The 288358-nt window shown below is 38.5% G+C and overlaps 1 protein-coding gene across 1 annotated transcript; it reads left to right on the forward strand.

Moving 5' to 3' along the window:
• The first annotated feature begins 108376 nt into the window (after positions 1 to 108376).
• Positions 108377 to 234384, forward strand: FAM135B (family with sequence similarity 135 member B). Its single transcript, XM_065753625.1, has 19 exons — positions 108377 to 108453; positions 133476 to 133555; positions 165343 to 165482; positions 170799 to 170869; positions 173516 to 173689; positions 183231 to 183357; positions 206217 to 206370; positions 209295 to 209344; positions 213672 to 213827; positions 215765 to 215838; positions 219124 to 219278; positions 220360 to 222424; positions 223066 to 223232; positions 224480 to 224571; positions 227643 to 227740; positions 228027 to 228178; positions 228569 to 228679; positions 230936 to 231049; positions 232304 to 234384. Exons 1-19 carry the CDS (start codon positions 108377 to 108379, stop codon positions 232507 to 232509), a joined length of 4263 nt encoding a protein of 1420 aa, XP_065609697.1. The 3' UTR covers positions 232510 to 234384.
• The last annotated feature ends 53974 nt before the right edge of the window (positions 234385 to 288358 follow it).

Consider the following 288358-nt stretch of genomic DNA (forward strand, 5'->3'; position numbering starts at 1 on the left):
ATGGAAATAAATAGAAGGCATTACTTTTGGAACAACAGACATAGAAAAAGATACAAGGAAGTGGTTTCCTTTTAGTGTTATTCATCTGAAATATTAAAAATACATCAATTATTCTGGAATCTTTTTCTATCCCTATTCATTTTTTTTAATGGATTATATTTAAGACTTTTCTACAGTGAAAAGGATTAAGTATGCTACATCAGAAATAAATTTTGTCTTCAGACCTCTGCCTCTGCAGTCTTGTAGCTTAAGAAAAATAACAAATATTGTGTAATCCCCCCCCCCAAAAAAAAAGAAAAAAGAAAATGGCAAGGGGATAACAGCATTACTGAAAAATATCTTTGAATTTCAATAGAACAATTGTTAAATGAAGCTGAACTATGCATTTCACTGATCCCAACTTTCAGTGATTTGAAAAGTTCTAAAAATAAAAACAACGACCCATGAGACCATGTCTAAAACTGTGAAGATTAAGGATGAAATACATTTTCTGTGTATCAGATGTCCATCAGTTTAAATTCTAGTCTGTCTTCTTTTAGTAGCTTGGCAATCTGTGGGACTGGGAAAGAACAGTAAGCTCAATCATTACCCACCAGTGCGCTGTAGATCTGCATAATCACAGCACTGTGACAGTTGAGCACGGTCAGGATTTACCATGTACTAGAAATATTCTGTAAGCATAAAGCAGGGGAATAGCTCTCAAAGTGAGGACATGCACATAGAGCCACTTGACCCAGAGGTCAACAAGGATGGAAGTTCTCAACAACTTCGTAATAATGATCACCACACCTATTGAGGCTGTACTGTGCAGAAGGCAGCTCAACGTTCATTTAAAAAGCAATAAATTACTGCAGATTTATCGTGGAAGAAAAGCAAGTAAAAAACTAAAACCTTTTACTTACATATGGTTATACGAACAAATTACCATAAGGTAATTGGTCTACGTGAAACTCACCATTGTGGTAAAGGCACCAGTGCAGGCTTTGTTTTTATTTAAAGGGAGGAGGGGTGGGAAGAATTTTTTTTTCATTTGCATTACAGAAAAGATGACTTAATAGTACTTTTAAGCAGCCTGACCTTCATATTACTTTGGTGGGGCTATCTAATCTGTTCCAGACTGTGTTCTATAGTAAATACCTCAGTAATGGAAAACGGTACCCACATTTCCATTAGTGCTCTGAAGATCTAATGCACAATCAATATGATGTACAGTAAAAGAAAAACCAATAATTAACTAATACGTTAATGAAACAAATTAGCTAAAAAGATGGAGATTGCACTTGGTCATTTATTATGTCTGATTAAATTACAGTGAATCACGTAGGGCATCCTTCAGAGTGGCTCTAGAGAAAAATTAATATGGAAAAAAAGCAGAAAAGCTAGGAAGACTTAATAGCTCTTTGCCAGCCGTTCAGGACTCAAATCTAGGCTTATGTGGGAAGAGGTAAGTTGCTTTTTTTTTTTTTGCCCTGGAGAAAATAAAAACAAACACCTTTATTGGCTGATGTCTCAGGAGGAGGAGGTTGTGTTTCATGGTTTAAGTCCAGACCACAGCAGAAGGAAAATATCTGAGAGATGCTTGTGCCACAGTGACCACAATCAGGATACAACTTAGCAGGACACAGTTTGCTGTAGTTGCTCATTGTATTGTATCTGAAAGTAAAAAAACAAACAAACAGCACTTATTTGTCTCTCCCTGCAAGAAAACTAACAATGGTTTTCCATTTGTGGGACCTCTTGGATGTAATTCAGCTGTAGTTATTTGTCTCTAGAGAAATAACAGGGAATTTTACTTTATCCTCACACCAAAAGCTTAAATGCAATATAGTCCATCTTCCCAAAGAAGAATCTTTGCAGGAGAAAATCTTGTAAATACATAATAATAATAATAATATGAGTTGTTCTCTCCTCTCTCTTCTGTTGCAATGTGCTCTCAGGGCTTCCTTCTCTGATCATGAGAAATGTTGTCTTGGCTGTGTTGTATACAGTCCCATTCTATAGTTAATAATAAATGAGAGCCTCAAATTCAGAAATGGATTATGCACCAACCTAGCATATCCCAATATCATGGGACCTTCCAGTCTGTGTGAGGGATAAAGAGCATCTCCAACATGGGGTTGTGTCATTACGTGTTTGTGCTGCAAGAATACTAATCTACATGGCTCATCACAAAGAAATAGCAATTTTTTAATAGCTTTAGTTAAGAAAAAAAAAATGCTGCTAGCAAAGTTGCTGAACAGATTAGTCACCTTGATGTAAAGCCTATTCAATCTTTTCTGCTGTAATTATAAAATCTGTTCATTTCTTGAACCAAGGCAAAAATCCTAGTCACAGGTAAAGAAGCACAGGCTTTAACAATATGAGAAAATTCATTTAATATTGCCATCTGCCTCTGGGATGCAAATAGGAAGGGGGTTGACAGTGTATATGCTCTGCCTTTGTAATTTGGCTAATCCTGCTGTGATACAGTCCCACATCTGAAGCAGTGACTGTCAGCAGTTCCTCTGCAATAATGCACATAAAAAGAGAGTGAACAAAAGAAATGCAAAGCCAAGAGGAAAAAGACAACACAGGAATTGAAGTTGTAAGACTGCACATCAGCTCAATGATCACATTAAATCTCTTCTGTTTTTATATTCACTGTGGTTTTCTACTTTCAGAGGTAGAGGGACGGAACGATGGTCCAGTGCTGCATGGAAAACACAGTGCACTTAGAAAATGGGTGTTTGACTCTTCTCTATGGTGGGCTTCCATTATGCCCTCTGACATGTCCCTCATTGCCTCTGGATGCAATTTCACACAATAAAAATGGAAAGCCTTACCACAGAGGGACAGTGATTCTGTAACACTGAAGGTGGTGGGGTCTCATATACTTGAGCCTTTTAACTTTAGCTGCCGTGAGGAAATACCAACATGGTGCTACTGTTGCTGCTTTCTAGATCTAATCTTCCCTCAATCCATTTCTGGACCTGTGAGGACCCTGAGATTGTCTTGACCATTCTATGTGGATTGTTCCAAAATTAATACCTTCTATTTATTTCCATGGAAATTACAATGGATACTAAGAGCACAAGTACTTTAACAATTTGTTAAAGCATTTGTTTGAGCAAATTCTCAGCTACAAAGCACTTTTTCAATAGAGGCACCATTAGCAATGCACTTTTGCTAGTGATGAACCAAAGCCTTCGTTCTACACTCATAAAAATCTGCACCAGCAAAGGTGGACACACTGTCACCACTGCTGAAATACAACATCCACCACCTCTCTGTGCTCACATCCACTGTTTGGTCTCCATAAATGTTCAGAAAATGTTGGAGAATGTTAATCAGTGCAATTTTTATCTCATCGAGGAATTCAGTTCCACGCCTTTGCTTCATATGCGCTTTCACGTCAGATGCAAATCTGTCAGACTGCCTGTCTGCTGCCATCCATCACACAACAACAAAATTCAATGGGATATTGGTTGGAAGGTACAACTTCTACTGCTAAACCATCATCCTCCTCCTTCGATGTTGTGGGCTAACACAACCAATTAGGAGGCATTGATTTTGGAGCAGCCCTCATAGTGCCATCTAGCAACGTCTTGGCCTGTATCAGTACTGATTCCCTTGCATTTCTCTCTGTGTACTATGTTATTTCTGACCATAGCCTGTCTCATAGACTCCTCTATGCTGCAAATAGCAAACCCAGGCACCTGTGGTTAGCCACGACACTGAGATGCAGCTGCCCAGGCGTGTGAGGGATGTAGTACAGGTCCACATTACCTGCATTCAACCATGTCCTTGTCTGTTACCTACTATATATGTGGCAGTTGTTTCTGCTGTTTGCTGATCACTTGGACTCCAGGCAGATAGCTCAGCACTGTGCTTTCATACTGCTCTTCCAAGTACCTTTCCTGCTTCAGCCTTCTTTTCATGGCCGAGCTGGGTAGGCCAAATCTCTTCATTTTATGTATTGATTTATTTATTGCCTATATGCATTATCCTTGATTCAAATATCTGAAAGCACATTCTGGATACTTAGTGAAATACTAATTAAGCCTGACAGTGCTGATCCAACAGGTAGGAGTAATGTTACATATGAACTCTCGAACATAGAATGTTATTTTTCTCTCACATAGGACTTACCCAAAAGCCCTGAAATCCCATCTGATGTAGAATTCAGATTTAAAAGTGCTAATAAAATGTACTTTTTTTTCCCCTTTAAGAATAAACGTTTACAAAAAGAGTTCATTATTATTTTTTTCTTTTCTTTTTTTTTTTTTGGAAGGTGCTCTTATAATAATCGCATAAGGCCTACTTCAAAATTATATAGGAAAGTAGTGATAGCAGAAATATACATTCCTCTTCCATGAGATCTCATTTCTGATTTCTTAGTTTCAGACTAACAGCAGGAAGAGAGGTATCAGAAGCAGTAAGGATTGTTCTGGCAGTTTTGAGAGATTTTTGGTACTGAGAGTAGAAAAATCAGAAGCGTCATTCTGCTCTATCAAGCAGATGGTGTTTTCATTGTCTTGTGAAAATGAAGCTGAACTCTTGTACCATTGCTTGAAAATACTGTTTTACCTTTATTGTTCCAGAAAACCATCACATAAGCTGAGAGGAAAGGATCATGGACATTTGTTTTATAAAGCCCTCTGTATAAAACAGCAGACACATAATAGTCTCAGCTGGCCCAGATGCAATCTTAAATAGGGTGACCACCATACATCTTACTAACATATTTCACCACATTCAATGACAGTTTAAATAAATGTAGGAACATACTAAAGAAGAAGAATTTTCCCTGCTGCACTGAGTGAAATGGTCTAAAGTAGTCATGGAGTAACTCAGAATAGAAGATTGCGTTGTGTTGTTCCCTCTAGCCTAACCTTAGAAACCATAATAGTATGCTGTGGGAGATCTATGATCTTGGCTAAACTTTGTAATCCTTTCCTAGCTTTAGCCTGAGAGAAGCCACATGGCCATATCTATTACTCTTGCACTTGGTTTCCCTCAAAAAAATGAAGTTTGTGTCATTTGAAATTACATTTTTAGGAAAGCAGATTGCAGAATGCTCTTAATTAATGATGTAAAGGTTAAAAACGCAGCCTTTGCTAATCCAAATACACTAAACTTTAAAATCATGTGAATGCTTGGGTGATATTTGGCACTGCTGAGCGCTGAGAACATGTGCTTGGCAAAAGGCATAAGTAGGAGATGATGGTACCTGCAGTAGGATCCATCTCTAATTCAGAACATAATGAAATCATGGCCTCTGGTTAAGAAGACGAGCTAGGAGTTACCCCAAAGTGCTACTTAGCCTCATGTGTCTGAACCTCAGATCAGAAGAACCTTGTTGTGCATGGAAATGTTATCAATACCTTACGCTTTACTGTGCTGGTAGCAACTGGGGGTTCATGTCTAATGTGGCTCCAACTGCAGCCCCAAAACTGCTGAACACTCTGAACCTGAGAACAAATGCTTCCAAAAGGGACTGGCTCTTAAAAATGATAAAGTGTGTTTCCTGAATAAGATAAAATATGGAATGCAATAAAAATGAAAAAGCTATATATACATATATATTTTAATTGACACGAGTGTCGACTGAGGGTAGAATTCACAGCTGAACACTATGATTTAAACGCATCTCCATTTTGTCGCTCCCTCTGTTCAAGAGACTGTTTCTACCTTAACCAGCAAGAAAATATTGAACACTGTTATTTGCTTCTGTTGCCGGAAGTACCTTTCTTAATTTATTTCTAACCAATTGGTGCCAGTTGTAGTCCCTCTATAAGGGTTGTGTGAGGCAATAAATATCTGCCATGCAGCCAGTCAACTTGGCCAAGGCTTTTGATTTATTTTGAATAACCTCTTTGATATTTTTCTTTCTTCAAGATTTATTCTGTACTAGGAGATGACAGTGTTGTCTTGTGCCATTAATGTTCCTTTCTTCCAGTGATACAGCCTGTTAATTAGAGAAAGGAGCTAAATTAAAAGCCAGGTGGTAATCTATAAATCTCGACTGAAAAAGATGATTTTTCTTTGTATCAGGTTACGGCACGTTTATTCTAGTGTGAAATAAAAAGAAGTACGAGTTTGTGTATCGTTTTTGCTACACACTTCAATATTAACGTTTCAGTACAGTTTCAACTATTTAAATCTCAGTGTATAAAATCTAGTTATTTTGTTTGGTTATGCAGCTTTTAGATTTCAGCACTTACCCCGAGATTCCCAGGCTGTGCCATGTTTTTCTCTCACGTGCCATCATAACAGTTACTATTCTGAAACATCATGATCTGTGTTTTCTCGAACTTTTGAGCTGTAACTATAAATTTGACCCCAACAGAAAACTGATATTATTACGCAAATTATTGGAGGATGTCTGTGCTGCAACCAAGGAATATTATTCTCAGTGATCTTCTGAGTGAATGGAACATGGAATTTTTAAACTATACTTGAGCAGCAGCAGCATGAGAGATGTCGTGCCAGGAAGAAAATAGCAGCAGTGATACAAACTTTGATGCCTTCATTTCTTTTCAGTTTACTTCATAGCTAGGACTTAAGTCAGCCTACTTCTTGGCCAGAACTTAGAAATGAGTGGTTGTAATTGGCAGAAAGCACAGAGGAGAAGGGTGCTTCTGCTGCAAAGACTTATCATGGAATATTAGAATATACGGAGTCGAAGGGGACCCACAGGGATCATAGTCCACCTCTGGGCAGCACAGGACCACATAAAAATCAGACCATATGACTGAGATCATTGTCCAAACACCCCTTGAACTTTGGCAGATTGTGCTGGATAAACCAACTGACTTAATAAACCAGCTGCTCTTCATGCACTTTGACTTGTCTGAACAGTTTTCTGTGTGGACAAAAACTCTCTTGTTCCAGTTTGCTTGATCCAGACATCTTTAGTGTTGAAACACTCCAAGCAGCATGCATGCATCTTAAGAGCACACAGCAATTCTTTGCTGGCTGATGCACACAGTAAATAGCCAGGTTTAATGGTCTAGCACATCAGGCATTAATATGCTCACCACAGTGTCTGCTGGCAAGGCAGTCATCAATCAGACAGAGAAGGGCTCATCTCCATTGCACCCTGGAACAGACTGATCCGTGATGCTGCTGGGCTGCTGTCTTCTGATTTTCTGCTTTTTTTAATTAGGGTCTCATACCCTTTTTGTGTATCAGTATTTTTCCAACCTGAATGCTGAAGCTGTTAGCTAATGCATCTCTGCCACTCCTTTTCTCTTTGTTTTCACTTTTCTGGTCTTGTATGGCTTTAACTCATGAGTGTCCTTGCCAAGAGGATAGATGTGCTCACCACCACCTATCAACAATGTTTTTTAGGGAAAAAGAACCAGGGCCACATAGACCATGCTTGGTCTTGGCTCAGAAGCTGCTGATTCCTTTAGCCAAGGATTTTAGGACCATCAGAAAAACTGGGCTCTTACACGTTATAATGTAATGCATCTACTAGATCCATCTCCATGTTGAATCAGGTTATATAGAGAAGTGTTTTAGAATAGATTTTGGACTGATTTACTATTTCATGTGGGGTAAACAATACCTGGTCAGTGAAGGCTAGTTTGCCTTCTCCTTTTGTGGATGTAGACTGCTTTATGGTCCATTCTTACTGTTATCAATTTGCTGATTCACCAGTAGATTGATTCAGAGGTGGATCTGTAACATGTTGAGTTTCTTCTTTTCTTTTCAGTTCCTCCTAGAATTAAGGAGGCCTTCAAGGGCTGAGGATTAGTTTCCAGTTGAAAAGGTTGCATTCAACTTGCTCCTTTTTTCCTGTGCAGTCTGTTTCGTTAACTGCGATCCAAAATGTTCTTTCTGTTACATTTGGAGTAAATACTGATAGCAGTGTGCGTACATTTTTATTGCTCTGCTGACCTGGATTTATGGTAGGAGTTACTATATTGATTGTCTGAGAAGACATCTGATTTGTTCTCTGAAATTATACTGTACAAACCCCAAACACAATTTGTCTCCAGCTGAGGGCAGATCTCTGAATGTGTCCCTCCCTCCTTTCTCTTCCTCTCAGTGTTCTTGGTTTAACAAACATTAGGTAGGAAGCAGCTCACACTGCATCATGTTAAGCAGCAACTCACACATGCTGCCTGCCTGGTACAACAGCAATCCAATTTCACACTGATTTTTTTTTCCTTTGCATTGTTTCCTTTTCTTCACAACCTTAATTGTAGGATCACTACAGTTGGAAAAGACCACTAAGTTCATCTAGTCCAACCATCACCACAGAACCCACTAAACCATGTTTCTCAGTGCCACATCTACATGTTTCTTGAAAACCTCCACCATCTCCCTGGACAGCCTGTTTCAGTCCCTCACCACTCTTTCTGGGAAGAACTTGTTCTTAATATCCAACTTGAACCTCCCCTGACTCAATTTAAGGCCATACCTCCCCTGTTCTTTATCTGGGATCTCTGAACCCTGAGGTGTACAGCAACTTCCTATCAGATTTTTGATTGTTCCTGCAGTTACTTCAATCTAGAAAAAGACACAAAGAAAGTAAAACAAGGAACTAGTTCACTCCTTTCCAGCAGCAGGCAGATGCCATTTGCAGGACAGCAAGTTTCCCCACGCACAATGGTTTCTTGGGAAGACAAATGCCTCAACTACAAATGTCCCCCCTTTTTTTTCACCCCAGCTTTTATTGCTGAGTATGGCACCATAAGTATAGGACACCCTCTTGGTCAGTTTAGGTAGGTTGTCCTGGTTGTGTTCCCTCTCAGCTCCTTGTGCACCCCTATCTTCTCATTGGCAGGGTGGTGTGAAGAGTTAAAACGATACTGACTAATTGTAAGCACTGATCTGCAACAACTAAAACCCTCAATGTGTTATTAGCACTATCTTCATCAAAATGATGTTACCAAACACTTCTTCATGCAAACCTCCATGATGAAAACTAACTCTATTCCAGACAAAAACATGACAATATCCACCTTTTATTCCCTACCTTTTAAAGATCCCACTCTTTCCTGTATGTTCTTATGCATCATCACCATTTAATTAATACACAGTTTGCGTCAACTCCAAGGCAGCCAGTGGTAAGCAAAGTAACACCATTTGCTCAGAGGAAAGCAGATGCTTCATTATTTACAGTTCTATTTCTGCATTTCAGATTCAGACACCAAGTTTCATGGATTTGCACCAGCCTAGTTAGTTGTCAAGAGGCTTCACACTGGGGTAAAATGCAAATCTCTTTCATTGCTGTCCTGAATCAACAAGGGATTAACAGGACTAAAGATCACTGACCTGTGGAATGGGAAATAGAACTTCTGTGGGAAAGCAGAAAGCTGATGCTTTTTTTTTTTTTCTTAAAAGGGAACCCAGAGGAAGCACTTCCTCAATGAAAATCATATTGACTTTCCTGCTTCTGCTCTTATCTGATGTCACACATACCTGGTGACATCGGGAGCTCTATGAGGGAAGCAGGAGTTTCTGAACTGCTAGAGAATAGTGATTTTGACAAAGACTAGATAATTCAATCTTTGGGTAAGTGAGGGGCTACCCTGCAGGTTCTCTGGGGATGCACAGTGGTGGTTGGGCTGGTACCTTTGGATGTGTCAAGGCAATTTGTCCTCCCAATAATGAGATCCCTAAACTGAGGGCAAAATGAAAGAATAATCTATGCCTTGGTGGTGCTGCCCCAAGACTGATGAACAGAGTCTGTTTGCTCTGTTGGAGCTGGGAAAAATGAGAATCTTTGATTTCTGTTAATGAGAAGCTCATGAACCAAAAAAAAAATGTAGATTAAGCTAGACTTTTGTAACACTATAGAAACATTTGGAAAGGGTCAAAGGAGGTTTTTACTGTGTTGTACACCCTGCAGAAGCATCCACAGATGGGATATTTTGATGAAGCAGCTGCCCCATCCAAATGTAGCTCAAGCAGTTGGTTGTTTCCTGCTGAGACGAGAGATACACTTGGCAGGATCCTAGCAAAATGTTAATGTAATGTGAATGTATCTGCCAGCCAGCCATTTGAACTGTCACCATTCTGTGCTACACACGGCAGCATGGCAAGGGCAGGGCCACGGGCACTGAATTTCAAGGCATTTGTCAGAGCTGTCCTCTTGGTACTCTCTCAAAACAGATTGCATGCCAGCAGCCAAGTTTTGTTCAAAGGGAACGTCCAACTGCATTACTGTCTGCCTCTTTGCAGCGCTAGCTGTGCTTGTCCACAGGTGATTCCTAAGCCATTGTGTGAGGAGCAAGGTTATTTGTTGGAGAGCAGGGAGAGCTGTTAATATTTATTTATTTATTGCTCGGTTTTGAGCAGTCTTTAACTTAGAATAATACATTTGTTGAGCAGTACTGATCTGGGAGAGAGAAGCAGCACGGAATCAAGCAGCCTTCACTGGGTTGTGCTATATAGCTATTAAAAGCCAGGATCAGAGCAGGAGCTTTGGCACGGTGAACAGATGAGTCTAAGAGGGGTAGAGTGGTGGAGGGGGACCCTAAAATAGACACAGCATTTGATGTAGCTGCTCATGACACCCAAATTAGAATGGCTGTGGGTGTGTGCCTGACAGGTTGTCCCTGCTAAGGATGTTACTGCACCACTGTCATCCACAAAGACTGAAAATAGGTAGAAAACCTGCAGAATAACTGCATTTTTAAGGGATGAACAGGATTTCTTAAGGGCTGAGAGGACTGCTCTGATCATACAGTGTCAAGTGCTACAGGTGTGTGGACTTGGAACTTTGAAAAGGTTGCAGTTGCACAGAGGTTCATGCAGATGTGTCTCCAGCTGCAGCCCACTGTATGAACCCATCCATATTGTGTCCTTCAGTGTTCTGTTGGGTATTGCAACCTAATTAATTCTGAAGACATACATGTTCTACTATTCTAAGAAACAAGACAAGCCCTTTGTTCTTCCGAACTGAACCATCTGTCTAAAGCAGTATTGCTATGTCTGACCATTTCTTTTCCTCTAATATATATCAAGAACAATTAAAATAGAGATTCTGACTACTGCTTAAATGGGTAAGGGTAGTATTATTGCTATTATTGTGGATGCTGCTTCAAAGATAGAAATAATGAGGCAATGTAAATATGGACAGAATGAATGATTTGATGAAATAACTTTTTGTCTTTTCTGAAAAGACAAGACTGACTTCTATACGTAACAGAATTCACTGCAGCAGAAAAAAATTTTCCTACATGTTACTTTATTGCCCTTTGTTGGAGATTTCCTTAGGAAACTCAAATGACTGAAATATCTCCATATCTGTAGTAGTTACTAGTGCCAATATAACTAATCTCTATTGTAATTAATGTTTGAATATAATTAAGCAGTAGCTGAATGCAAACTTAATGCTGAAGTCACCGTGGAAGAGCCTGTCACTTTCACAGAGAACAAGAACAGCGTTAGGAAGAGTGAATACTGTGAATCTTCTGAGATCACAGAACCATAGGATCATTTCAGTTGGAAGGGACAATTAAAGGTCACCTAGTCCAACTCCTCTGCAGTGTACAGGGACACCTACAAGTAGGTCAGGTTGTTCAGAACCCTGTTCAGCCTGACCTTGGATGTCTCCAAGGATGGAGCATCCACCATCTCTCTGGACAAACTGTTCACCACCCTTATCATAAAATGTGAGTGTATCAGATGATAAGAGTGTATCAGACCACATGTTTCCTACTATCCCTCCATTTCTGAAAAAAAAAATCCCATCAACTGAGAGTGTTTTACCTTTCAGTTGCTTAACATTTTTAGCGTCATTAAATACTGTGGTGTAATTTATTATGAAAGTAGCTTTATCTTCATCACCCCATTTCTTTGTAAACAATCTTTACAGTGTCATATAAATTTCCAGTCTACTGTGAAATGAAAACAAACGGGCAAATAACATGAAAGTTTGGAATGCTGCTTTTTGAGTTATAAAGGAAAAACATATAAGACTCATTACAAAGGAGCCTAGGAAGTGCTTTTATGTGAATTTGTTCCTAAAGTAGCTAAGACACCTTTTTGAAGGTCAAAATACTTCAGGATGTTTACTTAGAAGCGTAAGCATATATTTATTTTAAAATAAAACATGGGCCTCCTTGGTCACAAAGTCATCAAGTCCGCTGTATGTCTGAATTTGACCTTCAAATTTCAGTTTCAGGCTACAGGATAGCATGTGTGTTTTTGTGAGATGACCTATATTTTTTAATGAAGAAGATAAATAGGCACATGCTGCCAGAAATTCACTGTGAAAAGAAAAGAAGATTTAATGAGAATGATTGGGGAAAGAGCAGTGGAGAAAGGCTGGCTCCGGTCTGTGGGCACAGAATTGCGCAGGTTCAGGAAGGAGAAGGTGGAAGTGTGATGCAGGCAGAAGAAAGACAATAAGAGGTATTAAAAAGCTTAGAGTACAAATATTAAGATCTGTATATGAGAGATGTTTCTTTCCTAAATTGTTATTCCAAATGAGACCTCTGACAGAAGCAAGAGACACAGTGACTGTAGAGATGGAGAAAAGTTGCCAAATGCTTGAGGTGGGCCCTTGCTGGATGTTGCAAGAAGAGAAAATCAAAGAACTTGGATATGCCCAATACTTTGAAATTAAGGAGGGAAAACAGTCCACTATGGCTGGAAAAGAAGGAGCACAATTAAACAATAGTGATTATTGTGGTACCAGTGTTAATTTCATTCTTAACATCCTAAATGAGCATCTGCTGGTGCTGATGTCAACTAATGAAAGAAGGATGCAGAAAAAAATTGAGGTCTGATATCTTGATGGCTTTTTTGCATTATTATTTACGATATTGTATAATATTGTAGAAAAATGCTCCCCAAAATAGTATGGCAGATATCTTATCTTACTTCATATATTTGGAAATGAATCTGCCAGACATGACAGACAGGTGAACTTAGCCTGCATGGAAATGTGAAAGCAGAGCTGGGCAGAGACCAGCCCAACTTTTGGGAGCTGATTGGTTTGGGATGCAGAAAAATGTCAAGTGTTCCTCATTAAAAGAAGCCCCACAAATATTAAATGAGTGAAGACAGGTCTTGGAGAGGTGGAACCAGTGGTGAAGCTTTCACAATGAAGGAAATACATTACAGGATGACTTAGTGAAGGAACAGTGAAATAGCAGAAGGAAAAGAGCCTGTTGCAACAGAAGACTAAAACCATACCCAGAAGCAAATGAGCCCACTATAAACTTACCAGGGTGTTTTTCAATGGGAATGGAGGAAACTAGACTACAAAGGTACTGCTGCATAGATAAATAAAACAGTCCAGGCATTGCTCTCTGGTTCCATCATAAAATAATGAGGTGTTGCTTGTATCCACACAACTAAACTCCTGGTCCTCCCCTTCCTTTAGCCCAAATCGTCTCCAGAAAATTGTTCCTGCTCTTCCTAAACTGGTCTGAAAGGCTGCTAATTGATATTCTTATTATGCCAGAGCATAACAATTAAAAGGTACGAAAAACTGCAGATAACTTCTGAGCTTGTGCTATGGTCCCGTTTTTAAAAACTAACACAGCTCTTACCCAAGGAAGTGGGATGGCAAGACCATTAAAACAACAAACTGTGCCAACCAAGTTTGAATGCGTGGAGAGGGGCTCACGGGTTCAAAATGTGTGGATGAAAAGTATTTTCTATCTGTACTTGTGAGAATGCATAAATATGGCAGGCATTGGATAAGAAGGAGAGAATTAGGCAGACAATGAACCAGTTGGAAATCCTGGAGCGATGGGGTCATGAGGGCAAGCCTAAGAGATAGAGATCAAGAATAGAGGAGACAGCTCTGAATCAGCAGCACTGGAAAGAAACCAAGTGAATTTCTCTCTAATGGTCTGGGGTCTTTTTATTCATTTCTCTGCAGTGCTGGTAGCAGCAGTATTTTCTGTAGCAGATGTGGATTTAATTAATGTGCAGATTATTTCTTTATCCAGGTCACTCTGAAACCTCAAATGGAGGGCAAAAGTGCATGTGGAGAACTACTTGCAAGTTCAGGTGGGGTTAGAAGTGACAGTAGGGTTGCTCCTGGAAGTCACGGCGTGAGGGAAGGAGTGATCACTGTCCCTCACCCTCATCTCTGGGCTGAATTTGAGGTCAAGGGCATGAGTGAGACATGATTGTTATTTCTGAAATTGGAGTTCTGGGCACTGTGACCAGTGCAGTCTTCAGGGAACTTTTACAGCAGCTCATTAAGCTCCAGACTTTGGCATGGCTGTGTAGGTCACTGTGAAATTTGTTTTCTGCTCAGTTGCCCTTTCCTGAGAACCCAATGAAGCACTTTTTTTTTTTTAGGAAGTGTTTCCTTGAAGAGTGGTCTATAATAGCAAAAATATCATAAAGGAGTAGATTGAAGGGATGGTATTGATAGAAAAGTTCCATGTTTTTTTCTGCACCTCTCCCTCTTCCCTCTTGCAGACATTTTGACAAAAAAATGCAACACTTTGGTTCTATAAATACATTAGAAAAGAAAAAAGAAATATTCTGAGGGAAAATATGAGGTCTGGGTTTTCTAGTGCTTTATTTTTGAGAGTGAGGGGTACATTTTCAGAAAAATGTGAAGATACTTATTTTGATATATGGCTACTAAATGAAGACAAAACATCTTTGTGGAAGATTTCACTTCTTAACAAAAAGTTGTAGTGTACAATATGACTGAAAAAACGTTTCTACTTAAAAGCCATTCATATAGTATCAATGTCTGATGTTCATGGCAGGGAAACTGCAGGCAACTCCACATCAAAAAGACTGCAGCAGAGCTAGCTGGGCTTTCTTGGAGGGAGGTGAACCTGGCAAATGTGATTTTGGCTGACGCAAGATTGCTAGAGGGTGATTTCACTTGGCATGTACCTCTGAGTGGAAAAATGCTAGCAGCACTGCAGAAACACTGAAGAGATGGCTGAGATGAAATTGGTTAGATAGTACCAATAGTTGGAAATGTTGGTAGAGTGGACAATTCAGGGTGAAAGCTTAAGTGACAGTAAGCAAAGATTCAGCAAAGATTTCTCTGACTGTTACTGACAGCATTACTAACGTTATTCTGCAGCTCATACCTCGTGTTCAGCCTATTTCTTCTTTCCAACTCTGCCACAGTGATGCCATGCTTCGCTCAGGACCTGCCTGCTAGCCCAAATCTATAAGCTTATAATAAGCCATAGCTGAAAGAAAGCTTTACAAGGTCCATCATTGTGAGGCTCAAAAGAGAGACTGATTACCTTCTGTGGCCAGTAATTTCATAAGGCACTCACTGTTGTAGGTTGTAAACATAATAATCAGTGGGACTGATTTTGGCTGGGCTGATTTATTGTAGGAGAGAACAATAAAGTCTTTTGGCGCCAGCTATGGGGTCATTAGTTTTTTAATCACTAAGGCAATGCAGAGCTGTCTCTGATAACAGATTTCTTATTCCCTCTCTCTTTCCATTTGGAAATATTTCATTTGCTAAGTGTCTGCCCCACTCCTCTTGAAGTTCAGCCAGGTAAAAAGAACAGAAGGAGATTATATTAAAGTGTTTGTGTTGAAATAAAATATGTAGAGCTAAAACGACTGCCAAGGGCTTGGTCAGACTTTGGAGGTTTCATTTCTAATGGTGGATGTGTTTCCCATCCAGAAAGTGAATATACAGCAATACAAATCAAACCCAAACTTGCTAGTGCCACTGTCAGAATATTGACAGTCCTGCTAATCCTTATTTCTGTATACCTAGGAATGAATAGAGTCCATATGTGAGGACCAATTTTTATGAGATTATTTGGTTGTATTATGGTTTCTGCTAAGGAAACTCCTCTCAAGGTCTGAAAAATATTTAATGCAAAGACAAATGTATGAATCAGTATTACTGCTGTAAACTGACATCTTAAACAAGGTCATATAAAGCAAGGTCTGTAAGGAGAAGCAGAGTGCCTTAGTAGACTAAGATAGACAACCTTATTGATTCAGAACTCTTGGCTCATGTTTGTTTTTCATCCACCAGTACCCCCAGGTCCTTCTCAGCAGGTCTACTCTCAAGGAGTTCTTCTCCCAGTCTGTATTTCTATCTGGAATTATCCTGACCCAAGTGCAAAACCTTGCACTTTGCTATGTTGAACCTCATCAGGTTCCTTTTCTTCCGTCTTTCAGCACTTGTTTATCATGCTCCCACTTCAGGCTGGGTACCAGGATACTTCAATGGGAAAACTAAAGAATGTTAAAAAGGACTTTGCATCAATTGGAAAGATGCTGAAGGGATCAGGGGTGCAGGTAGTGCTCTCCTCTGTACTTCAGATGGGTAGCTGGGACCCAGGAAGAAGGAGAACATGTCTGGTAAATGAATGGCTGAAGGGATGGTGGCCTGATCAAGGCCTAGAGTACTTTGATATTGGACAGGCCTTAGAGAAACCAGGTGTGTGGGCTTCTGATGGACGCTGAATGAGCAAGTGGTGCACAAGTGTTCTGGGAAGCAAGCTCTCTGGATTGATTACCAGGGTTTTAAACTAGGTTTGAAGGGGGAAGGGAATTAGATGTGACAGAAAAGGGCTGAGGGATGTTGTCACTGTTGGGGATTGCAGGGAAAAACCTCTGAGTTCTCCCAAAGGATCATGAGAGCACTCTTCAGGGAAGCTTATGTTAACAATGCCCTGTTCAAATTCTTCTTGCATCCCTCTAGGTGTAACTGCACCTGCTGCTTCCCTAAAGTTTCTGTATACTGTTGCATGTAACATGGGAAATAGACAGGATGAGCTGGGGATTTGTGTATGTTCGCAGGGCTGTGATCTCAGTACAGTCTTGGAGATGTGGTGTGACAGCTGACGACTGCAATGCTGTCATGGAGGTATGGGTCCTTTTTCTGAAAGACAAACTGTGGAAGTGAGGCGGAAGAGTTGCTCTTTATGTGAGAGCAACTAGAATGTAATGAGCTCCACCTGCGGGAGGGTGAAGACCATGTGGAGAGCTTATGGGAATAAAGGGGGTGGCTAGTATGGCTGACATAATTGTGGAGGTGTACTACGGGTCACCAGATTACAAGGATGAAACAGATGAAACATTCTATAAGCTGGAAGAAGTCTCAGAATCACAGAACTGTAGGGGTTGGAAGGGACCTCTAAAGATCATCAAGCACAGAGGATGGTCCTGGGTCTGGTCTTGTTCAATACCTTCATTGACGACTTGATGAGGGGATGATGTCCACCCTCAGCAAGTACACCAATGATACAAAGCTGAGAGGAGAGGCTGACACACCAGAAGGCTGTGCTGCCATTCAGCAAGACCTGGACAGCTGGGTAGCAAGAAACCAGGTGAGCTCCAACACAAGTAAGTGTAGAGTCTTGCACCTGGGAAGGAATGACCACTAGGATTGGTACAGGCTGTGACATGACCTGCTGGAGAAGAGCACTATGGAGAAGGACCTAGAGGTCCTGGTGCATGACAGGTTGGCCAAGAGTCAGCAGTGTTCACTGGTGATCGAGAAGCCAATGGTAACCTGGGGTGTATTAAAAGGAGCATGGCCAGCAGGTGAAGGGAGGTGATCTTTCCCCTCTACTCTGCCCTGGTCAGGCATCATCTGGAGTACTGGGCTCCCCAGTACAAAAAAGACAGGGATCTCCTAGAGAGAGTCTAGCAGAGGGCCACAAAGATGATAAAGGGCCTGGAGCATCTCCCATATGAGGAAAGGCTGAACAAACTGGGTTCAGCCCTGAGAAAAGAAGACTGAGAGGTGATCTTAATAATGTTTATAAATATCTTAAGTGTGGGAGTTAAAGGGATGTGTCCAACCTATTTTCAGTGGTCTGTGGGGATAGGACAAGGGGAAATAGCCATCAACTTGAGCATAGGAAGTTCTGCACCAAAAAAAGGAGTTTCTTCATAGTGACAAAGAACTGGAACAGGCTGCCCTGGAAGGTAGTGGATTCTCCTTCTTGTGCAGCCTGCTGCAAGGTGCCTGCTTTGCAGTGGGGTTGGACTAGATGATCTCAAGAGGTTCCTTCTAACCCCTACAATTCTGTGATTCTGTGATTCCACCAGTAAGTGTTAAGAGAAGAATGAGACATGCAGGAAACTGGGCAACTCAGCTGTTATTCCTGTATAAGCAAGTAAAGCACTGTTAGTAACACTGAAGGAACTCACTCTCTCCTAACATCCCTACTGACATCCAGACTGGATTTTTAGGATCAGGAAGTTATAGTGTCCTACATTTTTAATACTAATTGTATTCCATGAAAAAGAAGTCCTTATTCCCATAATTCCATTTTGTTTGAGGATGACAGAGTACTGGAACAGGCTGCCCAGAAAGGCTGTACAGTCACCTCCACTGGAGATATTCAAAACCCACCTGGGTGCTTTCCTACTGCAGGGAAGTTGCTTTAGCAGGCTGTTGGATTGGGTTATTTCCAAAGGGTCCTTCCAACCCCTATGATTCTGTGATTTTCTTTGTATTAGTATCTGACCTGTCTCCTGAAAATCATTTCTCTTTTCTTAAGTTCTGTTCTTCATTTGGGACAGAGTCCTTTCTGCAAGATGTGAATGTGAGATGTTCACTGTTAATGACCATGAAAAAAGACTTAGGCTTTATTTTGAGTTTGTCTTGGTTAGTCTGACACCAGTCATCCTTCTAGAATATTTGTCCAAATAGTTATACTTTTTTTCCTTTCTTCCCATCTTCCCTTCTTCCTGTCTCTCTTTTCCTTCCCGCCTTCTCTCTTTTCCTTCCCTCCTGCCTTCCTTCCTGCCTGCTTGCTTTCCTTTCTGCTTGCTTGCTTTCTCTTTCTTTTTTCCTCATTGTCCCATTGTTATTTCACTGCTGCCTATGCTCTTGTAGGTTTTTTTAGCCTTTCTCCAGCTGACTTTGCTGCTCTGGCTTCCAGGCACATGATAATTAGTGTGTGGGGCTGACAGCCATATAGTTAAACTATGTGCAATTTTATGGTCTTCATGGGCTTTCAATTCCTCTTAGTCTTTTGTTTTCCAAAGTTTTAACATCTTGTTTTTCCATCCAAGCACTTGTTAAGCCTCAAGATTTAATTCCTTCAAGTATAAGGTAGCAGTTTGATGTTAATTTACATTTACATAAGATTTCCTGCATGGCAGAAGGCAGCAGAAATCCAACCTATGTCAAATTATTTTTATGGATTATTCTCACTGGCTTTTCATACACCTCTGCTGAAGATGTACTCTAGGCTTCTCTTCCCTATACACATTTGTGTAAGTATGAAGAACTTTTTTTTCTTTTTTTTCCTAGTTACTTTTCTAGAAAAAGACACTCTGGTAGAAACTACTGCAGTACTATTCTGTGTCAGTGAAGGCAAAATCCTCGCCACCCCTTTGCTAACCATCATATCTCATGTAGATTATGGATTGGCCTAACTCTTTTCAGTAAGGAAGTGATTCACATATGCTACACATCATACTCATCATAATGCTCTGAGCGTGCTCCTTAGAGATGGCCCTTTCTGTGTAAATGGATCCATTTCAGTCAAGTGCCCTTGTTTACAATATTCTCGGCTATGGATCTGTGTTTCAGTAGATGTTGGGACTTCAGAATCTTTGAAAGTAATTTAAAAGCAAAGCAGAAAAAAACCTGACCTTTTCACAGGCTTTCAGTAGATAACCAAGAGTCTTTTCATGTAAGTTGGAAAAAAAACAAGACTTTCCTGCACTGTTTTACACAATGAACTCTTCTTGATGATAATAGTGTTTTTGTTAAAGAATTTATCATCTATTTACAAGGAAGAGATTGATATGAAACCAAATAATTTCACCAAACACACATGCATTGAGATCAGATGGAACTGATATATTCTTGTCTAATCACCAGTTTGAAGGAAGCCAAAGGACTTTTAAGCCATGGCCAATAATTTCTGCTAGTTTAGGGAAAGAGATGTGATGACTGATATAATTTGTGCACTCAGTGATGAATATATACATACAAATTGCTTCAATATTTAACCTTTTCCTGATACAGAAAATATTGTTTATGTTCAGCTTGAATTTCTTTAATTTATACTCTGCTCATGCAAGAAGTTCACCTTTTAACAGAAAGCTTTGTTTAATTGTTTGTGAAATGCAGAGAATTGTTAACAGCAGCTGGTGGAAGATGCTAGGACTTTTGTTTTCCCTTGGCACAGGTTTTATTTTGGAGCTCCTGTAAAGAATGTTTCCTAGGAGGCATCTTTGCCTTGCCTAAGTGTGTGCTCTGGCACTGACCCAACACTATATAACTGCTTCCCTTTGATAACGAGGGGAAATTCCCCCTGATGCAAAGATGGTTTTGCACCTTACTCGTAAAAGTAATCTAGCTCCTAAAGGATCAAATCTTTTCATGCTCATAGCGAATTACTGCCACAGAGGGAAATGGGAAGAGTTCCTTTATACCACAAGGGATTCTTATACCATCAACTTGTTCAAGAAAATGTTTATAGGAGATTATAGTTACACCTTCAGTGTTCAACTCTCTTTCACAAATGACTCATTCAGAACTGTTTTTATTCAGTGGGTGCCAGATGGCATTCGTCAGCACTGTTTTTTCATGCCACGTTTGAAGTACCAGTCAATCATTTGGCTCTCACAGTCATACTATATAAGACCACAGGTCCTGCTGGCTGAGGAATTGAAGTGGATGTTACAGAGGGATTGAAAAACAGAGGTGAGGATCCTCATGATGTTTTTCCCCCTCATGTGTCTCTTGCAGCCTTCTACTTCTTTTTTTTTTTTTTTTTGCCTTCAGTCACTTTTTGAGCCTCCACTAGTTACTGTGCTTTAGGAAACCCTCATTGGGTTTCTCTTCATTAAATTTCTCTGATCTTGCTTTGGCATCATTCAAACTCATGCTCAAAATTATTCTGCTCAGCCTGTCTCTGTGGTGTCTAATGCCTCTGACCAATCCTGGTTCCAAACGAATTATACACAGCAACCAACCAAACAGGAAAAACAAACAAACAAAAACCCTCTAAACAGATAAGTTCTTTGCGAAAGAAAAGCAGTATGTTTCCTAACTGAATTCTTGATATCTTTCATTTGGTTATAACCAATATAAAACAAAACAAAACAAAAAATCCTTGTGTTTCTACCACCCAAGAGAGTTGTTTCATGGAAGTAGAAATAATTCAAGCTATACATGTTATAAATCAGCAACTTAGCACCTTTCAGGTGCTGTATACTTAAGGAACTGATATATTATAAATCAGAAAATGTTTACTGATGATGTTCTGTTCTCCCCTTTCATTCTCCGTTAATTTCTTTGTGCCAAAGGCCAGATGATGGTCAAGCTAATGGGGACAAAGGGGAGCAGCCTGTTTAGCTCATCCCATTACGCTGCTTCTGAAACTAGTAGGAAGCAGGAAGTGAGTCTAAAGCTTGGAGAATGAGTTCATTGGAATTTGTGAGATGAGAACAGCACATAACTAAAGATTTGGTTTTGGAGACATGATTCTTGAAGATTTTTTAAAGACTGATATATTTTCAGTCAGTCCAGCAGTTCAGAATCTGCCTCAGCTCTGTGAAAACACAATGAAAATCCTCTGTATAACAAGTAACCTTTCAAAATATGAATATGGCTTCTTGCCTTCCCTGGGTGAGACAGTAGAAGCAAGTTGCTATTGCTTGCATCTGTATTTACTAACGAGTAGTATGAAGCTGTAATTCCTGAACTGAGAGATTTCTTTATTTTTCTTGTCTTTGGTTTCCTGTAAGATAGAATATAGTCTTTTACTTTGCCAATCCTTTCTAGCATGGCTTAGCTCAGGAACTAATTTCCCTATCAGCTACTCAGCCAGCTCTATATTTGTGTTTTCAATGGCGAGTTGATTACACAGACTCAGCGTGGGGTAGATGCTGTCTGGCTTTCAGTGATATACTTGGAAGGATTCTGTTTATGAAAGTATCTTTAGTGGGTGAAAAAGTGAAAATGCATGATTTAATTCCACCCTTGTTTGATTCAGTGTTTGCATAAAATAGTAGGAAGTGTTGACTATGGAACTTTGTTGGGCAAAGAACATGGGGAGCACATTACATTTCATTTGCACTGTTTTGTTCCCTTGGACATAAGAGCTGTACTACAATAGAGTATTTTTGGTTCTGTTTTTTTTTTTCTTTCTTCTTTTTTTACAAGAGTGTTTATTGACATTCTTCTGTAGTCAGAGCTCTAAATTAGTATAGCAGAGAAAGTGAGGTACTGGGATTCTGTATCCAGATTTACTGCTTCATCAGAAACAACAGATCTGTTTAGCTTTTCCCAGTGAGAAAGAAACCTTAGTCTTCTAAGCCACAAATGTTTAGACTGAATGACCATATTTGAAAATGTTTGGTCGTTACAGAATGGTTTGGGTTGGAAGGGAACTTCTAGAGTGTCAACTGCACTACTTAGCTTATTGTCATCTGCAAACTTGCTGAGGTTGCACTCGATCCCACTGTCCATGTCACCTACAGAGATGTTAAGTAACACTGATCCTAGCACTGATCCCTGAGAAATACCACTTATCACCAGTCTCCACTGGGATATTGAGCCATTGACTGCAACTCTCTGAGTGCAACCATCCAGCCAATTCCTTATCCAGCAAGCAGTCTATCTATCAAATCCATTTTTCTCTAGTTTGGTGACCAGAATATCATGAGAGACAGTGTCAAATACTTTGCACAAGTCCAGGTAGATGACATCAGTTGCTCCTCCTTTCTCCACTTATACTATAACTCCACCGTAAAAGGACACCAAGTTTGCTGGGCATGACTTGCCCCTGATGAAGCCATGTTGGTTACAACCGATTCCCTCATCTTTATTTTCCATGTGTCTTAGTAGGGCCTTCAGGAGGATCTGCTCCATGATCTTGCCAGGCACAGAGGTGAGACTGACTGCCCTGCAGTTTCATGGATCTTCATTTTTCCCTTCCTGAAAATGGGCTTTATGCTTCCCCTCTTCCAATCAGTGGAAACTTCACCAGACTGCCATGACTTTTCCAATATGATGGATAGCAGCTTAGCAAAACTGTCTGTCAGTTCTCTCAGAACCTGTGAATGGATCTCACCAGGTGCCATGGACTTACTAACCTTCGGGTTTTTTAGACAGTCTCAAACACGATCTTCACTTACAGTGTGCAGATGTTTTCCCAGTTCTTATCTTGGCTTTCTGCAACATACTTGGTAGTAAAGATGTGTTATATTACTGCACATCTCTTTTCCTTGACCACTACTCATTGTGTCTGTGAATACAGTTGATCTGTCCAGTTCCTGTCTTTTGTTTTCTTCATGGACGAAAGAAAATCTCTAGAGATACAACCTCCTTTAATTCATATGACTCCTATTTATAAAGAAGTTCAGATGTTTTGAAATTGAAAATAAAGAGGAATTTCTTTGGAGGGAAAGACTTCCCATTTAATTGGCAAAACATGAAATTTGACTACAACCAATGTAAGGTAGATCTGCAAGGGCAAAGACTGTCTAGAAGACAAAGCCAGTTGCTCATGTATTTTCTGTTGCCAAAGACATGGGGAGAAGTGTGGACTCTGAATTATGAACAATAAGAATGAAAAGTCTTCCTATACATTTACCCCAAGTCTTTGCAATGAGCAGAAAGGTGAATCTTGACAGAATTTGTATTAAAAGCACATCTTTCTGTAATATAATAAATTTTATGTGTGGAATCTACACGTCAGTATGTAAAATCCTTTCTCTTACAAGCCGTGCAATGTAGTGAAATGCCATAGCAAAGAAAATATTTGAAGGACAGTAAAGCAGAAGTTCACTGTACATGTCTGGATTTTTGCTTGTAAGCAGGAAGACCAAAGTAGGAGAGGAAAACAAGATTTGACGGCTTTGACTGCTGTGAATATCACTAGCACTGAATAAGGGATGAAGTGAGGAAAGTGAAGTGAATGGTTCATATCCAAGCCACTTTTGGCAGTGGAGGGGAGGTAAAGGGTTACTAAAGCAGAAAATAACCACATGGCATACAAGGAAAATGTCTTTGAAACACCATTCCAAGCAGACAATGAGTAAAGCAAAACTGCATTAATTAAGGAAGGGAAAAAGGTTGTTTCTAGTAAGAGAGAGAGATAAGGGGAGCTATGGGATGAAGTTCAGCTATGTGCAGAGATAACAAAGTTTTTGTCAAACATAACTGCCAAGTGCTGCCTAAATGTAAGGACCTAGATGCTTTCATTTAGGTTTAAGATCTTTCTAGATAAAACCTGTTGCAGACAGAATAACAATTAAATTCAGAGTGATCAAAAAAGAAGTAACTGGAGGTAATGTTCTTAGAGGGAGCTTGGTCAGAATTCAGCAGAAGCTGTAGAGCTGACCATGCTATGTGTATTCATTGTTATTAATATAATTTAATATAGAGTAGTGCATACAAAAACAAACAAACAAAAACTACAATCTGAGGGAAAAAAAATTGCTTCTTAATGCACTTTTATTATTTTCATTTTTCCCAAAAAATATGCTTGAAAGGGAGGTTGAAGACAAGATTTCAATAAATGCTACGAAACAATGTTTCACACTAAAACAAACAAAATTCCCTACACAAATCCCAGTATAATCAACACAGTTATCAGCACAGTTAATATATATTTCCTACCAGATCAAGTCAAAACACTGTTAGAGGTTATGGAGAATAGTAGGTGCAGAGTGAGGACCTTCTAATCAGTCTTGGAAGGTAAGTGTCCTTTATCTTAGGAAAACATAGACCCTTGATATCTCTACTGCTTTCAGAACAACTGAAACCAGATCGCGTATTGCAGAAGAAATACTAAAGTTTAAAGTGATGATGATGGGGATGTAAAGGATTTCAGATAATGTACTCGTCCACAGACAGATCCAAGATGATCTCCCCAAATAAAATTCCTCTGTAAGCTGAGATGCCTACGTCAAAGACCATGCTGATTCTTTGAATGCATCTGCAAACAAAATATTACTGCTGTATTAAAGTCCCTAAAGACTTAGCCAAGTGTTGAGAATGCCATTTAAGAACAGCTTAATAACTGTTTTTTTTATAGCCCATGTACATTGGCTGGCACATACCACATACCATCTCATATGAATCATAATCAAAGATGCCACAGGCTTAGTCATATTAGAACAAAGCTCATTTTGCAGTTTAACTATGGACAGAGACTGGTCTATATTGAGTGGTTTCCCCTGCAGTTGGCAGTGTTATGTGTCATTACTCTGAAAAAGCAAGCTTTTGTCTTAGAGATGATCAGGACAATCATGTTTTAGTAATGAGAGTGTGTTTACAATCTCTGTTCTTCTTATCTCTTGTTAATGCTGCACTGATAGTGGTGTGAGGAAAGCCTCTACTGACTTGTGAAGAATGCAGAAAGATTGTTGTAAGTCAGCTCAGCAAAGATAAGTCCAAGCAAAGATACTACTGGTGGCTCTGAAGATATCACAAATCATGCTTGGATTTGACTGCTCATTTAAATGAGTTAAACATGTATCTTCAAGGTGAAAATCAACTTATCAGTGCTGTTTCAACAGTGTTCAAAATGAAACTTAAATTATGGCAACTCAAGTTGCAGCAAAAAAATTTTATGCATTTTGATACACTGACTGATCACAATCCTGTAAGCTGCAAAAATATGTAGCCATGCTTTCAGTTTTGATAAAGGAATTTGAGAATAGGCCTCATGATTTCTGAAACAAATAATCAATGTTTGGTATGTTTGTGACTTTGTTTTCAGTTGAGATAAATACATTATGTATGGATTTTCCAATGGAATGTATGGATCAGACATTCAATTCAAAGAAGACTTCGATCATGTCTCTTTTCTAGTTGTTTGTAAGATCTATCATACCAGAGAAAAATATCCCTTGCCTCACCATCACACCTTATTCACGTTGATACCTTTTGGCAGTACATACATTTATTAACAACTGTTTTCAAGGATGAAGCACTGGAAGAGTAAAACTTCATCAGAAATCTCTGACTAACAGCTTGAGAATTCTCTAGGAATTGAAGCTACTTCTGTTGAACGAGACATTGATGCATTAGTTTCACAAAAAAAAAAAAACAAGTCAAATATCACACTAGTTTTATGTTTTGTTGCCTTCTTTTTTAATGTATTATTAAAAATTTTGAAATAAAATAAGTTGCACTTGTTCACACTGAGATCTTCATAGGATGGATCTTTATGAAAAAGTTTGGGAAGCAGAAATATTGATGAATATTTTTGAAGTCAGAAGGGGAGGATATTGGTTGTGATGCTGTTTTAAAAAGAGTAAATTGTAATTTTTTTGTTATTGTGAAAACTAGGATTCTTGAGGGGAATGTAAAAATTCAGCTTACTCCACTGAAGTTACAAGTTTAGAAATTTGTAAAATCTCTTTAACTTTTGCTTTTGGCTCATCTCTGTCAGCTTTTTCTGCCACAGATCTCTGACACCACTGCTACAAATTTGTTCTGCCTCAAAAACATGTATGCATTTTCTCTCTGAGAAATTTCTACAACATGTACAGAGAATGAATGCAATTGCTGAATTAAAGGTGCAAATTAATAACAAAAGTAACTTAAGAAGCAAATAACATTAATTCAGCCCAGCCAACAAAAGAGGAATGGGGATATTTATGTTAGCATGAAGAATTATGCTTTTTGCTTTCCATTCTACTGCTTGAGATGTAGGCAAAAAGGAGACAAATTGTGTGTCTAGAAAGCAACTTGAGCTCATTTTCACTAACTTCAAGATATATTGGCTCCTTTTCTTCACCTTCTCATATATGCATTTCCTTACCTTCTTACATATGGAAGTTCAATAATTAGATTGCTTTAATTGTAATGGTTGTGGTTGTTGTGGTTTGATTGTGACAATATTCTGTGGCTTTTGTTAGCTTGCACTTGGCAAACCCTCCTAGTCTTCATATCTGCTGATGAAATATGCTGTCTTTGAAGAGATTTTTCTGTGCCACCCCCCAAAGCTTTATTTCAGTTTTTACTGATGTTTTACATTCCCAACGAGATTTGTGACCCAAAGGCTTACAGTGGTTTATGTTAATTTATTGTCTCTCAGCCCTGTGCATCTGAGTAGTACATACAGAACAGTAACAACTAACTGAGATCTTGACTTTCAATGCGAATTTGTAAATCTTCACTGTTTGATTATGTTGGATTATTGCTGAGGCATGTGGATCAAGTGTAGCATGTAGTGTGTGAGGACAGGAGATGATATGGGAGAACCACCAAGGGCAAATCATGTTTGACAAACGAGTGGCATTTTACGATGGTGTAACTATCAATGAACAAGGGAAGAGCCACTGATGTAATCTATCTTGACTTCAGTAAGGCCTTTGACATGGTACCCCATAGCATCTTTCTCTCCAAATTGGAAAGATATGGGTGGACTGTTTGATGGATGAAGAGTTGGCTGCTGGATTGAGTCTGGAGAGTGATGGTCAGTGGAACATCTGATGGATGGAGATCAGTGATGTCCCAGAGGGGTCAGCACTGGGACTGATACTCTTTAGTATCTTCATCAGTGACACTGACAGTGGGGTTAAGTGTGCTCTTAGCAAGTTTGCTGCTGACATCAAGCTGTGGGGTGCAGGTGACACACCAGAGGGATGGGAAGCCATCCAGGGGGATCTAGACAGGCTTGAACAGCGGGCCTAGGTGAACCTCATGAGGTTCAACAAATCCAAGTGCAAGATCTTGCACCTAGGTTAACACAATATCCACTACCAAAACAACCTAGGGGATGAAAGGAGTGCCCCCCTGCTGAACAAGACCTGTGGGTACAGGGGGATCGGAAGTTAGACATGAGCCAGCAACGTGCCCTTGCAGCCCAGAAAGCCAACTGAATCCTGGGCTGCATCAAAAGAAGCGTGGCCAGCAGGGTGAGGGAGGTGATCCTGCCCCTCTGCTCTGTGCTGGTGTGACCTCACCTGGAGTACTTCATCCTGATGTGGTGTCCTCAACACAGGAGATATGTGGACCTGTTGGAGAGTGTCCAGATGATGGCCACAAAAATGCTGTAAGGGATGGAACATCTTTCCTCTTGAATATAGGATGGGACTGGGGCTGTTCAGCCTGGAGAAGAGAAGGTTGTGAGGTGACCTGATAGTGGCCTTTCAGTATCTAAAGGGAGGCTTTAGGAAAGAAGGGGACAGATTCTTTAGCAAAGTCAGTGGTGATAGCACAAGGAGAAGTGATTTTAAGCTTAAAAAGAATAGATTTAGTTTGGATATAAGGAAAAAGTCTTTTACAGTGAGAGTGGTGAGGCACTGGTACAGATTACCCAGAGATGTGGTGGATGCTCCATCCCTGGAGACTTTCAAGACAAGACTGGATCAGGCCCTGGACACCCTGATGTAGCTGTGTGTGTCCCTGCTCATTGCAGAGCAGTTGGACTAGATGGCATTTTAATGTCTCTTCCAGCTCTAAGGATTCCGTGAATCTATATACTTTTCTTTCTAACAAGGAATTGAGAAAGAGTTTTTTAAGCTGATTATCAGTTATCAATACTGATTATCAATTTTGTTCTTTTATGGTGCCTAAAAGCTTAGAAAAACAGTGGTACTTTGTTGTTTTCCAGGGATAGTCCGGTGCACAGGTTTTAACTGGCAATAGAGATGCATTTGCTATTTGATTGTGCTGATGAAAAAAAAAAAAGAGTTAGGAAAAGGAATTACTTTGTTTTTTCCTTTTTTTTTTAAGTAAAATTTATTCATCTTGCTTCTGTATATGTCTGTCAAGCTGTACAGCAGGAATTCAGTAATCACAGTTTAGCTCTGCTGGCTCAGATCAAGAATCAGCATTACCCCTCCTGTCTGTTAATATTCCCTTCTAGTGGTCTTGCATCCCTATTGGAGGGTTTATCTTTTCTCAGGTGGGTAAATTCTGCTGAGCATGCAGTGAGACATTACTGCAAATGCCCTGCTGCAGAGATTTTTGGCACACCCCAAGGCCTAGTTGTCTAAGACTCCTCCATTAGGATGCAGTATAGTGAACAGCTTAGCAAAAAAAAGAAATTGCAGACTCTTTTTTTGTTGTTAACAACCTTTTTCCTTACCCTGGAGCAGACCATGCTTAGGTGGAGCCTAGCTCCACCTCTCCCAGACCCCATTTAAGGGCTGACCACCAGTGGGGAAGGTTCTCTTGTTGGAGATCCCTCCCCAGTGGAGTCATCAGTGAGCCTCAACCATCTGAAAAGGTGACCCACTCTTTATTTACCAGTTGTCTGTGTACCATACATATAAGTCTAACAAAAATATACCATCCTCTGCTCTATTTGTTCTGAGTACCATTCTTTGGGGTTATTTGCTCTATGAGCACCGCAATGTGAATGCACTGAATAATCAATATATGTTACGTTCTGAGGTTTATGTTTGACTAGTCCCTCATTTTTTTCTTTCTTTTCCACAAATGAATCCCTTCACATCTCCAGAAGGATCTCTAATCCATTTATGCTATTCACACTACCAATATCCATCACTTTATATTTGAACTTTATATTTGAAGAAACCAAAACCAATTTAAAATTATGCCTACCAGAAGTAAGAACAGAAGTCAATATAAACTACATGTTTTGCCACTGGCAGTCAGCCTTTGCTTCCCACCTTCCTCTCTTTCTCTAGGCATTTGTCTAGAGCATTCCTCTCATGGGGCCTATCAAGCTTGTTAAGTGTAGTTAACTCTCCAAATTTGTTGCTTGCTCCCCAGGAGCATTGCCACTAAGCAGCTAGCATAAATGGAACTCTTCATTTTGTTCACTCCTTGAGGGATGCTTATTAATGGCCAGACTTTGGAGGGCTCACAAATCCCATCTTAAGCTGGTGGGAGAAGTGTAGCTGCCCTACTAAGAAAACCAGTTTTCTTTAATTTCTAAAAACTGTTGTCATATTCAACTGTATAGAGCCCTGAAGGCATTGTCTGAAATACAGTCCTAAGCAAAAGAGATTAGAAGAAGGGGGGAAAAAAACAACACTCATTTTCTTCCACTGACTTCTTTTATTCACATTAAGGAGTGCATTGATAACTGACAGATTTATTGTTTCTTTCTTTAGCCAATTTCAGGGGTTCTTTCTTTTCCCAAGTTCAGGCTTTCACATAGAAAAGGGAAGATGTTTCAGAAGACACAGTGTGGTTCTTAAAGCATGAAAAGTGACAGTGTTTAGCAGTATACCTCAGTGTGCTAAATTAAAAAAGAACAACAAAACAGAACTGAATTTTAAACAGGAAGTTGCCTTTTAAATGCACCTCAGATACTTGATCTACTGTTTAAAACCATACTACAGGCTACTGTCTTGAGAGAATATTGCTTTCATCCTTAAAGGAGAAAAACATGAGATGAAATCACAGGTAACTACTGTAGCACAAAGAAAAAGAATTGAGAATACTGAGAAGGAAAATCAAAGCCCTTTTAAATATATACAACTGAATAAACAAACAGGTTTATGTTCTTCCAAGACACCTCAAACAATCATTTGGTCCAAAGTCAGATTCACATCACTATTTGCATGTGACTGGTTTTATATCTTTACCTGCTTTGAAATTATTTCATTGAACCAAACTGAACCAAACCAAAATGAAAAAGCAAACTCAAGCCCCAGCCAGTCTGGTTTTGTTATCTGAAATTATAAAGGGTCTATGGGAACTGCTGAGTCATGGCCTGAACCACTGACTGAGCTCCTGAAGTAAAGATCTGGTCAGCCCTGGGAACACAGGTGAAGGTGGAGCCAGGCTCCACCCCTTTTAGATCTCATTTAAGGGCTGACTGACACTGAGAAAGTATTTCTTGTTGGAGATGCCTTCTTTATGGAGTTCTTTCCCTGCTTACCTAGATTTTTTGGCTATGGGTGAGCACTCATTTTCCTTCTTTTGTAATGCCTCCTTGTTCACACTGGTCTCTTTGCTTTTACAACCTTTATAAAAAGAAAAGCAGAAAACATGTTATGATAAATAAAGACTGTACTGGAGCCCACTGAGGAAAATGGTGTATCTTGAGGTATTATGTACAGAACTGATGCTTAGATCTTAGAAAGGGCTTTTCAGGCATCAAATGAATGCAGTGATGACTTTGATAAAGTGCTGGAAGGTGCCTACTCTTAAGAAATGCTATGAAGTTTAATACTATAAAACAACAGCAAAAACATTTAATTGTCTAGAGGAACTAAATGATGACTTTCTGTGTTTCTCCTACACTTGAACATTCAGACCAGTGTGCAATCAAAGGAACTAGCAAGAAGTTCAAATTCAACCAAGAGAGCTGTTCTTTTCTGCACAATTCATGATTGAGCTGTAAAACTCCCAAGAGTAACAGTGAAAGAGAATTAGAAATGAATTAGATGTTTGTACATGGATAACAAGGGACTCAGTGGTACTGGTGGTAAATGTTTTGGAGTGAATCATAAATCCAGTGCTTTGGCACCTGGAAGGGTGATAGAAATCAAGTGAGAATGATCAAATTTTTCCCCTATAGGTTTTACATGTGTCATCCTTTGGAACATCTAATAGTAGGGAGGCAAAACATTCTGTAATAAATGTACCTCTTCTCTGATCCAGGATGTTAATTTGGGATACCAGGGAAAAGTGTTTTAGGCTTTCAGCTAAGAGTTCAAATACAGTTCTGCAAACAATGTGAGTTAAGTATGCTGCCAAAATTAGGCACATGTCTAAATGTGTTCTATAAGAATGCTTTTGCTGTCAAGAAAATGTTCCTGTTCATAAAACATTATGGGAAGAAACTGTACAAAATGAAGTCAGCATGAATTTGAAGGTAATTTTTTTCCAGTGAGTGTTCTAAAGCTATTTCCCAGTTCATATTCAGCCCTGATAAATTTAGAGAACAATGCAAGCTTCTGTCAAGTTTCTTCTGCTTAGAAAAATGTTGTCACTGCTGTAGTGGTCTTTCCATCACAACTTCATGGTTGTATCCCTAGGTGTCTTTGTTGTTACAATGCCTTGCAAACTCAGGAGCTATGTTCTGAACAGATCTGCATAACATAAACATTTGTCTTCATCAAGAAGAAAAATTTAAATGATCTGCAAATATCTATGTCTCTTTCAGTCAGGAGAAAAATAAAACAACAAAAAAAGCCCCAACAATCAGCCCAACAAACCTCATATCCTGACAACCTAATGAAATTTTTTTTGTGTGTATCTAATTTACTGTCATTAATCTTGCTGACCCACCTCTACTTCTATGTGTGTTGTCATTATGAAAATATCAATGATCACTCTGAGAGCTCAGATTTCCAATTAACCTAGCTGGCCCCTTATGTTTGGTATTGTCTGGATTCTGTGGGACATTAAAAGAACAGCTCTAAGCTCTGTACTTGGTTGATGCATATATCTTCAGAGACATTAGGCTTGGGCTTATTTTTGTTTTGATTTCATTTTTGGTTTCTTTTTTTCCCCTGTTCTCACAACACTTAATACAACAGTTACAGGCTGAGCAATGTCCGAGAGAACATATAACCTTTATTTCTAAGCAAGTGTAAAGAAGAAGCAAAACATGAGATGCATTGCGTTGTATTTCTGGATGGGCAATGTATTTCTTAGTGTATTTTTCAATTTCAACTTCATTAAAATATAATAGAAGAAAATTTCCTCAGTGTTTCTTCTCAACAGCAGGGTGTGTGCTCCCTTTTTAACAGACTCATAAAGAGAATGGTAACAGTGCTATTTCAGCCTTTACCAACGTCTAAATCTTTCTAAATAATTCAATAAAATCATAGCTGTGATGAAACACAGTAGTTGATTAAAGAAAAAAATGATATTTCGTGTAAAAGAATGAGGGCCCCAGTTTTTCATCTTTTCCTGATGCATTCAGTGTTTGCTACAAACAGCTGCAGGTCACTTCACTCGTACTGGGCAAATAACCTTCTTTAGCTAGAATTGCATTAAGACTCCAAGATATTTGGAACAATAGAGATTTTGAAAAGTTTTAAAATGTATAATTGGAGGAGTGTACTACGCGTTTGATGTTCAAACATGTACATTTTTTTTATGTGAGCATTTCAGTAAGATTTCTTTTGTTTATTGTGCCACATCTGCCACCCAGTTTCTTTGACTTTTTTGTATAATTAAAAGATCCTGTGATTCTCTGATAGTCTGTTAAGTTGGATGGAACCCTTAAAGGTCATCTAGTCCAGCTCCTCTGCAATGAACAGAGACACCTACGGCTACATCAGGTAGCCCAGAACCCCATCCAGGCCAGACTGATCTTGAGCCTCTCCAGGGAGAGGGCATCCACCACCTCTCTTGGCAACCTGTTCCATTGTCTCACCACCCTTATTGTAAAAAGCTTCTTCCTTGTATCCAGTCTAACTCCATTCAGTAGTTTAAAACTATTTTTCCTTATCACCTTTCCTCTTCTCCTGTTGAACTTTGGTAGTTTGCTGTGTTCTTGAACACCTTCTGAATAACTGCATGCTTTTGGGGTCAGAGAAGGTGAACATTAGTCAAATGAAAATACTGTAACAAAATAATGTATTTTTATCTTATCATAATCCTTTCAACTTGCTGTGTTGAGGACAATAGTCTGTAAAAAGACCATTTTTTTCCATTGAAAAGGTTAAATAAATAATCAAAGGAATGAGCAATGCTGCTATACAACCTAACATTATGCAATCAGTGTGACTGATGTGATTTATCAGTTTTTTTACAACTCCTTTTGCTGCCAAAGGGACTGTTCCATGAAGAATATTGTGCAGAGTGAAAAAGATGATTTTTTTAGGTGTCTTATTTTTATGATATGCATCAATATAGATTCATTACATTTGTAGAAAAAGCCCACCATCACAACTGTCTGCCTTCTTCTTGTTTCACCCTCATTTTCCACTGGGGTTCCCTCCCTGGGGACCATGCTCCCCTTTTTCCCTCTGAACCACTAGGCTAGAAACTGAGATCTGTATGCCTGCAAGGAAACACCATTGTTTTCCTTGCTGTATGCTCAATATTTAACATGTAACATTCATCGCTGTGTTAAATGTTCAACAGACTATATATTATTCAATAAGGGAAGCTTAGTACATTAAATAAGCAGGAATTTAAGAGCCATTTATATAAATGGACCTGATTACATAACATTTCTTACTTCATTGTGCGTTCATAATTACTTTTAATTCTTTCATTATTTGATTAAGTTGAAAATCAAGCAGTTTCCCGTCCAGGACACTTCTAGCACTGACCTCTTTTCTTTTCTCTTGGATAAGTACAAATGTGCAGTTAGTACCTAGCCTGAGTGTGTAGTGAATGCAAAATTAATAGATGGGCAAAATCTGCTTGAGTGTTACAAAACAAGGACAAATTAATGGGCTGGTTTTTTTTTTCCCTCCATATTATTTCTTGCTGAGATTTAGAGACACTTTTTCAGAGATGACTTTAATAAATGAGGGTGAAGGATTCATATTTGCTAGGACATATTAATTACTTACGTATTCTCAGATCCTATTGCTATTTATCTCACAAGAGCAGAAATCCACACAAGGATGACTTGTTGTACAAGTAAATACTAAGAGTAATGGATCCTCAATGAACCATGGAGTTCACAACTGCCTAAATCTACAGAAATGTACACCAGCACAATTTTCCTGTTATACACTGACTAGAGATTGAAGTATGACAAATAAAAAAAGAACCTAGGGGTAGTTTTTTCAAGATGTCTTGTTGTTCCACTCTCATTTAAATTAATGTGAGTTCAGTGACAAAACTGTGTACTGGTGGCATTTAAATACTTATTTCTAGGGTAGAGTCAAAAATTGCACTCAAGTTTGCTAATGTCTTTCAACATAACAATGGGATGCACAATCATGGGGTTCCTTTGGTGGCTATAAGCAATACTACTAACCATCCACCACTTGTGCAAAACCTGGAGCTGCGATGATATGATTCCTCAAGAATCAAGCTGTTTCAGTCTAACAACCTTCTCTGAGATCAGAGGAAGATGACAATGTCTAGTGGAATGAAGAAATTTTTTTCCTCTCTTCAATCCATGTAAATTCTTAAATCTTGCCTGGGAAAACTACTGTCCTTGTATTGCTGAAAATCTTCTTGTAATTTCCAACCTAAATGTATTTCTGAATGTTGTACATCCAATTGATCGTGCTTTAAGTTAGCTAACTTGACATTCATCCTTTACAAGCTAAGAAATCATATTCTTCTTTGTCCTTTGTACTTCTTTGCCAAGATCAGATTTTTGTGAATTCTTGTCCCTAATGATCTCAGCCTGCCTGAAGGTTTATCATGCTGATGTCGTGTTTCTCCTCAATTGCCAGAGGGTCAAAGAGAAGAGTTTTGGCTTTTCTAGAAGGCCTAGAGTGGAAGGAGAGCACTAAGATTGTTCACTGTTTTTGCAGGCTGAAGAGAGCCAGCTCTGAGCTGGAGGCCATATAACATGGATATGTGTGGCTTTACCCAAGTTGCTAAGTCCAGAGAGCCCTTGAGATTTATTAGTTCAGGCTTTGAGCCACACTAATGCAGCTGTATGTCTGTGCCTATACCGTCAGCCAGCAGAGACTGGCTATTTTTGTTTTCTCTGCCTGCATAAATCCACAAGATGTATTATGGGAGATCCTGAACTGAGGCTTACCAGAAAAAAAAAATCATAGCTTGAGGAATAGCAGATTTATTTTTTTCAGCACTTAGAATAAAACAGTTTCCCTAAACATTGAGGTACGTTCCGTGTAGCACTAAATGTTGTGTATGTGTGAGACACTGCAGTGTCTGTATTTGCATTTATGCTGAGAGAGCAGTGCGGCACAAGGAGGTGTGTACTGAGACATCCTGAATTACAGCAGCCTGCTACACTTCTGGTGGTAAGAGGAGACATGTTAAGGATGTACAAAAGAGCATAATTGCTTTATCCCACGTGTGACTGAGCTTTCTGTGAGGTTGAAGCTGACCTTTTAGAAAGTGTATTTGTCCAGGCTGTCCTGCAATGAGGTTGAATTGTCTCAGTTTCTTATGGGATGTCTGCTTCTGGTAGCACTAGGGACATAAACCTTCCAACGTAAATGTGATTACAGCTTCTGATGCGCACGTGACTTCTGCATCCATATCAGAAACTGCTAACAGGTAGGGGCAGTAGAAATCTCATCTTCTCTCTCAAATATGGGAAACTCGATGTTGGAGGTTGTAGGATGAGGGACACATCTGTGTTTGCAGGGAGTGGAGGACTCTGGCTTCTGGCTGGAGCAAGGAAGCCAAACGTGAAATGGATGCGAAGCAAGTGAGAGTCTCCTTGGTGAGGAGCTGGAGGTTTGACTAGATGATTTTAATGGTCCTTTCCAACCTTAAAAATTCTATGATTCATGTTTAATATGCAAACATCTAGTCCTGGATGATTTGGTGGAGGTAACTCAGATGTTCTTGCCATTATCAGTATGCATACAAAGGTTCACACCTTATAGGATCCTTCTAGGCTGGTCTATAGTAGAGCTCCTGATGTCTATAGAGTTGTTGCCATAAACTATTTCCCATCAGCTACAGGAACCATAAAAACAGTTGTCCTTCAGCCTGGAAGTCTGGATTCCTTTCATTAACTTTTCTGCTTTAGTTCTCAAAGAATACTTGAGAGAACAAAATCATATGTAATTATGACCATTAGTGTAGACAATTAAAATTAGAGTAACTTCAATGAACTACAATGTAAAAAGAGAGAGTACAAATTAATAAAAAGTAGTATGTGCTGGTGACTGAATGAGCAGTAAACTTGGTGGTTTGTTTCTAATCTGCCCTCTAGTGTTCAGGACACTGCATGCTCTGGTGCTTGTACCTGTTCAAGGACTTCTATAAGCTCAGGATAGGGAAAGAAAAAAAAAGGGGGGGTAAACAGAATAAAGGTTGAAATAGAGGAAAAGGAGAAAAAAGCCTATGTGGGAAAATTGATCAACAGCTCCAATCACACCTCAAATTTGAGTCTTTTAAAAGATAAAGCTGACAGAATCTTTTTATGTGTGCAAAATAACAGTGGGGGAAAAAAGGGCATTTTTAGATATCTATTTCCTTGTGATAGAAATAGGAACTTAAAGCACTTATTACACTTAGAACATCAAAAATAGATATTTGAAAATGGTTTAGAAAATCATTCTGTTCTAGGTGCAACAGAGCTCATCATTTACAAACAACATTGTGCTGCTTGTAATTTTTTTTTTAGATCTTCAAATACAATAGGAAGAGGGATATCAAATGCAGAAGTATTAACTAGTGCTAGAAGCATGAAATGGAATTGTTTGTACTACATGTGTACTAAAGCTGTACAGAACTAGTGCAGTTATGTAAGAGGCAAATTTGTTTGTGTGCCCCAACAGAAGAGCACACCTGTGTATCAGTACATGATTATGGACTGAACTGTATTTTCTGTGTGTGTGGAAATGTGTAAAATATACAGATTTTTTTAATATATTATGTGTAGATGATTTCAGATTGTAAGACATAAGGAACTGGAAAACTACAGCTTCTACACTGTTTCTGCAGTCGCTGGAGGAATCTGTCTTACCTGAGGAGGTTGGTTGCCTTCATGCAGAAAGACTAAATGACCCCATCAGGGTTTTCCTGCCCTGGCATTACTAGAGAAGTTTCTGCAGCAGGTCTAATGCACGTAGTCCTAGAACTGTCAGTCTCTCATTTCACTGTTAGCTCAAGGTGTAAATCATTTCCAAGTGCTTTTTTGGGTGACACGTCGTTATTCTGCATCCACCCTGACCCTGCTTGTTCCTCGTGTTACAGCTGTAGCTCAGCAATGAATTTATTGATGTTCACCCTGAAGTGAGTAATGGCACTACTTGGTTATAAAACACAGTACACCAAAAATGATCCCAATTTTGTTTCAAGAAAAAATGTGTGGGAGATCTCGTCACATCGAGTCTCTTTCTGCCTGGAAAGAAAGGGAGGAGCCTTTGCAGCATAATCAGAGTTTGAATAAGTTCTCACAAGTTTTTTTGCCCCTTTATGGCCATTGATGTGCTACATGGAATATGTTGCAATTCCTGTTAGAAACTGGAAAGCTTGTCCTGGATTTGTGTTGTGGTCACTCAAGCATAAGGTCTCTGTTTTGCTGTGCTAAAACTTAGACAGTATGTGCTGGTTTTATCTGTTTATGTAGACAGCAGGAGACAATGCTGACTCCTCACTGAAGCATGGATGGGATATTACTATTCTTTGTCCCATGCAGCAGGGCAAACAGAGGCACATTCTATGAAGGGGACTGGACAAAGCAACAGATCACTTCTCAAGAGGCAAGCTACCAAAAAGTCTTTCCTGCTTTCCACCTTCATTTCTCCCTCCTTTATCTTCTAGCTTGGGTGTTGGCAGTGAAGTAGGTTGTGTAGGCTTTCAAGGTAGAAGAAAATGTTTACTTTTCCCTTTCTATTGAAGTTTCTCTCTTGCCCCATTTAATTTCAGAGCTGGGTAATGAAGCCAATGCTATTACTGTGTTTGTGATTGGAAAAAAAAAAAAAGACCATGATGTAATGCTCTGATAAATTCAGTGATTATCATTCGGTAGTTCTCCTTTATATTGGTTTGACATATACCTGCTGTGCCAATCTGCTAGCCAGAATGACTGTTGTCTTTGAGAAATATGCATGCATGTTATCTCTGTGTCTCTCCCTCTCACAGTGAATGTAATACAGGTCACTAAGAGAAGATTTGGAAAACAGGGAACGATAATTCTGCAGTGAGACAAATAATAAGTATTGTATCATAATGCAGGAGGTCATCTCCTTCCTGAATGTGTTAAGTGGTGGAGTTAGCTAAGATTGCTTAAAGTTTGTCCAGTCCAGGCTATAAAACCTCCAGGGATGGAATCTGCACGATCTCTCTGGACAGCAAGTTCCACTGCCTACCTGTCCTTGTGGAAAAAAGGCTTGGATCTATCTTATTTAAGCTTATAGCTGTTATTTCTTGTTATATGGTTCCATCCTTGCTACGTGGTTCTACATCCCCTTGTAGATAGTGGGGATGTGATAAGCCCCTTGACAGTGCCTCCAAAACAACCTCCTCTCTAGGCTAAACAAATTCTTATCCTTACTCTGTTCAGATCCCACTGTCTTGGTGGCCCTGTGTTGCACTTCCTCCAGTTTGTATGTGCTCTTATTCTACTGTGGGGACCAAAACTAGGGTGGTGAAGCCTGAAGAGTGCCGAGAAGAGACGGATAATCCTTCCCCTAGGTCTGCAGGCTGTGCTCTTCTTGTTTCAATCCAGGAAGGTGACTTTATTTGCTATTCACTCACAAGTCTTTTGTCAGTTTGCTTTTCACCAAAGCCCCCAGGGCCTCTTCTGCAAAGCTGCTCCTCAGTCCATAAGCTGTGGTCTCTGTGGTTTCTAGGCTTTCTTCCTTCCCAGTCTCCTGTAACAAATAAGTAACACCAAGGATACAGCAGTGTTTGCATCGGCTATGTTTTGCAGTTCTCCTCATTGATTGTTTGCTGGATCTATATTGTAAATAAGATGCTTTCTCCTCAAGCTATGATACGGTTTCCTGGACTGAACTACATCTCTGTTGCTGGGGTCAGAGTACTGATGGGTGTCTCATGCTCTCAGCTGTGGTGTGTACACATAAAGTATCCTACCTGAACTTCTGTGATGGGAAACAGCATAATGTATATTCTGAAGATGGACCTGTGCTTTGGTTCTGATTAAGGCTCTGTTATTGATAGTGCATGGTGGGTTTTTTCTCCAACTGGGGTGGGATTTTGCAGGGGGAACAAAAACATGTTTCTCTTTCTCCCCCCCACCACTGATCTGGGAATTGGAGAAGGCAAAGCTCCTCTCGTTCTGTTGCATCTATGTTCAGCCTCTGCAGCCATCCTCTAGGTTTTGACCATGCCAGAGTACTGCAGCTGTTCAAAAAGAATAACCTATTGGTATCAATATCCAGGGTGTATGGTCTCAGTGTTAAAGATATGCAGTGAGAGAGTGCTACCTCACTATCACACTGGATTGGCTCAGTCTCCTCAGCTGCTCAGCCTTTGTCCTCCCCACTGAGGTAAACCTGCTGGAGATGTGTGTTATCTCTGACTCATGTTGTGATATAGTCTGCAGAGGCATACTGACAAGAGTATTGAATGTATTTGAATTTTGTACCCATGGACTTTAAGATAAATCCTGTGCTATATCAAATCCATGAAGCCCTCTAGTTGCTTTCTGATCCTGTACTTAGAGTAGTTCTCATTCTTCCTTCAATAATGAATAAACTATATCAGCAGATGACTACACAGATATTAAGATGTTGTTCTGTGATTTCCTACATGAGGCAGTGTCTTTCATCTTTCTTTGAACTGTCATGGACTAAAGAGGCTCATACAGCTTGTGTAGTCTCTCCTGTAAACCCTTAATGCTCAGATTATTTTTAAAGTGAAGCATGTATCTTTTATGACCACTATAAGGTCTTGCATACAAAGATTGGAAGTTAAATCTATAAGCTATAGGTCATTTGGCTTTATCTTGTTGTAGGGTGAATATCCAAATGAATAATACCCTGTAGGGTAATGACCCAAAATGAATGGCACCCAAACAGTATAATCAAGATGGATAGTATATTTTTGGACAGATTATCCAGATGGTATAAAAGCACCTGATAATATAGGAAGGGTTCACCCAGAATTCCACACAGGAGGAATCTCCAACAAGATATCCTTCATCACTGGTGGCCAGCACTTAAATGGGGCTTGGGAGAGGTGGAGCCAGACTCCACCCCTTCCAGTCATGCAGGTGAATTGCCTTCACCTGTGCTCCTGTGGCTGACTCGGTGCTCGCCTCAGGTGATCAATCAGTGGTTCAGGCTGTGATTCAATAGTTCCCATACACTTGGCCAATTTCCAGCCAGGCAGGATGCAGGTAAGAATTAGCCCACTAGCATCATCTACATTATGTACATAGATGATGTACACTAATGTACATTATCTATGGCATTTCAGATGTTAGTAAGACTGAGACTCTGGGCCAGACATTTGACTGAGTTCATTCGGGGACAAGGAAGAGCAGAAATAAAATTAAATGTAACGCCAGAAATACTCTGTTTTTTCTATTATTCTTACTTTTTGAAGTAAGATCTTATGAAATTTAAGTCATTTATTCAGTGAAAGAAGTCTCTCCACTACTAAGAGTTGTGAAAGGTTTAGTCTGACCAGTTTGATCTGAACTCAGCTTTATGGTACACATCATCTTAATGCTTTTTTTGGTTATGAGTTCATTGTTCCTCTCTATTGTTCCCTAGAGTACTCTGTTGAAGTTAAAAACTTGCTTTGCAGGGTAGAATCTGAGGCTTCATTCCTCCTAACATCTCAAGATGAGAAATGAATACAAGGTAAAGAGAGAGAATCAGTAGTTAACTATTTCTTTCTTCTTGTAGAAGTAGATTCACTTAAGCAATGTACTGCTGCATCTACACTACATTTACACTACCTGTGCCAATTCTTCCAAATCAGTCTGTTAAGTTAGATACAACTCAAAAGTTGCTACACTGATATCCTTCCACCATGTGATGCTATGAATGCTGAATGAAAGCCATCTTGAATATGAGGTAAGGAAGTTTCCACTAGCAGCTTCTGCTATTAACAGAGTTGGCTGGGATACTGAAAAACAGCCTCCTCTATTTTTGTTATAGTGGTTGCTATAAAGATGCGGTTGAAAGTTGAAACTCATCACTTTGGATGACAGTATCTTAAGTTGCTTTTCCCACAACTGTTAAAACTATTTAGAGTTTGGTCTTTATTCTTCCTAATATTGCTGTTATACCTTGATCTAGGAAGACAGTACGAATTTCCATTTTACTGCTGTTTAAATGGAATCTGGAGTGCTGTTAACCTAGAAAGCAATACATTTGTTGTAAGTTAGAGATCAACGCTTAAAGCAACTTAAACTAGCTGCTCAGATTTCAAGCATGGAACTTTACCACTGTTGAAAGTGCTTGTTTGACACTCGCTTGGGTTTTGTACAGCATCTTGCCATCCTGTGACTGAATAACACTCCGTTTCTTGGATTCAGCTCTTTGGTACCTGGTCCTTTTTCTACCTGTAACAGAAGTTTCCTCTAGCACAATTAGTTTATTCCCTTTTGTGGCTTATCTAGAGATGAATGAGGATAATGTTTTTCTTCTACTTGGAGGGATGCAATGTGAAGCTTATTGAATTAATATTGATATCAAGGTACTAAAATGCTGCCTGCCAACTGGTATTTTGCATTTAAAAGATTTATATATATATATATATATATATATATATATAAAACAAGCTGAAAACCACCAGGGAAGAGCCTTAAACAAACAAGCTCATCTGGCTGTTCGGTACATTAATAGGAATTTTAGGCAGGAGTGATACCAATGAGTGTTAGGTTTGTCTAGCTTGTGTCTTAATTGCTTGGGCTGAAACTATGCAGGTCTTAAGGTGAAGCACACATCTTTTAAAACCACTATAATGTCTTGCATACAAAGAGAGGAAGTTAAATCTATAAGTCGTAGGTTATTTATTTATTTTGAAAAACTATAGCTGAAATACCTTAGCTGTTTTCATAAATGAATCTAAGAAAGCTAAGCAGTTTTTCCTGCATTAGAAATGTCTTGCCTGCTTTTCTTTGGAAGACTTGCAGTTATGTCTCAGCTGTAAGTCTCTGATTGTGTGGGTGCCTCTGAGAAAGTCCATGTTCTGTTTTCCTATGCATCACCTAAGTGGTAATGGCAGTCATCTTTCCCATAGAGGTGTTCAGGAACATAATGACTGATTTTTGTGAGGTACTACTTCAACTCATGAGGATGTTTGTAGCTTGATTTTCAACCCTGGATTACTCACATTTCCTCACGGGTGTGAAGCTGAATGGTAATTATCTTCCCTGTTTGGGCCCATTTTTTGCTGAAGTCCTGTCAGTTGTTTGAAATATCTAGTGTGCAGTCCTCAAGAGTTGTGCATAAGTGTATTCCAAACCTTCCAATTGCCTGTCAGGTAAGGGAAGCGCCATTGAGTAAATGGAAATTTTTCTTATTTGAAGCAAAGCTGTTGACTTAGCAAGCTATCTGCAGCAAATAAGATGATGGGCTCTAATTGAATGGCAAAATGAAACCAAGTATTGAATGGGTGGCAGCTGAATGAGGACTCAGTGGATTGACAATGGGATAAGTGTAGGATAAGTGTAAAGACGTGTAATGATAAGAGTATGTCCTTGAAGATTTTCTGGGATGCAGCTATTATATGCAAGCCAAGTGTTCACGATGATTGTATATATTGTATGCTACAGATTTTGTGTAAGCTGTGCGCTGAGTAAAATGATGGAGTATACTTTTCTGAGAAAGGGATTATTCTTTGTCTAGTGCTACAGTCATTGCCTTTAATTCTCCTGTATGATTTGTAAAACTGCTGCGTGATTTTAAAAACACATTTATACATTAATAGTCTTTTAGAATTAGTTATATTTATTAGCTCTGACTTTCACCAGCTACAACAAAATAAATTTCAATATATTTTAGCCAATCTGGGCACATTTTATCAAATAGGAGCATGAAAGATTTCCTCTGATCTCCTATCCTGTTTTTCTCCTCCTCCCTTTGCATAACTGCTCCTTTATTACATAGCATGAAACTGGATTATGTGAGGTTGTGTTGCCTGTTGTGTCAGAGGGTGTTTCAAAAAAATGCTACAGCAAGGCTTCCTAAAAGGGTCTTGGTCATCTGAAACCTCCAAGAGTGTCTAGAGGATCCAGCAGAAATCAAAAGCCTGGGATTTGAAAATACTGTCTATTCTTGGACCAGATACCTTCTTCTTGGGCTTTACCTTTTCTTGAAATGGTAAAAGCTGAGGAGCAGTAAGCTTCATCACCATAGAAACTCTGCATCAAAACCAAGAGGTAAATTGAGCATCTCAATTAATTACATGAACAGCTTTTTCTGTGCATTAACTACTGAGCTGTTGACTATCCTGCTGCTTGCCTGAAGCATGAATTTGGGCCTATCATCTGCTTGCCAGCCATAGTATTGATGTTGCACTTCTACAATGCAGTGTTAAAGGCTTTCTTGTGCTGTTGGCTGTATCTCAAAACTAGAGGAAAGATGTTGCAACCAGTATGAAATTGGTGCCTGCAAATAGTTGGATGTTCCGCATCAAAGCTTAATAAAATTTCTTTTCCCTCCACGTTGGTTGAGTTGCAGTTACCTCCTTGTACTATATATGTGTTTAACCTGCAGACTTGTGCCTTATCGTGTAAGGTTTTATATATTAATATTTAGATGCTTGAAGAAGTTTGTTATCAATCTATTAATTCATTCTAATTCTTTTTATCCTGTTCTTACCAGAATGGATAGAGTAACTGTAATGTTACAGTTCAAGTAGTAAAAGGTAGTGGAACAAAATTGAGTCCACAGTGTAAAGAAACTATTTGATGTACTATTGATGACTATTGATGTAGTCTACCTGGACTTCAGCAAGGCCTTTGACACGGTCTCCCACAGTATTCTCCTAAGGAAACTGGCAGCCCGTGGTGTGGACAGGTTCACTCTTCTCTGGGTGGAGAACTGGCTGGAGGGCCGTGCCCAGAGGGTAGTGGTTAATGGAGTTAAGTCCAGCTGGCGTCCTGTAACGAGTGGTGTCCCCCAAGGGTCAGTTTTGGGGCCCATCTTGTTTAATATCTTTATTGATGACCTAGACGAGGGAATTGAGTGTATGCTCAGTAAGTTTGCAGATGACACAAAGCTGGGAGGATGTGTCAAACTGCCTGAGGGTAGGGAGGCCCTTCAGAGGGATTTGGATAGGCTGAACAGCTGGGCTGAGCAAAATGGGATGAGGTTCAATAAGACCAAGTGCCGGGTCCTGCACTTTGGCCACAATAACCCCATGCAATGCTATAGGCTTGGGGCAGAATGGCTTGAAGAATGTAGAGAGGAAAAGGACCTGGGGGTGTTGGTTGATGCTCGGCTCAACATGAGCCGGCAGTGTGCCCAGGTGGCTAAGAAGGCCAACAGCATCCTGGCCTGTATTAGAAATAGTGTAGCCAGCAGGAGCAGGGAGGTGATCATCCCCCTGTACTCAGCTCTGGTGCGGCCCCACCTCGAGTACTGTGTTCAGTTTTGGGCCCCTCACTACAAGAAGGACATTGAGGCCCTGGAGCGTGTTCAGAGAAGGGCAACAAAACTGGTGAGGGGCCTGGAGCACAAGTCTTATGAGGAGCGGCTGAGGGAGCTGGGATTGTTTAGTCTGGAGAAGAGGAGGCTCAGAGGTGACCTTATAGCACTCTACCACTTCCTGAAGGGGGGTTGTGGTGAGGAGGGGGTAGGCCTCTTCTCCCTGATAAGTAATGACAGGACGAGAGGGAATGGCCACAAGTTGCGCCAGGGAAGATTTAGATTAGACCTCAGGAAGCATTTCTTTTCTGAAAGAGTGGTCAGGCACTGGAATGGCCTGCCTAGGGAGGTGGTTGAGGCACCATCCCTAGCGCTGTTCAAGAAGCGTTTAGATGAGGTGCTTAAGGACTTAATTTAGTAGTTGGGTAGAGATAGTGATAGGAGGATGGTTGGACTAGATGATCTTATAGGTCCTTTCCAACCTTATGAACTTATGAACTTATTTACAACTCACCTTGGGACTTGCAGCATGGACAACTCCATTGGGCATCTGTTAAGTATATTTCTACCTAATGGAAATACCTGCTCCATGTTATTCTTGAATGATCTAGGGTCATCTACACAAGGAATCCAGAATATAATATTTGCTGCTGTGCAGGCCATGTGACTTCAAGTGTTGGTGTCAGCATTTTTGTTTTGTCTTTCATTGGCAGAATCAGACCTCAGATGGTGGGTTTTGGTGAGGAAACTCTTACAAATAAGAGTTAGGGATGGGACTTCCTTTATTTCAGAGTGACTGAGATAAGTACAGCTTAGTTAGTCAGCCTTTGGGATCTGTCATAATATCAGAGGTGAGGAAAAAGTAACATAAGGGAAAATCCAGGTTGGATATTTGGATTTTTTTTTTCTCTGAAAGAGTGGTAATGCATTGGAACAGGCTGCCCAAGGAGATGGTGGAGTCACAGTCCCTGGAGGTGTACAAGAAAAGGGTAGATGTGGCACTGAGGGACATGGTAAGTGGGTATGATGGCGATGGGTTGGCTGTTGGACTAGATGATCTAAGTGGTCTTTTCCAACAATAATGATTTTATGGTTTAACTGATTTGTTATAGAATTTTACACTAGGCTAGAATGACTTGCCTCTTTTTGCTGGAGAGATGAGTGTGATGCCTAATCACGGTGTGTATTACCATTTATGGTGTTCTTAGAGGTCTGTAATTCCTGGCTTGAAACTGTGACACAGTCTCTAGCCTTAAAATTGAAGTTATGACTGAAAATGCGGGTGTTTCTCTAGGCTGTGTCACAGATGTCTGTGGCATGTCCTTCTTTAGAGTATTGTAGCCATTTCTAAAATCAACACTTTACAAATTGTACACGACTTAGCTCTCTATTGAAATGGTGCAAATCACTGCTTCCACCACACCAGACTTTCTGTACATCCATACTGTACTCCCTTGATGCAGCTGAAGGTGCACAGTCTGCAGTTACCAGGTAGCGAGGTAAAAGAGCCATGTGTTTTAGTGAGCTCTGTATGTTCTCAGTGCTGGATTTTTTCCTCCTCATTGCAGACCAGTGCCAACAAGAGATTTAGGGTGAGTAGACAGTCAGTGATGTAACACAGACATGCTGATCTAAAGCAGTTGAAGATAAAGGGACTGACTAGTTTTTCTCATATGTGCTTTTGTAACTCAGATGTGGCGTTCAAGAAATAGCTCTCATAAGCAAAGGTGGAAAATATTTGCTTTCAAGCTGATTACGTGTATCTCAGCAGTTACATTTTGCAATACACTCACTGACTTAGCAGAAATGAAGTCTGTCTGAGCTTTTAGTGTTTGTTTCAAAAGAACCACACATTTTGCTGTCAGCTGGGGGGATGATGATTTGGATTTGTTTACAGTTAGTTACGCTGTGAGGTTATCTCCCCTTGCACCTCAAATCACAGCAGGGAATCCCCTTGGCCATACATACCCCAAATACTGTTTTTGATCTTTTGAGAAATATTTCACAATACTGTCTGCTTTTACCTGGATGTCTCTTTTAAGTTTAAAACTGATAGCATTTCTTCTTCCTTTTTTTTTTTTTTTTTGTTTGTGGTATAAAAGCCCTTTGAGACTACTGCTCCTTATAGTCTATGGGTGGGAATTGGAGTTGTTATCTAAAAGGGTATTAATTGAAACCTTATATGGACAATAGTTTATATAGTAACTTGTTTTATAAGACATATGAAGACCGAGGAATTGGAAGCTATTCCAAGGAAGTTGGATTTAATGTTTGCTGGCTGGTGCATTTTGCTCCTCAGATGGATGATTCCTGTAGCAATTAAGAATATGAAGAAATGCCTCTATTTGAACCATATTATGACTTTTCAAATGAACATGATGTGGGCACACTGTGCTCTAAAATACTTTAGAGAGAGGTGCTGCCTGCATACATCCTGCAACCACTTCTGAGTCCAATAATTTAATAGAAAATACATTCCAGTGCATCCCCTTACTGCCTCAAGCTCAAAGGTTAATAATGTCTGTGGCATCCAGGCTGCAAAGAGAGCTTTGGCAGTAGGTATCAAATCCCTTTAGAAAGTTTCCACCAGTGATTTTTCTTTTTTAGTAGCTTTTACACAGGGCATTACAACGTCCTGCAAAATAGTACCAGCTCTGGGAAGAATTGTCATGGCTTATGAGCAGTATGCAGCTTTGTACTGATGTTTCTGGGCAGGAGTGACATTTATTTGATTGTTGTGACCTTGGTGCATCTTCTGATGTTCCAGTGCAAAAGCAAAGCCTCATGACATGTGTTTTTGATAGATAAATGGCAGCTGAATGCCTCAGTTTCACATGTCTCTCTCAGTAAGGACTCTGCATTTTGATTGTGTGGTAGACTGTCTACCTTGGATTTTTTCATTTCTTATTTCCAGATCCCTAGAGAAAGACAAAGTTCAGCTTGTTTGCTCCATGTAATTAGGCATGAATTATAAATGTCCTGGGCTGTGTGAGAGGGGTCCTTTTGGAGAGACTTTTTTCTATGTTTTATGGTAAGAAGCAGACCTCTCTCACCCAAGGAGTTGGCCCATAAGGGGATTTCCCTATGCAAAAGAGCATAATCACAGAATCATAGGGTTTGGAAGGGGTCTCTGGAAATCATTCAGTCCAACCCCCTGCTAAAGTGGCTCCCTATAACAAGTTGCACATCAAAACATCCAGGTGGATTTAAATATCTGCAGAGAAGGAGACTCCACAACCTCTCTGGGAAGCTTGTTCCAGTGCTCTGCAAAGGAAAGAAGTTTTCCCTCGTGTTCATATGGAACTTCCTGTGTTCCAGCTTGTGCCAGGATAAAATCATGTTTTTTAAATCCTATTTTAAAGAAAGAGGATTGACTTTCATTTAAAATGATAAAAAAGTGCCGACTTGCATCAGAACTGGAACTTTGAAAATTACTCCTCCTTTATCTTTGCTGGTTGTGCCCTTCCCTACAAAAATGCGGAGCACCCCTAAAATAACCTCCTGGCCTCCCACAGGCTGCTGTTCGACCTTCACAGGGAGAGATTTCATTTCCGTGCACTCATTTTGGACACAGCGTGGCATCCCTGAGCCCCGACCCTTCTCCGGGGAGCAAGAGCCCTCCCCTCCCTCCCTGTCCCCCTGCCGGGGCTGTGGGGTAAAATCCCACACCCGTGTCCTTCCATCCCTTTGGGTGCTGAGGAGTTCAGGGTGCTGGGGCAGCTGTTGCGCCGAGTGGTGCTGCCGCCGTGGAGTTGGGTAACCATAGCAACAGCATCATCGCCAGCATCCTCCTCCTCCTCGACCGCTCTCCTCCTCCTCAGCATCATCAGGAGCAGCAGCAGCAGCCCTGGCAGGAGCCAGAGCCCGGCAGCCGAGGCTGCAGCCAGCCGCCTGCCCGCCCTTACCTGCACCGTCACCCCACTACAGCACCGACACCAGCCCCGCTGCTCCCCACAGAAGGAGGGGGGGGGGTGGGGTTGCAGAAATAGGGGAGAGGGAGCGGAGGGATCCCGCACAACCCAGGTAAGAGCCTGCTGGCAAACTCCCCGCGATCGGTGCACCGTGTGCCTGGTGTGTGTTTGCGTGCGAATGTTTGTTGCTAGTTTACCGGCTTCCAGCGGCAGTGTGATGACAATTCAAGGCAAGCATGTTTTCCGGCTCCTGTTTCCCATCTCTGCCATACTGTACCCGCTCCCTCTCCTCCATCGCAATAGATGAGGAATAAGGAATGATATTTTAAAAGGTTGTTTGGAAACGAAGTGATGGGGGGGAACCCAATGTGATTCAGAGTGCTGAACAGCCGCGCTTCCAAAATAAAAGTGGGTAACAGCTGCACAGCAAAGGTTGACGTGGTAATTAATAACCCTTTAAAAAAAATTTCATGCGACAACACACTTCTGTCTCTGCCCACTCCACAAATAAATCTCTCTCATCGTATTCAGCAGAGCTGAAAGCCAGAGATGTGTGTGACAGCCAAGACCAGCAACCTCGCTGTAGTCCAGCACCTTAAGTGCTTTAAAGCCAGACTGAATCATTGCTATAATAATAGTCATATCTGTACATATATATACACACATATGTATCTGTAAAAATGCTGCTCTTATATCTTTATACCTTCCAAGAAGAAAAATATATCTTCTTAAAGGTGTGGGTGTGATGGCCAAGCAGTGAGATGCTCACTTCATCTCTGTATGACAAAGCGTGGACGCACACGAAAAATCAGGAAAATTGTGAAAATAGCTCTAATCCAGAGGTGTGTGGGGCCAGCCCTTGTTGTCTTAAAAACTAAAGGGATCCAAAACTGTGGAGTGTCCTTGTGAAGGAAAATATCTGTGGATGGATGCATGCATGCCTGGGGAGTGTGAAAGAAGAGAGAATAAGAAGTAAGTTTAAGCCCAGCAGTAAGTGTTTGCTATGTAATGACTGCAGAGAGAGACCTCTTTCCATCTCCATGTAAATAGTATTTATACTGTTATTCTCCCTTTCATTTTTTTTTGGACAGCAGTAAGGAGAACTGCTGTTGCTGTCTCTGTCTCCTTCTCTAACACCCCACTCTCCCTGTCTGATGTCCTTACATTCCCCTGTCCTCCCCAGATCATCCCTGTCTGCATGGCTGGAAATGCTCCTGGTTTAAATGGTGATAAACATTTTAACAGAAGGCTTTTGAGCTTGTCCCGCAAGATGATACAGTCACTACTCCCTGTTTATGCTATAGGGACAGACTGGATATGCCCCATGGTGGGTATTATAGTAAAGGGGCATCTGTCTTTTATGTGAAACCTGCTTAGAAAATCACAGGGCTTTTTGTCACAGCTCTGTGTTTTGCTACTTGCTTGCAGATCCCCCTACAATTGCCTGAAGCTGTAAAATAATCTGTGATTTCCAAAAGAGGTATAGGCAGAATTGGACCCACCTTTTCTCTCTGATCAGAAACAACTTCCTCCTGCAAGCTACAGCAAATCGAAGAATTCGGATAGGCAGGACCTTGTGTTCTTATGCAGAAGTGCTGTAAAAATTATCTGGGAACGACATCCCATTGCAAGGAAACTTGGTAGGGGTAGGATGAGGGATAGGAAAAGAAAACAGAAGCAAAGCTTTGGAATAGATGCTTCAATCTGCAAAATAATTTCCTTGAGAAGACAGTTACTATAGGTCTACAAGGGGCTGTTTGACCCTTGTGAAGAACATAGCCCATGGACATGAGGTTTAACAGAAGGGGATGATTTTGGATCCTTGTGCCAGTCAAACAGAGGAACTGTAAGACCACAGTTGACAAGAGATGTGGAATCAGCTGAGCCACATTACAGTGTATTTCTGAATAAGGCTTAGCATTGCCTCGAATCTAGAGAATATTTCAACTTTACAACTTCCACTTGGCAATAGCAGAGAACAAGAATACCTATGAAAATACCCCTGGAAAGATTGTATTTCTGGGTCTCTGATATCAGAGATAGGATTAAAATTGTATTTATACGTGTTGCAGAGGTCTAAAGTACATAATCAAGGGGCACCTCAGTACTGCATGGAGCAGTGATCCTCTCATCAGCACAGTAAATGACTGAAGGTCAAAGGGCTTTGGGGATTACATATTAACACCCTGCAAATATTCGGATGTAGTGTTACTTTGCTGGTTGGTGGCTTTGGGGAGATGATTACGGGGAAGGCAGAACTCATCCATGGACTTTCAATTACTACAGGGAGGCACAACTCCTAGAAATAGCTCTGGGAAAGGCAGGAAGTGTGCACTGTTTTGTCAGAAAGCTCCTCTGTGGAAGAGGCATTGTGAATTGCTATTTGCTTATGGAAAGCTGGGGCATCGTATCTGATATCAGTGTAAACAATAAGGATTCTTTTCCATACCAAATAATCAGTCTTTAATGCTTGGCGTCCTCCATCCCAACACCTTCTCCTTTTGCTTAAACTGGAAAGCTTTTTCTATTATACCTTCTGTCTTGTTCAATTATATTGATTTATATAGTAATAGAAGAGATCACTGTCCTTCTATTGTTTTGTGCACAGCTGTTAACAGCTGGTCTCTTGATGACCACGTAGTGTTGCTCACTAGCACATTTCTAAGGGAAAAAGCTATTTTTGTATCTAATGGTACTATTAAGCACCTTTTAAAATCCAGATCCTTATTCTCATTAGTCACCCGCTGTGTCTCTTAGAGCTTGGAACAAAAGGAGACTTGTACTACAGTTGTTGTTCAGAAGTCAACATTTGCCAACAGGTTGAAACAGGCATTTCTGAAATGCGGCAGCCAGTGCTTTTTATTTATTTTTTTATTTTTAAATAAGGAAGCTGCTGCTTTCCAGATCCTACCATAGAGTAATCCGAGGCAAGAGAAGATCTGTTGTACCTGGTATTTAGTTTAACAATGCTATTCGTTATATTTTGAGGCTATGCGTAAACTGCTTTTTATTACTCCACTCAGTAATAATACACTGTGATTTTCCTCGTTGCAATACTGTAATTGTCTGCCTTTACACTATATGGAGATTGGCTAGATCTGCTGCTTAATGAGGCAGACACGTAACCATGGAAAATAAAAGTTTTCCCTAAGAGTAAGGGGAGGGTGAGATCAAAGATTGGACACTTTATCAGTTTGGTCCCCTTGAAATAATCAGGATCTGTGGGGCTGATAAAGAAATAAACTGTTTTTCATTTTCTCTAGTACCCACCTTCTCAGGTGTTCAGTCTGGAATTGGCAGGTTCTCCTCAAGTCCAAAGTGTGCCTGTGCTCGTGCAATATGGACATTTGTGTCCACTTAGCAGATACGTAACTTCTGGTTCACTTAGGGCACACTCTTTGTACATCCCTTCTAACTGAACTATGCAATTGTGTTTTGTTGTATTCTATACCTTCTTTAGCACTTGGAAAGAAATGAATTAGTCTTGTCTATTGACTCAATAAAATAAGCTCTTGGCTTCTTTGTTCAGCATTTCCTGGGTACAATCTACTCCCTTGCTTACTGGTTAAAACCTTCCCCAGGTTGGTGAGATGGGCTGTGAGTCCATGCTTCCCTCAGCACAGCCACAAAGCTTTGAGAGAAGTGTCTAAGAGCACAAATAGTGCAGAAATCACCATGTGTTTTCTCTCATTTCCATCGTGTTGGTAATGGGTGGACGGTTGGATTGGATGATCTGAGAGATCTTTTCCAACTTTAATGATTCTCTGAGTCCACCTTTGCACAATGGCAGTGCCTGACAAGCTGCAAGGAAATCAGGGGCTGTGATATAGCACGACCTTTGATAACGCTGCTGCAGGAGGTAATGGGATGAAGCTGCCCAAAGCAGGTGTGGCTTCCAGGCTATTCTTCTTCAGCACCATGACATACCTGATCTCAACATGTCAGGTGAGTGAGTCACAGAGTGGCTCCTTCCAAATCTAAATCCAAAGATATATATATGTTTCTTTCTAATCCTATTCCTAGTGTTAAGGATGCAGCTATCCAGCAGTTTTATGTTCTCTCTGTCTGTCTGCAGCAGATGTGGCAGCTCAACAAAGTGTAAAAAAGATAATCTTTTTCTGTCCTAAGATGCTGCTGACATTCGCATGTTAATGCAAATCAGCAGAGAACCCCTTACAGAGCGGAGTGCTATCTCCAGTCCTTCCACAGAGCTCCCAGAAATCTGATGGCATTTCCATGTCTATCCCAAGTTCAGACGTGCCATGGTGTGGTTTTGGTGTGACTGGAGCACCTGTGCCTCGGATATGGCTATACACTGGTACTGAAAAGAGAAGTTGTGTCAGAAAAAGAGTGATTCTAGTTCTGCAGGAGTCCACAGAAAAATCCTAAGCTCATCTTCAGGGGACAAACAGAGTCACACCGTTTCCTTGTGTTACTGCAGTTGAGGCAGGATAAGGTAGATGTGATATCCTGACATGTCCTTGATGTGATGTGTGTTGTGTTTACTCATCGTTAGGATTGGAGACATAAGACTGCCTAAGCAGTCGGTTGACTTTCTGCTGGTATATAAATGTTTATAAAATTGCTGCTTTAGTACTTCTGATTTGTGTTCAGTAGACATATTTATCTACATTTGTTCTAGTTTTAAGCTATTCGGTGTTCTCATGGACAGGCTAGACCTTCCTTACACGTGTTACTGGTCTTTAAAAAGAATTGTCAATGTCAGTCTTTATACTACATAGCTGTATTGACAATACATAGCAGTGGTGCTACAAGAAGTCAGCATCTGTCTCTTTGGCATGGAAATTTCAAATTCTGTCTTCCTGGTAGCAGTGTGGCTCTTAAGGATTCATAGCATGCAGCACAGCGACAAGTGGGGCTTTCTTAATGTGATTTGGCTTTGGAGAGACAACTCATCTGTTGCCATCACTTAGTGGCATGGGGAGCATCAGGCTTTTTCTTTGTCCAGTTTGATAGGCAAATGAATCTCTCGTGTTGTATTTCTATCCTGATCTGACTAAGAAAGAATCTGGCTCTGCCAGAATCATATAACATGCAATTTTGTCTGCTAACATGTTTATGGCATTGTATTTATTTCTGAGGCTAAGAAGCAGTGTACCATGAGTTTCTTGCGGTGAACATGAGCACTACTCCGATCATGTGGCTTGAGGGAAATGTCGTTTGCATCTAAGTCAATTTATCAGTCCCTACTGCCATAAGCACTGTTTCAAAGAACGAACAGTAGGAAAAGGAAGCATTTTTTTCTGAAATTATTTCAAAAATACAGTATGAGGACCAGTATTTCCCTCTGTGAGTCTCCTACAACCATGGTGTTTCAGTATGAAAATATACATTCCTGTTATATTATCCTCCACTCTTTTTCACTCTATCCTCTTGTTGCCTCTCCGTGGCTGTGACTCGGCTTCACTGCAGACAGGTGATTCTTGTGCATTTAACCTTATGGTCTCACTAAAAATGCCCTTGTATTCTGAGCACCAGCTCTGAGGGTGTCTACATGAAATCGCAGTGAAATGATCTTGTCTGCATAAGGAAATTTCCCTTTGATTCTGTTCTAGAGATGATGGAAAAGAATGGGGCAACACATTTTATAAGAGCAATTCTCTTTGAGTAACCTTCTTCTGGATTTGTATTATCTAAGAAAATTTGTGTTATGGCTGACTTTTTGTCTTCTGTAGAGCATTAACCTCTGTGCTACAAGTTTTGAGCCAAAGACAGGTTTGCTAGCTGCTGGATCATACCTGTGGCAGCTGCCCACCTTCTGTGTGACAGAGCACCTGAGTTCAGCAGGTACTGGCATACATCTGCATAGTTCCCAGCTCTCCCATACCTTAAGACATAAGGGACTCTGTGAGATAAAGCAGATGGATTTCATTAAAGCAGAGCAATGTCTGCTGCTGCAGGGGACTTCTTACAGGTGCTTACAGGCTACACCACACTGCATAAATCTATTCTACACCACGCAGCAATGCAGCCTTATTTATTTTCTTTGTCTACGTTTCTTGGTTTAAAATCTCAGCTGAAAACATCTTTTTTCTGTCCATGTATCCTCACTGTTTTCTCTCTTTTCCCTTCTCCCTTTGCAGCTGTGTTTAAGCTGAGCTGTGTGAGGGTACAGTTTTCCAGGGTAGATGTTACAGAATATAAAGTTGCATTGTGTTAGGTTCTAGAGCGCTTTGCTCAACAGTCAGCCAGTCCTTTCACTGCTGCAGTCAAAGGGATGCTTGCCACTGACCTCAGAAACAGCAGGATTCATCCCCGTGCACAAAAAGCTTTTCAGAAGAAAAGATAATGCACAAGGGTGTACAGAGATTGTTGATCGAGAAAGGCGTAGAAACTTTTGTTGACTGTCCTGGATGGATCAAAAGCACACTCCTGTTTCAAATTGGGATGTCATGTCCACCAGAACATTCCTCACTTTTGTGTGGGGAAATGAGCAGCAAAGTCCAGGGCACTAGGAGGCAGAAGGGGGACAAGGTGTAGAGAAGTTATGCCAGGAAGGCTACTCTTTTTTTTTTTTTTTTTTTTTTGCAAGAATAAACATCTGCAAGTTGGCCCAAAAGCAAAAGGAACAACTGTTCCACAGTGTTATATCAAATGTGCTTAGATGGTAGGGAAGGGAGGAAGACATTCTTTTGTCTGTGGAGAGAAAAAACATTGTTGGAGGAAAAAACAGTGAGAAATGATCAGAAGACTCCTCCTAATTTTGAGTAGCACTGTAAATTAAGCCTTGTTTTCTTTAGGTGACTTGCCTTGGTAGCAGGTGACATTAGTGCTTTATTAAACTTGCTATGCCAAACAGCTCCTTGGTTTTGTGTGGCTATAATAATACCCTAATTGTGAAACAGAAGGTGGGATAACTCGGCCTCAGAAATTGAAATGCAAAAAAGAGTTGCTGCCAGATGAACTAAAAATACACAACAGCGTAACTCTTTGCCTACAGCAGTACAGACTGAACACACATCAGGTTCTGGCAGCTGGGACAAATGGCTTTCCTTTGTTTTCAGCAGCTGCTGATCAGCAAGACTGGCTGGTGACCCACATGAATCACCGCCAAGCTCCACCTCAGGTGTATGCTAGGCCTCCTGTAGCAAGTTAATCAGTATCCTCAGCAAGTTAACCATTATCTAGAGCTGTAAACAAGCTATTCAGGGTGACTTCTGAAGCCAGTTTGTCCTAGCGTGGGCATACCCAATCATAGCGGTGACCAACGAGGTGGGAATGACCTGCAGCAGGGACCAGGGCTCCTTTCCTGCCATGGGGATCAACAGATGCTGCAATCCCTGCTGAATTGTGTGCCTTGGAGTATTCTGCACACAAGGGTTGTTTGTGCTCAAAGTGATTTATCCACTTTTCTCTGCAGCCTCTCAGAGCATACCCAGCCTGTCATCTTGGGCATTACAGGGGTGAAATTTGATTTACCACATACTTGTTTTTCTGCTATGAACTTCGAAGTCTATGTGCCAATAAGTGTACGCATGCAGTGGTGATGGGGGACCGTGAAATAGGTTAGTTAGATTTAATTAGGAACATCTAAAGCCAGCATCAGCTGTGCAACACAGAACATTGTCAGATGTTAGATAAAATACAGGGCGTGCGCTGTAGAATAAGAAAGGTGCTCGGTGAAAAGAGATTATTAACTGTATTGGACACAAGCGGTGAGGCATCTTTTCTGGGGAATGGACACAAAAGCAACACAGGGCTGAAAAAGTGAAGGCAAGAAGCAAGAATTTAAAATTCTTGCAATATGAGTAATAAATCCCCAATTTTGGTGGGAATCCTTCACTATTTGGAAGACAGAGACAGCTGTGCCTGGGACAGGAGGGCAGAAGGGAATGACTAGTTTGATCACCACACCTGCATGTGGGAGGAGTGGCTGGTGTCTGTATTAGCACTCGTGCCTTGCTTTCTTCAGGTGTATGCTTACTGTACAAATAAAGGTGCTTTGCTTAGGGCAGGAAATGGCAGTACAGTGGAGAACTGTAGCTAACAGAATTGTTTGAAAGGTTCAACCTACAGGTAAGCCCTTTCCTTGATGCATCCAAGCTTTTCTTCTGCCTGTTTTCCTTCCATGATGTATTACAACCTCTAAATCTAAGGACATGATTCTTCCTTGTGTATCATCTAAGGCTCCTTGTTGTCAGGATGATCTGCTGTAGACAAGCCATGACAAGCACAGAGGTTGTTTATCCTGCTGTACTTGGTCTTAGGCTTCTCTGGGCTGAAGTTATTCTGAATAAAGGGAGCATCAAGAATAAGAAGCTTCTTTCTGGGAATGCTGTTCTATTTATTCTTTGATGAAGTGGATGACAAAAGCCACTTATGCTCATAGGATAAGTTCATAGGAAAATTCAGGTTGGAAGGAACCTCATGAAGTCTTTATTCCAAGCTCCTCCTCAAAAGGCCAACCATGGGTTCAGACCCATTTATGTATGGGTTCATGCATACTGGCTTTTTCCAGTCCAGCTTTTACCCATCTATAATGAAAAGTAGATAGCCTGTAAAAGCTTTGGAATGGTCAGGATAAAGGACTACAGGAGCTTTCATGGAAATATCTTATTCAGAGATGGAAGGGATCTGAGCATTTCCATGAGGATTTTAGACCACGGAGGTGCCCAGAGGAAGCTGGCAGACGCTGAGAGGAGATTGCCATGCAAAGTGTGATAGAGGTGAAGATGAACTTCTCAGATGCATCCTTGGGCTGTCGTGGGTGGGATTATTCCTAGGCATAAGTGACTTCCTCTCGGGAGTTTTGGAATATGCTTTGCCAGGAGGATAGTGCTGACGTTTATAGTGAAATGAGCTTGGCTTGCTCTGCTTCTGTACATGGCAGATGACTCTTTTGGGAGATAATGCCTTGTGTCAGTGATTCAGTTATAGCTGGTTTGGAGACCTTATACCGCACCTGAGATAAGGCATGAAGGATGACTTTTGGAAGAACGATCCATTCAGAGGCAATAATCACCAATTACTTAGAAAAGGTTATTTTAGAAAATAATCACTTATTCATTTCCCTCTTATCTCTTTTTCCCACCAAAAGCTCAGTTTAAAAAAAAATTTTTGCTTTCAGGAGCTATGTCACTGATAATCAGAAACCTCTCACTGTAATAACATTTTAGAAAGAGTTTGAGGACCAATTATATAAATGTTTCCCTTTTGTAAAACAGCTTGGGACTTGTAAACATACTCGGTCCACATCTCTAAATAATTCATTATGATTAATTATTTAGTTGTCTAAGCTGTGTTTCATATAAAGAAATGCTTTTCTTAATGCAGATTTTCAGATAATTTTCAAAGGGGTAGCTGTCATTTTGTTCTTTTCCTTCTGTCTGCAGTGTGATTGATTTTTTGTCATGAGTGCGTTCTTCAGGAGTGGCTGATGCTTGTCAAGGTGACTTCCTCAGCAGTGGCAATGACAAGACCTTTCAGCAGAATGAGGCTTAGCAGAAGTCAAGGAGTCCACTTCCTATTGTAGATGTGAAGGGGGCAGATTTTAGAATCATTGTTCATTTTCCAGAAGAAATCAAGGATGATGACTTCAACTTGTGGGAGAGGAGCTAAAGGAAATGCTGTTATTGCCCAAGTTTTTTGATCAGTGCTCTTTCATTTTTGAGACTTATCTGTGAAATTAACTCCAATTTTGTTCTATTTTTATATTTTGCTAACTCTCTTGCATTTTCTTTTCTCTCCTCTTCCTTTTTCCTCCCTCACACTCAGATGAGTTTGAAGACAGCATGAATGAAACAAAATGTTGGCATGGTCTAGCTGGATTTGCTGACAAGAAAAACATTGTTAAATGTGAGACATATGTCTTAATGTGTGACTGTAATTTTATAGAAACTTTTATATGTTATGGTTGGCAACAGAATCCCTGTAGCCTATTCTGGCTAGAAGGAACAGTGTTTCTTAGTCTTTAGGCAGACATACAGAATAAAATCAGCTGAAATATGAGTGGTGGAATGAATCTTGACTATGAGCAGTTTCCATTGTGTCATGTTTTATAAATGGAGGTGGTTAGACAGTCATGGTGCATTTGTGATAAAGGTGATGATGATCTCACTATCAGTAGTTCTCTTTTCTGTCTTCATTCCACATTTGACATTAAACTACCTGAAGGCACTGCAGCTCTATTTACTCCCACTGTAGAGCTCCGACTTAAATTGGACAATAATCCTTTCTTCAGGATTTCATGGCTGGAAAACCAGAAGGTTATTGACTCCAGGTTGTTTTGTGAGACATCGTTTGTGCAGCCAAGACCACTGGGGTGGAGATGAATGCCCCCTTGCATTTGGGGTCTGGTCATGCAGTCTGGGAACTTGTTGAGCTGCTATCAATTCAACTCTTCCTACTTGCTGAGAAACTTGCACAGAGCACCATTCTCTCCTTACCGTCTTGTGCAAGGGTCTCTATGCAGAAAGTTTGTTGCTGGTTCATGTATGGGAAGATGGTGGCATGTGAGCTTTCACTTTTTAAGTGAGATCCTGGCCATGAGTAGAATTTAATTTGCTTTGCTTCAGTTTTCTGTGCTGGGTTCAACTTCATCTAAAGTAGTTACCAACCTATTCTTGGACTGGGGAGAGTAGCAGAGGAGGAGAACTCCAAGACTCTTCTCCTCTTGGACACGAGAGAGTAGTAGCTATTTCTAAGCTGTTACACAGATAGGCATTTAAAAGCCTACTTTAGGATAGAAAGTTCACATGCAAACTTTGTATCCACTGTCTAAAGGAGAACCTGGACAAATAGTTGAGGAAGAACTACTTCCACTTAGATGTCTGTCTTTCCACCAGGTGTATCCTGTGTTATTTACTCTCAAAAGATGGAACAGACTGTGGACATCCTGAGCCTTATACCTATTCTCCAGGAGCCTTGGCTGCTTGTTTTCAGGTTTCCTGCAATGTGTGGTGTGGTGATCTTCTCGTTGCAGAAGAGGTCTCATGCAGGTCTCCAGCCTTTGTCATTCAGGTTCCCAAACAGTTTTGCTTGTTGTCTTGGCAAGACCCCCCCCCATCTCTTGTAACTAGTTAGTTGCTCTACAACAAGAGCAAAAAGAATGCTGAAACAACTCCAAGTACTGCTTCACATTATTTTAGTGATAAGGTGTAGTTAGGGAGTGAATGGTGTACTTGGAAAAAAATATACCCTATTTGGAGAAATGGATTTGAACTTTGTGATTGAAAATGCCCTTGAGTCAGCTTGGATAGTAGAAATGTAACTGTCAAAGCATGGTGCCCAACTACACCAGAATATCACTGCAATCTACCCCATATGGTAGGGTCCTCCAGCACTGACCTGTCTCAGCCATCCTTCTCTTGCTCCCTGTTCAGAGACTGTTCAGAGGCAGTTTATGCACACCTCGGCAGTGGCTCAGATATGCAGTACCCTTTGTTTGGAGGAGTAATTTAGTTCTTTGTGTGGGTGTGTTTATGGGAACACACAGCTTCTCTTAAAGAGATACTTATGTTTCTGGCAGTTGCAGAGGTAATAGTAGTGCATAAAGGAAAAATATAAAGACATTTTCTGACATTATTCGCCAGTTCTATGCAGGCAGCGCTATTAATTGTGAATGTTATTTATATCTTAATAGCTTTTTCTGCACAGGAGGAGAAGGATGGTTCAGATTTGATTGCCAAAGAGATGAAGTATATGAAAGAACAGTTTGAGTTGGAAGGAACTTTAAAAATCATCTTATTCCATCCCCACTGCCATGGGTGGGGACACTTTACACAAGACCAGATTGCTCGAAGTCCCATCCAATATATCAGCGACAGCCTTGAGAAAAGAATTGCACATTAAGGTCTTGTACTTGCAAATGCTGTTAAGAGTGACAACAAGTAACTCCTTTCCAGATGGTGAGTGGACCACATCTGTGGCACCTGACTGTTGCATGTGGGGCAGGCTGAGCTGATGGCATGAATGGCAATGGGAGGGGCTGTAGCTGCTGGAAGAAGCTGTGACCATTCTCCAGAGACTTCTACTGTCTCCAGTAGACAGTCTCATTGCAGGACTACACTGAATGATGCTAATGGGGGATCTGATGGGACAAAGAGCACTGATCTTCCAGTTTTTGTTGGTGGTTTGTTTCGTAGAGCATACTGCATTTTGGAAGGCTGTTCCAGAAATTTTCACTGCAGTGTAGTGTCCTCTTTGGACAGTTTAAACAATGTTGATTACATGTTGAGAAGAAAACTTGATTGGTTGTTCTTTCTACACTGTTGTGCAACCTAATACGCAATTATTGAATTCTGTGGTTTCTCTCATAGGGTCTGTAGGTTAGACAAATGGGTTATCATGAGGAACCTAAATTACTCGTATTATTTTTTTATTTCTTTTAGTCTGGAACAATGGAACTGCTGAGGGAGAATGTAAAAGGCTTTCTTTTAATTTTAGGAATGTTATTTATCTTATTTTGTTTATGATCCTTGACAAATCCCAACAAATCTACTGTGAGCCCCAAATCAGAGTTGTATTAACTCAATGATCTAGAAAAAAAGGAATGATAAACAAAGCAATGAAGCTGTAGGAAATGTAAAACTATTAAGCTCAGCATGCAAAAAGTTAACAAATAGAAATCCTCTGTTGATGAATACAAGGTAATGTACAATGGAAATAAATAATTTGGATGTTTCAGTACCCCTTGCTGTGTTCTAATTCTCAATATCTGAGGGGAGAACCTTCAGAAAACTTTTCTTCATATAAAATCATTTGTAAACAAGTAGAAAACTTGGTTCATAAGAGCTGGAATGAGAATTATTTCTGAAAATAAGAATTAATAATGATTATTTTCTGTCAATGAAGTGGTTGACAATAAAAAAAAGTTTTTATTTAAACTGACTTAATTCTGTGGAAAGTATTGATCTTCTACAACTTAGTTTCTGAACAAACGAAAACTAAGTGTACTCTAATCCTTTTGGAAAGATCAGGCAGTTTTATTTTGAAATGCCTACATTTTTTTCAGTTTTCATTTCTCTTGGAAAATCATTCATATAGAATTGAAAAAAAAAACAAAACAAAACTTCCCCAAACAAACAAACCAACAAAAAAGAAAAGACAAGACAAATGAAACATGCTGATTCGCTGAAACGCAAGTTTTCAAATCTATCAAGATATTTTTATTTCTATCAAAAATGCAGTTCTGTTGGAAATGCAGGGTTTTCATCATTTGTCTGAACACATATAAACACACACCTACTCTAATAGTCAGACAGTTTCTCGCTATAGGTCCCACAGCATGCTCTCCAAAACATTGTAGTGTCTTATCAGAAGTACGGAATCCCCTATAATGGTGAATTTTAATCTGGTTGTTGTCTCCTGTGGATTTTAAATAGGAAGCTCCAAAGTAGGTGACCAGAACTATTAGTGACAGAAAGACTTCCATGCTTTGCATTTGAGAAGAATTAAAATGTTATTTCAGATGTGAATATGAAAAACTCCGTAACTGAGGAATAACTTACTGAATTTTAAGCTCCTATCATAGAAATTAATGATGATAATTGAATGTAGAAGGGTTTTTACGCCTGTTTTTAAGGTTATTGATGTAGCTGACGTACCAGGCTAGGTGTAGGTGTGAACTTCATCCTTTGCCTGCTCTGTACACTTTTAGTTAGAGTGACAGTGCCCTAATTACAGCCCCTGAACAACTAACTGGTGAGTATGTAAGATAATAATTTGAAAAATTATTTACACTTTCTTTTTTTTCCGTATTTTTAATAGTGTAGGAGGAAGATAAAATTATGTGAAAGTGAAACACAATACAATGAATGTAGATTAAAAATATTTTTAAGCCATGAAGTTTACCAAATAGAAAGAAGGGGAAGAGGAAGCAGAAGGAGAGGAAAAGGAAGTGGGGAAGGGAAAGGGAGGGGGAAAAGGAGAGGAGAGGGGAGGAGAAGGGAAAGGGAAAGGAAAGAATGAAGACTTAGTAAAATTTAAAGAAGGAAGTGAAAAAAGAAACATACTATTCAATTTTACAGACAGTGAAAGCTTCCAGAGTTACAGCATGAATTTAAAATCTCACATGTCTGTGTAGAGGCTGAAAAAGAGGCTATATTCCCATCAGATTCATTTTTTCATCAAGTAGTATCTGGAGGCAATTACGACAAAACTTGCTCATTGGTAAATGCAGTCTGTAAGTTTTCATTGCAGGATTATTTTTACTTGTTATTGAATCTTCTTTCATTGGTCTTCCTGTTGCATATAAGCTTTCAATACTCGTCTCCAATACTCTGAAGTCAAGGGCAAACTCTGATGCATATTTCTTGGTTCATAAGTTTCATTTTTATCCATACATAGAAACCATTGTAAGCTTTTTGAGGTTTTTTTGGTGCTGAAATTGTTAGGCCAGAGTACATACAACATTAGACTTTATTGCATAGACAGCTATATCTGTATTTTGCTTTGCTTCTTAAATGTCACAGTGCGTTCCTTGCTAAAAGGCATTTGTATATCCTGGTTTTGGTGCTGTGTGCTGTTTTCTGCAGTAATATATGTATTTTAAAATATGTTAATTAACTTTCTTCAGTTGTTAAAACTGCAGTGTTCGTGATGGAACATTCAAAACATGAAGGCTATGGGCAGCAAAGCCTCAGTGGGCAAGTTTCTTTTTTTATTCCCAGCTTGAAAATACCCCTCCACAGCTTTTCCCCACTTTTTTTTTTTATCTCTGTCAGCATCTTAGGATGAGAGATAGTGGTCTGAAGTGGCTAGGGAAGGTTCAGATTGGATATTAAGAAAAAATTCTTCTCAGGAAGAGTGATGAGATATTGGAACAGGCTGCTCAGGGAGGTTGTGGAGTCACTGTCTCTAGTGATGTTCATGAAAAGGGGAGATGTGGCACTGAGGGACATGGTTTAGTGGGCATGGTGAGGATGGTTTAATGGTTGGCCTAGATGATCTTAGTGTTCTTTTCCAATCTTAATGATTCTGTGATCTACCCTAGGTCATGGGTAGGATGGAGGCAGAGCTATGTAAAGGAGCTTTCAATATAATGGACTTTTAATAGTGTTGGTGCCTGTTATTATGTACCTGTCCACGTACTGCAGATTACCGAAGAAACAAGGAAAATAACCCCACAACCACATTGCATCATTGCTGCTTCATGAAGACCTGTCCAATTACAATGCCCCAGGAGAAGTAGGGCCCCAAATCAGTGTTGTTTCAGCACATAGCACAGTTAGTCTGCTCACCTCTAGCCTCATGGACGTGTTTTGCTTTTGTCTTCTTACCCTCAGCTCCGGTCTCCTTGTTTTTTGTTTTTTTTTCTCTGAGTGGAAACATGCTGCTTTTCAGTTACATTTCAACAGTAAGCCCAGCATCATTGAGTTCATTCTTCCTTTTATCCCTCCAACCATTAGACAAGACAAAGAGCTGTGTTGGCTTGTCTCCTCTGATTTTGAAGAGTAGCTTCTTTCTTTCCATTCTCCCTTATGTTCAATTTAATTTTGAACTTATTTCTTATAGAATTATAAAATAGCTTAGGCAGAAGAGATGTTAAAAGATCATCATATCCAAACTGTGAGAAAGGGAGCCTAGATGAGATTATCCAGCACCTTGTCCAGTTGTATCTTGAAAACATCCAGTGATGGCGGTTCAACCACGTCCCCTGGGAGGTTGTTCCGGTGATTTATTGTTTACACTGTAAAAAAATTCTCTCCCTCTGGGGCATTGTATCGAGACAAAACCTTTTCTGGTGAAGCTTGCTCACAGTTGCCCCTTGTCTTCTCTATGTGGCTCCTTGTGAAGAGAGCATCTGTTATCTACATAGCCACCCTTTAAGTACTGGAATACTGTGACGAGGCCTCCCCTACGAATTCTATACACCAGGGTCAGAAGACCTGAATCCTTTAGCTTTTGTTTTTTGCCTTGTGGGGTGAGTGCTACAAACCTGTGATCAGGTGCAGCACTTAAGGATGAGGTGTAGTGGGCACAATGGCAATGGAGTGATGGCTGGACTGAATGATTTCAGCGGTCTTTTCCAACCTTAATGATTCTACAATATCTGTGGCCCTCCTTTTGATCATTTCCAGTCTGTCTCTGTCTTTTTAGGATTGTGGGAACCAGAACAGGACAATGCTCCAGGTGCAGCCTAACAAGCATTTCTCATACTTCTAGATTCCCTTCCCAGTTTGGAAAAGTGATATTAAAGGTGACTTATGCTTCCTAATCACATAAGAAATGTTTAAGTCCTTACTTTGACTTAGGTGTTTGTCTCACTGGGAAGCATAATGTGGGTACTCCATCCTTGGCATTGTGTTCAGCTTTAAACATTGAACAGGCTCCTTCGATCAACTCAAGTCACAAAAAAATAAATCTTCGATTTTTAATTGTATCTGCAGCCTCTTCATCTTAGGTGGGCTTGGGATTGCTTTATTTTCTAGAACAAGAATATGGATCTTGTGGGATTTTAATGGGCATGGTGGTGATGGTTGGACTAGATGAGCTTAGTGGTCTTTTCCAACCTTAATGATTTTATGATTCTGTGATCATCTGCATTCTTCCTTTAATTTGCTGGCTTCCTTTTCTCCCTCTGCATTCCTTTTTCTTCTAACAACTGAGCAATCTTTTCTTCACCAAAATCTTAGTATCTTTTCCATCACTCTCTCTTTTCCTACAGCTCTCTTACCATCTACACTCTCTATATTAGGTAGAAGACTAGTCCTGAGAGGACTTTGCTTCTCTTTTATCTGTCTACTGGAAGTACCCATCCTCATCTAATCCAGGGAAATTATAGAAAGAAAATGACAGTCTTTAACATCGTCTTCTGAAAGTGTTTGCAACTAATTATGAAAGCCACGGCTACTGTGAGAACAGATGATAAACTCTGTGAACAGGTCTCTGAAGACTGTATTAGAAGTGGATGAGTCATGGTTGCACCAGCTGATTGCAAAGAAGTGGGTGGGAGGGGAAGAGGCCATGTACTTTGTTCTGCAAGGTACGAATAAAAGAGCTGTCAGCAGGCCCTGGAAATGAGCAGGGGTGAGTTTAGACTGACAGTTCTGCAGCAAGAAGATGGAGGCAGCTGAATCAAAAAAAGTGAAGCCTGAGCTTTTGAGTCAGCCCATCCCAACAACAAAAGTGGGAGATCAGTAGAGGAACTGCTGGGCTGCGGAGCTATGTAATTTATCACATGGAGAGAAAGATTTATTGGTCTTGCTGATTGTTTGTAGCTTCTTCAATATAAATGTTTGGAATTAGAACATACTTTGATTTGAGTCAAATTAAAATGCATTTAAATTCCAGCATTTAAGATTAGGATGAAACTATCTACATATGTGGCCCAATACCCCTCACTTGCTCCATGACCTCACTGAATACAGAGTGCGTTGTATTTGTTTTGCAGTAAAACTGCAGCTTTTTATTGTGAAAATCTCACAACACTGGAAGCTGAGAAAATTCCTTTCCACATGTTGCTGCCCTGCTCAACTGTAGTTCATAGAATCATAGAATTGAAGGGGCCCTTAAAGGCCATCTAGTCCAACTCCCCTGTAATGAACAGGAACAACTACAGCTAGTTCAGGTTGCTCAGAGCCTGGTCCATCCAGTTAATGTGCTAGAGCTGTAGAGCAGAAGAGTTTTGTCTGCTGCGTGAAACTGAGCCTTGGCTTGTAGTTAGTTCCTGAGGCTCAAGGGAAAATGTTGTTATGTGAACAAGAGTTTGTGCAAGCGCTGCTCCACTGATGGATTATATTTCTTGTGGGTCCCATTAGTTTGTGGTGTTCCATTGTGAACGGCACTTTGTATGATTTGTGCCTTTGAACGATAAGTGCAACCAAAAACACTGATATACTGTCTAGAGGTTATAGTATTGGCAGTGACGTGGAGGCTGGTCCATAGTGTTCAGGAGATACAGACATGCTTTATTGTTGAATGTGGTCTTAAGCAAGTTACTTTTCCATGTCTTGTAAAAGTCACCCAGTCTAGACTACACAGTGTTTTCTGCTCCATCTGAGGACGTAATGCACTTACCTTCTTTGACACACCTTGCTAGGGTTTTTGAGGCATCACTTGGCCTTTTGAGATGTGCATCTTAGCTTCCTACTTTTAGCATGCCGTATGATACATAAAGCCAATTACAGTCTTTCAGATGGATGGATAATAGAGGATGGAGAGCCATGAGTTAAGTTTAACATGGAGCCAGCAATACATTGAACATTATGAAAGTAAGAAGCTATAGAGGACACATGTCTGGGGGATGAAGACAGCATGAGAATGTAGTCTTGCAGCACAGTAAAGCAGTCCACACTGGTTGGTCTGGAAAAAACATCACAGCATTCTAGGGCAGGTCAAAACAATTCAGGCAGACACATCATCAATAACTGATTATTTGCAGCTAAAATTAGACTTGGAATTGGCATTTTGTATCTTAATTAAAACAAAGCTATCTTTATCAATAAGCTATGACAACTTTGAGGAGACATTTCCTAGTGAATGTTAATTCTTCAGTCGCTTTTGATTAGTACGTAGGATTACATTAAAATCGATCCTTCTCCTGAGGTCCATTTGTGTGCTCTTCCTCAGTATTGAATTACATAGCTGGCCTCATTCCAGGCACAGGTCCTCCTTTGAGACAATGAAATCACAGCCACAGTGATGCTCATTTGTGTTTTACAGTGTGCCATTTATTTATTACAATGGGCTCAGGAGACTTAGTGCCTTGGTATGATATTATCTTAGGCTTCAGATCTCTGTCAAACTTTATTACTTTCTCTTCAGTTCAGTTTGCACATAGCTGGCTTTTGAAGATGGGAGGGGAAAAGGTAGGGCAGGAAAGCAATGTCATATTTAAAATTTAGGTCTAGTGAGATTTCTCTGGATGCACAAAATGAATTTATGAATCTCAGTCGGGGATGAAATGTTACAGGAAGAAATCAGAGAAATGCATTAACTTGGAAGAATGTGTGTCTTTTAAAAAAGTGTGCCCATCTGGCTCATGTGTGGGCTTTGGACATCCAACCCTTAAAGAAGATGTCCCTAAATCATGCCAAGTTACTGAAGTTGTTCTTTTAGGGTCCCAGTGAAGCTGGTGGGAATCAGTGAACATGGTCCTCACTGAGAAGAGAGGAGCTCTCGTATCTTTGTTTTCTGTTTCTAAGTTGTTTCTTAGAAATTGAGAGTAATTAAAGCTATGAATAATCCTTCCTAGGGAAATTGGAAAAGCATCATAAAAAGCAACAGCGAAGAGCTGTTGACAGTCTGGAAAATCTAAGAGCTGGACAGCTTTCCATTTAACTCCCTCCCACCTTTTCCATCTGTAGCTCCTGTCATCAGTCAACAAGCCAGCCAGGAGACGATGAGAGCTAAGTGGTGTTCATTCCCATAAGGTTCAAGACTACATCTTTCCTTTCCTCTCTGATATCCTTTAATAGTCAGCTGCTTTTATAAAGCATGCTATGTTCCCTGACCTATGCAGTCGCAATCTGGAAGCTGTCTTGCAACACCTGACTGGTTTGGTGGCACTTGGAGTTATATGAGTATCTCCTGAGTGTGGGAACTGATCTCTTAACTGAGTCTATAAGCTTAGTTCTGAGCCTGCCAAGGCTGAAATCTGAAGTGGAAACATCTATTTAATTTAGACAGGAAAAATAAAACATTATGGGATCCCTTACATTGTTGTAAACAATATTCTGTATCACTTTGTTTACGTGATTTGGCATCTCTAGTAGAATTAATACACTGTGACATTGCTAAGAAGAATGCTGTACCAGAGTGGAATAGAAGTAATGTGGGATGGGAGTGACTGATGTTCCTTGAAATGAGGAAGATGAGAGATACACAGCAGCAGACTAACTACATAGTCTTCCTTGATGTTTTTTTTTAGATAGGTCACATACCTAAGATTACTGTCAAATGCAGAAGTCAGTTATTCACTGTCTTGGATCTGATTATTAGTAGATAACAGGTCTATCTTTATATACCTGTGAGGTGTGGTAGGAATTTCTGTACAAGAAAGATAGACATAATACCTTGTATTTTGCAGAATGAATCTTTGGTAAAGATTCACCTTAAATATATGTTCAATTTTATTTATTTGACTGTTGTTTGTTTTTGTAGCAACACCCAGAGTTCAGGGTAGACAGTTTATCATCTTTGACTGTCATTCTGCCAATATCTCACCTGCAATCCAGGTCATGCAAACACATTAACTATGATACAACATACCATGTTTCATGGAACTACACAAAATTCTGAGAGGTGATGTAACTGCAATTATATTTATTTATTTTTAAACAACTATCCTTTAACTCAAGAGAAAGTAGTACACAGACACATTAACCAGCTTTGCCAACTGAAGTTGCTGATAATAATTCTCTCTTGGAAATATGACGTGAACATGAATATATGTAGTTTTATAACAGCTCATGTCTTCTGTAGAATTATAGAATCATAAAACGGTTTGACTTGGAAGGGACCTCTAAGGTCATCTGTTCCAACCCCCTGCTATAGGCAGGGACATCTCCCTCTAGACCAGGTTGCTCACAGCCCTATCCAGACATGAATGCTTCCAGGGAGGAAACATCCACAACCTCTCTTTGGCAACCTGTTCCAGTGTCTCTCCAGTAAATAGTTTCTTCCTGATATCTAGTCTAAACTTACCCTCTTCCAATTTAAAGTCATTTCCCCTCAATTTCCCCTCATTCTGTCTCTACACACCCCGATAAAAAAAAGTCCTTCCCCAGCTTTCTTGTAGGCCTCCTTCAGGTACTGGAAGGCTGCTATAAGGTCCACCCCAGGCCTTCTTTTTAAAACTGATGCACCTGTAGAATTTCTTCTTGTTTCCCTTTATATCGCTGGCTTGAGCTTCATATTACTCACCAGTCCACACTTGTTGGTGAGGGCAAGGTCCAAAATAGCCCATCTTCTTTTGGGTTTCTGTACCAACTGGAAGAGGAAGTTATTGTCAAGACATTTCAGGAACCTCTTTGATTTCTGATGCCCTGCTGTGTTGTCCCTCCAAGAGATACTGGGGTGGTTGAAGTCCCCATGAGTACCGTGTTTTATGAACACAAAGCTGCTCTCATCTGTTTACTGAGATGCTGCTCCAGCAGTCTGCAGCTCTGCCTTCCTTTTGCCCCTAACCCATAAGCTGTCAGCTCTTCATCTATTCCCAGGTTGAGCTCTATGGACTCCAGCTGGTCATTGTAGAGAGAAACACATCCTCCCCTCCTTCCCTGGCTGTCTTTCCTGAAGAGTTTATACCTGTTTATTCCTACATCCTAGTCATGAAAGCCATGCCATCATGTCTCAGTGATGTCAGGGACATCATAGCTTTGTTGGCACATGCACACCTGCAATTCTTCTTGCTTGTTTCCCTTGCTCCATTCATTAAATGTGCAAGCATTTGAGTTTGGGTCCCGTTGAGGCTGATTTACCAATTGGAGTTCCCTTATCTTGCACCTTAGGCGTTGTCTTACTGGCCTGTGATCTAGCTCCAGGATCAGGGCACCCATTACCATCATCAGCCTCAAAGTGAGATTGTTTGAGGATCCTCTTCCCTGGCAACTCTAGATTAAAGCCCTTCTGATTACATTAGAAAGCTTGTTGCCAAAACTGCTTGTTGTTGTAGTGTGCTAAGGCAAGAAACCTCCCATGCGAAACTGAAAAAGAATAAAATAGGATACATTCAACAGCACAGGATTAATTGAGACAGTCCTTCTGATTGGTCTATGTATTTCAGGTATCTTTGCAAAGCTTTGGGAAACATGCATAATCTTGTTTCTTCTGTTTGTTTTGGGCTTCTGCAGTGTTGTTTCTTGCAAAATCAGGGCCTTTGTGTCTCCAAAGACTCTGTGGTGTACATCTGAGTTGTGCTTTCTTGGGACGTTGCCTTACTTGACTAGTTCATTTTGTCATACGATAGCTGACAAGGAGGGTGAGACATGCTGAATTTTCCTTTTTCATTTCAGTTTCTTCATTCTCCTGTGGCCAAATCTCCTCATGCAAAGAATTTTTTTTTTTTTTTGTTCCATTTCAGTTTCCTAGATATTAGTGGCTTTCTCCCAACTCAAAGAAAGCTTGCAGTAGGCAAGCTGGTTCTATTTTGGTGCCTACATTGCTGTGTGCAAGTTGGATGGTGTTCTTTACTGCAGCGAGCTCACTTCTGTTGTGATGAGTCTTAGTGCCTTGGGGCTTCCACTCACCTGAGCACTGTGGCTGTGTTCCACATGCTTGCCTCACCAGAAGAGTCTCCCTGTTATAGTGAGAAAAGGTGTTTTTCAGCCCACTGGTTTATGTGAGAGACTGAAGAGAGGCTGCAGTTCTTTAATTGCTGTAAATTGACTAGTAGATCTGTACACGCTTTTAAAGCCAATGCAACTATTGCTTAAATTTGTTTGATTTTACTAGAAATGTGAGGAAAAACATTTTGGGAGCAATCAATCCAGTAGTGCCAACTCAGTATTTGACAGACAACATGAGGTAATATTGCAAAGTAAAGCACAGTGATTTAAAGCATGTCGTGGATAGCCAAGTCTTATTCCCCGTGGGTTTGCTTGCTCAAATTTAGGCACTATTCTTGTGCTTTTAACTGGAAGCTCCTTTGCTTTGGGGGTTGTGCCTCCAAAGTCAGGTTAGACTGCATTGCCATGCATGCCGGTTGACCTCAGTTTTGTCTGGAAAAAAGGAAAACACATCAGAAAACTTAGATGTTGAGAAAAATATCCATCTATAAAATTTCTGATGCTCAAAGAGCCCAGCTTTTGCACATTGCCCTGGAAGTGCAAGTATAAGGCAAGTCATACAGCCTTTCATTTGGTGTTCTTTCACTCGCAGAAGGATAATTTTACTTATTTCTTGTCTAGTGAGACAGCATTTTAGTTGAGCTCTCTTCCTTTCTGTATGCCAAAGAAGAATTTCTTAGGACTTTGTCTATTCAGTAGACCACATTAGATAATTCCCTTATAATTTCTGCACAGTTTCTGAGCTACGGTAACACAGATCTTCCTCCACTGGTGATTAGAGTTGTTAATGGGTCTGGGGCAAGGCAGACTGGTTGATGTCCAAGTGACTCTGTTGGTCAATGCAGACAGAGGTGGCAGCACTCTGTGGTCAATTAATTGTCAGTGACTTTGATAATGTTGTCCGATATGAGACAAAGAGTTCAGGGTATGCTGTGAAGCAAGAATTAAATCTGATATACATTAAAAGCACATTCACTGATAACTATCAGCATAGTGAAAATATAAGGAGTTTCAACTAGTCATTGATATTTTAAGTTACTGAAACCAAGTGTAAAAAGCAGAGGAGCTCTTTCTTCGTACCTCCTTTCACCTGCAGTATCACTGAAGCACCTGAGATGAACACAGTCAGTAATTGCAGTCAGTCACTGAGGCAGATAAAATGCTACTTGGGAGGTCTGCTTACCTAAAACAATCTGCTGGTGCCTAAACGAAACAAATGGTGCAACAAAAGTTCTTTTGTCAAGATAGGGATTCTCTGAAGTAAGGTCAAGTTATTTATTGGCTTGAATTAGACCAGGATATCACCTGCCTTCTGAGGTTTACTGCTGGACAATCAGTAGCTTCTGCAAGAGTAAGAGATGGGGGGTTAATATCCATAACCATTTCAGACATGAAATTCTTTTCCAGTTTGTGTGCATCCAGCAATTTTTTAATTATATTACCCAGCTCTTACATCTATTTACCTCTTCAAAGAAATGCACAATTGTTAGCAAATTAATTACTGCTTCATTACCCTGTGAAATACCCTGATAGTTATCTGATTATTGGACAGTCCTCCAGTGAATAAGAATAACCATATTGCTTATAAAACTAGGTCACATATGGTAGAAAACTGAAATACATGTTTGCTGTGACCACCTGTCCTGTCTGTTCTGGACAAGACTGAACAACCTGATTTAGCTGTAGATGTCCCTTTTCATTGCAGGGGAGTTGGACTTGATGACCTTTAAGGGCCCCTTCCAACTTGTACGATTATGATGGCCTGCACTGCAAAGTTTATTTATTTATACAAATCCTGTAGTGTGGCAGATTACTTGAGAACAGGAAAAGTGAAAGGATGTTTCTACAGGCACAGCAGCAGACACAGGAGCTTATTTTGCTCACTGGAATGCATTTTGCCGGGGGTGGCTTAACAGACAGAGGACTGTCATCTCTGCAGTTTTGTCCAGAGAAATGGGAATGGAAATGCTGTGGTTGAAAGGAATAATATCTGAAGTGCTGCAATTAAGGGGAAGGTATGAGTGGACAGAAAACTGAACTATCTTTTTGGGAAAGGGAAGCTTCCATTTAATTAGTATTCTTTCTTTGCCTGATGCAAATTTAAATATTTCCTCCTAAGAAAATATGATCTAACGTGAGGATTAATTAGACTGTTAACCACATTTATCTCCTTTACACAAGAGATCATTCCCTGATGAGGGGAAAAAAAGGGATGTTTTATAACGAGCAATGAAAATATGGCAATTTAGAAAATTAACATAGTGTAGTGGCTGACGCAATTTTTTTCTATTTATAAGACCAAATATGTTAAACTATCAGAGCCTTGAGAGCTAAATGCTGGGAATGATGGACCCCTAGTGCCAAGGCTGTACAAACAAGCAGGAGGAAAAGTTGCTTGCTGAGGGGTAAGAAGAGGTCTAAATGGCATGGGAATTGTTCCACACCTAAAAAGCTCCAGTTTCCGTGCCCCTTCTTACAAAGTCTACAAGTTCTAAAATGCAAACATGGCTGCTTAAATGTATTTATCATACTTAGGAATCTTTAGGGTTTCCACATTATAGTTTTGCATAGACGTTTTTATGTTGGTGGTATGCATTTCACATTTGTGAGTGATGACAGGATATTTAGGATAATGGCATGAAAAGGTAGCTTCTCCGTATAATTGCTTTCTCATACTTCCTACCTGGGTTGTCTAATGGACTCCATGCTGATTTGGCTTAATAAAATATTGAGATTAGAAATCACCACCTGCCTTGTGAAGGATGCAACCACACATCTCTTGTAAGAATTAGACTTCCTTTTATCTGACAGTAAAGTACCTGGAAGTTATAGACAGTGAAAGCTAGCAAACACCTGCTTAGTTTTAATTTCTATTGAGATTATAGGTTCTCTGAGATTGTGGGTTCAGAACTCATTCTCCCCTTGGTCCTTCTTTTGTTCACTTTCCATACTTCTTGATGGATTTTTTCTCATCCTCTGGAACTTTTTTACAGTAGCTTATGCGTCTCTGATCTCTGACTTTCAGATGGAGTTAGTGCTGGAGTCATGAGTCAATGATTTGTCACTAAATGCTCTTGCCAGATTTTTTCCTTGCCACTAGAATAAAACAGACAGCACATCTCTGTGCTTTTCATTTAAAGGAATGAATCTTCCAAGCTGACAGTTCCGACCAGTAAAAAATACGGTTGTATTTTGAACAGTGTTTACGAATATGAAATTATCTCGTTCTGAAGGTGTACTTAAGATTATGCTTTTTGGGATTAGGAACAAAATCCTCACATTTTTAGTTTATTCTAGCACTTAAAAATTTAGCATTTTGAGGGTGTGTTTTTTTTTTTTCCAAAAGATTAATGCAGACGTGTTGAATAAATAGTTCTGTACATCGTTTTTATGTAAACCTTTTTCTGGGCCAGATTCCAAATTTTCTTGATTTCATATGTTTTATATCTCCTCAAGAGAGACTAATTCTATGTTAATTAACATATTTGGGTTGACTCGGTTAACAAATATGATTTGTGATTTATATAACTTTAACACCACTTTACCAGCTAACTTTTCAATGGGATGTTTAATTCCATTTATTAAAAAAAAAATTGTCTACTAAGCTCACTGACTACATTTCTGTTTTCCTTATTGAATACACTAGAAACTAGGCTCCATTCGCTTTTAAAAGCAGTGGGTTACCTAGGTGCACATGCAGACACATAAACTCAGGTATGGAGCCAAATCCCCTTACAGAAAGATTCTTTAAATATTTTGCCATTGCATGTTAATATGTTCCCGAGCCAGCTCTTTCTCTTCATTTTATTGTTGTTGTGTCTTCCACATTGATTCTGAACACAATCTCATGAGTATGTAATCTTCATATAATTGTGTTACCAATAGGTATATTGTGACTACTTTGTCCCACGTTTCCCTGAGTCCCATTCCATTGTTGCTTTTCAGCATTGGTGAACATCTGCGTTTCTATGAGTTTCACAATTTGTTCCAAATTCCAGTAATGTTCCCGTAACTCTTTATCTACCAAAACCTTGGATATACCCTACTGAAGAACCACACATTCCACTGTTTTATCTGTAGCCTTTTTTCTTGGTAAATTTTCTTGGCGTTTGATTGTGTCATCTGACAGGAAATATTTAAAAGCTACAACTGCAGCAGAGAATAGCATAAAGATCCCAGTGTTGAACTGTTTCTGAACTGATAAACTCTGACCAGGTCATAGTTGCTTTTGTAAACAATCATGTTGTCTATAATGTTTAGTATTTATTTCTTTCTTTCTTTCTTTTCTCTGAAGAGCTGGGGCTCTTCAGGCTGGAGAACAATCCAAGGAGACCTTGTAGTGGCCTTCCAGTACTTGAAGGCAGCCTATGGAAAAACTGGAGAGGGACATTTTGTAAAAACATGTGTGGAAATTAAGGCATGGACTCTGATAACAGCCAAAGACCCTTTACTTAGTTACAGTGCATCTTATATAGGTCAGCAAGTGTGGCTTGGAATTTTTCACTCCCCAAACCTTACCCCTTGCAGTTTCCCCACACATGATTAACAACTTGCACAATCAGCAACACACAAGGTCAGCATGTACTTCTTGTTGTTAAGGTGCTGTTTCCATGTTACTTGATCTCTCTACTTTCTCACTGCTCCCATGGTTTTCTGCTGACCAAGACCAAGAGATCACTGCCTCTGCCTACTGATACAATCCCAACAGACTCCACAAGCATGTAGCAACAGGATGAAGGGAAATGGCTTTAAATGGAAAGAGGGTAGACTTAGACTGGATATTAGGAAGAAACTATTTACTGTGAGGATGGTGAGACACTGGAACAGATTGCTCAGTGGGGATGTGGATACCCCCTCCCTGGAAATATTCAAGGCCAGGCTGGATGGGGCTTTGAGCAACCTGGACTACAAGGAAGTGTCCAAGCCTATAGCAGAGGGGATTGTAACTAGGTGATCCTAAAGGTCCCTTCCACCCAAATCATTCTATAATTCTACATTTGTCTTAGTATATATTATATACTATACTTTCTTGAAGCATTAAATATTTTGAAATACATTCTTGTCTGCCTGTTATCAGCTATATTATCAAATGTTTAAAGAGAGAGTTCGGGTCTAGGAAAAAAAATCCCGAGGCTGAACAGAAGAAAAATGTGTGTTGGTACTTATTGTCCAAGCACATCAGCCAGATTCCCAGACTGTCCATTCTATAGCTATTGCATTCAATGTTAGTTCAAGGCAACACGTAGGGATTCAAGTGAGAATGAATCGTTGACACTTGTGAACAGCTATTCAATACTATGAGCAAACGGATGGAGTACAGATTGCCTAGTTTAGTGGAAGAAGAAAAATTATTTTGTCCAGTACTGTTTAAATTATTCATCAGTGGCTTGGGATAGAGTGTGTCCATATCAAGTCTTAGCAGGAACTGAAAGACAGCGAGTTTTTTCTGAACTTATGGAAACACTTCTCTATTTGGTGATGACTGAACCCTGCCTCAGGCTGCCCAGAGACATTGTGGAATCTCTTCCTCTAAGATCTAAAAATGATGCCTGGTACACTTGAGCAGGGGTTAGACCAGATGTTCCCAGAGATCCCTGTCAAACTCAGCCACTCTGGAATTATCTGATTCTATTTCAAATAGCCCTAGAAGAATGCTATATGAAGCATTTTACAGGGATTCATAACTCTTATGCCTTAGCATTTCATTTCAGCCTTTGATCTAAGTGTGTGAAGTGAGTGCTATTCGTACCCTTTTCTTTTTTTTTTTCATAAAGGGAGTAGAACCATAAAAAACACTAAATGACTCATCCAAATCAGCTAAAAAATATGTCACAACAGAAAAAAATTGGATTTCTTGTATCACAAGACTGCATAATGTTCTTTCAATCATTCTTCCACATTGAGATGTGAGTATAGTGCAAGGCTATTTTGCACTGAATAAATATCTGTGCAAGAGTAGGGACATAAAATTTAGTTTTGGAAAGGATACAGGGACTGCAGGAAACCCAGACTAAAAAAAATAAAAATAATAAATAAATAAATAAATAAATAAACACAATAAAATCATAGAATTGCTCAGGTTGGAAAAGACCTTCAAGATCATCAAGTCCAACTGCAACCAAATCACACAACCCTGGCTCTAACAACCCACCGCTAAATCACGTCGCTGACCACCATATCCAAATGGATTTTAAACACATTCTCCTCCATGGGGAGCTTATTCCAGTGCTTAACAACCCTTTCTGTAAAGAAGATTTCTTTATATCCAACCTAACTTCCCCTGGTGCAACTTGAGGCCAATTCACCTTGTCCTGTCACGAGTGAGAAGAGACCAGCGCTGTTCTCACTGCAATTACCTTTCAGGTATTTGAAGAGAGCAATAACATTTTCCCTCAGCCTCCTCTTCCCCAGACTAAACAGACCAAGTTCCTTCAGTTGCTCTTCATAGGGCACATTCTCCAGGCCCTTCACAAGCCTTGTTTTTCTTGTTGATCCTGTTTGCTGTGGATCTAGCCAAGAAACAAATGGTGGAGTAATCCAAGTGGTAATGAGCTCGTCTAAGTTTAATACAGTGTTCTGAGTGAACAGTAATGATGGTTAGAGTCACTTTCTGGCTCTTAACCAGTTACACCAGTTAAAGTGATTATGAGGAAAACAGAGCCAAAATTCATAGGCAGAGGAAAATGTTTTGGGAATTCATAAGAATTTGCTTCCTTTATATATTTTCCTTTGGTTGGGAATTGTCTATTGTATTCCTCCTGCATTCTTACTGTCATCCAAGAGTGACAGTAGTTACCCTTGGCTATCAGTGAAAATTCACAGGAGACTGGCATGTGATGGATACATTCTTCTCAGCTGGGTTATGAAAATTTGATATTTCTTTGTATAAACCTTAGAAACTCCAATTCATACAGAATACCAAAACATGTCTTTTCAGAGATCAGACTGCCAATCCTGGGCAGATGTATTTTATCTTCTGTCCAAGAAGAGCTGAAACATTATAGTCTTCAGTAGCATTAGACACCTCAGAGATCATCTAATGATGATGAAGAATGTAATTTGTTAGACAGCTCTTCTGATTCATTTGAATGAGATAAAAGCTCTTATGCATATAAGAGTGGAATTTGTCAGTGAAAACCGGAAGGTGACCTTTCAGAAGCTGAAAAGGGCTGCCATAAATCTCACTACTCTATGAGAAATATTTTCTTTGAGTGTTTTTTCTTTAATGCTGATAGTGAAATGATTGGCTAGTAACAGAGGTGGAATGGATAAAAAATAGAATTTCCAAATCCATAACACTCATATGTGAGACAACACACGTTTCTGTAGCAGGAATCACAATTGTATTGAGACTTCTGGTTTTGAGCCTCTCTTGGAAGAGAAAGGCAGCAAATCCAGTTCTCATGGGGCTTGCAGCAGAAGCCCAAGCTGTAGCAGAAATGTACTTTGATGTCTGACAGTTTTCACTTCTGTAACTTTTTTCAATATTGTTAATCTTTGTCAGCACCATTAAAGCTGAGGGTGCCGTTTTTGATTTTGAGTTTGGGCTAGGGTGCTTCCTCAGCAGCAAATTCTAAAGCTCAGTGAAGTAAGAGATGAGACAACAGCATACTAACTACCTACAATTTGAGGCGTTTCCAGTACAAATGACAAAACCACACTCTTAAAACTTCAGAGTGCTCTTTGGTGTCAACATGCCCTTGGCATGTTTATAGAAGTCTTCATTCACCATCATTCTGTGCTTCGAATGAGTGCTCAGGATATTTTCAGATGTTCTGTGGTGGAGGATGTGCTCAAATATGAAATAAAGCCCTGCTGTTATTAGGGCTGTTGCAGGGATTGCTAGCCATGCTCCTAAACAAGAGGAACGTAGAGGAGGAAAGACAAATTCAACTTCTAGAGGTTTAGATTTATTTATTAGATATAATAATCCAAACAACAAGATGGGAAGATAAATATAGAACTGTCCTGCATTTGCGGTATATAATTCAGCATGTGTGCATAATTCTGTGCATGTGTCTGTGTGTGCTTGCACACATGTTGGTAGGCATATGTCTTCTTTCAGCCTAGAATAAACATATTCTAAAAAGCATCAGCCTCAGCCACAGGGTTTCCTTCCTTCTAGTGGCTGTGGTCTGCTGACTAAGGAAATCTTTCCACAGTGATAGGTTTCCTTCATAGGAACCTAACTATATTCCTTCCCCCCACTTAAGCCTGAGAATGTACTGTTTCTTATTGAAACATTTATCCACCTTTTGACAACAACAAAACTCTTGGATCTGTTGATAGGCAGAGAGCAATGAAGGCAGACTTCACAAAATACAGCATATAGATACCTCCCATGTGTACTTCTTGCTGTAGTAAACTGTAATAATACACTCATTCTGCTCAGCTGGAATTTTATATGTTCCAAAATATAAAATCTTCATATGTTTTAGTGCAAAAATCTCTGGGAAGGAGCTGTTTCTTTCAGTTGTTGACTGGGTAGAGCAGGTTTAAGAATTTAATTATGAATTTACCTCAAACTCAGTTACATTGAGCACTTCGAATTCAAGGCATCTTCCAGGTAGTTCAACTCTCATCTTTGCTAGTTAAATGCCTAGACATGTGTGACCATGTTTGTACATTGGGTTGATACCTCTATCTGATGTCCAGGCTAAACTGAGCTCTCTTTACAGAAATCCTGATTGAAGTGGGTTATTGGTTTAGAGACTGTTAGATCAGATGCAGTCTGTGGGTGAATATTTGTTTATTGTGTACAAAATAAGATGCAAAAAGGAATAACTTACCTTAATGTTTTCTGATCTTGTTTAACAAGAAGCAGCATTTCCTCAGGGTTGAGAGAGGATTTTGTCATTGGTAAAGAGAGAACAACATCTTTCTCATTTTGTAAAGAATCCCATTGTCCCAGGTTGTCCTATATGTATGCAGGCCAGGAAGTATGGCTCCTAAGGTGAAGTTTCATGTGAACCAAAGTTTGAAGGAAGATACCTGTGAAACCTGGTCTAAGGAGTCTGCTTTGGCAGGGGGGTTGGACTATATGATCTCTAGAGGTCCCTTCCAACCCCTACAGTTCTGTGATTCTGTGATAATATCTTTTGTATTTTCCTGCTGCAGCTCAGCCTGGGCCAATATTTTCATTTCATGAAGTCTGCTGTTATGGGTTGCTGATCTTGGGAGCTTCAAGTGGTTGAATAGCAAATATTGTCATTTAAGAAATCATGTTTAGCTGTCAGGGAAAGCTGTAAATGACTTGAGTCAGTTTCTTCACAATGTTCAGTTGTGGTGTGGTACCTTCAGTGTGTGTTATCAGTCTCTATAGTCTGGACATGCAGCCTTCCATCTCTTTGGTACGGGAGCTGTCCCTGTCCTCTGAAGAAATCATATATTTTCCTGAGAATATTTCTACCTTGGTGATAACAAAATCATAATGGCTCTCAAATCTGGAAAAGAAGAAGGGAGGAAAAATTATTTTCTTAGTTAGATCACCTCATATTTTTTCCTATGTAACTTCACAGTATTTTGACTTCACATTCAGTGAGGTGGATACTTATTTCAGTCTTTTGTGCAGCAATAAGAAAAAAATGAAGTAGGACAACACTGGAAGGTTTTTATTGCAAATCCTCCAAAATTAACATCTTTTTTCCTAGATAGGTGTTGACCATGGAAATCTTTATTTTTTTTTTCCATTGAACCAGATTCCTGATTGTTACATCTTCAGATGACCACTGTAAAATAAAGAAGCAATGATAAAAGCAAACTTAAACTTACTTGAGAGGAAGGAAACAAAAACATTCTCCTGTAATCCTTCATGCACTTACTGTGCATCAGTAGAAGATTTTGAGACTGTGTACATATCTGCTCCTGTCTGACCTGTGGTGATATTATCCAATAACTGACTGAAGATTATAAATCTAAATTTATGGGGGGAGAAATCATCCATATGTCGGACATTTTCTGCAATTTTTGTTTTCCTTTATCCTTCTCCACTTTTAAAAATCTTTGTCCTTTCTCTTCTCCGAAAAGATATTTTTAAATAAGTGCTCTCCAACTGGGATGCAATATAAGTAATTTACTGAGCAGAAAGGTTTTATATCATAGATCATGAGTATATTGAGAAGCTTTCATGTATCAGTGAGCCGTATTATGTTTGCTCTGTGTGAGAAAAGACAAATTCAACACTTTGTTCTACAGTCTACAGCTCTTATCAATTTAATGTCTAGTGATAACCGTTGATAGGAAAGCACCAGTACACTGAAAAATCTGAGGGGAAGGTTATTGCCTCTTGACCACACTGCAAATTCTTTCAGCTCAGAAAAATGAATAAATGCTTTACTGCATACTTGAAGTTGCAGATCTTTCTCCTTAAAGCAGTATCAGAACTTGTCACATTCAGGTACACATTATTTGAAACGGAAATTTATACAACAGAATGGTTCTCTGCATACATAATAGTCGTGCGTATGTTCAAATTGACATGACAACACATTTGTTAGGTGGATCTGTACCTGCTATAATGAACAAGTTGGTTGTGCTCTGTTGCAAAAATCATCTTTTATTTTTTTAAATGAGACAAATGTTGATAGACTGCACTGAAATAGCTCGTCAGTGTGTGTGTTTAGAACACATGCCAGTTCAACTAACTAAATGAGAGTGAATTACTAATGGGAGATTTTTACAATAGAAAATAGCTTATGTTGTTCCCACAGTTTAGACTGTGAAGAATTCATTGAAATGTTAATCTTCTACCATGACCACTGCTGGCTAACAGTTATGGTGATGTCTACCTAACAACAGTGCTTGGCTTCTAAAGCAGCTACATTGGGATTTTTGTCTTTTCCTGGTACAAAAGTTATACAGTGGAAAGGGAGCAAGTTCTGAATTGGTGGGTTGTTCCAAATAAAGGATATATTACAAATATAATTTATTTAATAGCAAATGAAAATGCAGATAGTGTAATGAGATAAATGAGGTGTTGAAAGGCTTAGGTTGGCAGTGCATACTTCACTAACAACTTCCAGGCAGGCAGTGTACAGGTGGTTTTCAGTAATTACTAGTTACTGAGATTATTAGTGACTTGCTGATGTTAAAGTACCAGTGTACTTTATTTTAATGCATTTTGTGGTGTAACTATGAGGACTGATTTCCAGATGAGCTGGGCTTCCTCAAATTGCTGTTAATGGGAGCTGCAGGTGTTCAGAAGCTCTTTAAAGAAGTAGTGAGCAAAGAGATTTCATAAAATCTCTGATTTGCCCGCACTGCTTTTGCAGCTTCAACACCTACCTCCTCCCACATTGGAGTTAAGTAACACCAAGGCTGAAGTGCCATCCATAAGATTTTAGGAATTTAAAGTCCTCTCTTCAGGTGAAGTGAGGACTTCCCAAAGCAGAACTCTATCTCCTATTTCCCAGGAGAGAGCTCTGCCAGTGATGCAGAGGGTTGTCTGTTTCACAATGCGTCTTTCTTGATTCATTTTAATTATCCTGTTTTGTACTTTAAAAATTAAACGTTAATGAGAGTGGGGTTGGAGCCAGTGTCTCTTGCATGCCCTCCAAATTCTTTAACCCCCACTTGAAGAAAAATTTTCTCTGACTAATTTTTTATTATTTATACACATTGTAATGTTTCCACTGGGGGAAAGGCAGTATGAAGCATTCTGGAAATTCCCTCACATTACAGAACTGTGAGTACTGGGCTCCCTGCTGTAGTTAGAAAAGAAAGAAGGTATAACACTCAGCACTTTACCTACATTGAGTGACCCAGACACCAGGATGAGAAGTGACACTGATCTCTTTTTATTTTCCCTTTTGCATAAATCTCTTGCTTTTAATAGAAGTGCTTGGGAGATTAGAAAAACGTTTCACCTAGCATTTACTTTTAATAATAACATATGTTTGATATTTATTTATATTTCTGTAGGGGATGTGAAGGTGATGAGAGGAACGACTTTTCCATTTAGGTTGATCTTTTATCCCGCTGGTGAACTCGCATTCTCTGCTAAGTCTTCCCATTCATCCTCGCGTAGCGTATTTCTCAATGTTCAACTGTTTCACAACACAGTTATTAGGGACTTCTCAGGAAAAAGTTGTTCCCTGCTTTCCTGCTCCTGCTCTTGTACCAAAACTGTCAGCCACAACCAAATTATCATTGACCTGGGCAACCTGAGACAAGGAATGATAGATATATCACAAACCCTCAGTGCTGTAGCTCATCCCTGTTCTGGGCTCCTTTCCTCCTCTCCCTTTGTTCTATGCAAGCACTGCTTCAATTACCTTCTGCACCCAAGCATGGAAGGATTTGGGTGGGTCGATACAAGCTGTGAGTCTCGCAGTCATGAGCAACTCTGCGTAGGTGTTTGCCAGGATCTTGCTATGAAAGCTCAGATTGCTTCAGATTTCCCACCTACCTCCCTCTTGAGATCCTACCTACAGCCCATTTTGTTAGTCTAATTGTTCTTAGGCTGTGATTTCAGCTTTGCAGAGTCCTGGACTATGAGGAAAGGACATCAAGGAGGTGGATCTGATAGCCCTTGTGTAGCACTTGAAGGGGTTTTTTCTTACAGTTGTGACTGCTCAGTTACGTGTTGATTACTTGCTTTGAAATATTCTTGCTCCTGAAGACAGGGCCACAGAATCTATGTTGATGGTTTTCTCTACGTTTGATGCCTTTCTCTATATATGCCCAGCAAATATGGCCCTTCATGATATCTTTCTCCCATTTATCCTCTTGTAGTAACAACACAGCTGTCCAGTCTAAAAAGCCTTTAGCTTTGCCTCTTGGGAGGATCATCTTTATGCTGTATGCTTACAGCCAGCTTTAGCAAAACATCATGATTAGATTAAGCTCCTCGTCAGTATGACATGACTGCACAGGACTGCAAAACATCGTCATACTTTTACAGACTCATTTTTATTGGAAGAGACCTCTGGAAATGGTCTGATCCCACTCCTGCCCAAAGCCTTTGAAGGTTTGTCAGGTTGATCAAGGCCACTTCCCGCTGAATTTTAAATACGGTGTATGGGATCCCACCGCCTCTCTGGGCAACTTTCCAGTTTGCAACCACTTGTGTAGTAAAAATATTTTCCCTACCTCTGATCATAATCTTTGCTTTAACTCATGTCCATAGGCATACAAGTAAAATATTTTGCCTGTCTCATGTATAAGGTGATTCTTTTGTTATTTATGTGTTGTACTCAAGGTCTTCTTTTGTTTTGTTTTGTTTCTCAGAAAAGAAGGGCAGCATTTTGATTGCAAGGATTTAACCTTACTTCTTTGTAAACCTTTGGTGCACTGGATGATATCTTTTAGATCACAAGAACAACAGCTTCTAGCAGGAGGAGTAGGTTTTTGGTATACCAGTATCAAGTAGGATAACAGAGAGTTTATTACTTTTCAACAGAGAGGTTATTACTTTTCAAATTACTTTTCAACTGAATACCTCGTCCTGTCAGACTCAGCTAATTCCTCATCTGTGAACCAAGCAAGCCCAATAAATTAGATTGAGGATGTTGGTTTTAAAATAGCATATGTTCAGAGGTACTTAAGCAAGCAGGGAGGTAGTGAGTGAAATATTTGACTTAGCAGAGCTAGTAAGGTGAGAAGTCATTTCTGCAAAGGATCAAGACAAGACAGCTTTAATAGATAAAAACAACTGCTTCTGAAATGTCACCACAAATCTTGTACATTATAGTTCAAGTTTGCCCATTTATAAGTTTAACTGAGCACAACATTGACTTATCTGCATCTCCACTGCTTCAGGCTAGATGTCCTGAGTTTATTTTCATGTTCATTTAGTGCCTGTGGCACAATGATATCACAGTTACTGTGCGGGGAATAGACTGTGCTGAACAAATATTACAGTTCAGGCTGAAGGAAGAAATTGTGATTCCATCTCCAGACCTTTTGCAGCTTTGTTGTTGTTTTTTGGAGACACTCTAGAGCTTCAATGTCTTTCTCGTAGTGAGGGGCTTAAAACTGAGCATAGTACTCGAGGTACAGCTTCACCAGAGCTGAGTACAGAGGTACCTCCATTGTCTCTATGACTTCATTATTTCTGATACAAATCAGGATGCCACTTGCCTACTTGGCCACCTGGGAACACTACTGGCTCATGTTCAGCCAGCTGTCAGCTAACACCTCCAGATCCTTTTTCTTTGCACAGCATTCGTGCCACTCTGCCCCAGGTCTGTAGTGTTGCATTGCGCTGTTGTGACCAAAGTGTATGACCTAACACTTGATCTTGTTGAACTTCATCTCACTGGCCTCAGTGCAGCACTACAGCCTGTCCAGATTCCTCTGTAGTGCCTTCTTACCCTCAGGCAGATCAACACTTCTTCCCAGCTTGTTGTCATCTGCAAACTTACTGAGGATGCATTCAATGCCTTTGTCCAAACCATCAATAAAGATATTAGTGACCAGTCACTGGATGGATTTAACTCCATTCACCACCACTCTCTGACACCTTTTTACCTTGCCAGTTTTTTTACACACAGAAGACTGTACCTGCCCAAGCCATAGGCAACTTGCTTATCTGGGACAGAGAGCAAGAAGTAAAAATGAAAAACAAAAACAAAAGCCACAACCCTCTCAAGGTTATTGTAACTGTAAGTCTGCCATGGGAAATGGCAAAATTCATAAACAATTCTGATTTAAAGTCCAATCTTGAATTCTGAAAGAAGACTTAATATTGCTTTTATTTGAGATATAATCCATGGCTAGGGCCAGGGGCACTTGTCAGGGTCCCAGTCATAAGTAACTCTTGCATGTCACTTTTTCTGCTTGCATCTCTAAAGAGAGAGAACAACTTGAACCTCCAAGGGCTGACCACATGGGACTTCATAATTCTATTGTATGTCCTCCAAAATCATTCATATACCTGGAATTGCAGACTACTTTAGGATGACTTCTGGAAGTCCTAGTTCAAGTCCCTGCTTAAAGCAGAGCCATTTTCAAAGATAGTGAGAATGCTCAGGGCCTTATCCAGATTAACCTTTGTAATAGAAGATAAACATTTCTACACTGATTTGCATCTGAGATCTGGAAGTTTAATAAAAGAACCAAATATTTGGAAATAAATCTTTTTTCCATGTCCCTTAACCATTACCCCTCCTCTTAATCAATCTAGGATGTAGAATTTATGACTGAACCAATTAAGTCTTTTGCAGAAAATGTCTCTAGGTTAAATTTGTAAATAAAAGAAATTGCAAAGAAAACACATGGCAAATAGTTCAAGGCTGAAGAGTTTTTACAAAGTAAAAGAAGTTAATACTTTTCTTTAAGTTTTGAATTTTGTCTGAGTGATAAAACAAGCAGGACTTTGCCTAAGACAGCTGAATCCTCTCTATTGATAAGAAGGGTCTTGGCATCTTGTTGCAGGTTCTTAACAACTTTGGTAAATATTTAAAGCATACTGATTAAAAATTAATGCAGCAATGATCCCTGGTGAAATGAAATAATTGAGCCTCTAGGCACTACCATCATAATACAGCTAATTAGAATCATATCAGAGAAATGCAGACCAAAGAACAAACTTCTAACACTGGCTCCATAGGACACTATAATCCATTGGTCTATTTGGAGTGCTTTGATCTTTTCTCAGCTGCTGGAGATATTTGAGCACCAAAGGAGACAGTGAAAACACCAGGACTGATACTGTTTTCCACTGACATCCTCTTCTGCGCATTTTTTCCTCCACTTTCATGAGCATCACCTGCTATCTGTTAGAAATTCTAGGTTCTTTTCTGTTGTTTTGGGAATTTGTTGTTTTCCTTCTTTACTTGAAAACCCAAACCTCTCTGGATGCAGAGGATGCAGGAGCTGCTGCCAACACCTGGAAAGCAGGAGCAGAGCCCCATCCTTTACCACAAGCTCTCACAGCTGTGTGGCTCTGAGCAATTCATTGTAGCTGAGAAAGTGCAAACTGGCAGCTGTGTCAGACCGTGTTAACCCACAGAAAGAGAGGTAGTGAGTGGGTTTCTACAGGAACTATTTATCCTTTTGGCCATAAAACTCCTACTGCTGTGGAAGTTTGCAGTCCACTCACAGACTAGACTATCTTTTTCCCTATCTTTTTGATTGCAAAATCATGCTGTCTAGGATGTCCTTGCCTAAGCAAGAACTGACTTGCAGTAAATAAAGCAATAAATACTTCATTTCAACGATCCAAGCAACTTGCCTAATCATGTTTTCCAGTGGCTGCTCTATATATTCTTTGAAGGTGTGGGTCCTTGTTTTTTACCAGCTGGGAAAGGCTAGGAAAGACAGGAGAGACTTCCCAAATAGGGGAATGGTTTAAACTAAAAGAGGGAAAATTCAGGTTAGATCAAGTTGCACAGAGAAGTTGTGGATGCCCCATCCCTGGAAGTGTTCAGTGCCATGCTGGATGGATGGGACAACCTGATTTAGTGGTTGGTAACACTGTTAATGGCAGGGGGGATTAGAAATGGATGATCTTTAAGGTCTCTTCCAACCCAAGCAATTCTATGAATCATTGCTTCTCTGAGGCTGCTGAACTGGGATTTCTGCTCAAGTTAATATGCTTTCCTTGCATAAGATGGATGCGGTGCTCTGCAAAGCTGTTGTCTCTTCCACCCCCTTGAACTTCCAGTCTCATCCCTTGGCTTTTTTCTACCATGGCAACATTCCTGCTGTAGGGTCTGTTTAATATAGTCTGGGTAGTTGGAAGATAACAGAACGTTTGTTATAGGAAATGGGGCAATAAATGTCTGAGGTTATGACGAGCAGAAAAGTTAAGGTATTTATCAAATTGCCATGGGAAATAGCTTTGCCAAGCATTAAGTAATAAACTTTCAATTATCACTTTTATACTCCTACTGCTGAACACTTTTCAGATCATATTTGCTTGTGTTGGTTCAAATAGGGTGAGTGGTAAAGTTTTTCTCTGTGATTAGAGAGTAGAAGGATGTCCTTGTATGTACATATGTACTCAAATTCACGGCTGTGCATTATGTTTCTGGGTATGGGTTGTTTTTTGTTTTTGGTTTTTTTTTTCATTTTTATTTGTTCAATCATTTGTTTGGTTTAGTGCTTCTTTCCCTTATTTATTTATCTATTTATTTATTTATTTATTTATTTTATTGGGAGCTCTCCCCTTCTCTCGACTCTGGATTAATGGACCTACATGCTGATTTTGAGGATTTTAGGATAATCCAATAAACAGCTCTTAGGAAGGTACTTAACTTCAGATGTGAAAAGATGATTGTGCTTGGTTGTTGTTGCTGTTATCACTGTAGTATCATCCTCTGCCTGATCTGAAATTCTCAGCTATAGATCAGCTTCTCTGTCATCTTTGTGACAAAAGATAGCAGGATTACCTTCTCCTTGACACTTGGTTTGACAGGCTAACCACCAAAACATACTGTATTTAACATCTACCCTTTCCTTGATTTCAGTGAAAATCAAGTGAAGTCTAGGTGATTTTTCTGTAGGAGCAGCATTTCTGTGTCAGTTGGTAAGGAAAAGTACAAAAGGAAAATATCCTCAAAATCAAAATAGCTAGATGAAAGGAAAGGTCTAAGGTAGTTGCTTAGAGCATGAAGAGGTATTGAAAAGATAGTGAAAATTCTTGATAATTCACTACTGAGACAAAATAAACAAAAAATAAAATAAAATAAAATAAAATAAAATAAAATAAAATAAAATAAAATAAAATAAAATAAAATAAAATAAAATAAAATAAAATAGAATAGAATAGAATAGAATAGAATAGAATAGAATAAAATAAAATAAAATAAAATAAAATAAAATAAAATAAAATAAAATAAAATAAAATAAAATAAAATAAAATAAAATAAAATGGAAATCAGTGATAGGAAGTAGTAGGAAATTAATAGCGAAAAAAAGAACAGAAAATTGCTATGCCATTGTGCTGTGTGCTATCAACAGTGCACATGCACCTTAGATATGGATTGTGTTTATGTCTCCTCTGTTTCAAAAAGAGCACAGAGTAGGGAAAAAGTCATCACAAACATGTAGTGGTTTTACAAATAGAGAGGCTGATAGACTGTATTGAGTTTGGAGGGAAAAACTGCATTACTGTGAGAATGACAGAGCGCTGAAACGAACTGCCTGGGGTGGTTGTGGAGTCTCCTCTGGAGAAATTCTCAATCCTCCTGAATGCCTTCCTGCTCAACATACTTTAGGGAACCTGCTTTATACGGGGAGTTAGACTAAACGATTTTCAGAGGTCAATTCCATCCCCTATGATTCTGTGAGAGCTGAGGCATGACAACAGTGGGCTGAAGGATATGTGAGAAGGAGGATGACTCTACACTTGTACTTTCTTTCTTGGTCTCTTGAAATCATACTGTAGGCCTAGAGGGGCTTTCATTTTGGTTGTTTATGAATGTGCTTGTGGTGCTGGTGCTCTGTTCACTGCTTTTCTCCTGATCTGCTCCTAGCAAACATTTTACTGCCTACACATAGTTATAAAATAAAGATGATAATGTGAGTTAACTTCCCAGGAGTGTATGGAGTAAAAGTACTGCTAAAGTTTCCATATGATCAAGTTTTGCACAACTACTAAGTTTTTCCACTGATATTTTTTCATTTCTACTAAGAATATGAATGGAGTACACTGTTTCATACCACAGTCTTTGCATGTAAGTGTTGATAAGTTTAATCAGAAAAAGTCCCACATGGTCATTTGCTACTGACATATCCCAGAGTCATTTTAGCCATGCTCCATAATCTTCTGAGGCACAGAATCAAACTTTTCTCCTCTTTAGAGTGAATACTTCCCCATCTTACATAGCACTGTTGCAGTGTTTAACACCTGCTCTATCTGGAATCTGCTCCAGCACCTGGATGCTTATCCAGCAGCTCACAGGCAGCCTTTGTAAAAGCAGACTCTTTCAAAACTAGTTTGTTAAAAGCATGTTCCTCACAAGCTTTCTGGTGTGCTGAATTCCCACTGAAATCCAGTGTGTTCTTTTATACCTCTGAAATAGCTGGTGATTTCAGAGGGAGTCTGTGATGTGCTTGTTCTGTAGAATTACAACCTTACCAGCTGTAACATCACTAAAAGACTTATTTCGAAGAAAGACTGTGTCATAAATGAGGTGTTCAAAGACTGAAAGTTCCAGCTGCAGCTTGCTAACTGTGCCTGCTACCAAAAGTCATACTTCCCAGGAAACTACTACTACCCATATAGATGGCCCTTCCTTTAAAATACCCCAACTGTAGAGAACTTGAAATCCTTAGTGAGGATTTTTGTTGCTTTCTAATACAGTGCTTGTTATTTCCAATGATGAGGTTCCTGGGAGATGCATTACTGTAGCTAGATCTATGACGACAAGAATTCTGTTGTATTTACATCCCTTTGTCCTGCTTTGGAAGCCTTAGCCCCTTGTGAAGAATAGGAAAGATGGGAGATACCTGGAGTTCATAGTTCAGCTTATTGGCTGAAATATTAATGAAAGGGGCTTTTTGCTAAAGAAGGATTTTGAAAACTCCCAGCACAAGTATCTTTTGGATGTGTACAAAGCCAGGTTGGATGAAGCCCAGGGCAGACTGATCTGGTACCTGATTTAGTGGGTGGTAACTTTTCCTATGGCAGGGAGGTTGAAACTGAATCTTTGAGGTCCCTTTCAACCCAAGCCATTCTCTGATTCTATCATTCTGCAGCTTGTACTCCAACAGAGAAACTTGTGGTGGAAAGCTGAGAGTGACAGACTCTCTTAGAGAATCAGGACTAAAATTGTCGAAGACAAAGGCAAGAATGTAAATGTAGGAGTTGCAGTGTTTAACCAGATGAGGCATAAGGTGAAGAGATATAGCAATAATGGTTCTGACTATGCTTAAGCTGTGCCTTTCCCCACTGATCTTTAGGATCCACCTTTGATTCCCCAAACAGTCTTTTCAATCAGCATTTTGAGGTACAGTTTGCTCTAGTCTGAGTGTTTTAAGCATGCCTAGACGATGCCTGGTCAATGGATTTCATTAAAAAGATGCATGTTTTGAAGCTGCCTTGTCCCATTTAGCAGTGAACAGGTAACAGATCTGCTCAGTTCTGCCAAATTGATATTGGTTGGGTCTTGTATAAAACTGCAGGTGTCAAGGGAGCTTTGTCAGAGAAAACATTGGATGAGGTGGAAGAAGTGTAGACTGTATCCTAATCTTAGCTTTAGCAATGTAAGGCTTTAAATTTCAGATGAGTCATTATGTGCTTCTGGATTTTAAATATTGGAAAATTTTGAGCTTTTTATTATGCCAAAAAAAAAAAAAAAAGCAATGAAAAACAATTTGGAGTTCATTTTCTTTGCAGATGATTTTACAGGAGCAGCAATTGGGATAAAGCAGAAGCTGATTTTACTTCAAAAAGGTTGATTTTACTTCAAAAGGAGTTGTTTCAGATTTAAATCAGTGTATTATTATGTTCCAAGGGTTAATTACATATCATTTCTCTTTGCCTGTGGGGCTTATTAAAATGGGTCTTCTGCCTCAGCTGAATATTCTCAGAACACTAATTGCAATTATATAGGAGAAATATGAACCAAACAGACAAAAGTACAAATTTTACATTTTTTTATCCAAAACAGATTCCTTCATCTTTTCTCCTCTTTATGTCTAATAATGAATCCAAGATATATTTTGAAATCAAGTGGTTAATTTTAGAAATGATTTGATCTTTTCTTAATGCTGCTGTATGGATTTGGCTGAGGAAAATATATTATTTGTTTCAGAGCACAATTTCAAATTTGCATTGAGCTGAAAGAATCAATAATAAATTCCACCACAAACTGTGAATCTTCTGATGCTTTTCTAAATGAAATCTAGTGTTGTGTCAGGGATATTTTTATCCCTCTGGCATAGAAATCATGCTTTTCAGGAGCCTCGGCTGCAGAAATAATGGCTTATAGGAGAACAGAGAAGGCCAAATTATTTTAAAGATATAGTGGGAAATGTCCTCCCATGGCATAAGTAGGCAAAAAACTCTTGGTCTCCAGCTGTACTGGTATGCATTGGCTAAGCATCTGGCTTCCATGAGAAATATTCCAGGTATCTTGTTGTTCAGATTACCTGCTGTTTGATAATTAGTGCTTTTTACACAGTAGCAACCTACAAACCCATTCAGCATGACAGATTCGTGAGAGCACTTTTTGTAATTATCAGAACTTTTTGTACCTTCTGATCTCAACAGTGACATGAAGCCATATGCAAATTTTTTTAAATAGCCATTTTATTGCTTTGGGTGGAAGTGGGACCTCTTCTGTTTTATTCATGGACAAATTAAAAATGATTCACACGGGAGCCACAGAATTCAAGCAATGTTTTAATAACACTGACAAAGACAGTTTTTTTCTGGCTTAGCATGTGCATGGAATAAGATTATATGCAATAAGTAGTGCTCAGTATAACTCATTTTACAGCTGAGTATATCGCTTTGCGCGTGCAAGTAGAAACAAAATAAAGCAAACAAATGAAGCAGTTCCAACATATGATATTGCAAGTTGTTCTTTGTAAAATAAAGAAATCTAGAAAGGTCAAAGCCTAGACTGTGGTAGAAGGAAGTGTATGCCATTAAATGTATTATTCAGCTTGCAAAGTACTGACACTGCTTTTGAATTGAATGGAGATGGTGTCAGAGTTCACTCGATATTTTAGATGCTCAGCATCAAATTTATGTGAGGAGCTAGATTGTTAAATTAAGAGTCTTTTGAGCTCTCTAGTGCACACAGTGTTGTTATTGATAACATCTTAACCATGACCTCCTTTGCAGTTTTGGAGTAGGAAGAGGAATATAGTGCTTTCAGTCTTCTCATTTTTCTGATCTCCCTGAATAGGTATTTAACACTCATCCACAGTGTAAGAACCTATTCTGTTGATGCCAGTGTGACCAGAATTATATCCAACATAGTTACTTTTACTGCAATCAATACATTCCAGGAATCACTAGGCTATTAGTCAGTGTGTGATGTTGTGTTTGCTGCCAAGATTTTATCTCAGAAGACACACAGATGGCATGTTTCTGCACATAAACACAAAGTAAAAAGTGCTGGAGCAGCATGAAACATGCTCATCCTGCAAGAAATCCTGCGAGCAGAACTCAGCCAACCTGAACTCTCTTTTGAAGGATAGAACCATGGAGTCATAGAATCATAGAATTGTCTGAGTTGGAAGGGACCATTAAATAGGTGACTCTATTCTGACTCCCCTGCAATGATGAAGGACATCTACAGATAGATCAGATTGCTCTTAGCTCTGTCCAGCCTGACCCTGAATGTCTCCATGGTCAGGGTATGCACCACCTGCCTGGAAATATACACAGCCCCAGCTCTCTCTGTCCTCATAGAGGTGTTCTGTCCCTTGGATGAAGGCATAATTCTAGAGCAGTGAAATGTATATCCTGGCCACCAATATATTTTCTTCCTTTGGGACCTGTGTGCACTTGGCTGTTCTGAAGCACAAAACACACAATCAGGAAACACTACTCTCTCTATGTCTTCAGTTGAGATGTTGTGGAAACATGACTGCATTCTCCTGAGGACAGAAGATGTGAATAGCTTGGACTGACTGTTTTCATGTGTTTCGTTATGTTATTTACTCAAATGCAGGAGAACAGAACATTTCCCAGTTTTCTTTTTATGGCTGGATGAAATCATAGGCCTGCCATAGTTGCGTGTTCTGCCTGTTCTCCTGATTTTCAGTGCTGTGTTGAGAATTACATTCCATGGAGGTCTGGTTGCTAATACAAGGATGAAATCTGAAATCTGTAATGAGGATTTACTCAATGCATGTTCAAGATTATGATTAAAACTCTGAAGGCCTTGCTGAGACTCTGCCTCCTAATATCACACTGCTTTCAGTCTTAGAGCTCTTTCTGAGGGAGGTAAGCCACTGAAAACTGATGATGATTACTCAAGTTCAAGAAAGTAAGCCTTTATGTTATCCTGCCCAGAATGATAGGCCATCACTCCTGGGGAAGAAGTGGCTTGCTGCTTTTTTACTTTGTTCTAACAATAATTCACATTTCCTTACCACAGAAGAGCACCAAAATGTTCTCCAGAATGCGTATAATTCATTCTTGTCTGTGAGCTGAAGAAGGTGATTATTTTGTAGCAACAAAACTAGTAAGAGTTTTGCAAGAGAGAATACGGCAGTGGAAAATCCATATTACTGTAAATACGATTCCCTAAATTGGGAGTTAGCTGAAGGGCACTGACATTTCTTACTGTGAATTAACAAGGTTCACTTTCATAATACAATCCCTGTTGCAAGTAGGGTACTTTTTGCTGTTGTTTAATCTTAACTTTCCTTTCTACAGAGTCACTGGATATTAGTGAAATATAAAGAAAATGAACAAATGGGATTCCATTTAAAATTACTAATACTGATGGATCTGACATTCATATATAAAGCTCCTAGTTCACATTTTGGATCCATTTTTAAATCCCATTATTTCTTCTTCTGTTTTTGACATCCTGTCTATAGGTCAAAGTTCTAGTTAAATGCCCAGCAGTAGTCTTTCTTTGTCTGTTGCATGTATCACTGAAAATTCTGTTTCCTTTTAAGGGATTGTTTTGACTTCTGTTTTGGAAACCAGTGAGATGAAGCTATTTAAAATTTAGTTTCCAGTGCACCTTAGGTACCCAGAGATAGTTGTAGATGTCTGGTGATGTTTTGGAGAGGCAAGTGTCTAGTTCTTAATCTCTACATACTGTTACAGGAGTGGGATTTCTTACCTATCTTTAAAAAGCCTACATCAGATATGAGCACTGAGATTCCCCTGCTAGATGAAGGATGTGACTCATTTCAGTGTAAAATGGATGTAGAAAAATGGGTCAGAGGAATATGTTGTAAAAGTGTGTTGTTTTTTTTCTCTTTGCTAGACAAGCAACCTAAATTAGACATAGACAATATAAATACCTAAAATACGTGAGATGAATTTCAGTTTGAGAATGGGATGCATTTGTAGATTGAGACACCTGCATTTGGGTGTTTGTGTACAGATCATTTATATATAGGTCCAAGTGTTTAAGCTTCCACTTCAACCATGAAATGCAATTACAAGAAGTTAAATGACTTTAGCTGGGTTTCTGTTTCAGGATAAGCTCAGTTGTTGTCTAGGCTTTTTTTTTGTTTGTTTGTTTTTATTTTTATTTGCTTGTAGGCTGTAGAGAAGCATTCAGCTGCCATTTGAGATGCTTTAGGATGTCTCATCTGTCTTCAGCCGCTGCTTCAAAAGACTGCTTCAACAGAACTCCTCTACATCATAGGTCAGCTGCCAGTTGTGTCTGATTTTATACCTTCACGTGATATCTCTATGTTTAGGTATTGCAATTTCTCCAAAGGCATCTAATTGGTATAATAGAGCCCTAGAAAAATAGAGCCCTAGAACTTTCATATCTAGAGTAATAGAAGAAAATAGTACCGGTTTGTCATTCTGGCTATGAATTTGGGCATGAAATATATCTCAAATTACACTTTTCCATAAGGAGCTCACTTGGATTTAAATTTGCTGGGGTCAAAATGAGAGATGAAAACAGAATTGCTTCTAAAAAGGTAATAAAAAGACCTTGGAGGCTCATTGCATCTTGTTGATTTTCAGATCAGACTTGAACTATTTCCTCGCACAGCAAGTTAGTGTCTAAAATTCAAACTCAGATGCAAACATGAAGTTAGTTTCCATCCTGCAGGCACTTCAACCCTATGGTTGTGTGTTCTGCAAGCCAAGTAATGCTTCTGAAAAAATTTGCAAAATCTTTGACTTCTTCATCTAGATCCTATACAACAAAGGTAAAATGAGGTCATTGGAAATCCAATAAATCTATTGGGTTTTGTTTATGTTTTATTAAGTTGTACATAGCACTGTGTGCACCATAATTTCTCCTCATCTCCTCATGTTCTATGTACTGATAGTATTTCTAATATAAAACCAATGGGGATTCATCTGTTACCAAGAATCAGGCTGTGAAAAACCGGCAGCAGTAGTGCAGACATTTGTGCTAAATATGCCTGAACAGGAATATTAACATGAGAGGGACTTTTATTTAGGTGTCGCTGTACCTATTTTTCCATATAGATTTCTGGCTAACTGCGTAATCTTGACTTCAATTTCATGCACACCTCACCTTCTTATTTGGAGACTGAAGAAAGGCTTGTTATAGCATTGATTCCTGATCTGTGCCTTGCATTCATGTCTCATGTTACTCCAGAAGCTTCTAAGATGCTCTCCTAAGATGCATCTTCATTCTTAAGAGACCTTGAATGTTCTCCATTGTGGTATGTACAAACAGGATGCTCAAAAATTTAGCAGGTTCAGGATTTGGAGTGTAGCCCTCTGGAGCAAACTTGGCTACTTAGGAAGTAATGTAAATAATTTTAAAATGACATTGGAAGCAAATGACCTCATGTGTTTGTGTGCCAGAGGAATGGAGTTGTCTTTCAGTCTGACATAAAACTAAAATCTTAACTGCTTCTCCTGGTTTGCTGAAGTCATTTTATTGTTTTTTTGGTTTTTCTTTTTCTTTTGTTTTTTTTTTCAGTAGCTTGGATTGTGATTGCGTATCCACAACACTGTGTGATATGTGTGTCGCTATATATTTTCATCAAGATATGCTTGTCCCTGGAATTACATTTTAGCAGTGAAATTGGAACAAAGAAATAGAAAGGATACAATTTCTGGACGCAGTTTGGTCACAGTGTGTGTTGGCTGGGTGATTCAATTAATTTTGCTATTACCCCACACAGTGAAAAGGGCTAGGAGGGCACCTTTCCATTCCTTTTTCTTCTTTTTCCTCCAAGATGAGAAATGTAATTTATTTGTTTATTTATTTTGAACTTGATGAATATATCTAGATGTGCACCAGTATCTTTGTGTGTTTTTATTAAATGGATATCTCATGTTACAGAGACATGAGAATGAGGTGATCAGCAGCAAATCAAATGCAGAAGGCACCCTTTGACTTCTTACCATCTGAAAACACTTCTGTGTTATGCAGGTGGCTGAGCATTGGCACAGGTTGTCCAGAGAGACTGTGAAGCTTCCTCCTTGGAGATCCTCACAAGATGGACATGGGCCTGGGCACCCTGCACTAGGTGGGTGTCCCTGCTTGAGCAGAGGTTGGATCATATGTATCTACAGCTCCCATACAACCTCAGACATTCTAGAATTCTGTCCAAGAGTGGCAGAACTAAAACAACAAAGCAGGTCTGTAGGGTCCTCATCTGTTCTCACAATGGCAGAACAAGAGCACTCGTTTCCCAAGGAGCAAGACACAACTCCAATCAAACCACTTTAGAAAGCAGCGTGACCTCAGAAGCCTCATTTGAAAGGGGAAAGTTTCTCCCCACCCCACGGCTCAGCATGGTACTCTTGTCTGGGTATACAGCTGTTAGCAGTGCAGTTCTGTCTGATTTTGGTAAGAAATATCTCCTGCTGCCATCTGCCTAGACTCATGCAAACTGAGGACTATTTCTAAAAGGTGGTCCTTTTGATCTCAGTGCATAGGTACCTTGTTTTAAACCAGCTCGTCTGGATACTGGTGGCAGTGTAAATTGTGGTAGTATGTAGTTCATTACAGGCTGAAAAACTACTGCAGAAAGGGAGCGCATTTTCCTGTTCTGTGTACCATGCTGCTACCACCAGACTGCTATCTGCATCAGAAATGTGCACTTTATTGCTGTGTTACACACAATTGCAGTGTGCTGTGGCACAGAGTCTGCTCATGTATCCTGGGCTGCTTCAACAGGGGAATAGCCAGCCAACAGCAAGAGAGAGGGGATTGTCCCCCTCTCCTCTGCCCTTCTAAGGCCTTATCTGTGTCCAGGTCTGGGACCAACAGCACAGAGGGATGTGGAGCTGTTGGAGCAGGTCCAGAAGAGGGGCCATGAAGATGATTAGAAGGCTGGAGCACCTCTCCTATAAAGAAAGGCTGAGGAAGTTGGGTTTATTTAGCTTGTAGAAAAGATCTCATTGCAGCCTTTCAGTACTCCTGCTTACAGGAAGGAGAGGGACTGACTTTTTACATGGTATGATAGTAATAGGACAAGGGGGAATGGCTTTAAACTAAAAGAGTGAGAATTTATATTAGATGTTCAGAAGAAATTCTTTACTCAAATTGTGGTGAGGCACTGGCACAGGTTGCCCACAGAAGCTGTGTTTGCCCCACCCATGGAGGTGTTCATGGCCAGATTAGATGGAGCCCTGGGCAGCCTGATTTTGTGGGTGTCATTTCTTCCCACAGCAGGTGGCTGGAACTAGATGATCTTTAAGGTCCCTTCCAATCTAAGCCATTGTTTGATTCTGTGTGATTCTGCAATTCCTGCTTACAGCCAGTTTAACATGCTCTGTAGTTAGACAGTCTTGCTCTCCACACTGTTGCGATCATTCCTTGGTCACAAATGACCATTGCTGAGCAGTTAGAATTTTAATTTCCCCTTCATAGTGCTAGGAAAGCAGATCTTCAAGGGACATGGCATGATTGTACTGATGGTTCAGCAGCTGCCTTTCTAGAAAGCTCCCTGTCTGTGCTGCCCAACTTTCCTTGGCTGGATGTAATTGGGCACAGGCAAAATAGGATTTCAGAGGAAAAACAGCCCGGGGTTGGTAATTTTTTTCTTGTTAGCGTATCTCCTTCCTCTTCAAGTGCTTTTCACTGTTCAGCTACTCAAGTGAGTTTGTTAAGGACAACACCAGAGACAACATGTAGGTGCTTTGGAGAATTAATGAGTCACAGAACGTGATAGGTTGCTGGTGCCACCAGCTCTCTGTAGGGAAATCCAGCTCCTTCTCCATCAGAACTGCAAGAGCTCTGCATTCATCTTACAAACCCTTACAGATTGCATAAGAGTCATTAGCTGTATGAGATGACAGAGCAATGTGATTGTGCTGTGAATGAAGGTTTGTCAGGGAAGGCTTGAGGGTTAGCTGTACTGAGGTAATGGATATAAGACCCAAGGTCTCCAGGAAAAATTGCAGCCTGGCTGTGCAGAACCATCATTCAGGTGAAGTTTACTAACATGCTGGCCTGAATTTGAGAAATAAGTGTTTTTCTGTTGTTCTGATAGACTGCTAGCCTAATTTTATTTAGCAGCTGTATTTCAGGCCCTGTTGTGTTGGTCCCATGTCTAGCAATGCCTCACTTGGCCCCTTCTTCCTTTTTCAGAGATCAAGCAGTGCCATGACAAATAAATCAGCCTTTTCCTCTGTTTGTAAACCACTTAATTTAGCTCTTGCTCTACAGCAAAACCTGTTGCAGTTATTTATATCAACACGGCCTCAAGCAGTTAAAATAAGTCAACATTCTGATTATGGCTCTGCATATTTTATTGCTGATATATATATATATCACTCTGTTCTAAACAAGCACCTGTTCTTCCTTTACCATGTTCCAGTTGGAAGTCAGTGTCTGTTGAAAGAACCAAAGAACCGTCATGATGGAAACTGGCCTACAGGTTATTGTTTCTATAGCATCAAATATCCCTTGGAAGGCATGATTGTTTCAAAGGTCTCCTGAAAATTTTTAAATATTTAAATCTGAGGATGGCTATATATTTTTTTTATAAGACTGAAAGCAAAATACCACATTGTATTAATTTCTGTAATAAAAGTACATCATTTTCCAGAGATACCATAATCTGACATTCCTCAGAAGGTCTCTTTCTGTCAAATTCCTTCACCACCGTCCTTATCTTCTCCCTCCACTCTCCCAGCCTGTAAGCAGTTATGGTGACAACAGTCCAATCCATTACTACTTGTCAAGCTTTCACTACTTTTGTCTTACTTAGCTTGTGAGAGCATGATGCTGCCTGCAATACTGTTACAGTCTTTTGGTTCAGCACTACAAATAAATAGTTCAACAGCTCCTTAAATGAATCACTAATTCCACTGATTCCTTGAGAAACTTCAGGGCTGGTGTTGTCAGTGTTTAACTTGTTATTAATTTCAGAGAGGTTAATTAAATAAATTGGTGTTGATGGTCATATGAATTTTGCTGACTGTATTTGCTAGATCTCTATTATTTGTAGTGGGACTCTAAACACCTTCTACATAAGAAGGAAAGTCTACTTAGTGAGATGACCCTTGTGGGCAAGTGTCCTTACTTTACATCTGTCACAAAGAAAGATAATCAGTGTGTAAACTGCTTGCTCTTATATGCTTAGTTGGGTGTCCTCAGAACATATAAAGGGTGCAGTAACTTGCCAAGTGAAATTTTGAAGTGAATTTGATGAGACAAAACGCAAGATAAGGTCTTAAAATTTGGCAAGGATGGCTGAGTTTACAGCTGAATTAGACAGTAGAATGAAATTTTTCATGACCAGAAATGGAAGTGCATTCAGAACAGTGCCAAAGAACATATTATTTATCAGCCTTTCTGTATGAGACTGTCTCTAGTCACTAACATTCAAGGCATTCAATTTGGATTCTTTGGTAACAGCTCTGTTGACATAACAATTTGTTCTCAAGATCAGATAGCAATTTGAGTCACTGAATTACAGAATATCCAGAGTTGGAAGGGCCCCAGAAGGGTCATCAAGCCCAACTCCTGGCTCCACACAGAACCACCAAAAATCTGTTCCTATAGTTAAGAGCATTCTTCAGGAGCTTCTTGAGCTCCAGCAGCTTTGTACCATAATGACTGCCCTGGGGAGACTGTTCCAGTGCCTGACAACTTTCAGATGAAGAACCTGTCCTGATATCCAACCTGAAATAAATCAAGTAGTCAGTCACGTAGCTCAACAAGAGCTCTAAACATCAGCTTTCCTCACATACAGCATCTAATTATGGAATTTTCCCAAGGAGGATCTCTGTCTAGTTGCTTGTCCTGTCTAGATGTAGCCCCTTCAGAAGTCAGACTTCTGTTGTTTAGGTGTTGCTAAGGAATTAAATGGGGTCAAATATCCTGATATACTCCCAAGTACTTAGTATAGACCTATATCTATGCAGTCTAGAAATCAGTCATGTATGTCCTTGAGTAGAATTAAAAAAAAATCTTTTTTGTCAGTTTTACAATTGCAAGAGAATAACATGCGATCTGTTTTAGAGCTCTAATTTCCTGTTTAAACTAATAAAAGAATCCAGAACAAGAAGAATATAGCTCCTTTAATTAACAAGAGCACCATACTCAAGCGTGAGAATGATGAGTAATTCTGACTAAATGTCTTAAATAGGCATCAAATAACTTGCTTCTTTTTCTAGTGTTCTATGGTTTTAAGACTGATAAAGAGAATGCCAGAAAAAAAAGAAAGGAAAAAAAAAAGATTCAGGTGAATAGTGGGAATGAGACAAATAACTGTTGAAGACAGAAGATGATGATGTTCTTAGGAGTCTGGATTTTTGGATTTTTGGTTCTCAGTCATGCATAAAGCTTTAAAACCTCTTCTTTTGGAGTTTGTAAGGAAAAGATGCAGAGTGGGGAAGGAAGAGGTAAGGTAGTGAATAGTATGGTGAGGATTATGCAGCAATGGGAAGCTAGTTCAGGTGAAAGTTTTTTCCTTTCGTTTTGCTCTCCCTCTGTAGTATGAATTTTTCCTGCTGTTTCATTTTGTGTGTGGTGTCAAAAGCAAGTTCTTATTAACTTTGTAAACAGATAGTAATTTGTGCTGAGCTGAACTCAGATCTGGTGTCCTGACAGGCACGTGCTCACAGAGGACAAGTTGAGGTTGATCTTATTCATTTTGTCGAGTGATCTGACCTAAATTTGCACAGCTGTGTTCACATTTAATCCTGTCTAATAGCTCAAAGGCTTTATATCTCATAAGAGCAGCCTACTGGCGCCTAACATTTATTCTGGCCCTAGTTCAGTTTTACCCTACAAATCCTCTGGCACAACCTGGTATTTTTGTTTTTTTTTTTTCCTAGTAGATTTATTCTTCCATCTAAATACCCTTGAAATGAACAGTCTCTGAATAGTATAATCTAGACTGTTGGTTTTCAGCTTTCCTGGTTTTGCTGACCTGAGGAAATTCTCCAGAATGGATTTGTCACACAGGCAAAAAGAGAGGAATTGAAGGAAGTTTCTGGCTTGTTTTACTAAGTCACTTTGTTCGGATACCTGAGCTACACTGTTTTCACCCATGTCTATGCGAACTCTATGTTTGAGGCTGTTGAGTGAAGGTTCTCTGCTGTGAGATGCAACTCTGTTTTGTCCTAGCAATCTCATTTTGTTGCTGCTGGTTGAATGAGTATTTACACCACTCTTCAATGTGAACCAATAAGCTAGGTATCACTGCTACTTTGTTCATTTCAGCTGGTAGAAAAGAAAGTATAGTGGATCTTGTAAGTGAAGTAAAACCCACCAACATAAATGAAGCAGCTCCTTTCTTATTTGCTACACTTTGAATACTCTTTGGGTTAGGAGTCATTTTTTAAGGCTCATTTATTATCTGTCTTCTGTGTCTCTAATTCATAACATTTTGGTGGTAGAAATTAACGAACCTTGGGAAAAGTGACTCACAATATTTCACTGTTTATGAACATATGTCTACAGAGGCTGACAAAATTGTGGCTATTGATTTTCCCAGAAATATTAAGCAGCAAACTTTATATATGTGGGTTTGTTTGTTTGTTTGTTTTTTGTTTTGTTTTGTTTTTTTAACATTGAAAGATTATTTTCAGGGCTTGTGTCCAATCTGAGTTACATGTCTGGAATATAAAACAAATCAACCTGTAACATTTTAGACTAGATGCTTATGTAGTACGAAATACAAAACAAACAAAGTAAACCAAACCCAAATGCATTTAATGGATATGTTTGAATAAGACTGTGTGCCTTGTAATTGTTTTTACCTGTGTCTCAAGTCTTCAGTTTGGCTTACAGATTGAGGAAAAATTTCAAAGGTTTACAATAGGCTGGAAAACTGAAAACCTTTGCAAAATAGCTGCAAGGGATTGTTGCTGTCTTTTGCTATGATGCTATCTCATTCCCTAAGCTATTCTGGTTAATGGTAGATGATTGTAAAGACTGGAGATTTTATAAACTAATCCTGATAGCTCCTAAACAGAGTATTTGGAGGTCTCTGATGGCTATGAATAACAAGTTTTATTGAAGGAGACTTGAAAACGAAGTTCTCAATGATAATGCATTATAAAATAAACAGAAAAGTCACAACCAGGCACTGACCCAAAAGTTGTGGTTTTTCTAAGTGCATTTGGAGAATGAACTAAGGAGCGTTCTGGTTGAGTTCTAAATTGCTTAATCTGCACAAATTTTATTGCATATATTCTTCACTTTCAACTTAATAACATATTGTTGAGTGAGTCCATACATCGCATAAGACGTCTGCATTTCAGTGCATGTAGATATTTTATCAATCTATTGCAGTGCTTGTGTCCAAATATGGGAGCCTGGGTACCAGGTAGTGCTTCTTTGATGCAATTAAAGTTGTGGTAAAGGGCAACTCTGCAAGGTTGTTATGTTTCACTGGCCTTCCATGACTCAGGGTAAATGCTTTCCCTTCTTGACTGTGGTGTGGTAAGATGACTCATTGAATTCAACAAGTCAAACTTATCCTTGAATCACTTTTCTTAAGTAACAGTCAGGAAGGAAGAAATTTTATGATAATTTCAGTAGAAATTGTACATTCCACTAATTCTTCAGCCATGCAACTCGAAATTTTAAGGAAAGTAAGAGGTTTTCTACATAAAAATGAAAGTCACTTTCAGACTAAGTAGTCTAAAAATATCATTTATCTGGGAATTTGAGTTTCTAGTCACTGTTAAATCAGCACTGTAGACTCATCTGATCAACTGATCATTTCATACTGATGGATCACTGCATTGTCCTTAGACTCTCATTCTTTAAAAGAAGAAGGGTAAAATACAAAACACTGTAATTTTTATCGTCTAGTTCCTTCCCTCTTGACCAAGTTGCTCAAAGCCCCATCCAACATGTCCTTGAATGCCTCCACAGAGGGGGCATTCACAACCTTGCTGGTCAACCTGTTCCAGTGTCTCACCACCCTCACAGTATTAATGATAACAAAATGAGGTGTTACCTTTAGAAGTCCTTGTTTTGCTGAAGGCCTCATGTCTGCCATTTCACTGATGCTCTGGCAGAAAAAAAAATGTGGGATCCTATACACTGCAGAACAGCTAATGACAATGCTGCAGTGACAGGAAGTGCACTTAGAACTGATTCCATCAAGCAATTAATATATGCTCAGAATAGGCCACTGGGATGCAATTGTTGCCCTAAGAACTGGGATTTTCTTCAGCTGCATGAAGGTGAACACTGGAGCAACTTCATTAATAAAGAAAATTGAAAACAAAAAAGAGACTTGGTCTAGTGAGTGAACTTTTCCTAACAGTTCATTCTCAGCGTTTACTTGTAGTCTGTGTGTCTGTGTTATAAACCTTTTTTTACTGTGTTTCTTTGTACCTTGCAGTTTTACAGTAGAAGATATTTGTGGAGTGGATAATAATTATATTTTACTCTGAGTTTATGACCTTATTCTACACACTTAATCAAGGATTCTTAAAAAAAAAAAAAAAAGGAAAAAATTTACAACTAGTGAAGAATACCAACTTCTGAAAATAATCACTATTAAAGAGGCTTTAAAAGCAATAAGAAAGTGATGCTAGATAGCATGTGCTGTGTTTCCTGAGCGGCAGTTTTATTCTCCTAAATGAATGTTTAGGGGTTTATGAGTCATTGTCCTTTATCACACGGTGCTGTGTTCTTTTGTCCTTTTTTTTTTTTTTTCTTCTTTTTTTTTCCTTTCATTTTTTTCTGGCTTTTGTGACAGAGATGGACAAGGATGGTGAAAGCACTGAAGAGATGTCTGGTTTATTTTACACTCAGATGTAATTGCACAAATGCTAGAAAGTTCATAGCCTGACAGAATGTGCAGTGCCCTGTCCTTATTTGCACCCTGTGCTGTCCCCATCTTCCCTTTCTCTCCTCCGTTGTGTTGAGCTGATGCTGACTGCCATCTCAGCAGAGCATTGTCAGACTTCTTTTTAGCTTCAAGATGTTTAACAGTTAATTAAGTACGTGTGGCATGCAACCCAGACCCAGCTGATGTCAGGGGGCTTGATCAGTTTATTCTATATCTAAAATGTCATTGCACAAATACTATGAGTTACAAAGATTTCTGAGGGCAATGGATGATAAATAAAGCCACTGCAGTTTAGCCAGTATCATAAATCCACAAGATACCCCTGTTGAAAACAATGGAGTTCAGAGTATAAAATCAAGTCTTCCTTTGAAGGAACAAAGTGAGATACTATCTAATCTTTAAATATATAGATTTTTGTAGGTCTTTATAAATAGAGATTCTGATTTTCGGTTAGTGTCTCCTTGCTACAAGTAAAATGACAAATGAAATTGATTATTTCTAGGACAGCAGCTCCTGTTGGAAGGACAAACTGTCAAAGTGGTGACCTGGCTGTTTCCTTCAGTGCCTGTAGGACAGCACAGTACAACCTGTGGTGATGGCAGCACCTTATGAAGCAACCCATTGCTTTGAAGCTGGTGATAGTGATAGCTGGCATTGCTTTTACACAAACACTTCCCATGTACTTTTTTCTAGCTTTCTATGGAGATTTTTTTGTGTCTTCTTCAGTGCTCTTTTGGAAAATTCAGAGTGTAACTTAAATATGGATATTTTGGAAGCACTGATGTACTATAGCCTTAGCAAGAATCATCTTTGTATTTTCCTTTAAACTTCTTATTAGATGAATTTGTGATACTTCTTTAGTAATGACAACAGTCTATTGCTTTTCAGTGCTGATGCAACAACAACCTTCACTTCAGAGTCATTTTTACCAACTGTTCCTCTATTTATAGCCCAAGGTTGACCCCTTAGCAACCAGTGAGTAAGGGATAGTCTGAGGTCCTTTACAAGCCCTGCATTTTGAAGAGCTGTGATCAGCTGCTTTTAAGGAGCAGTGTGAAACAGCAGTGAAAACTTGGTACATCATTTTAAGTACTTGTGTTTTCCCCATCTTGGGTGCCTGCAGCTGTTCTGTCTAATTTTGTGGCATTTATTTCAGTGAAATATAATGGCTATGTCTCTGAGCGATTTTTTCTTTGAACTTTGCTAAGTGCTGTGATGAGCAAGTGTGCCAGAGGCTCCTTTTAGTTTTTATCAGATGCACCCAAGTTACTAGGCCCTGTTGGTGGAGGTTCAGTCCCCCTGGCATTCACATGTAGATTTATGTGCTCTGTGCCTCTGTTTTTCCCATGGTATAGATGGATGTCCAACATGGTGTGGCAGCCATTTCCCTTTTCATTCTGACGATCTGTGAGGAAATAAAGCTACAGAAACATTTTACTTTTTTCTTCTTATTTTTTCCAAATACAGTTCTTCTTTATCTGCCTTGAGAAGGTAGAAAGCAAGTGAAATAAAAAGTAATTAGACTGAAGATCTGCCTGTATATTTCCATGTATTTAATCTTTATTTATCCATTTGTCCTAGCTAATCTTTGCCTAATGCCAATTTTTTCTGACTGAAAACATATGGTGATTGTCTGAATCAACTGGCCACCTATTCACACCTTTCCTCTTTAAAATATTGCCTTCAAAAGCACAATTATATCCTTTGATCCTGAGATTTTAGTCTGGAGAAATGTGCCTGAGCACAAGATGCAAATTTACCTAGAGGTTATTCTTTCATTTAGGAGTAACTCTCCACAAGGCTTAATATGTTGCAAAAGTATTACTTGGTATTGTGTGATTTTTCTCTTGGCTTCCTCCACACAGTCTGTTTTGCTTTGATGCTGTATGCTTAGACAAGACTATCACACACATTACCAGGCAGATGTGGGATTTGCATGCCCTATAAACAGTACACAACTCCCTCAGGCTCTGCAGAAAGTCAAAGTCAGAAAGGATTAATCTTGTTTTTGTTTAAACTGTAAAAATAAATAGATAAATAAAACAGGAAGAGTGGTCAGATAGGTAGTTTAGCAATTGTACTTCTTTCTCAGTTATAGACATATATTGCAAATACTTCATGCATCCTATGTCCCATTCTTGTCTTTCAATAGTCAACATGTCCAAATTTTTTTGTTTGTTTGTTTGTATATTTGTACGTTTTTTGAGGAATGTGGATTAAAAATCAACAACATTTTAACTCTGAAAAACCTGGTTTTGAAAATAGCTATGCTTGTGAGGACACCCAGAAAGAAAACATAATTTAAAATAATTAGTGTAATAAGTCTTATCTCAAACCTTCATACCTTCATGTATCAGATTCTTCTTCATTCCTGGTTCATTGGAGGCAACAGTCAAATCTTTGAGTGCCATGGAAATTACAGGTTAGCATGTATGGGGAAAATCTTCTGTCTGAAATCTGAGTTTGATGTTTCCTTAGAGCTCCATGTGTCTCAGATGAGAGTTATTAATAACCCTCACATGGGACACCCTCATAGATGGCTGCTGTGAAAAATCTACCCATAGTTGTTTCTGAACTGTGCTAATTAAATAAATCTGATGGCTATTTTGTCCCTGATGACAAGAAAATTTCCAGACAGCAACAACTTGCAGCTTGACAAAAGAAGGAAAAAAAGGAGGAAAGAGTAAATGGAAATTTCAAAATTGGTCTAAAAGCTCTAAAAGCTCTTGGCTTGTTTCTGCTGTAAGTAGGGGAATACCAAGGGTTTACAATGGTATGTTAAGTAGTGATAGATTTGTAATTTATGTTGGCAAAGCTTACTTGAGTAAGGTTTGAACTCCAGATGTTTCTTCCAGCCTGAATAATTCTATGGTTAAATGGATGTATGAGATATTATGTGTAAATCATTGTAATGCTTCAAAATCTTGATCTGTCTGTTGTGGCATGTCAGGTGCCTTGATTGTTAGCATTTTCCTCAGAAGAATCTCTTCCATTTATTATTCTTTAAATTATTCATATTCCCTCAGAAACTTCTCACACACGTCTTTAGTTAAGTCATAGGAGGGGTCAAAAGCATAAGCATTCTGAATTCTATTCTCATCTGTCTCAGAGTTTTGTCTTTTTAGACTGTGCTTTTATGGAAATGAGCAGTGCTTCCCCTGCATGTCTGCCATTTGATAAAATAGGACAAAAAAATCAATTTCCCATATACGAGGAATAAGACAGTTAATTAAAATTTGCTTTGAAATTCTTGCACATAATATGTTATTTACTTTTTGCCTCTCCTTCTTGTACTTTCCATAATATTATCATTCCATCCTCAGGACTAATTGGACATTTTAGCTCTCTTAATTACTGCTTTGATCTTGCTTTTAGCAAGTTTTCCTGGATATTGAGCTCAGTGAAGTAATTGGAAAGATTCCAGTTGATATCAGCTTTGCATGAACCCCAAGATGCCAAACAAAATGTGATTACACAGCTGAGGATTTTTTTAAGCAAAGTACTCCAAATGTTTATTATGACTCTTTATATGTTTTGTTTAGGTGATGACCTGAAAAAATCATGTCTGAGGTCCAGGGTACGGTCGAGTTTTCTGTGGAGCTACACAAATTCCATAATGTGGACCTCTTCCAGAGAGGGTGAGTTGATGTCTCTGTTAATTTGCAGCTGATTACAGAAGAGTTATTTTCAGAAAACAGTTAAAAACCAAAACAGATAATTTTCTGCCAAATGGATATGTATTTCATGCAATCTCCAGGGCAGAGAAAGATGTCATTGGGCTTTCACTGCTGTCAAGAAAGATCAGTGTATGTTTCTTTCACTGTAAAGTCAGATTGACTGACTTGTTTTTGTAATAGTGTTGTAATGCTTCAAATTATTTTAAGCATCTGTTCAGACATAAGCATGATAGCCGCTTCAAATGCTCCTGGATTGGCGTTGAGCCCCCGTGCCAAATGATACCTACTTTGAACTTCAATGAAAACAGATTCACAGTAGAGTTGTAAATCCTATGACTATTATTTTAATTATATTAATGGCTGTTAATTTAATACCACAGTTTCAGAGGAGAACATGAATATTCATGTTTGCCTAAAGAACTGATTCTGATAGCCATATTCTATTTTCATGTCTCAGTAAGTTAGAAGAACACATACAACTTCTGATGTACTCAAAATTTTGCCCCCATTCTCTTGCACCACTCTTCCTGATAGCCTGTATAATAACCCATTGGCTGCTGAATGGGGAAGCCTAGCCAAACCTGAATAATTTTTCTACATGTATATATTGGACTCCCCATTTCTTCAGTGACGGAAAGGATATTATACTAAAATACTTTTTTAGCAGATCAGAAGACCAAGATGGTCTAAAGAATGTACACTGTGGACAACTGTAGGTCTTGTGGAAACATTTTCTTTCATCTAGGATGACTGATGTATACAGCACATTATGTATTCTCTTTAATGCCTTAGCTTTGCATAGAAATGGTTAATAGCTGATCTGTCCATCTTGAGCTTCATTTCTAGTGACAAAAAATATGGAAATGTTTCAGGTGCTGGGATGGATGAATTAAAACTGTTTCCATCTACTTATAGGCATTTTTGTTATTTGTTTTTACTGCGTGGATTTATGTGTTAAAGATGCCATGAACTTGGATGAAAGCACAGATGTACTTTGTTTTAACAGCTGGAATCTGTCATTCTTCTAATGCCTCCAAGTGAATATCTACCAATGTTCTGTTAGAAAGCATTCTGACTAAAAGAAGTACTCACATTAAATAGAAAAAAAAGTCCTCTGTGCTTGAGGTATTTGGTTTATTTGCATTATTAATGAAGATTTCTATGTACTTTGGTGTTCATGACCTTAAAAGACAATCTTGGAGTATAGATTCTTGATTTGTTGGTCAGTGTAATAATATATTTTTTCCTCTTCACATTTGAAATTCTGTATCCTTCTGTGGCTTCAGTGATTTGTTTGGACTTTGATGGTAGGATGCTTAAAGCTTAGCTAGGCATCTTCCTACATCTCACATTGCTGAGCTTTGTTTGTTTGCTTGCTTGTTTGTTTTCCATCTTCATATAGGCCTGCTTTTGCATTCAGTAATTCCTGTGAAATGCTTTCTTTGGCTTTGACAGTTCAAATCTCTGGTGTGGAGGTAAACCTAGCACTAACACAGATAATATATTCTGCTGTCACACTAATGAGCTCCTAATTACCCTTCCTTTTTTTCCCCACTGGTGCTTATCCTGCTTTACTGATTAACATTCCAAACATGCAGGGCTATAGGTTATACTGCAATAATTTGTTTACTGATTTTTTGTTTTTATTATTTCTGTGTAACCTACACAGTATTATATGTTCTTTCTTTCCTTTCATAATTTTACTAATTACATTTCCAGTAATATCCTTTACTGCATCTCACATTTGCTGATCTGCTAGTATCCTCTGACTGGCTTCATCTACTCAGTAGCTTTTATCACTCCAGCATGAGAATGTATAGGAAAGGAGTAAATGATTTTGCCAAATTTCATTTTAACTTGGGCACAATTTTTGTTTCTTCCCTACTACCCTCGGATTGCCATACATTCTCTCTGGATGAGGGGATGGTAGAAGTAATGATAACAGGAATTTTCTATTTAACTAGTGTTTTCCTTCTCTGAGTGCCTTGTAAATTGTGTCAATATTGTTCTGTCTCACTGAAGGACAGAATGATGATTTGTGAAAGGTTGTCCATCAGGATAGCAGTGGACCTGAAATGAATCTTAATTTCTCTGGAGGCACAGTGCTGTGTTTGTTTTTAATAGCAAAAGCAAGGGCAACAATGAAAAGCATTATTAATTATTAAGCTAATAATTATTATTAATTATTAAGCTAATAAATAAAAAATGAAAAATCATAAACAAGGATATGACTATCTATCCTCAGGAATACATAGCAGCCTTGCTACTGAAATCAATAGAAGTAGATTGGAGCATCAGTCACCAAATTCTTTGGAACATCACTAGATTTGTGTGCCAAATTGACATTGGGCCATATGGTTGAAATTCCTGAGTTGGTACAACATAATTGCACAGAAATAAGGATGATGTTATTCAAAGGACTTAGTCTTGGCTATCTCTCCTTCTTGGGAATCTGGATTGGTTGGCTGAAAGTTGTCAAATGGTTGTCTCAGATTTCAAGTAGGGAAAGAAAATTTTCCTAGTAATTACAGGCCTGTCAGTCTCACTACAGTAAAATCACAGAATTTTAGGGATTGGAAGGGACCTCCAGAGATCATCTAGTCCAACCCCCCTGCAAAAGTAGGATACACCCCAAGTTGCACAGGTAGGCATCCAGACAGCTCTTGAATGTCTTCAGAGGAGACTCCACCACCTCTCTGTGCAGCTTGTGCCAGTGCTCCGTCACTGCACTGTGAAGTTGTGTGGAATTTCCTACGCATTAAAAAAAAATTACAAAAATTAAAAAAAATTGAGATTATTCTGGGAGTTACTGAAAATCATCTGAAAGACAATGTAGTAATTGGTCATAGTTTAAGGGAAGTAATTCCTGTTAACTAAATTTTCTTTTATGATGTGGTTACCCATTTAGATGTCCAAGGGAAGCCAGAAGATATAATCTTTTGGGGTTTAAGCAAAGCTTTCAGTACTATTTCTCACAATGTATTTCTGGACTCTAGAGAGAGAACTTAAAGTTATGGCTGATGGCAAGTTGAATGTGAGTCAGCAGTGTACTCTGGCAGCCAAAAGGATCGACTGTACATTGGGCTGCACCAAGTCCAGCACTGCCACTGGGCAAGGGGAGGGTTTGTCCGCCTCTGCTTTGCACTGTGTCCTCCAGCACTGGGGGCAGTTCTGGGTTCCACAGAAGGACATATAACTATTAGAGAATGTCCAGAGAAGGTCTATGAAGTTGGCGAAGGGTTCAGAGTGTGAGGCATGTGAAGAACAGCTGAGGTCCCTGGGTTTGTGCATCCTGGAGCAGAGCAGGCTGACGGGAGGCCTCATGGCAGCTACTGCTCCTCACAGGGAGCAGAGAGGCAGCACTGAGCTCTTCTCTGGGGAGAGCATGGTTGGACCACCAGCAAGCCCTTCAGAGAAGAGTCCTCAGTGCAAATAATGGCATGAATAAATCGTCAAAGGTTTAGCTGGAGAACCCTGGGAAAGTCAGCCCTACTGGAGCCATTAGGTGTTGGTTAGTAATCAGACTGATTAATAACACGGTCAGCTGGCCTAAAGCCACGGAGCCAAAGTGCTTTAAAATGTTAGTGTTTCAGTATTGATTCTGGTTCTGTTTTTGGTTGCACTGGAAGCTATTTTGAACTATGTAAGTACACGGAGGCAGTTTCCATCTCTCCTTACCCATGAGAAGTGGAAACTCCTTAATCTACAGGAATTCTACATTGTGATATTTTAATCATTGTCTTACAAGCTCAACCTAATGTTTCTTTGCCTGTATAAATGGTTAATAGGGACATAAAAAACAGTCAGGGGCTTTTGTAAATAATTATTGTGGTTTTATGTTTCTGGCATGTGTAACAAAAACATTCATCAGTAAAATACATGTTGCAGGTAGCCTGGTCAAATATTACTGTTAAATTTATCTTTTTCTAAAGCACAAACAGAATTTATAGATGTCAAAGTTTATATACTGTAGGTACTGATGTAAGGGAAGAAAGATCCTTTTCTTTGGTCAAACCAAGGGATTTGCAGTGCTGTTTGATGTCACAGTTTGAAAGATTGAGTATAAATAAAGCAACTTCTGGAAGAAAAAACATTTTTAAGTTTTCTGTCCTAATTCTCTCCATCATGTTCCACTTAATAACTGGTGACAGATATTTTCTCAAGTGAAATTAGCTGCTTGATTCTGATTTTTCTTAATAGAGTAGGAAATAAAATTATCCTTGCCTTCCTGGAGCCATGGTCTGGTTTTGTAAGAAGCAATTCTTCTGCACCTCTTTCTTAAAGCATTTCAAAACATACTTGATGCTTTTCCTCACTTAAAATTAAACTAAAAACAACAGAAAACATGCTAGTAAGTCCACAAGATAAATAACTTTTGGAGACTGGGTAGGAATAGAGAGCAAAAAGAAGGTGATACTCTGGCTTCATAATGTTGAGATTCTGGCAATTATCTGTTAGGAAATAAGGATCAAGCTAAGTCCTTACCAGTCACAGGGTGGAATCAAATGCTTATCAGCCCTTTCACTCCTCAAATTCAGGCTGTAATTTGTAAATGTCTAACATTTACACTGATGTTTGTGTTTAGAGAGTGGTGGTGATAAAAATCAGTGGAAAAAAAATATTCCAGCTTCTTCTAAAATGAATACAGCATTGCTGTAGTGACCAGATAAGTGTTCTCAGTGTTTTCAGTACTTCACCAAATCAAAGAACTCTTATGATACAGACCTGCTGAAAAGATGATGGTAAATCTTAGTAGACAAAGCCTTTACATAGCAAAACATCCCTGTTGCCTATTGGATGGACAGCAATGTTTCAACGTAGTCAGTTGTGACATAATCCACTTCAGTGGCACAGCACAGTGTGTCCTTTCCTCAGCACTCTGGGGTACTGTAATTAACCATGGACTTTCTGACAGAACGGACACCTTGGAAATACAAATCATGATCAGAGATTTACACCTTATTTCTTGAATTCATATACAGTGACAGGATGTACTAATAAATAAATAAATAAGATGTTTAGGAGAGAAACAAATCTTAGAATCATAGAATCACCAAGGTTGGAAAAGACCTAAAAGGTCATCCAGTCCAACCGTTCACCTATCACCAATAGGTCCCACTAAACCATGTCTCTCAACACAACATCTAAACGTTCTTTGAACACCCCCAGGGTCAGTGACTCCACCACCTCTCTGGTGGAGACCATTCCAGAGCCTGACCACCCTTTCAGAGAAGTAGTATTTCCTAATGCCCAGCCTGAATCTCCCTTGGTTCAGTTTGAAGCCATTCCCTCTCATCTTATCACTAATTACATGAAAGAAGAGGCCGACCCCCAGCTCACTGCAACCTCCCTTCAGGAAGTTATAGAGAGCAATAAGGTCTCCCCTGAGCCTCCTGTTCTCCAGGCTGAGCATTCCCAGCTCCTTCAGTCTCTTCCCATAACGCCTGCACTCCAGACCCCTCACCAGCCTTGTTGCCCTTCTTTGAACACATTCCAGAGCCTCAATGTCTTTCCTGCAGTGAAGGGCCCTTGAATCTTGTTACTTTGCTCCAAATGATACCCATTTCTTCAAACATTGAACCTGAAAAGAAATATAAATCACTTTTGGATTGTAAATCTATTGCATTTTGAAGGTACTTACCCAATTCGTTTAAGATGCATGGATTCTTTCGAATGTAAATGAAGAAAAAAGAAAATGAAAAGAAGAGAACTAACAGGCATGCCAAAGTGATGCATTTCTAGAATAATGATTGCTGTCCCTTGGAACAGATATATTGACAGAAATGACTTTCTTCTTGTCACAAAGATGTATTTCTGTGACTTTTTATCAGACCTTCACACACACAGATTCTGAAATAAAGGGCTCAAGAATAAGAAGGCAATGACAACCATAGTGACAGCTGTGTGCCTTATGCACTGAACATGCAAGATTGAAAACGGTGCACCACCAAGCTGTGTTCATGAAAGTAGCTGGGGTGCAGGAGCTCAGTCAGCTAAACATCAGCATCCTAAGTGTTGCAAATGCCTAGCTTCTGGAGAACGATATACAGTGAGTTAATTTCATGATTGCTGGTCAAGACAGTTCTCTTATCTGTCTGCCAGTGCTGCAGCCTTTAACTTAAAGGAACCCTCTGCTTACAGATGAAAGGTGGATTCTTCTCTAAGCGTGGAAGAGGGAAGAGAATGAGTCTAAACAGGAAATATAACTTAAAAGAAATATAACTTAAAGAACATATCTGCAGGTGTGGAATGTCTCAACAAACTCCATTATATGATGACCAATATTATCAGCATTGGACATTGGAAATGATCTTTGTCTTTCAAATAAGCAACATTCTGACTTACTTAACCTTACATGCGTTAGATAACTGTTCCATGTCACTTCTTTGTTTACAGAGAACTAAGCTAAAGGCCAAATAAATATCTAATGGTTTTGAGTTTGTCAGCTTCCTAAGGCAATATCACAGAATGTATATAGTCTGCATTCAGAAATAAAGGACCTGGATAGAATCATAGAATCATTAAGGTTGAAAAAGACAACAGACATTATCTAAACCATCACCACCATGCTCACTAAACCAAGTCCCTCAGTGCTACACCTACCCTTTTCTTGAAAACCACTAGTTGATGTCTCCATCATCTCCATGGGCAGCTTGTTCCAATGCTTGATCAGTCTTTTGGAGAAGAAATTATTCTTAATACCCAACCTGAACCTTTCCTGGTATAAGTTAAAGCCATTACCTCTTGCTATGTCTGATAGGAAAAGATGGTACTCAGGACTCTGTGATTTTTCACCAGATATGGAGGAAAACCTCCATCTGTCCTTTTATGAAGTACAGTGATAAAAACTGTGCCCTGCCTGCTGAACCTCCTTCTTCAGTACTCTGCTTTAGTCATTTCCTTTTGTGTCTTTTTCACCATTTTTGTGAAATGTTTACAGATTGTACAATTAGCCAGGTGATTTTATACAAATCAGGTGACAACATTTTGCAGAAAATATGAAAATCCACCTGTTGTATATCTGTGTCACTCTACAGTGGTTCAGTGAATAACTGAAAAAGGAGAAAACGAACCTAAACAAGACACAAGCTGGCAGTTAGAGGGCAATTTCCTGTGGGGTGAAGCTTGCTATCCTTTGGTGAAAGATGCATGTATCTGTAGCTGGTCTGTCTGACCAACAGCTTAGGACTGTCCCTAGGCAGCTTGCTGATAATAGCCTGGGTCAATAACATGAGTTACTGATACTGCTATCTCTGTTTGCTTAGGAGATAGCCTCTCACAGACATTCTAGTGTCAATTATTCAGAGCAGCAGAACGTCTCTAGAGAGTTGCCATTGCTACAGAGCACTCCACAAAGTTTACTGTGATCATGTTGGGTTCTGCATCATACAAGTAGCCAGTGTAAGAAGTAGAGGATAACTTACTTTCTGTTTTCCCAGTGCTTTGCAGTCAATGATCAGAATCTAGTCATGGGTGGATACCTTACCTCAGGACTAAACATGACCAGCTTTTTATTTTATTATTTTATTTGTTGTTAGTTTAAGCAGAGTAGAACTTCATGTCAGAAATGGAAAATGCATAAATGCATGTGCATGAAAGTTGACCTTATCTCTGGAACATGACTGGAGCGGTGCAGTGAACTCTTAAAGGCTAAGGGATTATCTCTAAGGGTGAGGCATGTTACAGCTGATCTGCCATCTCTGACAAGAGTATGCAATACATTGTGTGTGTGTGTGTGTGTGTGTGTGTGTGTGTGTGTGTGTGTGTGTGTGCAGTATAGAGTTAAAACAGGCAAACGTCTACTGCTTGAATTTCTACCCAGTGGGAGAGGATAGCAGAAAACATGTATGATAGACCTCAGTCTTGTTGAAAGCACTGCTGAGGGTTGCTCAGATATTAGTGATGATTATCATGTATAACGCAAAAATGTCTTTATTAATGGACTAAAAAAAGAAAGAAAGCTTGTCAGCTGGTCTGTTGATGTACATGTTAATACCTACAGAAGGATTTAAAATTTTGAATGTTTAGACAAAGCAAGTACAAAGCAGAAAGGGCCCTTTGTAATGATCTTGTCAGCAATTGGTTGTGAACAACAGATGAATAAAATGATATAAACATCTACATCTCCTAAAATACATGTTTTTTACTGTGCTTCCAGTCTCAATTTTCAAGACTGATAAGCACTCAGGAAATCAATTTAAACTATGTGGCACTTTAAGTTATTCAGGCTTCTATAGCCTTGTTCAAAACCATTGACATTAATAGTTGTCACTCCATGAGCTTGCTGGAATATGTCTTCTCTGATTTAGAGGCTGGCAAGCAATGCATCTCTAAAACTCATGCCTCTGAAGAAGCTTTTTGTGATACCTAATATTAAACAAGGACTGAGTAAAATTTCTGTGCCAATTTGTAACTGAGCCTTTGGCAACGTCTGTGCCTTCGATGCAGATCTTACACTTTTTTCAAAGCTGTGTTTCCTGGAGTCAGGCAATTAGAGAAGAAACTCGTACTGTTTAATATTAACCTGTTAATGCTTATATATGCTCTGGAAACTAGGGAAAGTGGTATCTTCTCCAAATAGTTTCATATTCATTCATATTTAAGAATCTATATTTTTAAAATTAAGTTTAGGATCTCATGTGTTAACCAAAAGCAGGTGGACTTCTTGCAAGCCTTTTATTCTGAAAGACAGAAAGAATGAACTAGCTGTTGTAATTCGTTAACCAATGAACAAACCTTTGCTCTCTTAACAACTGGATACTATCTTCTCTAAGGAAAGCAAATGTCACCCCAGTACAAGTGACATTTACGTTGCTTTTTTGACGACTTTCTGAGTGAGTTATGTAAGAAAGCAGCTTCAACTTCACCCAATGTGATTTACATTTATACAGATATAAACTTCAAGTGTTGACTTCATTTCCTAATTCATAAAGCTACAGATGGACAGGTCTACCAGTGGGTATCACACAAATCTGTGTCTGTATTTGCCTAACAGAAAGAAAAGAACTGAACTGAACAAGACAGAAACATGACAGCAGTATAGGCAGTGTCAATATGACTATTCTAAACAAGAAGAGTGCTATAAAATAACTATGAGATGCTAAAAAATGGGAAGTTTATTTTCCAGTTTTTCATGTGAGCATGTACTGTCATCTTTTTGGCAAATTGAGGCAGATGAAGTTGTCTGTGTTCAGAATGTGTTATCACATTGTTACACTCTGTGCATATCTCTGGAGAAAGTGTGGTGTAATCATCAGTACCAAATCTAGTTTTTAAATATAGGACAAACTGTTCAGAGAATAGCTAGACCTGGTTCCTTCCTACAGTTACTGGTTAGAAGGGAGAATAAAATTCTGTGAGGATAGTTAAGCACTGGAATTACTCATCCAGAGAGGCTATAGAATCTCTGTCCTTGGAGATGTTCAAGACCTGAGGCAATCTGGTCTGAACTCAGTGTTGATCCTGCTTTGGACAGATGCTGATCTGATGGTGTCTCAAGTCCTCTCTAGAACGAATGACTCCTTGAGTCTAAGATGATGGTGATCTTGACTTTCCTCAGAATCAGAGAACAGAGACACCAACCTTGAGTAACATTCCTCTGCATAACTCAGTTTCAGGCCTTGTAGTAGGTACTGGTTTCTTGAGGTTTATTGTCAGAACCACGGTTCCCAGTAATTCTTCTAGCTGTCTAGATTGTAACTCAATATAAGTTGATTTTACTAACATTAAAAAGTGATTTTAGCTGAGAAATGCATCTCAAAAATAAGACTAAATTCTGCTTCTCATCAATATCCAATGATCCACCCCTGAAACCTTGATATTTCTGAGTTCGGTTCCTCCCCATCTTGCACATCTAGTTCCTTCATTGCCCCAGAGAAGACCAGTTTTCAATGCTACATTTAATGCCTTCTGATTCTAAAACCTTTTTTTTTTTTTGTCATCAATTCTTCATTATATCTTTTAGCACAAATACTTAGTGGTTAAAATAATTAGACTCAAAGCATGTGAATGAAGAGCACAGCTCCCTCTAGAAGACCCAAGAATGAAAAGTAACCATATATTGTATAATATTCTTTGTTGGGCTAAAAGCTTAATGAACTTTCTTAAGGCTAATTAAAGCAACTCTGTGATACTTCAGACAATACTCCAGAATGCTTCTAATTTAAGATCTCTACTTGCAAACTATTTTTATTTTATGAAGTATATTTATTGAAATGGGCAAGGCACTGCCCAATTAAGATTTGAAGAAAATTTTATGGTAGTCAGTTGTTAAAGTTATAGGCAATGGAATGAGCTGTCTTTCAAATCGATGACTGATTAGCTTTGAATGTTGTCTAAATCTCAAAAATTTCACTTTATTTTCTTCTTATCTTCTTAACTATATTATTCCCCAAAAATTTCATCTAACATCCCACCTTGCATTTTATTTCCTGAGAGAATGGATTTCCTCTGTTTGCATGACATTCCTCCTGGCTATCACTGCCTTTATGATTTATTTTAATGTTTGCCTTTCAAGAGAATGCAGAACAACTTTTCTGTCTGTATCCTTACCTATTGACTCTTGAATTTTCCCGGTGTGTACAAAATTTTCCACCTGGGTAGACAGAATATTTATACCACACTGTGCTCTGCATAAGTATCATCACCTTTTATCCTTGGATCACAAGTCACTTTACAACCTTCACTTATCCCTCAAAATAATCTTTCCTAAGTTTTAGTTGTTTATATTTTACAGATGGGAAAATGCTGAGACAGCTCTAACATAATACTTTTGGAAAGAAAGCTAGAAAGTAGTTTGATTCACTGTTTATACTTTTTTTTTTTCAGTCAGTGACTCCATAAAGGCCAATTTGCTGAACATTGTGCAATGTGTACTTTTAAATAATTTATTTTAATGACTAATCATGACTCTAGCGTTCATGACCAGGAAAAATCAGCTGCTGTCCCATGTGGGAATGGTGATTGAAGTAAAGTGAGCACCCTCTTCCTCACCAAATGACTCAGCTAGTTCTGATTGTGTTACATGGACAATAAATGGGAGAAAGACAAGAGTTAAATGTGTCTCATATGGGTTGAAGTGAACTTGGGTTTGCAAAAGGAAGGAATGCTATCCGAAGGGATTCTGATAAACTCAAAAGTTGGTTCCATGTGAATTTCATGAGGTTAAACAAAGCAAAGTGCAAGGTTTTGCACTTGAGCTGGGTTAATCCCAGATATATATACAGACTGGGAGAAGAACTTGAGAGTGACCCTGCTGAGAGGGACTTACTAGTCCTGGTAGATGGAAAACAGAATGCAAGCCAGGAGTGTGTGCTTTCAGTCCAGAAGGCCAATGGTATCCTGGGCTTCATGAGAAGAGAGGTGGCCAGCAGGATGAGGGATGTGGTTGTCCCCCTCTACTCTACCCTTGTTAGTCCTCACTTGTAGTATTGCATGCAGGTTTGGGGCCCGCCAACACAAAAAGATGTTGAGCTTCTAGAGAGGGTCCAGAGTAAGGCCACAAAGATGATTAGAGAACTGGAGCACTTCTCCCATGAAGACACGCTGAAGGAGCTAGGCTTGTTCAGTCTGGAGAAGAGAAGGCTGGAAGGAGATCTCATTATGGCCCTCCAATATTTAAACAGAGATTATAAACATCTTTTTGCATACAGTGATAGGACTAGGGAGAATCGTTTTAAATGGAAGAAGGGAAGATTAAGATTAGATGGCAAGGTTAAATTTTTCAGAGAGAGCGGTGAGACCATAGAGTCATAGAACGGCCTGGTTTGAAAAGGATCTTCCCTTCCCTCCAAAATAAGTGTTGACAGCACCACTCAGCTTGGTGACACCTGCAAACTTGCTGAGGGTGCACTTGATTCCGTTGTCTATGTCACTGATAAATATGTTGAGCACTGCTTCCAATACAGGTCCTTGGGGGACACCACTTGTGACTGACCACCACCCAGACATAGATCCACTGATCACACAACCCTGTGTCTGCAAACAGCTAACCATTTCTTAATCCATCAAACAGTCCATCTTTCAAATCCATATCTCTTCAATTTAGAGAGAAGGATGTGATGAGGGACCATGTCAAAAGGTTTGTAGAAGTCCACACAGATGACATCTATTGCCCTTCCCGATGACATTACTCCTTCAGATTGGTCAGGCAAGATCTGCCCTTGGTGAAGCCATGCTGGCTGTCTCAGAACACCTCTGTCTCATATGTGCCTTAGCATGGTAACCAGGAAGATCTGTTCCATGATCTTCCCAGGCATAGAGGTGTTGAAACAGGCTGCCCAGAGAGGTTGTGGATACCCCATCCCTGGGGGTGGTCAAAGCTTGGTTGGATGGAGCCCTATGCAACCTGACCTAGTCTAGTGATTGGCAACCCTGCCTGTGGCAGGGAGGTTGGAACCTGATGATCCTTGAAGTCCTTTCCAATCCAAGCCATTCTGTGATTCTATGAAGAGTGACAAGATGACATTTGTAAGTCTCAATCTCTCAAATCAGTATTTCTGGACTCTCCAACGTGTATTTGTTTAAATAACTATACTGTCCGGACTTTTTCCTCTGACATTGTGTATGCCTGGCTTCAATACTTTCTTAATGACTGCTGGAAACCGAATATGTAAACATTCATATCACCATGCAATCTAGGACTGAGCAAGAAGTTGTTAATTTCTCTCACTACTGTCACTGACTTAGTGCCCCATGACCATTTTTTTAAGAGAGAAAACTAGTGGCTAGCAGATGAGAGTTCAGAACTATTTCTTTGACCTGTGTTGGACATAATCCTTTCTGTTGGCTGTACTGTTCACACTTTTCCACAGTCTTGTAATTTTAATGCAACTATTCCAAACTGAACTGATCTATGACTTCTATTATGTGCTGGAGTGAGTGATGAGTTTAGGAAATTCCTTGAGATGAGTCTGACTGGCTTGTTCTTCAGCTTTTATCTGCAAGCATGGCAATAGTAATAATTTTTCAGAAGATTATTCCCAACAGCAAGAGCAAACCATCACAAGGACTCATATGATGAGGTAACAGAAAACATTATTGGCCATGGGAGAAGTTTGTCCCATACTGTCTCTGGCTTCTGTTTTCCAGATATTTTTTTATTCTGCTTAAAGCATTCTGATGTCTAATTTTCAGAAGGGAAACATGTACACTATCTCTGTATCAGATGTCTTTAAGACAGCTTTGGTGAGGAACTCAAAATCGTTACTCTTTTTGATGTTTCATCCTTTAGAATTGCCTTGTGGTAATAACTGCTTGTGTAACTGGATAGTTCAATTCTATGGATGCAATTGAAGTATATACTGCAGACAAGGTGCATCTGAGATGCAGTGAAAAAAACAATTGGCCTTTGTCCTTGTTTTAATGGAGTTGACTATACAGAGTGTCTGGATGAGAAGATCTGTTTTAGTACTTTAATTACTTAATGTGCTTGCTGCAGCAAAAGTACATTAACAAATGCAGACCAATTTCTCCCATCAATCTATGTCCACTCTGTTACTTCGGAGAAGTCATTCATTTGTGGGATAACATCTGCCAATGAAAGATATTACAAACAAAATGCAGCTGAAAAAATTAACTGTTTTTTGGTAATCTCTTGTTCTCATTTGGTCATGCATGATAAATCTTTATAATAGTGTCCTGCAACAAATGAGAAGTTTAAAATGTTACTGTTTGGTGTGATGTCTGCAGTCAGTCAACAGCAAAAATGCTGTGGATGCTGCAGATTTTTAATTCATTTTCTGAAATTTTTGCTGACTGATTTAACACCAAGCTGTGTGGTGTGGTCAACATGCCTTAGAGATGGGATACCATTCAAGAGATCTAGACAGGCTTGTGCAGTGGGCCCAGGCAAAATCATGAGGTTCAAAAAATCCAAATGCAAGGGCTTGCACCTGGATAATGGCAACATCAGCTATCAGTTCAAGCAGGGGGATGAAAGGATAGAGCACACCCCTGCTGAAAAAGACCTGGGGATATTGGTGGATGGCAAGATGGACATGAGCCAGCAATGTGCCCTCGCAGTACAGAAAGCCAACCATATCCTGGGCTGTGTTCAGCAGGTCAGGGGAGGTGATCCTGCCTCTCTACTCTGCAGTGGTGAGGTCTCACCTGGAGTACTGCATGCAGATATGAAGTCCTCAGTACAAAAGAAACGTGGCCCTATTGGAGCATGTCCAAAGGAGGGCTACAAAAATGAACCAGGTTATGGGACATCTCCCTTACAAGGACAGGCTGAGAGAGCTGGGGCTGCTCAGCCTGGAAAAGAGAAGGCTCTGGGGACATCTCAGTGGCCTTTCACTACCTAAAGAGGAGCTATAGGGAAGAAGGGGACAGACTCTTTAGCAGGGTCTGTTATGATAGGACAAGTAGAAATGGTTTCAAACCAAAGGAAGGGAGATCTAGATAGGATATAAGGAAGAAATTTTTTTGTCATAAAGGTGATAAGGCACTAGAACAGGTTGCCTAAAGATGTGGGGGATGTCCTGTCCTTGAAGACATTCAAGATCAACCTGGACCATGCTCTGAGCAACCTGGTCTAATTGTAGGTGTTCATTGGAGACTAATTGAACAAGATGGCCTTTAAGGGTCTCTTCCAACTCAAATGATTCTATGATTCTCAGATAAGAGCGACCCTGGTTTCTCAACCACTGGGTGTGGAAAGAAGGCTTATTTGTGGCAAGGGGACAATATTTAAGCATTCAGATTTAGTACATATCTTTCATTTAAGCTATTGAAAATCCAGACCTACAATGGGTCTTATGCCTAATGGTGTTTTTATTGTTATCAGATATTTAGGTACCTTCCTTTCGAGGCTAGAATCTTCAAGTTCAATTTAGGCTTATTTATCAGATACATAGTAAATGAAGGAAACTAGTTAGGTAAATAATTATATTCTCAGACTGAATGAAAGTTTGGAGGTATAAGGATGTGTCTATTTTACAATGTTGATCTGAGATCCAATTAGTATTTTTATTCAATAAAAACAGGAAGAGCCTCAGCAGGAATGAAAATAGTACCATATGGAAAAGCACAGAAAAGATAAGAGACACAGATGATCTCAGACATAGGAGGTAACAGACCCAGCTATATAGAGACTTAGGTTGTAAAATAACTGCAGAAAAGTATGTCAGCACTCTCTACTCTAAAAAGGACTCTTTACAGACTTCATCTGAACAGGCATGATTATTGAGGAGTATTTGGTTCATGCATTTTGATGGAAGATAAGTGTAGGTTTTATTCCTAGTTATTTAGAAAATAAGTCCTGCTCACACAAAGAGCATATTTGCAACTATTTTGGAGACATTACTTGTGTAAACTTAAGGAGCTATGAACTCCAGGCACCTCTGGGATTTGGTGGCATCTCAGGTGGACGCATCATTTGTCTTGGCTGTTGTATAGTTCATTTCTGCTCTGCTTCTATTTTTTCTGTCTTCTATTAAACAAAACAAAACAAAACAAAACAAAACAAACAAAGAAAACCCAAGAACTTCTACTGCAAAAAAATTTCTGGAACAACTCTCAGAATTTTTGCGTAATTAATATTTTGAGGATTACCTCAAAAAGAAGGTCAGAGCTTTAGCTGGGGTAGCAGAGTCTTGAAGAAGTTGTGAATGAAGTCTACTCACTATTCTGAACAGACTTTCTTTAAAGGAGGGAGAACTTGTATTTGCAAAAACATTCCAAAGAGAGGTTATGATGCAGTTGTTAACGATGCATCCATTCCACAGAAAACAAAAATTAGATTTCCAGAGCTGTGAGTTTTGTTCCCACACTGAGCTTATTTTAGAAGAAAGTATTCAACTTTCTTGGAAGAGGGGGAATAGTTCCTTCAGTACTTCCAATGGTTCAGTGAGAAAAATAGGTACATTTGGGTAAGTTCCCACATTTATTAATTGTATTTGTATCGAGTGAGTGGGAGGAAATAGACATGGGCCATTTTCTGAAACAAAAGAAAATCTAATGGAAAATAAGTAAAAAAGAGAAAAATAAGGAGAAAAGCATAAAGAGAAGGAGGAGGAGAAGGAATATTTCTTAAGAGAGCAATGATTTGGTCATCTTCAATCTTGATGTGGGAAAAACCTGTTGTACAAAACTTATTTTCTTTTCACTCAAGAAATCCCATGAAGTCTCTGCATTTCATAGTTACATGAGTGTTCATTTTTGATTCTGCACTGCTATCTTTAATGTTTTAGAATAGAGAATGCTGCCTTTTTTGTGCTGTATTTTAGTTGTACCATGTAAGATGCAGACATGTTGATATGTCACAGGATTTACATCACAAATAAGACTGTCATTCTGAATGTAGAACCATGTTTTCTAAAGAGCTGAACCAGTGTGACTCCATTCTCTTTAACAGGATGAAATCAAGTTGTAGTGAATTCTAAGAAATGAACCTCAAAAAAGAACAGGAGGAAATTTGTAAGACCACCTTAAACATCTTTGGCAGTTTTGTAAAGGAATACGTTGCTTCTTCAGAACTTTCTGTTTTGTTTGTGTTGTTTTGTTTGGTTTTTGAGGAAAACCTTTGTTTTCAACCTTCCAACCCCTTAATGAACTCAGTCCCACTATCTATACTCTTAATGAAGATATTAAGCAGTACAGATCCCAGTACAAACCCCTGGGGAACTGACCTCCCCATGGATATAGAACCATGGACCGTGCCTCTCTGAATGTGGCCATTAGATCAATTCCTTATCTGGTGAAAAATCCATCCTTCAAATGCATATCTTTCCAATTTAGTGACAAGGATGTTTTGTGAGACTGTGTCATTGGCCTTTCAGAAGTCCAGGTGGAGGACAGCAGTTGCTCCTCCCCTGTCCACTGATGTATTCACTCTGTCATGAGTCATTGTGTGTCAGATCACTCTGCATCTCCATCTTGATCATGTTCCCAGGCTTCCTTCTTTTAGAAACAAGCTCGGAGGCAATAGCTGGAAGATGCTCAGGTTTTGTTTTCATTTGGGATTGGAAAATTGCCAGGTTGTGCATGAACTGAAAAATCTCTCCCTGGTCTGCTAGATTAGATATATCCATTATGTCTCTAGTGAGTTTGCCGCTGTTTCGAGATCACTTCAGTTTTCAGTCTTCTGGGAAGATGTGAGAATCATACCATGAAAAGTTTTGTGAACTTTTTAAAGAAGCAACTTCTGAGAAGCCATTTTCTGGTTATCATTTTCTGTTGTCTCTTTCAAATCTAAACACCTGTGTATCACCATAGAATCACAGAATGGTTGAAAAGGACCTCAAAATCATCTAGTATACATACCACATGCATATACATCTCAGTTTAGAAACATTCATTCATCTCATTTACAAATATCTCAGTTTACAAACATTAAAGAAAAACTTTAGAAGTATTAGAAGTGACATATGAACTTTAGAAGTCACATATGAGTCACCATGTTTGTCTGGCTGTACATCTTACACTTGTAAAAAAGCTGTAATGCAACCATTTGTATTAAGAAAGAAAAGAATGACCTTCAGGAATATTCAACTCCATTTATATCTATTAAATAATTTCTAAAGAGTGCCTCATCTTGGCACCCAGAACAGCTAAGGGTTACTTATTTCTCTAAGATCATTTCCGTGTAAGATATTTCAGATGCTTCAGTTAGAAGAGCAGAAAATCTCTATCTCTAGATGCTCATATAATTTAAAAACAGATTGAAAAATATTACTACTTTCTCTGAGACTAAATTAAACCATGTTTCCAAGGTTTCTCATTGTCTTTGAGAAAAGAATGTAAGTGCTCATATCCTTATTAGAGTCCTAATTTTTCTGCCCTTTCCTTTGCCTGCCTCTTTTTGACAACAGTAGAGCACATCTACTTTCATTTTACTTTGCTGTTCATCATTCCACTACCTGCTCTTCTTCACCTCTAATTTGCCTGAAATGGAAGAAAAGGGCTGATTGCTTTAAGAGTATGGATATGGAACAAAATAGAAGTCAGCATTGGTACCTTGATGAGCGTGAAAGGGCAAGAATCCCTGAGGTGAGGGTAAAAGGAGATGTAAAGAGTGCTGGTTGGTGTAATTGTCAGAGAGCTGAAGGGACGCAAGGTCTGGAACATTTATGGCCTACAGAGTTGCAAGTTTCTGCAAAGAAGAGATGATCTGATGAAAAGGTACAAGTAGCTAGAAGTATAAAAATGATCAAGGTTGTGGCTTAACCTAGATCCAAATGAAAACCTTGCATCAAATATATCAGGTGCCAAATGTATGCTCTGATTCAGTAACACATTGAAGTATGGAAGCTCTTCTGTTAAACTTAGTGCTTGAACACCAAAATATGTTATATCTTTTCTATGTTTTATTCAGGCCTACTTGGTTTGTGAGCTTCCAGCCCTAAATCTTGGGCTCAGAATTTCTATTTGGGCTCAATATGTCTATCTGTGTTTTATCTTGGGATATGCTAAGCATCTTCAGCAAGCTCCTGAGATGCCTTGCACGCTGTTGGCCTGGAAGATAATGAATCACACAAATACTCTATAGGTTTATAAAGTTTAACACAATTTACTGTTAGAACAGGATTTTCTGTTAAAAAAGAGGGCTGCCAAACATTCACAATTGGAAAATTTCCTTTTTCACTTGTCTACTTGTGCTTATGTCTACAGGCTCATTGTAGATGGGCAGTTTGCCGTATATCAACTATGCCCTCAAGCTAGAGATGAGGGCTACATCATTATACTGCAAGGAGGATATGGATTGCTCCTAACTTTTTCTATTAATTTTAGATCTACCTTCATCAAAAGTTAAAGAGCCTGAGGATAATTCTGTGCTGAGAATTGTGGAAACTGATATGATAAAGGAAGTCTGGAGTTCACTGTGATAATTATGCCTGACTAAATTTCTGTCATGCCCTGGCACAACAGCTGTGGATATTATGGCAGCAGCTTCTCACTAGACCTGTCACCTCATTCAGTGTTTGTGTAAGACAAAGCACTGAGAGCTGAGGAAAGCTTTTGTCTTGCCACTTCCACTTGTAGGGTTCCAAAATGAGAAGTTTTTTACGAGCCTTGCCCTGTACAAGTGATTCCTTCTGCTGCCAAAAGAGTGGGAAGGAAGTGCTGCTAGTGGGAATGGCGATGAAGGTTGGGAAGAAGCAACTACAGCCTACGGGTAGCTCCTCTGTGACATGTTCTCACTCTTGTTTCCTAGGGTTCTTTGGCACCCTGCTGGAATCCTGCAGTAGAGCTGGTCACAAAGGTCTATTTTAAAGATTCCATTGAAAAAATATCGTGATTGATGTTGGTGTAGATTTTAAAGAAAAATGCAATAAATGAGTTGCTTTGAAATAAGCTATCAGTTTAGCTTCCAAATTTATATCTAAGTGTTAGACATTTTTTTAAATAATTTTTTAATCTTTTGTTTGTTTGTTTGTTTTCCTAATACTGCATCTAATATAATCAAGAAAAGCTATAAGTTAATCACACCCCTTGCTCGTCACACACTGCCTTGATCCATTGGGTCTTTCCCTGCACTGCAGCCCTTCTGGATCACCCTTGTTTCTGTGGGGCTCCCCATAGTGGCCAAGAAGGCCAATGGCATGCTGGCTGATAACGCAAATGGTGAAGTCAGCAGAAGCAGGGAGATGATCTTCCACCTGTACTTGGCACTTGTTTCTGATGAAGCCATGCCTTGAACACTGTGTTACACTTTGAGCCCCTCATGACATTAAAGATGTTGAGGTGCTGGAGTGTTTCTAGAGAAGAGCAGCAAAGCTGATTAGGGGTATGGTGTAGAAGACTTACGAGGAGTGGCTGAGGGAACTGGCATTGTTCAGTCTGGAGAAAAGGAGGTTCAGTGGAGACCTAATCAGGAGGTTCAGAGGAGACCTTATCACTCTCAAAAACTCCCTGAAAGTAGGTTGCAGTAAGGTAGAGGTCGGCCTCTTCTCTCTGCTAAGTAATGATACAATGAAAGGTAATGGCCTAAAGCTGCACCAGGGGATGTTCAGATTGGATATTAGGAAAAAATTTCTTCTCAGAAAAAGTGATTGAGCTTTTGGAATGAGCTGTCCAGGGAGGTGGTGAAATTGCTGTCCTTGGAAGTTTTCAAGAAAAGGGTAGATGTAGCACTTAGGAACACTGTCTAGCGGGCACGATGGGGATGAGTTGATGATTGGACTAGATGATCTTAGTGGTCTTTTCCAACCCTAATGATTCTGGATCTTTATCGTGTATTCTAGGTGGAAAATTATTGCCTTCTCTTATTCTGTCTTCTTTGAATACCATACAGAACCCACCAAATCCATATGATATCCAAACCCTATGCAAATTAGACAGTAAGGGACAGGGGACAATGAACTGTTATTTGTCTTTTGCACTTTATAGATCTGTGAAATACTGCTGAGTTGTCAGATATGTAACTTTTTTTTTTTTTTTTTTTGCCACGAGGGAGGAATATCCTTTTTTGTTTGATGCAGTGTTACAATTTTTTTCATGGCAGCACTTCCAGTTTGTCCTACTGATGGGAAAACAGAAAGACACCTGAAAAACAGAAAAGTATTGCTTTTTAATTTACATGTTTCCAGCATGAAGCTAATTTGCAGGTAGGTCCTTTTTTCAGCCCCCAGTGTCTGTATAGGAAATAATAGCTTGTAGTTTTTTTCTGGTTGATTGATCAGTAAAGTCCTAGGTGCTGTATTTTTCTGGGAATGAGCCTAAATAATTACAGTTGTTTCATCTGACCCAGAAAATCTTTTGGAGCATATAGCTACCTGCTACATATTTAGAAGTCCTCATCTGGGAATCATTATCACAAGACAAAAAGGCTTACTAAAGCTACCAGAAACAGCATGTATGTTCCTTCCTGCAGAAAAACAAGTTTAAACTCCCCTTATAATCAATGATGTTACTTCTTGGATAGAGATTTGAAGTCTCTCATGCTATTCTTGTGAAGAAGTCTCTCTTCCTCATTGTTTTCCAAAACAGTGTGCTACCGCAGCTCCCTAGCAGCAGTAATTTATCAGAGAAATACTGTTGACAGGGACTGCTGGAGGGCAACTGGTCTGAGAAGCAACATGAACTCCAGGCTGAATGACAGGACTCAACATGCAGTCAGTTTGTTTGCAGTATTCATTGGCTTAAGGATTATTTATTAAAATGTAGCCTAAGTCTGGATGAAATTTTAAGTCTTAGAGTTGGTCAGGTATAATTCAAGGAAGGTAGAGGCTTTGTAGTTTATGTGTTTTTTTTCTTTTTTTTCTTTTTTTTTTTTTTCCCCCATGCTGATGGAATGACTAGGGATGAGAAGTATAGTTTCTCAGTCTCTCAGGGATCTTGATGGGAGTGATCCAGTTTGGTAGAAAGATGCATCAATATTATCCACCAAATTGCTTTTCTCAGATTCAACATCCCTTTTTAGTCTAATCTCTATAATGCCACTACTGATGTCAGTGGCGATGGAAGTCAAGTACACAGCACCTTAGGAGATGAGATGCTCTGGCATTACTCAGAGAAGAGTAAGCAATAGCAGGATGGAGTTCAAGTGTCAGAAACCGGGCCGGTACCAGCCTTCTCTCTGGTTGTATTTTCCTTCTGTTTTTGTTGTGAGTCCTTTGGGATTAGGCACTGACTTTTGTAAATCACTGGAAATGACGTGATGAGCTCTCTGAAGCAAAAACATTTTATTCACTTAAAATTAAATACTTCCTCTGTGCATTTCAATACAGCAGTAACAATTAACATGGTAACAAACCTCTGCACCTTGCCTGAGCATTAAGTGAGCAGTTAACATCTGAGAGGGACATTGGCTCTCCTGAGAGGAAGTCTGACCACCGGTCTGCTGAGAAGCTGAAAGATCCCAGTAGCTATGGCTTTTGAAAGGGAGAAGCAAGAAGTGGCTGTATAACTCAGCACATCCATTAGTGGAGTCAGGCTCCCAAGGGAGGTTCTAACATCAGTGCCCCAGGCGAGTCAGTACAGGTTATCAGGGATAAATGAGTGTCCTGGCATAGAAAAAAAACAAAGTTAACATTCAAATTATCAGTGATCTTAAAGACAAGCTATTCACAAATAGCTAGTGAAAGTGATGATGGTAAATTCGTTGCAACTGGGGTGATCTATGCAGACAGTCTCATAGGAGAGATGAGATTTAGACTAGTACAGACTGCCTGCATAAATAACATTGGTCTTGCAAATGGGAAGGATCCAAGTCCTATAAATCATTCAGAAATCTACTGAGCTTTCCCTAAAAAACAATTGGCTTTTTCATCCCTGCTTCTATTATTTTCATAGCCTTCCTCCTTTGCCAACTTCAACTTCTTGTTTCTAAATTGCATTTATTCATGGACAGTTATATGTAGCTGTTCTTGTGCCAGTGTTGTACTTTCTTGTACCTTACTCTCCTTCTTCCTTCCTGATGTTTTTCCTCTCAGTGTATTTATAGATAGAAAGGGAATCTGATTACTGTGTTTTGCTGAGTTGTGTGCCAAGTTCCTTTAGATTTCTTCTTGAAATCAGCTTGTTGTTTCCTCATCTTTCCTTCACAGCACCTGTTCCTCATTATCCAGCAATTTTCCATGGTCTTCCTACTTTACTAAAGTCTAAATAAGCTTTTCTGCCCTGTTCTTGTTTAAAAATAACATCCAATAACAGCAACAACAGCAACGAAAAACACACAATAAACTCCCCCCAAAATCTCCCCAACACTATTCACTGTTGACTCAAAGTGGGATACCACCTAGTCTAATTTTCATGTGCCAGACAGTCTATGGATTGTGTATTAGGTTAGACTGAATACTAGGAAAAGGATCCTCACCAGAAGGTGGAGCAGGCTCCCAGGACAGTGATCATGGCTGGTGCTGGAGTTCAAGGAGCATTTGGACAGCACTTTCAAAAGTAGAGTTTGATTTTTGAGTGGTTCTGTGTGAGGCCAGAGGTTGGACTCAGTGATCCTTATCAGTCCCTTCCAATTTGGGATACTCTACAATTGTTTCCCCTGTACTTCTCAAAGGGATGGAGAAGAATCAGGATGGAGTGGAGCTGAAACTGGGGAAAATGGCTTGGAAGGGAGGGAGGTGTTTTGATGTTTGATCTTGGATCTTACTACCCAAATCGACATATTAATATTGGCATAATAATTTTTCCCAATGTGAGTCTATTTTGCCAGCTGACCCACAAGACTTAGCAATATTTTTTCCTGTTGTTTTGCTGAGGAGACAGTTGAGAGAATGTCTGGGAGTTTGGCCCTTAGCCAAGGATAACCCAACACAATTCCATGAGGCAAAAATCTAAAAGAATTACCAGACAGTTATAGGAAATTATTCTGAGATAGGTATACTGAAAGTGGCATGAAGTAACATGTTATTAATACCTCCATACTGAGTACTATCCCATTTCACTGCTGTGGGAATCCACTAATACCACACTGCTTTGATTTTGAAATGCTTGGACTGTGGATAAGCCAATAAGTGTATTTTTTTTTTTTTAAGCTAAACAATGAAAACATGAAAGGTTTTACAACATAATTCTTGCACTTGTTTTGGAAGAAATCAGCACCAATAGCATTAAGTCAAAACTCATACCATTGTGCAGGAACAGTGTAGGGATTAGAAAGATCACACAGTTAGGCTTTGGTTGACAATGTTTTTGAGTGGAAATTGTGTGTTTAGAATTCTGAAAACTGAAGAATGCAGTTTGCCTAAAATGGATACCAAAAATTGCCAGTTTTTGCTGGGGTTATATCCAGGTGGACAAGTACCTGCAAGTTGGATTAGGTAGGGTAATGTGAGCTTTTTGCTGGAGGGTGGACCACAAGAGAGTTTCCACAAAAGATTTTTTTTTTCTCCTCATCAAACTCCTTCCTTCAGCTTTTAACCCAACAGAGAGAGATGTGAGCTGTTCACTATTACATCCCTAGTAAAAATTTTATTTGTTAGTGTAACCTCTGTGAGCTTTTGTTTATTCATCAATTCACAGAACACTGGTCTTTCTAACAGTTCATTTCCATGTACTGTTGTATGTACTTTTCTGAAGAAGTAATTCAGCTGTCCTAAAGTCTCCAAGATAGACCTTTACAATTCTTATTTTTGCATTTAGAAGCTAAACACAAATCAAGATGAAAATAACTCCAACCACTTGCGAGATAACCCTGTTGCAAAAGGAATTTATAAATGAATAGAACACCAAACGTTCTGTAGAAAGGAAAATGTAAAGAAGGAGGAACTGACACTAGCATGGTTTTTCAACAGCTCAGTGGGAGAGCTGCAAATAAACAGAGGTGACCTGTGCTACACAGGAGCTTGTATTCACTGCCTGTTATTCCTTGCTTATGAAAGTGCTGATGAGGGAAAATTGCCATGAATTTGTTTCTCTGTTTGGACTGAGCTCTTGTTTTCAAACTTTCTAAAGTGTCCTGCATCTTCTGTATAATAAGCTGGGGAAACTGCTGATGTTCTCTTCTGTTTTGTCATCCTTCCCTTAACATAGGAATCACCTACAGAATGGCAAATAACTAGAATACAACTGCTTTAGATAGGATTAAAGCTAATGACAATATTTTCAAGAGACACTGTCTACTCTATGGAACAGAGTAATGACAATCCCTACATAGAAAATGAGTTTTTCCAGGTATGAGATTAGAACATTTGTGTTCTTCCTGCAGAAGTTTCCTCTTTCCTTATTTTTTAAATATTTGTCATTCTTTGTCCAATCTCACTGCATTTTGCAACAGATCTTTCTCTGCTCCTCTTTTCTGTGCAGGAAGCCAAGATCTTTTCACAGCCTTTCTTTATCAGTCACACATTTGGTCTCCATGTCCACTCAGACTGCTATAAAATAGGATGAGCCTGATTAACATCAATATGAATTATAACTGTAGTTAAAATTATACAGCAGAATAAAAGCTTTAATATTTCAGAGCATTCCAGTTCCTGTAGGAAATTCTGTTTGTCTGTGGATGCCCAGGATGTCTTCTCAAAGGTTTTTAAGATGGATCAAGCCAACTGTGTAACAGCATGCCATTTCTAATTCTTTCTTCACAGATATTACCAGATAAGAGCTGGATTGAAGATCCCATCCAGGATTCCCCACAGGCTGTTTGCTACAATTGCAGGACAGACAGGTAAACTGGTCCTTGAGGGCTGGGACATGGTTGGAGATGATGTGGCATGGAGAAGGAGGGTGTGTGTGGGGAATGGGTGAAGGATGCAGTGGAAATTCACACACTCTTATTTCATAAGTTATTTCCTTGCTGACAGTCCTTTACCATTCTATGAGATTCTTGGATGAAAATTGTTTCATTGTTAATAACAGCTTGTACAGAAAAAACAATATACTTCTCTTCACACAATATTGCTCAAAGAGAAAGAAAAACTTTGAATACAAGATTAATGAGTCCTTGACTTTGAATGTTCCATAAAATATAATAAAATAATTTAAAAGAATACAGTTTTACTTTTTGCATTTGAACTGATCAAATGTAACATTCTTTCATGGATTAAATGTTCATTTTTTTTAATAACTTTTATTTCAGTATGAAAGTCTGGTCTGATTAACTAATATTTAATTATACGTTAAAATATAAAAAGGTTATGTAAATTATATTTTTATAAAATACAAATAATTATTAAAAAAATCCAAAGATGTCTGAAAAAAATCACAAACTCGAACTCTGAGTAAAGAAATTGTTAATGGAAAAAAAAATCTAGTTCACTTTTAATATTACTTGTTGTTTGAAAAAAGGAAGTAAGAAAATGATTTTTCGTTCTGTTCCAGTATAAATTTTTTCTTCATAGATCCAGAATCCAATGGAGTTCCTTTAGTCACTGTAAATGTCCTAAATTTCCAGCAGTTTCTAGCATAAGAAATCTAGAACTAATGAAATATATCTAGAGATTTTTTTCCTATCAAAAACAAATACAAACAACCCCCAAAGAAACAAAACAAAAAACAAACAAACAAAACTCTTCCTGTTCTGCATTGCACAAAGGATGGCAATTTTATTTAAAGAACAAACTGAACTGTTTTCTCTCTTTATGTTTTAGTCAGATCAGTATTTTCTTCTGCTTGATACTCTTCAGTGTCCTGTTTCCTTTCACCTCTTCTCGAAACAATTCATATTAAACATGAATGGGAGATAGGCAAGGCAGGCAGTGTGGTTACAGAGTTGGCTGCTGACTTGCACAGTGCTAATGAAATCCAGAGTTTAATAACTTTACAGGGCTAACATCAAGACAGGGGGTTAAAGCTTTAAATAGTTTTTTCTTAGCTATCTATGCAAGTACTACTTAATTGATTTCATAGGTCTGTGAGAGAGCATTATTTAATGGGGCTGAACTTAATGGCAACCAGGCTGTAGGATTCCTTTCATTCTTATGCCAATGAACACTCTCTGAGTTTGGGCATAACTGGGATAGGAACTAATTAAATTTATATGAGTGTTTCCACAAGACATTCCTATCAAAGTAGTTCTATACTACTACAGGGTGGCATTATATAGAATCACAGAATCATTGAATGACATTTAATGAAAGCAACATTTAATTTTTATTAAATTCTATGTGTTACAATAAAACTCTAGTAACTGACAGCATTAGCAATATTTAGTTTGCTTCCTGCTAGGTATTTTCAGCTGCATAATCAGAAAATACAATTCTGAAGAATTCAGCAGAAGTGAAGCCACCCTGTAGAATTGCCAGCATGCACAGGGCAGAACTACCAAGATGTACAGGAGATCTAATGAGCTACTACGTGATACATAAGTTTGCTGTAACCTATGTTGTGGGAAAAGGCTGGGCTATGTACACCCACTAAAATAATAGGAAACTGCTGAGGACCAGTATCCCCTGTAGTTTGTCAATGTAGATCATTAAGGCTGCACATTAACTTGTGTTGAATCAGACTGTAGCATGTACATGTACACATGTAAATATAAACACATAGAATATATGCAATTATTTTATAGCTCTAACCATTATTAGTCTTTGAATCACAGAATTGAAGGTGTTGGAAGGCACCTCAAGAGAGTGAATTCAACCCCTCTGCTATATTAGGATCCCTACAATAGGTTGCACAGGTAGACATCCAGAAAGATCCCAAATATCTCCAAAGAAGGAACCTCCACAATCCCTGTGGGCAACCTGTTCCAGTGCTCCATCATCCTTACCGTAAAGAAGTTCCTCTTCATGTTATCATGGTATGTCCTATGTTCAAGTTTTAGGCCATTACTTCTTGTCCTATTGCTATGGACCACTGAGAAAAGTGTGATGCATTTCCTTAGACAAGAGTAGACTGGTGACTAACGACTTCCTCAGTGGTGAAAAGGAGAAAGGGAACAAGGCTGGCTGAGCATAGACTTTGGTTTCTCTCGTGTTGATTTTTAAAACCCATGAGATTTAGCTTCCTGTCTCTGAACAGGCTTCATGACTGATGCAGCCTGCTTTTGGCTTATGAAAAACAAGCTATGCTTACTACTTTTTCTAACTAATAACATGTACTTTATCAGTTTCAGCATCAGTTCTGAAGGGCTGAGCTGATGTAGATGTATTTTAAAGCCAAACTCTAAAAGTGCCTTTTTGAGTGGATTTTTTTTTCTTCTACTGCTTTTCATCAGAATGGATCATTAAAATTGTGTCACAATGATGTCCACCTGCAGCATACATTAAGCTGAACGTGCAAAAAGAGTTGAAGGATCTGGGAAAGTGAAAGTGACATCTCATAGCAACATATTGGTATAATTAACTCATTGACTGAGTTATTTCATGATAGGCTAAGTGTCTTCTGTAGGTGTTTCCATAAGTGTTTGGGCAACTATATAAATTTTAGCACAAAGATTTGGAGAAGTAAGAACATGAAGTCATTAAGGCTATAGATAGAAGATACAAGGAACTTATCTTTAATTTATCTTTAAAAAAATTATTTTCAAGTTTTCCAATAAGTACACAGGATCATTGTGAAATTACTGGGAGAAATAACAGTGGTCTGAAGCAGTTAAGATTAGTTGTTTTTATCTTAATTTCCTGTACCACTTGAGAGTGGAGATTTCTTAAAGAGGGTGGTATTTTGGGGTAAACAAAGGAAGTTGAATTATATGGTTGAAGAAGCCAGTGAAGACAGATCTCAAGAAAGGTTTGAGTTTTCTCTGGGGTGTTTTGCAGTGGAATACACACCACCTCAGTGCATTACTTTTTGAAAAAAGATTTAATCCTTGTTAGTGAAAGTTGAAGTAAGATTTTGGTATATGAACAATTTTAGATCCAGTGTATCTTATTCTCATACAACACAACAGTGAATAGCTGCTAACCTGATCATGTTACAGATAAGGATAAGATTTTATGTGAACATTAGGAAAAAATTACTTAGTAATTTTATAACTAAAGAACTTAGTTAGGACTTTGATTTGTGTCCAGATTTTGTTTCTCCCCTGCAGAATCAACACATGGCCAATTATCAAACAGATTTTCTAAGCAGACAAATATTTTTGGCAAGTTGTTCTGAAAATATGACAAATAATGCGAAATGTTTGGGAGAAATTGTTACCTACCAGTCTAATCTTTAGTAGACTGTAGCAGTGTTGCACCTAATTTGTCTCAGTTAAATTGATTTATTTGCTAAGTGCAGAAAGCCAGAGAGAGTGTGTTTCTTTTTTAGTTATCTCCAACAAGGTAGTGGAGAGAAGATGTGATATTTCCTATTACACATTAGCTTATTTGGTTGATGCTGTAGAGATGTTTCTTGCACGTGTGGTTTGATGATTTCTTATAAAATGGTATAATTGCCATTAAGCATCAAGGAAAAATGTGAGGAAAGGAAGCTAGATGAGAATGTGAGGAAAAGAAGCTAAAAGAGGATATAAGAAAATGAAGAACATTACTGAAACCTGTGTCTGACTTTTGCTAGACTGGTTCCTGATCACTCACACTGAATGCTTGCAAGACAGTTTTGCCTTTCTCTGTAAATAAAATGTTAGTTCTGTGACTGTCTCAGACCTATGTCAGGGGCTATTTATATTTATAATCTGTTCCTTGACCAACTATTTATGTCTGTTTTTAATAGGCAGTTACTGATCCTAATTTCTTGGTTAATGTTTGGATATCTCAAAGGAACTTCCACTAAAGTAGTTTTTCCTTAAAGAAAAAACTGTTCATACAAACTGTTTCTTAATACAGTCAAAAAAGGCATCTGTAGTCAGTTGCTTAATAGAGCAAGAGGAAAATAGCACCATGACTTGTGGAATAGTATGAAATTGCAGTCATCAGTTTAAATAATTCTTTGAAAGGTAATTTCTGCCTCCATTAAGTGAAGGTAAGTTTACTGCTTTTGAAGCATGAGAAAGGGAGCTAGAGTTTCAAATTTTTGCATACACATGCTTTTACTATAAAGACTTATTAAATTAATCTGAAATAAATACGTATTTTATGTGTAAGCATACTTGACAAATATGAATTTTGTCTAAAGAGAACCTTGTTGTTAGAGGAGTTACTCTGGGAATGGGTTGCTTTAGAAGCCCTTATTACCTTTGAGACCTTAAAAGACACTCAGAAATTTTAAGAATTGGTATCAAATAATTACAGAAAGATTTGGATTGGAAGGGTCATTAAAGATAATCTAATTCCACACTCCCCTCCAATGATCAGGGTTGCCACCCACCAGTTCAGGCTGCCCAGGGTCCCATCCAGCCTGGGTTTGAGCACTTTCAGGGATGGGACACCCACAGCTTCTCTGGGCAGCCTGTTCCAGCATCTCACCAGCCTCTGAGTTTTCCTTCTAATGTCTAACCTAATCTCCCCTCTTTTAATTTAAAACCATTCCTCTTTCTACTATTCCACTATTACTATCGGGCCATGTAAAAAGTTGATCTCAACCTTGTTTATAAGCAATACTGTGAGGCTGAAAAGAGAAATCCCCATAGCCTTCTCTTCTGCAGGCTTAACAAATCCTAGCCTTCCTTACGGGGAGACGTGTTCCAGCTCTTTGATCATCTTTGTGGCTCTCTGCTGGACATACTCCAACAGCTTCACATCTTTCTTTTACTGGGGCCTCACAAGGGTAAGCTGGAGGCGGACAATTATTTCCCTTGACCTTGTGACAAGCTTTTCATCTGCCAGGACCCCTAAGTCCTTCTCTATAGGGAGATATTTCAATGAGCAAAACATAATTCCATGAGTAAATGAGAAGAATGTTTATCTGTACACAGGAAACAAAGAGGAAGATGAAGAAACAAAAGAGATGTGCTAGTTCTGTGCATATGTCTTGTTGGTTTTCCAGACGAAGCTTTACATTATGTCTCAAAGTATTAAGATTGAAAAGGGATATTTGTGGCTGGGAGATTTACCCTTGCAAACTGAAACATTTAGGTATATTTCTTGCCTTCCTTCTTGCCAGAAGCTGAGGCATGTAAAGTAGATGGCAGAGAGGCAATGAAATAGACCACTGTCTTCCAACTGCTGAACATCATCTGAAATTTAGACAAACCGAACACAAACTGACCATGATCAGTAAAGAATGCCATAACTAGAAAGGGTTTGTAAACACCAATGCATGCCACAACGTTCTTTTCCCTGAAAAATATGTCTGAAAAAAAAAAAAAGTCATCATCAGAATCCACTTGGAAGTCTAGTAGAAACAGAAATCTGTTCTTCAGATGCAGAGTGCCCACACAATATTTATGGTACTTGAGGCCAACAGTGGCCTTTATCTTTATGATGAAGTGGTCCAAACATTTTTCAGACCTTCTGCTATGGTGTGAATTGGACATTCAGGGAGCTATTTTCCATTGCAGGTCTACTTATGTGTGTCTAATTTCTCCATACAGTGATCCCTGATGCTTTCTGTCTAATGTAGAGTCTGACTGTGCAAGTCCTTCAATATCCACCACTGTCCTAAACTTTGAATAGTTCTTTTCACTAATGCAGTGAGTAATTGCATCCAGAAAACTGTTTCTTCCTCCTCTGTAATGAAGAAGAAAAAAAAAATGTTATGTCCTATTGTGATGTCCTTTGCTTTATTTGAGTAATTTTCTCATCTGAATTAATATTTCAAATGAATATGTATGGTATCTGCTACACAGGTGACAAAACAATCAAATTTTTACTAAACTAAGTTTCTGAAGTTATTTTTAGAAGTGAAACCTGTAATGGTCAGTATTCTTAGGGAACTGGCAATAAGTTTGAAAACAGCAATGAAAAATTTTTAGTACAGCATTTTAATAAACAATTTTTAACACAACATGTTAAGAAAGCACTGACAAAACTTTATGCTGTTGATAAGTACTAAGCTATTCTGTCATCCCACATGTTAGCATGTCTGAGAAACAAACCTTGGTTATAGAACAGTACAGTGATAAGAGACTGCATTTCTACTGCGATCATTCATAGAAGGAAATGAATAGGTTATCTTACTTTTTATCCTCTCTGAATCAGTGTATTGGCAGGAAGTTTTATTTAATTCTTTCCATAAGGCTAATTGGAGGCGTCAAAAGGCAAGGTTAAGATAAAAGATTCATCTTAGAAATGTGCAGCTCTAATTAGAAGTCTTACTAAGGGAGAAAACATTCTGAACTTTTTGATCAGGCAATTTAAAAATAATAGCGTCTCCTTTAGAAGTTATTTAATCCAAATATAACTTCTGCATTTATTCTAAATATAAGTATACTAAATTTAATATTTCAAAAACTATATTGAGTCTCTTCAAGCATTTAAATAGGAAAATGATGATGCATTGAAAAGGTCTGTGCCTGAAAAATGTTGCCTTGGCACTTTCAAATTCAGCTTATTTTAGCTTAATAGGGGATCTGCATGAGCATTCCTCTTCTGAAGAACATGTACTCTCAAGCATCAGCAAGAATATTCAAACCTTCAGAAAATCATAATAGTACTGTGTTAGAATCATTCATGTTGGAAAAGATCTCTGAGATCATCTAGTCCAACTGTTCACCTACCACCAATATTGTCCACTAAACCTTGTCCCTAAGCACTACATCTGCACCTCTGGGAATACTAACTTGAACACCTCCCTGGGCAGCCTGTTCCAGTACCTCACCACTCTTTTTAAAAAGGAATTTTTCCTGATATTCGACCTGAACTTCCCCTGGCACAACTTAAAGCCATTGCCTCTTGTCCTTGTTTCGATAGATTTTCACTAGTTCAACTTATAAATAACCTTGTTCAAGACAATTAATAATGTATGCTTTACCTTCAGGTTTAGTAGGTAAATCTGGTTGAAAATTTTGGTACTCAGTGAGGTGATTATTTGGAGACTTCACCAAACATCTGAGCAGAAAGATTTTAGTCTGAAGTGATAAGAATTAAATGACAGCAATTCAGGAAGATGCAATTTTACTTTTATATGATGATCACAAGCACTTCTAAGACTTTCTCTAAAATATTTATGGATTGTGAACTTTCAGGACAAGAGGTAATGGCCTCAAGTTGCACCAGTGGAGGTTCAGGTTGGATATTAGGAAAAGTTTATTCTGAGAGAGTGTTCTGGCACTGGAACACCCTGCCCAGGTAGGAGGTGGAGTCATCGTTCCTGGAGGTGTTTAAGAAAAGTACAGATGTAGCACTGAGGGACATGGTTTATTGGGCAATGTTGGTGATAAGTGGACAATTGGACTACATGACCTCTATGATTCCACTATTGTGCCTCAGTGTTGCTGTCAGTGAGCTGTTATAAGAATGATGTGGGGAGTGATGGCTTAGGAGTATTGGGATGTCCTTGTGATCGTAGGAGACAGAGAATTCTCAACATTAGGATTTAAGGGATAAAGCAGTAGACTTGGGTTCTGGAGTAGTTGTCCACTGTTTGTGGAACTACAGTTGGCAAGCCTTGTCTCAGTTCTGAGCCTCATCAATTGAACAGTGGTGGTAGTGTTGATCTCCGTGAAATATCTTTAGATAAACAGATGACAATTTTACACAGGAACCTTATATTCATTATCTGAAATCTATATACACAGTCTTAGTAGTTACAGATAATACTGGTTGTTCTTCAATGAGGGATTTTTGCACAGTGAGAGTACCTTGAATTATTTATATCTAAGTTTCTGAACAACCTTTATTCTATCACATTTTTGATACTTTCAGGAAATATTTGTCTTATATGTTAGTTTGTATTCTAAGGGTAATAAATAATCTGCAACCTGAGTTATGCCAGTGAGGTGAAACCAGCCATGGGAACTTGTGACTAAGTGTAGGAATCATCTTATCTAACTGCTGATAGCTCTGCTGTGAGCATCTCCACCTAAGCTAATCAGCTGGGCCTACTTTATAGTCAGAATAGAGAAATAGGTAATTTGGGGGAGTAATTTAACGTGTCTATTTTGAGTTGCATCATACCTATGTCTTTCCATTTACTATAAAAGAAGTTACAGGAACTTTTGCAGGGAGAGACATTTCCATTATGTTTGTGCACAATGGCACAAAAAGACTATGATTGAACTGTGTGCTTCATGTCTATATGCAAATTAGGAAGTAATAGTAAAAAGCAGCAACATTGAATTAGGCAACAGAGAGAGCAAGTGGTGCCTATGACTACCCTAGCAAACAATAAGAAATGATCATAGAATGATAGAATTGGGACTAGAAGGGACCAGTAAAGGTCATCTAGTCCAACCTCTGCAATGAACAGAGACATCTACAGCTAGATTGGGATTTTACATAATGTTTCAACATAGTTTCTCAGTCTAAAAAGAAGAAATGGAAGACTCCAGTGTGAGATTAACATCAACTTTCATTTTCTTTTCTGAACTTTTCTACATACTTGGTTCTAGTTTGTTCAACAAGAATTATGTCTGGACAGTACTCAAATGGCTGCCCTGTGAGAACAGTTAAGCATAAGGGCAATGATCTAAATAATAAATTCATGCTTTCCTTCTGGAATGTCACAGTGATTTTTTAGTTGGAAAATAGTGGAAATTGTGTAAATAGTGGTTTATAGGTGTAGGGAACCTGCTTGGCAGAGGGGTTGGACTTGATGATCTCTTGAGGTCCCTTCCAACCCCTATGATTCTGATTCTATGATATACATTTTATAAGACTAAAATTGTGAATAAAATATGATTATATTTTCACCAGATATTTGATAGATGGACAGAAAATATACTGGGAAGTTGTTGTCAGGACTGAATTTTGATGAATCAGGAATTGAATTCAAGGTTCAGCAAAGCATTTTGTGCTCTTAGCAGTTGTCTAGGACATTGCTCTATGATTAATAGCCCTGAAGATTAGTATTATATATTAGATGTTATCGTAAGTTGGAAAAATGAGAGAATTTTTCATGTATTCAAGTGTACACCTGGGCTTTTCAGAAATATTTGCTTAACTCAATATTCTAGCCAAGGAGTGCTGGTTGGTTTAATTTCCCATTAATAGCACTGACAGAGTTTGCTCTGAAAAATTTTGTGACCTACAGATTGAAACAGAGGACATAGATAGAAGGACAAGTGGTGTGTCCTTGTTTCTGTCTTAATTGTAAAATGATGGTACTCCTTCAAAGTTGCCATTACATGTATGATAATAACTTTACAAATGTGTAAGATAAACAACAGGATCCAAATTGCTAAAAAGTTATACCTCCTAGCAGGAGATTCAATATCTTCCATCAGCAGAAAATTTGTGTACCAGGTAAGTTAATTAAGTTCAAGATGAGAGGGAGATCATAGAATCACAAAATTGTTTGAGTTGGAAGGGACTCTTAAAGGTCATCTAGTCTTCACCTTCTTGATGTTCTTTTTATTGCTGAAAGCAATAAGAGGAATTGTTATGACCACCATAAACAAAAGTATGAATTTTAATGCAGCTATTTCATTTTTCTTTGTACTGCTGCCTTATTTATCCTTTATATGTGAGAAGAAATAATTGGTAAATTAATTGATACACTGAAGCACAAGCACTTTTCCTGGGCTGGGATTACACTTTAAGGTCCTAGATTTCATTTTGATTCTTAAGTTCCCCAAAAGGTCTGCATGCCATGGTATAAAACTTTGTTTATGGTCAAATAAATTTCTCACTGATGATCTCCACATTGCCCTTAAAGAAAGGTCTTTCTGTGTGGGTGCCCTCATCTCTCTCAATATCCCATCTGTAGCAGGACCTTTGAGACTACCTGTAGGCAGCTTGTCCATCAGTGCCTAGCAGCCTCCTACAGCAATGCTGATGGTCTACTGTTCAGTCCTGGCACTGGACCAACATGTTCTCATGGGGAATCCCTGGTTTTGACAGAACCTTTGCTCACTAGCATCTGTTTGCATGAAAAATGAGTCTTGTCTGAACAGCAGTCTTGAAACCTCTAATTGCCAACTACAAGACCTGAGTTTTGCATAATACACTGAAGAGTAGAGGAACAATCCCAACTTTCTTCCTTCTTTAGGCTTACATTCCCTAATGATGTGACATAACTGTTAGTTAATTCTGGAAACCACCACTTTCTTTCCTTAGATTTCTCCACAAAGCTGTAATGTAGTGTGTATGTTTATAGATTTAGTCAAGTACTCCTCTTCTCTTTGGAGACCAGTGAAGAACACAAGGGAATGGCATGAAACTAAGACAGGAGAGATTCAGGTTGGATGTCATGAAGAAGTTATTCACTAAGAGTCTGTTCAGGCACTGGAACAGGCTTCCCAGGGCAGTGGTCATGACACCAAGCTTGACAGACTTCAAAAAGCATTTGGACAATGCTCTCATTTGTAGGGTTTTATATTTGGGTGGACCTGTGTGGAGTAGTTCAACTTCATTATTCTTGTGGGTCCCTTCCAAATCAGGATATTCTATGATTCTCTTTTTGTCTTAGAGTTTGTGCAAAACTCGCATCTTTCATGTGAATATGGATCAATATCCATCATCTTTGCACTGGCATGATTAGTTAGGAAGCAAATGAAGTGGAATATTGAGCCTAATATGTTTGAGCCTTATGGCTTAAACAGCTGCAAGATATTTCGGAGATTAAAAAAAAAAAAGCAACAACAACAAAACAGATTATTGTCTTCTTTTTTTCTACATTGAGGGTCATGTAAATTTTGGGTCCTCATTCATGTTTTTTTGGCAGTATTGCTGTTTAACTTACTTCACATTATATCAAGCCTCTAAATATGACATGAGCTGTTAAGAGCAGACACCTTCTCTGTTGGCTTCTGTAAAATTCTGCATAGCAAAATGCTGGTTTGTGACTTGAGTCTAGAAAACAGTTTTTTAATTTTATTTTTATTTAGATAAACACCTGTTTAGATTTTGCTAGGTTAAGTGTCAGTGATACAAAAACTTCTGATTTCTCCTTGATTCTAAATTATAGGTTCATAGGTTCATAGGTACATTAGGTTGGAAAGGACCTACAAGATCATCTAGTCCAACCATCCTCCTAACATCATGCCTACCCACTAAACTACTAAATCAAATCCCTTAGCACCTCATCTAAACGCTTCTTGAACAGTGCTAGGGATGGTGCCTCAACCACCTCCCTAGGCAGGCCATTCCAGTGCCTGACCACTCTTTCAGAGAAAAAATGCTTCCTCAGGTCTAATCTAAATCTTCCCCGGCGCAACTTGTGGCCATTCCCTCTCGTCCTGTCATTATTTATCAGGGAGAAGAGGCCCACCCCCTCCTTCCCACAACCCCCCTTCAGGAAGTGGTAGAGTGCAATAAGGTCTCCTCTGAGCCTCCTCTTCTCCAGACTAAACAATCCCAACTCCCTCAGCCACTCCTCATAAGACTTGTGCTCCAGACCCCTCACCAGTTTTGTTGCCCTTCTCTGAACACGCTCCAGGGCCTCAATGTCCTTCTTGTAGTGAGGGGCCCAAAACTGAACACAGTACTCGAGGTGCGGCTGCACCAGAGCTGAGTACAGGGGGATTATCACCTCCCTGCTCCTGCTGGCTACATAATTTCTAATACAGGCCAGGATGCTGTTGGCCTTCTTGGCCACCTGGGCAGACTGCTGGCTCACGTTAAGCCGAGCATCAACCAACACCCCCAGGTCCTTTTCCTCTCTACATTCTTCAAATCATTCTGCCCTAATCCTATAGCATTGCATGGGGTTATTGTGGCCAAAGTGCAGGACCTGGCACTTGTTCTTATTGAACCTCATCCCTTTGAGCTCTGCCCAGTTATTCAGCCTATCCAGATCCCTCTGAAGGGCCTCCCTACCCTCAGGCAGTTTGACACATCCTCCCAACTTGATATCATCTGCAAACTTACTGAGGGTACACTCAATCCCCTCGTCTAGGTCATCAATAAAGATATTAAACAAGATGGGCCCCAATACTGACCCTTGGGGGACACCACTTGTAACAGGACGCCAGCTTAACTCCATTAACCACTACCCTCTGGGCACAGCCCTCCAGCCAGTTCTCCACCCAGAGAAGAGTGAACCTGTCCACACCACGGGCTGCCAGTTTCCTCAGAAGAATACTGTGGGAGACCATGTCAAAGGCCTTGCTGAAGTCCAGGTAGACTACATCAACAGCCTTTCCCTCATCTACCAGTCTGGTCACCCAGTCATAGAAGGAGATGAGGTTGGACAAGCACGACCTGCCCTTTGTGAACCCGTGCTGGCTGGGTCTGATCCCCTTGTTGCTATGCGCATGTTGTGTGATTTCCCTCAAGATCATCTGCTCCATAACTTTCCCTGATACCGAGGTCAAGCTGACAGGCCTGTAGTTCCCCAGGTCTTCCTTACAACCTTTCTTGTAGATGGGAGTCACATCGGAAAGCCTCCAATCTTGTGGGACCTCTCCAGATAACCAGGAATGCTGATAGACGGCAGAAAGCGGCTTGGCAATCACCTCTGCCAGCTCCCTCAGCACCCTTGGGTGGATCCCATCTGGTCCCATGGACTTGTGGTAGTTCAGATAGAGGAGCAGGTCTTATAAACTATATATAATTTAAGTATAAGTATATATATATATATAATTTAAGTATATATAATTAAATTATATACCTAGTGTCATAAAAATATATGGTGCATTATCTTACATTCTATAGAAAACAAAAAAGCTCAAAGTTGCATGCTTGGCTTTTACAAACAGGTAGTAAAAGGTCACCTTCTACTGCAGATACCATGTAACTTGATCTTCCCGTTGCATCTGTGTGGGTGAAGTTATAGTGCACATTAAAAATGTGCTACCACCACACTCTTCACTTGTAAGATCATAAACTCCCTGAAATTGCTCTGCATCCATCTAAATGTGCCTCCAAGTGATGCCCCAGAATAGATCAAGAGTATATCAGTAGAGCAGTAGACTTGCTGCATATTTCTGTGTAAGGGAGAAAGTGATGATATTACCTTGCAGCCACTATGGGCCACACTTCCTTTACTGAAGTATTGCAGACTACGACCTTGAAAGAACTTTTTCATGGAAGTATTTTATAACTACTCTGAATGACATTTTAGTAGCAAAGGAAGGCATATGAAAACCAGCATGTAACTGAAAGATGGTGTTTTGACTTCCTATTTCTTCTTAAAGAAAAGAAAGGAAATATATTGCACATTACCTAATAGACGTCGGATGTTGGAGTGAAAAGCTGATACAGAAAAAGTAGAATCTAGGCAACAAACATGGATAAAAATAAAAATAAAACTTTCTCATTATGCTAGTATAAACACTTATGAAATTGCATGGTTGAGATTGTGGTTTACTTCAGATAAATTTGTTTTAGGATTTTTTGCTTCTATAAATAAACTCAACTGAAAGTATTGTATAGAGGATCCTTGTGTTACTGATGTCTTATTTGGTTAACAAATAGAGAAATCATAAATGAAACCATGGCACAAGTGGATGGCAGCTAAAGTACCAGAATTTAAGTCAGTGAGTGCCAGAATTAAAATCCTCAAGACAGAGCTTAACTGAAGCAAAAGCCCCTGAGTGTTTTTAACAGTGGCTTAACAGGAATATATAATGTACTTTATGTGTGACATGTGATGACTGAAGAATTTGAAGACCTGGAGAATTTACTGTTCCTTAGTTCCTGAGCCCTTTTCCTAGTGCTGATCTTGAGCAATTAGCCTCTGTTTTAGTTTCTACCACATATGTAACGGAGTTAATTGTATCTTATCATAAGGGTACTGTGAAACTTAATTACTTTTTATAGTGTTTTGAAACATATGACATTGCAGCAGAGCAGGAAAGTATTCATGGACTTGACAATTATTATGGTTGGGTCACTCTTCAGCAAGTAATACAATGGTTCTGAAGAGGGAAATGTCTGACTTAAGATTTCTAACAACACTGCATAAAAAGTCTCCATAATAACAATAATATGGGAGTCTTTTAGTGTAGTTAAAACTACTGACATTTTTCTAGGTGGGAATTTTTTTCAATATGGCTCATGTCCTTAATGGAAGCATGCTTCAACATTGTCATAGCTGCTGCACCATGTCCAAAATAAGGAGAATAATTCTGTTCATGAAAATATTTATCCCCTGCCTTGACACATTAACCTAGCAGAAATAACTAATATGTGTTTGGTAAATCTCCAGCAGTGGTACACCATTTTAGGTTTTCACATTCTGAATACAGCTCATGGCCAGAAAAAAGTTAGTTTAGTGGAAGGTATTGGTCTTAAGCATTCCAGGGTTGGTGGTATGGTAAAGGGGCCAGAAATGTCTAGGACCTGTTCTTTTATTATGTGAGAAGCAAACTATGAAGTTACACCCTTTAAACACAGGTCAAAATTACTGTGAGTTCACAGCACCATGAGAGACTCATTGTGCCTGGTGCCTTGTTGGTGTGTGATAGATACCTCTACAATGAAGTTCAGGTACTGAATCATGGACTGGCCTTAGATCAGTCCAAGCACATTGCTCCATGCCCCTCTGTGCCCATCAAAACTTGGGGCTGAGAGGACACTGGAGATTCTTTGCAAGTATGAAACAGACCAGATGAGAATAGTGTCCTGTCAAGGGCTATTCAAATAGGAGATTTAAGCTGCAGCCAGCTGAAAGTGTTGTTCTCACCAGCTTAGCTACGTTCTTTTTGCACATTGAGTGGGTATGATAATATACACAATCAGATGCTTCCTTGCTGGAAAATTTATCTTTAAAACATTCTTCGACTCAAGGCTACTTTTAGGCAGATGAAATCTATTGCTGGATTCCTATTTGCTGGACAATATTCTTTCTGGAAAACATAAGTTAAATGCCTGTCATGTACATAGAGATCCACGCAGATGCATTTTTATGTGTTCTGTACATACAGAGGAAGGCAATTAATATGTGAGGAAAAGCACTAATTTATTTTAAACAGCTCAAATACACTGATTAATAATTTTTAGTATTTGCTTTTTAATAACAACAAGATCTTGACACTTCTATATAGTACTTCCTATCTGCACTGATCATCATGCCATGTTATTGTTAGGTAACTCAGGCTTAAGGCCAAATTCTTAGGAAGTAAGAACTTATGTCTATACCATGTAACCCAAAACACCATTGAAAATCTCTGCGATAGTTTTGACCTGATACACACCCGCAAACTAGTACAACAACTTCTTTAAAGCAGCTTATCTGCAATGTTTTTTGTCCTGGTGAAAGTTTACTGGGTATTATTTTAGGGACATTTATGTCGTGCTTTGTTGTGCAGATGTTGGTCTCATACATCTCAAAGTTTCTTTCACAATTTCTACCAAGACCAAAAACCCACAGAGATAAACATATTAAGTTTTGTCATGAGAAGCTTGAAAACAGAACAAATATTATCCATGGAAGTAACAAAATCTAAAAACTGAGTTATGTATGTAACTCCTACTGAATGCTCTCTTCTTATTGCATATTATAAGATTTTCCATCAGTGGTGGTGCTTTGGTCAAGATTAAGGGCTCATGCAAGGCTACTGTTATGTTGAGTGTACTCCAGTTAGAGTGACTAATATGATTATTTCCTGGATTTACCAGTTACGTCTATCCACCTTTTGTCACTCATCTTACAATTCAACTAGAACATGTTTATTTATAGAGTGAATATCACTTCACTCTGGACTTATGTTTTGTATGTGTCTACAGTTTCTCTACACTTGGCAGGGTTCAGCTCTTGCAGCACTGTTGGTAGGTCTTGACACTGAGCTTGTGATCTCAGAAAGAGGGAATGGATTTTCTCACATTATCTTAGCACTAATTCCATTCTGGAAAAGTCTTAAACATCCACTGCATAGCCTAGGATGATAGTGTAAGCTTTCTACATAGATTAAAATGGGAGGACTTCATTTCACGTACCTGAACAATGAATTTTTGTTTACAGTGCCTTTCTCCTGTTAGATATTTCTTTCTGTCTATGGGATATATATTAAAAAAAAAATCAAATTTGTTGCCTGCCTTTTTTGTGGCTAAAATTGGAACACTAGGCATTTTAAGGTTAACATGTGTGACTATGTGGTATGCGGTATCATAGTTAGTATGATGTGGATTCAAGAAGCTGTACTAGTAGACTATATTCTACAAAGGGAGTGGAAGTTAGGATTTTTCACCATGTAACCTACTCAGAAATATCAAGGTTTAATTTCCTCTCCTGTGTGCTTTGGGAAGTACCATAACTCAAAATAACCTCTAATAAAGTAGGTATTACATTTGTGGGGGATGAAAAATCTCTCCTTGTACAAATAACACAATAAGGATCTTTGTAGTACTAGCCATAATAATATTTGATTAAAAATACACTCACCAGAGCTCAGAGTCTCAAAATTTAGATTAGAAGAAATAACACAGATCCTCTGATGGGATTCAAGGAATTAATATGTGTTGTCATGATGGTGTGGCAAGCAGGAAACAAAAGCAACGTTTTAGACTTTTATCATGAATTTCTTTGGTCTGTGGATTGTAATAGGCTGTTTTTTGGGAATTGCATTTCAGATTTTAATGAAACCAAATTAAACTACAAATTACTGTGTGTTTTGATTTCCAGTAATTGAAGTTTTTACAATATTAGGAAGAGGACAGGGAGTCTAGACTGTTGCTGGATGGTGAGATCTGGCCTCAATTTCCTACTCTGCAACAGGCTTCCTCTCTGATGCTAGTCAAGGCACTTCAAGAACTTCAAAGTCCCTTAAAGACCTGATGTTCATTGGCTTATATTGAATATTAAGAAAACAAGCCCAAGTCACCCTCACTCTTAGATTTCTACCGGTAAATTGGGTATGAGCAACAATCACAGTCAGCATCATGAGTGATAATGAAGAAAGTGAAGAACTCACATTGCGAAGACAAGGTGACAGGCATAAAAATGTTCGTATGATGGATTGTTGCCAATTTAGTTCATTGTGTTGCTCACTTTTATATTGCATAGTGCCTGGTTTTGGTATCAGTAAGTTATAAACAGAAATTTAGTGACTGCACAGTGAATGATATAATCTACAAGTGGGTTTTCATCCACTTATTATAGCCTTTTGGACATAAAAACAAACAAACAAACAAAAAAAACAATTAAAATGTTTTGTTATATATTTTAAGTTTAGGTCGCCAAGTCTTTTCACATCCTAACATGAAAGTTATTAAATGTTGTTCATCTGTTTACTAGTTAGATATGAAAAGCTAATGGGAGTGATTGGAAACTTCACCTTCATTTATATAATTGCTGTGTGGAACAGGAAATTGGTTTATGCAAGGAGGAAATCTGAGGTTAGTTTGTGATGAGCATCTCTAGAAGTGAAAGTACTCACTGAGACATTTGCTTGCAAGAGGAGAGTGTTCTTAGGCGATACATTTCACATTAGCTTGCTGACAAACAAAAACTTAAAGTGAACTGAATTTAGTTTTTGCCTGTGTCTGTGAGGGTACTTGTTAGGTGCTTGCAAACAGAAGACTGATAACTATCCTTATAAAACAAAGTAAGATAAGCATAGGAAGAGTTACTGCTGTTTCATATAGTGTACTCATTATAGGCTGAATACATGCTTCATAGGCTGACTGGTGTTGTAGAATATAACCATGTATAAAAACTGTAGAGAATCCTCCCTGTTCTTTAAGACTCTAAGTCTAAATGCAAATACTGAGGCAGCCAGCCTGCTTTCTGGACAGGTTTTTACTGCATTCATTTACACTTGTGGTGGTTTCACCCTGATGAGCAGCTAAACTGTACCACATTGCTCTGTGACAGCCTTTATTCAGAAGAACAGAGGGAGAAAATAAAAAGGTCAAGATAAAATCAGGGAGATCACTCATCTTCATGGGCTAAACAGCCTCAGTTTAGGGAGGCCAATGGTATCCTGGGGTGCATTAAAAAGAGAGTGGCCAGCCAGTTAAGGGAGGTGATCCTCCCCCTCTACTCTACCTCTGAGGCCTCACCTGGAGTATTGTGTCCAGTTCTGGTCTCCCTAGTACAAAAAAGACAGGGATCTCCTTGGAAGAATCCAGCAGAGGGCTACAAAGATGATAAAGAGTCTGAAACAGCTTTCTTACAAGGAAAGGCTGAGAGATCTGGGTCTGTTCAGCCTTGAAAAAAGAAGACTCAGAGGGGATCTGATTCATGTCTATAAATATCTGAGGTGCAGGAGGCAAAAGGACGACGAGACCAGACTCTTCTCAGCAGTGTGCGGTAACAGGATGAGGGGTGATAGTCAGAAACTGAAGCACAGGAAGCTCCACACAAATGTGTATGGGAACTTCTTCACAGTGAAGGTGACAGAGCACTGGCACAGGCTGCACAGAGAGGTTGTTGAGTCTCCTTCTCTGGAGACATTCAAGACCTGCCTGAACACTTACCTGTGCAACCTGGTCTAGGGAGACTTCTTTGGCAGGTGAGCTAGGCTAGATGATCTCTAGAGGCCCCTTCCAACCCCTACAATTCTGTGATTCTGTGAAATTAATATAACTGTTGCCAACTACTAACAGACTAGAGCAGGGAGAAGCTAAGGACAAACTAAAAACTAAAAAACTTCTTTCCATCCACCCTCTTCTGCTTTCTCTCCCAAAGCAGTGCAGGGGAACAGAAATTGGATTATGATCAGCCCATAATACTTTCTTTCTGCTCCTTCGTGATCACTCTCTGCCTCTGATCCATGGGTTCCTCTTATGGGATGCCATCCTTCCCCAAATGACACTGCATGAGTATGACAAGACAGCCTTGTACCACAGGGCCCATCCTTCAGGCACTGCTGTATACAGTCCCTGTGGACAGCAACTCCTCCAGACCTCCTGCCTCACTGTGGGCTCCTCTTCATGGTTGAAGCTCCAACCCTGGACCACTCCTGCAGGGGCTCTCCATGGTCTGTGGCTCCTCCAGGCCTCATCCTCTGCTCCACTGTGGGATCCTCCATGGCTGCATGTGCAGATGTGCTTTGTGTAGTGCCCGTGAACTTCTCCTGGGCTGCAGGGAACTTCTGCTCTGCATCTGAAGAACCTCCTTCCTTTCTTGAATCCCTTTTCTAAACTATTGCTAGAAGTGGGGTTAGCAGTGTTTTATTGGTGAACTTGTAAAAACAATAAATTGTTAAATCCCATTTCATATCTCAAAAAGAATTCAAGAAGGACCAGTGTCTCTATTAGTCATAGGATCTACACATTTTACCTTTTCATGATCCACTGAAAACCTTGTTTTCCTTCGTCCCAATGTCTTTGTTTTTGATACCACTTCCATCTCTCCAGATATAGTCCAACATTGACCAAGGGGGTCACAGAAATTATACTTAATTTAAAATATTAAAAAACTAGGAAGTGGAAAAAAAGAAGGAAAAGTTAAAGGATGAGCAGCAGATGTGACTGGATGAAATAAGCAAAGTGTCTTCACTTTTTCTCTGGTTTAGCAGAGATTTCTTGTTTTTACAAGTTTAGTGACAATCTGAGTACAAGTTAGACTTGAGTACATGTCCACAGCCAAAAGGAAACAACATGAAGAAAAAAGTCTTTAGTAGTACAGGGAGCTGTATGAAACATTTCAGTGGATTTTAGCAAAGAAGAAATGTACTCCAGTTGGGATTACTCTTTAAAGCCTGAAGGTTTGAGTTGAAAGTGATCTTTTTTTTTCATGTATTTTAAGAGCTTCCAGAAATGACCCTCTAGTAAATAATGCGACAGTGTTCTTGAAACAGGAATAGCACAGCTGTGCTGAAGGAAGAGATGCTGTCCTAACATGAGCCCTCTTCAGAGGTGCTGACCCAGCTTTAGAGATTTTGCTTGAAACTTGTACACATATATTCTTTTTCCTGACAAGAAGTATTTCTTGAAAAAAAACAAAACATCCAATGCCATACCAGAGCTGTTTGAGTTATGTCATAAGGGAAAATGTAGAAATTAAGAAAATGGCAAGATGTTACTGAATGATACTTCTCACCTCTTTATTTTTTGGAATAAATAAATGAAGAACACAATCTCTCCAAATAATACTAGTTAAATACCAAACGACTGCATGTCTTCTACTTAAAGCCTATTTTGATGAGAGCTTTCATAGTACCTCCTGCTTCCATCTTCTTCCAAAGACTTTTCCAGTCATGACCGTTATGACAAAATTGATTCATGAACTGATAGATTGGCAGTGGGCTGGACATCATGAGAGAGCACTCTGCAGAAAGTTACATCCACAGTTTCTGGCTGAAATAGGCCTCTTCACTGTTGTCTACTTACCCATGGGTAGCTTTCCATAGAGAAGGGTGACTGAAATACAGTATAGACGTGGTAGGCAATGCAGAAAGAACCTGTCTTTGGTGCATGGAAGAATATAACAGAGGTAACAGCATAATAAAAAAAATACACTGAATATCAATTGTAGTTCAGAAAGTTTTGGCAAGACAATCTATAACAGCAAAATAACAACTAATGCGTTGAAATGGTTGTGCTGTATGGATAAACTGCAGTTCTGAGCACCTTAAGCTGCTGAGCTCCTCCAGCTCATGACTCTGGAAACTCTCTTGTAAACTACATAAAAAAAATCTGAGCTTGACTACTGAATTTCAGACAGAAAGAGAATAGAAAAGGATCTGGAGATGCTGCAATAAAACAAACTGAAACATCATCAAAGGAAGTTTTTTTTTTGAGGCAGTAAGACTGAAATTTTATGTCCTCAAATATCATTGAAGTCTGAGTTAGCCAATGAAGGTGTGTATGAAAACCATACCATCTCAATAGGGGTGTAAAAAGTAAAGAGAAATAGATTATATGAATCTCTCAAAATACGCTATGGAAGCAAAGAGATGTCCAGTAAAATACTCCACATGTTTTCCAAGAACACTTATGCACTAAGATGTTTCTTACACAATGATGATTTAGTCAAGAGAAAACCTGTATATCTCCTTGTCTTCCTTCCTTCCATTACATTTCTTTGCTCCTTTTTTTTTTTTTTTCTCTTAATTATAATTTATGAAGGCTTTTTAACATTTCTGCCAAAGGTTCTTGCCAAGCCTATATTGGATGTATTCCAATTTCCCTTCAGTTTTTCATTCTTATTGCCTGTGTGAAAAGTTCCTATCAAGTCTTTAAATTCCCTCTATTAATTATAAATAAGGACAAGTTAAGTCTTAGGGTTTTTTTTTTTTTTTTTGCTGTGATTCATATCCAAAGGCTCCCTTATGATTTCCCATACCGTTCTTTTTCAATGAGCAGCCATCCTTAAAAGGCCATGGACATATGCAAAAGTCTTAATGCAAAATGAATGGTATTCTTTTTTCTCCTTCACATTTGTAGAACAACCTCAACCTAAATTACTATTCCTGGGGTGATGGAAACCAGAATCCTGTTGATTTCCAGCAATTACAAAAGTACTGAAAAGAGAACCAAGTTTGTTTCTATGACTTTTGTTTCTTCTTACCCTAATTTATAGATTGGGTACTTTCTGTTTAATCTAACATATTTGTTAGTTGGCTTCTCCAATATTTGTTCTTCTCTCAGGCTTTCCTGCGACTGAAATCCAGAGAAAAAAATATTATTATTTGCTCATTCTCTTCATTCAATGTAACAGCAAAAATGATAGGTTGTTTCCGAAGTTGCACCAGTTGAATATTTACTTCTTATGGTCTTATTCTTTAGGAAAGAATTTACAAGTTAGGAAAGGAACTGTAAGCTGCAGCAACACAGTTCTGATCTGTTGTCCTTGAACTTTGTAAGGAATAACAGTTTTTCCAGCAGAAGATTTCATAGAATATGAAGATCCAAGAGCCTGAAATTCAGCTTACATCAGAGATGCCATGGATTACACTTGGGATTATTGATAACAAAATCATTAGGAGTGTTGATGAATAAGTTTGCATGATGAAAGAAGAGAATTGAGATGTTACGAAGCCAATAGGAAAAACTGTCACTTGGAAAATTGTATTCAGGGAAATATCTGCACAATTTATATATTGTGAAGGTAATCAAAGGCTTCAATACCAGGTTCTCTAGGTGTTTCTTAGGTGACTTAGATACAATGACTGATAGCTCTGTGATAAAAGCTGTAATAAAACTCAGGGCTAAAAGTAGAAGCTGCAGACTTTAAGTGAGATACAAAGTGAAAGAGAGGTTAACCTGTGGAAAACTTAGCCACGAAGAAACTTTGTGATTTACCCAGTATCTCTCAAGAAGACTGGTAACTCTGGGCATCCAGATCACTCTTATGCTAAACAGTGTTAGTGTTTTCATTTCAATCCATGTTTCTGTTTGGTGGTAGATAGAGTTTTTTTCTTTATACTAGATTTGATTTCATTTCCAGTTCTACCATTGGTTCTCAGGATAATCTTGTATGATTTACCAAATTTTTGTGCAAGTTCACTGATTATAAGATGGTGGAAGTAAAATTTTGGCAACCTTTATTTGTAAATGCAATTAAATCTTTTTGTCTCTGGTTGCTTATGTGAGATTTTTCAGACAGACAAGTTGCAATATCTTAAATAGATTTTGTTGAGGAAGGCAAGGAGGATTAGACTTGTGACCCTCTAGTCTTAGAGTACTAAGTTGTCTTAAGAGCTTACTGCAGAACCATGATACGTATGCAAAGTTTATTCTGAACAAAAAATACAGACCGTCAAGTATGTGGCAATGGTTCCTTTTCTTGAATGACCCTTAATTTAGATTGAAGGCAATGAATAGCCGTACCAGACATCAATCCAAGGAAGAACAACTAATGATACACTTGGCACATCACAGAGAGAGAACATTAATGCAGTTTAATGAAATCCTAGACAGAAAGCCAAATTGCTTGTGCCTGATGTGCATTGACAAAGTATGATTGGTCTCTTTCTGATTTATGTGCATGTGTGATCCAGACGAAGCTGCAGGACTTCAACTGAGATAACGTGCATAATTAAAAAGCAAAAAAAAAAATTACTGATGGAGTGTCAGAGGTTGATGGAATCTAATTGGAGAAGTAAATGAATAAGAAAAAATAATTTTATTGCATACTTGTGCTGAGCTGTATAGACCGTTCAGCAATTAAACCACTAATCAGACAAGATTTGGCTGACCTAGGAAAGGAGCATTCTCATGCCTCAACTGATTAGGAATTAAAATATCTGCTCAAATCAGTGCTTAAAAGATATAAAACATACAAAAGAAAATGTGGGATTTCTGATTAATCCTTCGAATGAGAGTCTGAAGTTCTTCATGCTGGATCCTCAGGCTTTTTGTTTTACGGTCAAATCTCAGGGACTACATTTTACATCTTACAATTAATCTTACTGTAATATTTTTGACTGTCAGAAAAAGTTTTGCTTCTTTAATTCACAGTAATTTATCCTCTGAGTCTAGTGCAGCTAATCATAGTGCAGGAGACGAATGTTTGGCCAATATATGGGACCTATCCATCACCTTCCTGAACATGTATGCGTAAATGGTACTGTTGCAATAATACATTAAGAGGGTATTTAGTTCTAAATTCACACAGTTAATGAGAGGATTTAAAACAGGTACATCCCCAGCTGGGAAATCTTCAATCTATAGTTTAACATAAAGGCTGCAATTTTACTTCAAGACTTTTCTGATGCAGTTACTGGTGTTGATGAGATGATGCCAGGTATGCTATGCAAGCACTGGGGGAGTACTTAGTAGGTCCTATACTTGCTATGTCTGTAGAGTACAGACAGTCAGAGATGTATGTATTTCTATTTTTTTGTATTTCAGCTCTGACATATCTGAATCTAAACATGTGTTGGGAAAAGTGGAGATATTTCCCTCTCCTACCTCCCCTCCCTTTTTTTTTTCTTGCTTCCCCCTAAAACAAGGTGCTTTAACCTTCTTGTCAGAGCATTCTTCTTTGTTCACCACTGATTCACACTAAGAGTTTGTGAAATCTTTAATAGGAAACAGCTACCTGACAGATAATTTGAATTAATTAACTCAAAATATACTAATACTTCCATTTGCCTTTCTTTTAAAAAAATCTTAATTTCTGCCAAAATAGAACTAAATTGCCTGGAAGGCCAGCATGACATTCTGAAATTGCTGTATTCCTGTGATGCTGAAATACATACCTAGTGTTTGGGTTTTTTTTAAAGGCACTTCAACAATTTGCTTTCCATATTTAGGGCTGAAATTGTTTTTATCCTTCAGTTTTTTCACATTGCTCAGTAATACAAAGTGACATTGGCACTAGAGGCAGTTATAAAACATTTGCCTGAATAGTGTTAATGGACATTTATACAAGTAGACATTTATGCAAATGCCCATTGGACATGAAAATGAAGTTTTGTCTTTTTTAAGCTTATTAGGAGACTTATTGTTCTTTAAATAGTCTGGAATCTCTCTTCCAAAATATAATTTTAGTATTGAATCCTTTTTTTCCCATTTTACTCAGTTCTAAAAATCATATATGTTTGTGACAAGGGCTTTTCTTTTCTCACTTTGATTATGTGGAACAGAACAAGGACGTTGAAGGAAAACTCAGAACATTGAGAGCTCCGATACAGTACATATAAATGAATATTCATTGGACAGTCACTTTCAGTCCCAAGGTCTCTGTTGCTAATGTACTTGATGGGAACTGTTCTTTGATGAATATTGTTATGAATTTATCCCATATGTTAACACAAATTTGTGTCTCGAATACAACTACAGTATACCAAGGCTAGAGAAACAGAGTAAGCCCATTACTTCAGTGTCTGTTTTAAGAGGAATTTTCATAAAGAAATGAAATTTCCAGCTGAAGTTTACCACAGTTAGCACTATTTGATTAGTTGCAGTGGAGACCTATAATTATCTCTTATTTAGGAAGGCATATGGCTCCAACAGATGGTAATGGAAAAAAAGCCAGTTAGATAAACACTGCTATTTGCACAAGATTTTCTGGTCTTTGGTTATATTTTACAGTAGAGAGCATAGGTTCTAGCAAGATGGTATACTGTTCATTCAAGGAATGTCCACATGTCATAAATTTCACCAAAAATGGAAAAATTAGCACGGCCTACAAGTGTTTAAGAAGTTTGGCAACAGTAGAAGAAGTAAGCTGACACAGGAAATTAGTAAATACATAGGTACTTCGTAGGAAATCTAAATGAGAAGCATCTCTTCTGACATTAAAACTATTAGTGGGAATTCCATATGCCAAAGAGCAGAAGGACAGCTCAGTGCACCTGTCTGGACGGGAAGGGGTAGTCAGCCACTAGACAGATTTGGGTTACGTTTATGACAGTACTAACTGGGAAGATGAATGCCATCAAAATAATTCAGATTCCATGCAGGTGGGCTTCAGGTAGTCCAGTCTGAGATTTTAGTGACTTTGCTATGTGTACCCAGCAATGACCCATCCTTGATATTGAGCTGTGTGAGAAGACCGTGACTGTTTCTAATTTGCTTCAGAGCAAGGGCATTGAGCTCATTTTACACTGCCTTCTTCTGTGATGCACCAGCAGATGACTTTCCACTCAAGAAGATTGGGAAAGATCACAGGAACTGCTGACACAGCTTGGCTGCGTAGGTAGTAACATAAGGACTGTGGGTAGGAAGGTATTGAAATGCTCAGAGCTCTTTCTTGAGTGTGTTGCAATGCCCTTCATCTATCTGTGCACGAGTGACCCAGGAGAATGAAACTACGTTTGAAGGGACGTGACATTTACTTGTGTGGGAACCCAAACATACAGACTATGATGTTTCATGAGTCTCTGAATTAATCTGAGATACAAATGCTTCAGTGTGTGCTGTTATTCATAATGATATGTTTGTGGTAAAGCTCTGTTTACAACTATGGTAGCTTGGTTTGCCCATGTTTATCTTTCATTAAATCAAAGCTTAGCAGGACTCTAAATTTCCATTTATTTGAGCAGCAGTGTAATAATACTTTACTCAGATGTCAGAAAAGATTCAGGATGTTTCTAGCAAGTATCTCATTTCCAGTGCTATGGATGTAAAGGTATTAAAGAGGATATATTTGAAGTTAGCTTACTTTTCCATAAGGATTTTTTCTTGATGCTGTATTCACTTCCTGTTCTTTTTTAGATCTCACACACAAAATTCAATAAAGAGCAGAGAAATCTGGAGAAGACAAGATGTAAACCTGAATTGTCTTTCAAAAAGATTGTCATGTTGATATTCCCTTGAACTATAATTATATACTTAGAATAATATGACTTAGATCTTTGCCCTGCATAGGGGATAGGAGGTGATGTAATTTCTCCAGCAGCAGTGTGCTGGGACCGAGTCATCACATTTTCTATTTCCTTATTTTGAAAAATAAGTAATTTGTCTTGCTTTTCTGGGTTAGTGAATAGAGGACAAAATCAGAGTGAGTTCTCTTTCTGATCTTTCTTTATCAAATCCCAAGATTAAGTGCACTAAAAGTAGAGGTAATAGAACATTATAAGTATGGTGTTTTCCATCTAATTCTCAGTGAAGGTACAGCAGACATGTTCTAAAAGATCAATAGAAAAACTGTATGTGGGAAAATGAACTTTGAAGGAGATTTTAATATATTTTCTCTTGTTCACACTGCTTTTTATTTACTCAGAGGGTGGTGAGACAATGGCACAATGCCCAGAGAGCTGTGGATGCCCCATCCCTGGAGGTGTTCAATGTCAGGTTGAATGGGACCCCGGGAAGCCTGATCTGCTGAGTGATGGCCCTGTCCATGGCAGGAGGGGGTGGAAGTGGGTGCTCTTTAATATTCCTTTCAACCTAAGACATAATTTTATTTTTTAATTCCAAGGCTTTCTCCATTCTTCTGGTGCCCAGTGGGAGCAGAAAGGAAAGCAAAGTGATGTAGTGATGACCATTCTAGTAGTGCATGGTCTCTGTAGCACTACAGCTGAGTACCTCTTCCTTTCTAATGGTTGATTTTTCTTAATAAATTGTCTAAAATACATTGCCTTTCATCCATGGCTTTGTTATCACCTAGTGTGAAAATCTGGGTTAGGGACTGTGTTAGAGAGTTGTGTGTTTTTAAGCTCTGATGAAATAAAAAGAAACACAGCTCCATCATTTCTCAAAGGTCACATTATACTAAAGTTCCCAGGCAAGTCTGGGTCTCAGGAAGGGCTGCCTACTGTCCTTGAAAAGGACTGTTGCTTAACATTTATTCTAGTTTCCTTCAGCAGTTATAGATATCAAGAGGAAGCAAAATTGAAAATGCAATTATGGAAAGAATTTAGCTGATGAGATTGGAGCATGCTAATGGCTTATATGCCAAGCAGACTGCAGAGAGCTTAAGAATTGTCCAATCCTATTGCTAGCAAACAACGAGGATCCACATGACTTCAGTGGCTCTGAGGGATCATTTATCATCAGGTCTCCACAATAGCGAGATACTGCCAGTTCATAGTCTCTCCTTGACAGAAATCAGAGATTGAGATATGCAAGTGTCATTGTCAATTGAATTTGCCAAGTTGAAATGTTACTGGTGTAGAACAGCTCAGCTCTGAACATTTTCACGCCATTTTTATAGACATTTATAGATATATATATACACATATTATACACACACATATATATGAGTACATGGTAATTAGAATAAAGAAGATTTGAAGATAAGAAAGGAGATAACTGAGGCATAATGATAGCAGAAGTAAAAGTAGGGGGTTAAAGAGGCTCTGAGTTGAAAAAGAAGAAACTGATATAGCTGGAGAGGACAGTAGGGGATAACTGGCCAGTGAAGTCTGAGAGAAAGAGTTTTAGTCTATCTGATCTGTGTACTAACATCTTAGAAAGGTCAAAGGAGCTGTTCAGATTTGAACAACACTATCTTCAGTTGTTCTTCAATTCCTGGTGCCCTTTCTTGAGGATGTAAATAGATTTTCTTATTCATTGCTAACTTACTTCTACTTTCCCATCCAACTCATCTCTATATACTCTGAGATATTATGGAAAACTTATTTTGTAGGGGCTTTTACACATCTACCACATTCAAGTTCCTTTCTCCTGGTAATGGTCCTCAGAACAGTGTAGTTTCTATTCTCAATAAATTAGGCTCAATATAAAACCCACATTTTTTATTTATGTATTTCACGTTCCAGGTATTTTGAATTCTTATTCCACTTAAAGAAGATGAGCAGCAAAAGAAAAAGTCATTTAGATCACAGGAAAATAGAATTCCTGATGGCTTAAGGAATATTGAGAGTGTCACAAATACATCTCCTGACACAAATATTTACTGAGCAAAAGCTAATTATTGCAGAATTAGTCTTTCCTTGTTGAATTTACCAAAACTCAGACATTTGAAATTGTGGAATAAAAAGCTAAATGCAGGTCAGTATGTTCTTAACTCAAGCTCTTACTAGGAATTGAAATCTTTCAGCAGTTTTCACATACCACATCTGTCTTCCTCAGTATGTACATGGCCAGTGAGCAATGCAGACATAGCTCAGAGCTGTCTGGGTAGGTGAGGTTTTGCTAGAAAGGGATTTGGGAGAGTTTCAAGCTTCTCTCTCAACACCTTATGCTTTGTGTTGGAGGATGGAGGGGTGTGTATGTGTGCATGTGTATATCTGCTATGTATTCTAGCAGCCATCATCATAGAATCATCATAGAATGAATAGTTAGAGTTGGAAGGGTCATCTAGTCCAACTCTTCTGCAGTGAGCAGGGACACCTACAGCTAGACCAGACTGCTCATTTCCCCTTTCCCTGTCACAACAGACCCTGCTGAAGATTGTCCCTTTTTTTTCTTACATCCCCCCATTTAGATACTGAAAGGCTGCAATCAGGTCTCTGGAGGATGTCAACCATAGCAAATGCCAGCCTTCTTGCTGCTGTGTCTGTTAACTGACAAGTTTGTGCATTTAGGACAACACAACTGCCAGAAAACTTTCCAAGAGCAAGGAGGAATCTGTAAAAGTTACTGAGATGATGGTGATATTTTTGTGAAGTAGACTAATGTGGAGTTTGTCTGGCTTAAGTATCACTTCTTATGGGTGAAATAAGCTTCAGCATGATCATACAGCCAGATGTACACTGCCATTCATCAGTGATTGTTGAATGTTTACAGAGACCAGAGAATGTATGTGAGCACAGTGAGGTGATGTTTCAGCAGTGGCAACAATGATTCACCTCCACTAGTGTAGATTTTTGCAAGTGTAACATGCAAGCTCTTGTTCATTGCTGGTGAAAATAGGTAGTTAATGGTGGTGGCTGTGTTGAAAAATAATATTTTGTAGCAGATAATTTACTCTACCAAATAATGTTATTGTTCTCTTTGTATCTGTAGAAGTTTCCATGAAAAAAAATTGGAGGCATTACTTTTGGAGTGAACTACATATATCTGTTCTTAAACTAAGCATTTATTGGCACTGTATTTTACCTGCATGTATTTGATTTTGACCTTCCCAACAAGAGAAATGACTCTTTATGCCACCTTGCAACTCTGGTTCCTAAAGTAATAACACACTAGCAGTGGTCTTTGCAGGAGTGCATTTGAAAAGTAAATGACATTAAACTTTCCATCTTAGAAGAGTAGCAGTATATCAATATCCAAATCCAATAACATAAACCTCCCTTTGTCTGCCAGATAGGAATAAGAATGCATTATAACCCTAATATGATTTTTACAGTGTCTCTAATAGGATGAGGTTTAAATTAAAATAAATATGACTGCATGCTTTGAAGAGCTAATCAGGCTGAAATGTTCTAGCCTAATGGGTGTAACACAAGAAAACAAATGTGTATTTCTCTCGGCTGCTTGGAATTATGCAGAAGTATTTGGAAGGATATGTGATAGGAAGGCAATAGCAGGGTGAAACACTTCGGCTGTTCACGGGTGCTCTTGGTGAAAGCCATTGAGAATGATTTTAATGTAGTTTGGATTGACAGCCCTGTGGTCCTGCTAATTGATTAGCACACGTCTTATTGCTTTTTAATGAACTCTTTCCCACTGACCCTTTTCATTTACTCACTTATTTATTTATTTTGATAAGATACTTCTTTGTCTGCCCTGTTCCAACTCTAGCAGACAGGCATCACAAAAGCTAATGATTACAATTGATTATAATGTCAAGACACCACTAACTTACCTGTTATGACTTTTTAGTACTTTTTTTTTTTTTTTTTACTCTTTCTCTTTTATATTTTTTTTCACCTTAAACAAACTTTACCTCCGGAAATCTTTAGTCCTTTGTCTGTATCAACTCAACAACTTCTGATTGCAAATTATGAATGATATTCACACGAGAAACAAAGCAGTAGTTTTAGCAAAGCAAAATTGACCCATCCTGATTTGAAACTCCTGACAAACCAGCAGTCTCTAAGGCTTTCTGACCTGGGTTTTTATCCTACCCCCAAATCTTGGGATCAAAACAAGTTTGCAGACTCAAATACCCAGAAGTACCTATCTGAGGTACTGTTATTATTTTCAAAAAGCATGTTCTTGCTGGCTTCCCAATGAGATCTGTTTCTCTTTGAGGGACTGATTCTGGTACACCTTTTTAAAATGCAACTCGTTGGGAGAGTTACAAAATACTGCTAAGGAATTAAATTTCAAAAGCTCAGGTTCATACAGCGATGAAAGCTGTAAGAGGATAGAAGTGCTGAAGGTAAATTTTGCAAGTTGTTGCTCAGTGTCAATGGAAGTAGAATTAACAAGTGATTCAGATTAACAGCCAAGATTGGATTGGAAAGAACCTCACTCAGATGCTCAGCTGTTCATTAGGTAGACACGCAAGTATCACAAACTCTTGTGGATGGAACTCATCATGTTTAATTTTGTTGCCTTAATACAGTTTTGTAAAGATAAGCACATCATATTCTGTTCCTGACAGTGAAAGAAGAATTAATAGACAGTAGACTTCAGGTGAAACTTTGTCTCATTCTAAAGCTTGCAGCCTTTTTTGTCAGATGACTAGAGTCTTAAAACCCACGTGTTCCTTTGTAGCCAAAACAAACTGCATACATGAGAGACATTTAAAGTTAGGAAAGGGCAAATTCTATGTGTGTATATGTGAAACTCATTTGTGCTTCTGTGATATAACTGCACTCAGATGAAAACGCTGACTGAAAATAATGGACATAAGCTAAGGTTTATGGTTCTTGAGTTCCCTCATTCAATCTATTTTGTATGGGCCAATTAGGCATCTCTCACATGGGCCAACAGCCTGTAGGATTGTATAGGGCTTTTGTCAGTTTGAATAAAACGTACTTTTATTCCTTTTCTTTATTTTCAACCAAGATGTCTTTGCACTTTGGGGTTCTTCATTTGAAATGTTCTCTTAGCTATTGTCCTCCCACTCAGGTAGTGACATCTAGAAGTACTGGAGGTGATAAGAAAGATCCTTTTTTTATTTCAGGTGAGCAGCTCAAGCTTCTGAAGACTCCCTACGGAACATGTGATGCTTTGGGTTGCATTAGAAATAAAGTTAGTGGGTTGAATGCTGACGCAGGGTTAGCTATTCTCACTTTGAAATCCAACCTAGTTCTGTTTAACTTTTTTTTCTTTGAATACTGTGTTTGGAAACCTGCAACAACCTGCTCCGTTAATATTAATTATTGAGAATGCAAGTGTTTAATTGCAAGTTATAATAACACTGGCCTAAATAATTGTGAAATGAAAGTGGAAGAGAGAAAACTGTCTCCCTGCAGAAATCACACCAGCAGTTTGTCTGTGTTTTATGCAGGTGATTCCAGCCTTTGCTCTGCCTGTGTGCATGAAAACAACGTTTATAGCAGAATATTTCAGATTTTGTACAGGAATGAAGAGATCGTTCTTAATGAATCGATGAACTTCAGAGTACACCTGCTTCTGGATGGCGAAAGGGTGAGTTGTCTTGTGATGTACATAAAAAAGAGCAAGGTTGGGATTTCTCATACCTGACTTTAAGTGTCCATAGCATAAATGCCTCCACTTGAGATGTTACCTTGGGATCTATGGGCTTTCACAGGTCTCACCAGTATAACTGATAGAGGTGAGTACATGAGTTATCTGACCTATTGTCAACATCTGCATTAGAAGATCCTGTGCTCGTCATACGTATATGCTGGTGAAGGTGCTTGGGATAATTTCTTTATATATAAGTGCCGACACTGGTAACATCTGTATTAGATCAGACAGAACCTAGGCTCTGTGCCTGTTATCAAATATAGTCTACTCCCTGGCTTTCTAGTGGAATAGGATGTTGATATACTCTAGAACATCAGTGAATCAGAAACTCAAGTGTGTCAAGCGTAATTGGTCATGCGTGCACTAGATCACTCATTCTGTGTCTACAATCTAACCTGACAAAATCAACAGTCTTCCGCATCTTGCTTCCTCCCCTTATTGTATATTACTGTTTTCTTGTGACTGTTTTTTGCCCAGCACTGACAATACTGTGACCAACTTACCCAATCCCTTCCATCAATGTTCTCCTCACTCTTCTTCTCACTGCTCCAGATTGCAGGAACGTATGTTGCTGGAGCTTACTGTCCCTGTTGTCTTCCTATTTTATGTCAACTCCATCAAGCCAAGGACCCACACAAATGAAGTATGTGATCTGAAGCACTCATCCTGTGAGGGACATCTGACTTTCTATTATTGATAAGAAACCAATGTCTCACAATTATTTTTTTCGTGTAACTTGGAGACAGGAGCAATGTTAGAGTACAGGAAGTACAGTTCATCTAGAATTTTACACAAAAGAGGAGAAGGCATTCCCACATGACAATTGTTGTCCAGTGTGCCATCACTGTGCTTTGCCTGCACAAAGACTGGTACAGAATATATGACATTAGGACCTGCTGTCAGTGGTAACGAGAGGCATATGATAGCTTTTTTTTTTGTCAAATCAGCTTGCTGACAGAAATAGACCCTATTAGTTGTACAGCCAGCATGAATTGTGTGCTGTGCATTGAGCCAGAGATGCTCGATGGACCTTTATTGCATAACTTTGAGCCTAAAGATATTTTAAATTTCTGTTTGTACTGATTCCAACTCATATATTGCTGGGTTATAGATAGATCTAAATTAAAACAGGTAGAGAAACTAATTTGAACTTATTTCTCATGCTTCCCTATTCACTTTTTTGACATAAGTTGTGATCAATTTATTCCCCCCTTGAATTGTTGTTTAAATGCTTACAAGAAAAAATATTCTGTATTAATATTCATTAGAAAGATGTTCCAACATGTTTAATTGTATATATATAATTTTAGCCTTCCACAGTGGAACATCTCTGATTAAGCACCCCACCCCTCACATTACAGCAGTTTCCACTCTGTTAAGCAGGGATGATTTCTAATGATTTTTGCATTAATATTCAGAAAACCTGTGCACCTCACAAAATTGAAGGAATAATCCCACAAGATTCCTCACAGTTAAATCTCTTCCTGACTCTTCTGTCCTGTGCTATCACACTCACTTTTATGTAGGAGGTCCCCCGGGAAAAAGGTAACTGCCTAATTCTGTATTTGCAGAGATTTGATAAAGAGAAAACTCCCTTATCTCTGTATGATGAAGCTGTTCTGACTTTTCAAGTGAGTAGAATAAGAGGGTTAACAGATTTATTGACCCAAAATGAGCTGCTGAAGGTATTCTGAAGGATCAAATGCAAAACGTATATGTTTGTAAAACTTTCTGCTTTAGGTGGTTAGCAAAATTCACTTCTTAATGCTCCTAGGCCTCTGATTTATGCTGTCTTCCAGGACTGTAAAAATTCAGTATAAATATGGGAAGAAGCAAAGATTGCCACTTGTAACAGCCCACCACGATCAGAAATTTCCTGTTATATTTGCAACTACTGTTGAGAGACAGTACTGCATATTATTGCATGTCTTTCACATAATGTCTGTTGCAGTTCTTGCACTGCAGCTTTGGGAACTACATATAGGTCGGTACATTCTGTTTATCACTTAATTTATTTAATACACAACAGATGCCAGATGTATTTGAGTCTGTTTAGTGCTATGATGTTCATTTTCTGATTAAGAGTGAAGCGTTTGCTGCTTTTTTGTCTAAATCAAGGACATTTTTAAATGGACAAGGTAGTTAGGCTTCATAGTGGAGGTATTGAAGTTAACATGCTCCAAGTTTCTGCTGCCAGAGCTGATGTTATCAAATATTACATCAAGGAAGCAGTAGTCTTTCTCCTCGTGGTTCTTGTGTAGTATTGTTGATGAGATAGGCTCAATATAAAATAAAATAAAATAAAATAAAATAAAATAAAATAAAATAAAATAAAATAAAATAAAATAAAATAAAATAAAATAAAATATAAAATACAGAAAAGAAAAAAAAAGAAAAAAAGAAAAAAAAGAAAAAAAGAAAAAAAGAAAAAGAAGAAAAAAGAAAAAATAGAAAAAATTTTATTTCTGCATAGACCAGATGGATACCCATTTTTTTGTTTTGCGTTGTATGGAAGAAACCTCAATTGTCCATCTGGATGTGACACTGAACATACCTTTCACCATATAAATAGTGCTCTATAACTTTATTAAATGCCTCTTTCTGTATTATCCCAGGATGCAGTATTCTTTGAATTCATAGGAAACAACATTACAGACTTTAATGTCACAAAGAAGTCTACTTTTATTTCAGTCTTACTAAAGAAGGGACATTGCCTTTTTTATCAAGCAGTAAAACAAGTAACTTGTCTCCTTCCTTGCTGGCTCAGTTTGAGAACAATTTTTAGCTGACAGAGTATAGAATATAATAGCTGGAATATAACAGTACATTCGAATTTGTACCTTGCAGAGAAATTTAAGTGAGATGAGACAGACAGATCATTCAAGCTGACATTCTAGATAAACTATTAAATATTATGGGAGTACATCACAAGAGTTCTGTAAACTTCATTTACAGAGTTGCAGCTCTTAGAAAATAAATAAGTATAAACCTGAAAAATCAGAATTCAAACTGAAATGTTGCATTTGATTCAAGATTGCTTCAAGAGAAATAAGAATATTTTAGTTTTCATATACATTTTACTGCATAAAATGCTTCTGTTTTTCATATACAAAACTTTCTGTTGAATAGATTTCAAAGAGGAATGAAAACTACCATTGTATTCTTTTGGTGACAGAATCAGAGGGTAGAACACAGCCTGAATTCTGGACAGTGTCTTCTGGAGTATTTTGTGCTCTCAGCCAAATATGTTTTGTTTTTGAATAAGCTGAGGACCAAGGTTGGTGCACCAGGGGAAATGTTGACTCTGTCAGTCCAGCAATGAAGAACTTTCCATGAGAAACAGGTTGATGTTACAAGAAACTGCATGGCAATATTGGACTGATGTAAACAGATTAAATGTTTGTATTTCTACATACAAAGATCTTTATCTTCTCTTTCATGATCTGTAATTTTAACCATTAATTCAACTTTGCAAAAAACACCAGAAGACTCTTCACAGTGTATCTAGTAGTGCCACTCCCTGGCTTCGACAGTCAAACATGAATTATATTTCAGAGAACCTTTTCAGGCTAATTTCTTCAGGTTTAAAATTTCTGGTTTAAAATCTTACATCTTTACTTCAGCAAAAAAAAAAAAAAAAAAAAGACATCTGATCATATATCAGCTTTTGTACGAATGTACAGTCCGTAAATGATAAATCTGGAAATAACCACAACAGTCCCAGTACTGCTAAAAAAAGCAACCAATATTTCATTTAAGGACAATACTAGAACATACTGAAGACTGACAAATGATAGAATTTTTAGTGTCTTTTCTGTATGGACTATGAGAAGGACATTTCCCTGTAATGGGAAAAAAAAAATTCCCCTGTAATGCTTTTATGGTACTAATATATGAAAATAAGTAAAACGTGACAAAATCCATCAAGAACGAAAGCAGTACATCATATAGTTTCTGTAAGTAACTGTCATGTCTGAGAGCTGGATTGGCTTCTAGATAACGTGTATTCATGTTGAAAAGAGATATAGACATTCAAGCTGTACATAAGCATTTTAATGTTATTTTCTCATGAAGATTTCAGTTATCTTAATTCTGTAGTCCAATTTTCACTGGCTTTATAATTTACACCTCCAGTATACAAAGGAATATCTCTTAGTGAGCAATATGATTACATGTGCATTCTTGCACTGTGCTGAGCAATCTGATATCTATATAATTGTGGGATTAAAAATATACTATTGTTCAGTTGCATCTTAATGCATGATCCTGTGCAGAAATGAATATCTCTCAGATGCCTCTCTGATGTCTCTTATGCTCATTACCTGAAGGTGTTTTGGGCAAGTGTTTCTAGCCTTTTATATCTGAAACTGTTGAACTTAAACTGATTCAGAGACAGCTGCTGGAGCTCAGTAGTTTTTAGGCACAAACCCAAAATTTCAACCCCTCTGTGGGCCGATGAGGTTTGCTTTGTCTGATGCTCTATAATAGATTTTAATTCCTAGTTTAAATTCAGAGTGTAACTTCAGTAATGATTATTTCTTTTGCAACAGCCAGCAACTGTGATTTTTGGTGACAACAACCCATTAAAAAGGAAAAAAGTCTTTTTTTTTTTTTTTTTTTGTTGAAAGACTTATTTCCAGATGTTTTGAGACAAACACAAAAGAGAAGGCACATTTTCAGAGAACAGAGGCTGGAATTTTCTTCTCACATCTCAGTGCTTGTGATTATGCTAGGAGAAATACCATATTGGAAGGCTCTATATTTTACATCTTTGATTATTTTCACAAACTTCAATCAATCCTTGACTATAACTGTTCTTGCTTTCACAGGAAAAAGCATGCTGCAGATGGAGTTTGAGCTTTGGGAAATGTATCTAAACATATTTTATCTCCTTTACAAATCCTACTTGTCACATTGGGTTAATTTCCTCTGACACTGTCTTTGGCACATTTTTTTTATATTCCTAAGAAGGTGCTAACCTGCTGGAAAAAAGTAGAATTCATCTTGCCTAATGTAGGCCATCTTAAACTGATGTGTATTTTCCTTTGCATTTTGCAAAGAACATGATCCAGGTGCAGATCAGTGAGAAACCTCCTTCCCAGTCTGTCAAACATTGAAAAGAGTGACTGCAAGTGAGGAAGGCATCAGCTGCAATTGGTTAATACTTTTGCCTTTGGTTTTGTCAGGAAAACCTTTGCTTTCAATGTTGTAGGTGCCAATTTATGAAGGTAGCCTTTCCTTTCTCTTTTGTAGGTGGAAGATGCATTGAGTGAGGCAGATTTTCAGCTCAAGTTGGACTTGCATTTTACTGACAGTGATCAACAGTAAGTGCTGTTTTAAAGCTCAGTTGGTAATGCAATGGTTTCTTCATTTGGAAAAAAAACTTTGATGGAGTGAGAGATCTTTTGTGAAGAAGGGCTTTGAAAGGAAGGGCTGATGTCTTTCACTAGCCTTAATGTTGAAGCCTTTCCATTTTTCCTCTCTGTGTTTGAAGACTGTATCTCATAGTCCTCTTCTAAAGAACAACATTTTCTTCACTTTTAAGTGTGTCTTAAATATTGTTCTATTTCTGCTTGTTATTAAAATCAAAGGTAAATATCATCATTGATCTCCATGTGAGAGGGGCTGGAGTTAAGGAATGCATTTATCTCAGGAGCCAACCAAGTGGCTGAAGATGGATGTATGAACATGCTAAGTGTTTTTATTGTGTAGAAGCCAAATAGGTCTCAGTATTTTATGTGGAAAGAGTCTTGACTTTGATTTCATCTCAAAATCTTAGCGAAGTGGAAATAGCATCCATTTCTGAGATAGCACTAGATGTGATTCCAGATCTTATTAAACATTGCTGAACGACAGAAAAGGCGTCTGATTACTACAGCAACTCTTTCTTGTGTTTGTATTCAAATCCAAAAAAGACCTTAACAAACTTCAAGGAACATGTTTCCTTTATCTTGAAGATACAAGAAATGAAACCTTATGCTCTCAGGCAGGTGGGACCATCAATCATCAGCTGTGATAATGATGGGTCTAGGATAGAGAAAAAATCAAACATAAATGAAAGCCGGGAATAAAAAGAAATGAAACTTTCAGGTTCTTATGAATCTGGTTTAACACATATGTTTAATATCTGCTATCATCTGAATGCTTTATCTGGTATACTTTAAACAGAAGTTGTGATATTTATAGAAAGATATTCTGTGAATGTCACTGGAAGTTCCTGGGACTAGCATGCACCATACTTAACCAACTCATAAGTTTACGTAACACTAGGAAACAATTTTCTTACATCAGTAGTGCATTTAATGCTGTTAATAATAAACTTTTTAGGAATAAATTGCAGTCTAGGAGAATGTAGTTAAGTGTGATCCCAGGTTTATGTTTCATTCTCCTGCATTAGATGTGATTTAGATACCATGTTGACTGCATACAAGAAGTTATTATGGAATAGTCATAAGCAAAATTTAATTGAAAATTTTAATTTATATTTACTGAAAATAGAAGAACCCAGTCCTAACTAAATTGTTTTTCTGTGGTTACTTCACTTACCCCTTTGACCTCCTGCAAGAAGTTCTTCACATCAGCTACCTAGAAAGATACTCCAAGTAGTGGTGTTCCTCAGAGGTCAAAACTGACTCTGATCTTGTTTAACATCTTCGCTGATCACCTGGATGAGGAGATAGAATGAACTCTCAGCAAATTTGCTGATGATACAAAGCTGGGAGGAGTAGCTAACACACCAGAAGGCTGTGCTGCCGTTCAGTGAAATCTAGACAGACTGGAGAGTTGAGCAGAGAAGAACCTGACGAGATTCAATGAGGGCAAGTGTAATGCATCCTTCCAAGGGAGGAATAATCAGATCCATCAGTAGAAGTTAGGGACTGACCTGCTTGAAAAGAGTTTTGAGGAGAAGGACCAGGGTTTCCTGGGTGGCAACAGGTTAGCCATGAGCCAGCAGTGTGCCCTTGTGGCCAAGAAAACCAATGGTATCCTGGGATGCATTAAAATGAGTGTGAGAGTTAAAAAGCGATGTAGGGAACTTCTAGAAAGAGTTCAGCAGAGGGTCACAAGGATGATTAGGGGCCTAGAACATCTCCCTTATGAGGAAGTGCTGAGAGTATGAGAGTGTTCAGCCTGGAGAAGAGAAGGCTCAAGGGGGATCTTATCAATGATTGTTAAGTATCTACAGGGCAGGAGCCAAGTGGTTGGGGACTGGCTCATTTCAGCGTTGCTTGACCGTAGGACAAAAAACCATGGACACAAACTGGAATACTGAAAGTTTCATATGAACATGAGGAAAAGCCTTTTTTACTTTGAGGATGACAGAAGTCTGAAACATCTGCCCGGAAGGGCTGTGGAGTCTTCTTCTCTGGAGATAGTCAAAATCTGTCTGGATACTTTCCCATGTAACCTGCAATAGGACATTTGTTTTAGCAAATGGAATGGATTATGGTGTCCAGAGGTCCCTTCTAAACCCTATGGTCCTGTGATTCTATGATTCTGTGACTATGTTCTGCTCTCTCTGACATAGGACTTCTACCTCTCACAGTTTGCCTGAGGAAAAATAGATGGTTGTTACATTAAAAATGACAATTAGTGATCTGTTCTGGCTTTTTACTCTCAAAAAAACTGAGCACCTTTCTACCTGCCTGCTACTTTTTTATTAACACTTGATAAGTTCAGAACTAGTATATACATGGATAGCAAGGAAAATCACCAAGGGAAATTGGATCTGCATCATGTATATTTCTCTTATGTACATCATATTTATATTTGTTATATTTGTGGCTAAACTAGGCAGAAGTATAATATAAGATACTCATCAGTTACGTAAATCCTTTTGAAGCTGTGAATTTTACCAGGAAGTGATAAAAATGTAACTCAAGCCATCTCCCAGTCTGCTACCTGTAGCATGTTTTAGGCTGTGACAACTAAAGCTTTCACTAATCCTTGTAAACCGCCTTCTTTTCCAGGCTGAGAGATGTTCCAGCCATCCCTATGATCAGCAGCCGTACATTGTGTCTTCACTTCCACCCCCAGAGAGGTCTGCACCACCATGTTCCTGTCATGTTTGACTATTTCCACCTGTCAGTGATATCCGTCACGGTGCATGCGTCACTGGTAGCATTACACCAGCCTCTGATCAGGTAAAGGACTCAAAAATGTCTCTTGAAAGAAAGATCTCTCTTCTGAATAGATTTGCTTATTGTATGGAAAGAGATTAGATTTTATTTTCAAGTTTTTTTTTTTTTTTCATAGTCTTGGACTATGGTTCGAGAAATTAGGGGTTAGATTCAGCCTCTGATGTAACCTCCTTCTCATGGTAATACGCTCAGAATCTGATAAAAAATCTAGCAAAGTCTGAAGAAATTTTGGAGACTTGACCTCTTTATTCTCCACCTGTAACACTGGTGAAATTTCTTCTCCTTGTCTCTCTTTTCTCTTTAGTCCAAAAGCACCTGAAAACATTAACAGTTTTTTCACTTACTTTATAAAGCTTTTAGGGCAGTAGGTCTCTAATCTCATCTCTGGCCTCTGGGCATTAGCATAATTCATAAAAAGGCTGGAAGGAGGTATGCAGGAATCGGTACTCGATAAGCCTCCTGTTGAAGTTTTACCTTGCAGCATCATCTGATTCAATTGTGCAGCAGCGTAACACTAGATGCCACAGTGTGATTTGTGTTGTCTGATTCATAATGACAAGAAAGTAGTTCAGAACTCCTTAGAATAAAACAGGACTGAAGGTCAATATACTCTAATATTTAGAGCAGGTGAGGAGAAGCAAATGTCTTTAAGGTAGTTTACTTTCGGTCCAGTCTGGTCATGGCAGGTTATAAGATTGCTGAGAGGAAAAGAGCTCCTTGAGCTCTGGAACAAAATGCAGTGTTTGGCACCATTCAACCTTTTTATTTTAGCAGAGCCTTGCTGTATGCCAAATGTCTATTGAGTCTGTGAAATATTGTGCAAAGACTACTGTGTTAGAAGGAAAAAGATGTTCCTCTAGACTCTATCTTTCTCTTAGGTTTACTGTTATGACTTTATATGTCTTTTCTTGTGTTCTCCATTTGTGCAAGTGCATGGGATGGTCCTGGTGCCATACAATGAATTACAATTATGAGGTTGAGTTGTGACAATAATGTGTGTTGCATTAGTACAACAGACCAACAGATCTGTATTTTCTTCCTCCACTGAGGTGCAGGTAACTGCTGTTATCTCCTCGCTGTTACATATAGATATTTAAAATAGTGAATCACATTGTATCAGACTACTCCTGACTAGATAATTTTGCTCAGATAATTTATCCATTGTTCTACTACACAAAAGGATGGAAGACCCATAGTTATCAAGCTTTAATTACTATTTTCAGTGCTTTGTTATCTTCTAATGAATGGGACTGAAGAGAGCTGTTACTGCTATTAGGCATAAATCCCATAATAAGCAACTATACTATACTCAGATTATTGTAGCTCTTAGAATATAATTTTGTGGACATTAATGAAATACACAATATTTTCACTTAATGTCATGTAATGAAGGCTGTGACAACGCAACATTGAGTTTCATTTACTTAAGCCAATAAAATTGCTTTAAAATGTGGTACTGAGGATTTGTCTTATTCGTGATAAATACTCAGAAGTGTAAAGAGTTCTTATATCATGCATTCTCTAAATATAAATCAGGGTGAACTCAATAGTATAAAGGAAATGTAAGTGTGAAACATTTTGAAACTAAACCTGTCCAATAAAACTTATTTCCTCTTCCCCCAGCTAAGAGATTATTTGCTTAGCACTTGTCATTGGAGCTTAGTGAGACCATGGAACAAAAGGTTTTATTTTAAAAGCACATTTTTATTTGCAACACAACAGAAAGGACCTGAATGATTGGAAAGTCTTTTTTGTCACATTATAGTAAAAATAGAATTGTTATATTGCCTGGGAAAAATATACATGCTGCACCTTACTATGTTTTATTTTGCTGCCTTAAACTGTTCTATTGTAATATTTTACACATGACAACAAGGATTCTATTCAATATTTTACTCCATGACAACAAAGATTCTAGTGAGACGTGCCCTGAAAATAAAACTCACATATTATGTGATACTGAAATTTAGTTGTGGTTTGAAGTTATCCTGGAAAGCAACTTTGCCTGAAGTAGCTACCCACTCACATACTCCCTATGGGCTCAAGCTTTTCATAGTCTGTTAGATCTGTTGGCTAATTAGATACACTTCTCCAAATCCATCCCAGATGCCTGTATTAAAATAGTAGAAAAAGCAGTAGGATTGATTCTGTTTGTACTGGTTAATAATTTCTTATACAGTAAATATTATTGTTAGGTTTGATATTTTTGAAGTCTTCATCTCTTATAGACCACAGAATCACAGAATTGTAGGGTTTGGAAGGGGCCTCGAGGGATCATCTAGTCTTATCCCCTGCCAAAGCAGCTCCCTAGCCTGAGTTGCACAGGTAGGTGTCCAGGCAGGACTTGAATGTCTCCAGAGGAGACTCCACCACCTCTCTGTGCAGCTGTGCCAGTGCTCCGTCACTGCACTGTGAAGAAGTTCCCACACACATTTGTGTGGAACTTCCTATGCATAAAACAGGCATATTGTTGCATGTTGGGATGCTATTCTTCTTGAATCAGTTCCTCCTGTGGCTCACTGCACAACCTAATTCCTCTGAAACACTGCTGCAGAGAGGGCTCTGAACAGCAGGGAAGAAGCAAGGCAACTTTGACTTCTCCTTACAGAGCATGGAGCCATAGCTTCATTAAAAATTCCCACTTTGGGCTCCTCTGATTTTTCTAAAATGCTCCCCAGAAGTGTTTGGGGAAGCTGAACCACTTTGAACCGTATCCAGAATTTTGGATTTCCAGACAGGAATGCAATAATAAGGAAGAACAGGGATGTGAGGTGCAGTGCCCTATATTGTCTTGACCTGAAACACTGCTTCTCTCATCTTTACCATCTCTATACCTAAAATCTTCTGCCAGGAACCATAGGGCTGGAGCTCTGCTGCTGCAGACCCCAAGCTACTCACCTTCCCTCCAGAAAGGCAGTTGAAGAAGAAAGATGAGCAACTCCACTTTTGGACTCCAGTTTCCTACCTACTCTTTCATTTATACCAGATTCATTCCTGGCTTTAATCATTGACTTATCTCTCTCTCACTAGCTTCACAACTGGTCCAGTTCATAAGCAGAACAGGCAGCTAGCAGCCCAGCATCAGTAGTTAGAAAAGGTGTTCTGATCAAGTTTAGTCCAGACCTCAATAAATATTTCTTCTTTTCCCAGTGAGGTGCATTCATCTCTATGTTGTACAGTTTAATAAGTCTTAGGCATGCTTCATGCTCAGTTTCTTTCATACACTGGGCCTTTTTAGGATACACAAGGCAAGAATCATGGTTTTGTGCTTCGTTAATTCCAAAGACCTTTAGACCTCTCCTTCCCAGGAGGAGTTGGCATACTCTGCTGTTTGTTAGAGAAAATGAAGCTTGTGAATAGTCTCTGAAACTGGTACCAACATTCTGTAAGTGCTGAGACCAAGATCTGTATACTGATTTTTTTAGTGCCCTGAGCTTGCTGCTGTGGAAAGAGGATGAAGAATGAAAGGAACATGGGATATTTAAAGGTTTCAGTCGTGACCTAATTCAGCTCAGCTCCACTGCACTGAGGAATCCAGGACAGCCCTGGCCATCTTCGAGTAATTTTATCTTGCCTAAATCCTTTTACGCCCAGACATTCTCCTGTTCCTCAAAACCGCCACCAGTGACATACCTATGTGATATACACACTGCACCTTCCTGTGCACCTCGAATCTGGGTGCTAAATCAGTTTTCCAACAACACTGAGTGCAGCTGGCAACTACTTATAGGCAGCTCATGTCTGAAACTGCCACAGTATTAATCCTGGGTAGCAAAGGTTATGACTTATTTTTCCTCTCCATCTCATTTACAAGTAATGCAATCTGTAGAAAGAAAATTGAGTATTTATGTGCAAAACAAATGCTGCTTCCATAAAATGTTTATTAAAAGAAATACTGTTCCCTTTATTTTTTTTTTCTCTCTAAGAATTCTTGATTAATTTCTGGATTAATCTGTATATTTTCTTTTATTTGTTGCTATTTGTTTTGTATCTGCAATGGTGAACCTCTGTTTTGACATGCTATTCTCCTGACCCACAAGCCAAGAAATCACATAAGAAAAAGCCTGATTATTTCTGAATCAAACTCTAATTAAAAACAAGCAAACAAACATTAATAGTTGTTACCATCTGACTTTGTCTGATTTCAAGTTTTATAGCCAAAGAAGCTAAGTTCAGGGCAACTTAAACAGTTTTTTCTAGCAATCAGAATCACTAGAAATTGCAATCTAGATTCCCTCCTGACTCTGTTTCGGATCTAGGGAGAATTTTTTCTTTCCATTACAAATGCTGTTTTAATAATTGTTAAGAGTCTTACTCAAGAATCTCAAAGCATTTTACAGCCACTTGTTATAACCTTAGTGAAAATCCTTGTGTAAGAGGAAGCCTAAGGAAATGCAATCTGTAAATATCCACCTATTACTCCCAAAAACAGATACAGTAGTGATTTGTCAAGAGCTAAATTAATGTTTTGAGCTAAAATCCCTAGGGAAAACAGTGTGCATTGCATGATTTCCTATCTGTGGGAGGGAGAAGGAAGTTTATGGTGAAATGCAAGGAGGTGCTACCAGTGGAGAATGTTACAGTTTGATTCTGAGGTCTGTTACTGTTGAGCTTATCTTTACCTTTATAGATCTAACATTTTTCAATTTTGAAATTAGTAATAGTTTGCGTATAAGCGAATGAGGGAAAAAGGTGGAGCAGTTTCTCCATAGAACTTGCCGAAATAGGAAGCAAGTTCTCACCCTGAACTTCCATTCTGGTACAGTCATAAGACTGTGACTTCTTGTAATCGGAAATGTGAGGGTTTTGTTGTTGTCTGATGTGTTTGCTTTACTTTGTGTTTTTATAGTTTTAACTTTACATATAATTCATGATCATTTCCTTGCAAATAAGAATCAGAATCCAATCCATTATCATTTTTCCCCTGTTCTGATGAAAGCTACAAGTTGCAAAGAACTTAAATTTTGCTTACCAAAGAAAAAATTTTTCATCTTGAAATATGTGAATGAAAAATTTTAAAATATCACTTAATTTTGCATCAGTGTAATGGAGGAGGGAGTATTTTCTTTTATTAAAGTATCATAAAGCATTTATTCTGGATTACTTCAATAACACATCTGAATTAATATTTATCATTGACAATCTATGTCTTGTGCTAGGGAACTGTTATGTCATTTATATGTTAAATAATAGTCTAACAAAGATAAAAACTAAGGAATGACTACTTAATACCTTGTGTAGTGCAAGAACTAGAAGGTGCCACATTCAGTTCCACAACAGGAGGTAGAAAATGAACAGAAAGTCTAGCACATATTGCAATATGTATTTAATTCCACAAGATTCTGTACAGGATAAAAGTATAAATCAAAAAGGCATGGACTCAAAGTCATGTGAAATAATGACTCCTGGCAATAATTGCATAAATATAACCTCTAAGTCAGAAAGTTATTAAATTTTTTACTGCTGGTGGCCTACAGGTCATATCACAGGAAAATCTCAACTTTTCAAGGACAGATTATTATTGTCCATATCCATAGATGGCTACTGTAGGAATTATGAGACTCCTTGGATGCATGAAGACATCTCACGATCAAAATCATGAAAAGAGCAGTAAAGCAACAACAAATAACTTGGCCTCAAGTTTTTAAAACACAGAACTACATTTTTGGACTGAACTCCTATTTTTTGGTTCAAAGCAGGGTGTAGAGATCCTAAAGCTTCTTTTTAAGACTCGTGACTTTTTTTTCAGGGATCAAATACATCTTTTTCATTCCAATGCATGCATTTTGAGGGTGCAACCCAGCTTTTAGAATGTCCAGAGCCTCATTTCTGGGTCCACATCCTCATTTCATGCTGCAAAATGTGGCTCAAGGATGGTACAAAACCTTTTTTCAATTCAAAACCCCATTTGTGGGACCAGAAATGTTAGCTTCATCAGGAGGGGAGCACAGGGGCAGCACTGAGCTCTGCTCTCTGGTGGCAACTCGAAGGAATGGCATGGAGCTGTGTCAGGGGAGGATCTGGTGGGTGATAGGGAAAGGTTCTTCATCAGAGGATGGTGGGCATGGAACAGGCAGTGGGGCTGCTGGAATTCAATGATTGTTTGGACAGAGCTCTCAGATACAGGGTTTGATATATTTTTTTGTGCTGAGCCAGAAGTTTGACTTGATAATCTTTGTGGATCTCTTCCAACTCAGAATATTCTGTCATACTCTGATTCTCTGATTCTATGCTTCAGAAAGCATTAGGGAAACCTCAATAATCTGTAAAACTTCCAGTTAAACTTTGCCTCAACAGGCAGATTACAATTTGGCAGGTTTCCCAAAAAAACGTTTCTGTTTTACAGTGTGATGTGAAGTCAATTTCCATAAAACCAGCAGATTAAAATCCCTTCTCAGCTGTAAAAGCAAAAGACAAATAAATAAATAAAGCATTAAAAAGTGCTTTTCCCTCCCTTAAAACCTTTGAAAGCTTTGCTAATATTCAAATGAGTTTTTCATGAGTAGACAACATTTATTTAAGCTTCTCTATGTTACCACAGCAATCATTTTTTATTTCTGCTTCTTGAGCCTTTCCAACAGTCCAGAGCAGACATCACCATCCAACAACAGCTGAAATTATTCAGAGCACCCTTTATCTTTTGGCTCTTTTTAATTGCTTTATTTTATTTATTTATTTGTATCTTAAATGTAAGGAAAGACTTTCCTGCTGCCTGGAAGCAGCCAGCTAGCAATTTGTTGCATTGCATCAATTAATATACATGAAAAAGTCCAGATATATGCGAAGACTTTCTATACCATCCTCACACTTATGGAATGTCTTTTTTGCTAGTGAATGAATACTGTGGAATATGCAAAAAATCAGTAGTTTAGACATAGGAAGTGGGAATCTGTGATTGTAAAATTTCCCAGTTCCTGATTTTGCTTGAAATTTGTTTTATATTGTTGTGCATTACTGAGTTTTCCTGCACATCAGAACATCATCTATTATTTGGGTGATAACAAGTAGCTGGCTGCCCAGAGAGGTGGTGGAATCACTGTCTCTGGAGATGTTCAAGAAAAGTGCAGATATGACACTAAGAGATGTAGTGGGCATGTTGGGGATGAGTTGACGGTTGAACTAGATGATCTCAGAGATCCTTTCCAACCTTAATGATTCCATGATTCTTTCATTTGTCCTGTGATTCTGTACTGCAGTTAACACTCAAACCTATCCTTCTGAATAGAGATGTATGAATTATGGTTGATCTAAATTGACATAGTCTCATGATGAACACTGAGTTAGGGGAGTATGCTCAGACTGGAGTGCATTTACCAGTATGCTTTTTAAGATCACTTGTGGTTTCTTGCATTGGTATTTATACTCAATTTATTTTTTTTTTCAATGTATTTTCCATGAGTAGCCTGATTTCTCTCCAAATCTTGATATAGTTTATGTACAGCACACACTAACAGTGTTTATCTCACCTAACTTTAGTTGTTTACGAGGCAGTCATCCTCACTTCTCTTTATGGTCCATGATAACAACTAAGTGCTTTGAGAGTGAAGTTCATTTGATCTCTTTGATAGAGCAACTTCAGAAATAGATGACACACCCTGGATACGTCCATTCCTCTCCAGCATACATCATTAGTGTAGATGTAGACATTTGGTCAGATTAATCCAGAGTAAGTTCCCTAGTTATTCACCAGGACTTTAGTGGCTCTGAACTGACTCCAGATGAAGTTCATCCTGTAAGACAGGAAACATGCACATTGCAAACAAGAAGAGTGATATGATTAATACCAGACAGACGCTTCATGCGTCAAGATGCAAGCTGCTCAATAGTTGAATGAGTACTTTTTTTTACGTGGATAGTTGGAAAAATTGTCCTGTTGAGATTTTAGGCTGAAGTAAAAATAACACTCAACCCATTGGTCTGAATGCCAAGAAAGAAAACCCCATTCACAAAGTTTTAGCTAGTACATACTGGACAATGTTCATTTAATAAGGGAAACGTGGCGTCTAGACGTATGGCATCATCTTGAAGTAAATAGCCAAATAAATAAATACTGCAAGTATTTTCTTCACAGTTCTTTTTGACAGTCCTGGTTAACCAGGAATGTCCTGGTGGACTGGAGACTGGCAAATGTGATGCCCATCCTCAAAAAGGGCTGGAAAAAGGATCCTGGTAACTACAGACCTATCAGTCTCACCTCAGTGCCAAGGAAGATAATGGAATAGTTAATCTCAGGAGCATCATGGATCAATTAAAGGTCAGCCAGGGGATCGGGCCTAGTCAGCATGGGTTCATGAACGTTCAATCCTGTTTTACAAACCTTATTTCATTCTATGACAAGGTGACCCGCTTTGTGGCTCTCAATGTGGTCTACCTGGACTTCAGTAAAGCCTTTGAGACTGTCCCCCACAGCATTCTCATGGAGGAGCTGGATGCTCATGGTTTGGATGGGCATATGCTCTGCTGGGTGAAACACTGGCTGGACGGCCAGGCCCAAAGAGTTGTGGTCAATGGAGTTAAATCCAGTTGGAGTCAGTCACAAGTGGTATCTCCCAGGGTCACTCCTGTTCAACATCTTTATCAATGATCTTGATGAGGAGATTGAGTGCACCCTCAGTAAGTTTGCACATGACACCAAGTTGGGAGGAAGTGTTGAAATGCACTACAGAGGCTGGACAGACTGGATTGATGGGCTAAGGTTAACTGTATGAGTTTCAATAGGGCCAATTGTCAGGTCCTGCATTTTGGTCTCAACAACCTCAGGCAACCCACAGTCTTGTGGAGCTGGAAAGCTGCCTGACAGAGAGAGACCTTGTTGTGCTGATGGACAGTAGGCTGAATGTGAGCAAGCAGCATTTCCATGTGGCCAAGAAGGCCAATGGTATCCTGGTTTTTATCTGGAATGGTGTGGTGAGCAGGACTAGGGAAGTAATCTTACTCTGTAATCGGTACTGGTGAGGCCCCACCTCGAGTACTGTGTTCAGTTTTGGGCACCTCAATACAGAAAGGACACTGAAGTGCTTGAGCAGGTCTAAATGGAAACAAGGCTTGTGAAAGGCTTGAAGAACCCTATGAAGAGCAACTGAAAAAACTGTGTCTGTTTAGTCTGGAGAAAAGGAGGCTGAGAGGAGATCTTATTGCTCTCTTCAAATACCTGAAAGGTGATTGCAGTCAGAGCAGAGTTCTTCTCATCTCACTGGTGACAGGTGACAGGACAAGGGGAAATGGCCTCAAGTTGTGTCAGGGGAGGTTTACATTGGATGTCAGAAAAAACTTCTTTACAGAAAGGGTTGTTATGCACTGGAATAGGCTCCTCAGGGAGGTGGTTGAGTCACCATCCCTGAATGTGCTTAAAAACTGTCTGGGTGTGGTGTTCAGGGGTATGATTTAGTGGTGAGCTGTTAGAGTTAGGGTAATATGGTTTGGTGGTGGTTGGACTTGATGATCTTGAAGTTCTTTTCCAGCCTGAGCAACTCTGTGATTCTGTGAAATGTATCTTCTTTAACAAGACTGCTCTGATTATTTTTCTTATTTTTTCTTCAATTAGTTTTGCTCGTCCAGGGAAAGGTTCATGGCTTGGTAAAGGCAACTTGGATACAGGACCAGACCAATCCAGTATGTCATTAGAAAATCTTGTGTTTGGAGCTGGCTACTGCAAACCCACTTCATCAGAGGTAAGAAGAGTGGACAATAATACCTCACTCCTATTTAGTCACACTAAGTGTTTATGTTTTATTGAAAGAATATGCTCTGATTTATGTCACTAACACAAAAAGTTCTTTTGAGGAGTCCTCCATTTCTCTATGAACCACCCATCACTTGCATTCACAGCTACTGGGTATTCAGATCCCACCTGTAACAATCATCTCAGAAAAGTTCAGGAAGCGTGGATATTCCCCAGATTACCAATTAACTTTCAGATGTGCATTCACTTGACCAGATGTCTGCTTTAGGGTGAAATTAATTATTCAGTAAAAGATCCCTGTTTTCATATCTTGTATTTACCAACCAGAGGCCTTGAGTAATTACTAACGATGTTGTGATTAGCAGTAGGCCAAAGCTGGTGGCAAGAGGAAACTTGGAAGGGATTATTTCTGAAAAGTTGAGGAATGAGTACTGTGTGTGTTGCTGAAGGTTTTTTATTTTACTTTGTTTACTTGAGGAAGGTCTCATAGTTAGTATATGCCTTTTATTTTCCTATTTACTGTGGGTAATGAACAGAGATAGTTGTATAGTTTTTAGAATAAGGCATTTTGCTTGGAATAATGAGTAATTGTATTTAGTTTATTTGTTTGTTTAGCAGGAAAGTGCTAGCTTTGGAATGTTTCGCTTGTTTCTTTTTGGTTTGTTTGGTTTTTGTCAAAATATTTTTTCTGAACTAGTGTCTCAACCTAAAACACTAGAATCATTGCACTGTTAGGAAACCTAGATTCAAGGGTTCTCATTAAAATGCTGCCCTCAACTTCTCTCAAACTTTCTGTCAAAAGTATTATTTTCTACCTAAATATTAAAGGCATGCTAACCTTGGGCAGTTGGTGCAGAACTATTAGAGAATTAACACAAACTGAGAGAATGTTTGGCCTGAGGCTGCTGTCAGAGCAGCTGGATCACTGTATGCTACTGACAAAAAAATTGACCTCTGCTTCTCTAGTAGACAGTAGCATCATATAAATTTAAATAACTGTTTATCTTTAAAAACTAATCCCTGTATGTCTCTGTACATCAGAAGAGAGAGATTTATTTGGAGAAAAATTCCTAGTTTTCATTATCCTCTGGACAAATCTCTATTTTAAGAAGACTGATGGAAAGACTAACTCCCAACTCCTATTTTTCATTTCATCTTATGCAGAAAAATCTCTGTTGTTGATTAAGGAACTTTATTTCCTCACCAAATATTTGCCTCAACTGCAAAACCTATTTTCTATCAAGTTCAGTTGATTAATCTTCTTTGATATAGACCCTTTCTCACTATTTTTTTTTTCAAGTGACAGAATAATTACTGTCCTAGCAGGTGACCTGTCAAGTACTCTATCATGAATACACCTTAACTCCCTGCTACGCTACAGGTCATCTGAACATCAAACTGGTCTATTAGAAATATAATGTTGCACACTCCACCACCTCTACATGGCCATGTGTGCATTTGCTTATCTTGAGAAGTCTATATAAGTCATGACATCTGTTCTTGATATGAACTTTATTTCTTGATATGAACTCGATATGAATTTTAACTTAATAGACTGTGATGACCATTTTGCATATGCTGTGTATGATTTATGATAATAAATGAAGATTATTTATCCTAGTGTAATGTAAAAAGTACAAATTAAGAGCTAGGAAAGGAATTACCTTGAGGAGGCAAATCTGACACCAAGCGATGGCCTTATGTCTAGCTGCTGTTTTATGCTGATGTTTATATTTAGCCATAACTAAATAATGAGGAGTAACACTATTCCTTGCAGTGCTGCAATGCTTCATACTGAATAGAGTTTATATCCCTTTAAAAGTGCATAGATTCTCTTCAAGGCTGTTTGAATGTGTTTGTTAAAAATAACTTCATCTGGACTACTGATGTGTCTAGCATTCAGGAATTATGCTATCACCTTCAATGGTTATGATTATAGATCCTTGTTAGACAAAAACCACAGACATTTCTATTCCTCTTTATATATTCTTGGTTGAGCACCATCTGTTTCGTATCCAAGTCAGTAATTGTTATATACCTTAGCTCAAGAAATGCCACTACATTTTTTCTTTAGTTGTAAGGTACTATGGTTTGATACAGCCCATTAAAGTCAAGGCTATAACAATTAACAGTATCTCGTCTTCTAAGACAAACAAGCACTTTACCAAGCAGCTGGGCATGGAAAAATCTCTGCTGTTATAAATGGTAAAGAGAATTCAGATAATTATTTTTATGGCATATAATGCAGTAAAACAGCTTTTTTGATACATACTGTTTTTCATGTTTCGTTTCATTTTGTTTTCATCTCTGTACTCGGTTCTGCTGATTATGTGCATTTCTGTGTTGTCCTTGATCTGAGAAGTCTCTGGTTCTAAGACCTTAAGAGGAATCTGCTGGCCAAGTGTCTTCTCTCTGATGCTTACTGTAGAGAACTGAATCTGCTGGTTCAGTTCTCTGACATGCTGTGAACAGTGGGAATTTTCCAGTTTTGAGGTCTACCTCCTGTCAGTAACAAAAAAGAGCTTTCCTCTCCATCATTTGCAGCACAATTAATATTCAAGAATACTTCAATTTGAGGGGAAGTTTGTAATGGATAGGAGTTCTAAATCATTCTTATTGCACCCTCTTCCCCAAGACTAGGAGCTACATAGTTTAAAACCTCAGCAAGTGGGTACTTCAGTATCTCTGAAGCACTTAATAACTCAATAATGTATCTGATTTCATAGGCTTCATAAATTCTGCACTATTCAAAAGCAGACTTGCTCACAAAAGTCAGTCTCCTCATTAGTGTTATCAAACTCAGTAGATGATTAGAGATATGGTTCAGACAAGATATGAACATTTTGCTTTAGTAGAGTAGCAAGTGGATTTACATTACACTGAGCTCTACGAAAAGCCAGTATTGTTCTAAAAATCTGCTGTAATGCCTTCCAAGTACCACCCAAATGTGAAGTAGAGGATTCTTATCCTGATACATCATCTCTAGGTCATACAACCAGTTTTACCTTTTTGTTCCTCATAAAACTCAATTTTACTCAATTTACTTTTCTTTACTAAAAGTACACATTGCAACCTTCATTTCCAAAGAAGGCTCATATCTATCATCAGCTTCTCTCACCATTTACTATGTAAATCTTCTGCATTCACAATGCTGAGGTGCTACTGCTTTGTGATAGACTCTAAAGGCTCCTCATTCTGCACTTCTGACTTCTCCATGTGGAGGCTAATTATAAGTTCATAAGTTCATAAGTTCATAAGGTTGGAAAGGACCTATAAGATCATCTAGTCCAACCATCCTCCTATCACTATCTCTACCCAACTACTAAATTAAGTCCTTTAGCACCTCATCTAAATGCTTCTTGAACAGCGCTAGGGATGGTGCCTCAACCACCTCCCTAGGCAGGCCATTCCAGTGCCTGACCACTCTTTCAGAAAAGAAATGCTTCCTGAGGTCTAATCTAAATCTTCCCTGGCGCAACTTGTGGCCATTCCCTCTCGTCCTGTCATTACTTATCAGGGAGAAGAGGCCTACCCCCTCCTCACCACAACCCCCCTTCAGGAAGTGGTAGAGTGCAATAAGGTCTCCTCTGAGCCTCCTCTTCTCCAGACTAAACAATCCCAGCTCCCTCAGCCGCTCCTCATAAGACTTGTGCTCCAGACCCCTCACCAGTTTTGTTGCCCTTCTCTGAACACGCTCCAGGGCCTCAATGTCCTTCTTGTAGTGAGGGGCCCAAAACTGAACACAGTACTCGAGGTGCGGCCGTACCAGAGCTGAGTACAGGGGGATGATCACCTCCCTGCTCCTGCTGGCTACACTATTTCTAATACAGGCCAGGATGCTGTTGGCCTTCTTAGCCACCTGGGCACACTGCCGGCTCAAGTTGAGCCGAGCATCAACCAACACCCCCAGGTCCTTTTCCTCTCTACATTCTTCAAGCCATTCTGCCCCAAGCCTATAGCATTGCATGGGGTTATTGTGGCCAAAGTGCAGGACCCGGCACTTGGTCTTATTGAACCTCATCCCATTTTGCTCAGCCCAGCTGTTCAGCCTATCCAAATCCCTCTGAAGGGCCTCCCTACCCTCAGGCAGTTTGACACATCCTCCCAGCTTTGTGTCATCTGCAAACTTACTGAGGGTACACTCAATTCCCTCGTCTAGGTCATCAATAAAGATATTAAACAAGATGGGCCCCAAAACTGACCCTTGGGGGACACCACTCGTTACAGGACGCCAGCTGGACTTAACTCCATTAACCACTACCCTCTGGGCACGGCCCTCCAGCCAGTTCTCCACCCAGAGAAGAGTGAACCTGTCCACACCACGGGCTGCCAGTTTCCTTAGGAGAATACTGTGGGAGACCGTGTCAAAGGCCTTGCTGAAGTCCAGGTAGACTACATCAACAGCCTTTCCCTCATCTACCTGTCTGGTCACCCAGTCATAGAAGGAGATGAGGTTGGACAAGCACGACCTGCCCCTGGTGAACCCGTGCTGGCTGGGTCTGATCCCTTTATTGCCATGCACGTGTCATGTGATCTCCCTCAATAACATCTGTTCCATAACTTTCCCTGATACCGAGGTCAGGCTGACAGGCCTGTAGTTCCCCGGGTCTTCCTTACGGCCTTTCTTGAAGATGGGAGTCACATCGGCAAGCCTCCAATCTTGTGGGACCTCTCCAGATAATTAAATGCCAGCAGCTCTGGACTCTACATGTATGATTCCCCTAGCTCTCCACAAGTGACTTCTGAAGAGAATTGACAGTATCCTCCTCTCTTATCTCAGCAGAAAGGTTATAATAATTGAATCTATCTAACACTTCGTATTTTTTTTAAGCCTTCCACACTTGTCATCTACCTAGGAAACAGGGATCTTTCCTTCCTCCATCCCTTTGTCCATATCTTTCTAATAGTTTTTTTCCTCTACTTGTACACAGTTTCTTAAACATGGCACAGTGTAGAACAAAGTGATTTTGTTTTAATTCTGTCTCATGTTATGACACCAAGGCTATTTCTTAATGATTAGTGCTTTTTGCTGTTACATAAAAATGAAGGAAGATGCTTTTCTGACCAAAAAAAAAACAGTGAAAAATAATCTGCAAAATAAGAAAATGTGCCACCATGTCCTCAAGGATCTCTTCAACTTATAAACTATGCTGAGATGGTATTTACATATCAGATGGGATTAACAATATTCAAAAGGACTTGAGAGATCTAGGGGCATAAAGCAGATCCATGAATTGTGTGTGGCTGGTTTCTCTCGGGGCATCTCGGTTCCCAGTGGTGACTGGTAAATTGTTTCTTCCCATGTTTAGGGTGTTGTTTTGGATGTTTAGATGTCTCAGAATATCACACAGACTCGTGCTTACATGTGATCTGAGCAGCCATAAAAACTAGACAGGGAAAAATACCTTTAGATGCCACATCTAAAACAGAATAAAAATAAAATGTTCCTTGCAGGACTGAAAATTAGCTGAAAACTAAAAACTGAAACTCACTCACACCTCTGCAGTTTTATACCTTACTCTCTACTTCACCTCTTCCATATTCACTGCTGTCAGAATGTTTTAATGACTTTTTAATATTGTGCATCACATGTCTGCTGTGTTATAATCAAGATATAATGCAGGATATTAATAAGGTGTACTCACAGTAAACTTATTTTCATTTGACTAGCAGATTTGCACTGCAGATAAGTTGACTTGTAGGCAATCAGATTGATTAATCATGTGATTTCCCATTAATAAGACATCAATATCTGAAGAGGAGTGTTTTTCTCCCATCTAGCATTGATGTGGCTATCCCAAAAGACTTAAAGTTTATGCCTGGATTAATACAAGAACTAGGAGTGTCATTTATATAAAATTACAGAGTTATTTCCCACAGTTTGCTAATACTTTCTTCTTCCTAGCAATATATGTAAAAATGAAGTTACTTCTGTACAACACCAGAAACCAGACACCAGACCCCACACTTTTTTGTTACCCAGTAGTAACTCATAATTTTTCTTATGTTCTTCTACTTGATGCTATTAAAACACAATATGTCACTTTTTCAGATCAAGGCCAGTTATCACTGGAGAATAGCCCATGTAAGATTCAACATGGGAAGTGCAGTGTGTTCTGAAATTTCAATATATTTTCAAGAAGATGAATGCATATCTTATAATTTCCATTCCTTTCCTGCACATTGTAAATTTTCCTTTTACATCTTTTTATATTTTTCTTCTTTCCCTTGTTTCTTTCCTCAGGGCATCATAAAATAATATGATATGAGAAGGGCAGAGAGAGGAAAAAGGTTAAGGAAGAAAATGGAAGGGAAGGGGAGGGAACCTCTCACAATTTAGCATGCATTTGTAAAGGGTAGTTTTAAAAGAATAGGACTCTTTCAGTGTCTTGCTTATGCAAATGAGGATTCGTTGTCACTGGGACTCCAGCAGATGTCCAGTACATAATTTTTTTCTAAAATGGCAAGAGAATTGGTATACTGTTCCTTGTAAGGTGCAATGACAAGTATTTTAATCAGTGAGCTCAGGGCACCATTTGTGATAATCATTGATTAAGTCTTTAATCTTTAGTTGCCTGAAGATGAATCACAGATCTTTAGAAAGAACTGTAAATTATTTCATAGCTCTAGCAGAAAACATGCTAGCTGATAATGTGATGCTAACTGTTTTCTTTAATTATTGACATATTTCTTTTTTATGGCTCTTAGTTTTTGACCTGACATAAGTAGAACACAGCCAAGCAATGATCTGCATTTTGAGCTCAAAACTGGGAATAAATTGGTGTTAGGCATAAAATGCGATGCTGAAAAATTTCATGTCATGAAATCATGTGAGGATTCCTGGAAAACTGTAGGCAGAACAGTGATGGAGTCTTCTGGAGAAAATCCTTAGGAATTGCTCATGTTTGCTTCCTTTCTGAAAATCAACGGAGTTTTCATAGAGGTTCCAGTTTCCATATCTGTGTTTTACTGTTTGTCTGTATATACTGGAAAAAAAATGCTAAAATCTGTTTACAAATATCCCTGTTTCTCTACATGAGACTGGAGAAGTCAATCACACCTTGACTTGTGCAACTGAAATGATTATTTATACGACTAATTTAGGGTGATTGTGAGAAAAGTTATACAAGTCATACTCGTCACATAGACTTTACTTCTCTTTTGTACCTATCATTAAAATTATATCCCGGATAAGTTAATTGTCTACCATCACCATAATTTCTGACTTTTGGGCTAAAATCCATTGACATGATTTGTACTAATATTTATTTGACTGATATTTTTTTTTGTTAAAACTTTCCCCTTCTGGAAAGTGCAGCATCGATTTTTAAGGAAGCTTATAGAAGAGGGATTGGGACAGATATTTCTTTCTGCCTTTAAGTGGAGTGCAGAAGCAGCAGAAAAGGCCTTTCTACTCTTCCCTTTGGGATGTGGACTTGGTTGCTCCCTTTCTTTGGTCGAGCACTCTATGATCCAATTTTTCTTTCTTCTCAGTGTTTTTCCCAGTGGTACTTTGTTGAAAAATTATCTTCGTATGCCCTAAAGTACACTGCAATAATTCCCACTGACTGATGGTGAGAGAGTTCTTGAAAGGAGACCAAATCAAGTCTCATAGCTTCTGAGCTGATGGCCTCTCCAATAGAAGCACAGATGCCAGCAGCAGTACAGCTGAGATCCATCATCTGGAGGCAAACTCTTTGCTGTTGGCAAGTGGTCCAGACAGCAGCTGAGGGACTGGGAAATGAAAAGAGAGATTCTTTTTCCAACCACTTTGTTATGTTTTGTGGAAACAAATCTTCAAGCGACAGCAAAAGCTTGTACCACTGTTCGAAGCGAGCATGCCAGTCATAATGACCCACAAATAGTTTCACAGCTAATATGAATTATAAGTTCAGGTGCAGTGCTTGAGAGGTCTTAGAAAAGCAGTCCCCATGGCATCAGCTTATGTACAGAAACTTTTTCTGCTCGAATGTCTTACAAGTTATCTGAGTATCTGACAAGTTTCAACAATCTGACAGAACGAAATAGGCTGAGTGAAAAGAGATGGGTCAGTGTATGATTCTCAGATTCTTTCCAGTGATAGCAGTCGTCATAGTTTTAGTCAATAAGCAAATAGAACTTCATAGGCAAAATAAGAAAAAAATCTTGCTTTCATGCAAGAATAAAATCCCCTGAAGTTGGCTGTACTCAATCCTATGTTTACTGTATGTACTGGAGTGTTTTTATAGGTGGCAAAAATCTTAACAATTGCTGGGCAGAATTGGGTAATACTTGATGAAAGGAAGGACAAAAAATTGGAGAAAAACGCCTGAAATAAGAACTACTTTATTTGCTATCTGAATCAAACTGGCTTTAGAGAGAGCCTTTATCACTTATTTACACTAAATGATCTGATGACAAAAGCTAGGAGAGTTGAATACAGCTGATACTACGTTTGGAAATGTGACTTGGACTTCCTACTTAATGCTCCTGATAACTTGAAAGAAATTCTTCAGCCAGTAAGTCTGGTTACTAGCTTAGTTACAAATACCACCTTGACTGCAATGATTGTGTTTCAGGTGTTTGCTCGCCACAGTGACATCTGGCTATGCCACACTCAGTACCACTTATCTATTTTATGAGTGCTAATTCCCTAATTCAGCAGGAGGGTTTTCAAGAGGCAGCAGAACTAGCATCAAGCAAAGAATTCTTAACTTCCTGTAGGAGATTTGCAATAAGAAGCTTTTCCACTTCTGACTAAGAATTGTCCTGAAATGAACTGAAAATAAAAAGTTGCTTTGTCAAAGTGGACTCTGTGGATCTGGGACACTGGGTTGAAGTGTGATGAGCAGAGCACAGACAGTGGGGGAAAATGAAGGATGTAAAAGCTTAATATATCTTAACAGGGTACATTTTAAACTAACAAAAAAAAATCCATAGCTTCAGGTCTTTGCGTAACTGAGATATGTGTGTGAGTATTCAGGCAATGATACATATGAGTATCTGAATGAGAATCTTGGTCTAGAGATTTGCCTAGGGTAAGCTCAGTATGCATACAAGCTTACAATACTTCCATGACTGGCATAAATCTTCTTTCCAAACTCTCTCAGTGAGAAAGAGAAGGCCATAGGTAAGTGAAGGCTTTATGTGTCTGGTCTCTGATGCCCCAAATGAAAAATCAAGACCATCTGACAGATTGTGTTACATCCTGAAACAATCTGTGCATCCTGTTGAAGTCAGATCTACTTGACACTGTCAGACAGAGTTGCCTGAGGCAAGAATGAAGGCCTAAATGGGACAGAGGGGTTCCTTCAAAGCGGTGTTGAATCTTGTTCCTGCTCTACATATCATGCCTTCCTTGTAAACAAATATGATTTGAGTCTCCAGAGCTGTCAATCAATCTCTCCTTTCTTTTCTACTAGACTAGAAATATTTCATTCAAAACATAAAATGATGCCTGCAGAATAAACGGTAAGTGACTCAGGGCTCATAAAATTTGATTGCCTTTGAGTGTAAATTACTTCAGGGCTGAAATATGTACTATGAATAATATAGGAGGTATCTACTGGCCTAGTAAAATGAACCTGTGAAAATATAATACTTATGCAAATTTATACAGCTCCAATTATTCAAATATTCCCTGTTTTGTTGCAGTAAATTATGGCTAATTGATATAATTGTCTTTAAGTAGCATACCCGGGATGGTTTCTGTTTAGCCATTACTTCTGTTGCAGGGAAGACATAGAAATTGTGGAGTTCTGAAGTGATAGAAAGGCTTGTATATTGTTTTATAACTGTATTTGCAATTTTATGTATGTTTACATGCATGGGAAAGAGTGATAAATGATTCATTGCCTGAATATGTCAGAAGTGAAGACTTTAGGAAAGCAGCATGACACCATTAAGCAGTGAGTTGTTTCTTGGTGTAGAAACCACATCCCCCAAGAGTCAAAGAAAAGAGATCAGCCCTACAGTACGTAGTCTGGAGCAGAGCATTTCTTGTGTAGACTGCAAGAACTAAGGGGCCTGTAACCAGCAACAGTAAGGATTCTTTCACCATGTGTCTGATTGAAATAAAGTGTTACTTCAGAAAGCACAGGTTCTGAAACATTGCTGTAGGAAAAATCCAATAGATCTCATTTGGTTGCTTAGAAAACTTGAATTATGTGAGCAATGGAACTCCCTGATCCACATAATTATCTTCAGCAATATAGCTGAGAAAGGAATGGGAATTGATTTACAGCAAACTTTGGAGTAGGCTTTTGCAATAGAGCTTCTGTTCATTGTTTTTGCTGTACAAGGATGGCCAAAATTCATTTAAAAAAAATAAGCCTAATAAAAGGATTTTTTTCCTCCAACTGTATACACCATAAGAAATTCAGAATAACATACTGCTGGAAAGTGCTTCTGTGAGCTTAGTAGAATTTTCTACAATTGGGAGGAATGACAGTGCTGTCAGTTCCTACAGGCATTCTTTGGAAAGCATGGGTGCTGTGAAGGGTGCTGCATAAACCAGTATTTCGGCATGTTAAGGCTTTGCCCAAAGGCATGCAATTTCAGAAACTATCAGGGCTTAGATTTGGGTTTTATTTTCTTTGTTTATGACTCTTCTGTCTATATTTAATACTTAACTACAATTGGTTCCAAAACACAGACTTGTTGATCTTCAGTTCTGTTCCAGTTTGACAAAGCATATAAAAAACAGCAGATTTTGCATGCATCTTGAGGGAAGTTGACTGTGAACCAAATAGGAGGAAGTGGATATGCAAGAACATTTGCAAATAATAATAAAAAATATTAATTCTATCAATAGAGTCTTGACTGCTTCCCACCTGCTTATGACTCACAGGAACTTACTTGGTAACTGTGGCTGTATAGCAGATTTGAAAGAAAAATAAAACAAAAATATCTGCCTTAGTAACAAAATGTTAAAATGCTTAAAAAAATGAACACATAAGGGTTGAGGTAATTTGTCACTGGCAAATGACAAGTAGATATTCCTCTTTAGCCATATTTTGACAGTGCTTTTAGTGTTAAAAGTTTACAAGTTTAAGAAGAACTCAGTACTGTAATGATTATTTTCATTTTTATCTCTGTTTGTGAAGAAGCTAATTTTTGCATGCAGAAACTTTTCTGGTTATGGAGATCTCCACATTGAATTCTGGGTAAGGTTGTCAAGTAAATAGATTCGTGTAGGTGTGGTTGGTTCCATCTGCCTTCTCTCCTTTGAGACTGAAAGTTTGATTTGGTATCAGATACTAAATGGACCCACTGAGAAGCTATTTTCAGATAATAGCCATTGTAAAAATATTTCACAGGCCATGTAGGTGAGAGCAGGAGGGGAGAGCCCAAAGGGGTCTTTTTCAGCTGAAGAAGTGTATTGAAAAACATGTGGCACAATTAATAAAAATCTTGATCATAGGCAGAAATCAAAATGTGTCACTAATCTTAATAGGCTCATGTCCCGAAAATCTTTCTGTTAAAATAATTCACAAGCTTCCTTGGCATTGATTGTTGTTATCATGTCTTGTTTCATGACAGTAGAATACAAGTTTCCCCCAGAACCTCCAGGCTCACATATTTTCATCAACCTCCAGATTTGGAGGTTTAAAATAAACCTACAGACACACTTTAAAACCATACTTTATCTTATCATAAAATCCTTAGATGGAAAGGACCTTTAAAGATCATCTAGACCAACTCTCTTGCAGTGAACATGGACATGCACAGCTACATCAGGGCCTGATCCAGCCTCGTGTTGAAAGTTGCCAGGGATGGGCAACTTGTTCTGGTGCCTCACCACCCTCGCTGTAAGACTTCTTCCTTATACCCAGCCTAAATTCCCCTCTTTATGCTTGAAGCCACTTCTTGTTCTATCACCACATACTCTGCTTAAGAGTCTGTCCCCTTCTTTCCTGTAGCTCCCCTTTAGACACTGAAGGGTCACTACCAGCCTTCTCTTCTCCAAGCTGAACAGCCCCATCTCTCTCAGCCCCTCCTCAGAGGAGAGGTGTTCCGTCCCTTGAATAATTTTTGTGGCCCTTCTCTGGACACACTTCAACAGGTCTGTATGTTTCCTATACCAAGAACTCCACATTAGGATGCAGCAGTCCAGGTAAGGCCTCACCAACACAGAGTAGAGGGTCAGGATCACTTCCCTTGACCTGCTGGCCACACTTCTTTTGATGCAGCCCGGGATACAGTCGGCTTTATGGACTGCAAGGGCACATTGCTGGCTCATGTCCAGCTGCCCATCCACAAGTATGCTCAGATCTTTTTTCATCAGGGCTGTGCTCAATCCTTTCATCCCCCAGCTTGTATTGGTAGTGGATGTTGCCTTGAATGAGGTGAAAGATCTTACATTTGGATTTGTTGAACCTTATGAGGTTCACCTGGGCCCACGGCTCAAGCCTGTCTGGGTCTCACTGGATGGCATCCCATCCCCCTGGTGTGTTGACTGAACTGCACAGCTTGGTGTCATCAACTAACTTGCTGAGGGAGCACTTGACCCATGGCAAGTTACTTCTCCAGCACCGGAGGTAATTAACACTTCTTCTCTATATGAACGTAATTTAGCTAAGTCAAATTTTTCTTAAGGAGAGTAGTAGGGTACAAACTGGCTGTCCATTTTATGGTTTAAAATGTCAGCCTTGTGTGCTCCTGCCCCAAGCCCTTGATGCAATTCTAGCACAGTTTCTTGTGAAATGACCCTAGGTCAAGGCTAGGTTTTTGTATTTATAATTTGCTAAATAGACAAAATCAAATTGACTGCTCTAGGTGGACTTATTTAATGAGACCAATGAGTTGTTGATCTTATGCCTAAGGGTAGGTTAATGTTGTTAATGATGATACAGCACCTTAAAGATAGAAATCATAAAATGTTTTGTTGCCATCACACTCAGTATTGAGACAGTGTTAAGTAACAACTCCAAGACTACAAAGAAGTAAATAATTTTCAGAAATCCCGAATGGAGTAGCAGTGGGGCAAGTGCACTGGTTTTTTTTCCTCAGAACTAGATGACATGAAAAAAAAATCATGTTAGCATAATAGTTTCTTTATATGTTAAATCCCATTATTATATCATTTTCTTAACAAGTGAGAGGGCACAAATTCTGTGCTGAGAGATAGGGAAGGGTGATATAATCACTGAGTTCAGTCCATCATGTTTGTGGGAAACAGGGAAATAAACTCTTATTTCAGTATGTTGGAATATATTTTTCATCAGAACACAGTCTCTGAATCCTACTGTTTACTGGTTCCTAGCTTAAAAATTGCTATGGCAATCAGGTAACTGTGTTAACTGACTGAGCACATGGTAATTTGTCTAGCTTCATGATACAGAGGAGTTTAAGGTATGTTTTAATTAATTTCTTTAGTATGGTAAAAGGGTTTACAAGGTCTGTTATGGTGCTTAGTTGATAAGCCTTGAGTTGTTATGTGACAATAATATGATAAATTACAAACATTATTAAAAGTGCCATTGGAAAGAAAGGAAGAAAAGTTCATTTAATTTCACTATGAACAGAGAAATAATTTCTTTCTGGGTTGATTTAACATTATTTTTTCCCAGATTAAGCCCCAAACTGTAAAATCAATTATTCCCATGAATCTCATGAACAGATTCAGTCCTGAAGTCACTCTTTCTTTGGCAGTGACTGACAATATTTAATAGAGCCTGGCATTTCTAAATATGAATCTGTGGTACTCACTATTGCTTTTATTAAATAAAGAGCATTTCAGAGTGATCATTTGCTACAGCTCTGTACATCAGAAAGCAACACTGAGGCTATTTCATTGATGCACGAAGTATGATGCAAGTTCTATAAGTTTAATAGCATACTGTGCCAAACACTATGAAAGAAACAGCATGTGCAAGGGAACTCATTTTAACTAACTTGTTTGGCAGATCTAAGTTTGCCTTCATGCCAGTATACAATCAGACAAGATAATCTCACATAATCCTGCTTCTCTGACCTTGGAGGAAAATCATGAGGAAAGCTAATCTGGATATAGACAGAAAGACAAGAAATCTGTCCACTTTCACCCCTGCCCTTCTCAGACATCAGGGCTGCTTCAACCATTTGTTCAACCAAAACTTCAGGTGCTGGAATGGGCTGCTTAGGGAGGTGGTTGAGTAACTTCAGGTGCTGGAATGGGCTGCTTAGGGAGGTGGTTGAGTCACAGACCCTGGAGGTATTGAAGGAACTTTAGACACTGTGTAGAGGAACATGGTTTAGTGAGAATGATTGGTGATAGGTGGATGGTTGGACTGGATGATCTTGTAGGTATTCTCTTTTCCAACCTTGGTGATTCTATGATTCTGTGATTATTTCCCTAGAGAAAACTGGCACCAAGTTAAAGCAGAATGATGCCAGCTTTTGGGATTTGCCCAGGCGGTATTATCCTCATAGCAGATTTCTTTTGATAAGATTTTACTCTTTAGACACAGTTCCCTTCCTTCAAATTCCTTACCTTATCATCATCTCTCCTTTTCTTTTTCTCTGTGTAACTGAATTGCAGTGAAATTCACTTAGTCAGTCTCTGGTTGCTGTGAACCTTGGCAGTGCTGAGCTACATGTACCCAAGAAAGGGATATTCTGGAGAAGAGTTATCAGTTGACTGTTGTACAGCCATGCCATACCCACCTGCAGTGGATACTGGGAGGACAACATAAGATGGGACACCCATTTCCATGCATACATCTTCACTTCCACCCCAAGTCCTTTCAGTTTCAGCTTCTTCTCTGAAGGGATTCCTGTGGACACACTAGGCCCAGGCAAATGCACCTTCCTTGGAGCCAACAGTTATCTCTGAGTGAGGAATGCAACACATATCTTAAGCATTCATACTCCTTGAGATGAAAAAAACAACTGTGGAAACTCAGAACACCCTACAGTTCTCTCCCTCTGCATGAACCTGGAAAGAGTTGATCTTTCTGAGGATTAGTTTCCTCAAGTGTAAAATGGAAAAAATGCTACTGATTTATTTATGGTGCACTTCGTATTTAGCAAATGAAAATAATTATAAAATATTTGAGGCTATAAAATATTTGAGTATAATCATTCATTCATCCACTTAGGATCAGGCAGTGCAGTGGAGCACAGGGCAAAATTCCTATACCAGATGCTAGTGGGCATGAGTACATGACATAAGGCCATTTTCACTGCACCCCAGAGCAGCAGCTGGCTTCCTTCCCTATTGCTATGTGTCAAGGTTGAATCAAAACATTTTTTGTACTTTCTATTGTCTTTAATGCGATTTCCAGTGACACAATTTCATTGCATCACTGAACAGTATCCCTTGTATGTGTGAGTGTGTATGTAATGTGTGGAAGAGACAAAAAAAAATTGCTAACAAGTTTAGTTTTAGAACCTGACTGGTTTTATGCCTGCTGCCTGCAGTGATGTGTTGTAACAAGGCAATTCTTCAGCTCAGGGGTCCTTGTTTGATCATAGCAACAGGAGTGGATTTCTTTCCTTATCTGTGGATAAGCAGCATGGACTCTATGTAATCAGAAAGGGCAATGCACTGAAGTCTTTTTTGATGTCTCCACTCTGTTATTTTGTTCAGGTGCTCTGAATTTACATCATGTGAGTGTACTTTTGTGTAAATTTAAAAATATTTATTTGTAGTTGCATATAAAAGTCAGCTTTTTATATATTTGTCTAGATGTCTGTCTATCTGAGAGGTTTTTTGGTGTTTTTTTTTTTTTTCTGGATAATTTATTATGTTCAGAGAGTTTGAAAAATCAACCACTGCTTTTTATCATAAAATAATTTGTCATTATTACTGTACCAGCTCTTGGCTGATGGATACTTCAGAGTGCTTTGTGAGCATTCTCTAAAATAGACTTTTAACTATTATGAGATGAAGATATGGATTAATATGTTTCATTTTCATCTACATGTTTAATCGAGAGAAAGGAAAGCATATGACTATTCTTGTCCTAGATGATTCAGTGCTCATCTTGGAAGAAGTATGCTTCCTGTCAGACAGTTGCTCTAGCTTTCGTGAGACTTCTTCTCCAGTGTTCAATTTACTGCTAAAAAAATATTTTTATGGCTTTAATTTTCACTATAGTGATGTAGAACCTTAGAGCTCAGGTGAAGGAAACGATTTTTTTCCTTATCCATCATCAGCAGAGTTTTGTTAGGACTTCTAAGCCTTTTTTATTTGCATTCACATGAAGAGCCATTGTGGTAGTAGACACTGCTGCTGATATGTGAAGGTGCAACTTGACCTTTGAGGCCTGGATAGGTTCACTTTTCAAGGTGACATGTGAAGTAGATTGGAGACAAGCTAAGGAGACTTAAGATTTTTGCTTCATTTATATTGAAATGTAGTTCAAAAACTGAAATGTACTCTAAAAGATAAATCTGGAAAACAAACAAATAAACAAATAAACCAAGACACCTGAGAATGGAAGAACACTTCATTTTGCTTTGGAATTCTAAAATGCATGATATCCTGCTGTCTGATTATGAGAAAAATAAAATAAAATAAAAAAGACTTTATTTGAAGTGAAAAAATCAATATCTTTTGCTCTGAGGGTGGCCAAATGAGACAGTTGGAATTATGTCTGTTTTGTACCAAATTTTCTCTTAGAAAAACTTCAATGGAAATCCATGAAGAATTTGACACACTGTCTTTGTACTAGACAGATATTGTCCTATCATCAAATACTACCTTGGCCATTTTGTCTTTTTCAGCCATTCTTAATTAAGAAACTACAACTTGTGTTTTTTTAACAATAACTTGTACCATTGAAACCCTGAGCCTACCAGGATAATTCTCTTATGTCTGTTCAGATAATGCCTCATTTTCAAGACCGATGTTTTGTGCTTTTTCAGAGTTTGAAGTCAGATATTATCCTCAAGCTAATTTTTGTGCAAAGTGTTAATTATCTCTAAGTTTGACTTAACTCTTAAATAATTTTTCTACTGTACAGTCACTCTAGTGATTTTGGCAAAATAACTGTAACTATTAGGTGTTAAAATAAATGCCAAATTATATCTTCTATTATGAAATACCAACTAACATTTTCTTTCATAACAGATTCAATGAGATGCAAAGGCAAAATCTATATTGTCAGTATTGTATTTCCAACTATTTCCCTTTATCAACACTTTTCAATTAGTGTTGCTAGTTTCATGTAAGTCAAAAGTAACTTCAGTATAGCGATTTTATTTTTCTTTTCTTTTAAGAGTTTTGAGTAATGGAACATCAGTAGAGTCATAGAATGGCTTTGTTTGGAAGGACATCCAAGATTGTCAAGCTCCAACTCCCTGCCAGGGGCAGGGTTGCCATCTACTACCTCAGTTTAACAAGGGCCCCATCCAACCTACTGTTTTTCCAGCAAGAATTAAAAGTGTTGACAGAGAGAGAGAGGGGGAACAAGGCCAGAAGAAATTATTTCTTTTTTGTTTAATTAAAGAAAAATAATGTGAATATATTTCTTTGTCATGTGTTTTCCTTTAGACGTGAAAGAGTGTGCTTCTGCTCCTATGCGTCATATCTCTAGTGACCAAAAATAACCCTTTCTCAAGGATTAAAACTCATTAGCTATCATTTTGTTTCCAACTGTGAGCTGACAGAAGAACTCCAATTGTAAAAACATTCTCTGTAGTAAATATGCAAAATTTCCATGCCTGTTGGTTTTGAAGCTATTCCAAAATTAATATATTATGTGACAAATGCAAGCATGCAGATGAATGGGTAGACACCATGCTCTCATTCATCTTGAGATGCTGACCTTTGTTACCCTGTTCCAAGCAGATATCTAGATCTTCACTAGAAGATAAAACTCTGCTAGTGAACAGCTACTGGAAATGCCAAAGTCATCAATTTAGTCTGCAGTAGTTTCTTAGTATCATAAAATTCTTGACAAGCATTTGAATTTGAATCTGAGTTCTTAAATGCTATTTTGAATAAGATTGAATGTAAAGTGTCTCATTTACCAATTGTTAGTGCTATTGTTGAATGTCTCACACAGTTTACATAGCTTGTGAAATTACTTTACTACAAAACAAATATCAATAACTGTGTATAACAGAGCATAAAATCCAATTGGTGCCTTTTGATATTAGATGGATTTGGTACACTGCAAGTGGTTACTCACAAATTGTTCTTTGCATTAGAATAATGAATTGGCATGAACCTTATTTAATTTGTGTTTGTTTTTCTCAAGTAATTTTCTTTTCTCTTGTTGTAAAGTACATTTATAAAGTAATACACTGTAATTATAGGAGAAATCTGCTGGCTAAAAAGAACATTACACAGGACACATTCATTTTAATGGGTAATTTATATAAATATATTTAGCAGGGATATTGTTGGGAATGTTTTGTTTGTTTTGAGGTTGTTGATTTTTTAGGCTATTTTCTTTGACTGAGTAACCCTAGAAGAAAATTTAAAGGATAGATGTACAAAATACAGTGTGCACTGTCAGGATCTAGTTTTGCAAAACATGGCCTAATTCAACTGAAAGCTGAACAAACCAATCAATCTCAGCTGTTCCTCACATACTTTGCTCTCTAGACTCTTCACCATCTTCATAGCTCTCCTTTTGACTCTCTTTCTTAGTTTTATATCCTTCTTATATCATGGTGCCTAAAACTGTACACAGTTTTCAAGGTGAGGGTTTATCAGATTGATGCTGGCAGCTAATGAGACAAATTCATTCTTACTTTAATTTGGGATCAGTTCCACTGATGTTTTTCAAATGCCATAGAAAAACTAACTCTTAAAACAGTCATTTCACTCTGCAGTTATGGCATTATTTTCAATTATTTGCACTGTTTTCCTGATTGCCTGTTTCTTCCTGTTTTTATATCGTCTTATAGACAAAAGGAATTTACTCAAAACATCCTTACCTAGGAAGCTAACGTAGTTTCACAATGGATTTTACAAGCCCAGACAGACAGTATGCTCTGGGCAAGCTCAGACTGTCAGCTTTTCTATGTAAACTTGTTTTAACAGTAATTGTATCTTAACCATAAGTTAATCCTTTGGAATAAAAATATTGATCCTTATACAAGGAGCATGGATTTCTGAGCACTTTGTAGTTGTTTAATGCTTCATAGACAGTGTTCTTCCCGGCTTCTAACTTTTCAGTACTGTTTCTCATTAGAATTCCATGTTCCATGATTGCTACCAGACTTGATTTGTAGTACTGTAGTGTTAAGCTAGGCTATAACCTAGAAAACAGCAATCACTTAAACAGCATAGTAAAAAAAAAAGCAATTAAAAGTGAGAATGTGGAAGGTATGCAGTCTTCAAAACATCCCAAAGGAGGGCATTTCTTGACATTTCTCAGATTACTGATGAATAAGCTGATTAAAGTACAGTAGTTCACAATGGCCTTGCCTGACAGATGCCTACTGTGCTTGGATCCCCAGCAGACAAGGATGTACAGACCTTAGCTTGCATTATTTGAACCGTCCCTGAGGTGGGTTTAATTATTTCCCTTATTTCCTGGTCTGCCTCTATATCTGCAACAACTTTCCAAAGAAGCAGCCTTCTGAAAGCAGTAATTTCTTTCTGTCACTGAAGGACCATGGGTTTGGAACTTGATGCCTTTATTCCATCACTCTCACTTCTGAACTTGACAAGATGATATTTCAAATTAGGATCATAGAATGGCTTAGGTTGGAAGGGACTTTAAAGGTGATCTAATTCCAAGCCCCTGCCACGGACAGCTTTGCCACCCACCAGATCAGGCTGCACAGGGCCTCAGCCCCCATCCAACCTGACCGTGAACACCTCCAGGCATCAGGCATCCACAGCTTCTGTGGGCAACCTGTACCAGTGTCTATCCACTCACAGAGTAAAACATTTCCTTCTAATATCTAATCTAAATTGCCCTTCTTGTAATTTAAAACCATCCTCCCTTGTCCCATCACTATCTGTTTATGTAAAATCATTCTCTCTCCTGTTTATAAAGTTCCTTTTAACTACTTCCTACAGTCTTCTCTTTACAAGGATGAACAAGCCCAACTCCCTCAACCTTTCTTCACAGGATAAGTGCTTTAGCACTCTGAGCATCTTTCTGGCCCTCCTCTGGACCCACTTCAACCAATTCCTTTTTTTATGATGGGGTTCCCAGGCCTGGCCACAGTACTCCGGATGGGTCTTCACAAGGACTGTAGAGGGGGACAATCCCCTCCCTCTCCCTGCTGGCCACCCCTGTTGTTGCAGTCCAGGGTATAGTTGGCCTTCTGGGCTGCAAGAGCACACTGCTGGCTCATGTCCAGCTTTTTGTCTGTCAGAACCCCCAGGTTCTCCCCTGCAGGGCTCAAGGAATTTTTCTCCCAGTCTATAAACATACCTGGAATTGCTCCAACCCAAGTCCAATACTGTGTATTTGACCTTGTTCAGAATGATAAGGTTCTTGTGGGCCCGCTTTTCAAGCTTGTCCAAATCCCTTTGAATGGCATCCCTTCCTTATATTTCTACAATAATGACCAAGTGAAGATGGTAACATATAATGCAAACTATTTTTAGTAATAATTATTAATCCATTTCATGTTTTGGCACTATGCAGATCTTTGCAAAGTTTATTCTCCCAAACTCCTATGCTCTGTAGGCTAAACTATTCAATTTCTAAGAAATTTTATTTATTCAACCCTGTATGAGTACTAGACAAACACAATAACAGGCAGAATAAACTGATGAGGATTTTCAGCATCTTTAAATCATGCATTCTGGAGCCCGTGTGGAGTTGAATTTTCCTATTATTTTATACTTTAAGTTTTAAACAACAATTAAAGCCAAGAAAGGCTATTACAATTCAGACTTGTTCAACAATACAGTGTTACAGTTGTGATATGAACAATGATATTATCTCACGTTTTTCCCTCTGTTTCACAGTAAGCGCTTAAATGCCAGAGCAATTTTTGCCTAAAAAATCAGTAATTCATCATGGAACAGGATATTTTAGTGACACTGAGTATCAATCCACATCAGATTTTCTATTATTCCCAGCAGATTTTGTTTACACTTTTTATTTTATTATTTTATTTTATTTTATTTTATTTTATTTTATTTTATTTTATTTTATTTTATTTTATTTTATTTTATTTTATTTTATTTATTTTATTTTATTTTATTTATTTTCCATAGCAATAGTAAAATTTAGATTCATGATGGGGCTGAGGGTTTTGATACCTCATCCCAGACTCTCAGTCATCACCTGTTGTTTGTGAGTCAAGTTGACCCACAATTGTGTCTACTACAGAACACTATTTAATATCTTGATGGTTTGCACACAGAAGTTGAGAAACGTATCGCAGCTCAAGTTAATACCCATGAAATGCAGGTTTACTTGGGGACTCAAAGGTAGAACAGTATGGGAGGTGCACAAGCATGTTATTGGTGAGTCTTCTCTGTACTGGGAAATGGCTGTTGAGGCCATTGGCTTAGTAACTACCAATCACTCAGTGTCCCAAAAGGCAGTCAGTACCTAACCAGGGTGTAGGAATTATATTCTTACTCCATTAGCTATCAGTTGTGGAGTAAGTTGTAAATTATTCTTGCTTCTCCATAGCCATACATTAGTAGGAGTATCCTGACTTAGGCCTTTGTGCAATTCATCTGCTGCAGATCTAAACATATACTCAATTTTCCTAACGTTTCATAACGTTCAAGGATAGAGGACCTTGGTGGATTTCTTTGTCTTCATAATCCTTGCTTCTTGTACAAAGCTTATAAATTACTCCTTTGCTGTGGAACAAGAACCAACTATTTTCATTGGTTGCAAACTGTAACAGATCTTTCTGCTACACCATTAGGAGGAACTGAAAGAGGGTGAGAGGTCCTAGCTAGAAACTAACATGCATTTCTTACAGCGACCTAGGAAATATAGAATCATAGAATCGTGGAATCATAGAATCATAGGGGGTTGGAAGGGACCTCAAGAGATCATCCAGTCCAACCCTGCTGCCAAAGCAGGTGCTACTGACAATTGTAACAATTCTTACAAATCTCCATTAAATCCTTGCCACAAAATCAGTTTAAGAACCAGTTTTATTTTACACCTGAGCCTTGCAAATTTCAAATATACATTATTTCTGTGTTTTTGACAGAACTGAAAACTTTCATATATGGTGTCTTTATGTCAACTCAGCTTATGTTCTAAGTGTAAAGAAGTTTGGGAAAAGATTTTTGTATAACTGTGCTGCAGTCTGTCCATTGACATCTCTTCCCACAAGAGAGGTCATAATCTTGGTGTTGATCCTGGAGGACAGAATGACTTGTATTAGTATACAGAATAGCAATACCATCAGCCTTTTTCTTCACTAATGCTCATAACAAAGCATGGTTGTTGGACTAGATAACCTTTAAGGATCCCTTACATCTCACACAGTTCTACAACCCTATGCCACAATGCCAACAAGCTCCAAACTTCACAGAAGGGCTTAAGTCAATATGAGGAAAAAAGAATTTAAATATAGTCTTCCCTTTAGTCCTTTCTATCTATTATCCTGTAGCAGAGGGTGAGCCATTGCTTATTCTGTCCACTCTGTAGGAAGATGTGGGTTCCACAATGGGACATGGGTGAAAAGCAGAGCCAGACTGATATGTTGGAGTATTTGAACTGAGGGTTTTAGTACATGGGACTATGTCCATTTAGTACACAGGCATTCCTGGGGCCTACTAGATTTGATATAGTTTGAGAAGAGCATGCACAAAGAATGAGATACTGTTATAAATATATGGCTAGATAGGAGGTAGGTCTGAGTGCCAAATGCTTGATTATAAGTATAAAGCTGCTCACAAAAAAAATTTTGTGGAAACCTCTAGGACAAATGGAGATCAAAAAATTAATCTCTGTATTTTTCTATTCTTTTCCTGATAATTTTGTCATATAGGGAAGTTTTTATGTCCCATCTGAAAACTGCATGCAACGTGCATATAAATGGCATAAGGACCTCTGTCTTCTGCTCTTGAATGCTCAAAGAGGACTTCACATGTACTACACTCTCATAATGAAGGAGATTCCTGATTTACCACAGCTTAAGTTGGGTAAGAGAACAAACGTTTTAAATCACTGAATATAATCCATTGCTGTGTTTTCAATACAAATCTCAGTACCAAAATTCTTGATCTGTTTAAAGACTTTAGAAAATTTTTTCCACCTATTTTCTGATTAGTGTTTATTTTGGCACAGTACTGCCAGACTACTGCTTTCTCAGTATATGAAAATTCTTTCACCCCCATCTGAAGGTGGCCTGACAAGTAGAGAGGTAAAAATGTTCTGATATATTTCTCAAAATACATGCCTCTAAACTGTATTTTGACTCACTTGCTTTTACTTCCATTTCTGAATCATCATGATATCTGGGGAAGACTAGAAATTTTGCTCAACCGTATTTTAAACTGATAACACAAATAGGAAAGTTGATATGAATGCTTTTGAAACACACTCCGTCCTACATACTTCGTAATACATTAATTTTCTGCATATAGCATAATTACATCTTGCTCTTTAAAATGACCATGCTTTTCTTTCTAATTCATTTAATAGATTTTCTAGCTTTTTGGCAAAACTGTTTTTGGCTGATGAGGCTCTTGGATCCAGTGTGGAAGTGCTGGTTGGATCGATGGGACAGTGCTCTGTAATTTGCATTTAGTCATGTCTGTAATGATAGTGTGAGCTCCTGTGAAATTAGGGAGCATCCCTGACTAATTCCTGCTCTCCCAACTGTTCTTTGAATTCAAGGAATGTGTCTCATCTGTTTTTGTGACTTTATATGTCTGTTTACATAGCTGTCAGATTGTTATATTGCAGGGATAATTATACTGAGTATTGATTGCATTAGCTAACAGATTTTAAAAGGGAGGGAAAAAAATTCCTTTTTCACTGTGTAAATACTACAAACAGCTTCAAATATAACACATTATGCTGTACAGACTAATGGGCTTGATAACTTCTATTTTCCACTTCATGTCTTATTCCCTGATGCATATTTCCACTCAAAATAGCCTGCAACTCATGGAGTGGGAAGAATACATACTGTGTTATTCCATTCAGCTACAAGAAAAATAAAAGTTACAGCATTTTAATTTGCAAATTATGAGCTGTCAAACAGAATCCAACATGCAGCAAAACCTGTACTTCAGGCATCTTGATAATCAGGCACGTTTTCAGATGATTTATGTTTTAACTAAACGGGCTTATAGATGGGGAATTGGCAGAGCTACGTTCAGTTGACCACGACTGAAGAACAGACTCAGATATGCACACATTGGCTTTCTGAATACAATTGACTTGGCTTTCCAATAACTACTGGTACTGAAGCAAGCATTTAGTTTGCAAATGTACTTGTTATAATACATGCGCATTTGCCAAGCACAAATACCCTTTCTGGATGCTTGAGCAGAGCACTATTTGCATCATTTTATTCGCAGCCTGAAAATCTACTGAAGATTTCATTTTAAGGACAGACTTCTGAGGCCAGTTGCAAAGCATAGCAAAATCATGGTGTATAAGATTTACCCAGTATGATGAATATTAAGCTTTTTTTCATGTGAGGCAGTTGCCCAGAATGTTCTTACAGCCACTAGGGAGAAACAGGCCCATTTAGGACTATAAAATATTCTGACAAACAGTGCTTTCTAGCTTATGATGTCATGAACAGCACCTTGTATTTGCTCTTTTTTCTCCACTGACCATGAGAATGCAAACGACTCATCCAGTTTTAGACATCTATATTTGGTGAGATTAATCTCATCATAGGTTTCTAAAGATAGTTAAGATAAATACAAGACCGTAAATCTGCTCTGTGGACTTTCTTAATTCTTTTTTTTTTATCCCTCTGAATAGTATATTAAAAATTTAATAGTCTAGTTAAGACATTAAAAGTGGAAATAATTGTTTCTCATGTTTTACCAGCTAAGGAGAGATCTTTTTGAGGTACTGAACTTCTCAGTCTGTAGTACTATTTAAGAAGAGTCACTTGGGATTGGGAAGGGAATTGGTTGGCTTCTCTGTTACATTTTTTATGTATACTATTAGAAAGTACCACATCACAAAGTCTAGTTGCAAAAGTTGAAGAGCTGATATATATCCTCCCCTGCTTAGCAGTTTGTTGTGCATTTAATGTGGAGCATCTCTATGGTGGGTTCTCTCAGGACTACATCAGAGCAATGCTCTAGGTACAGTTCTTCACACTGCACAGGGCAACACATAGACTCTCAATCTATTACCAGTCAGATATGCAGGAGTTATGTTATATGGCCTCATGTAGCATGATATAGAGAACCATTTATAGTACTTCATTCGCTCATATGTTCAAATGGTGAGAGAACATTGCATTTAGTTGAGGAGTTGGCCATAAATCACAGAATGACTGAATGTTTATGTTGGAAGTGACCTCTGGGTCCATTTGCCCAACCCCTGCTTGAGCAGGGTCACTCAGATCAGGGTGCCCAGGACCATGTCCAGGTGGTTTTTGAAAAGCTCCATCACATGCACAGCACAGAAGTTCTTCCTTAGGTCTGGGAGAACATCCTGAGTTCTGTTTAGTGCCTATTGCCACTGGGCACCACTGAAAAGATTCTGGCTCTTTGTAGCCTCCCTTCAGATGTTTATATATACTGATAGATTTCAAAAGCTAGTAAGGAAATTTCTCTGAAGGGATAGAGTAGACAATAAAAAGCCAAATTCTATCCTGTGTCCTGAGAACAACCTTCTAGAACATCTACAGATTTAGTTTTTTAGATCACACAAGCAGTTGTAACTGTACCCCTAAAAGTACAAGGTGTGTTGTGGGTGAACTTGTCCAACCTGAAACTTGTCCATTGATGAATAATGTCAAATGCCTTATTTATTGTGTGAGCAATGAGTACAGCATTAACATTTCATATTAACTTTTCTTAAATATATACATGATCTCTTTCTTTCTCTGTTTTTGTTGTTTGTTCATTTGTTTGTTTGTTTTCCCTAGAGGAACTACCTGTGGAAGATACGTTATCTCAGTTTTGTGCAGAGCTGCAGGTATTGTCTGTAACAGAATCAGTCGGTGCTTTTTTTCAAGTCTGTTTTTCAAATACACTGAGATGGCACAATCATATATTAGAACAGGGAGAAAGGTAATTTGGTACCAGAAGAAAGTTGCTGGATGTTTCCTTTCCACCAATAATTTAACATAATTTTGATTATTCACTTACATTATGTTTCTGTTACTTTTAACAAGTCACCAGCTGGATGCTTCAGTATCCTTCAGTGAGCCTAGCCTGAGTGTCAATAGTATTCACAAAAGTTGATTTTGAGTAGGTTGCAATTACAACTTTTGTGCTGACAGGAGACAATACCCTTTGGCAGATTGTGCAGTCACATTTTTTCAAATAAAAACACCTAAATGTCTAAGGAAGCTCGTGGGAAGAAAAAAAGTGATTTTGACATAGCAGTAACTGAATTACTGTCTTGAACTTCTGCTGTTTTGATTTCAAGTGAGACACGGGCAGTCATCAAGGGAGCCAGGAAGAAATGCAAACGTCAGTTGATTACTGGGGAAAGTGTTTTATAATCAGAGATTTAATACTTTTGATTTGCTCAGTTTATTATCAGGAAGAAAGCATAGGAAAGAATGACAAAATAACAGTGAATGGCATCAAAACCAAATCAAACTGGAAGTGTATTTACACTGCGATTAGAAATACTAAGATAATTATTTTTAGTCATATGTTAGAAAAGATTGAAATAGCAATTTCTTAATTTCAAGTCGTAAGTTGGATAATTAGAAATAAATTTGATTTCATCTTAAGTTAGAAAAATGTAAGTTATGGGACTCAGCTCAACTTGGTTGCAGAAATTTAGAAGCCTTAAGGATGTCTGGGGGTCAGACAACATAATCTAGAGTCTCCTTGAGACCAATAAGTCCAACAAAATTTAAATTGTCTTGGCATAGACTAGAAAATGTCAAGTCTAATTTCTCTGCATTTTCAAATTCCTGTCCAATTCTTGTTCTCACAAAAAAACATATTGTCTTACTTTGCATGACCATATTTATAAAGCCAGACAGTATTTTGAAAATTCTGGGAACAGTAGTGACAGATAGGAGAACACAGTAACTGGAATGGCTGTTCTTCTGGAGTGATTTAAAAACTTTACTATGATTTTCCTGTATACCATTAAAAAGGCTGGAATTAGCATCGCAGAATCATGGCTTTCTAGCAATCTGTGGATAATGTGTTGATTTAAGGGTGAATTTTCAGAGGCTAATGGAACTTAAGGTCTGAAGCATTGCACAATGTTGTTGGGACATAGGAGTGAGTAGTAGAAGTAAGTGTAGAAGTCATGTGAAACTGTATAGATTTCAGAAGAATATTGGCAAAGTTTTCCCAGTATTTTGCCTCTAGGAATAGATGAACTGAAATCATTGCTCTTTAGCAGAAAGTATGAAGGACAGTCATTTATAAAGAAAGAGAATGCTATTAAAACTATACAGAAGGAAGCCTGTAGGGTTAATTTCCCATTATCACCGTGTTACTACAGTCAGATCCATTTTTTTAAAATTAAATAAAAACAGAAGAAAAGAAGAAGGTGGATTTTGTCCTGTTTTGTATTTTAGCCAAGGGCACAGTAGCTATCTGAAACAAGAGAAAATTGAAGGCCCATGGTTTTTATTTATTTATTTATTTTTATTTCTTTATTTTAATTGTGTAAATGATTTTTAAACAGTCAAGCAAAAAATAATTTCTTCAAAATACTCTCTAAATTCATTTTGACTAACAGTATTGTTAAAAACAGACTACACAGCACAGAATAGATAGAACTGTATTTACTGACCATTTTAACTCACAGGCTTTATTCTGAGGAACTTCACTTTGAGGAACTGAGTCCCTGAGAATTTACCTGCCTTGTTAAGATTACTAGGCTACTGCTCAGTTTGTGGCTGGAAAAAATTCTCAGAATTAAAAGTAGATAGTGCCTTTCTCCTCTCTCCTCTCTTCCTCTTTACTCCTTTTTCTCTTTCCAATTTCTCTCTTCACTCTCAATATATTATCTCTCTCATATCTTTTTCCCTTTCTTCCTTTCTTCCTTTCTTTCTCTCTCTCTCTCTTTCTTTCTCTCTCTCTCCTTTCCTTTTTCCTTTCCTTTCCTTTCCTTTCCTTTCCTTTCCTTTCCTTTCCTTTCCTTTCCTTTCCTTTCCTTTCCTTTCCTTTCCTTTCCTTTCCTTTCCTTTCCTTTCCTTTCCTTTCCTTTCCTTTCCTTTCCTTTCCTTTCCTTTCCTTTCCTTTCCTTTCCTTTCCTTTCCTTTCCTTTCCTTTCCTTTCCTTTCCTTTCCTTTCCTTTCCTTTCCTTTCCTTTCCTTTCCTTTCCTTTCCTTTCCTTTCCTTTCCTTTCCTTTCCTTTCCTTTCCTTTCCTTCCCTTCCCCTTCCCCTTCCCCTTCCCCTTCCCCTTCCCCTTCCCCTTCCCCTTCCCCTTCCCCTTCCCCTTCCCCTTCCCCTTCCCCTTCCCCTTCCCCTTCCCCTTCCCCTTCCCCTTCCCCTTCCCCTTCCCCTTCCCCTTCCCCTTCCCCTTCCCCTTCCCCTTCCCCTTCCCCTTCCCTTCTTTCCTTCCCCTCTTTCCTTCCACCCTTCCTTCCATCCATCCTTCCTTTACAAAAGACCAAGAATCAATAAAATAGAAAATAAACCATCATACTGCTAGTGCTAGTATGTATCACATCAATAATACAACTTCTTTGAAGATTGTGCTTTCAGACTTTCAGGTAAGGGTTAGATTACTGTCTAAATTTCAAACAAAAAATAAAAATAAAAGCAAGGAAAAAAAGAAGAAAAAAAGCTGAAGAAAAAAGAGTGTAATACAGTGTATAAAACTAAGTACAGAAATAAAGAAATGCCCTGACTTTGAAAAGAGTGATGAATAAGGAATGTCATCTGTGTGGCAGCATCTCCTGATGTCTCTCGTACCTGAATAGATACAGGAGCTTGTCCCATTTTTGACAAATTATTAAGACTGAATAGCATCCAAACAGTGCAAACTTTGATGATATCTGTGTTTATTATTCACACATATACTTTTCTTTATTTCTCTCTCACGCAGTTTGCTTTTAATCATGACATAGTTTGCAGTGTCACCACCCTGGAAATTAACTGAATAATAAACTGTGCAAACAATAGGCTTGCAGTTAGACTGCAATTCTAACAAAAACAAAACAAAGCAAAACATACAAGCAAAAGGCTTGGCCAAGAAAGAACAATTCCATTTCTAGCATATATCTGGAAGCATTTCCATTTTCCATGTTTCATGGAAGCAGGTAGGATCCCTTGGAGTAGATGAAGGCTCTGTTGTGTGCCCTTTGTGCCAACTCAGTCTGTCTGTTGTTAAAAAAAACTGGCAAACAAGGGTGGTCAGTATACAGAGACTCTGCTGCTGACCTGCACTCCCTCACAGCAAACTCTGGGATATCTGTGTGTATTGAGGACACAGTACTTTTTAAATTTTTTTTATTTTTTATTTTTTTTGCTTATAATCAGCCATCTGGTATCTAAAGCGATGTGGATGGGAAAGCTTTTTTTAGCCAGAAAACAGTCCAGGGCCTGTGGTTTATTATTTCAGGGCATTTAGCACCATCTGGTGGGTAGTTTGGAATTTGCTTTTTTTTTCTTTTTTTCCACTACTACATCTACAGTAAATTTTCTGTAAAGATTGATGCATTTCCCACTTCACATAACAAATGTATTTCGACGGTCTCTCTGGATCCATCTGTTCCAACCTCTGCTCAAGCATGGACTCACAGAGCAAGTTGCCCAGGACCATGTCCAGGCTGCTTTTGAAGATCTTCGTGGAGAAGACTCCACAGCTCCCATGGACAATCTGTACTAGTGTTGCTCCATCACACACGCAGTACAGATGTGCTTCCTGGTGGTCAGAGTCCATATTCTTGCCTCTCGTGTTCCAGTTTGTGCCTAGTACCTCTTGTTCTGGCACGAGGCACCACTGACAAAAGCCTGACCCTGTCCTCTCTACACTCTCCATTCTGATATTTAAGGACACTGATGAGATTCCCAGAGACTCTTCCCCAGGCTAAACCATCCCAGCTCTCTCAGCCCTTCCCCAAAGGAGAGGTTCTCAAATCCCATGATCATCTTAATCTTTATTCTCTCCAGTTGTATAACTGGAGTTGTTTTGCAATAAAATGTATGACTTTTAAAGATCAAAAGTTTCGCTTGCATGATTTGGGGTAAAATATCTCTTTAATAATAATTCTAAATCAGGGGACTTTGTTGTTCCTAAAAGGACTTCATGAAACATACTAACTGATTTTTGATCCTGCCACTGTCTTGTTCTCAAAAAGCCCTTTCTTCCCTCTAGCTGTTGAGCAATCCAGAGAAGATAGCAGAACAGATAAGCAAGGACCTCGCTTGGCTTTGCTCCCATCTCCTGGCCCTGTGGACCCAGTTCCTGGAGGTGGCGACACTCCATCCAGAAGTCACAGCTTATCTGACTCAAGAGCATCATATGCTAAGGGTAATGCTCGAAAGCTTAAAGCAAATTCTGTAATGGTAATCTCCTAAATGACATTAATGATGTTTATGGACAGATAGTTCTCTTACTCTTATGCATTTATGAACATTTAAGGGAGATGAATTGGGTAGAATAAAGAGTAGAAAAGAGGATTTAAAAATGCAAATTTCAGTTTTTGGAATACTGGAAAGATGTTGCTATAATGGTACCCATAATCCTGTGTTAAATGAGTGCACTCTGAATACCAGAATCCAGCATGGAACATGAGGTGAGTGGAAAGAGGTAGAGATGCCCCTTTTTATTACTTATCCAGCAATCAGAAACATGTATTTTAAAAGGCACAGACAGCACAATGACAAGTATCCAAAAGACGAGTTTCTTCCAGCTTCTTTCTCAAAGCACAAAATTATGACGTGAGTAATGCTCTCTTCACTATGTCACATCTATGTAGCTAGTTATTGCCTTTCTCCTTCTGAGTTTCACAAAATGAAATATTAATACTCCACGTAGAAATTGGTTTTTGGTAATAAAGAAGGCATAAAAATGATTGCCTTTTGAATTGACTTTGTCAGATCTTCATACCTGAATCGTTAAGCAAATGCTGAGCCTTCCATGGGGACTTTTTTTTCTGGGGACTGTTCACCACTTTCATCACTTCAGCTGAGCTGAGCTTGTAGCCTGATCTAATCCTTAGATTAGTATCATACAGAAAATGATAGGATTCGTCTTGCTTTGCTTTATATATCTACAGCGTAGGTTTAAGCATTCCAGCTTACATACTGGTACTTATTAATGTTATTGGAGGTCTGGCCACTGGAGATGAAAGAGTGTGAATGGTTTCAAAAGGTAGACATAAGATTCAAGAAGATGTGAACAATGTTGAGACTCCCCTCATTATTTTGGCTGGGTCCCCCTTGATTTTGAGGGGTCCAGGATGGCTCCATCAGCCAAAGAACACAGCTTGACAGGCCCCCAGCTCCAGCAAGGTGAATCTCAGCATCAACAGATGCCAGCTACTGTCATGACCTGTGGCACATTATGTATCTTCACATGCTTCAGTTTCTCGCCAGATAGGCTGCATGCAATAATACTTTTCCAGTTATAAAAAACAGTTTGAGAGCCCCAGATACAAAGACTCAGTATTTTTAAGGGGTGTTAGTCCTTCTTTTATTAGAAAAGCCATTTGTTGATGTCTGGCTGGCATTTAGGGAGTTGCCATTTATGTGCTTTTCACTGCTATTCTCTGACTCCATAATAGAGGTTGCTCTTACAGATATTCTTAGTAATGTATGGGCTGCAGTTCAACAGTTCATTACTCTGCACATTATGATGGGTTGACTGAAACTCAAAACTTATTCCAGATCAGACAGAAACACTGAATTTTTTTATACCTTATTTTGCACTCTGTCTTCTGCTAGATCTTCAAATCTGTGGCTACTTTTTAAATTGATTATCAAAGTAGATCAAATGCCCTTGAAGAGATATAAAGAGCTCTCTTTTGTATGTATTGTGACATAGGCTGATATGTTTCTACCATGATAGGGCTTAGTCTCCTCTGGACTGATGTGTAAAGCTTCCTTTAATATCTTGGGAATTGTGATTGTTCCCATAGAAATGATGATGAGTTTTGAATTATTCTTATCTATTTATTCACTTTAATGAAAGTATTGGGAAAATACACTAAAGAAAATCTTGGTTTACTGTCAAGGGACAGTTCTTCCAGCAAAATATGCAACAGCACTAACTGCTAACTGCTTGCTAAACTGGAAAAGCAAAGCAGAGTTGAACACTTTAATTTTTTTTCTGTCACCAAAGTGGTGCAAAGCAAATAGAACATATTAAGGAATCTAGTTCTGACAGTCATTGCTCTGCTTTCAGCTTAATTGCACTTGGCACCTTTCAGTAGATCTTAGGGTTTAACTTCCATATTTCTCACCCAGGTAAGGAGATTCTCAGAAGCCTTCTTCTATACTGAACATGATAAACCTGCTGTGCTGACGTTCCAGGAAGGACTGTAAGTAACAGATTGAATCTCTCCTGCTACTGGTATAGCTGAAAATATAGTTGCTTAATACATTTTTCTACTAAGAATGAGATCTCTTCTGCTGTTTATGGTGAAGTGCTTTGAGAGAAGTCACTACTTCTATTCTAGCTCCGTATAGTAAACCCATTGAAAGGAACATGATAAGATGAGGCCCCAGATCATTAGATTTAAAATTCTTACAATTCCTATAAGATAGTTCTTATTCTTACTCCCTCTCTCACATTACTTTCAGCATCAGGAAATGACTAAAAACTGTAGCAAGAGCATTCTAGTGATAAAACATAAGAGATTCTCTTTCCCTAGTTATTTCCCAGTTGGATGCATGTATCTTCAGAGCTTATCTCCAATAACAACACCAACATCAGGGCAGACAGAAACATCTTTGATGAGTTTGCTCAATTAAATTCCTCTACAAGATCTAGTAATGAAAATTTTAATAGGATGCAACTACTGAAAAGCAACAAAATATAACATTTATGAGTTTGTTTTCTACTCTTTCTTGTTACATTTTGGAGTATAGTCATTCATGGATTTATTTAGAAATTTAGTCTAGACCTACTTTCCATAGCAGTGAAGATCAATAACTGCAGAACCTTGATTTGTGATATGGTGTATGCAGAGATGTGTACATTCACTGGATGCAGCACCAGATGAGGACAACCTCCACATTAGCTGGAGGAAGTATAGGAGTGATGTGAGCTTAGGGTTGATAGTTATTTGATTAAGAATCATAGAATCATTAAGGTTGGAAAAGAACTCATCTAGTTCAATTGAGAATCAACAGTACAAAACAGTCTGGGAAAATAAATGTGACACTGGGCTGAATTCGCAAGAATATGCTATGAAACATGAACAAGATAATTATTTCCTTCTGCTTGACACCTCTTAGTGCCAATGAACCCAAGTGAATAGCATGGGTAATACTAATGACTCAACCCTTGAAGGCAGAGTTCAAGGAGAGCTCTGCAGATTTGAATTTTAAAATAATGAGGGATGTCCTGATGATATCTGCATGAACATAGGAGGACCACAGCATTACCAGAACAGAAACCTGTCTTTCAGAAGTGCCTAAAAGGTCATGATAGCCAATCCTGTCATAATCATAGGGCTTAAGTGAGACATCTGTTTCCAACCAAGAGCAAAGAAGAGCATGACTTTTTTAGAGCTGTCACTGGAAACATTGAGGCCTATTTAGCTCTGGAGGAAAGGTCTGTGATTTCATTAGTGGATGGGTTACCTTGTTCTATCAAATTAGAGTACAGTCATGGCTGCAAGGACCCAGCTGTGCTCACTTAGTCACCTTTATGTCACATTTTAAGTGAGGTGTGTACAAGGAAAGCCCCATGTCAGTACCCAGTCGTTAGGGCATATATCACCCATGTCCCCATCTAATCAAACACAATCCTGCACAGAGGGAAGCCTAATTGCATGAAGTGCTTTTATTTCTCCAGATAACCATGAAACCAATCCACTTCCTATGGATATCTTTTTCTCAGTGATTATTTATGTGAGAGAGTACACAAAGTAGAATATCTAACAAATGCTAAATATTGGCCTTCATTTCATTTCATTTCATTAATTTGGGCTATACAGGCTTCATGGCAGAATGCTCTTTTCCTTTTGGTTGGGCTATATAGTGCATTTAGAAAAGCAGAGTATTGGCTGCCAGAGTATTATTACTGGTGGGGGTGTGAGCAGGGAGTTTTAATTTGGCTCAGAAACACTCCAGATGAGGTCAGCTCTGTACACTGTACAAACACTTCAAATACACTGTACAAACACTTCAAATGTGAACATACTTTTTCCCAATTCTGTCTTTTTTGTTACCACATAAGAACCTTGTTTTTGCCTCCCATACTGTGGTTGTAAGTCCCTAGAAACACAGAATCATACAATTATTTGAATTGGAAGAGATATTTAAAGGCCATCTAATACAGCTCTCCTGCAATGGACAGGAACACCTACACCAACATCAGGTTCCTCAGAGCCCCACCCAGCCTGACTTGTTTTAGGCCACGCACCTACAGGATGCATGGCAATATTTTACTACAATAAGAAATACCATTTCTGATAGATTTCATATCACAGAGGGTGGCATGTGACATAGTCTTCCAGTACTTTATAGAGAAAAATATTGGTATTAATGATTCATTTTTCTTGTACCAGAGACTGGTCCCAGAGAAAGTTCTTGTTGTTGTAATTGTTACACATTGTCTTAAGTATAACTGTTGATGCTGTTTATTAGTGTCACTAAGAACTTCATTATGGTGCTAGGTCTGAATTCCAGGTATTGATGCAAACAAGAATGAGCAGTTAGATGTTTGTGACTTTTGCCTGAGTCATGTTTTAGCAAACAGTGACACACTTATCTCTGAGGAAAAAATAGCTTGTAAGAGCAATGATGGTCAACAATAATTATGTTCTCAAGATGAAGTCAATGATAGTTTGCATAATTTTTTTTTGAATTCCAAATCTGTTGTCCGAGTAATCCTTCATAATATGTAGAATGTTTCTGCTAGTTAGCTAGCACATGATGATTACCTGCCTTCTACCATTGATAATCTGAAAAACTGCCCAAATATGGTCCTGACTCCAATCTTTGCCAGGCCCACATTCCTCAAGATCACAGACTCAACCAGGGCATGGCTGCTCAAGCTCAGCTGCCTCCAGTCTTAATGCCTTTAACTAGCTCCTCTGCATTGGTGAGCACCAGGTCCAGCAACACTTCACCTCTGGTTGATTGGTCTGTCCAATACCTGAACCAGAAAGTTATCATCAATGGACTCCAGGAACCTCCTGGATTGCTTGTAGCACACTGTGTTGTTTTCCCATTAGATATCTGAATGATTGCAATTCCCCACCAGGATGAGAGCCTTTGAACACACTTGTTGCAGCTGAAGCAAGAAGACCTTGCCAACAGGCTCCCCTTGATCAGGTTGTCTACAGTAGATCCTACAGTGTATCAACAGCTGTCCTTTATTGATCCCACCCCTAATCTTAACCCACAGGCTCTCAGTCTATTCCTGATTTGTTTCTCAGAGGGAGCTCCTTGCAGTCTATCCACTTCTTAATACGGAAGGCAACTCTTCCATCCCTCCTACCTTACCTGTTAATTCTAAAAGCCTAATGCCCCTCAACAGTATCAATATGTCACTAATATTACCTGCCCACACGTTTGCCTTTGCTGCTTGGCTTGCAGGAGAGACTGAGAAACAGTGTAGTAACTCAAACACACAATTTCTTCTTTGCTGCCAGGATCCAAAGTCATGCACAGATTTCTACAGAAATTCGTAATTCGGAGTATTTCACCAGCATGCCCCCACTGCCAGCAGAATGTCTCGACATCGATGGGGACTGGAACACGCTTCCTGTTATTTTTGAAGATAGGTATATGGATTTGCCATGCAAAGGTGAGTGAAACACCCTGAGTACAGCTTCATGAGGCAGTTTGAACTGAGGAGGTTGACTTTCTTGCCCAAAGTATTTGATCTCACCTATCATGGACTGGCTCTGCTGTGGATGAGAGCATAATCCCCTACAAAATAGAGCTGAAATCATCTATTTTTTTCTGATATTGAACTTTAGATTATTTACTGTTACTTCATGGTGGGTTTGTTGTTTTTTTGTTTGTTTGTTTTGTTTTGTTTTTGTTTAATTTAACATAGTGTTAAGTTGAAAGAAAGGGCTGGAGGCAAAATCCAGAAAGAGAAACTAACATTTGGACTTTGTGACGGTAACAAGTAGCACAACAAATTTCATACTCAGAGTGACATCTAGTGTTAGGAAAAGTCAGAACAACAGTTCTCACAGTTTTGTGAGACCAACAGTGTCCACAAAAGGCAATGTTGCTTTTTTAAAAAATAATTTCCCCTTTACTATCTGAATCAGATTTTTCATTAAGAAAATATTCTGCAACACTGAAGTACAACCTTGCAGTCTTTGTTTCTTTTCTCTTTTTAATCAACTATTAATATTAGCAGAGAGGTAGTATATATTAATACCATAAGTGACCATGTTCCAGTAAATATGATTTGTTTTTCAAAATTTCCCTTCTTCTAGAGTTATCAAATTGCCTAAATTTGACAGTGATAATTACTGATATTTGAACGATTAAACTATGTAATAAACTGATTCACAAGCAATATCTACACTACATATAACGTGGTACAACAGTTGGAATGTAAAGTGCCAGTTCTTAATGATTTATCAGTGCTAGAAACTAGCAGTTTAGATAGCATCAATAAAATACACTTCTCTCAGTATAATTCTACCTTTTTTTGGCCTAGTTTTAACTTGTTTACTGATTATAATCCAAGGTTAATGAACTCTGGCATTTGCATTTCTAATATTTTTTTAATATAGAAATAATTTATATAGCAAAAATATACATACTTTTCCAGACCGTACAGCCACTTTTCCAAGTCCCGCATCACATTGAGGCAGTATGTTGTATTCTTGCAGGAGCAAATTCTTCTTTTCTTTTTCTTTCAGATCAGAATTTGAATACTTTCCCAGATTTCGAGGTTCCTGCAAATACTCAAATTGATATAACAGATGAGAAGGAAAATCTGGCATCAAATGATGCCACTGTGGAAATGAAAGGAGACTTTGGGAAAGGTACTTTGCTAATACACACAGACAGGATAAATGGGAATCCCTGCTTATATAGTGATACCGAAGGTGCTGCTTTTGCAGCCAAGGATTTAAACCAGCACTCCACATCTCAGGTATGTACAGCAAACAAAGAAGGCCAAAGGAAACCTGAAAATATTTGTGTTCCAAGTAAGGAAACTATTTCTGTCTCAGTGCTAAGCAATACAGAATGTGCATCAGAAGAGTCTAAAACTTCTGAGGAAGTTTTATTAAAAGACAATAGGCATTCAGTGGGTATTACTTCTGAAGAGAAGAAATCTAGCAATAAGGGTGCCCACAAAAGTGAGCCTCTGTTGACTGTCAGTGCTCAGATTGAATGTGGGGCATGTGGAACTGATGGCTTGGAAGGCAGGACTGAAATACATAAAATGACTGAATGTGGTCATCCTGAGAATAATTTCAGTTCTGAGTTTGCAATGAATGAATCCACCAGACTTGAAAGAACAGCAGAACCAGATAGCAAGCCTCTGCCACCTGTTTTGAAAAGTTTGCCCTCCCACAGCTTGGAGGTGAAGTTGTTCACAAAGGAGCAACGAACTGAGGAGTGTGAAGAATTTACCCTGATGTCAGGGGTCATAAAGAGATCCTCCTCTATAATTTCGGATTCGGGCATTGAAAGTGAGCCAAGTTCAGTGGCATGGTCTGACGCTCGGAGCCGGGCTCTGGAATTGCCCAGTGATCGAGAGATCTTGCACCACTTGGTACGGAGACATGCCATCCATCGGAATTCTCTGGAGGGTGGGCACACAGAAAGCAATACCAGCCTACCCAGTGGTATACAAGCTTCTCTCACATCCATTAGCTCGTTGCCCTTTGAGGAAGAAGAGAGAGAAGTGGAGCTTACCAAACTGACCAAATCTGTCTCAGCTCCTCAGATCAGTAGCCCGGAGGAGCCTGTGGAGGAGGTGGACATATCTAAACACACTGAAGCAACCTCAGGAGATTCAGGAGGATATTTAAAAAGCTGCAGAGAATCGGAGAATGGAGATGGGCAGGTAATGACAGATTTTTCTGTGTGTCAGATCTTCACTGAAAGTGGGCAACTAGAACCAAGAGGACGTCCCAAACCCTCTGCCAATGACAGTAGTGGTAAGATAGAATTACGAAGGGAGGAGGCAGAGGAAGATTTCTCAGAGACTTCTTGTAGTTTGGAATGTGCAAAACCACCTGGACATAGTACTCTCAGAGATAATGACTGTGAATGCACATCGCTGGAGAGTAATGATGAGTGCAGCTTAAAAATACCAAGGGCTATTAACTACTTGGACAAAAGTATAGATGAGTTTCATTCGTACATAAAAGATCCAAAGGATGTGTCTAAGCCGGACAGCTTAAAAATAGAACAAGACTTGTACATCAACATGAGAAAAACAGAAGAAGACAATTTCTCACAAAGCATAAAACTGGTACCAGATATTTGTAATCCTGTTTCAGGTCCTTCAGAGACTTCAACAGAATTTGCCTCAATGCAAGGAGACTCTAGTTGCTTTCTTGCTGATGAGAGCCTACTGGTATATAAAGAAATGCAGGGGTTACAGGAAATTGAGCTCAACGATTCACCTGCCTCTGCAGATCCTGCTGCAGAATCCTGCCAGGACAAATATCCTCAGGAACTTGACAAAGAGGAGCATAAACTTGTAGCTAATGGCACTGGGTTTCACTCAGTTACAATGGAGGGGGTAACGTTGGAAAGCAGAAAAGCTGTTGATGTTGTTAACCTCTCTGTCTCTTGCACGGCCACATGTCTTCCCTTTTCTTCTGTGCTCAAAGAGACACCTGCGATGGTTGGCTTCTCTGCAAAGCAAGTTGCATTTCCCATCACACGCCAACCTCTCGGCTCTTTTGGAGTTGTCTCTTCTCATTCAAATGAGGTGGATGAAGAGGCCAATGAAAGAATGCTGAAGTAAGAATGTCTAATTTTTTAATGAATGTTATTGTCGTCTCATGACACCTTGAAAAAGTTCAGGGCCCTAATATGGAAAGGGGTTGTGACGAGGTGGGGATCAGCCTTTTCTCCCAGGAAACAGTTAGGACAAGAGGTAATGGCCTCAAATTGTGCTAGGGGAGGTTCAGATCAGATATTAGGAAGAATTTATTTTCAGAAAGAGTGGTAAGGTATTGGAATAGGTTTCCCAGAGAGTCGGTAAACTCGCTGTCCCTGGATTTATTTAAGGAAATGGTTAATGAAATACTTACGGAAATTGTGGGTAATGTTGGTAGTCTGTGGACAGTTGGACTAGATGATCTTAGAAGTCTTTTCCAAACTTTATGATTCTGTATTCAGAAACAGTTGCTACATGAGGAATTACAATCTAAGAAATCTTGAAAGGGTTGTGGGGCATTTGCTTCAGTTTCTGAAACTGGAAAATGGGAGAACGGACATGGTACCTAGAGAAAAGTTTCTTTTTTTCCCTTCCTGTATCTTAGCCTATTATCTTCCTACATCCTGATTTCTCTCAATCAGAATAGAACCTTCTCATTTGTAGTTTGAGGTTTGGCTGTTGAATACCCAGTTCTACTGTGATTAATTAATGTATTCTCCAGTTTTTATCAGGCCAAAGAAAAATTTAAAAAAGAAATGAAGATTGAAGGATTTCTGTACAGTGACTTATCTGTACTAGCTTCTGATATCCCATATTTTCCACCAGAGGAAGAGGAAGAAAATTTGGAAGATGGAATTCACCTGGTTGTCTGTGTCCATGGATTGGATGGTAAGATGAGGAGGAAGAGCTGTGTGTAAGAGTCATTCTGGTGTAAGCAACTAAGAAAAAAGCAGATCTACAGAAAGTGTGAAAGAACAGAGAGTCTAAGGAAAATGTTTATCTTAGAGTTTAGTTTTTATGTTATTATAATAAAGAGTCTGGAGATTATTAAGTATTTAAGAAATGAGTGCTGCAGCATATTTTGTTTGTTTTATTTAAACAGGATTTTATACCAAATTACATCAGTCCTTCAGTGTGCAATAAGAGTGCATTACAGTAATTCCCTGTGGCTTTTTGGAGATATCTGGCTGTTTAGCTATATGCCACCAGGATAAAATCATTATTTACCAAAGTACACCAATGTTGCAGGAAAGATTTTTTCTGGCTTTAGAATGCTAAAGAGTAATCAGTATTCACTGCAGTGGAAGGCTGCCTGGAATATTTTCAGTGGATGGTTTCTAAGCAGAAAATGGATATGCTGAAGTTGAAACTTTACTTGAAGTTTGGTTTCAGTTTATTGTTTTCAGTGGGCTAGGTGAAGGTGTTAATCTTGAGACTACAGAGAAGGAGAAACTGAGCCTCAGAAAAGTGTGAAACTCTCCCTGGGTTATGCAGGCATCATTTACTATTCAATATCCCAGCAGCAGTAATGTGCTCCTCATAAGAAGTACATCCTTTTCCAGCAAGACAGTTCAGAAGTCCTCAGAATTTGTCAAATATGAAGTTGGGGCATTTTGGTCATCTTCCAAAATGTTATGAGGCTGCATTTCAGCACCAGGTCTACTTGCAAGTACAGAGAAGCAGGATACTCTGCATGTGATGACCTATCCTTATACCCTAAGAACAGGTGATAAAAGACCCCAGAAGATCTGTGTTGACCCTGGTGTTAATCACTTGGTGCAAATTGGAAGGGACAGATGTATGCCTTTTCATGACCCCTTGTGTTACCTACGTGGTTCAGAAAATAGGGAACTGACTTATTCTGAGCTCAATCTTTGCCCTGTCCTCCACACTATTTGTGCAGTTCATGCTGTACCCAGAAGCAGAAGGTGAGATTCAGCACTCCTTCCACAAATTTGAATGGTTTTGCTCTCCAGCTGTTTCAATGCATGATCCTATGGTGTGGTAAGCTGTCATGGTAGCACTTAGCAAGAGCTTCCTGTTGCAAAGATGTATTAAAATATAAATGTATTAAATTAAGCCTCAATTATTTTCTTCTGTTTAATTACATTTTTTAAACTGTCATTTGTTTCTAGGTAACAGTGCAGATCTACGGCTGGTAAAGACCTTTATAGAACTGGGACTCCCTAGTGGAAAGCTGGACTTCCTAATGTCTGAAAGAAATCAGGTAGTTCACAGTTAAATTTTGTCTTCATTCAGATTTCCTGCAAGCTATTAGTCTTGCTGAAACAGAGCCTTCAGCAAGGCTCTTTCACAAGCCAGATTAAGCAACAATACTGGGAAATTCAATGAGTTTTCGTAGGATTGAGCTGAAACACCTGTTCTGTGTAAGATTGTAGGGAAATCAAACCCATTTCGAAATATTTATAGCATTGAAGTCAAAACCAATTAGATTATCACTTAAAAGACTAGAACTTACACAAAGCAAATTGATTTGGTATGTCAGTTTGAAACCTTAGCAACCTCTGCCTGTTGGATGTTGAGTGACACAGTGCCAACAGAAGGCTGCATGTTTAATGATGTTAAATTCTCTGGAGGATGTAATATATCCAGAAGGTGTTGTCAACTTCTTTTGCTGCATCAGTCATTGTTTCTCCTGTTACAAGTTTTATGAGATTTATATTCTTGAGTCTTTCAGGAAAATTCACTGCTAATCCAAGTAGAGGAACAGAAATGAATTCTACACTCTGCTTTGCAATGAACTCATATTTATGACACAGAGGCCTGCATTTATGCATAAGATAAGAATTTCTAGTGCTGGGTCAGAAACATTATTGTGATTTCAGATCAGCTGAGAAACTTGAGTCAAAACTTTCCACCCTGCATTATTCAATAGATTTTATACTTAGAAGTGATTAGTTAGCATTGGTCTATGAATTTGCCACCTTCAGTGAACATATTCTTAGCTCTTACAGCACCTCTACTTACATCCAGAGTTTGAAAAGATGGAAAAGTTCCCAAAGCAATGGAAATAGAATGGTTTCTTTTTTTGTTTCTAATATAACTGTTTGGATTCTTTAAAGCATCCAGTCACCATTTTTTCCCTACTCTGGGAACTACTCTGAAAATGATCCACAAAATCAAATGTTTATCTGAATTTTCCTTAAGAGAAGAAGCCACCTTTTTTAGTCAGTCTTCTACTTGAGAAGCTCAGTCAGGTTGAAAAACTGAGAGTACTGAAGGATAGATGTATAACCTGGTGAAATATGACTTTTGAGGAATAGATTTATAACCTGGTGAAATATGACTTCTGATGTGTTTTGGTTGTGATTAATGTCTAAGCTGGCATTTTTCCATTTTTAAACAACCTGAAAGATTTGGGATGATGAGCCTAAGAAGAAATCATTAATTATCAATGCAGACTAAAGAAACAGGAAAGAGGCTAGTGGACTGTCTGTTATTTATGTGAACATTTATTTTAATGCATTATCGCAAAGTGAATATGCTCCTGTTTTCTTTTGCTAGAGCTGCAATTAGCAAGATGGGTTGTGTCACAAAAGCATTAATTACTAGATATATTTGCTCTGAATAGCTGTTCCAACACTTGATTATTGTTTCTGTGGTAACTTGTTAGTTATTTGGTCTAGAGTCCTGTTGATTTGCCAGATGACACAGTTCTGAATAAGATCTGCCTGCAAATGTGTAGATCAAACAATATATTATTTCTATTGAATCGCAATTGCCATTATTTTTGGAAGCAACGAATTGTTTAAGTCTCTCTTTGGCACTCACTCTCTTACTGATATTGTTGAATAACAAACATAAAATATTCATACAACATGTCATTAAATGGCTTAATAATTTTGTGATCCCATCCTCAGCGTCTGCATCACATAAGTATGTGCAATGCATGTAGCTTGCTCTGAAAGTAATGCTTCCTGTTTATTTTCATGGAAACTACAACAGATACAAAAAACACAATAACACTGTTTGATGGAGCAAATTCTCAGGTACAAAACACTGTTTTTCAACACAGTCACCACCATTAGCTATGCATTTTCACCAGCAATGAGCAGGAGTTTGCATGCTGTGCTTATAAATGTATTCACCAGCAGAAGTGACCTGGTGTCACCAGTTCTGAAGCATACCACCCACCACCTCACTGTGTTCACATCCACTGTTTGTTTTCCATAAGCAATCAGTAAGCATCTGTTAATGTCAATGGGTGCCATTTTTTCCACATGGAGAAAATCAGTGACATACCTTTGCTTCATACACACTTCCAACTTAGGTGCCATTCTCTCAGACTGCCTCACTGCTGCCATCTGTCACACAGCAACAACACATAACAGAATACTGGTGGGAAGGATGCATTACTTTCAGAGCAACTCTTGTATAATGATGTAAACTATTTTATCATAGTAATCTGTTCAATTCTAAATGTCAGAAGCTTTTATTCCCTGTGCAGATTTTGCCTCAGAGGCTGAGCATTAGTAATTCTTACCATTGTTAAGTCAGGCTACTTCAAGTATTACTTACGAATCAGAAATCACAGAATCACAGAATTGTAGGGGTTGGAAGGGACCGCTAGAGATCACTGTCCAACCCCACTGCAAAGCAGGATCTCTAAAGTAGGCTGAGCTGGTAGGTAAAAAGACAGGTCTTGAATATCTCCAGAGAAGGAGAAATCACTCAGCCTGATATTGTTAGACTTATTAACAAATTATAGGCCCAGGTTTATATTATCATGCCTAAGTTAGAGACGTGGTCATTGAAGAAAACAGAAGCAACCACAGAAGATGACTTAATTCCCTTAAAATGCTGTCTTCTGCACAGTGCTATTTCCACTTCCTACAAAGGAGTGTAGGATATGTCTTGTCCTAAATTTAATACTCAGATAATGTGTCTGAAGCTATAAAACAATACTAGGTCAAATAAACTCTGACAAATGATTTTACTAGAGCTCAGTGAGGATGGTGAATTTCCACACGGGCTGTACTTACGTCCATGTGATCGTTAGTAATCAGTTGTTACTGGTGATGCAAGTAATAATAGTTTTGTGTAAGTCTGGAATAATTTTCTAATAAACTGAAAGAGAAAATTCACGACTGTTTTCAAAGAGCTTAAATTTTTAGAAGATCAGGAGACTGAGAAAATTTCTGCCCCCAGTGAGCATACAGAAAATTTGGACTAATTATTACTTACGTGCTTTTGATTTATTTTGAAAATAACAATAGCCTGATATATATGTATACTGCAATAATTTTTCACTGACTTACTGAAACCTTTATTCACCAGACGGATACTTTTGCTGATTTTGATACAATGACTGACCGATTGTTGGATGAAATTATTCAGCATATTCAGTTGTATAACCTCTCCATATCCCGAATAAGGTAAGCATTCTGACAGTTAATTGTCTGTAACTATCTGTGGTACCATAAGCATCATTCAGTGAAATGAGCTTTTCCAAAAGTGAACTATGTCAAAAGCCATTGAGGTCAGCGAGCTGAATTTTTACATTGTAATAAGTGAATTATTAATGAGGGTGAACAAAATATAAAATGATAGCTAAATGGTGCTACTAAAAGCCAACTGAGAGCAATTTATGTTGCCCTTATATTTAATTTAAATATTGTATGCACAGTTTTTGTATTTATATTATTCTGTCTTTCCCAACAGTTTTATTGGACATTCCCTTGGTAATGTCATCATCCGATCTGTGCTAACTCGCCCCAGGTTTCGCTATTACCTCAACAAGTTACATACCTTCCTGTCCCTCTCTGGGCCTCACCTTGGAACCCTTTACAACAACAGTACTTTGGTTAGTACAGGTAAGAGTTAATGGGAGAGCACCAACTCTGAGTGCAGAGCAATGAAAGACAAACTTGCTTCTGCGGTGTTCTTCCACTTGTCTTTATACTGCCAATAAGTAGAGGCATCTCCAAAACTGAAGAAAACACCATAGTGTGGGAATTGAATGTCCCAATGTTCAGCCTTCCTGTATGTTTATGTTACCACAACACTGGACAAGCCAAGTGAGACAGACACCTAGACTCTCTCCTTGTTAATTAGCAATAAAATAGGAAGCAAAGACATAAAATAGGGGAGTTAAAGTGTTAATATTACTGTATTCACTTTGAGTTTATTAAAGGCACATAACTTTAATCCCTTTGGTTGATATTTAGCAAAAAGGTAAAAATATACACAAATTTTCATTGCAGGACTGTGGCTCATGCAGAAATTGAAAAAATCAGGGTCGCTTTTGCAATTGACCTTCAGGGACAATGCAGATCTGCGCAAGTGTTTCCTCTACCAGCTCAGCCAAAAAACAGGTGAGTGGGGTTTAATATAATTGTACAAATGCTGGGATTCCAAAGGATTCTGCTAGATTCTGCTATGATTACCATGTCCTCCAAGGAGTAAAAAATATACACACTATTATTGATCTTTTTTAAAATGTTCTGGCTTTCAAGAAGGGCTACCCTTTCTAAAATTAATATCTGTTTTATTTGTGCCTTTTTTTCTGCACCAGTTATAAATGAATATAGTTGCCAAACAGTTAGTACCTAATTAAAGCCTCCATGATGAAGCAAACCTGCACCTAAATTCATACTCTCCAAGCAAGAAATAACAGGACGCCATCACTGAATTTATGTTAATAGATGCAAATCATTTTTTTCTTCTTTTTATTATTATTTTTTAAATTTATTATCTCTTATCTCTAGGACATAGATTCTGTGAGATGAAGAGCAAATTTTATTCATGTCTATTGTGACAGCTCTGTACTGCAGAGTGAGATATATGGCCTCACAATGCAAAAATGTCTGCATAGAGATAATTTTACCTCTCCTTTGATCTGCCATGAATAAATGAAATGAATTATGTTTTCCCTAAGAAAATAAATTTAGTGTAATCCTTCTGTTCAGGCAAATATATTCTTCTAAGTAAGAGTTATTTTTAATGTTGCATATGAGCAAATTTGTGCTATGTATGCATTTCCTGGTTTTGTTTCTACAATTTTTATTTCACTGTTACTTAATCACTTGTTTTGAGCATTATTCCATTTTTAAAATAAGAAAGCTGTTTCATAAAATATATTACAACAATTACTAATTTCTTAACAGGATTTAGTCTGTGAGTTGCCATGACATCTATGGGCATTCTAAGTTTTACTTAAAAATAAACAAGTCACCTGCCTTTTTCCTAGTTCCTTGTTCCTGACCAGACACCCAAAGCTGCAAAGATAGAATCAATATTCATATTTTTAGAATCTGCTTTCTACGTGGAGAGTCATTAATTGATACTTAATTTTTTCCTTGCGCTCCGTTACGTTGCTGTTAGAAAATCAAAACCGTTTGAGTACCATGTCTTAATAATTTTTTCTGAGAGACATAGAGCTGTTTTATAATTTTCTGAACACAGCACAGGATCTTGTTAATGTTCCTTATGCTTGTCTTAAAAGAAAAAAAAAAACATTATTCTCTATTGAGACACTTCACATAAGATTTCAGTTATTGTAAAACTCACTGATGCTTCATCTACGTCTTGCTCCGAAGCAGAAGCCACAGACAAAATTGATTTGATTACACAAGAAGAAAATGATGGTCTCAGTCATATTTATCTAAGGTATTTAGCAGAGCTCTCTTGTGGTGGTGATGATCAACTTTTCTATGAAATCTATTAAGCTGAGGAATCAGTTCAGGACCTAATTTCTATAAGGGGAAGGAAAGGATGAATGTCAGTCACACATGACAGTGCTGAATGAGGGTAATGGAAGACTCAAGAGACCACATACAGAATAAGCAGAAGGAACTTTTCTGTAGCCAATGGCAGCCCCATTGCCTCCAAGTAACTGTGAGAATAATTGGTTTTGAGTCCATGTACCATCACCATGTATTTATCTCTGCATAGCACAGTGACTGGATCCCAAGGCTCCTTCTGTACTTATGTAAATAGTATAATGTCATAGCAATGAAATTGATTTCTTTCCTCCCTCTCTGAATTTTATTTCTATTTTACTAGTTTTTTTAATGTTATGTTTTGAACATTATCACAAATATGTGAATTGTAAGTACACGTTTTTCCAATGTTTACAAGCATAAATATTTGCAAGATGAACATTCTTATCAATCACTATTTGAAAACAAGAGTTCTTACTTTTTTTGTTGCTATGATATATATATGTTGTTATGATATGCAATTATGATATATAATTGAACTTTATGCACATTGATAAGTAATAAATAGTTCACAAAAGAAGAATAAATTGTTTTAAAGCTATTCTTATGAATTTTACTTTGTGCATTATGTTTTAATTATTCTGTAAATGCTTTGCTCTACTAAAGTGTTATTTAATATGAGTGTGTTCGTACTGTCCGTCATTGTGCTGGACCAGAGAAGCTTTGTGTGCCCCATCTCTAGAGACATTCAAGGCCAGATTGAGTGGTGCTCTGGGAAGCCTGATTTGGTTTCTTATTTAGTGGTTGGCAACCTTCCCTGCAGCAAGGGGGGTTGGAATGGCTTCTATGTTTCTATAATGGATCCTACTTTTCTATTATAAATGTACTTAATTCTATTGTTTATTACAGGTCTTCAGTACTTTAAAAATGTTGTATTAGTGGCCTCACCCCAAGACAGATATGTACCCTTTCATTCAGCAAGAATAGAAATGTGCAAAAATGCACTCAAAGACAGGCACACAGGTATGTTTAAGATCTTTTCTGTGTTTGGAAAGCTGTTGAGAAGTAGTGTTTTTGTGCAACTGAGGTAGTTCTATCACAAGAGCCTTTCATCAGGATGATCAAAACTCTGATGCTTATTTGATAAGGAAGAAAGTGTTGTTTTCCCACAGGAAATGACTAAAATCAAGAAAAGCTTTTAAAGACAATATTTGTTTGATTAATATAAATTTCAATTAGGTTTTGATCAAAGATTTCATACTGATTGCTCTCCTTTCCTTCCCATTTTTTTAAGTGATGAAAATAGAACTAGTTCTTAACAATGTTTCTGAACTAAGTTTACTGAATTACTAGTATTGTCTGATATAATGAAATTCTCTCAGCATATCCAAAATTAATGAGTTTTCTCTTTGTTTTCAATAATTTTGGGGTGATTGCCAGGTAATTTGAAAGATCAAAGATCATAGTGGTTTGTAATAAAATCATGAAGAACACATCAAGACTCAATCCATCAAATGCCTAGCTCTCCTATGAGCTCAATCTGTGGATTGTTTCAAGCATTACCTTTGTTATTTGTAGTTTCCTTCATTTATATAATATTCCTTGGTTTCAATCTGACACTACTTCCAGAAAAAATGTCTTTATACCTGTTTCACATGTATGATTACCTAGAAATGGAAGTAATCCTTGGAAGAAGAGGCACCCAAACCTAAGAATCAACATGGTTGCCCTTATGCAGTTCTTTTTTTTTTTTTTTACCCCAGATATGTCTCAGAGACATCTTTGGTTTAGTAGATGCCAGATCTACATTCAGTGTGCATTCATGAGTACAATTTTCCTGAGCTGTTGTTGTTCCTCTATAAACTCCTGAGCTATCTGCTGAAAGACATGATGGTCTTCCTGCATCTGATTCCTCAGAGAAATCCCAGTAGACCTCTATGTCTTGCCAGACTGTTGCATTCAGCTTCACAGACTGCATGAATCTAACCCTTTTTCCTGGAGGAAACAGGAGTATTTCCTTCCATTTCAGGAGAAATAGGACTAAGTGCTGAGGTGTGTCTCACTCTTTGTGCTAGCAGCTTCACTAGATTTCCTCGGGTAGAGAATGAATAATGATATTTGTAACATGCTGTTACTTGGAAAATCTTTGTAATAAATTGTTTTTTATTCTATTTCCTTGTTCCCATTTCCCATTGAGATTGTCCTTTTATGACATGGAGGGAAAGAGGAGATCTAGAATCTTCGGCATGTAGCTGTAACATCTACAATCTTTTGCAGGTCCTGTTTATGCAGAAATGATTAACAATCTACTTCAGCCTTTAATTGGGGCAAAAGACTGCACTTTGATCCGACACAACGTGTTCCATGCTCTGCCGAACACCGCGAACACATTGATAGGTCGAGCTGCCCACATTGCTGTGCTGGACTCTGAACTTTTCCTGGAGAAATTTTTCCTTGTGGCAGGACTCAACTACTTCAAATAGTGCCTGAAGTGTGGAGTAACAGAAGCAAAACATTTCACTGAATGGAGAAGAATCCCTTAGCCAAAAGCTTCTAGTATTAGAAATGAGATCAGGTGGGACTTTCAGACTGTCTCCATTTCCATTTCTGTTTCCAGAAAATAAAGTGCTATGGCTTTAAGGCATTCAGGCTTCCAAATATTGGTGCTTTTGGAAGAAGCAAATATTCCTTTTCAGTTTTTATGTCGTTTGTCCACATAAAGACATGAGTGAATTCTGAAGGAGAGAATCAGAATATAGATGGTTAAATATCTAAATGAGGTGTGACCAACGTGTTTGTGATTCCTCTCGAATACGAGCCCAGGAACTTAGCTGTTCTTGATTTAATGCTTATTTATGAATTAACAAACACATTTGTAGCACTTTGAGATGATTAGAGGAAAGAAATGTGTATGAACTCAGGTTAAAACCTCCTTTATAGTGTACTGAAAGTCAGCATTTTATGAAAGTTTCAATGTTTCCATTTGTCAAAAGAAAATGATTTCATTATTCATAATGATTTGTAACATGCACATATTCCTATCATAGAAAAGGGGGGAATATTTAACATAGAATTAACAAACGTGGATATTTGTCTTCTTTTAAGAGACCCTCAAATTAGTTCAACTTTTGTTCAAATTAGAAGCTGCCAAACTGATAAAAGTGTATTGGATTACTTGTGAAATAATAGTGGCATCGGTTAAGTCTTCTGTTTACATTTATAAAATACAATTATTGTGCTTGTCTTTACAGATGTAGAGTTAAAACTTTCACATTTGTATCAAAATACATTTCCCCCAAGCTAGTTGTTTCTGTATATCATTCTCAGCCTGAAATTCAAAATTTGATCAGTAATACCCCTTTCAAAAACAGTCCAGTGAAAATGGGTTGGTGACCAAGAGCAGTAAGGATCGTGGAAAGCTTAAAAACAGAAGGCTTACTCTGCAGTGCTCTAATAAGGTTGTACTAATGCCCATCTGCAGTGCCATGTGCAGTCCTATTTTATAGTTACAGCTTACTATAACATTTACAAGTTTATTCATGAGATGATATTAGAGTTCTTTTTAAGGGTACGGAAAAGAACCCATTTTTTGCTTTTTTATTTTGCTTTTTTTTTTTTTTTAATTAAAAGTTACCAGCATTTTAAATGACAACTTACAGCAAATTTCTGCAAGTATTCATACCATTTTTATAAATTTTCAATGTCACAGCAGTTTTTGCAAAAAAAAAAAAAAAAAAGAAATAAAACAGAAAAAACAACAAAACTAAACAAAAAAAAGTGAATAGTTCTTCAAAAATATTTTAGTTTGGAAGGAAAACCATTTTTTTAATTGCAAAAGTAATTTGTTTAGAAACATAAGTGACCAAGCTTGTATAATGAAGGAAATGAACATAAATTGTGACAAAGTTGGTTCCCGATGTCAAGACTGTCAGCGCAGATCTAAGATAAACTAGTATAGATTTCTGAAATAAGAGAATTGAAAAATGAAAACAAAATAATTCACAGGGAAAATCCTAGGGAAATATTTGTACACAAGCAGGAAAAAAACTTGCTGTGTTCTAAAGAAGAAAAGTGTAAAAATAACAGAATTAGTTCAAGAAAAGAGTTGCTACCAAATTGGAATAAAGGTGATCTAATAATGTAGGCATATTTTGAAATAGAATGGAATAATAAGGAATATACAGAAAGTTGAGATTAAGATCATGTGAAAAAGGGAAATTATATTGCAGTTAAAAATAATCTTCTGCCCTTCTACAGCAACACTGAAATTAAATAGAAAGAGTTAAATGGTGCATTTCAACAGTGACAAGTTTTGTAAACATTAAATATTGCTGTAATACTTGAATAGATAGATATTACTGTCAGTTGCTTTTTTTTTCTTTTTTTTATTATTATTACTTTTTTTCCTTTAAAAAAAAAGCTAAAAGCTGAATTTACTCAGTTAAAAATAAATTCTCAGTCAGGAACCAATAACTTTTGTTACCCAGAAAAATTAGAAATTAGTGGCCCTTTCAATACTCTACACTGCTGTCAATACTGTGATTGATGGATGAACATATCTAAATTTTCCTGTTTCGGTTTTTCCTATACATACAAAGTTCTTCCAAGGCCTCCAATCTGATTTCAGTGGAGTTTGATTAGGTCTATGCAACTTGCTGCTTGGAAGATATGATCGAAAGCTTCTACAGAGCCTCTGAAAAATCTAGGAGATATCATTCTAGTGAAATGATGTAACACAGATTTTATTTTTCCTGTACTGCTAGAACATTATGGGAAATATTAGCAATAACTGTCTAGCTTATCTTTCATTCTGAGGTTCTCAGAACAGTCTCCCTCTTTTTTTATTGTTTTCTTCTTTTTAATACGATACTGCCCTGATAATAACACAGGATATTTTAAGTTTGCTCTAACAGCATATAACATCTAACAATATACAACATCTGGACTGGTTGGACTTATAGCAATCAACACTGACTCATTTTTAGAAGGTTTTTATATATTGATTTATATATAGAGAAATATATATTAAGAATTAACTTTGTAGCAAATCAACTGTACAGTCAGCATCTTTTGTGTTAACCTTTGGAATCTGAATGTATTGTCCTTTCATATAAAGATTATTTATATAAATTTAATTCCATTAGCAGTATTGATATGGGTTTCCCTTCAAACTGTTCAAACTGCAAATGTTTGCTTTGATATATCTGTGGAGGCTGTGCTTATTTCCTAAGCAAAGCTTTTACGTTCACAATGAAGAAGACAGTTTTTCAAAAAGTTGGACAAATTGGGGGACATGACTGTATTTTACGTGAATCTTCATCTCTGTGGGATTCTTCTCTAAAGAAGAAAAAAAAAGAAACAAACAGGAACGTAATCTTTCTTCTTGAGCACCTAGATGGGTTGTCTTACAACCAGCATTGCAAACCTCCAGGCTCCAGTGAATAAAATGAATTTGTCTAGTGAGGTTTTTCAGCTAGCCCAGGTGAATAAATTCTCTTGAAGAAAGGTGATAGATCACAAGAAGGAAAAGGGCAACAACGAGTGAGGATCCCAGGACTTTGAAGGGCAATATTAAAGATTAAGGGAGGGAAGGAAGATAGCAAAGTTCACTTCATGTAAGACTTCTTTTGGGTGCTTAGAATGTATGTGAAAACTGGACTGGATCACACTTGTAATTATTAGCTATTCTGTTTTTTATTATGAGGTGCAAATTTTGACTGGTACAGCTGGATAACAAGAAAACACTGGAGACAAATCAGGATCATTTAACATTTGGCTAGAAATGTGTCTTTTCTCAGCCTCCAATGATGCCCATTTATCTTTAACAAAATCACTTTTGTTAAGTCCACAAACTTTTTTGTTCGCTTGTTTTCAAAATCAGGTCTTTCCATTGACAGCAGTGGAAGCTGAAATGGATTGGCTTCAACAGATTGTATCCTAAAGGTTTGAAACCTTAGCACAGAGCTTTGGAAATCACTAGCAGGAATAATGAGCACTATTCTACTTCAGAGCACTTCAAAAATATTCACTGACCAATCCTCTTTACTGTTCCCTTGCTTAAGATAGGCCAAGTTTGAAAAAGAAAGCTATTCCATAGAATCATAGAATCATAGGGGTTGGAAAGGACCTCAAGAGATCATCGAGTCCAACCCCCCTGCCAAAGCAGGTTCCCTAGCTCAGGTTGCACCGGTAGGCTTCCAGGCGGGTCTTGAATATCTCCAGAGAAGGAGATTCCACAACTCCCCTGGGAAGACAGTAACTGAATTGTTATTGTCTGATAATAGCTTGATTTTCATTAATTCTTTTCTGTATTTATCAAAGGCCATAGGATCAGGCACACAGAATTCTATGGAATCCGATCACGTTAAGCACAAAATCACTTCTTCTGAAAACCGTGATGGTAATATCAAGGAAAGGATCCACCTTTTACGTCCTCCCAAAATAAAATCTTTACCATTTTCAGAGGTATTTCATCTTCTTCATATTGGCTTACAGAACGCAGCAAGCCACTCAGGTAGACACTAGTCCTCTGGAAAACTTCCCACGCATTGGTTCAGTTCTCAACAGAAATAAATGGAAGGAAAAACTCTTAGAGAAATCCTTTCTTTTACTTAGTCCTTACCCTGCTGCACGGTACCTGTATTCCATGATTGTCTGAAAACTAGGAATTCAGGCCGAAGCTTCCATTAGGTCTCGTAGGTTCCTCTGGTGGTTTCTACATGTTAAGAGAAGATTTCTTCCTTTCTACTGCTGCATTTGACATAGCTAATTGATAATACAGGAGGAAAGAGAATTTCTAACAATAGAGTTAGATCTTTCTGAAGGCTTATGTAAGTATCTCATTATATAATGATTAGTCATAGTGCACTTCTGCAGTAGTCGTAGCATGCCAATATGTATCAAACTAGCTGAATGATTGCTTTCTTTACGACTTAAATTTCCATTTGAAAATCATCATAAAGACAGACCGTCGTACTTCATTCCAGCTGGTCGTTAGGATGCTAAAGGTCTTGCCCATGGAGAATTCTCTAGGAGTGTTTTTATTCAATACATATTTGCAACAATTTTTAGTTTAAATGTTATTAATTGCCAATTCCTAGGTCATTCTTTAGTATTTATTTATGCCTTCTCTTTGAAACTAATGCTGTGATTACATCAAGATCTCATGGTTCTCCTAATATCCTATTCCTTGAGTAACTTAAATTGCCTTAAGCAATTTTACTTTGCTCAGTCATTCCAAAGTTTGCACAGTTGCTTTTCCATTAACTGATTTCATTTTCTGATTTTTTTTTTGCCTAAAGCTTCCATGAATACCTTTTCTCTTCATCCTTCAGTCCTTACCTTCAAACAAAGCTACAAAATTATCACATTACCTGAACTGCTTTGATAGCCTCAAGAATAACTGGTGAATGTACCATCAAGTGTATCATATCACCACCTTCTGTAGGCCTCTTTTTCAGCATCTAATACATCTAGGCCTAATTCATATGCTCACATGCCCACTATGATGCTAAGTGTTGCACACTTATTTAATGTAATCTTAGTCATAGTTAATCTTGAGGTAAAGATTGTGACACATAGAAGCACAATGTGGGTTGTCTCCATCCTGGCATTTGAGAAAGCTATGTTTTCTCACCTTGTGACCATCAGACCTATGACATGCTGCTTCCCAACAGGTTGTGTGCTCTGAAAAAGCTGCTGTTTCCTCTCTGTTTCAGTAAGACTATAAAACGCATGCATGCTTTCCTAAGAGAGGTCCATGCACTGGGTGGAAGTGGTTATGAAAACAATTTCATCACTATAGAGATGTACTAAATGCAGATGAGCTAGGCCTTCTCTGAATAGGATAAGAACATAAAGAATAAATATGTATAAGCTCTGCTTATGCAGAAGTTCAGGCTGAATTAACTTCTATTTCAACCTTGAAACTTGATTTATCTACTTTTCCAACTGTCTACTTCCACACAAAGTGCTGGAAGATCCTATTATTCGTGTAGTATACTAGTCACATCTGTGCAAAACTGATTCTCACATGTACCTAGCATGCCAGAAGTCCATTAGGTTTATGCATGAAGTTAAAAATCTTCAAGCAACTTCTTCATTAGAAGAATACAAAACTGCATCATAGTAAATAAGACTGCTCTTATTGAGTCTGGCAAGTGGTTCAGACTTGGAGAGCCATAAACTGCAAACAAAGAGCTCATCCAAAGGAACAAAAAAATCATCCATGAAGACTATTTGAAGTTCCAATCTCAAATAACTTCTTTGTTGTTTGTTTTTTGTTTTTCTTTCAGAGTTAGTAGTTCAAATACTGTGAGGGCCTCAATTATTCTACATTTTCCATACAAAGATTACATCTAGTAAACAGAACAGCCAGGAGCCCCAGTATTTCAGTTTTCATGATGGATTTTAGCAATTAATTTAAGAACCTTTTAATTCCTTCCTGAACACTGAAGTATTAGTAAAAAATCTAATTTTCCCAGTTCTGGAAAAATGCTCACTTACATATGTGGATGTCTACGTGCGTTACTACTCATAGTGGAAAGGCATCAAGATATTTCTCATACAGTATTATAGATGCAGCAATATGTGCTGCAGATCTTTTTGATCTGAGATGTCATCACTTTCATTGAAAATAACACAAAATTTAGTTCTTGTATTCCCTAGCATACCTATGTACACAGAATCTGCCTTTTCCCTGATACATTATATTATTATATATTATATTCTTACTGTATATATGTAGTGTATATATATCAAACTGTACTTTGAAGCTGGTGGTGACTACAGAGTCTAACAGGTTTCTGTTCCTTTTGGGGGAACATTTTTGTTAACATCCAGAGCTCCTGTGAAGGAGAAGTTTGCTGGCTTCCTCACCTCACTGGAGGAGAGTTTGGTTTGCACAGAGGTTGCCTCTTGACAAACCATTCATCTACTTATTTTATCTAAGCAGCTTTAAATTTGCTAAGTGTTATTTACCAGCTCTGTGGCTTCCAAGGTCAGTGTAACAAGTCAAACCCAGCTGTACTGTATCCTGAGACAAGAAGCTGGCCACCGCTTTAAAATTTTTCTTGACATTCATCCTTTTCTACTGAGTATTTATTTTTAAGCTGATAGATCAGTGATTAGTATGCTCTTTTACTTGTTGTGTACACTTGGCTATACATCCAGTTTGGGGAACTCCTTCTTCTTTTAAATCTCCTCATGAAATATGTGGGAGATCAGTCTACACAAATCATGGTACTCCATTTTGAATGTGTCTAAATCATATAATCAGTAGGTTTTTTGTTCTAGGTTTATTTACACTGTTTTATCAAGAAAGAAGCAAAATTGGGGCTTTGTCCCATGAATTTTAAGATTATCTTGAGTGAGAATCTGGATCAGTATATTCCTAAACACAAGGTTCAGAAATAAACTGAAATCCATATATATGTCTTATTTGTACTTCAATAGCAAGATTCATTATATCATGAGAAGTTTAATGGTTCAGTTTATTGGAGGATTGGACTTCACTGACTTTAATAATGAATCCTAGTAATGAAGAATTTTTCTACCATGTTGAGCTAAAGCCTCTATCGTCTGTTTAAATCTATTAATGTATACTCATACTCAAAATCTGAGATTAAATTTCCATCTTTCATATTTCCCACTTAATGTTCAGACAGTCTCAGCATCTAGGATGTCAGTAAAAATTTTATCTATAATTAGAATTACCTTTAACAAATAGTACAAACTTTATTTGGGAGGACTGACTTTCTGGGGGACTTCTGGTCTTGCTAAGAGGGAACTCATGGCAACAGGTTTGTTTAATTTAGGTAATTCACAGGTACAGGCAAATCCCCACCTCTGTCCTATCCCTGTGTTCCATGCAGCACATTTCACACTCAGGTGTATAAAATCAGAAAATTACAGTTCATAATCCAAACAAAACACATCTGTTAGGCAGGACTTGCTTGTTTTCATATCTTTCCCGCTATGAAATGTGCATAGGCAAGTACTGTTTTTGACACTGGAACCATTGTTTTGGATTGAGTCTTGGAAAACTTTATGAAACACTCTTTAAAAAAACATTAAGATGATAACATTTAAAACCCAGCTGTAACTTTTTTGATATTTAAGGTTAGCAACATCACCAGAAGTAACTTCTGAGCTGCACGGTATCTATTCAAGTGGAACATCTTACAATGCTGGATTAATTCTCAACTCAATGATAACACCTTTACTGTTCCTAAGATAACAAGTAGAATAGAATTTGTTCAAAAGAAGTGCACTTGTATGAAGAGACTGTTTATTTTTTTTTATTATTTTTTTTGTTTTTCAAAATAAAAAACTGACTAATACCATGGGGCTGAGTTTCAAGTGATTAATTGCAATTTTAATCAATTCAATTAAAAGAAAAATAATGATTAAAAAAAAATCATGAATCTGACCCCAGGACCCATAACCTTTTGTACCCATCACAATGGTTGTAAAGTACTAGCTCTGGTAAACATGTTCATATTTGTACACACAGGCTGCAAAGCAATGCATCAGAGATACATTATTCTCCAAATACTTTACTTGATTGTTCAGGGAGAAAAATATGCATGATATAACAGGTACATGTACCATCTTCTGCAAATTTGGGTTTAAAGCCAGTAATTTCATATGGAGGTTGAACTTTGCAGATGACTAATCGGTGGTATTTTTAAGTCCAACTATTTCTGTGGTCTGAATACGAGAACAACTGATTCTGTCATGTAGCACTATAGGTTGCATTTTTAAATTATATATTATTACATTTGATTGAGGCAGTTATGTTTCTTTGAAATTATATTTCAAATCAGACAGAAGAGGCAATAATTAGAGTTTGTGAGCTTTGAAATTTTGTACTGTGTATTTATTTTTAAGAATATTCAAAGATTTACAACACATGTTCTGTTCTGCTTCTCTCTAATTTACTTTCTTTTCCCTAATGAGCATTTGTCAATTGCCATATACTTTAATTTTCCTCAACTATGTCTGTCAAGATATGAGAGATATATCAAAAAACAAAACAAAACTCACAAAATGGAAACAAGTGAAGTTGAATCAGTTACATGATGTTTTGAGGAAAATGCAGGCACTAATCAATTTTCTTGAAATGTATGTTCTAATTCAGCATTCACAAGGTCTTGACTGAAGGTCTGATCCTGAGAAATGCTGCTCAAATGCACTTTTCTATAATGGACCAGGTCCTGAAGTGGATTAACGTGGTAAAGAAGTTTATACCATGCAAGAATCTTGCTGAAAGGCAGCCAGTAGCATTCATGGCATCTCATAGATGGACCACCAGAAGATAAAAAATGTCCTGGGTTCTTTCTAAGGCCAATTTTCCAATTGGTCAATTTTGTTTTAAAAGTAATGTATTTTTAGACAAATGCAGACCTCTTCAAGGGATCAAGTCAATGGATTAATGTGGACAGATCCTCATAGGTTAAGGGAAAGGGCTTTTAATTTTTAACTCGACTACTTAGAATCATAATCATACAAAAAAAAAAAAAAAAAAAAGAAGAAATATCTGACATGGTCCCTTGTATAAACAAGATCATGAATGTAAAGCTTATAATGCCACTGTGAAATTTTAATGCTTATTTATTATGGTTATGATGAAACCTGTACAATAAGATGATGATACTAATAATGAATAGTCATCAGTGCCAATATGATTCTACTATTTTTCTACATATGCTTTATTGTGGCATTTTGTGTAGCTTGTGTTCTGTGTAAAGAAATGTCAATAAAATCTTTGCTTCCTTTTGTCTGTACTTTGTGTGGTTGTTACACAAGAAGTCACAATTATTTTTTTTGTCTACGTACTGTGAGAGAATATGATGCCAGAGGTAAAGCAGAATAAAAAAAATCTGAAAGAATGAAGTAAGAAAGTGCATGAGCTGTATGAGGAATCTTGGCCTATTTGTATTAGGAATTTCTGCTTGAAGAGACACCAAAGCATTGAATCAGTAATGCATGGAAATTATTGAATAAGCTAATCTTGACTTAAGAGGCTTTTAATGTGGAACTTATATTGCCTTATTAAATGAAACTGGTAAACACCAAAGGCATCAACTTATTTAGTGCTTGAACGCTTCTTCTGTAGGCCTTTGTATGTCTCATGCTTAAAAACTAATTTCAGGAATATGATTCATAACCAGACGTCTCTGGTACCAAAAAGGTGAAGCAATGAATATATATGCAGCTACATACCATCATCGAGAACTTACAGAAATTGCTGGTGGAGTGGGGATGTTTCCTCTTCTTCATGCCTCTTTGGAAGTGCCTGTACTAGTTAAATGTACAAAAAAAGGGTATTTCTTCTTTTTGTCAAGTTCTGATTAATCCCAGAGATTTCCAGAAAAATACATCTACACTTAAATTTGGCCAAGGGTTCATGGGAACAATACAAGTATCACAGAATCACAGAATTATAGGGGTTAGAAGGGTCCTCCAGAGATCATTAGTCCAACCACCCTGCCAAAGCAGCTCCCTAGACCAGGTTGCACAGGTAGGCATCCAGGCGGGTCTTGAATGTCTCCAGAGACATTGTTCTGTCGTTTCCCTAAAGGCTAAATTCATCCTATCATTCTTGTAAGTGAAAATGTGGTTCTGTGTGGTAAACTATATCCTCATCAGACTCTGTTCTGCTTGGGATTCTTAGTGAAGAAACATCATCGCTTGTTATTATGACTGTCCAAGATGAAGTAGATGCTTTCCAGAAAGAGCTGTGGTGCAGTCTTACCTTGTCTAAATTATGATTGGAAAGATAAAAGTAAGTAGGCAGGCTAATGAAATGTTGTTGAATATAGCCCTAGGTGAATTTAGGCTAAAATCTGTTAAAAAACTGATACCACCATGCATTCTGCATGGCACAGCCTTTCTATGGTTAAGTTTTCATACCCAAATGCAAGATATCTGTAGCTGTAACCTATGTCCCTTCTCATAATGTTTGTAGGCCAATTTGTCTCTCCTTTAAGCTATTCCCCAACACACACACATCCTTTTCACATTACCCAAAGACAAAACACAATTTGGCACATGATGAAAGACTGGCTGAAAAATGTCAGGAGATAAATTTAAAATTAAAAAGACTGGGTTGGTGACAACCCAAATACCTACTGACATAACTAGGACTTGAATTTAGCAAACCAAGAAGCTAAAACTGGTTTGCTGGACTTCGAATTAATTTCTATGCGGGAATTGAGGCCTAATTATTCAACAAAAGAGTAAATAAGTGTGTTCATCCTTTCAGATGTTATTCAACAGAAGCTAATGTGTGAAGTGTGGACATATTAGCAACGACATATTAGCTTCAGCTTGAATGGTTCCTGTGAGCTATCACTGGCCTGATCAGGTTTTAATCATGCCCCAAAGATTTTCCCTCTCTAATTTGAGTTAGAAAAGGAGTGCCACAAACATTTACATGCACACTCCCCTCTCATAATATCAGCATCTGTTTTCCTTACAGTTAATATTGCTGTAGGCCTATGTCCAAATAGGCCAGCTAATAGCTTCGTATTCATACAAAATTGTACACATTTGGAAAGCTTGGGATGCTATTTTCATCCTTGAACCATGAAATTGCAATTAAGAATCAACATCCAAACTGCAAAGTCTTCTAGCATTGCTTGCTTTTCTCCTCATTATATGTACTGCATTTTGTAGTCAAACTCAACTTCTACTTGGTCAGTAATAACAGTGGCAGCCTTTACCTGCATACAGAACAAGTTTATCCCACAAACAGCATGAGGTGAGATTTAAAAACAATTCATTGCTGGGACTGCAGAGTGCTGTTGTTCTTCAGAAATTCAGAAGAGTCTGGCTTGCACCGTACAGTAAGAGATTATTTCAGGTAACATGGACCATGCTCCATTTACCTGTGATTTTAATGGATCTTGGGCATCAGTGTTATAGAATCTATAATTATACAACAAAGGTGTTCCATATGCACACCTGTTTGTATAATCCAAAGCTGCTACAAGCTTTTTAGCTGCAGCTATTTATGGATTACCCTGTCAGATTTTTTATATGGAACACATACAGTACATTTCTGTACTACTGCACTCCACTTTGCTAACTGTAAGGAAGCAGCAGGCAGCTCAGAAAGAGCACCCGTAAGAAGCTTTGATAAATCACAAAACCAACCCCTATGTGGCAGGGAGGCATAGCTAGTCAAAATGAAATTATTTTAAATCACCACTGAAAGTAACTTTCTGTGTCTAGGACAGCCTAGGTTAAATGGGAACTTTCCTAAGAGCATATTGTGCTTCACAAAGATGTGATGGTGCACGTTGCCTTGGCTCCTTATGAATGTCTATTGGCTAGCAAGGTCATGAGAAAGGCTAAACAGGCAGCAAATCTCTTTTACTACTCATCGCAATAAGCTTTCCAGTCAGCATATTGTCTGTATATCCATGTCATCTCCTACATAGCTGAAATGCCAGCGACTACATAAATGAACTGGCAAGCTGCTATTACCAACCTTAAATTACCTGCAAAATAATTTTGTGCATAACATGAAGGATGACCCATGTCTCTGGAAATTTTTAGAAGAAAAAACAAGGCAATATGTTGATTCTTTTTTCTTTATGCTGGCTTCCAAGCCCCAAATCGCTAACATCCTTTTAGAAAGCACAGTGACTGATAGTCCTACACTGCAGAAAGTCACAAGGGAAGACTGGAGAAGAGGTTGCCCTTTGCCAGGCAGCCACACGATGTCAGTGTTGGAACATACAGATACAATGAGTTGAGCATTTCCTTGGCTGCCACTATTCACTTGTGGAGAATTGTGACAGGACAAGGTTATGACATCAGGATCAATGCCAGGTAGGTGGCAGACTGCTTCCAAAACCAGAAGCAGACTGAGTTATGTGTTCTGATGTGTAATTTTGCCTCTAATAAATCACTTGTCCTTTCTAAACTCTTATCCTGTATCCCAGGGATATATGAATTTCCCTGTTTTTCCAGTCTTAAACAGTTTGAAAATGGAGTTTTAGAGCCAGCACATCACAAATTTAAGCTTAGTGCTCATAGGTGTTCTCTACTTCATTAATTTCTTAGAAGCTGTCCACAGATTTCTTAGAAATCCTATTTCTTTTACATTCTGTTAAGTACTTGCTGCTTCTCATTAACAGTGCCATGAGCTCAGATCAGGCTATTGCACTGTATTGTATTGTATTAAAAAGCACCTGGGCACAGAGCCTGCTGGAATTTAACAGGAAGCGTTCAATGCATCAGACTCTGAGCACGGGAATTGCCATGAGGCATTAATCAAATACCACCCTTGTGCAACTACACTTCCTCATTAAATGAACGGTAACTCTTTGATACAGACATGGCCTCCAGCAGAAGAGAAGGCTTGTCTGACACAAACCTTAAATGAAAGCTTGGTTGTATTTTTTCCATTAGAGAATATGCTAATATTGAACTGGAAATGGAATGAATCTGCTCCTTTCACTTGGCTGCTGAACTGAGTTTCTTCTTCAGGGCTGAACATCCTTAACTTTTTAATGAACAGCACTGAGAGCCTGTAGTGAAAGCTTAATACATTCAACTGGTACCATGTCAAATCTCAGCTGAAAGCATATGCTGGATACCTTCTTATGTAAGCCTCCTTATGTTCATAAGGTTTCTAGTGTTTTGTATTTTTTTAAAACATGATTAATACACAGAGGAAGATTAGCATTGCATTAGTACAACCCTTTTGTTAATACTTATATAACTTAATGTTCTCTCTGTTGCTATATTTTTTCACAGTATAAACACAAATAACAAAAAAAGTGAAATCACCAGTAAATACTGAAATCCTCTTAAAACCCTCTAGTGGGCAGCCAGCTGTTGGAGTTGCTACAGTTAAGCAACAAATTTGTATTTTTTAACATGATATTTTTTTAATAGTCTTCCATTGTTGCCCTCTCTGGAAAAAAGAGATATGTCAGTTGGGCCAACTTCTCACCATTTTGTCACCATCAGGCATTGCTGATACCCTTGGCTGCTCTCCAGGGGTATCACAGCAGTTTTCTATGTGTCTTACGCCTCTGCCTCTTTGCTGTGAGGGATGCAAACAGATGGCTATTAGAAACGCTAAGGTCTTTTTAGGCTAAAGGTGCCTAGGAGAATTCTGTAAATATCTTGATATTACAGATTTTTCTGTTTGGGATGGAACAAGCCTATTTGCCTAACCTCTGGGCTGGTACCCTTTGCTCCAGGTCAGATTCAAGAGTCACTGTAAACATCTCTGCTCCAGAAATGAAAGCCAAGGTGAAACCATGTACGAGCTAAACTGGGAAGTATTTCAGTCCTTTTGGCTTCCTCAGCAAATAACAGGATCAAACTGCACCCCTGCTCTTACTCTACCATTCTCTCTTACTCTAAAGTGTGGAGGGAAAAGAAATATGATGTATAATATCTATGTGCCAAACATCATTTTCTAGACAGTACTTGAATAACTAAATCATACTCAAGACTGGGAGAAATAAAGCAAAACAAAAATAAAGTTCTAGTCATTAATTTTGGCTCCTTAGTTTAATGCAATGTAAAATAAAATAAGATAGGGCAACACATTCAGACATATGGTTTGATTTTTTGAATGGTTCAGGAGTTGGACTTGATTCACCCATCCTTCTTACCTGGAGTATTCTGTAATTCTCATCTTAGAAGAAACTCTCCACCATTTAGTAGAGGTCCCATTGTACAAACACAAAGCTCAAAATATACATCTAAGTTCCTCTCCCTCTTCAGGATTACCCTCATCAACATCATGTGTTCACTGTTCCCAAGGCAGAACTGAGTGTGTTGGGAATAGTATTAATTTACTGTCAGAGATTTTGGCAGTTCTATTCCTATATTCTACGATTTCTGTCAGAGGCAGGCTCTACAAGTGGAATTCCTACATGGTTGTCCTTGTTAGAAGAGTTTGTGATACTACTTCAGAGAGGTGCTGAGAAAGCCATGTTTCCCTCAACTTTTGTTTGTTATGCTGTTCTTGTAGAATATTCCAACTCAGTGCAGCGCCCTTGAAAGTGAAGGTGTACCAATCTCCTTTTCCCAACCCAGATGGCAAATGGCTTCATAAGACATTTGGCAAGACCCTCACTCCCACCTTGAAGTCCTAACGTAGAAACTCATGTAGTAGGGAAAACTACTATGAAAAACTGTAATAGAAGGTAAAGCTTTTGTAGAAAATATTAGTCTTTCTATAGACAGTCAGTCAAGACTCTGCCAGAGGTTTTAAAAGCTTCAGAGACATTAACCAAGGTCTTTCAGATACCTCTGCAGTGTTCACTGTACAGAGAGGAACAAAACACGTTGTCGGGCTGACGTGCTAAAAGAAACAAGGGCAGTACAAAAGAAAAAAGAAGAATAAAACCACTCATATCATTCTCAGTCCTTTCATCATCTGGTTTATCCCCACTGGACAATTTTGAAGAAATATTTCTATTAAACAAGTATAGTTCAAAGGTTTCTTAACAGAAATTCCTGAATGGTTCTGCAATCAGTGCAGATATTGACCTGAACCCCTCCTTTGAACAAGACAAGAAGGAAAAGTGAAATCAATTAAGCTCATCTTCTGATGCCAGTGTACAATGTACAGTGAAAGAGGTTTGCAATCAGTTCCAAAGGAGTATCAGTGCTTCACGTCTTCTCTCAAGATAAAAGTGTTTTCAAAATTCACTCAGCAATTTTACAGATTATTTCCTTGAGGAAATGAGGCTCATACTGTCCTGCTAAGTAATTCAGCTGGAGTCCAATTTCATCTAAATTTGATGGAAGAAGAGTTCACTAAGACGTTACATTCTCACTCTTTCTGTAAAGAGGAAATTCTGCCAGAAAAAATAAACAAACTAGCACAAAAAAATCAAACAACTGAAGTCTGTGTCTCATTTTGCTGATTTCCTCACTTTTTTCTTTAGCACCAGAGTTACTCAATGTTAGAACAAAATTAATTTATACCTTTCTGAACTCACATGATTATTCATTGCTTTTGAAATTACTATCTGTCATTATGATGGCTAAAAAGAGATCTTGATCCTTCATCTTTCTCTCATTTTTCCTCTTAAAATTTATAAACACATCTAACCTGCTTTGCTACTATCCAGGCTTTTTGGCTCCTTTTACTTTTCTCTAAGACAATTATTGAGTTATTGTACTCATCTGAATGCTAAAACAACTTTCACCTACGCTATATATTTAGAGGGGATTTAAATCTTGTGATTCTATGAAGTTATAATTTATATGCCACGAGAAAAAAAATGGAAGATGTAGAAGCTATAGATAAAAGCTGAACTCCAGGATCTCCTTGAGATTTATGTCCTGCATTCATAGAATCATAGAATCATTCAGGTTGGAAAAAACTAACAAGATCTTCTAGTCCAACCATCAACCCATCTACCATAACACTTAACCACGTCACTCAGTGCCACATTTACCCTGCTGCATTTTGTTACTGCATTGAGTCTGCCTTCAAGGATGGATGGCTTTCTTCACAAGTAAAGAGGAAAGCTACAAAAATCTTGTTTATCTGTTTTCACCGGTGGCAGAGTTGGAGAATGCCCTCTCTGAGAAGTGTGTTACATGCAGTTTGCGGGTTATAAACAATTACACCAAATGTAATTTAAAGAAAAATGATTCTAAAAATACCTGTGACTTCTGGGTTCCCAATCTCTTGACCACAGTGGCTATGTGCTTTCTAATAAAAAAATATTTACTGTCTTTCGGAAAAGCTGATGGGAACAGAAACCTCATCTTTGCCCTACTGTCATCACTACAGGAAGGCCAGCACTGCCACTTACTTAATTAATATTTCACAGCCTGCTCCACAGTCCCTTCCAACCAGGTTGAGATAGTTTTGTCCTGGAGCCAAACCAGAGCTAGGTGAAAAACTGCTCCTGCTTTGCTTGGTTGCCATCAAGCTGGAACTGATGGCTTTTGACAAAGTGCCTGTGTCTGTTAAAGCTCTCAGATGCAGAAGACTTCTGATAATCTCACAGCACAGACTCTGTGGTTTTTGTATAATGGACAGTTAGTTCAGCTTTCTTGGCTGTTATTCTCCACAATGCTGTGGTATGATGAATAGCAAACTGTCCATGTTATCTTTTCTCTTCTGAGGTTTTTTATTTTTAGCTGTAACTGGGCTTCTGGCAGAGCTGGCTGGGACACCTCACAAATGAAATGCTATTTGGGGAGGATTACGAGTCTTTCAGTGCTGGATCTAAATTACATAGCTCTGCTTCAGCAGAGCAGAATATGACTCTTCGTAGTCTGCGGCTGCTCCTTTGGCCAGGAAGTATTTATTTTGTTCCATCCCTGCTGTTATAAAGGCTATGTAATTATTATAAAATCCAGACTGCTCAGTAGTCCTGGCTCGTGTTGGTCCCCATAGTGCTGAGCTGTCTGCAGATTTCCCTCTGGATGCAATGGGAAGTTTATAAGCTGGTGTCTGAGGTCTATATTTGCTCAGAGGGAGGTGAAGCACTGGAACAAGTTGCCCAGAGAAAGATGCTTCATTTCTGGAGGTGTTTGGTCTGGTTGGAAGGAATCCTGGGCAACCTGACATAGTGGTTGGCAACCCTGTCCATGGCAGGGGGTTGAAACTCAATGATCTTTAAGGTTCCTTTCAGCTCTATGATTCTATAACACATAAGATGTGATTGGGAAGACAATCAGACCCCAAACATCTGTCTCCTTCTACAGTTCCTCTAATTGAAAGGATTCATATATTATAGACAATAAAAACCTAATCATTTTTTCATCCAAACATGGAATGGGGGAAAAAAAGATTAATTTAAAAGAAAGAAAAAAGGTTATGGATCTTATCTGTTGTACTAGGTACCAGTGAACCTCATCTCAAACTGAATGTACAGCTCTGGCCATTTTTGGTTAATCCGTGTTCCAAAAAGACTAAATGAAACGAGACAAAAGACTGTAAAAATGGATTAATGTCACCAAATTAAAGAATTGTAGGGGGTGGGAGAGACCACTTGAGGATCATCTAGTCCAACCCTCCTGCTAAAGTAGGTTCCATACAGTAAGTTGCAAAATAAATAAATAAATAATGAAAATATAAAGAATAAGAAATAAAAATTAAAAAATAAGAAATAAAGAAAGAGGGAAAAGGGGAATTCTTTCAAGATCTACAAAGCTTAGTTTTAGTCTAAAAAATATTAAAATCAACGTATAAAGGTAGCAAGGTTGCCCAAAAACTTAAAGGTGAGGAACTGATATTCCAGGACACTGTTTTCTGCAGTAAGAGTGAGATGAGTTCTGAGAGCTAAGAAAGAAAGTGAAGTTTTTGCCATTCAGTGAATCCAAAATCATGGGAAAGGATTGAGAGTGCAAATTAATATTGAGTTTCTAAAAAAATGTTCATAGTCAGTTTTTAATGATGAAGATAGGTGAGAAATATTCATATTTGGTAAACATAATAATATTCCCAAGTAAGTTGAAATGTGAGAACTGCTTCAAGAGGAAAGTAAGATTATTTTTAAATGACATGCACAGCTGAAATTTTCGAAGTGGCTGAATGGTTTAATTTAAGTCCTGCATTCAAGTAATTACTTGAAAATTGAAGTACCATTCACCCTGAAAAAGATGCAGAAGCTTAAGACATTCAAATACCTTAAAAATAAATATCCTCTGGTTTATTCTGCTGTCTTTCAGGGCACCCTGTATCAGCCAGAGAAGATGTGAATATGAGAATCTGACTTAAAATATTCCTAACCTATTGTCACAGTGAAGAAGAGTTATTTACAGTCATTTCAACTGATACTAATGCTGTACACTAAATAAAAATATAATTATTATGCCTGTTAAGAACAAGCATATGATTGCATCGTACCCTGGTTATCGAGCTGTCACTTAATCTGGATATCTTGGACTTTTACATTTCAATCTTTACCTGCGATCTTAACATCTAACTTCAATTTTTAATCAACCATCAGTGAAGATATGAATAGGCTGCCCAGAGAAGTTGTGGATGCTCCAATCCTGGAGGAGTTCAAGGCCAGGCTGAATGGGGCTCTGGGCAGCCTGATCTGGTGGGTGGTGGTATGCAAACCTGCCCACTGCAGGGGGTTCAAACTAGAAAGTCTTTGAGATCCCTTCTGTCCCAAGCCATTCTATGATGTACAATTGACCACCCCATCATGCACGTGAAACCATTAAGACAGGTCCAAATTTTGGACCTATTAACAAATACTGAGCCTAGACTGAGTCACTGAGAGTTTAGTGAATATTCTACCAACAGTGGAATTTCACCTGTTGTTGAAACACATTATATCATGATTTCACTCACATTGTGTTAAGCACTACAACTTAACAAAATTCAAAGAACAACTGACAGTTTCTGCCTTCATGTCCCCACAATTCCTAAGTGTGACCAAGAGATGACTGGGAACTTTCAGAAATGAAATAATGTGGGATAAAACTGTCAGCTTTCATGTGCTAGTCACGCAATTGAATTACCTTCTTGAGTTTGATTTCACTTTACTGGGACCAAAACAGGGTGCAATCTGTAGCCTTTGAGAGAAAAGCCTCATCAGCAAAATGAAAAGGGAAAATAACCCCTAAAATAGTGCTGAGGTAAAAGCCCTTCCACTCCTGCTTATCCTTCCAAATGGTTGGGGGTGAGAAAGAACATGTTGCTAACAGTGTAATGAGGCACAGATTGAAAATTGCTTAAAAGCCTGTGCACAGTAATGGGGAGGATTTTACCCAGTGGCACTCTGAGAAAATTATTGTAATTGCACTTTTTAGTTATTATCAACTTGGTCTCCAGGACCTTGGTAAGTGCCATTAGACATCTGCTGTGGGAGTATTCTCAGCAAGCAAAGACGGCACCAAGTCCTTTAAAACATATAAATAAGTGGGGAGCACACAGTGTATTTTTTCCTGTAGTGAACAGTGTATTTTTTTTCCTGTAGATATACCTTGAAAGTGATGTTATAGAGAGCTTTCTTTTAATAACTTCAAATATTGCCATTGAGGTAGGTTGTCATTTGTTATTTGCTTTAATGAGTACTTTCCAGGTGAGATGGATAGGATTTATTCTACTCATTTTAATAATTATCATAGCTGAACATGTGATTACAGTGAATTTTCTAAACAATTAAAGAAGGGTATGCTAGAAATTGATAGAAGTTGAGTGTTTAGAGCTCTCACTTCTAAAATTGCTTAACAGGTATTTGCTTTAATTCTTCCAGTGTTCTGGATAAAGGAGGGGGCAGTGATTGAAAAGGGACTAAATTCAGAAAAGAACATGTAGATATATTGGAAAAGTAATTATCTCTTCCAACAGACCACAAGCCAGAGCTGTTGCTAAGGAAAGGCCTATGATGGAACAGGCTATCCCCCTGCTTTGTGGTGGGTAGGATTGTGATGGGAGCATCAAATTTTTATCCAGTCTCTTGGATTATTTCAGATTTCTAATAAAAAGTGTTTCTGGAAGAAATACATAAAAGGAATATATGCACATAAAATGAAATGTACTGGCATTGAGTAGTCAATATCTATATTATATATAGATATATTATATATCTATATAATATCTATATTATATAGATATATTAAAACCTCATACTTTCAGATTAGGATAGCTGCAGCCAGTCCCGACCACCAGCTGTTTGCTTCCCAGGCCAAAGTTACTTAATTACTGGGGAATAATTGCAAAAAAAAAACCCTAATTTTCATAACCAGAATGACTGAAAATATGTTTTTAAAGAGGTTTGACACTAAGCATATTTTCTTATGACATATGTATGATTGAAATGTGAAATAGATTCATAGATTACCCTTAGTTGGAAGAGACCCATAAGGATCATCAAGTGCAACACCTGGCTCCACACAAAATTCAAACTCTATGTCTGAGAGTGTTGCCAAAACACTCCTTGAAATTCAACAGTTTGGGACCATGAACATTGCCTTATGGAGCTTGTTCCACTGCCCAGCTGCTTTCTGAGGGAAGATTTTTTTCCTAATGTCCAATCTGAACTCTCTTGATGTATCTTCATGCCATTCCTATCCTATTCGTAACATTTTTTTCTTGCATTTACTTCCTACTTCATCAAAAAGAAGCATTTCCTACTTCTTCCTATTTATGTCCACTCTCAATTTTTCTTCACAACAAAGCCAAGCAAGGTCTTTCATCCTCTCAGCAAAAGCCACCTCTGAAACTTCCAGGGTTTTAATCCATTCTACAGATTCAAATATGTTAGAGTATTTGATGACTGGCATAGGTGAACTTACATGTAGACTTGTAATTAATTAAGAATCAGTAAAATCATTAACAATTCATTTTTGTTAGAGCTGTTTTCCTTAAGCAGTATATAAAGCAGTAGTTAATACAAATATACAGAATACAAACTGTGCATTTTCCAGGAAATTTTAGCAAAACTAAATTTTTTTAACTGTTGTTTAATCAAACTTTTAATAATTACAGCATTAGATCACCATCTGATCACCAATGCTGTTTTAAAACTCACTAGCACATGTGAAACCACTCTGTGGCTAACGAGAAACCAGAAACCACAGAAGTAGAATGATTGCAAGGTGTATTTTAAATGGACCCACCTTGTCTGGTCTTTAGACTATATATGTTATTTTTGGTTCTTTTTATTTTGGCAGTGTTGATTAATAGACAGGAGTCTTTCTTTGCAGATGGAGTCTTCCACTTGCAATAGGCACATAGCAGGAAATGCTTAGCTGGGATGGCAGGAGTGTGTGTGGAAGAATTCACCCTTCAAAAGGATTTGTTCACCTCAGAAGGGATTTCACTTCTCTCACTGTCTACCCAAGAAAGGCAACGTGGTAGGGCAACAAGAAATAACTGCTCTGTGATTCTGCCAGGAAACCTTGCGTTCTTCCTTTCTGCTCTATATTGTGCTGGTCTTCGCACACCATTAAGGCAGTGTGTAATAGTTAGGCCACTAAGTATAAGCAAAACTAGGTCCTCTCACAGAAATAAGACCTCAGCCTTCTGCTTATTCCTAACTTTTTATTATTACTTTTTTTTTTCTTCCAGGTGGACTTGGGAATCAAATACAAAGCTGTTCTCCATCCTTTGGAAGCTGGTAAGACAAAATGGAGTGCCTAGAAGGGAAAGGTAACTGCAGAAGAGCAGGCAGCTATTCAGTTGCAAATCAAGCCTCGTGAGCTGTTTCCTGTACCTTTTCTTCTAGGTTTCCCCCTGTTCAAAGTGCAGCCTTCACAGTCTGCATAATATATGAAACTGCGATAGCTATCAGCATGCTCTGGCACAGAGAGCTTGCATGTGTGCAGGGAGACTTTGATGTCTGCATGCTCCAATTGCCTCTAATAGCTGCTCTTCTCCTGTTTGCTACTGCATCCCACAAACTCCTGCTCAGGAGCAGAACGACGGATTTACAAAATTTCCTTATTTTGTTGACTAGGATGGTCTTTTTCTCTGTAAAGGAAGCTAACGCTTCTGGAGCTATCTAATGCCTAATGAAGCAGGTGAAGGACAAGAATCCTACCAACACAGTGAGGGATGAGAGGAGGAGCAAAGCTTGTTTAGAGACACCAGCAGTGATGGATAAATACAGGGCAGTGTCTCAGAGTGGAGCAAAAAAACATCCCCAACTACTGCACAAAAGAAAGGGATTAGCCCTCAGAGTTGAAGCTATGCTTTATGACAAGCTTCTACCCTGCTTTGAAGCACAAGCGTGAGAAATTGAAAAGGAAACAATCCTTAATCCTACTTTTTTATGATTTAGTGATAAAGTCAAATCCACTTTGCTGTAAGTAGCTCAGCTGATTTTTAGAAGCCAGGCTATTTCCTGAGATACAAGGCTTTGCTTATGTAAAGAGATTGACATTGTTTATTGTGAGTGAGGGGAGGGGAAGAGTAGGCAGTGGTGTGTGGGAGAAGTTTGGATCATCTTTTCAGAGGGCTGCCTCTTGGTTTCATTATTGGTATTACAATAACTTATTTGCTGCATGATTCAGGGGGTGGGGGATAGAGAAGTAAGAAGAAATATGAGAAAAGAAAGAATACAAGTGGCTTGAGCAATGTAAGATATCATGTATTCCTTTTTATCATTCCTATGATAAAAAAGAATTGATGTTTTGATTATTTTTAACAAGAAAGTTGTAGTTTATATATAAAACCACCCCTGAAAACCAAACAACCCAGTGGCCTTTTATGATGGTGTCACTACATCAAAGGAGAAGGGAAAAGCCACTGATGTCATCTGTCTTGACTTGAATAAGGCCTTTGGCACAGTACTCCATATCATCCTTCTCTCCAAATTGGAAATATATGGATTTAATGAGTGGATGAAACGTTGGCTGCAGGAGCAAGTCAAGCGAGTGGTGGTCAATGCCTCAGTGTCTGGATGGAGATTGGTGAAGAGTTGTGCCTATGGGGATCAGCTCTGGGACTGATACTCTTTCATTTCTTCATCAGTGCCAATGACAGTGGGCTTGAGTACATCCTTAGCAAGTTGTGGGGTGCAATTGACACACTAGAGGGATGGGATGCCATCCAGAGTGACCTAGACAGGCTTGAACAGTGGATCCAGAAGAACCTCATGAGGTTCAGCAAATCTAAATACAAGGTCTTGCACCTGGATCAAGGCAGCCTTCATCACCAATACAATCTGGGAGATGAAACGAACGAGTGCAGCCCTGCTGAAAAAGCCCTGGGGTTACTGGTGGATGGGAAGCTGGACATGAGCCAGCAGTGCACCCTCACAGCCCAAAAAGCCAACTGTACCCTGGGCTGCATCAAAAGAAGCACGGCCAGCAGAGTGATGGAGGTGATCCTGCCCCTCTTCTCTGCACTGGTGAGACTTCACCTGGAGTAAATGCATCTGCATGTGGAGTCCTCAGTACAAGATAGACATGGATCTGTTGGAATGCATCCAGAAGAAGGCCACAGGTATGCTCTAAGGGGTGGAACACCTCTCCTATGAGGACAGGCTGAGAGACCTGGGGTTGTTCAGCGTGGTGACCTGATAGCAGCCTTTCAATATCTAATGGGGGGCTGTAGAAAAGAAGGGGACAGACTCTTTGGCAGAGTCTATGGTGACAGAATAGGAGGAAGTGATTTCAAGCTTAATGAGGATATATTTAGGCTGAATATAAGGAAAAATCTTTTACAGTGAGTGTGGTGAGGCACTGGAACAGGTTGTCCAGAGCTATGTTGGCTTCCCCATCCCTGTTTCCCCTGACTTTCGTGGCTAGGCTTAATAAGGTCCTGGGCAACTTGATCTAGCTGTAAATGTCCTAGATGACTTTTAAAGGTCCCTTTCAACTCTAATAGTTCTATGAAATTAACGCACTAATACTCATGCACATGTACACACACACAAAAAACAAAGGTTAAAAATCAAAATAACATCCACTCAGCTTCATTCTCAATACAGCTGCTGTACACACAAAGGATCTTAAAGATTCTTACCAGTGCATTTCAAGGGCTAGCCCAATGACAAAAGCTAACTATAAAGAGATAAACAGCCATAAAACCATTAAAACAGTGTATAAATGTCATTAAACCACAATTGATATTTTAAATCAGGAAGCTTTTGTGAATCCACCTTGACACTGAGAGTTTGGATACAGGGAAAAATATCTTGGAACAAATGAGAAAGGAAATTATACTAGTTTGGATGAATCCTATGGTTAGTTTAGTTATAAATTCACAATCCCACTATTGGGGAAAGACTTTACATTGTTTATTCAAGAAAGAAGGATGTATAAGATGACTTAGTAAAAAATAAGTTTTTAATGGTTAAATAATACCACAGTTGGTAGCAAAATCTATCAAAAGCTTTAAGTGCATGCTGAAAAGGGAAATGTTGAATTCATTACATTATTTTAGCATCCTGGGAGCAGGATTTTAAAATAAATGAAAGGTTGAGCCATAGAACACAAATATGAAAATCTTGCATTTTCTCATTTTTGGTAAATGATTTTTGTTACAAAATGAGAGTACAATTAAATTTTGGTTTTTGTTTTAAAATTTGTGAGGATCTTGGATCAGGATTCCATAAGTAGAAAATGAAAAATCTTAAGTTTTCAAAGTGCTTTCTTTAATATCTAATTTTAATGAAATTTGCAATTCCTGGAGTCACCAGATAGCCTCAAATTATGTGAAGCAATACCTTTATACCCCTCTCCAAAACCTTATCAGTGCCATCTTTGAAGCAGTCCTTTGAATACATACACATTCATAAGTTTTCCTTTTTCTTTTTTTTTTGTTTTTTTTTTTCTCTTCTACCTGTACATCCTCTCTAGCTGCCTATGAAGCTTAAATAACCTGAAAGTTCAAGTGGAGTGTTGCACAGTTCAGAGAGTTATAGCTCAGAGTAAACTTTCATTGCCTCTTGCATCCTTGTCATCTAAGACAGTCAGTTTCCTTAAATGCATTATAGAGGTGACAACAGATCTGTCTGAAAAATCATCTTATCTCTGTCTCCTATGACAGACAGGTTGGACAATATACTTTTTTCTCCTCCATTACTTCTTCCTCTGTTTTATATGCCTTTTTCCAAACTTTTTTTCTTTTTTTTTTTTTTTTACTATGGAATTTTCACAAAGTAAAATAATGAATCTTGTAGAGATAAACTTGCTAGTGAAAATCTTGAAGGAATTCTGGAAGTCAGCTTTTATGAAGGAGAAAGATTGCTCTCAACTTTCACCTTCAACTAAAGATCTGACAAGATAGGTGAGAAGTGCAAAATGAAATATAAATGGTAAATTAACTCAGGAAATTCACGTTGGACTGTCACATATAAGTCAAAGCAATTCTGCTGAAATGCAGGCATTCATAGTAGGAGATATCTTCTTTCACATCTTCTTCTCGCTACTTTCATTCTCTGCCTTTCATTCACCTTCACTCATATGTGCCCTTTGGTTCATAGTGTGTTGCCAGTTGATGTCTTCATTCGAAAGAGGAGATATGACTTAAATGAAGACTGGGCCATGGTAAATATCTGCCACCACCACTGGTAGTTTGCCCAGGGGCTGTACTAGGCCTTATCTTAAAACACTAGTGATATTACTTTCTATTGCTGCCTTCAACATATGCAAATTCCTGCATGATACCCTTCTAATCAGGGTTAATATAATGTAACTAATACCAATTCTTAATCAGGGCTACAATGAAGTACAGAGCTGTGTATTTTGCCTCCCTATATGTAAATTACTTAGTGCTTGTTTCAAGACAGCAATGGTCTTAAACTTATACCTTCCCCTACGTTAATTCAGAGTTAATTACACATTTATTTCTTCACTCCTTAATCATGTTTTTTCTTGTTCCACTTTTTGAAGGGACAAACAGAAAACCTTGCTATCTGCTTCCGGATGGTCTGAATTTCAACCTATGTAACACTGCACAAAGTTAAGAAGAAAGGAAATAAATGCAGAATGATTCTTCTGAAATATTGCTACAGCCAGATAATGTAGAAGATACAAACGCAGAAGTGTTTTATAATGGGAATATATGAGTTAGTAAATGAAAGTCAAATTCAGTGAAGAAATTCAATCTATGCCTACAGAAACAACAGAAATAATTTACTTTTTATGTTTATCATGAGATGACATGACTAAGTCTCTTTTCTATTTCATACATGGAAAATATGTTGAAAAGACAATAAAAGAATTTGCTTGTCTCTATACAAGATAACAGAACAATATATGTGACAAAAAATATGGAATAAAGCCATGGGATAATCCCTGGTATAACCAATTGTATCCTGCCAACTTCTATTTGAAAAGAGACCTCAAATCTGTAATACGAGTGGAAAATCTTTTGCTACTTCAAAAATGCATTTTTACTGCAAAATATTTTACTTTCAGGTAGATATCAATACTATGAAATGTCATTTAAAAATATTTTTTGCTTTTATAAATCTTTTAAACATCATAGTAAAAGTAGCGTTTAATTGATATTTCTTGTACTGTCACTCAGGCAAATAGAAGGGTTAAAAAGTCAATGGAGTGATGATAGCGATACTGTGCTACTCTGCTGAATATGAAATTAAGTGGCTAAGAATATTTTTTATAAAATAACCTCTTGAGGAAGTATTTGAGAAAACTAGTTCTGAGTTCATTGAAAATCTAAATCTTTAAATAAGAATTTTAAAACATTTTAAGAAAACGTGTGCCTTTGCTTCTATTTTTGAAAACACATGTAACAAATTATGATGTATTAATAAAACCAAGACCAGACATAGGGAAGCACAAGATTTCCATAAAACCACCTGTTTAAATTCAGGCTCTGGTCAATCAACTTCTTCATCCAAAACAGGGATGAAAACAGATGCTCATCTTTGCAGTTTAGGTAATCCCTTGAAAGCCTGATGTAGGAACTCAGACAGTGAAGATGTTCAATGTGCATTACATTTTATAGAGTGATTGTTTTGCTCAGTACACAAGAATACGTTCATATACACTGTCATTTTGAAATTCATGTATTCATTTCAGTACTGCGATAGAGTCCCATGTGTCATAAAATGAACTTCTTAGTCTCTTCCTGAGCTGTGCGTGAGTAGTTTTGTGATTATATAGACTCGGCTACAAAAAGATTTTTCTGGGAGGCGGCTAATCCAAAGTGCTTGAAAAAAAAAAGTTTTAGTTTCTTGGGCTTAAGAGGGTCAGTTGGTGCAAGGCAGGCTCTTTGGAAAATGAGAAAATCCAGAGCCACTGGCCACTTCCCAAATTTGCTTCTGGTACTGTTACAGGAGAGAAAAAGGGAAGATATATTTAATCTTGGAGTGAGCTACAAGCCATGAATCAAAAATCCTGAGTATTCTCTGCTTGGTTTGAGGAAAAATACTGCCATCAGCTGCTAACATTTGATGAAGCTAATTAGAAATTTTGGAAATTACACTTTAAAGCATCTTTTCTTCGGGAAACTTTGAATAAAGCAGCATTGCCTCAAGTTGTTCACCCCTTTCAACAGTAATCCCTCTATTCTAGGTGACTTTCTGTATGTCTTTTATTGTCCCTTGCTTATGAGTTACACAGCAGAGCAATAGTCTAATCCTTATTCTCTGGTTAGTTTTTCATTCATTATGTTGGTAGTGTTACTACGTTTATCATTATTCATTTGATCCTTGCCAGGTCTCTATGTTTAAGGACATTTAGTCAGATAAAAACATCAGCGCTCAGTCTTTGACTGCAGTATGACTTAGGTCTCCACATAGATGTTAGCCCAGGCTTGGAACTCCAGTAGCATGGTATTTTACCAAACTGCACCTCTGGCTATGCCAACAACTTGCAGCATATCCTTAAACAACTTCTTATGTAATTTATTTCAGTGTCTCTGCAACTCAACTGATAAAGCATGAAAACAAATGCATGCAATGTCATAACAAAGGAGTTCGGTTTCTATTCTATTGCCAATGTGCAAACATTAGCATTAAAGTAAATTCCTTAGGTTTTGAAGGCATTAGGATGTTCCTTTCATTGCTATTGCCCCCACATTCTCATCTCAGCAGCTCTCTGGGGTCCAGGCTCGCTCTGTGTTGTCCATACTATTTCTGTGCTAAAACAAATTGCTTGCTGTTTCTCCAGAATTTTACATCAACTTCTGTTTATATTTGATAAGCTCTCACCCATAACGCATGCGCTGCGTACTACATGGGTAACTGGAGGTATGGAGAATTTTTCTGTCTCTGAAACACAATAGGAATGTGCTTTGAGATGTGGATATGTTAATGAAGGGGTGGTGCCTGCAAATCCTGCTTTTTCACCCTTTTTCCACTGTGTCTGTGAGAAAAAAAAAAAAAAAAAGAAAAAAATGAACTGTCTGATACAGTTTTCTCAAAAAAAAAAAAAAAAAAAAGGAAAGATTCACTGCCAGAGTGATAATTAAGTTCTGTGGGTTTTGTTGTTGTTTTGTTTTTGTTTTAGGAAATTTGCCTAAGGGTACAGTAGCAGTAGTCAATGGCTTTCATGTCCTAAAAGTCTTGCAAGAAGAACCAATTCTCAGCACCAAGTGTGAGACTAAAATGATGAAAAGACTAAAGATGCAGAGAGAAGGAAGGTGTCAAAAGGAGAGCATCCAGACCTGTGATTCCTGTAGAGATTTCAGTGACATAAATAAAGAACTCAGAGTTGTTATAGCAGAAGCTCCCTAAGGGAATGATCATCCCTGAGGAACTTTAAAGGGATGCATACATTTTTTAACTTGACAACGCAGTTCATCTGCTATTTATTGCATTTCCGTAGCAACACAAATGTACTTAAAGAAACAACTCCTTTTTGCACAAAAGAAGGTCAAGGTCTCCAGCTGCCTGAGTGCATTGATTGGAGAACTGCATGAGCCCTCCCATACTTACTGCATGAAGGTCAACATGTCAGGTGAACATGCATGGAAGAGATGGAATTCTTTCTCTTAAAGCTTTCTCAGGAATGTACGATGTCTTTTCCCAAAGTAATTAAACATTTAGATTGTACTAAAGCCCTAAGATGTCAACCTTGCTGGCATAAGGTTACGTACTGTGCAACGTAGTAATGACTGAGAAATTCTCCTGAGTGTTATGAGAAGCTTGAAGTGCTACCATCAGTCTCATATTGGAGCCATAGTTTAGACAAACCATAGGTTCATAGGTTCATAAGGTTGGAAAGGACCTACAAGATCATCTAGTCCAACCATCCTCCTATCACCATCCCTACCCAACTACTAAATCAAATCCCTTAGCACCTCATCTAAACGCTTCTTGAACAGCGCTAGGGACGGTGCCTCAACCACCTCCCTAGGCAGGCCATTCCAGTGCCTGACCACTCTTTCAGAAAAGAAATGCTTCCTCAGGTCTAATCTAAATCTTCCCCGGCGCAACTTGTGGCCATTCCCTCTCGTCCTGTCATTATTTATCAGGGAGAAGAGGCCGAGCCCCTCCTCACCACAACCCCCCTTCAGGAAGTGGTAGAGTGCAATAAGGTCTCCTCTGAGCCTCCTCTCCTCCAGACTAAACAATCCCAGCTCCCTCAGCCGCTCCTCATAAGACTTGTGCTCCAGGCCCCTCACCAGTTTTGTTGCCCTTCTCTGAACACTACCATTCAGGTAGGCATGCTCAAACATTCTCATCTACCTGCACACACACATTGTGCGTACAAGAAGCACAAAGGAATGAGAAAGCAAGCAGAAAGTTAAGAGCGAAATGGTCTGCTTCTAGGTGAAATCTGCCATGCTGCATGAAGTCTCTGGTCATTTTTTGGAGTGTGCATGACCATAGTGACAGAAAAACAGGCTCCCAAGTACTCTGAGGGTAATTTCTCTTTCTTGAATATTTTCAGATGGCAGTAGTTCCAGCAAACAGGAACTACTATAATAGTATCCAGCAAAACAGGATCCCACAGCACACAGAAGGTTTTTTTATTTTTCATATTTTCAAAAGCTATGAGTGACTGAAGAGGTAAAGACTCACAGACATTGTTGGTAAATGTATTGTTCACTTTCCCTGGGACAGAAATGGGAATCTAGCTGTATCGAGCCCTGAAATAAAATGATGTGTAACAGAGTGGTATTTGTTGTCTTTGCTTCCATTGAACCACATCTGAAAAGTTATTAAATACAGAGAACTTTGTTTTCTAATTTCAGCGCTGTAGCATGAATGAGTAGGAAATATGTAGATGATGCAAACAAAAGAAAGTCACATATTGAACAAATAAAAGCAAAGGTCAATAAGTTCTTTTTTTTTTTTTTCTAATGTAGCTGTCCAATCAAACCTTTCAGTATTCTCTTTTCATTCTTTCAATTTATTCATAACCAAGCACAGACAAAAATACAGTAGTATGCATTTGTTACTTCATATGTTAAGCTATGCATGACCAGTTTTATCCAGTTCCCATTGAATGGGTGCCCTTGACTTTAAAACCATCATTATGTCTGCAATCAAGAGAACTGTCTGAGTATATCCTTGACTGTGGTCAAATAGACAGAGGTGGTAGTTTTAATACTAATGCAAATTATTTGCTTAGCATGAATATCTTCAGGGTTTTCTTTCCTCCTTTGAACTGACAGTGATTGTGCCTGCTCGCTCTTTTCTTGCACAGTGGCAATCCATTTTTTTACCTAAGGGTGCAATATGGGAACATGGTACTAATCAGAGCAGGTGTCCCTTCCTGAAGATCTAAGTTTGATGATACATGGAAGGAAAAAATAGAGAGCCATGCAACCCTCTCTGGGGTTTGATTACTTTTCCTTTCATAGTTTTTTTTTTTCTTTCCACTGGCTCAGTGAGTTTTCAGCAGCTTGAATTTCCTTTCGAAATGAATTGTAATGAATGCTGGGTCTTCTGGTAACAACTGGCCCAATTCTGTCTACAGCATGACTCTAAAGCTGTAATTGCATTAATGGTGTCCCTTCCTTTGTTCACAATATGCTCTTTCCTTAGCTTTAAATAAAAAATGCTCTCTGCAATTCCTTTCTCCTTGAATTTTGTGTTCCTCCCTCTCCCTCTCTCTCTCTCTTTTTCACACTTGGCCAAATAATTATAATTCCTCCCTTCTCAGTAATTGGCTTGCTAATTCTGAGAAGCTTCCAGTCCACCTACAGAATTGTAGCTCAGTAAGGGATGTGCTGATTTTTTACCTCATTACTGCTCACACCTTACTGTAGGTGCAGGTTTCTACCCTGCTGTCTGTTTTCTGTGCTCTGCTTCTTCCTTCCAAAAGAAGCTTGCAGGTTTGTTTTTCCAGAGTCCTCTCACTTGGTCCTAGTTAACTGGTAATGCTTTACTTAGTTTAATTATATTCCATTAGCTGTGAAATTTCTTTGGTGATTACAGCGTCGACAGAGTATGCTATGGAATGCTTGTTCCATTAAAATAAATGAAAAAAAAAAATCCTGCTGGGATTTAATACAGGCAGAAGGTGATCCATGCCAACTTATTTTTTGTTAGATGTGATTTTGGTTCAATTTCTCTGTATCAACAGCTTTCTTTAGGAATGCCATTTGCTCTTGGTGATTTTTATTCTGCGTATTTTCTTTCTTTCCCTCTCCATCTTTCAACACATATAGTCTCAGGACTCATGGAATAGTGTCCTTTGTCATCCCAGCATAGTGTTCTAGGAGAGATATGTAAGTGTGAACCTCACAGTGTCACTTGCTATGACACTGCACTGTGTACACCATACTGTTCTTAAATGAAAGACTGCAAAAAAATCTGGATAGGAAAATGATGAAAATAAATGGTTTATTTGTTCTTACAAGGCTGTTTTGAAGGTATTTTGGTCTAAAAACATTACCACTCAGTGGAAAAAAAAAAACAGCATCTCATTGCTGAGACTAAATGTGAAGGTCCTTTGTTGCACTCCTGATCTGTATCAGTTCATGCTGCTGCCTTCCATTGCGTTTTGCACAGCTGCTTCTAAGCTTCTGGGGACAGGTGGAATACACGTAACTGTACCCTAGTACAGCTGTAAATCAATTTGGCTAAAGACAAGAATAAGAACCTCATGAGGAAAAGACAAGGCTTATGTTATTGAGCATGAGCTCTCAAAGTGTAAATAAACTGTAGTATTTGCAGTATTTTTAAGTTCTGGGCTGAAGGGATTTCCTATAAACACAGGTAGCAGTAGAACAAATGAGACAAGTTACTGATGCTGTGATTACATAAAATAATGTATTTATGGAAGTGAATGCAGTCTGAATCAGAGATTCTTTCAAGTTGATCTCTAATTTTTCTTTCCAAAGAATAAGAAAAAATGTAAGTTTTGTAGTTATAATAGCATGTACAATCTTAATGAACTCAAATGAAAGCAGCAACCTTTTAAAATGCATTCTCCTGTGAATAAGCTGGAAATGTGACAAACCCTATGCTAATTAGACTAATAACATTCATCTGAAATGGCTCCAAGGAGGTTTTCCTTTCAAAAAGTGGATGTGATGATCCAAAGATATTGCATTATTGAAAGGACCATTATTATTACTGTTGTAGGAACAGATTCTGTGTTTACTCAGGGTTTTACTTATTTACATTTTAAGTTTCTTTTCCTTTTTTATTTTTTCCCTTTGGGTAATTTTTGCTCCTACTGAAGTTTATGGGAATGGATATGAATCATAACACCTATATCCTTCTACATGCATTACATATATCTCACTCTCTCACTATGAAGCCAGTGGATATGTGAACTAAGGGTCTTTGTCCTCTCTGGAATCTTCTGCTTTAATTTTTTGGTTTCTGGATAAATTTTGGTTGCTAAGTTTCTCAATTAACATTTTCAATTTAAGACCACTGCATTTAGTATAAACTAGAGCTGGATTCATCTAATCTATTCTTGCTTGTTTAGACTGCAGGAGTCTCCATTTGCATGAGGAATTTGTGTTGTTTTTATAGATTACAAGGATAATGTAATAAAATTACTAAAGTTTAGGAGGTCCCTAGAACCTATTGAGTGCTCTGACCATAGAGGGAGCATGTTGAGACTTAATGGCATGGATGTACCAGTATGAGAGACAGAAGTGGTCAAACAATCATTCAATTGCTCTGTTAAATTAATAGATTTGATAGATATCTGACTCTTAAAGTGGTGTTACCAGATACAGCAAGTAACATTTCACCCTTCCCAACACAAGATATCTTCTGGGATCAAGGTCTGGATTTTCTTTAATTGGGCATGAAATGGAGCAGGAATGCTTGGGTTTGTGTCATGGCCTTTTGGCTGCTGCTCCAGTGCCTTTCTTCTCTGATTGCATGGTTTTAGTTTCCCACACCTGGAGCCTATGGGGAATTGTTATATGTACAGGACTGTGCAAATACATCATACGCAGCTCCACTTTATTTCACAGACGTCACAGCAAGTGCAATCATGTTGCTTGAGTACAGGTGGAGAAGAAATGAGAAAGTACTGAATTCTTGATGGGAATATATGAAGGCTATAAAGCCAAAACTATTGGGAACTGAAGCTCCTAGATTAAGACAAAAATCAACAGACAGACAGAGCATAGTCACACAGGAATGAAGTGTTCTCTATTTTAAAGAAATGACTTCAGCCCTGTAGTTATGTTTCATGCCCACTGCTCCAAATAGAAGTGTTATCTTGTTCAACCCTATGACAGCATATTCCTCTTCTGAAATCTGACACAAACACTTCGAGAAAGGCAGAGCATAACCATCATCGAGCACACATTATACACAGGACTAAGAACAATGTGCCGTGGTCACAGAGCTGACATGCTTATAGTCCTTTGCTTGCCTTACCTATTAGCCTGCCAGAAAGTGACATCCCATAAAAAAATAAATAAATAAAAAATCCTAGATAATTCAAAATCCCCAGACCTTATAATCCTACATAAACTCCCCAAGAACCTCAGAAAATGGATCTGACACTGATGTTGACAACATAAATGAGAATGGTGGCTAGGAATGGGGTGGATTCTGGTTCTCATTTTAGACTTCAGTTTCTAAATAATTTGCCAAATCTGCAGGAAATACTGACTGTATAATGGGGACAGATGCAATGCTGATTCAAACTGGAAGGGGGGAAAAAAGAAATCTGTATAATAAAATCACAGATTCATTAAGGTTGAAAGGAACTACTGAGTTTATCTAGACCAACCATCAGCTCATCACCACCATATCCAGTAAATCATGATAGGAGGATGGATAGATGAATTTGTAGGTCCTTTCCAACCTAGAGTTTCTATGTTTCTAAGTTTCTGTGTCCCTCAGTGACACATCTAAACATTTTTTTTTTAAAACCTCCTGGGCAGTCTGATCAGTATTACCACTCCTGAGAAGAATTTTTTTCTGATATCCAACACGAACCTCTCCTATGTTGCAGTATGGATTTGTCCACAACACAAAGTGCTCCACAACCTCATACAGACACAATCCTCTCGACACTTGTGAGTTTTCACTTGGCTCCATTCAGGGCCTTGTAACAACAAAGTCAAGCAGTGTATATCCAAAGGCCCCTTCCAACACTGACAGTTCTGTGATATCCTTTGTGTGTCACAAACACACAGATCTTCAATGCCCAAATCACGTAAAGAACATTCTGCCCCTGCAGCTTCTCACAGTAGCCATGTGTTATTTCTTAGACAAGCCTTTCAGACAGTCTCCCAGGTGTGCATTTACTTTCTGCAGTCTTGGCCAACAAACATTGAAGGGAGAGACAGAAAGCAAGTCCCCGGATTTATTTCTCCAGGCTTTCTTTGATGATATCCTAGTTTTTCAACTTGATTTCAAACTAGGTGCTGTAGTTATTTTAAGTTTTAAAGAAAGAAACACTACAGAAAAAAAATAGGAAAGGAAAAGGATATTAGGAGCACAAGGTGATTTTTAGGGTCATAAAGTCTGGTCTTCAAGCTTACAGCCAACAAGGGAATTAATGTTTGGTCCACAGAAGGTATACTTGAAACTCTCGAGCAGAAAATATTTTCAAACAGCCCACATGAAACTTAAATTTCATAGGGAAAGAACAAAATCTCCAATGTGATGTGTGAGAGGGAAAAAATGTAAGAGGTTCCATGCTGCCAGTGTATTCATCCCCTGCAAAAGCCAATGATGACTTAGGAAAAAATCATGTGTGACTCTAGAATACCATACTTTTCAGGACTGCAGAACTTTGTCTCACAAGTTTCCTTCTGCTTGCAGATTGAAAATCATGGATAGATGATATGTTGTCCTCATAACTGAGTGATTTCTGTATGGCTCCAACCCTCAACTCATCCCACTCTGTACCCCTCAGCAAACCCTGAAGTGTCAGAGGAAAAAATGGAACAAAAAAAGACAGACAGTAATTGAAAACAGAAAGAACTGATGAGCATGGAAAGGAAAAGAGGCAGATTTCTTCTCCTAGTGTTGGAAGTCTTATCTTTGCAGATATTCAAAACCTATCTGGATGCCTTTCTGTGCAACCTGCTGTAGGGAACCTGCTTTACTGTGTGTGTGGGGGGCGGGGGGGGAGGGGAGGGCCAGGATTAGATGACTTCCAGAGGTCCCTTCCAATCTCCACAATTATGTGATTCTGTGAAATTTCAAAACACAAGATACAGAATAAATGCAAAGCAAGAAATACAACCCAAGCAACCAGAAGCTGGGTCCCTTAAGATCTCTGACAACTGCATAATGGTATGAATCCCTGATGATCTTTTCAGTCCCACTTCTCCTATCTTTTATACAGGGAAATGAGAACACCTTTGTACTCTCTCTTGTTTCATCAGCCATAAGAAGGTACAGAAATGTGTGATCCAGCACACTCCTACAGCAGATGGAAGGAATAATTTACTTGGAGTCTGCCTCTATAATAGTGCTTTGCCTTCTCATTAAAGTAAATCACAACAAGTGTTGTCATTGCATGCTTTGGGCCTAAAGAAGAAATCCTTAGGTGGTCATTTGTATCCTAAAGGACAGACACAAAGGAAAATTCTGAATGCCAGATGGAGAAAAAGCTTCACAGTAGGAATAAAAGTAAACTTTCATTGTGCCTACCCTTGAAAAATCAGATTTTGCAGTGTATAAAAAAGTCCCTGAGATTACATATCTTTGGTTATGTCATTGTATTGAAGAGTTTCAAATAGTTGTGAATGTACATCTGTGGCTATCACTGAGGAGTGGTGTCTGTGTGTTTGTGTGTGTTTTCCTTACTGAGAAATTAAAGAGACAGCTTCATCCTCTAAGAACTAGGTTGCAAAATTATGAAGATTCAACATGTGTCTCTGGAGAGCTAGATGCATATATTTGCAAATACCCACAAATGAATGTGAAATACAGGTGTATATATGTACCAGTGATATTCAAGGGCAGGACCAGGTCCAGATTTGATCATGGATCTCCATGTGTTGGTTTTTTGTTTGTTTTTTTGTATGTTTGTTTGTTTGTTTGTTTTTTCCTTCTATTTTTTCCCAAGCTTGTGATACCATCTCCTCACCTCCATGGATGCTTGAGGAGCACGTGTAGACTCTGCGACAGGTAACCACTAGCACCACAGGGACATTATTAAGTACTATGCTAGGTGGTTACTTCTCTGTGTAGCCCCTGGTAGCTCTGCCAAGTGGCTCAGAGGCTCGTGTGTCCCTTGAATCACTAGATGGCAGTGTTAGCTTAAAATCATCGCACACTTTTCGCGACTGCCTCCTTCCAAGCTTCAGACTCAGGGAAAATAAATAAATAAATAGCAAAGAGTCTCTTTGGGGGGTGGGAAGGAGCAGTGTGAGAACGACTGGTAAAATAATCGACACTGTTAATATTGCCAGGTTCTTCAACTGGTACAGGTCCTGAAACGGCCCAGGACTGCTGCAGCCTCAAGGTAAAAAGCCTCAGGCTGATTTGACTCCTGTTGGGATGCTGCTTGCAGAAAGCCCTGAGTTGCACTTCCAGCCATAGGTGGGCTGGCTCTGTTCTCCGCTCCTGCCACGGAGTGATTGTGCCTGCGGCAGAAGGATAAACACAACATAAGTTGTCTTGTTAAACCATTACTGTCCCTACAGCCTGAGAGCCTGTGGAATCAGCCCTAGCACTGAAGTAATAGGAAGAAGAAATGCCAGTGACTGTTAGGAAGATCACAGTTAATTAAATTCTTATCTGAAAACAAAACAAAACAAAGCTCAGGTTTCTTGTCTTGAGCGAGCTGATATTTTCTGCCTCTGATGGTTGATTAATGGGAGAAATTATATGCTGGTCATTGCAGGATCCTTGGCAGTTTGAGTCAAATGCAGGAGTCTGTGTCAATTTGTACATGTAATTGCCAGTGCTTCTGCTCTCCCTCTGCCAAGATCCTACACTTGCTGCCCATTCTGTATTGTTGGATTGCTGCTGGGGCCAATGTAGCTGCAAAATGAATGTGAGAGCCCCCTCCTACACCTGGGGTAGCATTTCCTGGCAGCAGAGAGTGCAAAGCTAGGAGGACTAAAGAATCCCAGCTGAAGCAACTGGGATTCTGGAGAAAAGGAAGTTCAGAGGAAAACTTATTGCTCTCTACAGCTCCCTGAAAGGAGGTTGTAGAGGGGAGGTTGGCCTCTTCTCTCAGGTCACAATGCTGGGAAGACATAATGTCCCTAAGTTGTGCAATATAGTTCAGTTCAGGGCTAGAGGCTGGTAATTCTTTATAATGGTAGTGGTGGCTGTAGTAGTGGGAATTTAGATTTTACCTGTATTTCTGAGAAGCTTTGGGTCAAGTCCAGTGCCCTCTTCTAGACTGACACCACTATCACATCTTCTCTTTTCCTGTCATTGTCAAAAACCAGTAAAACTGAGTCAGAAATTATGGCTGTCCTGATATATTGCACTGCACTAAATACTTCTGGCATCCTTTAAGGACTTAGTGACAATTAACACTGTGTGATTTCCCAGTGAGAACAGAGCAAAGGTGAAATCACTCCTCCATGATTCAGCATGAGGAAATGAATATTGGGCACTTAAGAGATTCAGGTGCTACAACTCATAAATTAATTTGTAAGCTTGAATGAGGTGCTTGGACTCCAAACATGGTGAAGATGAAGAGGGAGGAATGTAAAAAATGAGACCTGAATACACGGTAGCAAAAGACAAATGCTAAGAACTCAGCTGAAAATATAATTCCTTCATAGACTAGGGAGTTGAAGCTTCACAGGCACATCCACCTTTTCTTGGGGGCCACTTACTTTGATAATTCCACGCCCAAAGCCCTATAACAAACTGCAAGGAAAACTCAATTCTTGCAGTTACAGCTACAGGTTCCAGTAGTGCCAGTGTCTCAGTGCCTTCTCATGGAGAATGTCCTTCACAATGGATCACCTTTGAAACTAGGGAATGGAGATTCAATTAATATGTAAATATTTTAATAGAAAATGCAACAGCTTTAATGAAACAACTAAGTTGACCCTGTTCTCCTACTCCCACCTCCCTTCCCTCCAGGATAGTTTGTTGCCTGATGGTTAAAGCTTAATCTAAGCAATTCAAGACAAGCTATTAACACTTTGTCTTTCTCCTTCTATAGTGCTATAATGCCCTAGTGAAGAACACTGCAACAGTAAAATTTCTTATGCAGGAAATAGAAAAGGTATTATATGAAGGACTGATATTTTCTCTTGATTCTGATATGCTGGAAGTTTTGTGCTATTTCTTCTGAATGCTGAGGACCACGACCAGTGCAAGCTGTGGGGAAATGTATGTGTGATGGAATAAATCATAAAAAACATCAAGAAGCTTTAATAAAATGTGAAAACATTGGCATGGCAAAGGCAGTAGCTCTATAAAGAATTAACAGTGGATGATTGCTTGTGAGTGCTGTGTTGAGCGTTAATTCTGAGATCTCATCATATGGGAAAAAATCTCATCTTACAAGTCACCAGATGTGTGTGGGGAGTGTTTTTTCAAGAGATATCCTTTATAGTTTCTTTAAGCAGCAGAAGAAGGAATCCATTTTTCTTTTCCTGTTTGTCTCCCTTATCCGTACACACAAATACTTACATGAAGTTGTGGTGAAAGCACAAAATATCAGTTATCCCCAAATTTCTAATTCCTTGACATATTTACCATTGCAGTCAAGGTCATCTGACACTTTTGTAATCCTGTGGCTGCTGCCAGAAGTGGAAAGATGAGACACAAACCCTGCTTTTCCTTCAACACATGCCAGTTATTGTTTTAGAAGCTGCACATGTGGCAGTACAAATCAGCCAGTTTTACCTCTCACCAAGAAGTCATCACCGTCACAAGAGCTGCAATGAGTGCTTCTAAGATGAGGCTGACTTTTGAGTCTGTTTTTCATTAAGTTGGGTCAGGTCAAAAGTGAGGACTTTCAGGAAGAACTAACACACTGCAGAAGGTAGAATGCATTAACGCTCCAAGTTAGTTGTCAGCTGTGAACGTTTTCTTGAATTGTCACTTCTAACTTAGGAGGCTGAATTATATTTCACTTCTGTGGTTGATTGAAGATTGATTTAATAAAGCATCTACATCTGTGAAGGGACCACTTTATTTTCTCACTGTTTTCACAGAAAGACTTTCTGGGGAAAAAAAGGAAAAAGAGCATAGAACAGCTGCATGTCCAGATTCTTCCTCTACCCCCAGTCTGTCAACATCTTTCAACACATCTCTAAATAGGCATCTGTCTGTATAGAGCTGTATGTAATTACCTTGCCACAGATACCACTAAACACAGAATAAGCAACATGGTTTTATTTTATTTTTTTCTATATTGTAGAAGCTCATGTGATAGCTTACATCAGGTTTTGAAGTAGATAAAATCCATACCCGTACATCAGGGATAATAGGAGTGGAGAGGGGAGAAGGAGAGAAGGGAAGAAAGGAAAAGAAGGAAGGTAAGAAGAATGGAAGGAAGGGTGGGAGGAAGGAAGGAAGGAAGAGTGGGAGGAAGGGTGGGAGGAAGGGAGGAAGGGAGGAAGGAAGGGAGGAAGGGAGGGAGGGGGTGAAAAATAAGAAAAGAAAGAAAAGAAGAAAGGGAGAAAGATTTCATGAAAACAATTTCATAAAGTACATTTTTCTGTACACTCATTTAAATACTGGAACGATGGTCTTGCTTTTGGGAAACAGTATTTATGGATACCCCATCGCTGGAGCTGTTCAAAGTTGGATGGGGCCCAGGGCAATCTGATCTAGTGTGTGATTTAGTGGTTGGCAACCTTGTCCATAGCAGGGAGGTTGGAACTAGATAATTTTTGAGGTTCCTTTCAACCCAAGCCATTATATGCTTTTATGTTTTAAGTCAGCTCTGGTATTTGTGCAAAGGTAACAGTCCGGTTTTCCTCAGCGTAAGAATAAGATAGAAGGTAATTGTTAATTTGCTATTGGAAGGTATCCAGAAGCTATGGTGAGATGGCTAGCTCTCTCACTATAGGATCTGTAGAGAAGGGAATAGCCCCAGAAGAAGTGAGGTCAGTTGATACGGTGAAGAAACAGTGCACATTTCTCACTATGCTTCCACTGATAGCAAAGGTTTTATTTCCACCGACAACACCAAAATCTGCTGGAGCAATGAGCAAGAGTTTAATGTTCACTGTTTGTTTGTTTTGTTTTCTATTATTATTATTATTATTATTTGAAATGTTAAAAGGCATCAGAACCACCTATTCGGAGTCAGTAAACCTAATATTTTTGAGTGAAGTTCACTGAGCCATGTAAATGTTTAACTTTTATGTTACTTGCCACATAGGGGAATGCATGAGCTAGGCATCAGTGCCCTAAAATTGCTGTACAGTGAAGGAAGAACTAAGTCAGGTAATAGGAAGCACTGATGAGAGCATGCATGAAAACCATCCTTTGTGTATATAAGATAACACTGACTTTAAATTGACTGGAAATTCCTTGCAGGATAAACTGATTCTGGACGCCACATTTGCAAATCCAAAGGAGTCTCAGAGGTAAGAACAGCCAAGAGATCCTCAGCTCAACCACAGTGGTACAGGTCTGGGTAAATATAAGAAAGTGGGATTGAGATACAAAGTGGTTGGAATGGGATCAGTCTTGGGCTATGGCCCTAGACTTGCACTCTGTACAGACATCTGGTGTACTCTGTAAACAGGCATACCACAAGGATAATGTGTTCTGGGGATGTTATGGCTGGCTGTTAGGACAGTGTGAAGTAATGTAGTGTGATTTACAAGTCATAGCAACATAAAACTTTGACACCACATAAAACTCTGACACCAAAAGGAAACATCACTCCTGCATTGCCTCTGAGGGAATCATGCACCTCATTCGAGGTTTTGGAAACTTGGTTGAACCTAGAAGGAGTGAAGACCCAAAGTTAAGCTTTGTCTTTAGATATACTTTAAGATTGTCTCATTATCTCATTTTATTATCAGCTAATGGGTACAGAAGGTCCAGCATTGTGCTCCCATTCCAGTCATTCTTCTTATGAGAAAAATCAGAGCCCACTTCATTTGGTGAAAAGAGGATGAGAAGGGGGTAAGGGGAGGGTGGAGTGATAAGAAGAAAGTGAAATAAGGCTCCACTACAAAGTGTAGTTTCTACCTTCAGGATGGGCAATATTCAGAATTACCTTAAAAACGTTTATAGTTAAATGAATTGAATTGTATCAGATGAGTTTTGTTTGTTTGGTTGGGAGAATTTAACAATCCAAATGGCTGAATAGATTTCTTTCCATTTCTAAATGAAATGACCGCTTATAACTTAGGAATTTTGCATATTTTTTATTTGGTTGTGCTTTTTCGGTTTATTTGTTTGTTTTTTTCTTTTAAGCATAAAACATCTAATGTGAGATTAGGGAATTATTATTGCAGGGAACAGATGTACTGGTTTTATTCACAAGCCAGGAGTGTCCCAGATTGTCTTATCAATGACCTCAATCCTGGATTGCTGTGACTCATCTAAGGAAGAAGTACAATTCCACCACTGGGCTTACCAGAAATATCCTGAATTCCACCAGTCCACTGGGACCAATCCAAAATCCTTCTTGTAGCATTTGATTTATCTATGAGACAACTCATACATAACAGATTTTTCTAAACCCTAAGATGCAATCTTCAAATGTCATCACTACTTCCCAATTTCTCTGACGATACTTGTAAATCCTGTCTTGATTCTCTACTATTCTTTTCTTATGTCCTGCCTCAGGATGTTGTACCTAACAGTAGAAATGGTCATCTCCTTCTGTGTTTATGAACATCATTTTGAATAGCTTCAGACAAGCTGAGAGAGGTACAAAGCTGTAGTTGTGACTCAAATATCCTCTATTGCCTCTCAGATAATACTCTTAAAGTGAAGCCATCTCTGGGGATTATTTTTCACCTATCCACCAGAATGAGGTATACAGGAGTTTGGGAAAGGACCTGTAGCACTTTAAAGAATGCAAGATATTCCTCTTTCAGAGATAATTTTGAGCCACTATCTAGATAGATCCATAGGAATGATAGAAGCTAATGTATCTAACTCCATATCATTGGAAATCTAATATTTGAACATAGCACAATGGAAGTGATGACAGCTTTAATATATGTGGTGTGATTACTGAGTTCAGGTGTCAGCAGCCCTTCAAACAACAGTAATACAGTCAATTAAGCAGTGCCAGTATCAGTGTGAAAGGCAAAGAGACCTCAAAAGACAGAAGAGGTAAGTGATCAATCTGATTTGCTTAAATATTGGGTTAAAAACTGGACAGTAGCTCTAATCTCCTCCTTTAAAGGATAGTGCTGACCTTGTGTGCATGGAAGATACTCACGTTGCCAGTGCAAGGCTTGAAATTCAGTGTGTATTTAAGTATCCCGAGGCAAGGGCATTAACAAAGAATTTTGCTTGCAGAATCCTGTAAGCATTAGAAGAGTTTGTAAAGTGTTCAGTAGAACACTGAACTAAATAGAGCGCTCGCAGTGGATTTTAAGGTCAGGCTTGAACCTTGCGACTGTAATTAAGTCACCTACCATTCTTGTGCAGCATGGCTGAGAGGCTTGACTTCAGTCCCCCTCTTTGTTCTTCTCTTCATTTCTTTGTTCCAAGATCAGCCCTGCATAATGATTGATGTTGTAGCCGGGAATGGGAAGAATAATCCTTTTCTTCTTGTTTTGCATTCCAGTCTTGTTCCACTCTGCTGCTAGCAGATGTGCTTAGAGACAGTTTTCTGACTACACTTACATCTCCTTCTACTGCTGTGAGGGAATGTAAGTCATCCAAGTCTCAGCTTCAAGGTCTCTGTGGCTACAAGGACACAAATGAGGATCAGCTGTGGATGTGGTAGGTCTTGTCCATGGTTAACTTTAAATCTTCTACAGAGAACCAATTCACCCCTCAGAATCCAAGAGGTAAGGTGATTTTACATCACGATAATATTCCTAAGGAAGGGTTTGTTGAGTTCTTCATTCAGTATGTCATTTGGTGGTTATCAGAGCTGTTTCATGCTTTCCAGTGACCAGGAATAGTTTTAAGTGAGATCAAGGCTATCACTAAAGATCTCAAGTATCCCTCTTTCTTCACAATTTTACTCTGCATTACTCACTGGATTCAAGAGCAGATTGATACCTGACAGGTACTTGGCAAACACTAAAATTAATAAGAATGGTGGAAAGGCCTGTAGGAAGTGCAGCATATGTATACATATCCCTCATGCTGTCCTTCCAGATTCCCTTGGGCAGGAAGCTCTTCACTTAAAGCTTTGTGAATGAGAACATTTCTCAAAGAGACTTTTAAGGATTTTCCAAAGTAGAAACTTGATTATATGTTGTCACTGATTTTCTAGTAGCTTCACATGAAAGCTTTTTGGCTTGAGTGAGTGTGATGACAGATTTTGCTTATATAGACACCTACTCCAACAGATATTAAAGGATCTGAATTCCTTCTAATATTTGTTAGCCATGTCAGGGCAAGATGCCATGCAGATATGGATGGTAAAGATATCCAACAAAATACATGTTCCTCTCACATTACACAGAGCTCTCTCACTATACCAGGAGTGTTAATGGAAGGAGTTGTTTTCCATGGCCACCTGGGAAATCTTTTTAACCAGGCATCCATTCATATAAATTCCTGAAGTAAGCAGTTGTTTACATGGAACAGATTTGTTCTTGTAAAGAATGAATTGATACTTGTGATTTCATTCTATTTTCTCGACAGAACCCTTCTGGTACTATTTATAGCACCAAAATATCACTTCAGGGTGAATTTTCCCTGCCATGGAAGCCGAATTTTGGAGAAAGATGAAGGATTGTATAGTGAAAAATCACATCATCCTCTTGAAGCACTGTTAATACAATTTCCTGCCTTGAAATCTAAGAAAGAGTAAAGTTAGATTGGTTGCAGAAAATGATAGTTTCCACAGAAACAGAAAACAACAACAACAAAAGCAGGAAAAACAGGCATGATGCTGCAGGAATCTCTCTGTGACTCTGATACTCCTCTCTACTCTTAATTTGGAAGTCAGTGATGCTCTGTGCCCCAGATCCAGAGTCCCACAGATGCTATGCAGTGTCCTCTACCATTGCCCTAAATTCTGGAGGCCCTTCAGAAGGGACAGTTGATGGCCTTGAAAGGAATCAGTTTATAATGTTGAAATACCCACATCGTGGAGGGCTGCATCTCCCAAGTAAACATGCAACGGTATAAGTATAAGCTCCTGCTAAATTATATTTCTGAAATTAAAATAATTATAAGAGAACTCTCAAGGAGTGCCAGAGATGCCCTGAACATCAGTTCTGGGGAACTCCAGAATCTGGAAGTTCTTCCACAGCCTAAAGGATGAGGGAATGTCATGAGTACAGGTGTGCCCAGCAAGATGGACTTTTTGAGAAGGTGGACAGGTTGATGCATGGTATTGTGCAGTGACACAAGCAGATTGACAGCTCTGTCTTAAGTTCCCATGAGAGGAAGAGGATAATTATCTGCCCAGAGATGGTGAAAGACCTGTCCTTGGAGACATTCAAGAACAGGCTGAACCTGACTCTGAGCTACCTAATCTAGCTGTAGATGTCCCTGTTCAATGCAGGAGAGTTGGAGTAGATGACCTTACAAGGTCCCTTTCAATCAAAAACATTCTATGATTCTATTAGAAGGCTTCCAACCCTGTTAGTAAACACATTCATAAGGGAGACTGGACTCTCGTCTCTGTTTGAGGAAATAGGAGATGCCTTCCCCTTACTTCTGAAGTCCCCCTAACCAGCAGATATGAAGCCCTGGTGTGGAAAGAGAAGAGGATATGGATAATGATCCACAACTGAAAAGGAGTAATCACATTAAGATGGTCCAAACAAGGACCTGAGTCAGAACCAGTGCCAACCAAAAAAATGCAAAGAGACTCAGCAATTGGGAACTCCATGCTGAGGGGCACTGAGTCATCCATTTTGCCACTCCAGTAATCTCTCTATAAAGGTTTGCTGCTCAGATCCTTCATTCAGGACACCAGAAGGGGCTATCAGGTATGATAAAGCCTGAGGATTAAAAAAAAAAATCTTCTGTTTTTTCAAGCTGGATCACATGAGGCTATGACTGGGAAATTATTAGAAGTCTGTACACCACTTTGGAAGATGTTGAAGGGATCAGAAGCATGGGTAGTGTTCTTGATCCTTCTGGTTGAAGACTGGAAATCAAGAGTATTCAACTCCTGATTCATACTCCTAATCAAGGAGAATGGATGAGTTGAATGAATGTCTGCATGGATGGTGTCAGACTCAGGGTTTCAGTTACAGTGATCTTGGACACACCTTTGGGACTCTGGGCATGTTGACATTAGATGGAATGCAATTGAGCAAGAGGAGCAAGAGTACTCTGGGCAGCTAGCTGGCTGGGTTCTTCATCGGAGTTTTATACTACATATGATGGGGGAAGGTGATGTACTGCTGAGTCAAGACAAGGGAATACTGTTACTATAAAAAGTAGAGGGGGAAAACCTCAGATTTGTTCCAGAAGAATTTGGGAGGGCTCTTACAAGAAGATAACATAGCCAGCTGAAGTTCCTCCACACCAATGCACACAGTATGGGAAAAAAGTAAGAGAAAATGGAAACTGTGACACAGTTAGAAATCTATGACCTAGTTGGTGGGATGACTCATACAGCTGGAATACTGTGATGGAGGGCTACAAGCTCTTTAGAAGAGATACGCAATGTAGGAGGGGTATGGGAGTTGCCCTCCATTTTAAGAGCTTAATAGACTGTGAAAAGCTGTCTCTTAGAAACAGGCATGACCAGGTTGAAAGCTTGTGGGTTAGAGTTAGGGACCAGAAAAATAGAGGAGACCTGGTGGCTGGGGTCTACTACAGGCTGCCTGATCAAAATCAGCTTGTTGACAGGTAGGGGTATTGGAGCTAGATGATCTTTAAGGTCCCTTCCATCCTAAGCCATCCTTTGATTCCATGATTCAATCATATTACAGTTTATTGTAATTGAAACAGCAATCTATTTTTGAATTAGAAAAGAGGAAGGCAATATAAGTTATTTTGGGGAGAAACAAGAGGGCTTGGGTTGTTAATAGAGAACTTATTTGGAGGGAGCCAGGTCGAGGGAAGTTTTGGTACTAACAAAAAGTGCTAGCAGCTGATTGTTTCCATTTTAGAGGTAAGAACTGCTAAATGAGCCAGCATAAAATATGCTTCCAGAAGCCTGAACAAAAACAAACTAATCTGCATTCTCATTCACTTTGTCAGAAAGCTGGTGCTTTTCTATGTGTTCACTAGCTGCCTCATCTCCTCCAGAGGAAACTCTTCTCTGCTGGTAGAGCATCATCACATCCTCAGATTTCATTTTTCTGCTCTGGTGTTTTGCCTCCAGCCAAAGGCAGATGTGAGTTTAATTTGGGTTATGCAATTTCATGTTATGCTCACTATGTTGTTGGGTTTTGGTTTGGTTTGTTTTTTTGCTGTTTTCTACACTACACTATTATATCTCATGTATTGTAATACTGTTAATGTATCATAATAATGTGTCATGTATTGTAATACTTAGAAATGGCTTATGAAATAGATTTGATTTCATCTCATGTTAGTAGGGATTCAATCATAGCTAATCACAGGCGTGATGATTTTGGTGGGGATGATGAGAAGAACAGTGCCTTTCACTGAAATGGTTTGAGATGGCACAAGTCAGTCTGCATCTCAGATAGCTCTAATAGGGAGCAAAGCTCTCAGTGGTTTATTTTCATGATGCCAATCTTTTACTGCACAAACTGTCTGCTGCAAAAAAAAAAAAAAAAAAAAAAAGACTGGTAGAGTGCTAATTCTTACATACATGAAACTGCCCTGAGAAAAATATTCTAATATTCTTTAAGCCCTCTGTAGGCCACAAAATGACATTTTTGAGACATTCAGCTCACTAGTAATGAGTGTATAAAAGTCACCAATAATCCTTCTCCCTTCTCCCTTGCTTCACATTATACCTACCCATGTACTTCCACCCAAGTAATTAATATCATTTAAACTAAAATATTCAGAAGACAAGCCTTTCTTGAAAATAGATGTCCATGCTTACTCTTCAAGAGTTCTCTGAAGTTTTTATTGGACGACCACATATAAGGAACATGGAGTTTAGTGCTATCAAAAGTGTTCTTGTCATAAGTAGTTTTTAGTTTTTCTCAGATCGTTTACCTTTCTAATGGAACCAGATCAAAACCATATGATAGAAACAACTTCTGATCAGTTTTCCTTTTTTATTAATGCTTGTTGGTTTGCATTTATTTATTTATTTATTTTTTCTGAAGCAGCCTGGATTTGAAAGCAGAGCTTTGAATGAACCTGACTCAGCTGTTCATTCCTCATTTTCAAAAGCCATTTTCATCAGTATTACCAGCCTTATAAAGTAAACTGTCTAAAATGTAACAATAATGAGAAGTCCAGGCTGTGCTCACAGAGATAAATCAGTTTTCTTTTGTATTTCAAATTCCCCTAAAAAAAGGATTCCAACTTACGGGAAAAATAGACTTTGAAGATCTTATATCCCTAAGGATCTGTTGCTTTTGTTTATTTTCTCTATTCATTAATAACCAGAATTAGCTTTATTAGACAACAATGTCCTATATCCAGTAGATGGTGCTGTTAGTTTCAGGTTTTCACTCCATCACACCTGCTGAGCTTTCAGAAAGAAGTGGGTCAAAAAAAGGCAGAGTCGAATTGCAGATTTGGATTGTGTGCAGGTTGTTTGGAGTCAGGGACAAAGGGACCAGTCTGTGCACAGCTGACTTGCTTGGATGCTTCAGATTTCCCTGGCTGCAGCTGGCAGCACTCAATGCATCCATCCAATAATAACCCCCTGAGATCATCACTTCTGCCTCTGAGCTCTTTAGCTGGACAAACATATAATTCCAAGGGCAATTTTTTCACTCCTAAATGTATAGGCATCTGACATTTCTCAGGTACAAAACCTGCTATACAGTTGGCTTTTGGCTGGACTCCAGTGGGATTAATTCTGCACTTTCTATTACTTCCCTCTACATGTGGCTGTCTTACATGAAAAGGACAGTCATTACAGAGAGTGTGCTTCAGAAGAAATGACCAGTTCCCAGCTCCATCCCTGGGAAAAAAAAGAAAAGAAAAGAAAAGCATAAGTGAACAACAAAAATGCATTCTCAAATGACCTTTTATTCTTTCACAAGGACTTTTTGCGCAATACTGACAGTGCATGGTTCTGCAAAGGTAATTTGGTGGGTTAGAGCAAACTTCCATAATATGCAAAAGGAGATCATACAATAATATATTTGGCAGCTGCGTGGAGGTAGAGTGGGCTCCATGACAGCTGATGTAAAAAGCACTATATTTAAGAAAAAATGAACAACAAAAATGGCCTGGAATAAATGGCCATCCACTCTCCGCTTTTCTCACAGAAGAAGATAAATATATTTTTGGCTTCTTTTTGTTCTTTGCTTTTTCTTTTATTTTTTTCTTACTGCATTCACCAGAGGAAAAAAAAAAACAAAAAAAAACAGGCGAAATGAAGAGGCATCATGCTCTAGTAAAAAAGCTTTAAAAAAAAAAAAAAGCAAACTGAACTCCAGCAGTCTGTGAGATGGAGAGTTAATGAAGCCTAGTTTCTAAGGATCTATGTTTTTCAACTGATAAAATTTTAACTATAAAGAGTTTTTTCTCATATGTTTCAACCTCTCAGTGTAAAGTGTGACCATAAAATGTAGGCTGCCATGTTTGATTACAGGAGCTAGCACATAAAAGATTTCAGAAACAAGGGAATGAACACTCAAGGCATGAGTTACTCAAAGGACTGAACCCTGCTAGTGTTTCCTAACCAAAAAATAAAATATAATCAGGGCTATCCTTGGGGTAGAATTGCTTATTTTGACATTTCTAGATCTCACACAGGCCATACAAAGTCCCTTCCTTGGAAGCTTTGAAAATGAGAATCAGTTACATAATAGGGTAAGTCGCATCCCTTCCTTGCTTTCTTCATCCTTTTTACTCAACAGCCTTGCCTGGGCAGAAGCAATGCTGCCTCATGCAAACACAACCTAAATAAATGCTACTCCGACGTGTTTTACTTGGATTTACTAGTGACCAAGAACCTATAAATTCTGATCAAACCTTTGCACTGGAATATTCAGTAATTCTGTAAATTTTTGAGGGTTTTTTTTTGCGTATTTTTTTTTGCGTATTTTTTTGTTTAATTCAGCTGATTATAATATCTGTAGGAACTCAGACATTAATTCTCTATTAATTTATGACATCAGTCATTACTTTCAAAGCAGTCAGGAGATTATGGTGAAGCCACACATACCATTTATATTCATAGAAAAATAAGAATCACAGGGGTTGGAAGAGACCTCTGGGGTTCATCAAGTCCAACCCCCTGATTAAGCAGACTCCCCACAGTAGGTTGAACATGGAAGTGTCATTGGGGCCATATGAGTCTGGGTGCTTAGGTAGAACACATAAAAAAAACCTCAGCTTGAAGCATGCATTGATTTAAAGTGAAATGTTCAGGCAGGTTGTGGAAATTTTTGGTACCTTCATGCTCATTTAGTGCCTGTTAGTTAATTTTTTACTTTCTTAATGCCATGTTTTGCAGTCTGGCTCTCCTGATGAGAGTCAGAAATTAAGTACTTCTGCATAATTCTCCCACTCCATTCAGTTTCAGTTAAGATGCTCTTAGTAAATCCTTAGAGGATTTTTAAATCTAACTCAATCCTCTCCCACTCTAAAACCTCTTCCTTGAGCTGCTGCTGCTGCGATGAACCCTCTTCATGGATGCCTTGGGACAACAACATCCCCAGAACCATGAGGCCAATTTAAATGATATGTTTTGATCTCCTGAGTAGCCTTGTGATGGTCAGGATGAAAATGTCAGTATTCCCAGTCTAGACAGCAGGCACTCCAGACTCAGAGATGAGACTGGATGTCTGTGCAACTGTTTTTCCAATTGCTGTCAGCCACAATTATAGTCCAATCTGATCCTGCCTGGGGAATTTTCAGGCTCACTCACATGTACACACTCATACACAAGCACATATGCAAGAATATATGTGACAAAAAAACCCCACATACTAAGTAATATAATTTCATGAAATTAATATAGGCACATTTAGAGGCACTGGGAATAGGGAAATATTCGCTATAATTGCTCCTCACTACAGATTCATTTTAGGATGATGACGAGACTGAAATAAACTACTCTTGTAAAGAGGCTATTCAGTGGGAGCAGAAGAGCTAATTTTGTCATTCAAGTAGCTGTCTCATCACTAGACTTTCTATTTTTCACACATGGAATTTTTTTTCCCTTTTTTTTTTTTTTTTACAGATGTGGCAAATACAGAGAAAACATACAGAACAATGCTATGTTTTCCTTTTGTAGAATAAGCATGTAGGCTCTGTATTTAACAGATATGTGGCTCCAGGAGGTATTAAAAACTATTCTGCATTTAAAGACAGAGCAAATAGACATGGTCATTACTGTCTGTTAGCAGCAAGAAACAAGGATGCTCCATCATCCCTTTCACCTCACTTTGTGAGGCTGCTGATTCGTAATTTATTTCTTGTATACAAATATGCATATGACATCCAAAAACAAAAAAGCTATTCAAAATGTGTGACAATCTCACACATCTTCAGTTACACTGAGTAATCCAAATTGAACTGGGACTAAATATTTCAAATACTAGTGTTCCCTTGTACTGTCTTCATAACAGTGATCCTTTCAGGAAATTCTGGAATTCTCATATTTAAAGCTAAACATTTACTGCTGTATCACATATGGTGGACTTATGAACAAGTAGCCAGGCTAGATGGGGCCTTGGGAATCCTTATCTAGTGATCTTGTGGTTGGCAACTCTGCCTGTGGCAAGGAAGTTGGAACTAGATGATCTTTTAGATCCCTTCTGACACAAACCATTCTATGATTCTATGATCTTATAGGGACTAGATGCATTCAGCTCTTCGTTGTTTTGCAGATTTATTTATCTATGGCACTTACTGAAGAACAGACATTTATGAACTAGTATAGAGAACTGAGAGGAAACAGAAAGCTAGCTAATACTATGAAGTTGTACAAAAGAAAAGGAAGTGATCAGCATTAAGGTTGTAGGCGCCATAGCAATCACGGAATGGTAGAATCATAGAGTTGTTTGAGTTTAAAGGGACCATCAAAGGTCATGTAGTTCAACTCTCCTGCAATTAACAGGGACATCTACAGCTAGATTGCTCAGAGTCCCGTCCAGCCTCAACTTGAATGCCGTGTCCCATGTCCTGTGCACTTCCTGAGAGGTCAGACAATTGCAGCTTCATGACTGGGAAGCTTCCTTGTTAGGCTTGTTCTCTGTCTTGTTCCCACTGTGAGTAACAGATTAACAAGAGAATTTCAGCCATTTCCAGCACAGGTGTACAGCTCCATCAGATGTCTGTATAATCTTTACATGCTTTTCTCACACTTTCATGAAGACAGAACTAGGTTTTCAAAGTTTGCACCCTACTCATCAACAGGATTTGATCTTTCAGTTATGTGAAGTTCTCCCTTCCTGAATGTGTAAATGTGGATTACTGAAGGAATCAGTCCAAGGGCTACATTGCCCTTCCCTGACCCCGAGCTGTTGTGCAGAAGGTCACTTACTCCACAATCCATCCAAGCCTAGTCTGCAATAGTGGCATGAACCAGTATAGAAGGTTAATATAGAGAATTGTTTAATTGTTAAATTTTAAAATGTGTTGACCTCCCACCTGGGTTCAGCAGTTAAAATGTGTTTTAACTGGAGACTTTTCTCACTTTCTCACAGCATCTTACTGGCATTAAATAAGTGTTTTACTTTTTTCAAGGTTGAGGTAGATCCAAGCGTGAATTCATCACCATCCTTTGTATTCTTATAAGTATTTTAAGAAGGTCAAGATACATTTGCATATCTTATCAGATAGGTGAAAAACAGATACATGAGGATCTCCCAATGACTACCTGGCTGAATTAAGGTTTGAAACTAGTGAGGAAGATGGGATTGGGATAATCACTCTAATTAGATTCAGGGACTTAGCAGCACTGTTTTAGACCCAAAGTTCTTTGAGATTCAGGAGTCTTATGCATGTATATATGTGTTTTCTCCTACAAGTCATAGTGGAGGCGTCCAGCTCATTCTGTCACTTATGTAAGGAATCTTATCTCCTATCTTTCTACAGATTGAATTTAATCTACAAAGTAAATCTATTTCTTTGAAAAAATTAGGCAGCCGCTGCAGACAAGAAGAATGACATGACTCTTGCGCTTTCAAACTAACAGCTAACATATAATCCTTCTAAATTAACAGAAACATGATGCCTTTAAAGCTCTACGTTCATTTTTCCTCTTTAAAACATGAAACGTAGATTCTTTACTATTAGATTATTTTGTAGTATGTGCGTATGCAACACTCATTGAAGAAAAATAGAGACCTAAGGCATCTAAAGAAAGAATATGACCCTGGAAGAGTGGGGACAACTTGGTACCAAAGTTCATTTACTGTCAAGACCAAGGAGCTTGTAACACTATGGAAAATTGTGTTCTCAGCTCTCACAGTGAGACGACAATTTGCTGATGATTTCTGGAGAGATTTCATACTGTTTGGAGATATTTAAACAATTATTCGGTGTGAGGCACTGCACAGCTCTTTTACCATACTGCATCAGTAATTATTTGTTCTGATTATGCTTGAGTGGAGATGGAAGGACTGATACGCTCCACACTAATAGGTGATATTTACTTCCCTATTGGTGCTGAAAAGTTGTATGAAAGGAAGCCGAGAAAGCAAATTACCACCTTTTGTGTTTGCCATTTGAAGACATGGTTATAGATATAAACAGATCAACAGTTAGGCTCCTTAAAGTAAATTCTTTATCTTAATTTAGATTATGAAAGGTCATTTGGTTCTAGTTTCATCTTTAGACAAATCTAAAAGAAAGGAAAGCAAACATGAACAAAAGCTAGCCCATGTGTCTTCCTTTTTTTTTTTTAATTGTTTCTATTGCCAGGTTTCTAAAAATAACACAGCACTGGGGTGGATTTTAAGGGTTATATTTGATCATGGAAATACGGGAGTAATCCAGGTGTTCTAGGAGCTGGAAGATGGTATGTTACAATAATACAAGGTTATCTCATTCAAGAAATCAGTAGATCTTTAGATTGTTGTATGCTAGAATTTGGAGATGCCTTAAGGATGTTACAGCATCATATTTTTGGAAGATTACTTACAAATTAAAAGTGCTTAAGGGACAATGAAAACATCATAGAGACTGATGATGTGCCCCATCCCTTATTAACAGTCCTTGTGTGACTAAATAGAAGTAAATGGGGGTTTAAGAAGGAAGAGAACTGACTCTTTATCAGGTTGTGTTGTGATAGAGCAAAGAAAAATGGTTCCAAACTAGAAAAGGTAAGACTTAGATTCAGTATAACAGTAAGAGTAGTGAAGCACTGGAATAGGTTGCCCAGGTGGACACCTGATCCTTGGAGTCATTCAAGGTCAGGCTGGAAAAGGCTCTGAGCAGCTTGTTCTAGCTGTAGATGTCTCTGTTCATTGTAGAGGGGTTGGACTACATGATCTTAGAGGATTTTTTCCAACTCAGATAGTTCTATGATTCTCTAACACACTTGTGGTCACAAAGATCAAGCAATATGTACATATTCCTTTGCTTAGTAATAATGTCCAATGTAGAAGGGTTTTTGTTTGTTTGTTTGTTTGTTTGTTTTACGTGCAGGAGCCTCTTTCATGCAAGCCCTTTGTGCAAAGGTGTTATTTTTGGAGGGCATTTTGATACCTGTAGATATGAGTTGATAGCCTCCGTTTTCATTCTCTGCTAGTTGTTTTCTCATGTATAAAGTATTTGTCATGCAGCTGCAACAAAATCAATTTGTAAAATGCATTTTCTTTTAAGATTAATAAATCCATAGGACTTATTGGAAAAGCCAATAGCTTGGCATATTTCTAAGCTCTCAGGCCCAATAGCAGAATTCTGTTCTTAATTATACCTCCACAGTCCAGTGTAACCAAATCAGAATTCAGGCTGCTGTCACCTATACCCTATTATCCAGACAGTGCAATTATAGGCTATCATTATATGCTCAGTTAGAATGATTATGTATGGGACTGATTCCAGGTTAACAGCAAAGGCTAGATTTTGTTTATCTGTTTGTAAGGCTTCTAGCACATTTCAGCACACAATAAATAAGAACCACTACTAAGCCTTACAGTAAAAGAGCCCTGTGCAAATGGAAAATGATATGATTGCTACAGTATTTGCTTGTTCCAGAGCCCACCAGTATGTCTGCAGAAAAAAAAAAAAAAAAAAGAAAAAAAAAAAGAAAAGCCAGTAGTGAAATGGACTTCGAACACTTACAGTACTTGTTTATAAATCCATTGTATCCACTGAACTATTAATTCAAAGGAGGATGCCAACAGCACAAAATTATGATGTGTCAGTTTATCTTCCTGGCAAACAGCTGTGTGCTCTGTTCAGTTCTCTCCACACAGAGACTTCTGTGCTTGAACCAACAACAAAGAAACAAAGACCATCAGGAGCACAAGGATGTGAGTCTATTAAGAAGAGAAAGGAGGTTTTTGGATTAAACAAGAAGAGAATATTTGTGTATTCCAACTGGTGAACACAAGTTACTGACAAACGAAGAGGAAGGAAGAAAATAAAGTGATCTGAAATGCTAGAAGATAGATAGATTAAAGGAAATAAATATGCAAGCACTCTCATGCTAATTTTAACAGATTCAGCTTGAAATTTAAGATCTATTTATAGCCCCTCAGGAGAGTGGCTTGAATTTCAAATGTGCTTCAGTGATATCTCTGGCCAAGCCACAGACTGGAATATTAAATCTCTGAGTTTAATTTGCAGAACTGTACATATTCAAAATGCCTCTTAGTAGAAAAACAAGAAACAAAAGAAAAAAACACCACCCCTCAAAAAATAAAAAAAAAGGGAAAACAACAAAACAGACCAAAATTGACTTCATTCTCCACTTCTCCCTTCTTTCAGAAACACCAGATCACACAAATGTTTTAGTTCATCCGACTCTAGGATTATTTATCAGTCCTTGAAACCAGAGGGAATTGTTTCCTCCTTTTTCAGAAGCTGCTATGCATTTTCATTTGATTCTTCTCAATCCATATCCACTTACTTCTTCACCTACATCAAATGCTTCTTTATCTGAACTGTCTTTCTGGGTTGCTTTCTTTACTGTGGAATTCTCTGTATTTCTCGAATTCTATGATTCTTCTCCCTGTATCTTACAAGTAATGGCTGGTCTAATACTATTCATAATTGTTTGACTTCGAATGGAATTTTGCTAATAATTATTATACTGTATTCATCCGTTCATACACTTTCTTTAAATCCATCTGGGAAGTAGTTTAAATTAGTTAAAATGTCACAGTCTGTCTGTAGGTGGAATCAGACAGCAGGTCCTATGTTCTCACCGAGATTATTCAAACACAAATTCCAGCATGAGATTTGTGCAATTTCTTTTTTTGTGTGTGTGTATGTAAAGTGTTAATATTGCCTATCT

Source organism: Cyrtonyx montezumae, unplaced genomic scaffold (assembly GCF_038088225.1).
Source record: "Cyrtonyx montezumae isolate F1298 unplaced genomic scaffold, pur_monq_1.0 scaffold_8, whole genome shotgun sequence".
NCBI classification, from domain to species: domain Eukaryota; kingdom Metazoa; phylum Chordata; class Aves; order Galliformes; family Odontophoridae; genus Cyrtonyx; species Cyrtonyx montezumae.

Excerpts from the sequence above, each read along its gene's own strand:
- FAM135B (XM_065753625.1), top strand. The coding sequence starts at position 108,377 with ATGTCTGAGGTCCAGGGTACGGTCGAGTTTTCTGTGGAGCTACACAAA. Across the intron at positions 223,233-224,479 it reads CTGTGTCCATGGATTGGATG|GTAACAGTGCAGATCTACGG; the intron begins GTAAGATGAGGA and ends ATTTGTTTCTAG. Across the intron at positions 228,680-230,935 it reads CCAGCTCAGCCAAAAAACAG|GTCTTCAGTACTTTAAAAAT; the intron begins GTGAGTGGGGTT and ends TGTTTATTACAG.